Source organism: Cupressus sempervirens, chromosome 8 (assembly GCF_028749045.1).
Source record: "Cupressus sempervirens isolate cs-2001-9-10 chromosome 8, ASM2874904v1, whole genome shotgun sequence".
Lineage (NCBI taxonomy): Eukaryota > Viridiplantae > Streptophyta > Pinopsida > Cupressales > Cupressaceae > Cupressus > Cupressus sempervirens.
In genome coordinates this window covers 155,154,542-155,442,899 of record NC_143125.1, presented here as the reverse complement: position 1 = coordinate 155,442,899, position 288,358 = coordinate 155,154,542, and the positions used below count along the sequence as shown (strand labels likewise).

The 288,358-nt window shown below is 35.9% G+C and overlaps 3 protein-coding genes across 5 annotated transcripts; all 3 read right to left on the bottom strand.

The window, feature by feature from the left end:
• Positions 1-59,920: 59,920 nt before the first annotated feature.
• TRP1 (tryptophan biosynthesis 1) lies at positions 59,921-278,948 on the bottom strand. 2 transcript variants are annotated; one of them, XM_089797068.1, is made up of 10 exons: positions 278,515-278,948; positions 254,248-254,394; positions 227,110-227,271; positions 226,828-226,911; positions 188,821-189,009; positions 122,538-122,628; positions 122,376-122,435; positions 121,862-121,980; positions 72,715-72,849; positions 59,921-60,434 (listed from the first exon to the last, which is right to left on the bottom strand). In XM_089797068.1, exons 1-10 carry the CDS (start codon positions 278,743-278,745, stop codon positions 60,384-60,386), a joined length of 1,269 nt encoding a protein of 422 aa, XP_089653194.1. In that variant the 5' UTR covers positions 278,746-278,948; the 3' UTR covers positions 59,921-60,383. The 2 variants fall into 2 exon arrangements, with proteins under 2 accessions (XP_089653194.1, XP_089653193.1); XM_089797067.1 differs by lacking the exon at positions 59,921-60,434 and adding an exon at positions 65,285-65,572 and having other exon boundaries at positions 278,515-278,844.
• Positions 192,263-193,956, bottom strand: LOC149542025 (uncharacterized). Its single transcript, XM_089797064.1, has 4 exons — positions 193,591-193,956; positions 193,323-193,475; positions 192,774-193,174; positions 192,263-192,636 (listed from the first exon to the last, which is right to left on the bottom strand). The coding sequence occupies exons 1-4, from the start codon at positions 193,802-193,804 to the stop codon at positions 192,370-192,372; spliced, it is 1,035 nt and encodes a 344-aa protein (XP_089653190.1). The 5' UTR covers positions 193,805-193,956; the 3' UTR covers positions 192,263-192,369.
• On the bottom strand, positions 193,959-195,140 carry LOC149542024 (uncharacterized). 2 transcript variants are annotated; one of them, XM_089797065.1, is made up of 2 exons: positions 194,816-195,140; positions 193,959-194,617 (listed from the first exon to the last, which is right to left on the bottom strand). In XM_089797065.1, the coding sequence occupies exon 2, from the start codon at positions 194,583-194,585 to the stop codon at positions 193,959-193,961; it is 627 nt and encodes a 208-aa protein (XP_089653191.1). In that variant the 5' UTR covers positions 194,586-194,617; positions 194,816-195,140. The 2 variants fall into 2 exon arrangements, with proteins under 2 accessions (XP_089653191.1, XP_089653192.1); XM_089797066.1 differs by having other exon boundaries at positions 193,959-194,614.
• Positions 278,949-288,358: the final 9,410 nt, after the last annotated feature.

Sequence of the window (288,358 nt, the reverse complement as noted above, 5' to 3'; positions counted from 1 at the left end):
TATGAAAATCCTTTTAACCTAGCGCATAACTCCTTTTTAACGTTAGGCTTTCTTAAGGTTACCTCACCCTTTGTTTTGTTGAAATTATTAACCCTTGGTGAGTTTTTTTTATTGTTGATCATGTGAAGATCAACAATCATCACATTCCTACATTTTGAAGTTGTATAATGTTTAACCAAAAGGAGAATACAACATTTTGACATCTATCCTTACGGGGCCCCTTTCCTTTGGTTTTAAAGAAATGTAAGATCATGTGTGTTCATCACCTTTGATGAGGTACAGATTAATGGTTGTTGCATTTTTGTATTTTGCAAGTATTTAAATATTAACTAAAGTAGGGAAGTGACAAGCTACCACATGGAGGTGGTGGGTCCATGTCTTGTTGTAAGCCTCAAAAAAAAAAATGTCACAATAGGGTCCAAATAGAATGTTTCTATTGGTTGTAAATGTTGATTCTAATAGAGGATCATCATTTTCTCAATGTCATCCAATCTTGTTTGATCAATGGCTGTCACTTTCCCATGGTTCAAGAAATTACAGTTAATTGTGATAATATAAGCAAGATGCCTCCACAAAGAGATTTCTTAGAAAAGGTACATTATCAACAAAGAAGTATACATGATGATTTTCTAGAATAGTTACCTTTCTCTACTAATGTAAATACTAAAGGTAGAGAGCTAGTTCCAAAAAACCCTAGGTTGCTAGTCAGTGAGGATTTTTATGAAAAGGTGAATTTGTTACAAGAAACCAAAACATCCACTAGGGGTTTAGAGCTATTTTGTGAAGAGTTTTCTAATAGAAAACATGATACTCCTCTAAGAAATGTATGGGAATTTGACATTGGTGAGCTAATTGTTCCTAGTGTTTTATTTGATGATGACTTCCTTACAATGATAGCTAAGAGATATGACCCAGTGTCAAGGATGTTCAAGAATCATATTGGATATTTAAAAAATTAGGGTTACATTAAAGGTGATTAGGGATATTTTTAGGTTAAACCCTAACCACACAATGCATAAGAAAATTTATTTGGAGGATTTTCAAGCAAGGTATAATGCTCAGAGAATGTACCTAAGGAGAGGGCCATTGCAAGAACACTTTGTAAAGATAGGTTAGTTTCCATTAGTGATAGCAAATACCCTAGAGCCACTGTTAAGAAAATATTTCAATCCCAAGGCTCAAACACTATACTTTTCTCACTGCAAACTCTTTGGGATGGATGAGAAAGACCACATCCAAGGGTCTATGGTTTTTATCATTTCTCAAACATTGCAGTATGGTATGAACTCAATTTTTCACTTTGCCACATATTTAGCAACATAAATCCAAAGTGGATTGATACATATTAGCAAAGCCAAAGTAGAGAAACCTTTCTACTACTACTACATGTTTATGTACATTGTTGACATATCGATAAAGCTTTTTATTAGTGACATAAACTTATTTAGATTGTATGTATGTATTGAGCTTATTATACAATGAATGGTATTTGCCATGCATTTCAGTTGTTTCTGAGTTCTACAGTTGCTACCGAGTCCTTTGGACTAATTCTAGTGTTTACCAAGGAGTTACAATTACTGTGAAGATCAACAGTGTAAACCAAGCATCTTAGTGTATGCTAAGTTTACTAGTGCAAGCTGAGTTGTGCAATACCTACCAAGTTCATAGTTTATGTGATGCAAGTCTAGTGTTAACTGAGCTACTTAGTGTTAACCAAGTGACTGAGTTTATATCAAGCTTGAGGTGATATTGTTTACTAAGTCATACAATGTAAACCAAGAGACTCATTTTATATGACGAGTTTTGCAGTATTCATCGAGTCACCAGTGCAAATTGATTTTAAGACTACTTGAAAGTGATCAGTATGGAATAAGCTTCTACATCTATAGAGTGTATGATGATGTCAAGCATTGACAGTGGATGTCAAGTATCAGAACATCACCGAGTTAGTCTTCAAAGCCTAAGTATCTACTCTTGAGCCAACTCTATAATATTTGTGTAAACTTGTATAGTGGCAAACTTTGTAATTTGTATAATTGCATTTGTATATATTTAGTTTATAGTATCACATCCAATGGGTAGTAATGATGCACATGTAATCTTAAGAGAAGAGCAGAAAGTGTGAATTACAAAGGCTACAATAGTATAAGAAGTAGGAAAGATTCATCTATCACAAGAAGGTGATTTGTACACTTAAAGGAATCACATTCAGCAAAGAAAGTTGTAGATCAAAGATCAACTACTATTTCATCCTAACAGGTGGATCAGTCAGAACCTTTAACAAGGTAGACCTAATAGTCTTTTGTAAATATCTTTACCAAGTGCATACTTCATTGTATGTTTTTAAATCCTTTCACAAGGTGGACCTAGTAGTCCTTATTGCTCCTAAAGGGTAGATCATCAAAAGTGATCAATGTAAGCCTTAATAGGCCAACTTTATACTGTAGTACTAAAGCTTGTGGGTATCATCTTCACCCTACTTTTACTTTCTATTTGGAAGGTTTTTGGGTCACCAAATCTTTGTGTCAAAGTGTTATGAATGCTTTCATATTTTTAGTTTCTTGTGCATACAATTAGATTAGATTATATTTGAAGGATTAAATGCTAATTGGATTGTTGGATTAAGAGTTAAAATTGTAGAAGTTTTAGGAGTTACTAATTCGCCCCTCCCCTCTCAGTAACTTAGCCTTGTTAAGAATATTTCTAGCAATTGGTATCAGAGCATTGTGGTTCTTAGAAGAAAGTTTAATAGCTTGAGCAAAGATCAAAGCCATGGAAATATTCAAACTTGACAAAGCTATTGATAATGAAAAACTAGATTTGGAAATAGTGATTGTCTAACTCAAGAAAACAAAGGAGTAACTCTCTCAATTCTTGAAAAGAAGAAAAGAAATTGCAATTCAAATGAGTGATTATCTCTACATTGAAGAAAAGGTTGAAGATCTTCGTTCAAGCAATCAAGATGAAGTCAATAAAGGAATCAAACAACTCCTAGAAAAGAATGGTTCCCTACAAGAAGAAGTAAGAAAACTAAGAAGAGAATAAGAAATTTAGTCAGTAAGGCTATGTGAAGTCATGGAGCATAACAAGATAAAAGAAGAGAGAGAAGGAAAGAACAATGAAATCTAGCACCAATCCCTTTAGCAAGCAGACCTCATTGATCAACTCTCTAATGCAAATGAAGAAATCATGAGCCTAAGATCTAAAAATGAAAGATTACAAAATGATCTAAACTTTGAAAGGAAAATCAATGAAAGAATGATGAAATCTCAAGTAGACATGAATCAATTAAATGAGAAAAATCTCTACAAACAAAAAGGAAAAGTAGGAATTGGATATACAGAAGAAGGAGAATCATCCAAGCAAGGAGCTCAAAAGAATCAAAGACCTACTTGCAATCATTGTGATAAGATAGGTCATACTTCAAACAAATGTTGGAGTAATGGAAAAGAAAAATTCAATAGAAAGTGCTACAATTGCAATCAACATGGTCATAAGGCTAATGAATGCAAAGAAAAATCAAAATTTGAAGGCAAATGTCACAAATGTGAGAAGCATAGGCACAAATCATCAGAATGCAAAACCAAGATACTAAATCTAGTAGAACAAATTGTGAAATATATATTTGGTTGGGACTACAATATCTGGTGTAGATGTCATTATTGTGGACAATTTGGACACATTGGAATAAATTGTGTAAAGCATCATTTTAGGAAAAGAGATACTACTAAAAGATGTTTCATTTGTATAGAACTTGGTCATCTTGCCAAGAACTGCATGAATATTGGTAGAATTGAAGATGAAAAGAAGGAAAAAGATGATATAATTCAAAAATAGATGAGACAGTAATGGGTTCCAAAGTCTACTAAAAATGAAAGACTAAACAATGATGAACAAGTCACTCAAGAATTGGGTGACTCTACAATCTCTACTTAATTTATGAAAAGAGAATTTAGGAACAGGCTACCAAAGAAAACATTCAAACTAGTTCCAGATTGAAAAGATAGAAGATCCATATCTATATTCAAGATACAAAGGGATCATCGAGTGAAAAGGGTACAAGTCACCACCGAGTTACCTTCCTTACCGAGTGAGCTTGGGTCATAGATTTTACCAAGTGAGGTCGAGAGTCAATAAAATTCCATATGGCTACTGAATGATGGAAGACTTTGTTGAGTAATCAATGTAAAGAAGTGGATGATAGTCTATCAACTTGATCTACCATCCGTACTGAGAATTTATGGAAAATTTTGATAAAAGGAATGAAATCAAAGTCATTTTAACCATGAATTTTCAAGAGCTATTGTGCAGTATGATCTTTAGAGCTTTCAAGCGATTTGAGTGAATTGTACCAAAAGATTTCAAATTTTCTTTAATTTCAAAATCACCCCTGCAATCACTGAAACCCTGGATCTGAGTGGAGTGCAGTCTCAAATCACTCCAAAGGTACTATTGATAAATGATATTTGTTCTCACTTTAAATGCACAATTCAAGATATTGGCAATCTAGAAATGGATTAAGCCCTAGGATAATTGTGTATTAATAGTGTCTTGAAACCCGAACATCAACACCTAGAGACAAAAGGGTTGACACACATTCCTCATATTCCCTATAAATTTCAAGTAAAATGGATTAGGTATATTCTCATTTGGGTCACAATGGTCAATTATGGTTAGAGCAGCTAATTTTGATCACAAAGAAGATGATTCATAGAATCACTAGTCTCCCAATGTTGGCCAAAGATAAAATGACCAAAACCCTAGGTTGGGCTAAACTTGAGAAAAAAAAAACCCTAGTAGAATGGGATGGTAGAGGCATGACGATAAGAAATATGACTAATATGGAACTAAATTTTAGCATTCATATTATAGCGCACAAGATCTATAGCTCTAGCTAGTTGAATAGTGTGCCTTGTGAACTAGTTGACCTTGCTTACAAGGTAGTCAAAAAAAATCTTTCATTTGATCTTGTTGAGCTACTATTGAAGAAATTCAACAAAAACATGGAAAGCATCCGAATGACAAAGAACAACTCATGTAAGTTTGGTTCTCTATCGATGTGTTTATTCTTTTATGTTCAAAATTTTTTTCCTTCAAAAGGATCAGTTGTATGGAGAAAAGATGTGTTAGTTCTCTACCAAACTAATGAGTATATTTTTGAGATGGGAGAGAACTATAATAGTATCATGGATAAATATTTTGATGCATTTAAGGAGAAAATGAATAATACATTCAAAATTCCAAGAAAACTAGTAGATGACTACAAGGATGATGTACATTTCATGGTAGATAGTGATAAGGTATACATCCAGGCAATCAGGCCTAGAATTTCATGGATGAAACCTCTTGGATATGAGGTTAATATTGATGAAACTAAGGATATCATTGAGGCACTTGTAAATGAACTAGCTATTCCCAAGGCTGCATATTTTGGTACCTATGGTGATGTTGGATACAATTGTCTAATTGTGTGTTGTCTTTGATGTTACACAAATGTCATATCAGTTGTCAGTTTGTGCTTAGCAAGCTCACTTGGTCAGCAAGATATTTTTTCTTTTCTACTGAGCATTCCTATAGATTACTCTACAAAGATAGTGTCTACCAAGCTCACTCAGACATCTAAGGAAATTATGGCAAAAGGAAGTGTTAACCGAGTTATCTTGGTCAACAATGAAAAGTTGTTCAGAGTCAGTGTTCACTAAGTTCACTAGGTCACCAAAGGATTTTGCAAGTTTTCAGTGTTAACAAAGCTTTTGTTGGTTAACACAGGAAATCATGTCACGAACACTATTTACCAAGCAGGGTCGGCCAATGAAGGATTTTTTTGATTTGGGATATGAAGTTTAATTATTTCAAGTATTGATTCTAGCCAACTATGGTGATGTTTATTGGTCATTATAATTTGTAATTGAGCTAACTTGAAAATCTAGATGGTATAAATGAAAGGTCAATTTGAGATTCTAATGTGAAAAAGAGTATGCAAGTGTATTGATTGATTAAGAAGGAAGGTGTGTGAGCAAACTTGAAGGATGGAAAAATATCCTTGTGGAGCAACAAAGTAATATTTGATCAAGAAGGATCTAGTATGAAGTAGAACATAGATATGTAATTAGCAATTCAGTTGCATCTCAATTAGGGCATTTCATTGTTACTTTCTTACCATTGTAGCAGTGATTCCAAAATCTCTTAACAGAGTTGGTTTAATAGCCAGTTGTAAATCATCTAACAAGGTGATAGTTCCATTGAATTGTTTTAAGACCTCTTGCAAGGCCACTCCTAACAGGGTGATTAAATCCTCTAACAAGGTCACACCTAACAGTGTGTTTTGTAACCTTTAACTAGGTTGGTTGCTAATAGGGCTCACTTCAAAAGAGTAAAAAATAATAACAAGTTACATTGGTGGTTTTTCCCATATTGGGTTTCCATGTTAAATTCTAGTGTCTAATGTGTTCATGTTATTTCTTTTATGCTTGCAAGATAATCACTATGAATGTTTAAGTTTAGTTAAAAGTAAATCACACTCTGCTTCTACTGAGTTATAGCATTTTCTGTGTGTTTATCGAATAACAACAACAATCATTTTATTGTTAACATCCAAGGGATCTAAAATATTTTTGTGGTAACTAATTCACCCCCCCTCCACCCATTCTCAGTTACTCCATCTATATTCCAACAATTGGTATCATAGCTTTTGGTGCTTACAAGAAAGGTTTCAAGGACCTAACCTAAAGATCAGGATGTCTTATAAGAAAGAAATTTTAAAGCTTAAGAGAGACAAATTTTCAACATGACATGGACTCATGAGACTTCATTTGGCTTCCATTGGTCATTCAAGATTGAAATAACTTGACGAAGAATACACAACTCCTACTAGTACATTATCTGTTGAAGACATTGTTGAGAAAATGATGCAGGAGCATCCAGAGGTATAAGGGCAATCCTGGGTCACCCAAAAAATGTACTTATACATAGTTTCTATTTCATGTCTTTACATTTTTGGATACCCATTTGGCTCAAATAAAGGTTCCAACTCTCATAGTTCAACTATCAGTGAATTTGAAAATCCCAAAAAAATAGGAGCATGCAATTTGGCCATCTTTTTGGTGACCTAGAAGGTGTGACTTGGGCAGATGAATGTAATTGAGATTTAGAGCATTCCAGAAAAAGAATCAGGTCAAAAGGCCCCACGGTTTGAAAGTTATTGCAGTTTTTTGGGTTTTGGAGACCTCCTAAGAATGCTTCAAAGTCAGGTTTGGGGCATTAAATGACCTCAAAAAGGGTCAAAAAATGGGGGACGAGCGAAGCTAGTCCATAGGACTATAGAGCACTTCGAGAGCTTTTCAAAAATGTAAACGGTTCGTCAATCGGAGCTACGGTTCAAAAGTTATGCCTCCCAGAAGTTTGGCTACCGTTTTTGGATTCTTCTAGATTTGCACCGACTTCTAACGTGGCTTCTGGAACCTTCTATTTTGTCGGTGGATGCCTACTAGCACTTTCTAGAATTTACTCCTAGTCCTTAACCCTCCGAGGTCTATTTAAGGAGATTTTTGGCATTGTAAAAGACAGTTTGGATTGGAGCTTGAGAGGAGGCGCTAAAAGGAGAAATATTCTCCAGATTTATGCTATTGTAAGCCCGTAGGGCATGTTTTGAAGTTTATTTTCTCTGCACTATTTGTACTAGCTTATTTTCTCACTTAATATAATTCCCCCTTTCTATTGTGTCTATGCTATTGTTGGGTTGTGTCCCCATCAAGTGGTATCAGAGCGGGTTTTCCTGAGTGTGCAGACAGAGCGCCGACTATGAGGCAGTTTGCACCAGGACTGTGTGGTTGTGGGTTTGAGTTAGAAGATGCCTCCACGAAGAGAGCGTGGCAGAAGGGCCAGAGCTATTGATCCTGAGGAGGTTAGAGCCCTCCAGAGACAGGTACAAGCATTGCAAGAGCAGCTTCGTAGAGGAGCAAATATTGCCGTAGATGACAATAGTGAGGATGACAATGAAGAGGAAGTAATGGAAGTTGACGGGAAGTTCTGAATCCTGTAGAGGAAAGGCTTTTTAGGGCCATTACTAGGTTTGGGAAAAGACCTACAATTGAAGTGGGTATATTTTCGGAAAATTTGAAACCAAATGAGTTGATCGATTGGATCAATGAACTGGAAGAATACTTTGAGTATGAGGATATAAGGGACCCAGATAGGGTTAAGTTTGCAAAGGCCATGCCAAAATCTGGTGGCAAGAGGTTCAACTGGAAAGACTTAGAAGAGGAAAGGAGAAGATCACAAGATGGGAACGCATGGTGGACAAATTGAAGAAGCAGTTCATTCCTATGGACTACGAGCTTGATCTGTTTAAGAAGATGCATGGGTTAAAGCAAGCAGGAAGATCAGTCCAAGAATATACAGAGGAGTTTTACTGACTCCTGATTAGAGCGGGGCATGGAGAAGCAAATAAGGAGAAGGTTGCTTGTTATATCAGTGGATTACGACCTAGCATCCAGGAGGAATTAAATTTGGTAAGAATGACCAGCGTTGAAGAAGCATACCAGTTTTCCCTACGAGTTGAAGAGAAGCTGAGTAAAAGGTTTGAAGGAAGACAAAGAGGGCGCGGTCAAGGAGGAAGGGGAAGCGGTAGATCATCTGGAGGCCACAATGAAACTCAAAAGAAAAATGAAGATGAGGGTACTAGCAGGAACTAGAGGAATGAGGGTTTCAACCACTCCCGTGATCAAGACTTTGAAAATCAAAGAGGAAGAGGTAGAGGACATGGACAAGGAAGAGGAGGCTTCTGTGGTACCTGTTTCCATTGCAATGAAGAAGGTCATCGTGCCTTTGAATGCCCTCAATGACAAGGAAAGATAGGAGAGCTGAGGGCCAAGCTAGGGTTTCTCATGTGGATGAGGATGCACAATCATCACATTCAGAGGATGCAGAAAGAGGAGAGACCTTGGTAAATGAAAGAGTCCTACTAAGTGGTGAAAATGAACTAGGACAACGGAGGAGTTTGTTCCGTACCAGATGCAAGTGTGAGGATAAATGTTGTGATGTGATCATTGATGGTGGTAGCACTGATAACTTGGTATCAGAAGAGATGGTCTCTAAGCTGAAGCTCAAGAGGGAGAAACATCCCCAACCCTATCGGATTTCTTGGGTAAAAGATGATCATAAGGTCCTGCTAAGTGAACAATGTTTAGTAAAATTCAAAATTGGGAGTTACCATGATGAAGTTCTCTGTGATGTTATTTCAATGGATGTTTGCCATCTATTGTTGGGTAGACCATGGCAGTTTGATAGACATGCAATACATGATGGACATGCAAACACATACTCTCTGACAAAGGATGGAGTTCGCCACAAATTGAAGCCCATGAAAAAGGAAGGTGAAAAGGTATGTAGTAGTGTTAGGATTTGTCTTGTTGAAGGAAGGAAGTTTTTAGATGGCATGAAACATCAGCGTATGTGCTATGCTTTGATTCCTAGGAAAGATAAAGAAGGTAGTAGTGAAATACCATTTGAAGTTTCAGATTTACTAGGAGAATTTGGAGATATTATCTCTGATAATGTTCCAGATGGATTGCCACCAGTAAGGCAAATGAGTCATCAAATAGATCTGATTCCAGGAGCTATTTTGCCTAACAAGGCTGCTCACAGGATGACTCCTACTGAAACAGAGGAGCTAAATAGACAGGTTCAGGAGCTGTTGAGGAAGGGCTTGATCCGAGAGAGCCTGAGTCCATGTGCAGTACCTACAGTACTTGCACCAAAGAAGGATGGAGAGTGGAGGATGTGTACAGATTCTCAAGCTATAAATAGGATAACCATCAAGTACCGATTTCCTTTACCAAGGATGGATGATCTTATGGACCGCTTGAGTGGATCTCAGTACTTCACAAACATAGATCTGTAGAGTGGCTATCATCAGATACAGATTCGAGAAGGAGATGAGTGGAAAACAGCCTTCAAGACCAAGGAGGGTCTTTATGAGTGGTTAGTCATGCCCTTTGGATTGATGAACGCCCCAAGCACCTTCATGCGGCTCATGAATGAGGTACTTAAGAAGTTCTTGGGAAAATTTGTTATTGTCTATTTGGATGATATTTTAATTTTCAGCAAGACTTTGGAAGAACATTTACTGCATATTCATAGTGTCCTTGAAAGGCTAAGGGAAGAGAAACTGTTAATTAATCTAAAGAAGTGTGTCTTTGCAAAAAGGGAGTTAGTCTATTTGGGATTTGTTATATCACCTGAAGGTCTCAAAATGGATCCAGAGAAGGTAAAAGCCATCTTGGAATGGCCTACTCCGAGGTCTGCTACTGAGGTAAGATCATTTCATGGTTTGGTTAGTTTTTATAGGAAGTTTATTAAGAATTTTAGTGGCATATGTGCACCTCTAACTGATACAATAAGAGGGGATAGAAAATATTTCAAATGGACTGCAGCAGCTGCGAGAAGTTTTGAATTGCTAAAGAAGAAGGTGACTGAACAGCCTGTGTTGGCACTTCCAGATTTTAGAAAAGTATTCCAGGTGGATTGTGATGCTAGTGGTAGCGCTATTGGGGCTGTATTAATCCAAGAAGGTAAGCCTATTGCATATTTTAGTGAAAAATTGAATGATGCAAAGAAGAAGTATTCTGTTTATGATCAAGAGTTCTATGGAATAGTTCAGGCCTTAAAGAAATGGAGGCATTATTTATTGCCAAAGGAATTTGTTTTGTATACTGATCATCAGGCATTACAGTACCTAAATAGCTAAGGTAAATTGAATCAGAGGCATATGAAGTGGGTAGAATTCTTGCAGAGTTATATATTTGTGTTGAAGCATAGAAGTGGAAAATCTAACAGGGTTGCAGATGCACTAAGTAGGAGACAGTTGTTGCTTACAACAATGCAGGTTGAAGTAGTTGGGTTTGATGAACTCAAGAATTTGTACCCCGAGGATCCTAATTTTGCTGAAGCATGGAAAGCTTGTAAAGAACCTGTTGCTGTAGATAGAACCAAGTGGTTACACTATTTGATTCAGGATGGCATGTTGTTCAAAGGTAGTCAATTGTGCATTCCAAGGAGTTCCATGAGGGAAAATTTGATTAAGGAGAAACACAGTGGAGGGATGGCAGGACATTTTGGTCAGGATAAGACCATTGCCATTCTTAGAGAACATTATTTTTGGCCTCAAATTACACAGGATGTGAAGAAGTTTGTACAGAGTTGCTAGGTTTGTCAAGTTGCCAAGGGGTTTAGTCACAATACTGGCCTATATCAGCCATTGCCTGTTCCAAAAAGGCCATGGGAGGACATAAGTATGGATTTTGTTCTTGGATTGCCAAGGACACAAAGGGGTAATGACTCAGTATTCGTGGTGGTTGATAGGTTCTCCAAAATGGCACATTTCATTCCATGCCACAAAACTCATGATGCTGGCCATATTGCAAACTTGTTTTTCAAAGAGGTGGTAAGACTACATGGTCTTCCAAGGAGTATAGTTTCTGACCGAGATACTAAATTTGTGGGGTATTTCTGGAGGACATTGTGGAAGAAGTTGAGAACAGACTTGAAATTCAGTTCCACGCATCACCCAAAGACTGATGGCCAAACAGAAGTGGTAAATAGAAGTCTGGGCAATTTGCTGAGATGTTTAGTTGGAGATAAGCCCAAGGGATGGGATTTGATTCTACCATAGGCAAATTTTTCTTATAATAACTCTGTAAATAGGAGTACTGGAAAATCACCATTTCAAATTGTATATGGAAACAACCCAAGCACTGCACCAGAATTGAGGAAGATAGAACAAGGGGAGAGAAAAAGTGCTGAAGCTGAGGAATTTGTTGAACACATCAAGCGTCTACATGAGGAGGTTCAAGCACACATTATCAAGATGAATCAAGAGTATAAAGCTAGGGCTGATGCAAGGAGAAGACATAAGGAATTCCAAGTAGGGGATCTAGTCATGGTGCACTTATGAAAAGAAAGATTTCTAGTTGGTACTTACAACAAGCTGAAAATGAAGAAATTTGGCCCCTGCAAAATTTTGAAGAAACATAACTCAGGAAATGCATATGAGGTGGAGCTGCCAGATGGTATTCACATTTCTCCCATTATCAACATTGCAGATTTAACAGAGTATCATGATGATGGTGCAAATGAAGAGCTGGTTTTAGAGCCATGTCCAATTCCTGCTTCTAAGAAGGAGGAGATAGAAGACATTCTGGATCATCATGTGGGTAGGAGTACCAGAAACAGGCAGTATGAAGAGTATTTGGTCAAATGGAAAGGATGAATGATCGAGGACTCAACTTGGATTTCAGCAGCTGAGGTTTCCCATTTGGGATTTCCTCTACCATCCATAAAGTGACAGGGTCACTTTTCAATCTACCCTGGGTGTCTGATGCAGGAGCATCCAAAGGTATAAGGGCAATCATGTGTCACCCAAAAAATGTACTTAGACATAGTTTCTGTTTCATGTCTTTACATTTTTGGATACCCATTTGGCTCAAATAAAGGTTCCAACTCTCATAGTTCAACTATCAGTGCATTTGAAAAATCCCAAAAAAATAGGAGCATGCAATTTGGCCATCTTTTTGGTGATCTAGAAGGTGTGACTTGGGTAGATGAATGTAATTGAGATTTAGAGCATTCCAGAAAAAGAATCAGGTCAAAAGGCCCCACGATTTGAAAGTTATTGCAATTTTTTGGGTTTTGGAGACCTCCTAAGAATGCTTCAAAGTCAGGTTTGGGGCATTAAATGACCTCAAAAAGGGTCAAAATTGGGGGACGAGTGAAGCTGGTCCATAGGGCTATAGAGCGCTTCGAGAGCTTTCCAAAAATGTAAACGGTTCATCAATCGGAGCTACGGTTCGAAAGTTATGCCTCCTAGAAGTTCGGCTACCATTTTTGGATTCTTCTAGATTTGTACCGACTTCTAACGCGGCTTCTAGAACCTTCTATTTTGTCGGTGGATGCCTACTAGCACTTTCTAGAATTTACTCCTAGTCCTTAACCCTCCGGGGTCTATTTAAGGAGATTTTTGGCATTGTAAAAGGCAGTTCGGATTGGAGCTTGAGATGAGGCGCTAAAAGGAGAAATATTCTCCAGATTTATGCTATTGTAAGCCCGTAGGGCATGTTTTGAAGTTTATTTTCTCTGCACTATTTGTACTAGCTTATTTTCTCAGTTAATATAATTCCCCCTTTCTATTGTGTCTATGCTGTTGTTGGGTTGTGTCCCCATCAAGTGGTATCAGAGCAGGTTTTCCTGAGTGTGTAGACAGAGCGCCGACTGTGAGGCAGTTTGCACCAGGACTGTGTGGTTGTGGGTTCAATTTAGAAGATGCCTCCACGAAGAGAGCATGGTAGAAAGGCCAGAGCTATTGATCCTGAGGAGGTTAGAGCCCTCCAGAGACAGGTACAAGCATTGCAAGAGGAGCTTCGTAGAGGAGCAAATATTGCCGTAGATGACAATAGTGAGGATGACAATGAAGAGGAAGTAATGGAAGTTGATGGGGAAGTTCTGAATCCTATAGAGGAAAGGCTTTTTAGGGCCATTACTAGGTTTGGGAAAAGACCTACAATTGAAGTGGGTATATTTTCGGAAAATTTGAAACCAGATGAGTTGATCGATTGGATCAATGAACTGGAAGAATACTTTGAGTATGAGGATATAAGGGACCCAGATAGGGTTAAGTTTGCAAAGGCCAAACTGAAAGGCCATGCCAAAATATGGTGGCAAGAGGTTCAACTGGAAAGACTTAGAAGAGGAAAGGAGAAGATCACAAGATGGGATCGCATGGTGGACAAATTGAAGAAGCAGTTCATTCCTGTGGACTACGAGCTTGATCTGTTTAAGAAGATGCATGGGTTAAAGCAAGCAGGAAGATCAGTCCAAGAATATACAGAGGAGCTTTACTGACTCCTGATTAGAGCAGGGCATGGAGAAGCAAATAAGGAGAAGGTTGCTCGTTATATTAGTGGGTTACGACCTAGCATCCAGGAGGAATTAAGTCTGGTAAGAATGACCAGCGTTGAAGAAGCATACCAGTTTTCCCTACGAGTTGAAGAGAAGCTGAGTAAAAGGTTTGAAGGAAGACAAAGAGGGCACGGTCAAGGAGGAAGGGGAAGCGGTAGATCATCTGGAGGCCGCAATGAAACTCAAAAGAAAAATGAAGATGAGGGTACTAGCAGGAACCAGAGGAATGAGGGTTTCAATCGCTCCCGTGATCAAGACTTTGAAAATCAAAGAGGAAGAGGTAGAGGACATGGACAAGGAAGAGGAGGCTTCCGTGGTACCTGTTTCCATTACAATGAAGAAGGTCATCGTGCCTTTGAATGCCCTCAACGACAAGGACAGATAGGAGAGCTGAGGGCCAAGCTAGGGTTGCTCATGTGGATGAGGATGCACAATCATCACATTCAGAGGATGCAGAAAGAGGAGAGACCTTGGTAAATGAAAGAGTCCTACTAAGTGGTGAAAATGAACCAGGACAACGGAGGAGTTTGTTCCGTACCAGATGCAAGTGTGAGGATAAATGTTGTGATGTGATCATTGATGGTGGTAGCACTAATAACTTGGTATCAGAAGAGATGGTCTCTAAGCTGAAGCTCAAGAGGGAGAAACATCCCCAACCCTATCGGATTTCTTGGGTAAAAGATGATCATAAGGTCCTGGTAAGTGAACAATGTTTAGTAAAATTCAAAATTGGGAGTTACCATGATGAAGTTCTCTGTGATGTTATTTCGATGGATGTTTGCCATCTATTGTTGGGTAGACCATGGCAGTTTGATAGACATGCAATACATGATGGACATGCAAACACATACTCTCTGACAAAGGATGGAGTTCGCCACAAATTGAAGCCCATGAAAAAGGAAGGTGAAAAGGTATGTAGCAGTGCTAGGATTTGTCTTGTTGAAGGAAGGAAGTTTTTAGATGGCATGAAACATCAGCGTATGTGCTATGCTTTGATTCCTAGGAAAGATAAAGAAGGTAGTAGTGAAATACCATTTGAAGTTTCAGATTTACTAGGAGAATTTGGAGATATTATCTCTGATAATGTTCCAGATGGATTGCCACCAGTAAGGAAAATCAGTCATCAAATAGATCTGATTCCAGGAGCTAGTTTTCCTAACAAGGCTGCTCACAGGATGACTCCTACTGAAACAGAGGAGCTAAATAGACAGGTTCAGGAGCTGTTGAGGAAGGGCTTGATTCGAGAGAGCCTGAGTCCATGTGCAGTACCTGCAGTACTTGCACCAAAGAAGGATGGAGAGTGGAGGATGTGTACAGATTCTTGAGCTATAAATAGGATAACCATCAAGTACCGATTTCCTTTACCAAGGATGGATGATCTTATGGACTGCTTGAGTGGAGCTCAGTACTTCACAAAGATAGATCTGAAGAGTGGCTATCATTAGATATGGATTCGAGAAGGAGATGAGTGGAAAACAACCTTCAAGACCAAGGAGGGTCTTTATGAGTGGTTAGTCATGCCCTTTGGATTGAAGAATGCCCCAAGCACCTTCATGCGGCTCATGAATGAGGTACTTAAGAAGTTCTTGGGAAAATTTGTTATTGTCTATTTGGATGATATTTTAATTTTCAGCAAGACTTTGGAAGAACATTTACTACATATTCGTAGTGTCCTTGAAAGGCTAAGGGAAGAGAAACTGTTAATTAATCTAAAGAAGTGTGTCTTTGCAAAAAGGGAGTTAGTCTATTTGGGATTTGTTATATCACCTGAAGGTCTCAAAATGGATCCAGAGAAGGTAAAAGCCATCTTGGAATGGCCTACTCCAAGGTCTGCTACTGAGGTAAGATCATTTCATGGTTTGGTTAGTTTTTACAGGAAGTTTATTAAGAATTTCAGTGGCATATGTGCACCTCTAACTGATACAATAAGAGGGGATAGAAAAGAGTTTAAATGGACTGCAACAGCTGCGAGAAGTTTTGAATTGCTGAAGAAAAAGGTGACTGAACAGCCTGTGTTGGCACTTCCAGATTTTAGAAAAGTATTCCAGGTGGATTGTGATGCTAGTGGTAGCGCTATTGGGGCTGTATTAAGCCAAGAAGGTAAGCCTATTGCATATTTTAGTGAAAAATTGAATGATGCAAAGAAGAAGTATTCTGTTTATGATCAAGAGTTCTATGCAATAGTTCAGGCCTTAAAGAAATGGAGGCATTATTTATTACCAAAGGAATTTGTTTTGTATACTGATCATCAGGCATTACAGTACCTAAATAGCCAAGGTAAATTGAATCAGAGGCATATGAAGTGGGTAGGATTCTTGCAGAGTTATACATTTGTGTTGAAGCATATAAGTGGAAAATCTAACAAGGTTGCAAATGCACTAAGTAGGAGACAGTTGTTGCTTACAACAATGCAGGTTGAAGTAGTTAGGTTTGATGAACTATAGAATTTGTACCCCGAGGATCATGATTTTGCTGAAGCATGGAAAGCTTGTAAAGAACCTGTTGCTATAGATAGAACCAAGTGGTTACACTATTTGATTCAGGATGGCATGTTGTTCAAAGGTAGTCAATTGTGCATTCCAAGGAGTTCCATGAGGGAAAATTTGATTAAGGAGAAACACAGTGGAGGGATGGCAGGACATTTTGGTCGGGATAAGACCATTGCCATTCTTAGAGAACATTATTTTTGGCCTCAAATTACACAGGATGTGAAGAAGTTTGTACAGAGTTGCCAGGTTTGTCAAGTTGCCAAGGGGTTTAGTCACAATACTGGCCTATATCAGCCATTGCCTGTTCCATCAAGGCCATGGGAGGACATAAGTATGGATTTTGTTCTTGGATTGCCAAGGACACAAAGGGGTAATGACTCAATATTTGTGGTGGTTGATAGGTTCTCCAAAATGGTACATTTCATTCCATGCCACAAAACTCATGATGATGTCCATATTGCAGACTTGTTTTTCAAAGAGGTGGTAAGACTACATGGTCTTCCAAGGAGTATAGTTTCTGACCGAGATACTAAATTTGTGGGGTATTTCTGGAGGACATTGTGGAAGAAGTTGAGAACAGACTTGAAATTTAGTTCCACGCATCACCCACAGACTGATGGCCAAACAGAAGTGGTAAATAGAAGTCTGGGCAATTTGCTGAGATGTTTAGTTGGAGATAAGCCCAAGGGATGGGATTTGATTCTACCATAGGCAGAGTTTTCTTATAATAACTCTGTAAATAGGAGTACTAGAAAATCACCATTTCAAATTGTATATGGAAACAGCCCAAGGACTGCACCAGAATTGAGGAAGATAGAACAAGGGGAGAGAACAAGTGCTGAAGCTGAGGAATTTGTTGAACACATCAAGCGTCTACATGAGGAGGTTCAAGCACACATTATCAAGATGAATCAAGAGTATAAAGCTAGGGCTGATGAAAGGAGAAGACATAAGGAATTCCAAGTAGGGGATCTAGTCATGGTGCACTTACGAAAAGAAAGATTTCTAGTTGGTACTTACAACAAGCTGAAAATGAAGAAATTTGGCCCCTGCAAAATTTTGAAGAAACATAACTCAGGAAATGCATATGAGGTGGAGCTGCCAGATGATATTCACATTTCTCCCATTTTTAACATTGCAGATTTAACAGAGTATCATGATGATGGTGCAAATGAAGAGCTGGTTTTAGAGCCATGTCCAATTCCTGCTTCTAAGAAGGAGGAGATAGAAGACATTCTGGATCATCATGTGGGTAGGAGTACCAGAAACAGGCAGTATGAAGAGTATTTGGTCAAATGGAAAGGACGACCGATCGAGGACTCAACTTGGATTTCAGCAGCTGAGGTTTCCCATTTGGGATTTCCTCTACCATCCATAAAGTGACAGGGTCACTTTTCAATCTACCCTGGGTGTCTGATGCAGGAGCATCCAGAGGTATAAGGGCAATCATGTGTCACCCAAAAAATGTACTTAGGCTTAGTTTCTGTTTCATGTCTTTACATTTTTGGATACCCATTTGGCTCAAATAAAGGTTCCAACTCTCATAGTTCAACTATCAGTGCATTTGAAAATCCCAAAAAAATAGGAGCATGCAATTTGGCCATCTTTTTGGTGACCTAGAAGGTGTGACTTGGCCAGATGAATGTAATTGATATTTAGAGCATTCCAGAAAAAGAATCAGGTCAAAAGGCCCCACGGTTTAAAAGTTATTGCAATTTTTTGGGTTTTGGAGACCTCCTAAGAATGCTTCAAAGTCAAGTTTGGGGCATTAAATGACCCTGAAAAGGGTCAAAAAATGGGGGACGAGCAAAGCTGGTCTATAGGGCTATAGAACGCTTCGAGAGCTTTCCGAAAATGTAAACGGTTCGTCAATCGAAGCTACGGTTCAAAAGTTATGCCTCCCGAAAGTTCGGCTACCATTTCTGGATTCTTCTAGATTTGCACCGACTTCTAATGCGGCTTCTGGAACCTTCTATTTTGTCGGTGGATGCCTACTAGCACTTTCTAGAATTTACTCCTAGTCCTTAACCCTCCGGGGTCTATTTAAGGAGATTTTTGGCATTGTAAAAGGTAGTTCGGATTGGAGCTTGAGAGGAGGCGCTAAAAGGAGAAATATTCTCCAGATTTATGCTATTGTAAGCCCGTAGGTCATGTTTTGAAGTTTATTTTCTCTGCACTATTTGTACTAGCTTATTTTCTCAGTTAATATAATTCCCCCTTTCTATTGTGTCTATGTTGTTGTTGGGTTGTGTCCCCATCAGAAAAAGAACCATAACACCATGATGATAGATATTGTGTCTATTCTTAGCTATGAAGAATTTGGTGATATCAAGGACTGCAAAACTACTTTTGAAATGTGGGACAAACTAAAAGACATCTATGGTGGTGATGAAAATGTGAGGAGAGTCAAAGCAAAAATCCTTAGAGGACTATTTCATTAGATGAGAATGAGAGAAGATGAAAATATTGCCAAATGTTGAAAGAATCAAATCAAGTGTTAGTGCAATTAAAGCTTCTGGAGGAGATATCAAGGAAGAAACTATTGTAAGTAAAGTCCTTACAACATTGCTTCCTATCTATGCAATTAGAGTATCTGCTATTCAAGAAAGAAGGTGTGAAACAAATCATAAGATAACTTTGGATACCTTAGTAAGAAGATTGATAGACTTTGAGCTAGATAACTTTGACAATTATGTTCCAGCTTCCAAGAATATTGAATCTACATTTGAGGCCAAGCTTTCACTTAAGGAGAAAGGCAAGAAAATAAATAACATTCAGTCAGAAAGTGAAGAAGAATCAAAGGAAAATTTTGATAGTGACCTTGAAGTTGTTGAAGCTCTACTTGCAATAAAATATTCTAGAGGCAGAGGAAAATACAAAGGTAAAGTTCCCCTAATCTATTTTTCATCTGAAAAAATTGGTCATATTATTGCCAAGTGCCCAAACAAAGAAAGCAAGGATGAGAAGAAAAGTCACAAGTGCAATGGCAAGAAGGATTTCAAAAATCACAAATCATTCAAGGAAAAAGGTAAGAAGACATGTTTTATGGCTAAAGATTCTAATAATAGTGAAGATGAAATAGTTTACATTGCTATGAAAGATGAATCTAATGATGAAGAAGATAAGATGGCACTTATCTCTCATGTTAGAAAAAATGATACATGGATCATAGATAGTGGATGTTCACATCATATGACTGGTGACAAAAAAAAGTTTGAACACTTTAAAGAACATGATGGTGGTAGTGTAAGGTTTGGAAACAATGAACCTTGTTGCATAAAAGGGAAAGGTTGAATCTCATTAACCAAAGAACTTGTATGTGACAATTCCTATTGGGTTGAAGGACTAAAACATAATCTGTTGAGTGTGGCACAACTAATCAACATTGGATTCAAGGTGAAATTCATGCATGGCAAGGCAAGATTGCTAGATGACAAAGGAAAACTAATTGGATCAGGCAAACAAACAAAAAGTAACCTATTTTATCTTGATCTTGGTGATTGCTCATGTTTTATTGCTCAAGTTGAAGAAAGTTGGTTATTGCACAAAAGGTTATGTCATGTAAATTTCAATAACATGGTGAAAATAAAAAAATTCAGGAAAGTAAGAGGCATTCCTAGTTTGAAGAAACTAGATGTTGGTTTATGCAAGAATTATCAGATTGGCAAAATGAGAAAGACTAGTTTTAAAAGAAAAAACTATCAATGTGAAGATATCTTGGAAATTGTGCATACTGATTTATGTGGATCTATTGAAATAGAAAGCTACAGTGGAGAAAAATACTTTATTCTCTTTATTGATGACTACTCTAAAATGATGATTGTTATGTATTTAAGAGAGAAGTCATAAGTATTTGAGAAATTTAATTGGTATTTGGCAAGAGTAGAGAAAGAAACAGGGCAAAGATTGAAATTCTTAAGATTAGACAGAGGTGGTGAATTCATCTCCAATGAATTAAATAACTTTTGCATTGAAAGAGGAATCAAAAGATAGGTATCAGCCCCTAGAACTCCCAAGCAGAATGGAATAGCTGAAAGAAAAAACAGATCTATCATGGATTGTGCAAGGACTCTAATGATTAAAAAGAACATTGCTATCAAATACTAGAAGGAAGCTATCAGTGTTGTAGTTCATACCTGAAATTAACTACAGTTGAAGAAAGGCACATATACAACTCCCTATGAGTTATGGTATGGCTATAAACTCAATGTAAGTTACCTGAAAGTATTTAGGATTAAATGTTATATCTTGAAAGAATCTAGAAAAGGAAAATTTGATGTGAAAGGTGATGAAGGTATTTTCTTAGGTTATTCTTGCAAAAGTAAGGCATATAGATGTTTGAATTTATCTACTCATAAAATCATAGAAAGTGTTGTAATGTCCCCATTTTGGGACATTCACATATTTTCTCATTTTCATCCATACCACTTTGATAATCTTTCGATCTGATATTAATTTGTATGCTATCCTCTTTAATGTTTGAAATTCTATATATATATTCGATATTACATAAAGACATGTCTATTCATAATATAATAATTATATTATATTAAGAATTTTATATATATATATATATATATATATATATATATATATATATATATTAAATATATTAGTTATATAAGTTTAATAACATATATTATATTGATCATTATTAATAGTATTACTTGTTATAAATATTATATCATATTGTATTGTTAATATATATTATATTGATTAGTCTATTAATCAATTTATTATTATTATCATTAGATATTAATATTATATATATTCAAATGTGAATACATTATAATCTTCTTTGGTTTCATAATGTAATTATAATATTTATTATTATCTATTTATTATTATTCTTAATTATTATCATTATATAATATGTTATTCAAATATTCATATATCCTTAAATTTGGGCTCATGACAAGTCCGCCCCTCTCGAATTTGCTTTTCCTCAAGCAATAATCATTTTCATATTTGTTTCACCTTATATAACAAAATTGACTACTAGATCCTATTCAAATTTTTACTTATAAGATTACTTCATTCTATTCTATAAAAGAGCCACACATGTAGTATGCATTTGAATGCAAAGTATACATATGAATGTATGAAGACACAAAGAAAACACGAGGCACACACATTGATGCATGAAGACACGAAGTAGACATGATGTAGACATATCATACATAACTTTGATTAGATCCAAAAATTAACAATGCACAATGACTATACTTCTTCATTAGGCTTATGAACCCTGCAACCACAAAATAATCATCAATACATGCATATAAATATAAACTTCAAAGAAATTCAAATGATAATAAGTTAATCCAAGCCAATTCCATGCTAAGCCCAAGAGCGGAACTTTGGCCCCCCTTGGCCTCGGTGGTAGGTGTTAGGCACCCACATGAGGTGGTCTACTTAGTGGATTACTTGTTTGGCTAGAAAGGTTCTTGTGAAAAGGATTCATTACTATCTTTCCCTTAACTAGCACTACAATAGGGTGTCCTAACCTCTCTCCCTTGATTGCAGACTCCATAGGAAAGTTGATAGGGTGCCCTTACTATCTTCCCCTTAACTAGTACTACAATAGCGTGTTCTCCCCTGATTGCAAACTCCATAGGAAAGTGGTAGGAATCCCTTAATATCTTCCCCTTAACTAGTACCGCAATAGGGTATCATAGCAGCTCTTCCCTGATTGTAGGCTCCATAGGAAGGATAGATGCCCTTATAGTCTTTCCCTTAACTAGTACTACAATAAGGTGTCTTAACAGACCTTCCTTAATTGCAGACTCCATAAGAAAGTTAAATATGGCCTTTCCCTTAACTGATACTACAATAAGGTGTCTTAACAAACCTCCCTTAATTGTAGACCCCATAGAAAAGTTAAATATGGCCTTTCCCTTAACTGATACTACAATAAGGTGTCTTAACAGACCTCCCTTAATTGCAAACCCCATAGGAAAGTTAAATATGGCCTTTCCCTTAACTGATACTACAATAAGGTGTCTTAACAGACCTCCCTTAATTGCATACCCCATAGGAAAGTTAAATATGGCCTTTCCCTTAACTAATACTACAATAAGGTGTCTTAACAGACCTCCCTTAATTGCAGACCCCATAGGAAAGTTAAATATGGCCTTTCCCTTAACTAATACTACAATAAGGTGTCTTAACAGACCTTCCTTAATTGCAGACCCCATAGGAAAGTTATATACAATAGGGTTTCTATATAGTCTTTCCTTTAACTAGTACTATGATAAGGCGTCTTATAGACCTTTCTTGATTGTAGACTCCATAGGAAAGCTACTTGAAATCCCTAAATTATTTCTCAAATAATCAATTTTACACTTCTATGATTACATTAATTAAGAAAACTTACAATTTCATATTTTAACTATGGTTGAACTTCCTCGAAGCTCCCTCTAAATCTTAATCTCCCTCTTTTCCTGCAAGAAATTTCTTGAAGAAAAGATCAAGGCACATAATTCTAATAGAAAATAAAGAATATGAGAGAGACTATAATGAATAGATTATACTCAAAGAATAATATATACTTATTTTCATATCAACAAACTTTTATTTTATCCTTCATTTCTTTCGACATTAATATTGTAATTGAAAAAAATTGTCTATTAATTAATTCCATTAAACTATATTGATATCGACTAACATATTAATTACTCTTATAATATCAAATCATTAATTATCATTGTTTCAATTAAAATCATATTTCTAATATTAGTAATATTCAAATTAGAATATTTGTTATAATTATGCATATATAAATATGTTCATACACATAAATATATAATAATATGAAAAAAATATTATATAACAAATATATCCAACACATAAAACAACTTTTGTATAGAATAAAATATCTTACCTTTATCTTTCATACCTGAATGTTTTTAGCCAGTGCGGGGAAATGGGGGTACCTGACTGCACCCTTTTTAAAACTTCCTCCCTTTTCGGATTGAAACTAGGTCATTATAAGGGATGTTAAAGGCTTTAAACTTCTCTCAAATACTACTTCCATTTTAGAAATTTAGCTTCAGCGCTAGCTCTCCTTTTCCCACGCTTTATTTTCTAAGTCTGAATTCCTTTTTCCGAACTCGATCATAATATTCTTCTTTAATGCCATTTGATGTGTATTCCTTCGTCCTCTTCCAACTTTATCCTTCTACTAATTTTCAAATCAAGTTTGATGTCTTCTTGTTTACTCAATATCTTCATGATGGAGGATTTCTATATACAATCCTTTCACTCCATGACCAATCTTGTTAATGTTATGGATGTCGTGTTGCTTCCTGTCTTAGTTAGTCCCACCAGTACCTTGCCCACCGGCTCTCATACGTGAATGGTGATTGTTCCGTGTTATCCATGCTAACTGGTCATCCACAACTTGTTTTCTCATCTCATAATAATGATGAGTATTGCAGGTACAAGTTCTGTGAAATTCCAAAACGTCTTCCTTACCCGAGATACTTCTCTGTAGGAAATGTATTTGTTATCAACCATTACTTTGTGTTTCTTCAAACTATTCTTCACATTGTCTGCATTTCGATACATCATAGAACGGTTTCTATTAGTTGGAAATAAATATATTTTCCATATATGAAACTTATATCATTCTTAGTGATCACTATACTACTGATAGGTTTATTTCTAACATTCCAATCGTATTTGTAGGTCAATTCACGTCAATATTTAATATAGGCAATTTATCTCCAATATATATATGTTAGATCGATCTTTGTTAATCCTCTATTGCTATTCAATATGCTTCAATATAATGAAAGCTCTTTTTATTTTTGTCAACCATTCCCTATTTGTATTGATGCTTCTCCAAATGTCAATAAATATTTCTCTTTAATGCACCAAAGAGATGTCGAGGATAATTAGGTGTTGGTGCCAGCTATTGACCATCAAATTTGCATGCAATCAGCCATTCGTAAGCAGGCATGGTGTGATTACGAGAAATTCCCACCACCGGTTGATTGTTTCCTGTTCTAAAATGATGTGTTTAATTGACTCGACTAATGCTTTTTAACCACCACGCCTGCTATTGCCATTCTTTCCTCTTACTTTTCTTAGCAATGTCTATGCCTATCCAGGTTCTTATGATTACGTTCATAGTTTTTCAATGTGTTTTCTTTGAGAGACTTAGAGTTTTCTTTTTTTATGCTCTTGAGAGTGTCCTATGATTATTCTTTTGGCAGAGATTTGGCTGGGCTCTGTAGTACGGCCTGCATACTTTTCACCAAAGGCATGTCATATCACTAAATTTTACCAGTTTGCTCACTTCTTCCTATTAGTAGTATAACTCGCATCGTGGAAATTTGGGCAGAATTCTTTTTCCAGAGGAGATTTTATTCTCTTGTTTTGTTTAGCAATTCTACATTGATGTGCAGTAGTGTAACGTCTAAACACCAAAATTATCTATTAAAGTTCTTCCCATCAAGATGGCAGGAACATACTCTGATACCATTTGTAATGTCCCCATTTTGGGACATTCACATATTTTCTCATTTTCATCCATACCACTTTGATAATCTTCCAATCTGATATTAATTTGTATGCTATCCTCTTTAATGTTTGAAATTCTATATATATATATTCGATATCACATAGAGACATGTCTATTCATAATATAATAATTATATTATATTAAGAATTATATATACATTAATTATATTAGTTATATAAGTTTAATTTAACATATATTATATTGATCATTATTAATATTATTACTTGTTATAAATATTATATCATATTGTATTATTAATACATATTATATTGATTAGTCTATTAATCAATTTATTATTATTATCATTAGATACTAATATTATATATATTCAAATATTAATACATTATAATCTTCTTTGGTTTCATAATGTAATTATAATATTTATTATTGTTCTTTATTATTATCATTACATAATATGTTATTCAAATATTCATATATCCTTAAATTTGGGGTCTTGACAAGTGCACATGTGAGAATTGATGAGTTTACAGAAAGGACTGAAGAAGAAAGACAAAATGAACCAGAAGATTACAGGAGATTTGTTTACATTGAGCCTAAAACATTGCCAAACACATCTGTCAATAAGGAGACTTTTACTCCTGAACCTTCCTCAGTCACCATGTTGTAACAATTTGAAACCGAGTCACAAGGACCCAAGTCAGATTCTGAAGCTACTGAGCTAATGCCTACTAAGTCTGAGCAACCAAAGCTAGAAATTGAAATTCAAAATGAAGATAGTACAATTCATTCAAAAGGAAAAGAACCTATATTGGCCAATTATGTCAAAAGATATCATGCTGATTTTCTTGTCTACCAAGCATTCCTGGAGATTACTCTACAACAATAGTGTCTACTAATCTCACTCGGGCATCGAAGGAAATTATGGTAGAAGGTAGTGTCAACTAAGTTATCTTGGTTAACAAAGGAAAGTTGGTTAGAGTTAGTGTTCATTGAGTTCACTCGGTCGCCAAATGATTTTGCAAGTTCACAATGTTAACAAAGCTTTTGTTGGTCAACATAGGAAATCATGTCAAGACTAGTGTTTACCGAGTAGGGTCAGCCAATGAAGGATTTTTTTGATTTGGGATATGAAGTTTAATTATTTCAAGTATTGATTCCAGCCAACTATGGTGATTTTTATTGGTCATTGTAATTTTTAATTGAGCCAACTTGACAATCTAGATGGTATAAATGAAAGGTTAAGTTAAGATTCTAATGTGAAAAAGAGTATGCAAGTGTATTGATTGATTAAGAAGGAAAGTGTGTGAGTGAACTTGAAGGATGGTCAGATATCCTTGTGGAGCAACAAAGTAATATTCAATTAGGAAGGATCTAGTATGAAGTAGAATAGAGATCTGTAATCAACAATTTAGTTGCATCTCAATCAGGTCATTACATTGTTACTTTCTTACCATTGTAGTAGTGATTCTAAAATCTCTTAACAGAGTTGGTTTAATAACCAGTTGTAAATCCTCTAACAAGGTGACAGTTCCATTGAATTTTTTTAAGACCTCTTGCAAGGCCACTCCTAATAGGGTGATTAAATCCTCTAACAAGGTCACATCTAACAGTGTGTTTTGTAACCTTTAACCAAGTTGGCTCCTAACAAGGCTCACTTCAGAAGAGTGGAAAAAAGTAACTAGTTACATTGGTGGTTTTTCCCATATTGAGTTTCTACATTAAATCTTGGTGTCTGATGTGTTCATGTTATTTATTTTATGCTTGCAAGTTATTTATTTTATGCTTGCAAGTTAATCACTGTGAATGTTTAAGTTCAATTAAAAGTAAATCACACTCTCCTTCTACCGAGTTACAGCATTTTCTGTGTGTTTAATGAATAACAATAGCAATTAGTTTTATTGTTAACATCCAAGGGATCTAAAATATTTTTGTGGTAACTGATTCACCCCCCCCTCCTTCTTAGTTACTCCATCTATATTTCCAATAGATGAAGCGAAAGCCAAAATAGAACTAGAGATCAAGCTCCCTTAGGTGGTAAACAGAGGAAAGAAAAGAATTTCTAAATTGAAAACCAACTCCACCCTTTTATTGACCGAAGGAAAAGGTGAGGATGAGGAAGTAGAGGATGACGAAGAATCTAAGGAAGAAGAACCATTAAAGAAGAAAGGCAAGATAATTATCACCAAGCTTGCCAAGACATCCACTGTTGCATTTACTAGAAGAACTTCAAGAAAGAATGATGATAATGAAGGAGCTGATATAATATTCAAAAAACCTCCACCCACCTTCCAAGATAGATTGAAGGAACTCTAGGAAGGAGAAGGTATAACAAATTTTAAAGCATTAAAGTATGAAACTAAGACTAAGGAAGAAAAGAAGCAGATTGAAGACCTAGTGATGGAAAAAATGGGTAAGTGGAAATACTCACTAGACTAGCTTACTTCTTAGCTCCCTAGCATTTTATTAGATAAGATTAAGCCAATATGGGAATTTTCCATGCAAACTATAAAAGACATCTATGGGAAAACTCTGAAGCATCTTATTCCAAGATTAACAGACAAGGAGACTAAGGAATCTCTAAAGAAAAATGAGGAGAAATTAACTCTAAAGTTTAACACTTGTCTATTTTTGATAAACTATCAGACCTTGTAGACCAGGTCAAAAACCTCATATCCAAATATCAAATCTCAGATCACTCAGCAAAACCTTGGCAATAAAGTTTACTTCACTTATGCTTTGTTCTGCCCAACTTCGCATTTTGCTCTCTCTTTTTCTTACAATCACTTCTTTATGTCATGTCTCTCTTCATTATGATAAAGGAAAATTTCCTTCCTTTATACAGAGTCCATAAAATAATTCCTTGAGTGAGTTGTTAGACCTTCTCAATTAATCATTAGAGGACCACATTAAGAACATGTTACGCTTAGTGATAACATTAATCTTCAGCCTTGCAACTTGAATATCTTTCTGTATATGTAATATTATGATGAGAGAACTTAGCCACATCATCACCAACATATCTTTTTCACATCCTCAACCTTGATTCTCAAGATAACATCTCTGCTAAGAGATATAACAAGTTTACCAAAAACATGCCTCAATATACTCTATCTCAGAACATACATCACCAAAACTTACATAACTTCTTCTAGACTTATCATTTCTTCATCTGACATTAACTGCATATACTAGATACTCATAAGTATCTCCCACAACATGAGATAGTGAGAATACTCAACTAGCCATCCATACCAACTTGATCTTTCCATTGTTCTTTTGTCAAATACCATAGAAAATTGCTACGTTGGCATCAATGAAAAACTCAATCATCAATGGAACATGTCATCATAGTAATATATCTACCATAATCCCCCATAGGGATATCATCAGCATTCATGCTTCCAATAATCTCTCAACAAGTATGGGGTAAGTAACCATTAAAATTATATATAAATCATTCATCTAACTATCATCATGAAACAATTGAAATCGCTATATGAAACATACAAAGCATCATCATCAAAAAAACAACCATGAAAATATTAAACAACTAAGTATCAAATAGCTCATCAAATATATAATTAAGCATGAAATAACATCAATCAAATTAGGTAACCAAGTACCACTAAATCATAACACAACCATAAAATCTGGCCTAAAAGAATTCAACAATGAAACATGAAAAGAAAACTAGGGGTAGGCATTACATCCTCTCCTCTAGACTTAGGCTTACTCTTGAGAGATAACTATTTCTAATAAGATAATAAAAAGGAAATATACAATCACAAAACAATGTTTGAAACACCAAGTGTTATGAATCCAAGTTTTATTTTCTAAGTTCTCTTGTTTCAAATTTTTTGTTTATGTTTTTGGTTGATAAGTCTTGTTGTTTAATTTTGTTGCAAGTTTAACTAAATGTTAACTGATGGCACACAATAGGGTCTAATACTAGATGTAATGCCCTACCAAGCAACCCAAAATAAATTAACCTATTATGTCATTGAGTTTGCTAAATATTTTTTTTAAGATTAAAACAAACAAAAGGTAACACAGCGAAAGCAATAAATCACATAGATACAAAGCAATACATTAATAGTTATATCTCTAAAGGGTTTCATGATGCTGAATCACATACATAAGTTTATTAAGATTAAATATAATACACAATAAAGTTCACATCATAGGATAACAATAAGTACAAAATAAAATAAAATTTAAAAAAAAGTACATAAGATGTCACATAGCATAACTATAATGCATAATCATCCTCTATACAAGTCACAAGGTATGAAATGCTAAAAGAATATACATCACAATAAGTACAACATCTCATAGGATCTCAAATATTCAAAGTACAATAAATTAGAATATGACCATAAAACATAATCACAAGATCAGAAGAATAAAACAACTGCACAAGTACATCCATCTATTGGAATCTCAATGGTATAAGAAGCACTACCACTTGACCTCGTGGAACCTAAATGGACCACTTCCACCATGCTGATGACATAATATCAAGTTCCATATAGATAAAAATCCACAATTGAAACAATAATATAGGTCAAGAAATTTTGATAGCAATTTATCTCAAAGGTACCAAGTACACAAGTAACATCTAATCCTAGAGGTAACAAAGACATGTAGGAAACCTACTATGCATGTGGGCAAGAGTCATCACATGAGCCAACTCTAAGGTTACCCTAGCAATCTCTCTAGACTTTGGCCCCCTAGTGACTCTATGTGGCATTAGTATCCTTTCTTATAGATAATGAATATTAACAAAGAACAATCACAAGAAAGCATCCTCTCTACTCCCATCCTAGCCTATACTAGCACTCAAAGAATGGGCAAGGTAAAATACTAACTCTTGTTAATTTATTTTAACCCATTTAATTAAATGTTATAACTTATTAATACAACTTACAATGGGTTACCTAGTAGCCTCTTTAAGGCTCCTACCTCCATTGCAAGCCTATTTCCAACATACATATAGATAACCTATCCTAAGTGCATAAAAGTACATCTCATAAAATCACAATATTCACCTCAATCCTATACAAGCTATTGGAAAGCAACAAATAGATAAATTACAATATTCACCTTAGTCCCATACAAGAAACTAGAAAGAACCAATAGATAACTAATCAAAACTCATAGGTTACACCAATAAAATCACAATATTCACCTCAATCCTATACAAGCAATTGGAAAGCACTAGCAAGTAACTAATCAAAACTTATCACAATGGTTGGCAATAAAAAGATCATGACCAAATAATAAATATAACATCATCATAGATCAAACACCTCCCAAACCTCTAGTGTACATCCTAACTAGTCAATATACTAAGTTAAACCAAACCCCAACATGAAATAAATCATACATCCCATCAAGTATTTAAAAAAGTGTAGTTAAATACTTAATAAGTTTGTCAATATATTATCATAAATGTATAATTGCATAATCATTCTCTTAAATAACAATTGAAATTACAACTATTCTTTGTTTTTAAATTTATATTTATTAAATAATAACTATATAACAAAGTCTTTTAATTAAATATTATTAAAATTTAATAATTATTATTTAATTATTAATAATTTTTATTATTAAATTTTTATTTTTATTCTTTTCAATAAAAGGCCGACACCCTATAGATTATATTAGTGAATAAATAAAAGTTTACAAATTCTTCATTCAAGTGAGCACTGGTAGGAAAGAACGGAGGAAGAAAACCCCTAGTTTTACTTAGGACCATCGTCCTTTATATTACAAAATAAAAGGGGCATACCCCAGTTTGATTTTAGATGCATTTTTAAGGAGTGAGATTACAGGAGCCCCTGATATAGTTGGGGTCTTAGGAAGAAATTCCTTCCTTTATAATTATGAACGAATGAAAGAAGAGATTGAAAAGATCAGTGAATAAGTGTAGAACCAAGATATGTGATCATCTCTTCCAATATAAAGTGCCCTTTTTAAAATTTCTTCAATGTGACATTGTACTTCTAGCTATTATCTACACCTTAAAACTCTCTCAAAAATATTAGTCATAAAAGATTTATCATTACTTTCATGCCTATAATTTGAATTGTTACGATAGTTTGAACTCCATTAAAGTTAAGTCTGAAAGAGAGAATATTTTCTAAACTTGCAAAAATTGCAATAAGTACTAGCTTATTTTAGGAGTGAAATCTAAGATCTATTTAAACAATGCAAATATCCAAATCAAATTTATATTCCAATGTGGAAAAAGAATTAACTTCTTAAATGCTACTTGGTCTTACAATAGAAGACCCGAATAGCACTCATTGATCAGATATGTGAAACATAAAGATAATGCCACTATCAGAGATAGAAGAAGCACTAAACTAAAGATAGAAATAGGTTAAGCAAGATGGATATAGCCAAAAAATTAGAGTGAACAATGCTCAACAGAGGGGGTATAGAACCAGGAGAAAGTCAAACCCAAATATTAGAAGAAAAGCTACTAGCAAAAATAGAACATTATAGACTTAGGGAAAATGTGCCAACTAAAGAACACTCTTGAGAAGCATTACAACGTGTTATGATTGTTAAGATTTTATAAAGAAGGAATACAAGAACCACATCATTCTTACTGCTAAGATTAAGGAATTACTACATTAATAAAATCTTCTTTTGAATGTTATTATATTTAAAGAATCTGGATCCCTATTAGGGATACTCTCCTCTTTTGTATTTTAAATAAAGGCCTACAAATTGATTGAATTAAAATAACTATCACTCAATAAAATGCCCAAATCATATACGAAAAAAACCAAAACTAAGACTGCAATGAATCAAACCCCACAAAATTGTTGGATAGATACCTGCTAGAAAACCAAACAAATCCACTCTATGTCCTACTAGTTTAAAATTCCACTTCCTTTGACAAAAAAAATTTGATTATGTAGTTCAAGGTTTATTAATAGATTTATAGCTATAAGTTACAAATATCTTAGGCTAAAGAATTATTGAATTAATTATCCTAGAATTAGTTTATCAATGCACCAGAAAGATTAACTCTCCTCAATTACTAGATGGACACCAACAACCAAATACTAACTACTAATCATCAATAATCTACATAAAATACAGAACATAACCAAAATAGAGCCAAAACTGAGATAAAAGGCTAATTTCATTAGTAAGAGATAAATATTTATATATTCAAGACTGTTATACCAAAAATAATAGGAGCCAAAATAATAAAGGAGAGGATACGAGAGAAAGGGCCCAATCAAGTGCCCAATCACAACACAAAGCTCTCAATATATAGCTCAAAGATCACCATAAAACCATGTTATCATAAACTAACAAGCCATGAGCCAAAACCAATCAATCAAAATGGATAAGACTGATGATATACATATACAAAAATAAAGAAAACCTTAGAACTAATGAGAGGGGCCCAAAGAGGACATGATATTAAGAAATCTCCACAAAATTCTAGAAAACCATAATCAAGTAATCTACTTCTTCCAAATTTGAGGCCATGGCCCTTGGAGCCAATACCCATATCATCTTTTCCCTTTTAGACTTGAAGAGGTTCAAAAGGGAGAAGTCTAGCTTGCTAATGTCCTTGAAGACTACTCCAGGCTCTATGTATGAGTCAAAAATATGTAGGTAATGGAGAAACCAACATTTACCATGTGCCTCTATTATACCCCTCTAATGCAACAGAAAGAGAAAACTAGCCTCCATCAAGTAGGGAAAATGCGGATACAAATATTGACATCTCTAATGTGTAGTATAGGATGCCTAATCACATCTAAGTTTTCTAGGCTCAAAGGGGGGTTAGCCATATAAACTTCTTCCTGGGGTATTTCTAGATGCCCAATAACACCCATTATAGCTTCTTCTATCCCTAATAACTAGGTGGGGTCAAAGATATTATAGCATAGATGCAAAATCTCCCAATGACCAATGTGAGCCCTAAATAAACATGTTATTAAGGACTCTATAAAATCACTATTTTCGTGCCATGAAAAGCTATAATCAAAATATCTTTCCCCAAGGACTCTACTAATGGCCACCCTTTTCAAATCATCATCAGGATTAAGAATCTTGTTCCAGCATTCTAGCTTAACTGAACCCATGAACGCCATAGTTCTTGCCTCAGTCACATGAAACAAGGTGATGGTCGACTCCATAATGTTGATAGAGAAATCTAATAGGCTAAATTGTTGATAAAATGAGTGAACGGGGTGTCTAAAATAGACTACTTAAAGAAAACACATACTAAAGAGGGCACGATGCTTCCAAATGGAAATCATGTAAAGCACCTCAAAATTGAAAACCTTGCTAATTCATGATGGCATGAAAGATAGGACACCATGTCAAATGATAAATGGGATGTCCTTACTATATTGTATTAAATTTAACTAATCATATTTTTCTACAAGGTACAAAAACAAAATTAAAAGCTAACTAGTTGTATACTATGCTAAATGTAGAAGGAAAGCTAAGATTAGGATACCATTATAGTGATATTTTCACCATTTGCACTCTTGTTGGCCAAATGATCTTCTATTTTATTTCCCTCCCTGTAAATGTATACAAATTTTGTATCTTTAAATTTATCTAACCAATTTAAAATTGTCTCTAATTTAGAGTTGAGTATTCAATTCAATGTCATCCTCTTTCTAAGAGCATTGATAATGATTTGAGAGTCCCCTTCGATGATAATTTTTTTAATTCCTAATTTTAAGCTTTAAAAAAGCCCTTCCTGAAGTGCTTCTAATTCTGCCATATTATTTTTGCTATCCCAATGTGTTTAGCTCTCTTGAGAATCCAATTTATTTCTAAGGTAATGACACATCATATCCCTACTACTCCTAGGTTTCCTCTTAATGCTCAATTGAAGTTTAGGTTTTTCCATCCATTTGGAGGTGAAACCTAATTACATTTCTTATGAGCCTGAGATTTTTTCTTAGGATAAATTAAAGGTGGATTAATTAAATTTGTCCACTTCTTTTTCATATCCATGTCCCAACCTGAAAAGGATCCCTATTCTTTAGCAGCTTTTCTTAAATGACTATTAATAACTTTTGTTATGCATGTTTCTACTTTATTAAGAAAGAAGTAAATATTGAGTTTAGAATTAACAAAAATGCACCTATTTCTTTCTTTCTAGATTTTGCAAGGAAGGATTGATAGGGAAATATACCATAGTTTTTCATAAACCAAACTACTATTTTTAGTAGGCCGGTTCACTAAGTGTTGATCTAGATTTTTAGCTTGTGTTAAAGATCAATTTAACATCTTAGCTATCTCGAGCAAGCTTGTGTAAAGGACAAAGATATAATATGTGTTATGTTGTTTCTAAGTTTTCTTTACATAAACGACATCTAGATGGTCCCTCAAAACCCATCTTTCTAAATCTATCCGCTATAAGAATCCATTTTTGCATTGTTGACCATAGAAATGATCCTGCTTTTGGTAAAGATGATGAATCCCAACATAGCTTTAGAGGCATACATGATTTTTCCCAACTTTGTGATGAGGTTATAATTTCATATCCTGTATTTACCTTATACTTCTCATCTTTAAAGGCCCCCCATATTAGCCTATCCTCTCTATTTTTATAATTTATTTGTCACTGATTTAGGGCTTGTTCCAATATTGTTTTTTCTTCATTTGATCCATCTATTCATCCCATAGTTCTCCATTTCCATATAACCTCTGCATTTACCATTTCTTGAGTTTGGTAGTTGACTAACTATTTCCCCCATTGGTTAATAAGAGAATTTTTCAAATTAATAGGAAGGTTGAGAGAGTTTAAGGGTGGATGTGCACTCCAGGGGTCTTCGCAAAATAAGGCTTCATTCCTCTTTCCTATATCCCATGTTAATAATTTTCTAATAAGCTTGGAACATTTCATCATAAAGTTCCAAAGCTCTGATCCTTTGGTTGGATTATGAACTCTAAATACAGATGAAGGGTCAGAGTAGTTTAAGTATTTATGGTACAAAGTATTAGCCCACTTATGATTTCTTTCTTGGTACATCTGCCAAACTAATTTTGCACCTAATACTTCATTTTGCCAATTTAGGTTCTTAATTCCTAACTCTCCTATTTATTTAGGTTAACATATATTATCCCACTTGATGAGTGCAATTTTCTTTTTCTCTTCCAACCCTTTCCAAAAGAAGTTCCTAAATTTGCCTACCCATTTTTTTGTTCACACTTTTGGGTAAAGGTAGACATGACAATTCGCATGTTGGGATAGCTAAAAGAATTGATTTGATTTTCAGGGTTCTTCTTGCCTTAGTCAACCATCTCCCTTTTCAATTTTCCATTTTCTTATCTATTGATTCTAGAATGTTATTCTAGGTTTTGAACTTTTGGTTCTTTTAGCATGTTTTTCCAAATATATCCCTAGATACTTGCATGTCAATACACCTTTTTAAAATCCCATTTCTCTACTTATTTCTTCTCCCAGTTCTTGTCTAGTATTGATGAAGAATATCTATGATTTTTCTACATTTATTTTCTATCTAAAAGCCTCAATGTATTTAAGAATAATATGTTTGAAATTATGTGCTTTTGTTAATGTACTCTCCCTTGGCAGGCTAGCATAATCTATGAATTGTTGATGTGTGATATTTGTGATATTTTTTGCTATTATTATTCCTTGAATTTTTTGATTTGATTGTTCTTTATTTATTGCTCTACCAAATGCCTCTACCATGATAATAAACAAAAATGGTGTAATAAGATCACCTTATCTTTAAATCCCTCTAGAAATGTCAAAAAAACCTACTAGATTTCCATTGATCAACAATGAGATCTTTGGAGTTGAAATACATGTAAAAATGGTATTAGTCCATTGCTAAGAGAATCCAAAGGCTTCTAATGTTTTGCAAAGGAATCTACAATTTGCCAATGTATAGGCTTTTTGAATGTCAAGTTTCATGAGCATACATGTTTCTTTGTTAGTATTAGTTGAGTGTATGGTCTCCCGGACGATAGTGATGCCATCTAGAATAGATCTACCTAGAATAAAACTGATTTGTTCTTTTGAGATGATCTTAGGGAGTATACTCTTAATTCTTAGAGAAAGTGATTTGGATAAGATTTTATAGATTGTATTGCATAATGCTATTGGTCTAAAGTCTTTAGGTCATTCAAGGTTCACTTTTTTTGGAATAAGTGTTAAGAAAGTATGATTAATTTATGATAATATTATCTTGAATTCCTTGTAGCTTTGATTGCTTTCCATAGGTCTACTCATATAATATCTTGGTATTTTTGAAATAAAAATGCTTGAAAACTATCAGGACCTAGGGATTTATCTAGATTCATACTAAATAAAGCTCGATTGATTTCTTCTAAAGTAAAAGGTTTATTTAACATCATGTTGTCTACTATGTTAACCAATAGGGGAATATTTTCCAACATAGTTCCTTGAGCTTTTCGATTAGAATAATCAAAATTATTAAGAAGGGTCTTATAATATTCTACAAAAATCTCCACTATCATGGTGGGTTCCTCTATAGTAATTCCTTTATTATTTTTTATTTTTTGAGTTCTATTTATAGATCTATTATTAATCATGCTATTATGAAAAAAATTGTGTTTCTATCCCATTTCTATAACCAATTTTCTCTGGACTTTTGTTTCTAGAAGATTTCCTCATTTTCTAGTATTAATTCTTGTTTTGTTAATAATTATTTTTCTTTGTGGTATTTCTTATTGTACATGCCTCTTTTGATTATTTCCTCATTTAGTTTTTCAACCTCCTCTTCATTTTCTAGTTTTTTTTTTAAGATGTTATTAAAATGAGTCTTGTTCCATTTTAGGATATGTTCTTTTAATATTGAGTTTAGAGACGAAAAAAATATTCGTGATCCTTTAAAATTACCTTCTTGCCACTAGCTTCTTATATTATTCATGAAGTTGTCATCCATGAACCACATTTTTTGAGCTTAAATGAATTCATTATTGGTTCAATTGACTCTGAAAGCTCAAGTCTAACTAGAAAGTGGTACGAGCCTAAGAAGGGTAGAATGGATGCTTGAAGAGTCAAGTTCAAGTCACTTAGGTCACCTCTGAAAAAAAAAAACCTATCTAATTTTTCTACTATATAAAAAAACCATTTCCTTCTATTGTTCCACGTATATACCCCATTATTGGTATGTATATCCATTAAATTGTGGTTATGTACCCAATCTTTAAAAACTATAATAACCTAATTAATTGCTTGTATCCCTCTAAATTTCTCTTCCAAATTTAAGATAACAATGAAATCACCCCTAATGATAAAGATTTCATTGATAATTTCTTCCATAAAGTAATTGATTTCATTCCATATCACTTTATTCTTTGCTATTTGTATTGGCTCATACACATTGATGAGTATAAACTGTATATTATATCTAAAACTTTTGATTATGCTCCTCATCCAATTATTTTTAATGATCATCTTTGTATAAGCTATTTTCCATGGGTTCCATAATCTTCCTATGCCTCCTGAGGCTCTATTAGATTCTATTATATCCATACTCTAGTTACCTATTTTCTTTTCTAATTTATTGCCTTCTTCTTTGTTAAGTTTAGTTTCCTATGTTAGAATTATGTCTAATTCAAATATATTTATATTCCACTTTAACAAGTCTTTCTTGCTAGAGACATTTAGTCCTCTAGCATTCCATTATGTAATCCTCATTGTTCTATGGGAAGGTCCTTCCCCCTCCCTAGTTGTTAGTCCTTAGATAGTTTTGACATATGAGTGTCAACACACTTAATCACTTTTTGTATTGAAGCTGAGTACACCATGTATTCCGAGCCACAGTGAGTGTCGAGCTAGCATTTCAACAGGTGTCGAGTGACATCAGGTGTTGAGCAGTATATAAGTGTAGAGTGATATATAGGTGTCGGGTCACAGTTGATACTAAGCAATCTAGGATAGTATGTGTCGAGCATCAGTAGTCCAATATGTGCCGAGTAACACATAATCAACATATGAGTTTGTGCCCTCACAAACTCAAATGTAAACTATTTTTGGAGCTAACATAGAGAGATTTCAAAAAGGAAAAAAGGAAAAGGATGAATCATTTATATTCCCTATATGATATGTATGCAGCCAATCAGAAAAATGGAGAAGGTATGCAACCAATGAAAAAAATGTAAGGTATGAGTAGGAATTTGAGATTCAATGTGGATCGTAGATCCATACCTAACCCTAAGTCTTCACATTATTTAAAAGGAGGTCGAATACTCCATTGCATATGGGAATGAGAACAATGTATGGGGAGATTATAGCAAAATTTTAGTGAAAAGAAGGAAAGAATTAGAGGAACAGAGTAGCATTTTCACATCTAGTTGATCAAAATAGCACAAGGGACAAGGGACAAGATCAAATAATAGATCTCAGAGAATCAAGATTAGAAGAGAGTAGATCAAGTGCCTGAATCCAACAATTAGAGATTACATACTATCAGGTCAAATGTTCTAATATGATGTTGAAATCCTATAATGATAGGTTAGCTTAATAGCTAGGTAGGAGAACCTTTGGAGAAGGTGATTGAAAATCCTATGTATTAGGTGGGTTTAACAACCTATTTTAAATCCTTTAACAAGGTGACACTTCATGTAAAGTATTTTCTAAATCCTCTAACCAAGTAACTATTGACATAGTGTAAAGCCTTTAACAAGGCAAACCATCAGAAGTGGTTGAAAATATTGCTGCAGTAATTTTTGTGGGTATCATTCCCACCCTAGTTTTACCTTCTTATTCCTAGATGGTTTCTGGGTTATCAATTCTAGTGTTATGTGTTATTGCATGTGATTTACTTTATGTTCCTTTATATGTTTACATTCATGCAAAAAAAAATTTCAGTTATATGTTTAAAGGATTGAAAAAGTTTAAAGTGTGGTACTTCTGATTCACCCCCCTCTTAGAAATACTCTTCCCATTTTAAACATTCCAAAAATTAGTATCAGAGTGCTAGTTCTCACAAGGAGAAGCATAACAACTTGGATAAAAAGATTAGAAGATGGACGTCTTCAAACTTGGGAAGATCATTGGCAATCAAGTGATTGATGTGCATCTCGCTCTACACAAGGTAGACGAAGCCAAAGAGGAACTGAAAAAATCCTTAAAAAGAAGAAAGGAGATAGCCATAGCTGAAAATGACATACACTACAAGGAGATTGATACCACACAAGTGTTCTCAAATGGAGATTCCAAGTAATTTGATGTAGCAATAGCAGAACTAATGGAGAAAAATAGAGCACAAGCTAAAGAAATCAGATTACTCAAGCTTGAACAAGAATCACAAGCCATAATGCTTTGTGAAGTGACTAAACAAAATAAAAGAGCTATTGAAGACAAGGCCATGATAGAATATGACAAAAGAAGTCTCACCAATAGACTGGAGGAGAAGACAATTGAATTTGAAAAGATCTCAAACATGCAGATAGACACCTTAAGCCAGATGATGAATGCTCATCATGAGCTAAACATGAAGGACATTGAGATTTCTACTTTGAAGTTATCGAATGAACAATTACAGAATGAATTGAAGAGAGAAAAGGAGATAGCAAAAAGTTACAACAAACCCAATGAGGCTATCAAATACTTTGAGAAATTGCTGAAATCACCAAGGGCCAGTAATGACACTTCAGGACTTGGTTACACCAGCACTGAATAGGGAGAATCATCCAAGACTGCAGAAGAGAGAAGCAATAAAGGTAAGAACACTAAACCTACTTGTCATTTTTGTAGTAAAAAGGGGCATACCTCTAATGTGTGTAGGAGCAAGAATAGTCATCAGCATAATGAGCCCACAAATGCAAGCTTTTGTCACAAGGGCAAAAAGCAAGGACATCAAGCACATGAATGTAGAACCAAGACCATGAGGACACCAAGATTTGAAGGTCACTACTACAATTGCAAAAAGTATGGACATAGAGCATTTGAGTGCAGATCAAAGCCTATGTGGACACCTAATCAACCTGCAAGAGGAACCAACCATACACATCACTATAATTGAGATTACAATACCAAGTATAGCTGTCACCATTGTCAAGAGTATGGACACATTCCTAAAAATTGCATAAGGACACATTTTAGAGGAAGTTACAGTAGGTGGCTAAACCAAACTACATGTTTTAGTTTCTTAAAAATTGGTCATATTAGTAGGAATTGCCCAACTAAGTCAAAGGCACCCAAGACAAAAGTTAACAAAGGAAAAGAGAAGGTTGATGTTGAAAAAATAAGAGGACAAATGAACAAGACATGGAAGAAGAATGGTGAGTGTAGCACATCAAATGGAGGGATCACTTCACCCAAGAGGTCAAGTGATCACACTTCATCTAACTAACTAAAGAAAAGTGTATGGGACTGATATACAAAGACAAATCATACAATAGTTCCAAAGAATAAAGAAGTACTGCAAAGAAGAAATCTACATGAGAAAAGATGCCAAGAAAAATTTTGAAGAAGCTGCCGAGTTACTCTTAGATGCAGAGTGAAGCTCCAATGGATGTCGAGTTTCCAATAGCTTCTAAGCTGATAGTTGAAGCTGAGTGAAAAAGAAGTCTAGTAGAGCCCGAGTAAATAAAATACAATGGAAGCTGAGTGATGGTGAATCCTTCAAGTGCCAAGTTTACAACTGTATGCACAATGCATTTAATACTAGGTCATTGATAGATATATGGTTGAATTTCATTCATTTTACGCCATTCAAATGAAGAGAAAAGATGAGAAGAGAAAAGAGGTGATCAAGCAACAATCATACAGTCATTTACATTGATTCCAACAGTAATTCAGAACAAGCTCATCGATCTAAAGGTATTTATCAAGTGCCAAGCTACATAGAGTTATAGTTTTTAATACGCTTGAAACCCTAGTTCATTAATATGGCCACTAGCTCAAGAAACCCTAAGGCTAAGAAAGATCATGAGATACAACTTGTTAGAAATGAAGTCAAATAGCTCAAATTCAAGCCAATCTCTGAAGTTTCCTATAAAAATGACTCGACTGGTGCATTATCTGTCATTCCACCCAAAGTTGCTATGGTTCAAGATGTGAGGAAGTGCTACAACTACAAAATTGGTGCCATAGGTGACCTAGAAATCTTTCATGCCTATGATAAGTTGTGTGACAACAAAATACTAAAGGACAAGTTTCAAATTATTGAGAAGGGTCTAACCAAAACCCTAGTTTTCCCTATAGTGTTTAAGATAGAATTGATACGTATTTTTTTTAGTCAAATTCATGATGGATGTCTATGGCTAGAGACAGGACTTGTCAAGATTACTAAGAGGATAGTTTATAGGGTTACTGGTCTCCCAACCCTAGATTGGCCAAAGACTTTAAGAAGTCATAGAAAGGAAGTTATTGAAAAGAATACTGGTGCAAAATGGAACAATAGGGGAATGACCATTGACATTGTGACTAAACCCCTACTTAACTTTGCTATGAGGATAATTTCACATAAATTCTATCAATCCAGTAGACTAAATAGTGTACCTTGCATAATTGTTGGTGTGGCATACAAGTTGGTGAAGAAAGATCATACTTATGATATGACTAAACTCATGTTGCAGCAAATCAATGAGAACCTAAGAGCTATAAGGAGATCAAAAGGTGCTCAATGCAAATTTGGCTCAATTCTCATGTGCATATTCTTTTATGTGATGGAAGAATTCCCTTCAATTAGGAAGGTGAGCTGGAATTCTAACAAGTCAGAAGTCACCCAAATTAATGAATTCATTGATCAAATGGGAGATAATTTTGAAGCCCAAATGACTAGCTATTTTGAAGACTTTAGGAAGTCTATGAAGCAAAGGACGAGGATATCAGTCTCATTAGTTGAGAAACATGTCAATGATATATGTTTCTTGGTTGATATTGATTTCACCTATATTCAAGCAACAATATCAAGGGTAAGATGCCTAAGGCCATTAAGATATGAACTGGATGTTGATGAAGCCTCAGCAGCAATCACAACATTGCTAGCAGAAGAAATTGATAAGGTAGCTCCTCACTTTGGGACTTATAATGTTGTTAATTCCAAAGTTGAGACAGAATTAAAAACTGCTTCAATAATCAAGAAAAAGGATAAAATGGTAAGAAAAATAAAGAAGACATTTGGAGCAAACATTGAAGGTGAAGCAGGAGAAGAAGAAGTGGAAGAAATAGAAGGAGATAGTGAGGAAGAAGATGAGCAAGTGCAAGAGCCAGAAGAGCTAACACAAGGGCAAGGAGAAGACAAAGAGGAAGGTGTCGAGGGAGAAGAAGCCAAGGAAGCACCTACACCTCCAAGCAGAAGAAGAGAAAGGAAAAAACTCAGCCTGCAGCTTAGCCCAAGCCCAAAAAGGTAAAAAAACCAGCTCAAACCAAGCCAACTCTATCTAAGCTAGCAGCAACAAGGGCCACAACAAGAGCATCAACTCGAAAGGCCAAAGAGGCAGTAAAGGAAAAGAAGAAAACTACTGCATAGCCAGCTGAAGAGCCCAAGAAAAGAAGAAGATATGTGGCTCAACTAGATACAGATGATGAAAGGACAGATTCTGAGGACATAAGCCAATTTAAAGTGGTAAGTCATCCTCCAAAATCTACAATTAATAAACTTTGCAATAAAATTAAAAATGTAGATTTAAATAATTTAAAATCTCTCAATTTTAATAATCTCAGTAGGGAAGAGCAAAATAAAATAGAGGAATATGTGTATGCCATGATGGCAGAATTCAAAAACACACCTCTAGAGCTTGATAACACTATGCCAAAGGAACTATATGAGATAGTGGAGCATAAATGGCATTATTGTTTACAAATGGAAAGGGAGATTAGAGAGTCTACTCTAGCACAAGTGAAGCCTAACATGACAAAGGCTCAAATAACCAAGGCAAACAAGAAACATAGTGGGAAATTTGCACCCAAATATAGAGCTTTTTGCATTCTTCAAAACAAAGTTGAAGATGTTGTAAATAAATCTACACAGATAAGGAAAACAATTTACAAGATATATGATGATAAGGTAGAATCTAGTGCCAAAGAAAAGGTAGAAGAAAAGGAAGAGGAAAAGAAAAGTGAAGAAGAGAAAGGAGAAGAGGAGAATAAAGAAAAAGAAGAGGAGGAATCAACAAAGGAAGAGGAAACTATGGCAACAGCTGAACAGTAGCAGGAAGAAGAACATAGTGTGCAAGACACACAATTGCCACCTCCCAGCCCTCCTCACACAACCACTACACCTACAAAAATAGTAATCATAAAGGATGTTACTGACAAGACAACTTAGAACATCAATCCACTTACTGTAGAGGATCTCTCAAAGATCCTTCACCAATCTACTTTACAGGCACAATTATGCACAAGCCTTATATTGGTGAGTGTAGATGAACTACAAAGAGTAGTAGTAGCACCACAAAGAGAAATGGTGAAGCCAAAGGAACAACCTTTTACATACACTACTACTAGAACTAAAGTTTTGATGTTGCCACCACTGCCTCCACCAAGTGCAACTAATGATAATGTTCAGATCCCAAGTGCAGAGGAGAGGAAATCAAATGAAAAGGAGCAAGCTGCCATTCAAACATCGGTAGAACTACCAAAGACTGGCATTCCTACTAAGACCATTCAGAAGCCAAGCACTAAAGCTATTCCCTTGCAATTTTCAACACCAGGCTTGAATTCAATAAGAGTGACCAAGGTACTTCATTATGGAGACCCTGAACTAGATGAAGAGATTGTGATACTTCATGAAAGAATTTAAACACAAGCAAGAACTTCATGACATCAAGGACATCTTCATGGATGCCTTCAGCTTGCAATCACCAGATGAAGGAAAGCCAATAATTGAGCAACTATCAGACATAGTTGACCAGGTGACAAATGAGGACCAGGACACCAATGTTAAACTAATGGAATGGTCAGAAAGAAAGTTTCAAGGAAAGGTTAATGAAAAGATATCAAGTGGCATTGCACTTGAATAGGTAGAGTTGGCCAAGACAATAGATAAGGCCAAAATTGTTCTTCAAAACATTTTTTCATTGTATAGGAAGTTGTGTGATTTTTCCAATTTCACACAAGAAACTAATCAACAAATAATGAGCTTGGAAAGAAAATTGAAAATCTCTAGAATGCAATTACCTAGAGATCCAGCTCAGAGTGACAAGCATTTTGCACAATTGCTTCACACACAAAGGGAGTTAGTTGTACTAAAAATAGAGGAGGCAAATATTAAGGCAAAATTAATGTAGATCTAGTCCTCCATGACCCCTCATTTAGAAGTCCTCCACAAGGAACACGTTTATGCTGAGATAGTTTTAAAGAAAGATCCAAATCTTTCTACTCTTGATGGACTTGTACACCTTGCTGCAGAGCCTGACATCCAGCACAAGTCATTGGACATTGCTTTGGAGAATTGGGATGCAACTCTGAAAACAATAATGGAGGTAAATAGTAATTTTTTGGCTAAATATGGTATTACTCCTTAGAACCCTTTAACAATAGTGTCAAAAAGGGGGAGAATTAATAAAGAGGTAAATATAAGGAAGATATAAGATAGGGGGAGAATACCTATAAATTTTGATAGCCAAGAAGGGGAGATACAAATTTTTTTGAAATTTTGGCACTCATATGGAAAATAGCTCTGATGCACATGTAGAAATTCCATAAGCTCTAATAAAATAGATATAGATACACAGGTACAGAGTATAGGTATAGGGAAAAAGACAAAGTATTAGGCACAGTCAACACAAAATTTTGATTGCAAAAATGACAAGGCACAAATCAACTTAGGGGAGTTAAGGTATTTTGAACAAATTTTGAACAATTTTGAAATTTTGTGGATAAGGCACTCATAAGGATAGAATAGCAATGATTAGTTAAGTGTTTTTGACACTCATGTCAAAGGGGGAGATTGTTAGTCCTTAGATAGTTTTGACATTTGAGTGTCAACACACTTAATCACTTTTTGTATTGAAGTCGAGTACACCATGTATGTCGAACCACAGTGTGTGTTGAGTTAGCATTTCAACAGGTGTCGAGTGACATCAAGTGTTGAGTAGTATATAAGTGTCGAGTGATATACAGGTGCCGAGTCACAGTTGATGCTAAGCAATCTAGGATAGTATGTGTCGAGCATGAGTAGTTCAATATGTGTTGAGTAACATAGAATCAACATATGAGTTTGTGCCCTCACAAACTCAAATGTAAACTATTTTTGGAGCTGACATAGAGATATTTCAAAAAGGAAAAAAGGATAAGGATGAATCATTTATATTCCCTATACGATGTGCATGTAGCCAATCAGAAAAATGGAGAAGGCATGCAACCAATGAAAAAAATGCAAGGTATGAGTGGGAATTTGAGATTCAATGTGGATCGTAGATCCATACCTAACCCTAAGTCTTCGCATTGTTTAAAAGGAGGTTGAATGCCCCATTGCATATGGCAATGAGAATAGTGTATAGGGAGATTATAGCAAAATTTTAGTGAAAAGAAGGAAAGACTTAGAGGAACAGATCAGCATTTTCATATCTAGTTGATTAGAATAGCACAAGGGACAAGGGACAAGATCAGATATTAGGTCTCAGAGAATCAAGATCAGAAAAGAGCATATCAATTGCCTGAATCTAGCAATTAGAGATTGCATATTATCAAGTCAAATGTTCTAACATGATGCTGAAATCCTATATTAAGTAGAAGAACCTTTGGAGAAGCTGATTGAAAATCCTATGTATTAGGTGGGTTTAACAACCTATTGTAAATCCTTTAATAGGGTAACACTTCATGTAAAGTGTTTTCTAAATCCTCTAACCAAGTCACTATTGACACAGTGTAAAGCCTTTAACAAGGCAGGCCTTTAACAGGGAAAACCATCAGAAGTGGTTGAACATATTGTTGCAGTAATTTTTGTGGGTATCATTCCCACCCCAGTTTTACCTTCTTATTCCTAGAGGGTTTTTTGGGTTATCAATTCTAGTTTTATGTGTTATTGCATGTGATTTACTTTATGTTCCTTTATATATTTACATGCATGCAATTTTATTTTTCAGTTATATGTTTAAAGGATTGAAAAATTTTAAAGTGTGGTACTTCTAATTCACCCCCCCCTCTCAAAAGTACTCTTCCCATTTTGAACATTCCAACACCAGTTTCATAATTTCACTAATCTTTTTCTAATCCTTAGCTTGTCCTATTACTAATCTTAGCTCTTGGAGTGATTTCTTCCCCCTCTTCTTTTTTTCTTTACCACACTTTGGTGTTTTTATACCTTCTTGATTGATTGTTATTCCAAGGTTATCCAAATAGTTTTGGTCCTTAATTAAACCTTTTTTTTCATTAACTTCTTCTTCTTCTATTTCTTTCCAAATATTTTCTTCTATCTCAGTTTCAATCAAGTCATGATCCTTTTTTCTTTCCTGTTCTTGCTCTTCTCTAATCTCTTACTTTTCCAAACATTGTTCCTTTGATAAAACACCAAATTCCTCCCAATCTTGAAAGCTTGATTTTTGTCCACTCATATTCATTCTCTGCTCTTCTTTTTCTTTCTTATCATCTATACTTGCAGCATCTAGTTTGTCTAAGAGGGTTTCTAATTCAACCAAAACTTGAATATCTTTTCTTACATAATTTTTCCTTTTTGATTTTTGATTTTTGTTATCATTTCTTGCCCAAGGGTCTGTGCCATTTTTTGACATCTGCCATAATTTATGAGATCCATTATTATTCTTCTTTCTAATAGTAACATTACTCCAATGGTTTGATGAAGCTAATGGAATACTGACTTCCTTATCACACTCATCTTCATTATGTATTGACATAAGAGCCTTTTTTTAGTGTTATTTGCAGTATCTATTTGTTCTAGGAATTATTTTCCTTGTTTCTATATTTAAATGCCTCATGTATTTTTTGCCTTCCCGTTCTCACTCTGTTTTGCCTTACCTACTTCTCAATCATAGTTAGTTCCTTTGTCTTTGTTTGATAAATTGTATCCCATTCCTTTGCTTCTTGAACAAATATTCTGATTGTTTCATGTTCCTTGAGTATTTCTTCTTGATTAAAATCCTTATGCTCTAAATGTGTATTCTCCCATACTTCTAATTGATCCTTTATATAAGTTTCTGTTAATAACAAATAGTGAATCATTTTTTTGAACTCTTTTCAACTTGTTTATATATTTGTTGCTTCTACTTGACAAAATACACAATCATGTAGGCTTTCCATTTTTTGATAATATTTAGCAAGGTTTGAAGTCAGCATCCTTTTTGTTTCGATGTCTACATACTACTATGTATCCCCTCTTGCTACTCTATCTCTACTTACTTCCTCTACTTTTTCTCTTGTTATGGTCCCTCTACTATTTGACACTTCTTTGTAATCCTTCCTTTCCTTTTTGATTTCCAACATTTTTCTAGATTAGAGTGTGTTCCAGTATCTTCTATTCTTTGGAAGTGTCCATAAGTTGGATTTTCTTGATTTTACCTTCATATTTTGTAAACAATAGAGTGTATATGGATCTATTTGTTATAAAAAAAAATTATCTCCTTATTTTCTCCTTCTAGATTTAGTAATATTTAAATGCCACTTGAAGCATGATCTCCTACTTCTAGATCTATGATATTGTCTAGTTCTCTACCTATTTGTTCTATAATATGAGATTCATTTAATTCTGGGGCAATGAATTTACAACAAAGCCATGTTGGAATTGTGTTCAAATTTACTTTGAGTTCATTAAAATTGGGTTCCCAAGGAAAAAAATTTAATGCATGACCTTTAAAAGACCATTTAGAATTTGAAATCATCTTTTTTCTAACACTAATATTTTTACAATGAAAATAAATCACTTTACTTGAAATGGTAGATAGACTTACCTGATCTTTGCATACTCCTTGTATCTAGCTTGTTAATTTGTAGATTTTCCTACCTAGGCCATTCCAATATCCATATATCCCAACTTGTCAACACTCATTCCACCTATGTTCTAGATGTTGGTTACTGATGATTTCGATTTTAGAATATCCTTGATCTAAGGATGAATGTTGGGGCTCTTTGTTTTCTGCATATTTGTTTACTTTCTTGAAAAAGGGTTTCCTACACAAATCCTCCATACCAGTTTTATCTTCTAAGGTTTCTGCATTGAAAGAACCAAACTTAAATTGAACTAATTTCTAAGGTAGGCTTTTCCTATGTTGCAAAATGTATAGATTTGAGGTGGGAGATTTGTGACCTAATGGTACTTTATTGGTGTTTGATACTTTGGATGGTTTAGGAATTATGATCTCTTGTGTGTTAATAGGTTTTTCCCTAAATATACTCTGAGATCCTATGTTGTTTTTTGTTCGGTTTGCATATTTTGTTTTAGCATAGAAAGCATTTTGTTTCTCCATCTTTACATTGATTTCTCTATTTTTTGTTAGTTTCCTTGCCTTAAAATTTCCTTCACCTAGTTTCCTAACTATTGATGTTTTCTGTGTTTTGATATTCCTAGGGTTTCTGACATTTTTCCATCCATCCTCTTTCTCCACTTCATTCAAATCTATATTTCCTCAATGATTGATTTTGAGGTCCTCTGAGTGACGGGTTTCAGACACATCTGGCAAATCTTGAGCTTTGCATTATGATCTTCATGGAGTTTGATTAAGGCTTCAAAGTTGTTTTTGGTAGTCACAAGGAGGCATATTTCTTATTAACAACAATAGATTTGAGTGGATAATATGTAGTTTTGCTAGTGATTACCCATTTAGGGTTTTGGGATCGACCGCTCATGAATCTTGCTTTTTTCGCATGAGTAGAATAGTTTGTTATGTTCACCATTTTAAGAAAATAAGATAATAATAATTAATTTATTAATAAAATAAAATTTATTTATTTATTATTAATAATTATTATTAAATTTAATAATATTATTAATAAATAACAATTATTATAAATAATAATTTTTAAAAACATTTTAATTTATTTGCAATTTACAAACCCCAAATTATGAGGTGGTCATTGTGTGGCCCAAGGCCAGTGCGAGATCTGGTTTCTTTGGCAGCCTCAACTACTGCAACAGTCAAGGATTGCATGGCAACCTTCATAGCCATCTATGATAGGTAAGGAAAGGGGGGTGGGGGGTGTTGACCCCTGCCCACCCAACTTGTTCCCTAAATGACTAGTGTACCAAGGTTTATTTTGGACACCATGGGTCTTTCGTGAACAAGCACATAAGAGTGATCATGGGAATTTTCTCTAGTAAACTTCAGAACACTTTGAGTTAGTATTTAAATGTTGATAAGGAACACAAAAGGAAACAAATGTTCTAAAAACATGGCACTAGGTCATGCAGACAATAACAACATGGAAAACCATGACTTTGAATTATTTCCATATATATCCAATGTTAAATGAATTCCATCTTTTCCATAAAGAAAAGGAAGAGAAACTAGTGATTGTTTCTTTGATTTACAAGGAAGGAAAAATGTATACATGTTCAATTCAACATGGTTTTAACCTTGTCTCATTTCAAAATGGCGCAATTAGAACATCACTGAGACTATTAAGCAATAAATGTATAAAAAAAATCAAATCTTAGTTCTGTCTTAGAATGTTCCAAATCAATCAATACTGAACTATGGGGGATAGTTATTAGATGAGACTCTTCAATACGATAAATGGAATGTCCACAGATGACGCCCATCTGGTGACGCTTGGTTACAAGAATGAGATAATGTGACTCCACAATCTTAATTCATCCTGCAGGAAAAGCCTGGTATATTTAGAAAATGGTAAGATCGACATAATGCTTGTTATAAATGTTCAATGCAAATGGATGTGAAAGAGATTAATGTACCAAAATAGAATGTTGGATCCAAACTCAATGTAAACTTATGTTTAACGAAGTATGAATACTAATCACAGTAAATAAAATGCCAAATTCAAAATGTTTTTCATTAATAATTTCATATGCCCCAGTTTACGTGTAGTTTTTAGTTCTAGCTCTGTAATTTGAATGCAACAACATACAAATCATTGCTTATAATCATACTGACAAACCTAATAGAATGAATGAATTTACTAGTGAATCCTAAATGAATGAATGAATTGAAAAACTAGGACATAATTGAGAGCTCAGATTGACACAATTTTTAGATGATCATATGAAATAAAATGAGCATGTGAGTAGAAATAAACTAGAAAGACATTGTAAAGATGAGGGTATGAAATGGATGATTTTGAAGTACTCTGTATGGACAGTTAGCATTCAGTACGCACATATCATCAGTTGAGATCAAATTGACCATGTGTGAGCCAACGTCAAAACCCTTCCTTTTCATATTCCCTTTCTTCCTTTTCCATTGTAAAAGATCACTATAGAGAAGTAGATCACAACAAGAGACAAAATATATATTCACTCCAAAAACACTATAGAGACATAGATAACAAGGGTTTGAAAAGAGACAAAAATATATATTCACTCCATAATCCATTTATCTTGCAAGGTATGACATCAACTTGCTCCCACCACAGTCGCTGACATTGAAGCAAGTGCTTATAAAGATGAGAGCTTTAACATTTCAATCTTTTATATAAATCTAGATTGAATATTTTGTCTAAAATAACTAGACTAATCTCAATAACAACTTATTGGGTATGTGCCCATTTCCTTTTCAGTTAATTCGATCCAGGCAAGAGCATAAGCGGATGCAATTTGTAACCTTATTGGAAATGGAACAATTCAAGTTGTGGCGAATGAGCATGGGTTTTTCAATGATGGGAAATGCTTCACTGGGTATCCAGTGGTCGGTTCAATCATTGCATGCTGACATCCGGGAAAGGTGAAGAAATCCCTAAGAAAATCGATAAGATTCACACTCAAATTCTAGATGAAAATGTGACCACATGTAGCTAGGACCGATGTGTGCGCACTATTTTGAATTTTGATGTTGAAGTGAGAGTGCCTTTGTTAGGATTTTGAGAAGCCATGAAGGAAGTAAAGAAAATAAGAGATCTGAATTCCCTGAGGATATGTGACCTTGATATAATATATATTCGGTCTATTAAGAAGTCTTAGGTGTAGTTGGGATCGGCTAAGGATCAGGTTACGATGGAGCTCCAACTTATCAACCGAGCGAATCCTAAACAAGATAAATTTTGTAAAGAAAACAATAAACCAAATAGTGGAAGGAAAAAATGAAAAGGAAAAGGAAGGGTCTTATGCAGCAGGCAATCCAAATAATCCTTAATTGATCTTAGTTACAACAACAAAAATCAGGGGCGCATTGGGGACATACTGATTCGGATGACACACATAGCTTAACCCTTCTGGAAGGCTAAGACAGAATGAAGTAAGTTTCACTTTTTTTAAGTCTATATCTTGATTTTATCAACAATTTGACAATAAGTTAAGTGAAGTTGAGATTTTGACAAAAAACTTAAATAATGTCAAAATTTTGACCTTTTCGAGATAGAAATAAAAAAAGGTGAAAATCACAAGCCAAAATAGTCTTTGGTAGAAAATGAAGGTCGAAAAATGAAGGGCAAATGTACAAGTGGTACATTTTGTAGTCTACTACAAAAATTGTTTCAAGGGTGTAGCATGTGGCCTCCATTGGAGTTGAGCCATGCTAGTTATGTGTCCTCTTGATGGAGTTGAGCCATACCACATATAGCTTGGGCTCACTGATGCTAAGTAATATACAATCTAATAGAGTCCATACATAATTATCACATAGAGTGTTTAGCCAGTGACTTGTTGTACTGCATTGTCTCATGATCATGGTAGTGGTTTCATGTTTTTCTTATCGTGAGTGATAGCCTTGGATATTTGTACTTTTTGTATGTGGTTGGATCACTATCTCCGTCAACATGATGAGAGTGGACCTATAGGTACCACATGGTTGGGAGATGTAGCTACTTATACCACTATTACGAACTGATGTACAAAGATGGTCTACTTCTAGTTTGGGACCAAAGCTCGATGTCTCACTTAGACTCTCTAGGTTTCTAATGTATGTTTCCTCGCGATTTATGTTATTATTTTGTTAGTCCAATATCATTTTTAGATATAGCATATTGTGGTTTCATTCTTTCTTTCATCGCAGTGTTATTTATCATGGATTAGAGTCGTTTGATGATTATGTTAGGTATGTTAGTCTTTTCATGCTTTTATATGTTTTCAAGTGACCACTCCTCAACTTACATGGATCCACTACTCCCTAGTGTGGAGGTTCTGTTGCTTTTTAGCTTCTTTTTTAATCATGATTTAGGCTTGCCTTCTTAGTTGGGAAAAATTAGGACAACATGTCTTATGATACTAGTAAAATGTAGTATAGCAGTATTGTGAAATGTAGTGAAATACTGGAAAAATGTAGTATGGCAATACTGTGGAATATAGTGTGCCACTAGTAAAATGTAGTATAGCAATACTGTGAAATGTAGCATGGCAGTATTGTCAAATGTTGTACAACATTGGTGTAATGTAGTATGGTAGTATCATGAAATCTAGTATGGAAGTACTGGGAAATGCAGTATGACATTGGTGAAATGTAGCATGGTAGTACTACAAAATGTAGTATGAAACAAGTAAAATATAGTATGGCAGTATTGTGAAATGTAGCATGACACTAGTAAAATGTAGTATGGTAGTACTATGAAATGTCATGTGACACTTTGCTAGAGGCTTAAAACCCCAAATAGCAGGCACTTCTTGACTTTTCCATTAATGTGAGTTGGTGTTTTGAATACCCTCTTGGGAGTTCTTGCTCCCCAAATCTTGAGAGATTGCATGTCGGCTATGTAGGGTTCAAATATCAAAAAGGGGTCATCATTATGAGGTTGCAATTGGTAAATGAACTTGTATGGACTAATCATGTAGGAACATTGGATTTGAGCTTAAAATGAACATTGTAAACAATTGCTTGTAGGATTGGAATGAACCTTGTATATTTAATTCAAGTAGTTGGTAAATGAATTCATTGATTAATAGTGAAGATTGGTGTTCTTTAGTCATTTTGGTATTGTCTTTTGCTACTTTATTACATGTTGATCTCATGTTGTATCTTAATTTAACAAAACAAAATTGGCTTATGTTTATCCTTGTTTCCAAGGATCTTTGGGCGGGCAATTACACTTGACATGTTTAGCATTGATAAGCCTACATGGTCAAATCTAGTCAAAGGGTTAATAGAATGGTAGAAGAAATAGGATTTGGTGTTTTTGAATATTTTTAAACATATAGGAGTGATTTGTGTCGAATCCTAGGTGTAGGAACCCAATTGTTAAAAATTGTAGAAAAGTTGCAATGTTGTCAAAAGTTGCTTTGTAAATTTTTGACAACTTTGCCAAATTGCAAATATGCCACCAAACTTCCCTCCAACATTCAAATGGTTTGAAATTCAGTTGGATGGGATAGATTTGGCATATATAAGGCCTCTCTAATCGATTGGAGACAAGTGAATGTACCTTTGGGTGTTGAGCAATAAAGGTATAACTGAAATCTCCTATAATTTTTGTGTTCTCGTGTAGATTTATATGATGTTTAGATTGGTCTAATTGAATTGATCATTGGATTTCATGGAAACATGAACTAGGATAATCCTCAATTTGGTTTGGTTGGATTGGTCAAAAATTGAGCGATATCCATTCAATTTTGTAACAATGGATCTAACCCTCACCATCCAAAGGTTTTTGGACAAAATTGGTTCTTTGACAATTCCACTTTGGGAATTTAATGGCCATTGGAGGAATACAAGGAGAGTGAGTGTATTATACGATTCCAAAAACTCAATGTGAGAAACTTTGGTTAAGGCGACAAACATTCAAGCCCTGGCCAAACATCACAATGTGACTGGCTAGTTTTAAGACACAAAACTTAGAAAGATGAAAGAGGAAAGTGAATCTAAGGAATATGATGTTGGGTTTAGTGTTTAGGAGATGGTGGCACTATTGAATCAATTAGTTTGACTAGATCACAAGTCTGAGGTGTACTTGCTTTGTAAAGTAGACCTAAGTAGGCATAATTGCCATAAAAGACCTACTTTAGGGGTAGGGCATCACACATAAGAGTTTGAGTCTAAAACCTTGGAATCTTTAAGCCAATTTTCCTATTATGTCAACCTATTTCCAATTAGGCCTTATCCAAGGCACTTAGGCAAAAAAACTAAAAACTTACAAAAGCCTATGACAAGAATTCGGGTTGAATCTAAAAGTATGTTAGAAGGTATCGTGTTCCACTTCCCACAAGTTTGAAGCACTTTTGAACCTTGGAGTAAGGTCTAGCCTATAAAGAGTTAGTATTTGTAGAAGCCCTATGGATCTTGTGACACAAACTATATGTAAAAGGAGAGAATTATCTGAAAGATATCAAATGGAGGATTGAACGAGATTAGTTGGGACAAGTGGTTGTGTGTGAGAAGAGATTAGGGTTTGTTGATGTGGGTTCGAGCCTAAGTTTGCCTAGTTTTCCTTGTGCTTTTGTATCAAGAAAGCTTTGTTACCCAACATCTAGTTGGGTGGATTCTAGAACTCTTGGTCACTTCCAAGATTTCTATAGATTCAAGGAGGGTTTGAAGATTTTGGGGCAACCTTCTTTAATTTTTCTTTAGTTTGTACATTGACTATTAAGGCAGGATATTAGAATAATTATTTAATGGTTTTTTAATGGTCATCTTAGTTGCTTTAGGAAATTTCATTTTCCACCTCCAGCTCATAATTGTTTCATTTAGAAACATCACCTTGCATTGTCTATTTAAGGAGATTTTATTTCTATTGTTTAATATCAATATATCAAATTGTCAAGTTGGACATTGTCGATACATCATACATCATGACATGTCATGTCATTCCAATCAATAAGATTTAGGTTCATCTTTACACTAGGAGGATATACTTTAGATACCATAATCATTGATATTTCCAATTATTGAGGTTTAAGTTCTAGAGAATTAAACTACAAGGATATATGTTATATACCACAACCATTTATCATGCCATTACTCATTAGCTTTCATTATTGTTAGTGTGTCATTCTTATCAACTAAGTAGGCTTTAGAAGAGAACATAACATATACGTACAAATGAAATAAATAAGAATCAATCTTTCTAGGACAATCATATATGTAAATAAATTTCAAAAAAGAAAATACAATATATCATATTTACAAGTAACACAAAGCGTCGAAGTTCCTACCAATAGTAGATCAAAATGAAAGTGGAAACAAAGAACAAGAGGAGACGTGGAGGGAGTGTTTAGAAGGGGTAGAAATAATTTTTTTTTAATTATATTTATAGAGATGGTAAAGATCTAATAAAAATGAGATTTGGATAGAGAATTCAAATAGCTATTGAAACCATAGATTTGTTAAAATGATAACATTTGTGGCATGGACATGTTATGTTATTGTTACCATAGATGTGCAATTATTTATAACACAAGACTAGTACATGAATGAATATATATTTTTGTGATAATGCTTTAAGAGCTGCCTATAATGAGATGCAACAAATTAGAATAAAATCTAAGAATTATAAAAATTAAGTTAAGACTAAGAATTAGATTTAATTATTTTTAAATAGTAATATTACAAGAACATTATACAAAAAAGAATTTTATAAAATTATACTTTTATATTAAAAGATGATTGAATACTTAATACTTTATTTAAAATTAAAAATTTATATTAGCTAACATAATTATATTTATTTATTTATTTAGTAAGTTAAAACAATAAAAAATAAAATTATTATAAAATAACATTTATATGACATTCATAAAAAAACGTAAGGAAGAAAACAAAGATATCAATTTTGTTTTTGGCAAAACCATGCATGGGTGCCAAGTGCAGAGATAATTTACTTTGAGAAGTTTAAATTGTCATAATTTTTTTTTTTTTGAAAATTAGATTTATACTTAAAAGGTTGAAATATAAGTTTAACTTTTATATTTATAAATAAACGTAAAATCAAAGTTCAAAATAATATTTTAATTAATTTTTTTTCAAGTTTCAATATTCGTATTTTGTACTTAAATATCAAATTTAATCTAAACATCTTGCACTTCCATGAAAATGTGGCATAATAGCTTTTGTACAGGTGCATTAGCATTTGTCATAATCCAATGTGACTTTAATACATTTATTTATAATACATAATTCAAAGTCTGTAGGTAATGTGTGTTAAATGTCTAAGAATATTACAAGCTAATAGTGACAATAGCAACACCCTGTTAAATTTGAGTCAACATCTTTAGCATGGAATTCATTTTATTTTTGCTTCTTAAAGGAATGCTAAGACTTTTAAATTTAATCTAAACATCTCGCACTTCCCTAAAAATGTGGCGTAAGGGCTTTTGTATACGTGTATTAGCATTTGCCATAATCCAATGTGACTTTTATACATTTATTTATAATACATAATTCTAAGTTTGTAAGGAATGTGTGGTAAATGTGTAAGAATATTACAAACTAATAGTGACAATAGCAACACCCTATTAAATTTGAGTCAACATCTTTAGCATGGAATTCATTTTATTTTTGCTTCTTAAAGGAATGCTAAGACTTTTAAATTTAATCTAAACATCTTGCACTTCCCTAAAAATGTGGCATAAGAGCTTTTGTACAGGTGTATTAGCATTTGTCATAATCGAATGTGACTTTTATACATTTATTTATGATACATAATTCTAAGTTTGTAGGGAATGTGTGGTAAATGTGTAAGAATATTACAAACTAGTAGTGACAATAACACCACCCTCTTAAATTCGAGCCAACATCTTTAGCATGGAATTCATTTTCTTTTTGCATGGGCATGCTATATTATTGTTACCATAGATTTTGTGTGGCTATTTATAACACACAACTAATACATTGGACAAGACTAGTACATGAATGTATATATATTTTTGTGATAATGCTTCAAGAGCTCCCTATAATGAGATGCAACAAATTAGAATAAAATTTAAGAATTATAAAAGTTAAGACTAAGATTATATTACTTACTTTTAAGCGAGAATATTACAACATTATACAATTTTTTTTTTGTATGAAATTATACTTTTAAATAAGAATATAATTAAATATTTAAAATAATTTCTTTTAGAATTAAAAATATATATAGTTAACATAATTTTATTTATTTATTTTTCTAGTAAGTTAAAACAATCAAAAATAAAATAATTATAAAATACTACTTATATGACATCAATAAAAAATGTGAAAGAAAATGAAGATAGCAATTTTGTTGTTGGCAAAAGACATAATTTAGTTTGAGAAGTTTCAATTGTCATGTAATTAATTTTTTTGAAAAGTAGATTTATATTTAAAATGCTGAAATAAAAGTTTAACTCTTATATTTATAAATACAAGTAAAATCAAAGTTCAAAATAATTTGTATATTTTAATTTAAAAATTCAAATTTCAATATTAATAGTTTGTACTGTACTTAAATATCAAATTTAATCTAAATATCTTACACTGCCCTGAAAATGTGGTGCATTAGCATTTGTCATAATCCAATATGACTTTTATACGTCTATGTGTAATACATAATTCTAAGTTTGTAGGGAATGTCTACTAAATCTGTAAGAATATTACAAACTAATAGCAACAATAACACCACCCTATTAAATTTGAGCCAACATCTTTAGCATGGAATTCATTTTCTTTCTGCTTCTTAAAGCAATACTACTACTTTGAAGGGTAGAATGTGTGATGGACTTTTTCTAGTCTATATTAATATATATGAATATGGAAGCTCAAATTGAATCTGGGAAAACAAGGCCTATAGAAGTTACACCTTGCTTTGCTTCACTTGTAAGTGCTCTCTTTACGTGCATTCCAACAAATCACTCAGATATTGTATATAAACTTTTTAAACAATGAATCTACAAAAATCTTACTAAATTAGTTTTTAAAAAAATGGAAGTTAAAATGCTAAAAATGGCATACAAGAAAATGGTGCCCACCTAAAGATGGAGAAGAATATAACAAAAGCCGTCTAAGTATTATTCTAAAAACTAAGTAAAAGAATAAAAAAGTAAGAGAGTAAAGATTAGAGACCAAAAGAAGTAAAAAAGTAAGAGAGTAAAGATTAGAGACCAAAAGAATTTAGTGTGATATATTTGAAGTTTATTAAACTCAATTTATCACATTGGAATTTAGAATGCTGTTGAAATGTCAAAGCTATACCATTTATTTAGATATTTCCGAATTGCTCATGCTTTTGTCTCTTTAAAACTCACATCATTAAATCTCTCGTGCAGTTATATTCCCATCCTTAGGGCTTTTATAATACAGACAGAAGTGTGCACCATCAAATAATATTTAATTTGGAAATAAAAGCCCTGACAAAATGCTATTCAGCTTGGTAATTGCATTCACTTCAACTCACATTTCATGATCACACGGAAATATTTAGGCGAAGACAAAATTAACTAAGTGTCCCACACGCTCCACAATAGACACAATGCGTGGCCCCGCCTTGGAAATCAGCATTTGTATCTGTTCTTTTGATTTCTCTTTCTCTGTGCTTCATCTACACGTGCACTGATCTGCCTGGATTGAATATTAAGAGATGCATGTAGAGACAGTGTAGCAGATTTATTATTGGTGATACTGTATAAGAAAGCGAGTAAAGTGGGTGAATGTGATTGTGGTGTTAGTTGCAGTTTGGTGTAAGTTGTCAGCTATGTCTAGATCATTCCTTGTTTACAAGCCAAGCATTCTCGTGGTCAAACTCCAGAGCAAATGGTCTTATGCATCTCACACGGATCATAACAAATACTAGTAAATTGATGCATATGTATTTGCTAGTGTGTTCTGAAATCATTATGTACAGTCTTTGAAAGTAGATGGTCACTTAATCATAGTATATTTGTGTTGGTTTTTGTAAGTTACTAATAGTGTGCAGGTTAGGTTGTTCTTGTGGAGAATCCATTATGCCTCCCAATCAAAGAATATATATTGGGATGAGGAAGGGTGTGTTTGCACGTTTGAAACAATTTTAATATGGAATGTTTGCTTTGTTTCTAATTTAGGATTTCTCAATTATATTAAATATAAGAGTAGACAAAAGTCGGAAGTAGTAGGATTCAGTAGTTTTCTGTCATCTTTCTGTTGATAAAGTTGATTTTGGGCTTGTAGTTTAAATATAGGACTCTGATGATTCTATTTAATACTCATGTTTTAGTTATTGAGATTAGTTCTTCCTAATGCTCATTTAAATTGATTTTTTAACCTGCAGAATTAAAGAGAAACCACTTAATCACCTTTTTCTTTAAAAGTCTGAAATAGGAACTATAGACAAGAATTGTGTTTACGTATCTTACCTTAGATTACTTGTAATTAATAATATTATAGATAGAAACTGTACTTGTTTGAGAAATCTTGGTAATCATCTATTACATGCTATAACAGATTCGGGTACAAGATATAACAGAAAACATAAATATTTCAGGACTCAATGTTGCTTATTTTCAGACTGTGCTCTAGGACAATTGTGTTTGAATTTATTAATTAATCCTCTAGGCCTCTTACAAGGAAGATACTGAATCAAAGAAAAACTAACAATACGAAATTTACAAAATATTGCAACCACAAAACAAAGAAACTCCACAGTTTGTTGTTTTTGTTTTTGAAAATATTTGGGTTATTAATGATTTCTTTAAGCCCTTTCACATGGTAAGTAGTTCAATGAAAACGATGATATCTTCTTTCATGAGTTCTTCAATATGATAACCAGCTCTGCACTGTCCAATAAAAATTCTTGTTTCCGTACAATGCAATCAAGGCGTAGATAAAACATGGGCCTTACTTTAAAAATACTTTTTTTTACCTATTTAATTCATATGTACATGAGCTCTATTTGTATCTTTCTTCTTTGCCGGGTATTATGGACACACTGATGGATAGAGGAACAAGAACAGAGATATTAAGACCAATCATAAAGATGCAGTTACATCTATATTGAGTCAGGAGACATGGATGATTATAGGGATGAAAAATTGAAAATAACGAGACTAACACCAACAACACATTGTGTAATGAATTCATGAGACATGAGATACTGTATAACTAGAGTATCAATAGTTCCTGCACACCAATTTAATCTTAAGGATATGAGAAGTCAACATCAATCTGGAAGCTTGCTGCCAACCAAATGGATTTTTATGCTATTCAGAGATCAGATTATACAAATGTACCACTCATGAAAAATGGATTAAGTATTAAATCATGATCAAAATCCATCTTAAAGGTAAATTTCTCAGTCTTACACCTCTATCCAGTTACCTCTACCTGAATTCTTAAATATATACGGCCTCATTAAGCCCTATTTAAATAGCTCAGATACCTTCCAGAAGTTTTCAAGGTGTGTGACAGCTGCAATGTTTCATCTTCAAAACATCTCGTCTCCTCTAAGAAAAGCCTTGGAAAGCTGGTTCCTTTATTCCCTTAAAATAACTTAGAATAAAGGATATTCCAATAAAGCTTAATACCAATTAAGTTATTAATGTTCCTCTTGGGCCAGACATGCCAAGTGCTTTCAATCTCTGTCAAAAAAAAATCCAGAAGCATATAAGTAACAGCACGAAATGCACAAGACTATTAGCTGGTATCAGATTATTTATATCATCAGACAATAAGAACATAACAAGGAATCATTAACAAGGTTGCATAAGAATGGATTCTAGAACGTCAAAGTCTTATTTTTACCCAAACTGTGAGAAATGTGCTTTAACAATATTAAATTCCATAATAACATATTAGTAGCAAAGAGGTGAAGCCAGGAAAGACTTGCACTAAGCAGGAAAAGACAGAAAATTACCTTGCATTTCTCTATGAACACAGGGATGCATCCCTGGGCGTTTTGCCTGTGTCCTTGCATCAGGGATGTCTCAGTGAGGGGTATGGCTTGGGAACATTTCCAAACCATCTCTTAAATTTGCCAAAACATTGGGGTGTTTGGAAAAAGGAGACAGCATGGAGACAAATTGGTTAAGGCCAGCCATCCCTGGGATGCATCTGGGGCACTTCAGACATGCCCTACTGTCCTGGGCTGGCCATTCTCTTTTTTTCAATGCTAAAAAGCAATAAAAGATGCTCATCTTTGTTTCCAAAAGGGGGACGGCATGGAGACAAATTCGGGAAGCCCAGCCATCCTTGGCATGCATCTGGGACACTTCAAAGGTCGCCAACGGTCCGGGGTTGGCCATTCTCCTTTTTTCAACACTCAAAAACCAATAAAAGATGCCCATTTTTTTATTTAAAAACTTAATCTTGGGACTCGATCAATCAATTTCAATTTGGCACCAAAATCATATTATGTGCATACTACAATGGAGAAACATAATTATATACTGCATCACTTGTTATTGTGCTCAACCTTACTCTGGAATAGTCATTTAAAATGTATAATAAAGATGAAGCAATCATTTTATTTAATAACCCCTACATATTAACAATAACAAAGTACATGTAGTTTGTATTGATAAAGATATCAGAACATATATCCACAAACCTAAAAGAGTGCCACTACTATATATGGTTAGGTTAACTTGTAAACAAATATATCAAAGCTTATACACATAGGTTGCATATGAATATTACAAATTTTCCTATATTTTAGAAAAATATGTGTATATTTAAGTTCTATAGCTGTAATATCCCTTAGTTGACCTGGCTAGGAAATCAAGACAATTATCTCCTAATCCAGATCACAAACCCAACTTCCTTCCAAAATTCTTTATTTCTTACTATAGGTGGTGAATATGAACATGATGTAGTTGATAATATATATTCATATGACTATAGTAAAGGACTTCTTTGTTTCTATCTTAAATTTGTAAATACAAATTGATGCATATCGTATATGTATTCCTGATCGTATTACTCAATATGTGATCTTCTTGTTTCTCTTTGACAATTCCAAAGTTTCAGGAGTATCTACTAACTACTTAGGATTATATTCTCAACTTAGAGTCTTAACTAAGGACCAAATACTATTATTGTCAAACCCGATACTTCTTTGGTATTAATAATTATCAGTAAGTTTATCAATGCAGATGTAATCGCGATACTATTTCTACCACTTACCTTTTGATGCAACCATCGGAGATTTGTTAAGTCCTGTAACATGGGCATCTGTTGTTTAAGAGGTGGGTCGAATTGCATGAACGACTGAAGTTTATTATCCCATTTACACTTTAATCCTCATTCCTTAATCTCCAAGTCTCCAAAACAACTGCTTTTAGCATCTGTTCAATGAATTGGGATTTCGACAGATGTTAAAGTGTCCATTCTTCCTCAAGGTTGCTGATACCCTATTGATTTGAATGGGAGTCTTCTATGTTAGGCTGGATAGCTCTGGCTGTCGTCAAAGGATCCAGTGTGTTCTAGATCAGAAATTTGAATATCATTCTTATGTACGCCACTTCTGAGGTCCACCATGATTTAGTTTTAGTTTTTAAGTTTTTTTTTTTTTTTTAAAAAATTTGTTTTAAAATAAATTAATCTACCTTTATTGAGTTATAGATAATTAAATTTTTAATTTATTTGTATTTCATTAAATATATTAAAGTTTAATATTTTAAATATTAAAATTATAAAATATTTATATTAGTATAAAAATCTAATATAATTTTTATTATAATTAGTAATATTTATATAATTGTTATTATAATTAGTAATATTTAAATTATGGTTTTTCTTAATTTCATAATATGAGTATGTTTTAAAGTTATTTATTTTATATTAAAATTTAACATAATATTTTTTATGTTTTAGATTAAATATTTATATTTTTAAAAAATTATATAAAATGATTTTTTTTTGCCTTGCTGAACATTTTTCAAATTTTGTTGTTATCAAATTCGAATTCAAATTCGAACCTTGTGACATAGTCCAATGGTACCAATATCTCCATCCTCTGCTAGGCTCCCATGGATATGTTGACTCTGCAAGTAATCCAACTTGCATTCATTGATTCCCATCTACTACAGATGTAATATGTCTATCCCATAAGGGATGGTACAACCTCGGAGAAAATCCACACTGATGTGCCATCAAATCCTTTGTGTGTGAATGAGAAAAGTAGTGATGAGTACCCCTCCGTATACAATCATAATAAAATGCTCCCACCTCAATCAAGCATTGACAGATAGTTCTAAATGTAAAATTTGTCATGTGACCACCACCTGCAGTGGATGCAACCATAACAAAACTTGGTGTAACATATGGTTCTTTGTTTCTCTCTACACATGCACTTATCCCAACTGTATCATCTGCACTTGTAACTGTTATAAGTGTGGCCACATCCTCAACCTGCTCACAACCATAAACCATTGATATAAGGTCATCACCAATTGCCCCTATAGATGATTGTATTGTATTTGTAGTTGGTAAAGATTGTGTCACCCTCAACTCCACAAAAAGTTCCTCAATCCATGACTGAGACTCAAGAAGGGTCAACTACATTCTCCCCAATGAATCCATAGCCACTCTCAATTCATGAGTGAGCTCATCCACCTCTTCTTCCTTTCCCCTCACTGCGTCATAGTAAGTGTAATCTCACCCTAGAAGAAAATCTTTGTTAGTCAATAACTATAAATAATTTTGTTTAATTATTATGATAGCTTCTCAAAGTGCATGAAACTTTGTAAGGAAAAGACTACTATCACAATGTTCATCTATCAAATAAGTTCTCCAATCATAAGTCGCCAACAACTGACAAGAAACATCAAAGTGCTCTATGGCTATGGCAATCATTCTCTTATTAATATTAAGTTGCCCAACCAAATGTTGTTGGGCCATTTTCGCTAGTTGGGTGCACTATTGGTTATAATTTAATTATATTTACTAAGGTTGCTATTTTAAATGAAATTGTTTAATGGGCACCTTAGTGTTATAGCTCATTGGAGTTTAGATGAGAGTCTTAAATCATGGGCACATGAAACAGGAACCTTGTGTGTCAAGATGCCACTAAATCAGTAAAGGGGTTAATTTTGGAGCAACAGGGGTTTAATTAATAAAGTGACTATATTATTTGTCAACTTTAAAATATAACATAAAGTTGCTTTATGAGAAATGGAGCATTTCAAGTGAAAGGTATAGCCATTAAGCTACATGGCGTTTGGGGAAGAATAAGCTTCAACTCTACAATGTTATAAAACTGCATTCCTTGCAAGAAGTCAATTCATTCTATGATGTTTATATTTTATTGCAATTGAGAGAATTGAAGGGTTTGGCGTTAGAGTTTAAGGAATTTAGGATTTCTCCAGCTGGTTATGCACTTTGAGTTGAATTTCATTGCCAATGAATTGTGTTTTCTGAATGAAGTTATTTTCTGCTAGTAATTCTGAAATTTGGAAGGAAATTATTGAAAGGTTTGTAAGTGAATTACTGCTGCTGGGTGAAATTCCAAGCGGCAACCTGCTCTGATTATATATGTGCAAATGCAGACCTCTTATGGTTTTCGCATCATACTTTGAGGTGGCAGCATCATATTTGGGTAATGTGGCAGCCCTTTGCACCTGCAAACTGTTCAGAGAGGTGGTGTTTGAGTTCAAGCAAGCTGCGATCAGGTTTTGAGGGCATCATTCAGCATAATTGCAACAATTATTGGTTATACTTGTCATCATCAAGACCCCATGTGATCTCACAACACTGCCAAGTTCTCCAAGTTGATAAATTAGTTGACTGTTTCTTGCATTTGTAACTATTTGCAAATTCCATAGCAAATAAAGTTGATGCTGTTAGATTTGAGTTGTAAATATTTATTTTGCATTTCAATTTTGTAACTATAAAACCTCAAAAACAAAAAAAGCAGACTTCTTCAACATAGATTCAGAGTGAGCCAGCAGGGCTCATTACAAGTTCTAACCTCAAACTGCTAATTTTAGGTTCAAGGAATATCATCAAACACTTTGCATACAATATTTATGGTTAGTGGATTTGTGTTTCAGTTTGTTTATGCTTGCTTAGAAGATGTCATATAGGGCTGAAATGCTTGCAAATAATGTTTTAGAATGCTTCTAATAATGCATGATGGACCGACAATATAATAAAAATGATATACTAACTGTTTTTGACCTTTCTCATACATATACGTGACTAAAATTAACCTGTACAACAAGTTGACATATCGTCAAACACTTTTCATGCATCCTAAAAAAACCAATATCTATTTATAGAAAAGGGAATTTTTCACAAACAATTAGCATGCGATCTACCTATGTAAATAAACACCTACAGCAAGGAGGTGTTTTGACAAACAAATCATATGCATCTCAAACTCTTATATTGCAGATTTTAAACTGATTACAATATTTGGAAAATGCATAGGCATTACTAAAAATAGTTGGCATGCAAATTATAAAGAATGCATACTTGTTTTCACATTCAAATATTGAAACGCAAATCAATAAAACCTGATTATGAAATGCAGCCCACTTGTGATGCTAAACTCTCCAATATTTTGATTACAAATACCACCATCTTCCGAAAATTCAATAGAAGATGAAATGATGGCATAGATATTGTGCATTGGAACAAACCTCACATGAATGCTTGGAAACCCCCACATGTGTAGATATTTTTGTACAGCGGCCCATGCAAGCTCAAAGCTATAACAGAGACTGCAATCCACCACTGTTACACTCGTACCAATTTTGATTTGCAATTGATCTTCAATCTGATTGGAAAACGTATCAAAAAATCTGAATTTAAGCTCCATTAATGGCTCATGGATGAAGCCAACTCACCAACTCAAAGTGCTCAATACCAAAAGAATTCACAATTCTCCAAGCAATTGCTGAAACCCTTGAATAAACTCTAAAGACTTCTCAAAACAAACAAATCCATCCATCAACATAATGAGTTTATTTCCCGTTTTCAGATTTTATAATTCCTTCATAAATTACATAACTCAAACTTTGGCAGCAAATCTGATAATATAATTAATAACCATTAATGATGCCCTTTTAATGTACCATGTTGACTTAGGGAAATATAAATAAATGGGCCCCCTCATTATGACATATTCAATGCACTTATTAAGTGAATTGGCTCCACTTAATTAATAATTTAATATCATAACTTTATAATAATTAATTATTAATAACAAATCCTTTTATTAATTAATAATACCTTGAGCCAATTAACATTTTCCGCTTAACCAACTGATGAAGTCTGCTAATACCAAATCCAAGTGCACTACCAAAAATATCACCATTGGCATAATTTAGTATAAATAGTAGGTCCCTCAGGCTAAGTCAACAAACAAATGAGTCAATCATTGTAAATACCATGAGTTCAGGTACCCTACTAGATATAGCGACTCTTCAATACTAACTTACTATAATAGTAAGTCTTTGAACAATTATTCAAATCAATGATACACAATCTAAACATTGCCACCAAATTGTTCAAGCACCCTACAAAAGATAGAAATCTTGATTTTCCTAAAATAGACACTTGTTATAAATAGTAAGTGTGCCAAACTGATATAAACGAATGTAATGACCCTGCTCAAATCTGACCTCAAAATGCTGATTGGAGGCTCAAGGAATTTCATCAAACAACTCACATGCAAGGGTCATATGACTGATATAGCATTTCAATCTGCTTTAATGATTCTTTTCTTCAATTAGCATCAATGAGAATTTTTGCAAGAAGACTCAAAATTGACTAAACAATGACCTAACATGAATGTGCAACTTATTTTGACAATATTCAATGCATATATGTGACTAAAACTACTTGCAAAATGCAGCTACAGAAAATAGTAATTATAACAAACCTATGATGGCGTTAATGCACTTATAGCCAAGTGGCATTAATACAAACACTTGGTATGCAAAATTATAACATTATTTATGCCAAAAAGAGAACCTACAGCCAATTGACATTTTGTCAAACAATTGGCATGCAAACTAATAAGCTGATCATGAATGATAAATACATGTTCAATTACAACTATATCAGACCAGCAACTTATGTCTCCTTTATTGCACAGATAATGTCAACTACAATGCTAGTACGAAATGGCCAAGACTCTTGGCTTACATCCGCAAGAATAATGCTTAATTCTAATACAAACTTTCACCTACAACCATACCTTCTAATATGCATCTAAATGATAAGAAAAATGCATGAAATATCCAAAGGAACCTGATTGTAGATGGCTGTAATAATTTTTACCAATGCTGAAGATGCCAACACCCAAACCAAAGTCACCCCAAACCTGAAAATGTACTTCCTTGCAAATTTTCGAAAATGTCTAGGAGTTTTGAAAAATTCTTTAAAAATAAATCATGGCATTTTGGGACTCCAAAATGCACCTATCATTATCTCCTCGACTATAGAAATCCGATGCAAAAATACCCAGAATGATATGCTGAGTAATGGGGAAGATATAAGCAAAAATGTGGTTCCAAAGCCCTATCCTGAAGTTCTGAAAATTGGATCAGACTTGTAGCAAAAATGAACCAACAGCTATAAATCTTTTCTCCACCACAAATTAAGCCTTCTAAAGATGTCCTAAAATCAATCCATGACTGAAAATGAATAGTCCTCAGAAAATGCCCCCCTCCTATAATTTCGGGTCTGCTGAAAGAAGCCTCCTAAAATTTCGGATCTGCTAAAAATGGCTTCCTATAATTTTGGACCTGCTAAAAATGGCCTCCTATAATTTCGGCCCTACTAAAAATGCCTCCTGAAATGCATAAATGTTGCAAATGGCCTTAGGCCCAATGATGCCCTAGCTGAAGTGACAGAAGTATCACCTCCAAATGTGCAACCCTTCAAAGGATATTTCACCTCCTCAGTTATGCAAAATCCTTAGGAGTCTCCGTTCCCAAAGATCAACTGATTATCTGAAGACCAGCTTGGCTCCACAATAGACTTTGTGACTGAATCACAATCTGATGTCAAGATAAGAGATAAACAACTGGATGCCCCAAATGCAAGACCCATAGAGTCTATTTATTCACTTTTCAGTAGCTTCCTCTAGAAGTCAATTAAACATTCTAGAAGCATCCAAATATTCTTATGAAATAAAGTGCACTTTTATTAAATATTACTTTATAATAAAAAGTGCATCAAAACATCAAATTATAAAACTAGGCCCGAATAAAGTAACTTTACTATATAACAAAAGTAGGCCCAAATCAATAATCAACTGTAAGGACAAAATACTGCCAAATAGTCGCTGGTCGACTCTCTCCACATCACCACCAGTCTATGAGAACCTGTGATTGACTGATCTAGCACGCTAAACGATGTCAGCCAAAATGGGGACATGACAAGGAAGAGCAATCTCGAACACCCCTATCCTTTGCAATGGCCATTTGTCTTTGGTTCTACCAACTGAGACCCTCTATTCCTCTGACTTAGCTTACGAGGGCCATTGATAAGATAAGATAAGACAATAATATTAATGTCCACGAAAAACCAACAAGGTTTATGGGATTGAGCATACAAATAGAAGAGTCGGCCAAAGCAAAAGCTAAGAAGAAACAAAAGCAAGAAAGAATCAAGGTAAGGACTAAGGGTCCGTCCTTGCCACAAAGAAATCAATAATAGAGGGGTAAACCCGTGAATGATCCATAGTCTGAGAATTTCGTGTAGAACCGTTGTAGGATTGTTGCTACTTGGAGAGACCGGTGCAGTGTCTAACCAATCGAGAATGAGAAGTACTAGAATGCCTTTTCAAACCCTGTGGAAGAGACAAGGGAGAGAAAAAGGTAGTAATGAGTTGGTCTGAAGTACGCCCCTGAGATATAAAAAACTGCAGGGTAATCTCTCGAAGATAGGTGGCCTCCTGAAGATAAAGTGCAAGACACCGTTGATCGATATAGCTAAAGAACATCAAAAGAGAAGAACAATCTCTGAAAAGGCGGTAAAATCTCCCTCTAATCTCATAGTAAAGAGGACATTGAAATATGAAGTGGATCTCAGTCTCAACCTTTGCCAAAGTACACAACTGGCATATCCGGTCAGCCTGATCCATATGGTGATCGGTCTGAGCCCTGAGACGGTGAGAACCAACTCTGAATGAGCCTAAAGAAAACCGTAAGGCATGATTCCAACGTCGACAGAGATAAGCAGGGCGAACAATAATACCATCCTGAATCTCATGAAAATGTTCAGCATAGAAGGTCATCCTAGGTTGTAGACCTCCCAGGGAATTACTCCAAGTAGTGGTAATGTACTGTCTGTAAATATCCTATCTAACATGCTCATTCAACTCCTGATGTGAGGGGAGAAGATGAACAGGAGCATCAAGTGAAAGCTGGTAAGGAGGAAGACGATCTATCTCAATACCAATCGAACCCAATAAAGAGGTGGCTTGGGCGTACCAACAATGAGACCTTGTAGAGGTGTTAGATCTCAAAATCTCAATAGAAGAACAATATGCCAGATGAGAGTATCTGTGTTGGTCAACACCCGACTCCATAAAACCATGAAGCCGATGAAGAAACCAAATTAAGTCAAAAATGGTAGCAAGTTTGAGAGACCATAAGCCATACCACATGCCATGGTGAGCTAAAAATGGGGACATTACAAAATTCCAATCAAATATGAAAGGAAATCGTATTTGCATGAGAAACCCATGAATTTGAAGGGTTGGTGACTGTTCTTTCAAGAGAATTATATATTTTTCAGACTCAAAATCACAAATTTGAAGTTTAATGAAATTGGAAAATCATTTTCTTTTACGATTGCATGATAGAGATTAACTGAAATGAAATTCCTAAAGATAGAATTTTTTTAAATATTTCATTGGAATTTCAAGTAGTTGATTTTAGGAGTTTACAAGAAAAAATTTACTTCCCAAACTAAGCATTATTTGGAATAGAAATTGCAAAGCTATAAAACATTTCATTTTGCAAAAAATGTAAGAAATGTATCCATGACAAGCATTTTCTTGTTTTGCACAGTGAAAACAAAAGAAGGTTTGGAATTGAAAATTTTGAAATCGTCACCAACTTGAATTTCCTTCACAAATCCAAGTTCACTTTCAAAGTTCCAAGTGCATGAAGAATTCATTTATCTAAGAAAATCAAGATTTCCAAAATCAAGAAGTGCAATGAGAAGATTTACACATGAACAAGGATGGAAAAATATTTAGAAGATGAAGCAATTTGGGAATATGCCATCACAATTGAAGACTTGATATGTTGAGTATCAAGAGATGTCCTCATCACCAAAGAATTGATCAAGTCTATAAGATAAGGATGCTGAGGTAGCACCCATTCACCTCTAGTCAATCGGAAAATTCAAGTTTGCACGTGTTCAAGCACATTCAATCATGTAATGGCAAATGTACATGTGAAATATATCTAGTGCCTCTACCTAATCTATTTTCTCATTCTCTTAAAAGCATTTTAATTTTTTTTCGGCCCATAGGGTGGTGCCTTCATGTAATTCGATGGCCATTTAATGCTCATAGAGGTTAGGTAGATTAGGGCAATGTTGGCATAATCTTGGCCCTTTAACTTAAAGCGATCTTAGCCCTTTAATATAATTGAAAAACTATAGAAGGCCAAGACCTTCACATTTGAAACTCATAAGATTAGAGAGGAGATTAGTTTTAAAGAAGAGTAGGAGGAAACTTGTTAAATTGTTATCATAATTCTATCAAAGTAATTGTTGATTCACTATTGGTCTTCATGGTGGACTACTTGTGTTGTTTTGAAGTATTGTGGGGTTTCTACACTCCCGAAGCTTAGAATTTTATTTCATGTTGGTTAGAAATAGTGTTTACTTGAATGGAAGATATTTTGGATGCACCTTTGGTGAACTCGCTTAGACTTGATTGCAAGTTCGCCTTCCATGTTGAATGTCATAATTATGAGCTTTACTTCGATTATTGCTTGCACATTGATATGCAAAGATGGATGGAGTTGATGGAATGGTGGTATTTTGAAGTTGAACATCTTACATTTACCTTAGGAGATTGCGCTTGCTTGTGTAATGACCCCTACTTGGAGGCTGTCAAGAACCAAACTTAAAATCCATTACTTTGCAAACAACCTAATTAACTTTAAGAAATTTTATACACACACACACACACACACACACACATATATATTCTTATAATGCATCATAGTGATTAACATGTTTTAACCATGATTCCTTATTTCCCTCCTATACAAATCTTAAGGAGAGTGTGGATTTACTTGGCACAGGGTGCTTGAAACCAGTATATCCTTTGGTTTTACTCTGCCTCTCCCTACACAACACCATCTATCAACTCCTAGGAGTAGAATGACAAAATAAGAAAATGAGGTAAAACCATCCTAACCCTTTTGCATTACAAGTTATATACATCCATATAGACTTCATAAATATAAATCTACTTAATACTTTATATAATAAATTATATTCCATATGCATACGTATATTCAAATATATGTCTATACCAACATTATGTATGTTTCCTCAATCTATGACCATGCACAGGATATTCCATCACAAATATATGTATATCATATAACCTAATTCCTCCATATAGATTTCCATTTACTTACTCAATACCACACAGTTCATAATAATATGATTAAATTAACTAAGATTAATATATCATATTTAATCATTATGGATATTAATAATATCAGATTTCCACAATCCATTACTAATGATGATTTTGCTTCTGGATCCACAATCAAATCCAGAAGCAAAATCATCATTATGGATATGTTATTTTTAATTATGTATTATGATTAGGGCCCAAGATGTGTCGGGGCTTGTCTTCAATACACCCTCCTTTCTTTGCATGACTGATAGACTTGGCTCTCACCTTATTCCACATGGCAATCTCCTCATGCCATCTTCTTTGTTCAATTGAGCACTGTGTAATTGACCAGCCTTTATTTGCTCACTGTTATTAATGCCCAACTGGGCTTAATCCACACAAGCAATTTGTCCTTAGTGCACTTAGTGTCTGTCTCCCATCCATGGTTGAAGTTTAGTCTATATCCATTGAATGAACAACATAAGTCCCTTTGTGATTCCCAATATATCACATTAAAAAACTGAGTGAAAGTCTACAATAAGAAGGAACCTTCAGTTTGTGTCATTTGATCACACAATTCATCTACATTATTTAGCATATGAACATCCTTATTCAATAAAAAGTTGGAAATCTGGTATTTCGTCATAGAATACTAGGTGTTTGATTATGCATGTTGTAGTGAACAAAACTCACATTAACACTACTCTTGACTAAGGAATCTAATCCAAATTATCAAGTCAAAAGAAATCACTAAATGAGTAAATTATGTTTCAATAATTGGATTGAAAATGAATATATGACTGACATTGCTTAAATGTCTAGATATGTCAATGCTTAGTAAATCTTTGGCTAGCTACACACATTATTAGTCATCATTAGAGATATTTCTTTTTCAATATCCCATCTATATGATACTCATAAAAGCTACACCCAACTTTCTAGGTGGCATGTATTCCAATGGGCAAGGGTGAGAGCTTTGACAAAACAAACTACCCTTGGCTGAGGCATCTAGGCGAAATTTCCAAATAAAAAAATCACATAAATGTCAAAATTATATTTCAAGAAGTATACTGACAAAGACTATACAAATGACTTTTCTAAAATGTCTAGATATACTAAGAGGAGTGTAATAAATGCTTAGCAAATCTTAGGCCAGTTAAGCACATTATTAATTAATTTCAGAAATATTTCCTTTTTAAAATCTCGTCTACATAACATAGGCATCAATAAGCACACACAATCAATTGATGTGCTTCTCATAATAAGTTATGCCATCAGTTTAGCCACTGTTAAAAACCATCCAATATTCAAAATACCTGTGTTAGAAGGACCCAAGAATCAAGAACATTCAATGCTTTCCCAGACTCTTGTATTTCCCTTGCTAAGACAATACCTTCTTCCAATTGCTTAACCCGCCCACAAACTAAGAGTCCAGCAGCTGCATTGAGAACCTGTAGGACAAAATAACACATTAAGATATCCTACCACAATTTCTATGCATTTGGTTTGCAAAAAATCTGAAGCATTCATTGCATATCAGTAATATGATAACAAACAAACAAAACTGTAAATTAATGCACATGTTTAATAGAAAAATAAATACAATATAATATTCAGAAAAGTCGATAATGTGTCAATCATAAATATACACTTGAGCCTTTCCCTGACACTGCCCACTTTCCCTCCCCTACCACATGGTTCTTCATATCCTATACAAATAGAGAGGAAATAAACCCTGCACAAGTGCCATGTATAGTTGACGGACTATCAGATGTGACCAAAAATAAAAATAAAATACTTACCCATTTTAAGAAAGACAAGATATCTCTCATAGATACATATCTTTTGGCTAATTTTTGGAGGAGAAAATTCTATGATTCTGTTTGTTTTATATTTACTTAAAATGATAGATTTCTGTAAGCATATGTCAACCCTATGTAATGTTTGCAAACTGCATTTTGTATTCATAATGGAAAGTAACCCATATTTGCAATATACAATTTACTATTGATATGTACCAGCTAACAGCTTTTATAATAGCACAAGAAAACAATTTAATATTTAAGCAAAAAGGATGCTTAAGCACATCAAGATTGAAAATAATGCATATGAATCAGAATAGGTACAACATAAACAAACAGTATAACAAGTTAACAATTAGTTACACATCCATGAGTTGTAAGGTGAGCAGATGAAGCAATGGAACATCAAAGCAGACTTGGAATGCTGAGATGTGTTTTGTGATAGTTAAGAATTTACGAGTGATCCCCTCTGATATTAATGGTTACTATAGAAGACATAGGGCTTAAAGTGTACAAAAAATATATTTTTTGTAAAGAGCACTGCTGGCTCACTCTAAGAAATGCAGAAGATTTTTTTGTGTTTTTGACACTTGTGCTTTTTTTATGTTTTTTCTAATATATAGAAATGCTTACACAAATCTTATGAAATTTAAACTACTATGAATGCTAGCACAATATTCAATTGCAATTATCAAGTTTTGCAATTGTTACAAACATGTGCATATAAACAAGCAAATTAACTATGGAGCCTGGTATCTACTTGATGTAGGAAATATTTGTAGTAGAGATAGAAGAATTTCCACGGCACATACATGAATTTCAGACCAGAATTACAAATGCTAATAGAGCAATGATGCCAAACAAGGATTGGCTTTCATCCAGCAAAACACCCCCCTCCACCCACACAAAAAAGAGTCATGCGCAGGTGCCAGCAAACCCACATTGGTATATACATCCCAAACGCTGCCTCAGCCAGGTAGATTGCAGCACTATCAAACCCCAAGAAAGTGACATTTAGTGCAGCAATTAATGCACAGTTTCAATGCCTAACAGCCAGCTGCTTCCTTCTTAAATTTGCAGTAGTAACAATTCTTCACAAACTAATCTTTCTCAGCTTCCAAAAATGCAGATTAATGTTAATCATATTGGTATACAACAGCACCAATTTAATTACAAGTTGAATTCAAACCTCAGGCACAATTAATTAGATCCTTTACCAGCTTAGAGTGCAACCCAAATGGAGAAATCAGTTGCTCCAAGTTTCCAATGCTGAACTGCCTAAAAGCCAGGTTGATAGCGAGATGCAGAACCACCAATAGCATAGGAAGTCTCACCGGTTGATCCCCTTGCTAAGCATCCATTTAAGTTTCATAGCCATAGCCTTCTGTAGTGCTGATCGAGTTGATTCATAAGCTTCAAGCCCTCACCTCTGCAGTGTCGCCACCTACAAAGCCTTATGCCTTTCAGATCCAAACCCCTACCAGATGCAGCAAATCAACCAATTGAAACCCTCAAAGCTTTCACCAAATTCATACAAATGCAAAATAACAAGAGGTGAATAAATCAAAGCTAGAGGCTTGCTTTTATAACAATTAAAACCAAAATCTTCTTCAACACACCAACGGCCAATAACTTCTTCCATACACTTTACACTTCAATGCAAACTTTGTTTTTGGTTGCATATTTGAATTTGTAATAGTATAAAATGATAATTATTTACTCCAAAACTTTAATTAATTCTTTGGCATAGGCTTCCATGAAATAATTAGATAAATGGCGCCTTCCAATGATTACTCAAACCTCAAGTGAAATTATAAAGTTAAATTATAACTTTATAGTAAGCCCTTTAGTGATATAATTATAAATTGGCCACTAAAATAATAATAACTCCCAAAATACTTATCCTTTAAATACGTCCTTTGAGACAGGAGTCGTGTACACCTTCCAAAAATAGAAAAGGTCCCTCTCAACCATCACTAGACTTTCCATAACATCTTGCATCAATGCCAATAAATCTTACCTAAATATCTCCTCAATCTTGGTAAACAGTTTCCTAACTTAGTAGGATTCAACTACATAAAATTCTATGCAATTACAAACATTAATGTGTAGTTAGTGTCACTCGGTAACCACTGACTCATCAGCTTGGTAATTATGTTGTCCTTCAGTAATATCCAAGCTCAATAATCACTGGACTCAGTCTCCATACACTGCTCGATTACTACTATGCTCAGTTATCATTCTTCTTGCCGACTTAAACTTCACTTCGGTAACTATATCTACTCGGTGACTGAATGCCTATTCGGTAACACTATATTGTTTGGTATCAAGCTTCACCGACCTCTCAAGTTTACATTAATCGACCTTTTCCTTCATCATAGTTTTGTACTAATGACAACAAACAAATGCATATAGGAGTAATATTCTCCCCCTTTCGCATTAGTGACAAAAACTTGTACTTGTCCTCAAAACTATACTTAGTAAAAATTTGGAGTGTTCCCCTTAAATTTGTTCTTCGCGATTTACTAAGTTTTTCAAAATTCATATCATCCTTATATCTCCTTTCCCTTATATATCCATATCAAAATTACTCACATACAATCACCTTTATTCATACTATATTGTCCCCCTTTTATCCACCATCTATCACAATACTATCCCCATTTTTGACGATAATGCTTTTAAAAGTCATGTCAAAAATGAAAGTATGTAGAAGATACACTTACATTTTATCAAACAAAACTTTTGTGTGCACTTTTTGCACTCTCCATGATAGAGAGTTCCATGCATCTTTTAGAGCTTGCAATGCTAGTTGCTCGGCATGTAGTTGTGATGATAACTCTAGCATATGATCTATCACAGACATTTCATGTGTTGTGATCAGCTCCCTAGCCTTCTTGATGTTCTTTTGCATTACTTCCAATAGTGGTATGAGAACTACATGTAGGTCAAGAATCTTAGCTCTCACTTTATCCTCCTCTCTCCTTAACTCTAATTGTAAACCGATAAAGTGCTTAACCTTTTGATAGTGAACCTGGAATGACCAAGGTTCCTCGATTAGTTTATTAGCACTTGCCTTCAATTCTTCCTCAAGTTTCTTCAATTTTTCTAAAATTTCTTGTGTCAAGTGAGGGACATCACACAACTTTTGGAAAACTTGGATAAGATTTTGCAATATGGTTTCCAACTTTGTGGTCAATGTATAAAGTTCATCTTGCTGAACTACAATGAAAGCATTCACCTTCTCCATTGTTTATGCTCCATTTTAGTCTCAGCTCTATTAGTCTCTCCTGGGCATCAACATCGAGGGTATTTACTTGCTCTACAAGAGATGCAAGTTTATCAATAATTTGTGCCTTCTCATCAAGTGGTGTGTCTAGAAAAATCTGAAGCACGATGTCCTTGACATCTAATAGCACTTATTTGTTCTTTACTTCCTACTTTAGCTTTTCCTATGCAACCTTTCTCTTGCACAATTCACCATATTTTGCTAATTCGTCTGGCTCAGACTTGGTCTAGTCACATTGAAGTATCTCAATGACTTCATTTAGAGTGACCTGATCTTTCTTCTTCTTCTTGTCCTTCTCCTAAGAGGTAATTGAGCTTGTGCTCATCAATGTTATTTTAGGTGGCATTGGAGCCTGTTGCTCCTCATTTTTCTTTGATTTCTCAATATTGGAAGGTTCTACCTTCTTCATTTCATTGCCTTCTTATTGTGTAGGGGCCTCGATGCTAGTAGCTTGTGTAGAGTTATCCTCTTCCTGATGTTGTTGCTCAGTGCTCGATGGGTTCTCCTTTTCTACCTCTTTTCCTTCCTCTTTATTTTTCTTGGGATCCTATGCGGGTGAGCTAGTACCTTCGGCAGATGTGCCTGCTACACTCACAATAGTGTCATCTTTACTAGGCTTGGTGGTGACATCACCTTCAATTTTCTCAATAGACTTGGGCTCCTCATCCTTATTTGTAGCACTTGGTTGCTCGGTGGACTTACTTGTATCAGCTATATCCATGGGAACATTAGTAACCAAAGAATTAATAGAATCAAATGAAATATTTACAATTTCAGTAGTAATAGGAGGGGTTGAATATGTTTGGACTTGTTCCAAAATTGGTGCTCCACACATCAATTGTATAGTAGCTGACTCTGTAACTGGAGTCTCTTTAGCTAGTTGTCCCTTGCTCTCCATAACATCCCAATCTTTATTCAGTGACTCATCTGGATCATTATCTGTGATATCCTCAATTTCAACTCTGTCTTCAGTTCCCTCCCCCATTTCTAGAATATCACCAATTACTTTATTTAGTGTCTGTGGGATTGGTGTTTACTGTACACGGTAAAAGAGTACTTAACGAATGTAGTATAACAAGATATAACACAGAATAGATACTTTATTCATATATGCAATATGCATATTACAATTATTCCAATGATTACAATGATGATGATCCAAAGTCCATTCCGGACAGTGTACATATACCTTCCCGAAGGGGTGACTCAACTGTCACGCGCCCGCTCGGATACTATTCTACCCGTCGGCTACAATATGGAATTTACTGACAACATCATCCCCCCCAAAAAGAAAAGTCGTCTCCGAATGACAATTACAAAATATTTGGGACAAATTAACAAAACAGAATACATTGTCTAACTAACTATAACAAGATAGATCTGTTCTGTCACATCACATTCACATTTCTCCCGTGCCTGCACCAAACTAGTCTCCAAGAACACGTTGCATATGTAGCCTCTGCAAAAACAATACTGTCTCCCTAGCTAATCTGACCTTGATAGCCACCCGTGATGCCTTCTTTGCTTCCAACTCCTGGGTACGCTGAGCCAAGTGTCACTCTACTGCCTCTAACCAGCTCCTCCAAGCTCTCTATGCATGCACCAAGACAACCTCACGTCCAACACCTACCCCGAGTGCCTCAAAGCGTAGCATCCCTCTCAAAAGGCTTCTCCAGTGCCCTTTCCACCTCTAGCATACAAACACTCCATGCCTGCAACAGCTCCATGTCTCATCAACTAGTTACACTTCCCATGACTGATAACTGAACTGACTGGAGGTCTAGGGGGCATCGCCCCCAGTGGGTTCGAGCCCCCACCGCCAAGACCAAATTAGCGCTCTCAAACCCACACAAAAGTCTATGGAACACACCATTTTTGTGATTTTCTTCCAATCCCATACTCTTCCTGCCAACCGCTTAAGTTTTACTACCTGTTTATGTCTTTCCCTTCCCTTTGGTATCATACGTTATTCATTATGGATTATTTTGATTTGTCGTCTTTTTTTTATGGCTCCTGCTTCCTGAAGAGTATGACTCCTTCCTCTTGAATGCTCTGGTACAGCCTCCGAAGGGTAACTTTATTACTATACCTCTATGATCCCTTTTATTATATTACCACTTAACTCCGTATGACGTACGGCCACCTAATGCAGTGCTTTTGTAGTGTTGGCAAATTATATTACTATCCTTGTGAGCCATATGGTCCTTTCTTTTGTTCTCCTTAAGCTCGTACGTCTGTACGACACATTTGCATGTGTCCTCTGTTCGTACGGTCGTACGGCCTAATTTTCTTCCACTTCTTGCTTGACCGTACCGTAAGGTGTGACTGTCAAATTTGTACCTTGCTCAAGGCCGTACAACACACTTTATTGCTTCCTCATGTTCGTATGTCCATACGGTGACCTCAATCTTTCAATTGATGGTCATACCTTTTCCTCTATTTACCTACTTCTCCTATCTTGCTTTTATACTATACGGTGTTTATCTTCTATGTATGGTGCCCCCACTCTGTCCGTACAGGCCGTATGGTCAAGCTTCTACAATGTCTTTTGTGATTTTTACAAAGGCCATATAATATGATCGTTGCTACAAGGCTCTCCTTCTATCCGTACGGTCGTACGACCCCCATTTTAGTCTTCACGAGTTGTCTAATGGTTTCTCTTTTACCATTTTATTCCCCAAAAGGCCGTATAGTTCTGAGATGAATCTTTTGACTATTGTTCTCTTGTCCACGTTCTCAACTGGCCCTACAATACCTCTTCACAATCTTAATTGTTCGTACAGTGAGCTTATTTGCCTTCTGTGCTTTTAATGTTCTCAAGACCGTACACTCTTAAGTCCATATTTCCCCATTACGCATTTAATATTTATCTCTTTTCTTCAACTTCTAAAAATTTAATATTCTATTTTACACTTTATTTTACATATATACACCAGTATCTATTATTTTTAGACTATCTCTCAGTTGATCATCCATGGAGGTGTTATTTCTTTCATGATAGATTCTCAACTTTGACCCATTCACTGCATTGGCTACTTCCTTCCCGTTGAGTGTCCATAATTTTATTGCTTTGTTATCGCCCACTTCGCAGATTTTATATGCCTCGACCCACTTTATTTTAAATTTGTCTGGTTTGATCTCATTGCACCTCTTATACTTCAAAACTAATTGTCCCGATTGAAATCTATTCAACTTCAAGTGCTTGTCATGCCATGCCTTATGCTTGATCTGTATAACCTTCATGGCCCATTGTGCCTGCAATCATCGCTCATCAAGTTTAAGTTATACAATCTCTCCCTCAGGCTTTCCATATCGCCCAATTTTTTCTCGAAACTTGGTACCATGAATTCCGTCAGCTGCTACTCCTTGCCGTCAATAACTATATTCTTGATTCTAGAACCTTCACTCTGTACAACTGCAGTTTTTATTAAGCCCTTCCTCTTTGTTTCCTGTGCAAACCGTACAATGTGTTTTCTTTGCTATCGGCACCTTTCTACTAAATCTGTGGTGCAATGTAACCTTTTCTTTCCGCACGGTCCGTTCACCGTGTACCATACAGTGGAATATTGCCTTTTGCTAGGTTCGTACAGTATGTTCTTCCCTTCAGCTTCAGTCATAACTGTCTTTCCTTCTTTTGCTTCTCCGTATTCAATCAGACATTTATTTTCCTCTCCTCACCTTCGTCAACCCTTAACATATTATAGCTCAGAAAGAGCTCGTAATCCTCCATCTGCCAGTGGAATAGGCCATTCACCAAGTCTAGGTCATCATCATTCGACCCTCCTAATCTCAACAATCCTTCATCCAGTTCCATTCTCTTCTTTCCTTCATCGTCACCTTCACGTTCACCTTCGGAATTTGACGATGTTGCCTCCTCACCTACCATCTGTGTGTGCAGGTCAATTATGATTCTTCTGACTCCGTATTCCATGGATAGGGTGTTTCATTTCTAGTCATGTTTTACTTTTGCTTGCACCAACCAACCCCATCCAAGGATAGCATCATACCCTCTTCTTTTTAGTGGAATGACCACAAAATCTAGTAAAAATGGTTGCGTTCCAATGGTTACCAGCTGTGCCATCAAAGTTCCCAATGGTTTGATCCCATGCTGATCTGCCATGAGTAACTGGAATGTAGGTGGCCACAGCATGGGTTGTCCTAACTTTTTCCATATATCTTTCGGAAACACGTTTACACCTGACCCTCTATCCACAATTGTGTCTGTCAATACAGTTCCTAGAATGCTCATCTTGACTACTACCAGATGCCTTCCTGTTGTAAGTACCAGTAGCATGGGGTCCGCTATCGTTGTTCCACTACCATCCCTTCCTATTTCCTCTGTTGCTTTCGGGAGCGGTGTGATATTCATAATGGCCATCCCTAAATGTGGCATTTTGAGAAAAAGATCATTTAATTTAATAGGGACTTCTATTTGCATTATCTGCCTTATCATGTTTTGTTCAACTAAGTTCCTTTTCGAGGTATCGACAATGTCTTTTACTTGTAACTTCCCTATTCTCATTTGTCTTTCCAGTTCTGTCCGTGCTTGTTATAACCTTTTTTTTTCTTCTTCTGCATCAAGGTATTTTGCCTTATTCGCTTGCTCATGTGTAACGGCTAGTACCTTCTCATCACATGCTTCAATGCTTAATAAATTTAACCCTTGCTTCGGGCATTTTGAATCTTCGCGGTCTCCTGAACCACACCATCTGCATAGCAACTGGGGCATTTCCTTCATGGTAAAATCTCTGGCGAAGTGGCCCCAAAGATTGCACGCACGACATTGTATCATTGGTCGTCCACTCGCGTCATACTATATCTGACTCCAACCTCCATCATTATTATTGTTATTATTGCCACCCCTTCTGCGTTAATTATTGTTGCAATATCCTCCCGAAGTTGCATTGTTGTTTGTGTTTGTTCCTGCAGACGCTTCCTACATCAGTAATACTTGTTGGTGTCCTCTTGACTTCATGTTAAACGGGCACTCCTTTATGGAATGTCCTGCAACCTGGCAGATATCACACAATTATTTCTTCGTGCATGAGCCCTTTGTGTGGACATCCTCTTTACGGTCCATCCACCACAATTCTCCCTTTACTAAGTCTGGATTCTTTTTCAAATTCTTAAATTCTTTCATCATTAGTAGCATATCTTTCTGTAACGCTCGAACTTTCTTGTTTGATTCTTCATCACTACTGCTACTTTCGGATGATGAATCGTCTGAATCAGACGATTTATGCTTCTTCTTACTTGCCTTCTGTTTGCTTTCTAGATCCATCGCGTGATTGAACGCATCGGCATACAATGTTGGTGGTACAATCTTCATCTTCTTTTTCAGAGCCGGCCATAGCCCCTCCACAAACCATCATTTTTTCAATCCCTCAGCCGGTTGGCTACCCATCTTCCCAACCAGCTCTTCCAGTCGTCTTGCATAGGCACGGATTGTACTGTTCTTTCCTTGCTTGGTGTTGTATATCTCTGCTACAATTTCATTATCGTCCCACAGCAATTGAAACTCTGCTATGGACTCTTTTCTGACATCTACACATGTAGTTAGTTTCTGAGGGTTAGCATCCGCAAACCAATCAATTGCCACACCCCGTAGGGTCACTGAAAACTACCAAACGCAATCATCTTCATCTGTTACACTGCTTGCTGTCCATATTATTTCACACGTCTTGCAACATCTGATCGGATCTACTGTCCCATCACCATTAAACTTTGGCAACTTCTCCTTTGGTCCTACCATTACTACTTTCTTCTGATTCTGAGGTACCTGCTGTGTACCTATGTTGTTCTAAGCACCCACACTATTTTGCACACTCGCGTTGTTCTGCGCACCCGTGTCGTTCTACACAACCACATTACCTAGTGAAAGAAGATTTTCTTCAAGTGAAGTTGTTTGATTCTCCACCTATATCCGTTTGACGGGTGTATCGGGAACGAAGAGTTCACTCCACGCTTGTGCTCCCTTGACACTTCGAGCCGTGCGAGTTGCTTCCCTTCCGTTCGGATGCTCTACCCTTGGTGTATACAGGTTAGGGAACTCCTCCCTTGTTTCTTCCACCAAATTCAATCGCTGTCAAGTCTCTTCCAACAATTCCTTGCCACTCCTTGGCCTGATAGGTGAATGCACTCCCTCTATCTGTCCCCCTTCACCACCTCAATGTCCGTCGGTAATCTGCTAAAGCTTTTGTCTGGGCTCAACTTGTTGTGCTAAAATTAGAACTTCTTGTGTTGTGCGTATTTCATCCTTATCCTTTATCTTATTTCTATCCTTGTTAAGCAAATTTGGCATTAATCCTCATAACATTTCCTTTGTTCTAGGTTCGACTGGCAACGGCACCAAATGTTTACCGTGCAGGGTAAAAGAGTACTTAACGCATGTAGTATAACAAGATATAACAGAACAAATATTTTATTCATATATGCAATATGCACATTACAATTATTCCAATGATTACAATGATGATGATCCAAAGTTCATTTCGGATAGTGTACATATACCTTCCCACTGGGGTGACTGAATCGTCACGCGCCCGTTCGGATAATATTCTACCCGTCGACTACAATATAGAATTTACCGACAACAATTGGCATCTAGATTGTCCAACTGAATGTTTTCTTGGGGCTTGGTAACTGGGGCATCATCCTGCTCTTTATCAAGTTCATATATTATTTTCCAAATCTTTAAGCATTCTTCCTCCACTTCTTGTGTCCTCCCCATCATTATCTTTAACAAATGTTCTTTCTCTTATTTGCTTCTCAATGGCTAAGGCTTAGAAAGCTTAAGGAGCCCATTCCTTAAGTTTCCCTTATTGTTTCTGCATGTACATCTATAGCCTTGAGAACTGTATTGGTCACCACTTTGAATTGGCTAATGTCACCTAATTCTATCTGTTGACTATCATCATTTTTATCAATTTTCTTTTGTTTCTTTGATGTCTTGGTCACTGATTGTTGAGCATTCTTTCTTTTTTGATAGGTTTGGTTTGTGTTTTCTCAATTGAAATATCTTTTGTTTAAGTTCTCTTTGTTGGGGGTGTGGATGTTGTGGCAGCTTTAATCCTAGCTTGGGTAGCCTTAAGAGTCTAGGGTTGTGCAATTTGTGCTCTTTTACCCTTCTTTTGTTTGAGCTCTTCTGCCTCGGTTTCCTCCTTGGCTTCTTCACGAACGTCTTCCTCATTTCCCTCAATTGCCACTTCAACCGACTCATCTCTACCTTTACTTTCACCAAATTTACCTTCCAATGTATCTATTATTTTCTTTGATTTCTTCTCTATCTTAGGAACTAAGATACCCATTTTGATTCTCTTTTTGGCTTGTTCATATGCGTCATATGGCTTGGCCTTCCTATGAACAGGTCCTTTCAACAATGCTTCAATGGCACTAGTGTCCCATTCAATATTCAACTCATACTCCATAGGTTCCAACCAAGCAGTCCTAGGTTCTACGACTTTTAGTAGACATGTATCTATGTCAACTAAAAAAAAAACAGAGTCCTTATAGTTCTCAACCAATTGTACCTCTGATACCAATTGTTGGAATGTTTAGGAAAGGTGATATGCTAAGAAGAGGAGGGGGGTGCATTAGTATCTCTTAAAACTTTTAACCCTTATTAACTTTTACCCTCTTGATTATTGAACCCGGTTTGCATGCATGTTCATAATAACAATAAACAAATCTGAGAACTATAACAGTAATCTCATCACAAGCATTCATCAACACATAACATAGAGATTTGGTCACACAGAAACCCTTGGTTGGAGGGAAAACTGTGTTAGGGATGACACCCACAAGTCATTCACTACTACAGTAAAAAGGTTGCCTATTAGGGCATACAAAGATGTCACTTCTAAAGACTTACCCCGTTAGGAGTAATACAATTGGACCTTTCAAAGTCCACCTTGTTAAAGGATTTAGCAACACTCTTCAAGTGTGCACTCAGTTAGGAGACTTTATAATAAGATTGTTAAGCCCACTCTGTTAGGAGACTCTCTGCTAGAATAATAATAGTAAAGTGATCTGACTAAATGCAACTTACTTTTCCTAATTCAAATCCAATCTATTTTGTACTGATACCACCATCCTGTGATGATTTCAACCAATCTGCCCTTGTTCACTACTCAGTAGCTCCATTCTTCCTTAGCTTGATCTTCAAATTGTCATTCCTCCAACAACTCTTCAACCACTTTAAATCTGATCTTGATCCGTCCTTATAAAGAAATCCTGTCGCTTTCATCATACGCGACCTAATTAGGATTTAGATCCTACCAGAATGCTCGATCAAATAAATCAATGATCTTTATTCATTCTCCCTTACCAATATTCCTTGCTTTATTTTCATTAGTTTACCATTATGCATTGGGATCCATGGTCATGCATCAATCCCAATAAATATTACCTAAACATCTCCTTGATCTTAGTAAACCATTTCCAAGCTCGATAGGATTCAACTACATAGTATTCTATGCAATTACAAACATTTATATGTTGTCCATGTTACTCGATAACCATTGATTCATCAGCTAGGTAATATGTTGTCCTTTGGTAATATCCATGGTCGGTAATCACTGCACTCCATCTCCATACAATGCTCAGTTACTACTATGTTTCGTTATCATTTTTCTTGCTGACTTAAACTTCACTTCAACAGCTATATCTGCTCGGTGTCTAAATGCCTATTCGGTAATACAGTTTTGTTCAATGTCAAGGTTCACCAATCTCTGCGGTTTACATTAACCAGCCTTTTTCTTCATTATAGTTTTGCACTAGTTTTGCACTAATGACAACAATCAAATGCATTTAGGATTAACACGTGTACACATCCCAAAACTCCTCTACTAGCCCTATCTGAAATCCCAATGCACTAGAAGCATCCCAAACATTGAACAAAAGCCCGCCAAGAAGAACATCCTCTAACATCTGCTCCTCAACTCTGAACTCAACTTTACCCTAATGAAGCCAATCAATAAGACCTGACCAAGTTTCAATGCTAAGCATGTTAGCACTAGGAACCCAAAGCACACTGAAGGCACATCCATCCATACTATGGAGATCAAAATATCTGAAAGTTGTTGTATCACTAGCATCATCTCCATCCTCTACAAGGCTCCCATGGATGTGCTCACTCTGCAAGTAATCCAACTTGCAAGCACTGATACCATCTACTGTAGATGGCAAATACTGACCCCCGAAAGGATGGTACACCCTCAGAACCAATTCACATGGATGCATCATCAAATCCTTTGTGTGTGGATCTGAGAAGTCGCGATGAATACTCCCCCTATGCAATCACGATAAAAGGATCCCACCTTAGTCAAACGTTGATTATCATAGCTTTAAATGTAACCCATGACATCTAGCTCATCACCAACATTATATGCAGTGGATGTAATCATATGAGATCTTATGCAATGTGTGGCTTCTTGCCGCTATCTATACATGCACTCATCCCTACTATAAAATTTGCACCTGTAACTCGGGTATGTGTGGCCACTTCCTCAACCTTCTCACAACCGTAGCCCGTGGATGTCAAATCATCGCCAGCTACCAATAAAGATGATTGAACTATAATTGTAGCTGGTAAAGACTATATTATGTTTAACTCCATGATAAGCTCATCCAAATGTGACTATGATTCCTAGAGGGCCACCTTAAGGACACTGCAAAGAGTCCACAATCACCTCAATTGCATGGGTGAGCTCGTCAACCTCCTCCTTCCCCCTCAAGGCGTTATAACATATACAATCTCTCTCTCGAGCATAAAATCATGACCTGCTAACAACTGTAAATAATTATGTCTCATAATCCTAATAGCTTGTCGAAGAGCATGAAACTCCTCAAGGGAAAGACCACCATCATAGTGCTCATTAGTCATAGAAGCGCTTCAACCATAGATAGCCAACAGTTGTTTGGAAATATTTAAGTGCTCCAAAGTTGTCATGATATTGCTAATCTTCAATTGCCCAATCAAATGATAAGGAACCTGTAACCGCTAACTACTACACATTTCCTTAGACCCAAACTCGACACTGTGATAGGAAATTGTATTTGCACCACTCACCTTATGATGACATCATGTGTTATATCATCCTCACACACACCAACAATAGAGATACTGCTATTGGGTCCCTTGATGAATGTCTCATCTATATAAGTAGAAGCTATTGTTATATCAATCTCCTTGCACGCTTCCACTCCCCATTAACGTGCAAGTCACAATCATGGGACCTATCATCAACAAATGAATCCTCTGAATTATTTGTTAAAGTCTGATATAACAAATCAGACTCAACGCAGCATGAGTCATCCTCATAAATAAAATTGGTAGTAGTCAAATCGCGAGTACCAACATTGTCCAATTATACGACCTCTACTGTCTCATGCTGTTTACAAGCATGAATCATTGCTGTCATTAGAAACAAAATCATTATGGCACAAATCTGCAACATATGACTCACTTCTAACACTTGAATCCTGAGTGTCAACACAAGGAAACTCTATGCAACCATCACCTACACATGAAAAAGTTGTTACCTCATGCATAGGCTCACCATTATGACCATTGTCATAAAAATCAAAACTATTGAACTTCATATTTTCCATGTAATCCTCAAAACTAACACTCTCGTTATGTGAGTCAAAACTCATAGCGATACCAACAACATTCTCCACAATCACCTTGTCATAAACACCATCAAGAGTCTCAAAAATATGACTCGTCATAAAAATCAGACCCTGTATGACTTAAGTTTTCATTACTACAAACTGATGTAAGGCTGTCATCAATGGTTTATCTCATGTCACCAGCATTTTCAAGGTCACTAACTCTATTGTCATCAAGATGCTAGGACTCAGTGCAGCTACATTGTAGCAAATCAATCATATCTATGTGTCCCTGTGAAGAGTCACCAACATCATGTACACAAGATGGACTAGTGGCTGCCCCACCAAGCAGAGGATCATCTTCACCATGATCACCGACTCCTAAAAGATCATGGTGAAAGACGTATGGATGTCTCACCTGTTAAAAACTCAACTTTCGCTTCCTCCATTTTCGATGAGCGAGACTTTTTAAAAATGGAAATCATATACCTAGCTGCCCTGTCAACTTTCACTAGATTCGAAAGTCTTGCATCCATCCTTTTCTTATTTTGTCTAAGCTTTTCCATACTTTCCATCAGGACATTTGCTTGCTTCCTAAGATTACTCTTGCTATTCAATTGGTTTCCATATTTACTAGATTTCTTGTGTTTGTCCATAATCGAAATAATTGCACGAGTGTTGGTCACTCAAATAATAACAGCAAGACCACAATAATGTTTTTTTCCCTACAACACATGATGGCAAGAACCCACTCTGATCCCACTATAAAACCCCTAACTAATTCTAACTTCAATTCTTGTTGACATTTTGTCAAACACTTATCATGCAAGCTCTGATACCACTATAAGAACCTCTACTAGCTCTAACTTTGACAAACACCAATTTTCTTTGCTACTCAATCATTTGACATTTTACTAAACACTTTGCAAAGAACCTTGCTAGCTCCCTCTGAACAATGTTAAACAAATTGTTTGTCTTCTTGAGACTTATGCAAAAAAAAAATTCAAATATATAGAAATGTTTATACAAATGGTATGAAATTTTAACTACTTTGAATGCCAGCACAATAATCAATTCCAATTATCAAGCTTTGCAATTATTACAAACATGTGCATATAAACAAGCAAATTAACTATGGAACCTGGTATGTACTTGGCATAGGAAATGTTTGCAGCAGAGATAGATAAGATAAGATAGATAAGGTAATAATATTAATGTCCAACGAAAGACCACAAAAAGGTCTATGGGACTAAAAAATTACAAGTCAGTTGACAACAGCAAAAGCACCAAACCGTGTCCAAGAAAAGCGTACAACAATAACTAAGAAGGAGAGAGCGAGAGAGAGAGAGAGAGAGAGAGGCGCAGAGCAAGGCCAAGACAAAGACTAGGAGTCCTTTCTTGATAAAAAGAAATCAGTCACAGAAGGATACAACTACGAATGGATAGGAGCTCTAATCTGTCTCTATGAGCTCGTAGAGGAGTATCGCCGATATAAGAAGCCGGTAGGGGGTTTGACAGACTTGGAATAACCAAAAGAACTTGTAGAATTAGACGGCTTTTTCACACCACAAAGGAGATAAGGGTGTGAAAAAGGCAGTAATGAGCTGAGTAGATGTATGTTGGTGAGGAAGCAGTGACTATAAAGTACTATCACAGAGCAAGGTGGCCTCTTGAAGATAGAGTGCAAGACACTACTAGTCACAATAACTGAAGAAAGTTGAAAGAGGAAAACAATCCCAGAACAAACTGTAAAATCTCCCTCTGCTCTCATAATACATAGGACAATAGAAAATAAAGTGAGTCTCCATCTCGACCTCAGCTAAAATACACAATTTACAGATCTGCTCTTCGCTATCAATATAATGGTCAGTCTGAGCCAGAAGACTATAAGAACCAGCTCTAAAAGATCCCAAGGAGATACGCAGGGCATAAGACCACTGTCAAGATAGGTAACTAGGGCGAACAATAACCCCATCACAGATCTCCAAAAAGTGCTCAGCATAGAAGGGCATCCTCGGACATAAGCCACCAGGCGGGTTAGTCCAGGTAGTGAAAATGTATTGTCTATAAATATCTAGTCAAACATGCTCATTTAACTCCTGTCATGAGGGGAGGAGATGAGCAGGGGCATTCAGCGAGAACTGGCAAGGAGGGAGATGGTCAATACCAATCCCAATCGATCTCAGCAGAGAAGATGCCTGTGCATACCAGCAAAGAGCTCGAGAACAAGTATCCAAACTTGCAGTAGCAATAAAAGAACAATATGCCAAATAGGAATATCTATCACGATCACCAACCAAATTTGCAAAACTACTCAGACGATGAAGGAACCAAATCAGATTAAACAAGGCCGCAGGACTAAAGGGATGAGTACCGAACTCAACAAGAATGATACTATGAGGAGTGAACCTGTAGCATCTAATGATGTGCCATAAGAGAAAAGTTTGAACCCGTTCGATCGAGGCCCAATCAGAACCAAGGAGAGACGGACCCCAAACCACAGAGCCATAAAGAACTGTTGGCCGAACAAGGGAGTCCAAGAGGGATAACTTGGACAAGGTATCATGACAGTGGTGTCTAAAACACTTTCTCAAGCATAGCAAGAGAACCCATACCCTTACTAAATCTGGACTGAATCATTGATCTCATACTAAAGCGGGGTCCAAAAAACTTCACCCCTAGATACATATAGGAAGTGGTCTCGATCTATTGTCCTTCAAAAAGAATTGAAGATGAGAAGTTTTTAAGCAATTAAAGATCATAACCCGAGTCTTACCCGAGTCAACCACAACACAAGTGCTAGCAAACCCACATTGGTATGTAAGTCCCAAACACTGACTCAGCCAAGTAGATCGCAACATTATCAAACCCCAAGAAAGTGAAGTTGAATGCAATAGTTAATGCACAGTTTCAACACCTAACAGCGAGGTGCTTCCTCTTAAATTTGTGGCAGTAGCAATTCTTCACAAACCCTTCTTTCTCATCTGCCAAAAGTAGATTACGTTAATCAAATTGGTATACAAGTTGAATTCTGACCTCAGGCACAATTCACTAGATCCTTTACCAACTCAGACTACAACCCAAATGGACGAATCAGTCCTCTCCAAGTTTCCAACGCTAAAACCCTCAAAGCCTTTGCCAAATTCATAAAGATGCAAAATAAAAAGGGATGAATAAATCAAAGCTAGAGGCTTGATTTTATAATAATTGAAGCCAAAATCTTCTTCAACAAACCAACGACTAATAGCTTCTTCTATACACTTTACACTTACATGCAAACATTGCTTTTGGTTGCATATTTGAATTTGTAATAATATAAAATGATAACCATTTACTCCAAAACTTTAATTAATTCCTTGGCATAGGCTTTCATGAATTAATTAAATAAATGGCCCCTTCCAATGATGCCTCAAACCTCAACTTAAGTGAAATTATAAAGTTAAATAATAACTTTATAATAAGCCATTAATGATTTATTAATAATTTGGCCACTAAAATAATAATAACTCCCAAAATACTTATCCTTTAAATATGACTAATGAAATGGGAGTTACACCTACTATTTTCCCATGTGACCAAACACACTTTCTAAAATAGAAAGGATCCCTCTCAACCATCACCAGACTTACCATAAATAGTAGGTGCATGGAACTAAGCCCACATGAAGTCCAATCTAAATCAAATAAAGACCAAACTGGAACACACTGAATTGTGAATAGAAGACCCTCCCATGACTGAGCCTTCGCCTCAAAAGACCCTCTATCCTCAATAATTAGCCTACTTGGATCACAATAATAGGTTAATGCCTCAAACTCTAATGCTAGCAAAAATATAGACATTACATTGTTCTATAGGTGAGCCTTTTTTTCCTTCTCTGTGTCAAAATCATGGGAGGAAGGAAATGGAATTGTCCAAAGAGGCTCTGATTTCTCGTCAAAAGGTGTACATTCATCTAAACAAGAAGACATGCACTACAAGATCCCTAGAATAAAGATGCACCTTATACATCTTGAAAGTTGAGTGTCTTTGGTGAATGCCAAATAAAAGTGGACAATAGGACCCACAGATAAATGTAAAACATAAACAAATAAATCCTACTCTGTTGTCGTTGCAGCTATAGGGGTGTGATGATCTCTTTAATAAAATACAATTTACAAATTAATTTAATTAAAAAAGAATCAAGTTCCATTGGTGAAATAGTTGGAACTTTAAAATATACAACAGTGATCATATTTATTCAAGCAAGTTAGAATTGGTCCAAAGAAGAAAATTAATAAATAAGGACAGGGATACAAATTTAACAAATACAATGATTTGTCTATTGATCATGTAACATGAATTGATTCAGTTAATAATATGCAGAGATTATTATATGTAAACAACAATTTATAAATCTCCATCGCCAGTAGTCCAGTCATGAAAATCAACAATTTGTAAGTATTGAGTAGTAATTATGCAAGACACGGAAGCAATCTATAGTTAACTGTGATGTTATTAGCAATTATCATGTGAGTAAGCAGGAGCCATATTTATAGTAGTGACTATCACAGCTTGGTATATGGTTCAAAATGAATATCGCAATATTATTTACAATATTGTAGTTGATTGCTTATAATATCTATGCTCCCATGTAAGTCCATACACATCAAAGATTATCAAGGATATTCATATTAAAGGAATTACTAATCAACGACAAGGAGCGATAGCATCAGTGATTGTGTAAAACACAGGAAGATCAGCACATCGCTCCATCAAATTGTGGAAGGTGGTATCTAGGGTGTGGATTCATCAACAAACTCAAATAAGTCAATGATTAAGATTAATGAATCAAAGACAAATCGTTTATTTAAGAGGAATGTTTTGTTTGATAGGAGAAGACACTGTGGTAAGGTATGCCTTAAGGAATAAAACCTCTTAATATATAAGAATAGGTTTGTTTAATTAAAGAAAGGCATCGCATATGAAACTATAATATAAATCAAACACGAAAACTTAATATTTCCAATAAAAGGGTATTTGATCAAATGGGGAACACTAATTAGAAGTGCAAATAAGAGAATTAAGGGATAAAACATTATATAAGTATATATTCATCACTATCAAATGAAAGGGAAGATAAGATAAGTTTATTAATGTCCAACAAGAGACCACAAGTGTTGAAGGGACTAAAAGCATACAACAAGGCGACAAACAACAGCAGGAGCATGAAACAGTGTCTGCAGAAAGAACAAGCAAGATGCAGTAACAAAGAAGGAATAAAGACTCCTCACAAATGAGAAGTAGTCCAAAACCGAAGGATAAGGCCTTGGAGGAGGGTGAGTGCTAGAACATTTGATGGAGTTGCTAGAGGAAGGGTGACGTTGGCAAGAGGGTCCCTTGCAAGGCCTTACAGATCAAGTGTGTCCAGAGGAAGGTCCAAGCGAGCACTTTGTCCCCCGGGAAAGGGACACAAATGTGAAGAAAGAGATGATGAGCTAGTCAGAGGTCTTTCTCATTAGAAATTATAGCTGCAAGGTGTAATCACGAAGTCGCATGGCTCCCTAGAGGTAAAGTGCAAGGTACAACTGATCAATGTATTTGAAGAAAGAAGAAATGGACGTGCACTCTCTAAACAAGTTGGAGAACCTCCCCCTGATCTCAGAGTATATGGAGCAATGATCCAAGAGGGCAAATGCGAAATTTTTTTTCCTCTTTATCAACCTGGTGATAATTCTGCGTATGTAACCATTGGGAGGCCACTCTAAAAGATCCCAAAGAGATGTGAAGTGCATGAGTCTAGCGGCAAGTGAGGTACGAAGGGTGCACAATGATCATGTCTTGTAAATCCATGTAATGCTCAGCATAGACGGGCATCCTCAAGCGGAGTCCCCCCAAAGAGTTACTCCATGTCGTGACAAAGTACTACATGTAGATATCGAGCCTGATGTGCTCATTCATCTCCTGCTTGGAGGGAAGTAGGTGAGTGAGGGCATCAACAAAGAATTGAAAGGGGGGAAGGTGATCCATCGAAATCCCAATCGAACCAAAAAGAGCAAATGCCTAGGTGTGCCAGCAACGGGCTCTGCTAGTAGGATCCACACACGCCACCACCTTGAAAGAGCAATAAGCTAGGTAAAAGTATCAATGATGACCCTCTGTAGAGTCCATAAAACTCTGAACTCGGTGAACCAAACCAAGTTAGAGATAGTCCCCAGCCTGAATGGATGAGCCCAGAACTTGATGAAGATGATATTGTGTGGGGTGGATTGATGACATTTGATAATGCGTCAAATGAGGATCTGGACTCTATCAACCAAAGCCCAATCAAAGTCTACGAAAGAGGACCCGCACACAATAGAGTCGTAAAGGACTGTAGGCTGGACCAAAGAGTTTAAGAGGGACATCTTGGTTGTAGTATCCTAGAAGTGATGTCTGAAGCACCATCTTTCAAGCATAGCCAAGCAACATCCTATTATTAACCTGCAATTGCATGGCGGGTCTTATACTGATGCGGGGTCCCAAGAACTTAAACCCTACGTAAGTGTAGGAAGATGTGAACTCAACCCCCTTGCCCTGAAAATAGAAATCAACATGTGAGGCCTTCAAGTAGTTGACGATCATTATCTAGGCCTTTGTCATGTTTACAACTAATTGTTGAGTAACAAAAGGAGGCTAGCCCATCAAGAAGTCGCTCGAGTCCCTTCTAGGATGAAGCCAAAAGAACAACATCATTAGCAAACAGTAGAATAGATATTAAGACCTAGTGTAAATAACAACAATAATTAGAAAGCAAGATGTCATGGAGGAAAGACTCGAGCTTGTCAATGAAAATCATGAAAAGAGTAGAGGAAAGAGAGAAATATTGCTTCACCCTAATGGTGCTCTAAATAGGAGCATAAAAACTCTAAGGGGTCCTAAATCTGCCCACCACACTCTGTTATAACCTCATGATAGTCATCAAGAGAGTCTTTGAAATCCCAATGTCTCTAAGCCCTTGAAAGAGAGTTGGTTGAGGAATATAGTCAAAGGCTTTGCAAAAGTCTACAAAGCAGCAATTGACTTTTGTCAAGCAATGTCGAGCCTCCTAAATGATAGTTTGAAAAGTCAAAAAGTGGTCCGTGGTCTGAAAATTTGTATGAAAGTCAGCTTGCCTCCTATCTCAACACTCTCATCGATCAAGCTCTCTCAATAAGACAGTGTTGAACATGGTGGCATAGAGTTTGGCAAATGTATGCCCAATCATGAACGTCCTGTAGTTGCCAAGCTCTGAGACCAACCCAATCTTATGGATCAAATAGATAATATTTCGCAACCAAGAGTCAGGAAAACTTGTGCAAACGACCTTGTTGAAAAGCACTATGAGAAAAGAGTCCAAGACTGTAATATTAAGCATGAAGAGCTCTACTTGGGACCCTTCCTCATCCATTGTCCTGCTACTATGCATACATCTAACAACCTTAGCAATGTTGGAGAAAGTGAAGAGGTGGAAACGAGGCAAGGGCTGAGGTGGAGAGGGGATTGGTCAGGTATGTCGTAAAGAGTGGAGGTGTGAGAGAAAATGGATCTATGGTTGGGAGTGGCAGGGGCAGGAGGATGGCAAGGAAACATGGGGTGCCATAAGAGCTTCAGAGATTGCAAGAGAAAGGCATGGAGGGATCTACACTACATCAAGACGAACATCTGCTTCTTGTGGCTAGGACAAACAAGGGGAGGGGTAGAGTGGAGGTGGTCGAATGAATCAAGCAGCGAAAGGGCTTGCAGTCCTCGTCAAACCACTGATTCAAGGGGCAATATCTCTTATAGAGGGGACGATGGGAAAGTGAGGTAGGATACAAAATGAAGAGGAGCACAGACTCCTATAGTGCCGCAATGAGTCAAACATGGAGAGAACATCCGAAAGATTAGGGAATTGTGCGGGAGGAGTCATCTAAGATGGAGGACAAAGAGGTCACGGTTTCTCTCAGCAAAGAAGGACATGCGGATAGGGAAAGATTCCTCGGGAGGGGGAAATAGAGGAGGGGAGCGGAAACCCTGAGGGTTAGGCTAAAAAGAGTGTGATTAGCCAAGGGGATGCGAGAAATGAAGCAGCTGACGGAGGGGATTAAAGAGGCACAACATAGAACATAGTTGACGACACTCGCTCCACTGTAGTAAGGTCAGCATGTGAAAAGACTGGAACTGGGAAAGCAAGACAATCCATTCAGGAGGAGTTCCTATAATGTCCCCATTTATAGAAGGTTCCTACAGTTGGCTTGGTCAATTCACCATCGCAACCCTCATGAGCTAAAGGTCAGCATGTGAAAAGACTGGAACCGAGAAAGCAAGACAATCCATTCAGGAGGAGTTCCTATAATGTCCCCATTTATAGCAGGTTCCTACAATTGGCTTGGTCAATTCACCATTGCAACCCTCATGAGCTAACAGTGGAATTTGAGGGTCTCAATTGTGGGGTTATAGGCTTTCCAACATTCTATGGTGTGTTTTGGTTCCTTTTGAAGGAGTAACTATTTATAGTAAGTCAAATTGTTGGTTTTGATGAGCATAGTTGTGTTAGGGGAATTCAATGATGCTCTCAACTTTTATTTTGGGCTTCTGGTTTGGGCTCCAAGAATCTTGGAGGGAGAGTCTAATTATAGTAAGTCACCCCATTAGGTTCATTCATCATCTTTCGTCATCAAGATCACTTCGGTGTTGTCAAATTTTGATTATGATGTTTCTTCCATTATTTTCGCAAGACGGGTGAATTATTATTATTATTCATCTAAATATGTTGACGTTGCTATTTTTTATGGTGTTATATGTTAATGGTTTGGATCTCTGCAAATGTAATAATATTGCCATTATAATTGATATGTTCCAAATGCAAATCCCGGACACCTATAAGAGTAGGAGACATGTCTTTATGATTAATCATTATTAGTTAATATATATTAACAATATAAATTACAATATAACATATGATTTATATAAGTGTGTGTATGTGTGTGTGTGTAATATATATATATATATATATGTATCAACATTGCATCTTAAGATTAAATCAATCCAACTGTAGCTATAATCTTAACACTCCCTCTTAGCTAGGGAGGATTTGTTATGGAACACAATATGCTCTCAAGCATATGGCGATATATCATCTCAACGTGATATTTACAGATATCAACAAAAATCCATCAACTCACACATATATTACATATGAAATTTGCTTCAATTCACTATGAGGCTAAATTTCTCAACACTCCCTCTTTAACAAAGAGAGAATTGAAGCAATTTGAAAACAAGATTTGAACACCACCTTAAGCATGGTCTATGATAGATTTAAGTTATGGTGTCCAGCAAGATCTAGCTCGAAGAACCATAACAACTTTCATGGTGTCTGGCAAAATCCGGCCTGAAGAACCATGATAAGTTGATTATCAAGGTGTCTGGCAAAATTCGGCCCAAAGAACCAACGTAAAACCTGCTCCATCACATTTTGGTGTTAGGAGATAGGTCAACTATTGATAAGATCATCACCTTACAATAGTTACCTTTTGTTCATTATCATAACTTTCGGCACTCCGAGACAACAACTTAATGTAGTATGTTATGATAACAGGTCTAGCTATTGATAAGATCATCACCTTATAATAGCTCCCCTCTAAATATATACATCAATGAAAGATTGTCACCTTTCATGACATAATCACAACAACATCACATAGTAACTTACATGATATCCACCATGAACCAAGTCAAAGGGTGGGCCCACCATAGCTGCTACTAGAGGGTGGAACAAAGGGTTTTCACCTCATACTTCTCTCTCATAGAGGAGAGCACATTACAAAGAACTTCACATAGAACTTCTCCTCATAGAAAAGATATCATCCATACAGGATTGCATCTCAAAATTTCTCCCTTTGAACAATGATCTTGGGAAGTCATGTCCTGGAGTTACTTCCTCAAAAGCTCTCTTCACCCAAGGATGCTTGTCGCACTCACTCTAAATTTGATATCAATCTTTGATTTTCTAGTGATAAGTCAATACTTCCTCATGATGCACTCAAGAGTAGGCCCATCAAAATCATGTAGTCACACACATGTATTTCTAGACTCCCTTTGAGTATCAATCTTCTAAGCTCCTGCATTGCCTTCGAAGAAATGTCATACTCCCTCTTAATGTAGAAGAATCTCATAATCTCAATCATTAAAGATGTTTGCTTCAAGAGCCTCATTTTATCCATCTCGATCATCAAGATCTTTGGCGCTACTATCATTAGGTTGAGTCTGCAAAACATCTAGTAGCATGTGTAAAGTATCAACTTTCTTTTCCTGTAATAACATCCTCAAACATAAAGTAAAGGATCAAGGTAAATAACCTTTATAGTATGTATAGAAATTACAAATAAGAGAGATAAATGTCAAAAATAAGAAAACTTAACTATACATGGAGATTCAGAATTTTCTTCTTAGATTATTTGAGAATAGAACATCTCCCCTCTAAAAGTGGGAATGGAACATTGACTATTATTCCCCCCACAATGTAAAATTTCCACTTATATATCATTGCACAATTTTGCATCACGTAAAATATGGCAAACTTCTTTCTAGAACCTCCAAATTTACTGAAGTCAATTGTTTATAAAGTTCATGAATCTTTTAGTTTATTACAGTCCACACAAATGCAAGTCCTTCTCTTCTCATTAGTGATCTTGATGATTGTGATGAGCTAGTAAGCAAATGCCTTGCAAGCAATCATGAAGCATGTAGTTATCAACCCAATGGCTTCCTCCCAAAGTCTTCTCCTTATTGTCCTTAGAAGAGATTGAAGATTGAAAATAATCACAACATCAGTAACATCACAAGCAGTGGTCATGCACATGGACTTGGACATAGACGCTCTTGTGAGTCAAGGATATAATATGGGAGAGTTCCTAATAACAATGGCCATCGAAACACTATTGTGCAAAATGGTTGCAATGTTGGACACAGGCAAACTCCCTCTTTTAAGAAGATCTCAATCAGTTGATTGATACATCCAAGGTCACTTCAAGATCCTCTGATGTCAACTGAAGTAGATCCTCTAGTTACTCATTCTCGAACTACTGTCATAAGATCACTTGATCTTGGAACAAAATTCTATCACAGTCTGCTCCTCTCGATGAAAGAGCCCCTTGTCATATCTTTATTTAACAGTCCCGTATGTTATTACTCAACAACATCCCTAATGCATCAGAATAGAAAACCACTTTTACCATACTGCAAAATAGAATTATCACACCTTTCTTTATCTTTACTTTTGTACCTCACCTGTACACTTCAAATTTCCTTATAAAAAAAGGTACTATCTGTGTCTTCTGATATTTTAAAATCTTTACTATCAACAAACCCCACACGCAAACTCTTGCTTCTTCACTTTCTGAGAATCTAAATACACCACAATTAATCTTATTTTGTGCAAATACTGATCTTGTGGCACCCATGTTAGTAGATTTCTCCAATTCTTAATTCTGTTCATAAGCTCACTTTGAATCTGTATGACACAATAATTCCACATTTTGCATTCATGTCTAACAGAGAATTTTAAATGATAAAATACTTCTGCAACTTTATATATTTTGTTTGTTGATATGTGTGGTGATCTGATGTGGAAAGACTTCAAGACTATATCCACCTCTGAAAAAGCTATATTGATCTGATCATGTATTCTTGTCATAATAATATAATCATCTGTGATGGATGAAGTTCGTTCCTGGAACACTGCTGAGTGTCAACAAATATTAGTCTTTCCCTGAGCATACTAGCATGGATGATTCTGGGTACTGTGTAGTATCGTCTTTTTCTTTGGAGTGAAATTTATTTTTCATAGACTTAAGGATTATCTTCATTGTGATTCTCCAGTACTTACAATGGTTATCAACCAGTAGTTGCCCAACATCCAGAATGAAATACCCTCGTTTGCCTGAATTCTTGTGTTTGTTCTACAATTAGCAAACTAAAACATATAACATAATTTCTGCTCCAAGTATTTAGAAATCAGGGTACCGAATATGCTGCATCTCCTGAATATATTCAATCTTTTATTATACACTTATACATTTGCTATTCGGCTCTGATACCATGTTAATGGTTTGGATCTCTACAAATGTAATAATATTGTCGTTATAATTGATATGTTCCAAATGCAGATCCCAAACTCTTATAAATATAAGAGTAGGATGATTAATCATTATTAGGCAATATATATTAACAATATAAATCTCAATATATATATATATGTGTGTGTGTGTGTACACACACACACACACACACACATATATTGCGTCTTAAGATTAAATCAATCCGACTATAGCTATAGTCTTAACACTCCCTCTTAGCTAGGGAGAATTTGTTATGGAACACAATATGCTCTCAAGCATATGGAGATATATCATCTCAATGTGATATTTGCAGATATCAACAAAAATCCATCAACTCACACATATATTAACATATATTACATATGGAATTTGCTTCAATTTACTATGAGGCTAAATTTCTCAACATTGTATGCTGGTCACCTCAGTATCATAGCTTGTTGGAATCGGGATGAAAAGTTTTAAATCATGGGCACAAGAAACAGGAGCCTTGCATGTCAGAGTATTACGTTATTAGGAAAGGTCATTTTTTGAGCCAAAAATAATTAATAAATTATATTATAATGAAACGTTATTACATTTTAATGTTGTGTGGAGGAAGCTTCTTAAGTGAAGTTCATTTGGGAAATTTGTGCCATTTGGAGATTATAAATATGAGGCCATTTGATGGGAAAGGCATCCGATTGATTATATGTTTTTGTTGCCTGCAACGAGTTTCTAAGTTTTGTGGATTTCTTTACCCTTCGTAAAGTATAAGGGTTTGAAATTGAGAAGTCTCTGGTAATTCACAGGTGAGGTATTGTGAATTATGTCTGACTAATTATTATTGTCTTCTCATACTGTCTTTATTTTGTGGCTTGAGAGGCAATTTATTACTGTGGGTTTGGAGTTTAAATTGATTTTCCAATTCACAACTGAAAATATAGTGGATTGTGTTTGGTTGCTTCATACAATTTGGGCGACCATCTGGAGATCAAATTTGTAAGTTTGTTGCAGCCTACTGACTGTTGTTACTGTGAATAGAAAGCCATAAAATCATTTGAGCTTGCGGTGTTTTCCTGCTATGATATTCACACAGTGGCAGCTTGTTGAATTAAGGGTTTGTGCGTCTTCTTATAGCTGTTACTGGGCGTCTGATTTGGCGGTATTTGGAGCGAAATATCTCCTGCAAATTGGAGCTAATTGGTGGTTGTGTGAGTGCCATTTATATACCTCTTGTTTAGGCGTCTATGTCGCTGCCAGTCTGGACGATTATCTGAGAAGAATAATCTGTATATTGAGAGAAACATTTGCCCTATCAAGCTGCTTGTTTTAGCACTATCTTTTTCTGCGATTGGTGTGTTTTCTTGAGAGCATTGAGCCACATTCAAGGCCAATATCAGACTGATCATTGGGCATTGGAGCTGGACAATTTCTTCCTGCAGAATTCATGCACCATTTTTGGTTTTTGTTCTCACTGTTACGGCACTACCTCTCTAGTCAGGCATGAGCAATAAAGACTCAATTTGGTGGGATCAAATGTCATAGTACTACTAGTTTCTAAGGCTACATTTATGCAAATCATTGACCGTCTGCTGCTATTCACATTTATCAGGTTCGAATCGAACTCATATTGTATTTGAATAATCACTGTATGCTGAATTTGGGATTTAATAATTGCAAATCAGTTCTAAGAATTTATCTTGTTAGTACGAGTTGTTTATGTCTGCTGAATTTTTCATTACATTTTCAGTACTACATTTGGGCTTTATTTCATTTCTAAATATCGAAAGCATATATTCTCAAGAAAAATAAACAGATACATACCAAACATCACATACAATTATAAGCAAGGTTATGTGCCAAGTGTTTACGAAATATCAAACTATTGATTAGAATAGAAAATTGATGTTTGGTGGAGCTATAACCAGTCCAGATTATTACACTGGTATCAGAGCAATTTCCTGCCATCCTATGGGGTAGGAAACTTATTTTATTTTCAGATCTGTTGTTGCATTTAGAGTGACCAAAACATTTTCTAGCGATGGACAGACATAGGAGGACTAGTAGTTCTAGAAGTTGGTGGATAATGAGAAAGTTAGTATGAAAATGAATGTTTTGCAAGAGAGTATGGAGAATCTTAAGTTTCATCAGCTAAAGTTGGCGGAGACCTTGTCGGATCCAGAGATAGTTGAGAGGGCAGCGAAGTATATGGTTTCCGCCTTTAGAAGGTCGGCATCAAGGTTGCATGGAAGGAACTTTGAGTTTTCCTCGACAGGTATCCACGATGCAGATGTATCTATATTAACGACAACACCTACTAGTCCTATCCATAGTGTAGATCATGGAATTTCCATATAGAGACATGTGGATGTGTCTGTGCCATTGGTGGACAACAACACTAAGCGTCAACAGCTTGAGGATTCCAAAGTTCTTGTTGTAGTTTGTATGTGAGTTGTCATAGTGTTGCTCAAGTGCAGGAGGCAACTACTTCCTCAGGTGGGACCAATCCATGTATGGAGTCACCTAGTTGTGATGTTGGTGTTACAACAAAGTTCGTAGATATGGGTTCATGCTCTAGCATTATTGATTAACAGCCTAACATAGAGTCATGTGTGCAGAGTCAGGTGACAATAGTTGAGGTTCTATCAATTGATGGGGATACAGATAGTATGGACACTTGTGATGATTTGTTGGATGATGCTATGAGTTGCACCTGGTATGATATCCCTTACCAAGTATCAGCAGATGGCTCCGAGGTGTTTTTGGATGGATCCCAGGATCGATGTTACAAAATCTTACTATCAAGGTGAAAGCTGAGACATGCGAGGAGTCTGATACTGTGAGGGCTTCCACTTCTTTGGATGAGGAGTTGGTTGAGGTACCAACTTGTTGTATCTTATTTGCGGATGTGTGCGAAGACAGTGGCACACATGTGGCGAGAAATCTTGTGGTGATTAATTTTGATTCAGTTTCCTATCACAATGCAGATAGTGAGACAGAGAGCTTGCATAAGAGGCAGGGGTTATAGAGGCATCATGTGATCAATTAGTTGTAGGTAAAAGTGACATTTTCTTAGCTCTTGAGCACTATGATGTTATCCGTTAGATGCTAGCTACATTTGTTTGGGGTGCTCCTATGTTAGTTGAGCATAGTGATAGTAGTCTTTCACTAGTAGAGGTTCATGCACTTCAAGAGGTTGTCAGGATTTTGAAGCATAGTTACTCTTAGTTAGTTGTTGAAAGGGATTACCTTTTGGAGTAGGGTAGCACTTGTTGTGAGACGTTGTTAGGGAAAGAGGAGGTGGCTGAGCTCATCCAAGAGCTTAAGGTGACAGTGGACTCTTTTCAATGTACTTAGTTGGTTCTTCAGGAGTCAGAGTCACAGTTGGATGAGGTTACCGTGGAGTTAGAGCGAGTACACTCCACACCAGCCCCAAACCCTGTTCAATTGCATATTGTGGTTGGTGGTGGATTTGCTTCCATGGTTGGGATGATGGGCATCATGATGTGACAAACACATCCGTCTAGGATATGGGTGCAGTAGGTATATAGAGCAGCTGAGAGCATCAATTAAGGATTGCAGTGTGATTCCTGTTGTGCCATGTTTTCAGAGGAATCAATTGTGGGTAGCGAAGGAGCGGGTTGATGCTTCTACATATAATTTCTATTGTACAGAGTCTTTCATGGAGTATCTTTTGGAGAGTTGGGATGTGCATGAAGATTCATATAGAGTGCTTGAGGGTACTCAATTTCAAGGTTTTTGTGCTAATTGTAGGGTGGTGGGAAAGATTGTAAAGACTTTGTCTACGATGCTTCCCGATAGGGATCTTTTGGTCAGGTTTACTGAGAGATTTTCTTAGGATCTTGCCCGACCAGTAGTTTGGAGTTAGAGAGCGGAGTGGTCTCCTGATTCTCGATTTTGTACTGATGAGCCATTGATAGAGATTGGGACTTTCCACCGACATTATACAATGGGGTGTGCTCATCATTTTTCTTTTGACCCACAGGTAGAGGATTTGGTTTCATGTCGGTGTGGGTTGGCTCCAGTTTCATACCATCCATTATGGGATGGATTCGCACCATCTTTTGCAGATTCAATCAGCAACTGCAAGCCACATGCAGTATCTACATACTCAAGACAATTTATCAAATGTTGGAGTTGGTGATAGTGATTCAAGTACTTATAATTGTTATCATCTCCACAGTGCAGTTGGGTGTGAGTGTTAATTTGATAGGGACTCAGATGTTGACAGAGTTGGTATTTCAATTGGATTGAGTTTCGATGATTTCTTACTGCCATCAACGCCTACAGTAAGTTTCCAAATCATTTTGTCATTGTTAGCGATTATTTGGGTGTTGATGCTACAAGAGTTGCTTGCGCGCTACAGGGATAGTACACAATTCTACCCTTGGGATCCGGGTGGAATGAGATGTTCATTTTGCACTAGGATTGCTTGGGGATAAGCAATCTTAGGGAGGGAGGACTTCAATGTTGCAAGTTTTAGCAAGTTCCTGCAATTGGCTTGGTCAGTTCACTATCGCGACCCTCATGAGTTTACAATGGGATTTGACAGTCTCAATTGTGGGGTTATAGGCATTCCATCAGTCTATGGTGTGTTTTAGCTCTATCTGAAGGACCTACTATTTACAGTAAGTCAAACTATTGGTTCCGATGAGCTCAGTTTGTTAGAAGATGTCATGCCCAAACTTCGGGGCAAAAACACACACAAATTTATTTATTTATTTATTTTTTTTTTTTCTTTTTATAATTATTCATTAAAGGGTTTAAGATGAAAAGATTGAGATAACATTTTAAGTACAGCTTCTCTACATTACGTCTTAAGACTATAAACATGAGGACGGTTGCATCGTTGAGGTTTTGAAACTTTCGTTAAAATAATGATATGCGGGATTTACTTAAATAACAATGTAAATGAAAAGAAAATTAATTAAACAAATTCCCCATTTAAACTTATTTCAAAAAGGCCATCAACCCTTCTATACTTTATTTAATTAGGACGGACTAAAACGATTATAACAATTAAAACAAAACACTATTAACTATACTTAGATTAAATTAACATCAATGATAAAACTAACTAAATTACATTAAATTTAACTAATTCAAAGTAATAACAATTTAGTTACATTATAAAATTTACTAACTAACTAACTAACTAACTAACTATATTAATAATAATAATAAAAAAAGATTAAACCAAAAACTATACACAACTAACTAATAAACAAATGACAAGGTAAAAGCTAACATACAGTATAGTACAAAACTATACCTAAATGAAAACTATCTAATTTATTATAAAACATATGCTAAGACTTAAACTAATTTAGAAACGAAATTAAATAATAAATAACAATTTACTAAACTTGATTCTAATACTAACACATTACTAACATACTCTACTAATTAACTAAACCTAACCTAGGACTATCCTACTCTCAAACAACTCATGTCACCACCTACACTCTACCCTAGACTCCACTCTACACTCCTCAAAAAAACTAGCGCCTACTCATCCTGAAAAAAAGGGAAAATGAAATAGTTAAATCTAAGCCAAACAATATATCATACCCATGAAAGCACATTTTCCACTTGGCCACTTGCCAAGTTGACCCCACATCCCTATTGGACACTCCCAAGGCTCGGCGCTCTAATCAAGGAAACTGAGCGCTTCCCAAGGCTCTCTGCCCGATACATGCGCTGACCCCGGAGGAAAAGGATGCTGATGCGAGCCTGGCCAAGGATGGGATGACTTGGGAAAAAAATAAAAGGTGGAAGTTGGGGCTTAACTCCAATCTATTAAATCTTACCAAAAAATACAAGGCCAAAGGAACTGAGCGCATAGTCATGAAGGTTAAGTCACTGCGCAAGATAAGATGGGGAAAAGATAGGGGGACAGGTGACGTCATCCCCAATGACATTGCACATCAACTTTTTAAAAACAAGGCATTTGAGATGTGACGCCCAAGGTAAGATGGGTAAGTATTGATATCATAAAGTTTTGTAGGTGAGTTAGGATATTTAGTTATACTTTAAGTTTTATTTCTTTAGAAGATAGAATTATTTTATTTATTATTGTTTTATTTTGAAAGGAAAATTTGAATTAAAGGATCATTCAGAGAATATTCTTTGTTGCTCAAATTCATTAAGTCTTTTTTTTTTTTCCTATACATTTTCCAGTGAGCAAATTTGCTCTTGGAAGTGCCTATTCTCTTTGAAACAAATATTATGAACCAAGATGCATATGTTTGAGATAAAGATTTCATTATTGAACTAGGTTTCAAGTGATCCATAGTTTCATTAATCTATTAAGCTATCATGTTAATGCAAGAGTGTGCATGAGAAAATCTCTTAGCCTTTAAATTTGAATTGCATGTTCCATGCATAAATATCCAGTGCATACTATGAGTTCTAAATTTCTTTCAATTGAATACAAAATTTACAACTTCTAAATTTCATCGATACCATATGAGAATGGAGAATTTGATGCAAGGTAAGATATCATATGCATGATTTACAAAGGTGGCGAATAATTCTATTACAACTTGCGTGAATCCATTTGTGAATTTTGACAAGAATGGATATATACCGAGGAAACCACATTGTTGAATTTGTGTTGATTACATCATAATTCTTATACAACAATCTATCAGACTTTATCATATCCAATGCTATTTCTTTCATTACCACAATTGAAATTTGAATGATCATTAATCAAGAACATTTATCTATCCACTATTCCTTCACAATATAAGACAAATTATGAAATCACAAAGAACATTGCAAGGAACTCCCAAAATCTCTTTTTTTTTTTTTTTTTTATGCAACCTGGTTCAAGACTCCATCGGGAAAGAACCAGTAAGAAAACCCAATTTCATTACCAACCATTCACAATATAAATTTACATATAATTACATCAAATTCACAATACAATGATGATTTCTTCAAGCTTCTTCACAATACTTTATCCCTTCAACTTCAATTCTTCATGGAACCACAAGGGGAAACAAGGCTGACCCAGGGCAATTCAACACAATCATAAAGACCCAATTCAACATACACCCATCCGGTTTAACACACTAGATCCATCCATAGGACCTTATTAGGGGGGGGGGGGGGGGGGGGTGGATTTTCCCAATGTGAGATATCAATCACCATACCTTAACATAACCCTTTCGGGGTTAAAACTCAAGAACTTTCTTTGTTCCTCAAATGCCCTTTCGGGGCCGATTCAACAAGAATTTTCTTTCCTTTCCATACTCAAGATTTCACAATATCAACAAGGTATGTGATGATCGGTAGGGGCCCATACACCCTACCCTTTTTTCCCTCCTCTCACCATGAAAGGAGACTCTGCACCACTGAGGTCCAACTAAAGCCCTACCCCCACATGGCTACTTCTTCCCTATCCAAGGGTGAGTAATGCCAAATACAACCCCATGAAAACCCCTCAATACAATACATCAAGATGAACAAGAACACATCAAGAACAACACAAAAGAACCCCTCCAAAATCAATCCAACATACAAGCAAACAACAATAACAACACAACACAATGTGCAAGAACAAGCATGATCAAAACATGGAGAAAACCAAAATACAAAGCCAAGAATCCTACCTTCACCAAGGTGTGATGGTACCAATGGAGGTTTGAGAAGAGCTTCCTTTTCCTCCTTCCCTCTCCCACTATCTTCCAAGCTTTCTCTAAAAAAAATAGAGATTGGGTGACCAAACACTAGACCAAGGAAGGCCTCCAAATAAGCCTCCAACTCAACCACCCAAAAGGAGTCATAACTATTTCCACCCACTAGCCACTCTAGAAACTCCTAACTCAACCTACACCATGGTTAAACCTTAAAAGGAGGTGGGGTAAGACAACTCATGACCACCACTTGCAATTTTCGCACAAAGGCAAAAAGGGGACTTTTGAGTGACCTCAAAAGTCAACAAAAGGGGCTTAGGGGTTGGAAAAGACCCCTAACCCATACCCATACCCCTTGGGTATAATTATTCCACGTTAAAAGCCTTAGGAAAGAGGTTAAGAGACAAATAAAATCTAGAGATAAAATAGGTCTATCTAACAACTCTAACTTGCAAATCAAGCACAAATCTGAAATAGGGATAACTAACCCTAATTAAGAACTTAATAGAAAATTGACACTAACTTGAACCAACTTGAATCCAAAGGTTAAACAATTAACCCTAACTAGCATACCGAAGCACATAAACACTTTACGAGTGTCAAGCGACACTGAAAGAACATAATTACGAACAATAGGGTTTCCAAATTTTAGCACATGGAGATAAGTTTTGTTCCTCCGTAGGGTTTCTCGGCTAAATATCTGCACACTCATTGCACACATCAGTAGTCCCGAAAAATCACATATATATAAACGTATATGTATCAAAAAAAAATTTTATAAATTAAAACATACATCAATAAGAGTTTCTTCATCCTACATAATTTTTAACCTTTTGAAATGTCTTAAATCAAATCTCAATCCTACATTTACTGATTTCGTCAACATACATATATATGAACATTAAAGGACAATCATCAAATATATCTGGAAATAACATCACACAACATGAAATAATAAAATATGTTCTAAGCATCAGATAATGTCTCGACATCTCGAGTCGCGGATAACAAAATAAGAGTAATGTATCCCTATGCTATGATGGGTTGGGGGCGAGGCCTCACAGAGGAGTTGAGTGATGCTCTCAACTTCTATTTTGGGCTTGAGGTTTGGGCTCCAAGAATCTTTAAGGGAGCGTCTATTTATAGTAAGTCATCCAGTCAAGTTCATTCATCATCTTTCGTCATCAACATCACTCTGGTGTTGTTAGATTTCGATTCTAATACTTCTTTTGTTGTTTTCACAAGACCGGTGAATTATTATTATTCATCTAAATATACTAAGGTTGTGTTTTGTTGGCATTATATGTTGATCACCTCAGTATCATAGCTCATTGGAATCAGGATGAAAAGTTTTAAATCGTGGGCACAAGAAACAGGGGTCTTGCGTGTCAAAATATTATGTTATGGCGGAAAAGGTCATTTTTGGAATCAAAACCAATAAATAAATTATATTATAATGGGTGAAGTTCATTTGGGAAACTTGTGCCATTTGGAGATTATAAATATGAGGCCACTTGATGGAAAAGGCATCCAATTGATTTTTTTTTTTTGTTGCCTTCGAAGAGTTTCTGAGTTTGCAGATTTCTTTGCCCTTGTTGAAGTATAAGGGTTTTGAATTGAGAAGTGCTTGGTAATTCACACCTGAGGCATTGTGAATTATTTATGAGTATTATTATTGTCTTCTCATATTGTTTTTCTTCTGTGACTTGAGAAGAAATTTATCACTGTGGGTTTGGAGTTTAAATTGATTTTCCAATTCACTGCTGAAAATATAGTGGAATTGTGCTTGGTTGCTTCATATGATTTGGGCGACAATCTGGAGAATAGATTTGTGAATTTGTTGCAGCCTACTGACTGTTGTTACTGTGAATAGAAGGCCTTAAAATTATTTCAGCTTGAGGTGTTTTCCTGCTATGATAGTCACAAAGTGGCAGCTTGTTGAATTAAGGGTTTGTGCATCTGCATATAGCTGTTACAGGGAGTCTGATTTGGTGGTAATTTTGAAGTGATATATCTTCTGCAAATAGGGGTCAATTGGTGGCTGTGTGAGTGCCATTGATACCTCTTGTTTTTGTGTCCATGTGGCTGCCAGTCTGGGCAATTATCTGAGAAGAATAATCTGCATATTGAGAGATAATTTTGCCCTATTGGGCTGCTTGTTTTAGCACCAGCATTGTTTGTGATTGGCGTCTTTTCTTGAGAGTATTGAGATGCATTCAAGGCCTATATCAGACTGGTCATTGGGTGTTGGAGCTGGACAATTTCTTCCTGCAGAATTCAAGCATCATTTTTGGTGTTGGTTCTCACCATTATGGCACTACCTCTCTAGTCAAGCATGTGCATTAAAGACTCAATTTGGTGGGATCAAATGTCATAGTATTACTAGTTTCTGAGGCCGCATTTATGCAAATCATTGATTGTCTGCTGCTATTCACATTTATCAGGTTCCAATCAAACTCATATTCTATTTGAATAATCATTGTATGCTAAATTTAGGAATTAATAATTGCAGATCAGTTTTGAGAATTTAGCTTGTAAGTATGAGTTGTTTATATCTGCTGAATTTTGCATTACATCTTCAGTACTACATTTGAGCTTTATTTCATTTCTAACTATCGAAAGCATATATTCTCAAAAAAAAAAATATACATACCAAACATCACATACAGTTATAAGCAAGGTTGTGTGCCAAGTGTTTGACGAAATGTCAAACTATTCATTAGAATAGAAAATTGATGTTTGGTGGAGCTATAATCAGTCCAGGCTATTACAGTTCCTGAGTATCCTCAAAAGAGCACTGCAAAACTAGGGTATCCGAATCCGACTCAACTGTACAAACCAGGTCAGACCCACAATCACGAAGGGGGCTCTAAAAATTTCTAGTAATGAACTCATGCAAATCCTCGTAAGGGTCACCATGCTCCATACTGTGGACAACATAGTACAAGAAGACCAATGGGAAATAACACACTTCAATGAAGATATCCCTTTAATGTAACGTTGTCCAACCCACATGAATCTGGCGGAAACGTCAAAATTGACCATGAAAGTCATGCTAGAAAGTGTTGAATTATCACGATTGTTGCAAATGTACTAACATTGCCATTATTATAGGTGTGTTCCAAATGCAGATTTGAATCTCATATAAATATGAGAGGAGACATGACTCATAAAGAGACATGTATCTATGGTTTAATCATCATTAATCAATAATATATTAACAAAACAAAAATGTATAACAATATATATATATACATATATATATATATATATATATATATATATATAATTTAATATGGATAAGTATATATAGTTAATGATGATTTACCAATAACAATAATGTATCTCAGATTGAATCAATCCAACTAAAGCTACAACATTAACACTCCCTCATAGCTAGGGAGGATTTGTAGAACACATTATGCTCTTAAGTATATGAAGAGATATCATCTTAGTATGATATTCCTGGAATGACATATTTAAGGATATCAACATAAACCCATCAACATAGATGTTATATTTCAATATAATCTAAAGTATGATTCAACAAGAAATATCAATCATATGATATTCATCATTCATATATTCTTTTGGTATGTGCATTGGTATCAAATCCTTGACGCCTACCAAAAGAATATGTTATATCCTAGAAGGATATGAGTTGTCTCATTTCCGGCACTCTGGGACAACAACTTAACAAGATATTACAATGTCATGGCCTATATCATGACAAGCATCATGATCTTCAGCACTCTGGGACAACAACTTGAGGAAGTCTGATCACGATATGTTCATTATCATGACTTCTAGCACTCTGGGTCAACAACTTAATGAAGTTTGTCATGATAATTGGTCTACCATTTATAAGATCATCGCGTTACAATGATTACCTTTTGTGTATATATGTTAATGAAAGATCATCACCTTTCATTACATATCATATGCAAAATAGTAACCACCATGAACTAAGTTAGAGGGTGGTACAAAGGTTTTCACCTCAATTCTCTCACACAAAGAAGAATACATTACAATGAATTTCACCAAGAGCTTCTCCCTCATAGAGAAGATATCATTCACAAAGGATTGCACCTCTAAAATTCTCCCTCTAAACAATGATCCTAGGAAGTCAGGTCTTGTAGTTACTCCCTTTGAGACTCTCTTCATCCAAGGATGTCTATCTGACTCCCTCTGAATCTGATATTTATCTTTCAACCTTCAGGTGAAAAGTTATTACTTCCTCGTGATGTACATATGAGTAGCCCCATCACAATCATGTAGTCATACACATGTATGTTAGACTTCGTCTAAGTATCAATCTTCTGAGCTCCTTGTATAAGGTTGTCTCTGATTAAGTATTGAAGTCCCTCTTGATATGAAAGGATACACATAATCTCAATCATCAAAGATATTCACTTCTTGAGCCTCACTTTAAATAGCCAAATCATCAGATGACTAATAAATTCTAGATCACAACTTCTTTCGAGTTACTACCATAAGATTGAGTTTGCACAATATTTTGTAACGTGTGTAGAGTACCAACCTTACTTTTCCTGCAAGAACATCTTCAAATATTAAAAGAAAAGATCAAGGCAAATAACTTTTAATAGTATAATTACAAATGAGAGAGAGACTACAATGAGTAGATTAATGTAATACTCAAAGATAAGAATACTTATCTGCACATGAAGGTCCATAAAATTTTGAGAATGAAACATCTCCTTTCTAAAGATGGTAGAAGTGGGAATGGAACATTGGTTAACATTCTCCCCCACAATGCAAAATTCCTACTCATAGAGTTTTCAGTCACTAGGTAGCAAATTTGTGAACAACTCCATTTTCTTTATTTGAAATAGAAGGAACTCCATCATCCAACTTGAAGAGTTACATCAGCATCTACCTCAAAGTGATTTATCCATCAACTGAAGATAATCTTAATTCTCCACATTATCATTAATATCTCCAAAACATTTTAATGTATAAGTCATGACACTTAACATAAAATAAAGATAGATACTTTGAAATCATTCTGTCCACATCTAGTAATAGCAACTACATTGAACAGAGATCTCATCATCAAATACAATATCATACTATGTTCATTAGTGTCTGGAGAAAGCTAGCTACCATGCTTCAACTTTTGAACTATAAAGATTAGATATTCTATGTGCCTGGAAATCAACCTTCACAACAGCAGCAACACAAGAGCCTTTACGTTATATCTTCCATTGGAAATCAGATGATTGTCGCTTGAGGAACTCCAACACTTACTAAGCCTTGATAATAAACATCGTTTCAACTATAAAATTTCATATGTGCCCAAGAGTGGTATGTTGATACTTGTCTATCCTCAAAAACTCAAACATAAATCTCACTACAATTCCTATAGGAGGTATCTAAAGGATTTGCATGCTAGACATATAATAGACAATAATCTTTACTTATATTCACATGCATCGAACTCAGCTAGTTGAATATTTATTTGCAATGTTCTTAAACACTAAAGCCTCTATGATTTCAAATTAGAAATTTTTCTTATCTCTACCCCATGAAAGTATTGCACAACTTAGCTCGCAAAGGCACATTATGGGTTCCCCCTTCATTCGTGGTGGCAATCCTTTCGTTTCTTTTATATTTTCTCGCTTTAAAAATCACTCTTTCATCCTCATTCACTGGTGTCTTTCTCTGCTGGGAAATTTGTTTCTTTGCAACTTATGCTTCTCTCGTAAGCCTCATCTATGCATTTCTTCATATGATTTAAGGAGATCTTATTCGCTACCCATAAATTCCTTGCGTTATCTGTCAGCATGCATACCTAATCTAAAAATTCCTCGTATCTACGAAAAAAAATCTTCTAGAGATGCTGAATAAAAACTTCTTTTGATCCAAATCAAGTAACTCCCAATCTAGAGCAGGGGTGCAACCACATAGTTTGTCACCAAAGATCGATCCACAGAGGAACTAAATTCCTACCGCATTTTGTTATCTTCTTAATTAAAACACTCAATGGCGATATGTATAGTTTGGTCAAGAATGTAGAAGACATGTGGTCCAATGCATTGGTAAGTATGTCAAGGAAAGGAATACGCTCTAGTTCTAGTTTTAGCTCGAGCATTTGGAAGCTAATGAGGCATCTATAGCATACAAAAAACCATCCTACAATAGTGAAAATACACTAGATGGTAAATAATGGAGATGGTTCGTGCAATTGAGATCTCACAAATATAACCTTGGCACCCATGAACACAACACTAAATGTTATCGCACACACTAGTAAATTGCTGACCCATGACCTATTCAACACATAATCAGGTTGGGAAACATGCGCTACAATCAATGATTTAAGTATCTCAAATTGATAAGAGATGGTCTCACTACTATCCCTAGGACTCTCAATATTGATTGCCACAACAATCCTACTCCCTAGATTATCACGAATGGATTGACCACGGATGATTGCCATATTGGTGGAATCAATTGACAGTTGTTTAGAATCACTAGTTTCAACTGTTGATCTCTTTGTGTACTTCCAATACTCACATTTTGGGCATCTATGTATCCAACCCATTGCAGATAGAGAGCATAGATAAAAACGGAATATCTAAGAAGCCTTTTTGTATGTCATACACACATCTATGAATATGTAGATTACCAGGACAACTGTGCCTACAAAGAGCATGACCTTGTCACTTACGATGCTTGTCATTGCCTCTCACACAAATGATTTTCAGGGCTATGCTTCCTTATGTATCATTTGCATATATATTTCATCTTTATACAATTGTTTCTATCATATATATTTTTTCCTTTGAATTGCTTGCTCCTCCTTTAGCATTCATGCTACTTTGTAGAGTGATTTTTACCTCTATTCCATTTATATGTCCTAGGGGTCTCATATATAAATACTCTTGTTTATGCATTGATTTCTCTATGACTAATTAAAAATATCATATGCTTTTGTTATCGACAATGACCCACAAGAGAAAGATGCGGGATGAATCTTTCAACTATAAATTTACTGTCTGTAACATTGTCGTCAAGATAGAGTCTAAAGGTTCGTACAAGACTATTGTAATGGTTCGTATTGCTTGAGAAAAGGGGTTGCTTTCCCCTTTCTTATGCACACTCTCACTTCTCATTCTCAGCTGCAACTACATCTCTGAAGACGACAAAATTCGTTTGCATATAAAAGAGAGTGATTGAATTGGCGGAGGTAATAATTTGACAAACTAGAATGCTTCTGACGAAGAACCCTTGAAGTTGGAATGGGATCTCTTGTAATTATTCAAATGTTGTTACTACACTTAATATCACTAGCACATCACTATCAAACAATCTGTCTTCTACCATATGCCTTCCTCAAGTCTAGATATCTTTGCTGAGAAATCGACAACACTCTTTATTTTCCATGTAATTAACACTTGAATATATTAGTCACAAGATGAGTAGAAATATACACATTCTCACTGATAGTTCTTTTTTCTTAGAAACAAGTCAATGACGTGAGACAGAATAAATGAACCGTAATAAGTGTTACATCCCAAATTTTGCCCTAAAATTTTAAAATGATGATAGCCGTTGAAAACAAATTACTTTTTGATCATGTGAAACAAGTTAGTTAATTATAACTATTGTATCGATTTATTTCTTCTTCCTGATTATGTGAAAATGAGTTAGTTAATTATAGTCGTTGTATCGATCATGTGAAAATGAGTTAGTTAATTCTAGCCGTTCTATTGATTTATTTCTTCTTCCTGATCATGTGATAATGAGTTAGTTAATTATAGCCATTGTATCTATCATGAGAAAGTGAGTTAGTTAATTATAGCCATTGTATCAATTTAATTCTTCCGATCATGTGAAATGAGTTTGTTAAAATACATATAGGATGATGAGATATTTTCATGAACATGAGAGGGAAGTTAATTATTCTGATGGTGACGAAATCTAAATGGTTGCTAGATGATTTTGAATTAACGATTTATAAATCTTGAATTGATGTCTTGGCAAAAATGTTGTTTTGATTGATTACAGGAAGGAGACTGGAGAGAGAGGGTAAGCATTGCTAAACGGGGTCATCAGAAGGGGATGGTCGAATAGCCCAGTCATTAGAACCGATAGGTTTGTCCTAAAACCTATCTTGGCAAGACTACTAGGACTTGACAACATATTACATGGTGGAACCGCATGAGCTTTAAACGGATCATTAAAATAAATAGTATAAAGTAAACATAATTCTTACCTTTAAAAGAATTAACAAATATTATTATTATTATTTAATTATTATTAAACATTCTTTAATACGAACACATGTGACACCAATACATTACAAATCATAATCTAATGCTGCCACTTTATCAATATGTGCTCATGAACATATAAAATAATATATAATAATAATAAAACAACAATAACCCTTTAACTCCCAATTTTTCTTCTTCCCTCCTTCCTTCTTTTCTTTAAAATCAATTTGAGTGAAATTCAAATGGGTTCTTGTAACCATAGGGAGCTGAATAGACAAGCTCTTCTTTTAATTAGAGTTCATACCCGAGAATGATTCATTCTTCCTACTCTCCATATTATTTCCTTGCTAGCGATAGCTCCTAATTTACCGAGTCTGGTAATCGATATTTGCTCTCTGATTACAAGCTGTCACCAACATATCATCTCAGTCTATGCCGCAGGTCGCAGAACAGTTAGTAGGACAAATACCAACAACAAAGCAAGCAGTTTTGCAATAAGAGAGTCACGTAAGACCTTTGATTAATCCTGTTCCTTGTTCTTTTTAAATCGTTGAGTCTCTAGCTTAGTATCAATCACAATTAATATGTTGTGTTGCAATTATGTAATTCTTTGCATGTAAATCAATGACTCTGTAGCATAGGTATGGAAAACCATTGTCAAGCTTAACCATGCAATTTAATACCACTGAGTCTTTTCAGAACACCAATATCTTAATGTCGTGTTGCAAGTCATGCGTTGCCTTGTAATTAAATTGTCGAGTATACAGCATAAGTACAACATACCACACCATAGTGTCGTGTTGCAATTCATGATTCCTTAATCTTTCCATTCGTACTTTCCATGTTATTAATTCTCAAATTCCATAAATACTGTTATATGTGTATGATTTGGATTCAAGAAATAAAATAAGGATAAATGCATTGAAATAATGTATTTAATTTTTAACCATGATCTTATACACAAATAATATCTCTGTTCAAGATATAAATGCATCCTCTTATAAGATGATATCATGAACACCGAGGAATTCACCAAGTAATCGAGGTGAAGAAGGTGTAAATCAATGTCAAGAATATGAAATTGCAAGCACCTGGGAATCACTAGCTTGGTAGCCTGAAAGAGGTGAGGAGGTGTAGACAATTTGCACAAGAAAGAAAAAGATCAGATATAATAAAATAAGTTTAAAAATACAAAAGCTCATGCATGTTCCATTAATGTATAAGTTGTCAAGCCAAGTGGTGGAGATTGGGTTTGTATACCCAATTGGAAAATCCTTGGCCAAGGTGGAATTTAGGCGAATGTGCCGAACATGTGATCTAGTTGATTGTCCATAAGCTTCAATTATTTTGGAGAATAAATGCTGGGACTTCAACCCACCGGGTTGCTCTGATGGTTGGACTTATGAACATCCCAATCTCGACCTCGGGGTAGGGAGGGCCGTTTTAATTATTTAGAATGTGTGGGGATAAGTAATGGTCCGCGGTTGGGAGGTTAAGCCTATGACAATGCTTCTCCTCTCACCAATGCTGAGGCTTGGACAACAAATTACAGAAATCCTTCCATTTTTATAGTATGTTTTCTTGCACTTAATACCTTCAATGATAGTTAGTTAATTTTCAATTTTCAAGATAAAGAAAGCATTTATTTTATGTGAATGTCAATTGTTTTAGATTAGTCGTATTTTAATTTCAAAAAAAGTTCAGTATTTCAAAATTATGTAGATTTACTTTCAGTTATAATCAGATAGTTTAAATCAATGTCATGTGAAAGGAATTATGATACTGTTAGTATTATTCAATTGAAATTAGTTTTACATTTTCGTTAAGAAAATTCGTATGTTACAATAAGATTTAGTAAACAACAATAATAGTGCTAAAGATCCATGATCAATGAATATATATTAATCTCTGTGGTAACTTTTATTGAAAAAATTCAGAACGACACTGCTCTAGATACACTATCAAGCCCCTTTATGTCCATAGTAATTTTTGAGACTAAGGAACTCAGGTTTGTGTAACCATCTAAACTACCTTAACTATCGAACAACTAAGTTTTCTTTAATCCCATAGTAATTGCAGACCCCCTTGGATCTGTTCGACAATGAATATTCCTCTCAATGGCCACATTAGTTTCTTCGATGCCTATGTAATAATTCTTTAATCTTGAGTCCAATGTCTTTAATTATTTTATTACATTTACAGCCGGCTCTGATACCATGTTGAATTATCGGGGCCACTGCAAATGTACTAACATTGACATTATTATAGGTGTGTTCCAAATGCAAATTTGAATCTCATATAAATATGAGAGGAGACATGTCTCTATGGTTTAATCATCATTAATTTATAATATATTAACAAAAATAATAATATGTATAACTATATATATATATATATATATATATATATATATATATATATATATATATAATTATAATATACTATAATATATATTATTTAACATGGATAAGTATATATAGGAAAAGATGGTTTACCAATAACAATCATGTATCCCAAATCGAATCAATCCAACTGAAGCTACAACCTTAACAAAAACACAGTCACTAATCAAATAGGTAACCCCACAAGAGCCCCTAACCCCACCGAAGCACCTGACCTCTTCCCTATAAGAAGACAACCATTGATAGTTGAAGATGCCAGGAAGAAGATAAACAGGGCTCTCATTAGTTTTTGTAATAAGGAGAATATTAGTAGAACCAAAAGCATCCTAGAAAAGACCTAGTAACAACCATAAAGTACCATTACTATTCCAACAATTGACACGTAGCAGACCACTGTGGGGCTCTCTCATGTCCAACTGCCATTGCGACCAACATTTGGCCTTGGCGACCTACCTCAATTCCCACCCAAATGGAGGAGATTCCCAAATAACAACCCTGAGGTTCCTGATAACAGCCCACTTCCCATTACACCTAGCTTCCACAAGACCCTGAGAGTGTTTCAATTTTGTTACCTGTAACTTAGTGAGATCCTCATCAAGATAGATCTTAGTGGAAAGAGGAAAGAGTTTCCTCCTCGCCCTAAGAACTCGAAGATGGTCGGTCAAAGAAAGAAACTAAGGACAAAGAGTGTTGTCCTGAACAATCCATGCCCTCGATGTCTATAATGTCAAGTTGATCGTTGAGAAAGGAGTGCCCTGTGGAAATGGGGTTGGTGGAGGAGGGAGTCCCTAAACTCGCAAATTGAGCTCGCTAGCCTGCCCAACTTGCTCATCTTAAAGTATGGCTTGAACAAGCTCCACAACCCCCAAGAGAGGAGGAGAAATCATGGTACCACAAATTGAAGCCCAGGACTGTAATCTTTTATCAGTTTCAGCAATGAAGTTGTTGTGAGAAGAGCACAACTCGGTATGTTTAGCTTTCAGTCCAGAGATGTCAGATTCTTTGATCTTGGTCTGTAAAATGCTTGAGTGTATCAATTGACGAAGGTCAACATTCTCGGTGATTAGTTTGCAGACTGTTTCATTAAGATCTCAAACAGAGATCTTCATGACAGTGTTGTCTTGTTCAAGCAGCAGAAGTCGCTCCAAGAGATCATGGAGTATGGCATCAAGAAGTTTCAAACGTTGATAGGTAAGCAAAGGAGTGGAGTTGGTCACAGGTTCCAACTCAGCCTCTTACATTTTCGTAGCACCCAATCAACAAAGAGGTGAAACACACAAGAATGCAACTACAGGAACAAACAGAGAAGCTTCCAAAAATCACTGTGATCAACTTGCTCAAAATTTCTCTATTCTCAATCACAATTCTCCAAAAAAAACAGGCGGAGAATGTAACAACAGCAAATAGTTGTCGTAGAATCTGTAGAAGTGTGAATAAGGCTACTACAAGATCACCAGTAATGCGGAAGCAAGGTCACTGCGATGGAAGATGCAAACACTTGGTGGTCACAATAGAGCAGAGCCCAAAAATCACTGTGAACAAATGCAACCACAGAAACTAGCAGAGAAACTCACTAAAAACAACCTACACAAAAATACTCTATTCTTAGACACTGCAATGGTAGATGCAAACGCTTGGTAGTCAAAATGGAGCAAAGCCTCCTGGCCAAGGAACTAACAGAAAAGAGTGAACACGACAACCCTAGCAACAATCCTCCCAACCTCCGAACGCATAGGTAATAGCGAATGGTGAAACAACAACAATGCTGTTGGAAAAATGTGTGAACATAGAGGCTAAAAGAAGTTGGAAGGAAGCAATGACAGGGGTGAGGTAAGAGATTGAACACAGGCAACCCTTGATATTGCCAATGACAAGCAAAATGAAGGCGGGAGTCATCATGACAAAGGCAAAGGCGAGCATGAAAGAGAAGGAAGAGAAAGCCCACTGCAAAAAACACAGCCATGCACACAACCACAAAAGCAAAGAGTCAAAAAAAAGGGAGGGACACAAGAACAACAGAAAGTCTATCAGTCAAGCTCATGGCACCAAGAAAAGCAGGAAAAACCAGCGTGGTGAAAGGTAGACAAATGTCGTGGTCACACGAGAAATCGCAAGCGAAGTCATCATTGAGAAACATTCAATGCAGCCTTGTATGAATAAATTATAGAACTATCATCATTTGATAGAAAGAAGATTTCTAATGGGGAATACGTACAAAATTAAAAAAGAAAAGTAGATGAAAGAGATTGCATCGAATTTGTGGAAGGAAGGATATGTATGATTGAATTCGAAAGCAAAGTTTATGCAGATTTGAAAGGGAGTTTTATGCAATTTAAGAATGAGATAGATATTCTTGATAAGGGAAAATATAGGGAAAGAAATAAAGGATATATAATATATATATATGGTTGGCAAGCATCAAGCTTCTAATATTATAAGGTAATATATCTGAATACTCTTAAGGATAAAGAATTATTATATCAATTAATTATATATATAGAAACATAAAAGCTTATATTGTTTGGGGAATAAATGGGCAAACAAGAGTAGGATTTTTTGAAAAATGGGAAAAAATCTAGAAAAAGAAAATTTACAAAAGAAAATGTAAAAAATTGAAAAAAAAGTCCAAAATTGCTTTTATTTTTAAATTAATAGACATTTCCATAGGATAGAAGATAAAGGACTTATAAATGAATCAAATCTCTTGGACAACGTTGGAGGACTCAAAGTTTTAAAAGTGATGTTGTTTATATAAATTTTAACCAAGCTATGATTTGAAGCAGCACCAAAATATGATGTGGGCTACTTATTCTTCAAAATCAGAATGAATCTTTTTTCGCAAAATATTGTCAATAAAAGAAAATCTTCATACTCATATTAATTAAATTCATTTGTGATATTGTAATCAAGATTCGTTTGTGTAGTTTTTGAGTCAAATTCATTGACCCAAGTTTCATGAGTAGTGGTTTACAAGATTCCATCTTTTGTGAGAATGAATGGAGCACTTAACACTCCTTGCATCAGGGTGATGCTCACAGAGGTTGAAATGTTCCATTTTTCAGACATTTGTAGTAAATTAAATAATTAAAATAGAAGTTGTCAGATTATATCAAATTAAATGACAACCTAATTTAATTATTTAATAAAGTATTAAAATGACTTTAATGGAGCCTAGTCAAAAAATTAATGAAGTCGTGTTAAGTTAAAATGGAAAATAACGAGAGAAAGATAAGAAGTATGAAGAGACAAATACAGCAAAACGAAGTAACAAGTATGTTTTATAAAAGAACATTTAGAGGGTCATTTTCTCCATGCGTGATTTTATGTTTAGTATCTCTTGGAAAGTTCTGGGAAGCTTGGTTTTCAACAGGTTTGTGGACGTAAACCCTAAGTTTGGAGGCAGTAGATGTAAACCCATTGTCTATTGGAGATATCACTAAGGTGTCTCACTTCGTGCTTCAAATTCATTCTTCTATTTTGTTTTAGTTCCATTGAAGATTTAAAGGCAATATTCCTATCTCATTTCACAATCTATATTTCAGCTGGATATTTTACAATTTTCAGTATAATGTGTTACATAAATTGAAATCAATTGCAAGCAGGTTATTTTTTAAAAGACTTGTGATAAAAATCTAGAATTAATGTCCTAGTGGGACATTACAGTTGTATTTGAGTTGGTTTTCCTGCCAACCTGTGAGTCAAATTTACAGAAAGACTCTATGAGAGACAAATTTATGAAAAAAAAATATCATTGTGTTGGCTGAGAGAATTTGAGGCGGAAATATATGTTTGAATGATGAATATATTAAATTCTCAATAGTTATTGATGGCCAATGGCATAAATTAGTATTGCAGCCGAGAGAACAATGAGTTTAAGATTTTAACATTGGTATGGTAGGCTCAACTTTGATATTGCAGTTGAAAATTAAAATTTCATTAAGGTGTGGGCCGGACTTGAAAAGATTGATATTTCAATTCTAGCATTGCCCACATTGTCAAAATGAACTGCTAGATTTATCATAATATCAATGTGTCATTCCAAAATTTTGTTAACAGCTTGTAAGCCGGATGCAATGAGTAAAATAAAACATAACAAATCATTGAAACGAGGGCGGTAAGAGCCCTAAATGACAAAACGCCATATAGCAAAGTAACATAGTAGTGCTATAACAAGGTAGCAAAAGGGGTAGCAAAAGGGGTTCACATTGCTTTACACAATGTATTCCTCTACTAAATATAATATCAATAAACATGTACTAAAAGCCCACCCTACTCATTATCCTTTATGTCCATGCGCATGGGTGTTATTCATTAATAAATCGTTTGGCAGTACAAAATGCAAACTAGTGGTAATGCAAACAAGAGAATAGGCATTTACCAAAGCATCTGCAATTGCACCTTTCTGACCAGACAAGACATCACGAAGAACCTTTGCATTGAATTCTGGTCTACCACCTCGCAAACTTTCTACATTGCATCGAGGAATTCCAAAATCCACTGCAAATTATTTTAAAGCCAAGCTTCAGCACTCTCCACAAATATGAAAATAATAATTATAGTAAATTCCAAACCAAAAGTAAAGTTATTCCAAGAGAAAAATCTACGAGTAGTTAGCATTGTGATATAGGCCTTTCTTTCAATAGCTCCATTTCTATATTTCTAAATATTGTTAATGCTACATACATGCATACATATATAAACATTGTAATAAAGCTCTTTCTTTTTAAATATCTCCACTAATGTTGATTTCCCAATATCCCATTCTCGATATTGTTATTGCTATATGTATTGCCTGTTAATTTGAATATTTATATGCATTTTTTTCATTAATTAATTACAAAAGTGCAAGAAAAGCTAGAAAAAGCACTAAAAACTGAGGTAAATGAATATACACGGATCAAAAGAAAACTTCTCAATCTTATCAGCTGTTACATCCAATATTATTCCAGGACCTGCATGAATACAGTTAAACATAAAAGCACTTAAAGCAGCAAAGAAAATATACTCTAATTAAGACAGCAATGCAAGATATTCATTCACACAAATAAGCTCACCAAGAGGGCTCATCTCATCTAAGCCCTCAGAATGAACTACTAGTGCTCTTTCTAATCCAAACATCTGGAGAGCCCTTGCCATTTTTTCAACCTGTCAATATGAAATGAGAAAATTACAAACAAATCATATTTCAAGTGTGTTACCATACTATTTGAATACCTGAATAAATTAGTTAGTATAAACAACTAATCTATATTTTGAAAAGTTCATCAACCATCAACAGAAACTAAATTTTTGCAAAGCTAATTTGCAAAGGGAACATCAACCAAAGAATTACCAAAACTTCTGTTACAAAGTAACATAGATTTTGAGAAAAACATACAAGATAAGGTCAGGTGATCCTTGTCCTTTTGAAGTTAAAACGTACTAAATTTTAAGAATATAGATTCAACGTGACTTGTCTTAGTTGAATAATAATCATTAAATTGCCGATACTCTAGATTATATTAAATAGCAATTGCAGCATTTTTTTATCTCAGAAGATCTAGTTTCATAAAGATGGTCAAAACTTAAGAATAACCTAATTTAACTTAATTTTTCTTACACTAAGTTGCAACTTTTTTTATGAATTTCTTAATGTATGCAAAAGTTCAGCCCAACTTCAAAGGAAAATCGTCATTGCATTTGGGATTTTTGTGATCTAATGCTATTTTTCCAAGTACAGGAGGCAATCTCTACATTTTAAATATTTAAATTAGAAAAAATTCCCTCTCATTTGGACATTCACCTTGGGTCGGAATCCCTTAAAGTATCTACTTGACACTTTACACTTGTTCATGACATCCTATGAAAGTTGAAGAGTCAACAATATCTCATAAAAGTATTTGAGGTAGTAGGCCACTTACATGATGCTTACTTAAGATGCATGTATGTAATGTTCCCTTTCTAGACTTATAGCATGATGATGTTGTTAACCTTGTTCCCCTTGGGGCTGGTAGGCTAATTAAGATATTTAAGGGACTTAGAGGTCATTTGGCCTAGGCAGCTTCAGTTACAGATCATTGTGAGGCATTTAGAGGCGGTTTAGACTTTAGTTACTATTTAAAGAAAATCATGACCTCAAGGGGAACTAACATGTCGATGATAAATGTTTAACATCGATAGAAGAATTATTTATCATTGATATGATTTATTTTGCATTAATAGAGTAATTTACTAAAGTTAGATTTAAATATTTAACTTTATTAATGTTAAGTCTATCATTGTGGGTAATATTTAATTAAAAGAGTTCCCTTGTATTTAATGTTAATTTTTTTTATCAGATTTAGATGTTCTAGGATTTTAATTTTATTCACTGTTATGCAGATGTATATGTTTATTCAATACCGATTGATTGATGCTTTATCACAATCTCACAATAATAATACGGAGATATGTATCAATATCAATTTGCTACCAATCGATATTGATCTGTTATAATATCAATATGGATATCAATCTGAGATATATTATAACAATATTGATTTACTATCAATATTAATCTGCAATAATATGAGGTTACTGAGATAGGAATAATCAAAAGGCTGAATACACTTGTCTTGCTCTGCACTTAATGATTTTGTATGTTACTAAGTATTGGAATGGCTTCACATAAAGAAGGCGACATTGAGTCATGTCTCACATAGAGACATGTTTCTATGTGTCACATGTCACTTAATTAATCATTAGTTACCACTCTCAGCCATTCAATTACACTTCAGCAATATCATTGATTATATCTGCAAAACACATCATAATATATCAGTATTAATTATCGATTCACTTCAGCAATAACATGATTATAAATTAGTCCAATATAATCAATCATGTATATGGATTTAATAATATGACTATTATTAAATACATATACATAATCGGTAATCATTAAATCCCTGATTATTAATCATATATGGATAGCAGAGATTAATTATGATTACCTTAATCATAGTGTCAGGAACCCCCAAATAAGGTGTTAAATCTTATCTACAGAAATATAATATTATTATTAAATTAATTGATCAATATTATAATTAAATCTATAATCAAATTAAATTAATATATATTGAAAAACATAGTAATAATAATAATAATCAATTAATATATATATATATATATATACCAAATTAAACAACAATCAAAAGATATTAATTTATAAATAGAAAACGATTAATATATTAAATAATAAACATGTATTGACAATTATACAAAAACAGAAAATAAATATCAAACTAAGCATTACGCTTCATCACATCCTACACACCATGATGCTTGGAAGCATCGTGGCAAGGGACATGTCCAATCCAATCACTGGAGACCATTGAAAAACACTGAGAAAAATGAAACAAAAATTCTCGTCTTGATTATCAAACAATCTGACAAAAATATCACACCACACATTGGTGTTTTGGACAAATAGGAAGGCATGAAGGGTCACCACGTGAATAAGGTAGGACCCATGTGTAATTACTCTAGGCCATACAATTAAATAAGGATATGCCGAAACAAGTTTGCGTGGATATGGGACTCTCAATCTTAAAAATGGAGTTAAATGTAGCATGTCGCATGGAACCCCATAATATACATAATTAAATAGGATATATCTATTTTAATTAATTTAATTTAAATCATATATATATCCAGCCTTAGACTCGGCTTGGACTTGGCCAAGTTCAAATCATTTTGAGACTTGGACTTGGGAGTCGAACTCGGCATGGACTTGGCAACAAGAAACCCATGAAATTCAAAGATTTAATAAGGATTTCAAATTTTTTTCATGCATCATTTAGCCAATTAACATCAAATACACAATAATTGAGATAAATAGAAGCTACTTTGCACATATCCACAACTTTTCATAAATCAGATAAGTATAAATGTGAATTTCTGAAAGAAATTACTTAAAAGTTAATATGAACAACATAATAAAAATATAGTGTCACTATCAAATTTCTATAATATTCATGGAATGTGCACTTTGTTGAATCAAACGTTCAAAACATATATCAAAATAAAGCCTCATAGTAGCCTATGTCCTCCTATAACTATGCCCAAGATAGGTCATGGAAGGTTCTAGAGCCATCATCTCTCCCTATATGTGAAGATGAACCTTAGTGACATGCTTATCACGATCATCCTCCTCATCCTCATACTCATCCTCATAATCCTCATCATCAGAGTCGGATCCATCCTTCTCGGCCTCAAGGTCTTGCACTAGGTCTCCCCATGCTCTAGCCTCCTCCACTGTCATTGCCATTGCCACTACCTCTGTCTCTTGATCCACCTGATCAACCCACTTCAAGTCTTCATCACTGAAGAAAGGATCATCAACTTCCAACTTCAATTTGACCTAAAATAGCCAAGAAAAGTTGTGTGAGATAACACTATTGAAGGCATGTTGAATCCTAAAATTTGGCTAAGCCTGGAGATTTCTAAAAACCCCCCAAAACCTAGAATCTGCATTGTAACTCCTCTGAAGTTGAAACCTATCTCAAACATCCTGATAGTATTTATAAAAATATAACTTAAAGTATAAGAAAGAAAATAAATGCAAATTATACTTAAATGTTATATTTGTATAAATCCTCTTGCCCCTAAGCTGGAAAACTTATTATATTTCGTTGGCTAATGGCAGAGCTGGAAAAATTATTATATTTCGTTGGCTAATGGCAAAGTCCAACCAACAGGACTTGGCGAGTCAACTGAGGCAGCTGCCTCAGCAAGTATGCCAAGACTTAGTCAGGACTTGGCTGAGTCCAAAGGTAATTTGCCTCATTTTTCCCACCTCACCTCAAGACTCATTGAGTACTCGCCGAGTCCTAAAACGTTGATATATATGGTAAGGTGTTGCATAAGTAATTAGAAAACTATATTGAAGAATTAAGCAATACCATATACACCATATGTGTTGTGGAACATCTTATGTATGGTAATATAATTGAGGGCATATATATGATGTTGATATAGACATATACCTAAATAAATAAACACAAATAGAATATAATTTTATTACATAAAGGAAGTATTAAGTAGATTTACATTTACAAATTCTATACAAATGTTTATAACTTGTAATGCAAAGGGATTAGGCTAGTTTTAGCCAATTCTCTTATTCTCTCACTATACTCCTAGGAGTTGATAGATGGTGTTGTGTGGGGAGAGGCAAAGTAAAACTAGAGGATGTACTGGTGTCAAGTGCCCTACGACAACTAAATCCATGCTCTCTTTAGTATGGGCATAGGTGTCACATCCCAATTTTGGCTCCACTTGAAATGTTCACATAACCATTGAGGTTTCATGTGAAGTCAGTTGATAGGTAAAATTAGTTACAATCATGTAACATGGTAAGATGGTTAATTGTTATAATTTCATATAAAGTTGGCATGCTAGTTAATCGTTATGATGATATTTTAATGTTATTTTGGAAAGTTGGTTATTCATCAGGAATTCATTACCACAGGAGCACGTCAAGGGGTGGACGCATTGTCATAAATGAATTGGGCATAGGGGCACCACCATCATTGGGCAAATAGGTACGAACCTTGAACCACCACGACTGAGGGTAAACGACTAAGCAAGCAAGAGCGTACATTGGACAATACCATGAGCTACTTGGTCAATTTTTATAACAAGAGAATTATTAAACATTTAATATCATAGGAAGAACTATTACCTCTCTCTTATTTTGAGACCATGGAAGTGATCTATATTATAAATTTCATATATATATTATATATATATGATGCCACCATGATACTCTAATGATATCTATGAATTGTACTTATATATATATATATATATATATATATATATATATATATATATATATGTTTGCATATCTAGAGAGAATATAATGATAGAAATAAATTATACGTACTCTCAAAATTACACACGTATAGATATATGTATATTTATGTAGAATTATAGGTAGAATTAAATAGCATGATCACATAATATGTATATATATACATATATATAAATGCATTTGTGTTGAACCATGGAGAAATATAATCTTTATAACTCCTCTCGATGAGTGGTGGCCATCTTCAAGTTGCCATTCATCTTTTAAATATTTGAATTTCCAAAACCTTCTTGAAACCGATGCTTTGTGAAACTATAAATTCCCACAACTGCAAGTGGCCGAGCATATAGAAAATCATATTATTATCGAGAAGCATCTTAGAACAAGAAGTTCAATTTTTTCTTTCCTAAACTTATTCACTATTCTTCTTCTCCTTCTCTATCGACACTTTGGATTGAGCAATAGTGGCGTGGGTGAAGCATAGCCAAGATCTATCTCAGCAAGAGCTGATCAATATTATTTTACAAGTCATTGATCAACCACAAATACTTCCTTTTCCATGCTTATTTTCATTTCAGATAATTATCTATTGCTATCGATACCAAGTTTTGATGTTATCAATTGAATGATGGTTCTTTAATACAACCTGCAATTACCATGGTCTGCGACCACGGGTCATCATAGTAGCGGAACCCCAAAAACATAAGCTCTTATTCTTTTCATTTATTTCTAATCTTGCATGATAACTACAATGGGGCGGATCATACTCCCCATAACATGTTCTTTGCTATATTATGCATGAAGTAATCTTGTGAGAATCCAAAACCTATATTATGATACTCTGACTTACCCACTGGTATTTGTTGTATACCACCTGGGGTAAGAATCGAAAAAGTATTCAAGGAAACCATATGTTAAAGATCTCATTATTAATAGCAGTCTCCTGGGATGCACCCAAGGCTAGTGAAGCTGTGTGAATGGGTGAAGAGGAGAGCATTCCTGCAAGGAAGAACAAACTATGATCAGATTCTCAACTTGCACGAACATCTTTAAAAGAAATTGTTAAAATCCAAGTCAGTGCATGATTGTCCAAGTATACTCACTTGTCAAGTCGAGTGGTGGAATTAAGTACTAGGATGCTCAGTGGCTGGACAAGGTGTTCCATGTCTATTTCTGAGTAGGGGGGGTCTTTCTCAAATGAGATTGTGTGGAGATAATTAAGGGTCCGCAGTTGGGAGGTTAAGCCCCTGACAATGTTTCCGCTCTCCACCAGATGCCAAGACATGCACAAGATAGAGATAAGTTATGCATTCAAACATCTTTTGGTAAGAAGTATTTTACTTTTATGATATTTGAAATTACAAGTTGAAGATATGCCTAATTGATTTATATCATTGAATTAGCTATTTCCTTCAATGAAATCAGCTTTCTCGTCAATGTAAATGGTAATCAGTTAAATCAATTGATCTTCCAATTCGACATGAATTATATCTATATGCTTAAGATAGGCCTACTTGATGGATATTATAACTGTCCTTTTACATGAAAAATGAAAATGAACGTATCTTTTAAACTATATGTTATTGCCATATTTAGCAATAGGAAAGAAAAAGGATGATACAATGGTATTTGATGCCTTAGATGGTATCTATCATTATGATGCAGTGGTATTTGATGCCCTAAATGGTAATTGGCATTTCGATAGTGGTATAACTCATAGTAATGAGACTCGCCGCAAGTCGGGCAAGTCATCCGAGTCAACGAGTCAAGTTACCTCAGCCGGATCAAAATGACCCGTAACCCTGGCTCGGTGGGTCAATTGAGCTAACTCACCTAACTTGCCTGACTCGGCTAGGTGACTCAACTGACTTGCCTAGGTGACTCTACTAACTCATTTGACATAATCGATGTATGTTATGCATGTGATCAAATTACTTTCTATCTTATGATGTTATTGTGTCTTAATCTTTATTCAATAATGGGTGCATGGAATTAATTTAAATCCAAAAAAACTCTAAATTTCAAGAGTTTTATCACTTTGCCGAGTCACTGTGGAGTCACAAGCGAGTACAAGCTGGGTCAGGAGTTGAGTTACCCTTGCCGAAATTGTTCCGAGTCCGAGTCTCATTACTTTGGACTATAACTATCTGTGCCCTAAGTGGTATATTTGGATTAAACTGGGTTTTGCAAATGTTCCCTAGGTAGATGCCAGTTTCAAAATTTAGGTTATGAAAAACTCAAATTTTATATATACATTTATTGATGATGCTATCAATTGTTAGTTGTATAAAATTTGTTTAACTGATTGTAACCATTAATCTCATTCACATGAACATGACTATATAACTGTGTTCCTATGAATATAAAGTAATAACTGTATTTCTTTGATATGCAAGTTGTTAGTTAAGACCCGAAAAAAAAAAGGATGTTACAATAGGGGTGAAGTAAGGAATCAAGGTTAAAACATGTTAATTACTAGATGCATTATTAGGTGTGTGTGTATCATTACTTAAAATTGATTAACTTGTTTACAAAGTAATGGATGTTGAAATTTGATTATTGACAACCTCCAAGTAAGGGGCATTACACATAGCAGATAATCAAATCAAAATATTGTAAACAATAGAGATCAAATGTTCAAGGCCAGTTGCCCACTTATAAATTTGATTACATTGATTAGAAAAATTTGACTGAAGCTACATATTCTAACAATCCTTCTTAGCTAGGGAGAACTTCTATCCATAATGTAAATAAAATAGATCCACATATTGTGAGAAAGATATCAACTCATCGTGATATCAGAAGTTATGGTATATCCATGGATATGAAATCTCATGATATCCACCATAACCTTGAGTTAGATAAAGATATCACCTCACTATGACGTCAAGAGTTATGGCATGTCCACGAATATATCAAGTCACGTGATATTCACCATAGCTAACAATATCCATTATGGTACGTGTACCAGCATCAAGTCACATGATACCTACCATAAGGATTTGTATTCATGGCATATCCATAGATATTAAGTCACGTAATATCCACCATGAGTATCTCAGTAATATCACCAATTAGGGCTATACATAGATATCAAGTCTCATGATATCCACCATTTAATTGATATTACTTAAGAGATTTTCTTATCTCATTCTTTACAAGAATTGATAGTAATATCCACTCAATAAATACGACCAATGCAAGTCTTGTGGAGAATTTCTTATGGCCTAGTCTATGATTCACATTGTATTGGACTCCTTAGATAAATCATATTACTTCAAGACAAACTTATCACTTGTGATGACTAATAAACAAGTTGTAGCCATTTGATAATTGGTCATCTTATTGTATTGATAATGTCAAGCACCACCTTTTTCTGTTTCATATATACTCCTGCCCTTCATTAATTTATGAATTATTGTTACATTAACAATTTGCTGATTATTAGGCAAGAGCCTATAACACAACGGTAACTTGTGAGCCTCTTATGTGTGAGGTCAAGTTGACTCGAGCTTTAACACATAAAAATAATTAATTAAAACAAATAATACAAATTAATCTAGGCTCCAGCCGTTTATTGATAATAATTTTAAATAAAAAACAATTTCCTATTTATTCCAATAGTCATCACTGGCTTCATAACTAATTTTCTTTGCCCATAAAAATATATTTTGCATCAAGTCTTCTCAGTTTGTATTTGAAAATCTTACATTATTGAGATGATGTTTTATCTAGACATCCCTTGCTCAGTTTGTATAACTGCAGCCGATCTACTTTCGACATTATTGGCCAAGCTCATAAGTCATAGGACCTTTGCCAATGATCTGTAGAAACATTTTCGATCACATAGTTCCAGCCTGATCTAACAGACACATGCAGAGTATTCAATTGACATTGTTCCCGAGATGGATGAATGTCGACCAAATACATAAACATCAACCACAATGAAATCTTACTCTCAGCAGAGTTATCCCAGATGGTTTAATGTTGAACACCAATCATGTTTAGAAATCAGGAGCATATATAGTTTACAACTCATAATGACAAAAGCTCCCAGTGAATAAGATTAGGTAATCTCAGCAGCAGAAGCATATGAATAATATTGTGAAAAAAACATGGCACTCTAACTTCTTGAAATCATTCCTGATACTATATTTGTGCAGAAAGAAAGATTGACATAATTTAGAATCTCTATCCCCTTGGCTGCTGCCAATAATCATTACCAAGCTTGTACAGGAATTGGCTATGTTGCACATTAGCGGACATCATATCCACAAAAATTTACTTACCCAATAGTTTTAGTCGCATTCATAGAATACTTCCTGTATTGCGAATGCATTGAGTCACAAATACTAATACAAGGTGATTTTGGCCCAATCAATGAAATGCTACCACTATTCCACATACACCGTCTTCAGAATTCTGTAGAGAAAAAAAAAAATTATGTTTTCAACAGTGGCTACAACTGGAAGAAAGGTTGTGGAATTCTTTTATGTGCCTTTTAATCTATGGCTTTTGCAGAGCAGATTCCTTTCATTAACGAATTCACATTTGTCTTGCACAATCTTGTAAAAAAATTTGTATACTGCAATATTGTCATTAAGAATAGGGCTACCATGAATCACGAATGAATTCTTTAATCGCCATCTCTCCCTTATCCATATTGTCTATGTTTTTAATTGATACCTGCCATCAGTGATGTATATTCTGTTCAGGGTAGTAGTCCTCAAATGACTTTATTTTCTTCTGAACTCCCTGACCCTAAGTGTTGATACTTCTCCTATATGGCCCCCCATCTTTTCTCAGGATTTCCAGTCCATGTCTAAGCATGGTGTCCATTATCATGGAATGGTAAGAAGTTCCCACAAATGTTTTAAAAGAAACCCAATGCTTTCGGTTTGATAAATTGATAAATGTGTAAATATATTTCCGCAGTCCACAAAACTATATAAGATAATTCCCCAATCATCTTTGTGATATAGTTTATGGGACTATTCAAAACACTGAAATAAATGCAGTCATTGTTCAATATGAATGCCACTTCTTGAGACTAGGTCCATAGTATTTAATTCTCAGACTCGGTTATTTGCATGGTGCCAATGATTGAACCTAATACTAAATTTCACCGTAATCATTATTTCCATACAACAATGAGTACACTGCAGATGACAAAGAAGAACCCTTCATCAACGTAAGGTTGGCAGAAACCAATAGAATCTCCCATTCATGTACTGGAATCTGAAGTGGGTGTTACTATTTAATTGCAGGTGAGTTGCAGGTGTCCACCTTCCAACAATAGGAGTCTCCATGTCCTATAGTACTCCCCCAAGTTGTTTAATTTATTCCTTTTACCTCTCTAAATCGGTGATGACTACGGAATCTTATTTGACTTTTCTAATTTTCTGAGGTGTTCACGCAGTGTATTTCACAATACTTCAATTAGAAGGCTACCACCCAATAAAATAAGTGTTGTAGCCAGATTGGTAATGTGAGTTTTAGAAATTTTCTTCCTCCATGCGTGCTCATAAGATCTTCCTTCAAGCGGTTAGGCTTTACAAAAGAAACCTGGCTCTGATACCATGTCAAAAAAATTATCAGATTTTGTAAAGAGCCCTCCTGGCTCACCCTAGAACAATGTTGTAAAAAATAATCTTTTTAGAAGTTTTGCACCTTTTTCTTGTTTTTTTTAATATATATTTGTTTTTTTAGTTTTCTGATATATAGAAATGCTCAAAACTAGACACAAAATTAAGACTAATATGAAATGTCAGCTCAACAATTCCAATTGTAACTATCCAAATTTGCAATTATTACAATGCAAGACATATAAGCAACTCAATAAAATAAAAGAACCTGATTCAGGAAGATTGATGTTGCAAGTTTGGTGATGAACAATTTTGATGGCCACCTACACCAATCACAGCTTCTATAACTCCAAATGCCAATACCAGCAGTCTGATTGTAGCCCAAAGAAATAGTGCATTGCCTTTAAAACCCCAACGCTTCTTTGATAAAAAAATCACAGGTTACGAAATTCAGATCGCAGCCACTGTAAAACTCTTCAAAACGGCATGTTCCAGAAAAATCCCACATTCAATGAAGAGCCCTTCTTCCAACGCAACAGTGTAGAATCAAGAAATGCAGCAAATAAGCTTCCAATTCAGATGTATTTGCAAATCAGAGAAAATGCACAATTCATTGGTGTTTAATCCAACTCAAAGTGCAGACAAAAAAATGAAGAAAATTCAGACTTCTCTAGACTCACGCCATCAAACCTTTGGTCTACAATTTATCAAAAACAATGCAATAATCAGATAATTTGTTCCATAAGCTTGAAACTTCTTCCACACACAAATGCCCAATTGCTTCTTGGAGACTCATTTCACTAACGAAGGTTCATCTTCACACCATCAAATTAGAACAATGAATTAATAAAGTTATTCATTAAACTATGCTTAATTAATAACCTACAATTTACAGCTTATGAATAAAACCCAATCAAGGATTGACGAAGCTTGGGCTTAGTGTGCTACAACAGCACTGCTAAAAATAGAAAACTCTGCATATCTGACTTACCATAAATAGCAATCACTCCACTGAGACCCTCGAGATGATGAACTGACATAGCCAAGCTACTGGAAACTGCTAAATTGGAGACATTACAGATTTAGATGCTATAGAATTTAATTTTATTCACTATTATGCAGATGTATATGATTATTCAATACCGATCGAACTCTACACAGTTCAATGATCTTTGCTTTATCACAATCTCACAATAATAACACTGAGAAATGTATCAATATCAATTTGCTATGAATCAGTATTGATCTGTTATAATATCAATACTGAGATCGATCTGAGATATATTATAGTATCGAATCTATCAATTCACTATCAATATTGATATCGATCTGAGATATATTATAATATTGATTCACTATCAATATTGATCTGCAATAATATGAGGTTGCTGAGATGGGAATAATTAAAAGGCTGAATACATGTCTTGGTCTGCACTTCATGATTTTGTACATTACTGAGTATTAGAACAGCTTCACATAAATAAGCTAACATTGAGTCATGTCTCTATGTGAGACATGTATCTTGACTTATCATGAGTCACCATTCTCAGCCATTCGATTATACTTACTTCAGTGATATCATTAATTATATCTGCAATACACATCATAATATATCAATATGAATTATCAATTCATTTCAGCCATAATATGATCATAAATTAGTCCAACGTAATCAACCATATATATATATATATATATATATATATATATATATATGACATTTATTAAATAAATATAAACAATCGGTAATTATTGAATCACTGATTATTAATCATATATAGACAGCAGAGATTAATTATGATTACCATAATCATAGCATTAATCAGATCAGAATAATGTTAAGGATGAGATCAAATATTCAAGGCCAATAGGCAACTTATACATTTGATTACATCGAGAATAATCCAACCGAAGCTTAAATATCTTTAACATTTAATGGCACATTGGAGAAATAATAAATTTGAGAACTTGAGATTAAAGGAAAAAGCATCACGGAAAAATAGGTATCAAGACAATAGTGTAGAAAAAGAAATTGTGGAAAAATAAGGATCGCAAGAAAATAGGGGCAAAAAATGCAAAAGCCCCAAAAATAAGAAAGTGCATAAAATGATTTTGTTTATCCCACATGGACAAGGTGAGTGGATGAGCTCTTAGAAAGTTTGAAGAGCTCTCTTTCAGTATGCTTGGATAATAATATATGAAAATTGGTTAAATTGTGGAGATTTTCTCTCAAGGACTTGGAAAACAAAGACCCTCTATGTAAAGTAGTTCTCTCATTGTTGCAAGATACATTCAGGAGAATCTAAGTGAGTAATCAAGGTAATATCTATTTGCTGTGCTGGTTGATTCAATTGAAAGTGATTTCCAAATGCTAGGGTTCGATGTGGAGGATTATAAGTTGAAGTTCAACTGCCATAGCTTCTTGCACATGAATGCATGCTAGCCAGTTCTATTTGGAGACTGGAATATACTTGCTAAGTATATATATATGACTGCTAGAGGGGTTCAACAGGCTGGTAAGGAGATCTACAGATCTGGAGATCATTTGAAAAGTGTTTTATTTGTTTGCTAACACCTGGGACAAGACTGTACTCAACAGAGCAGAGCTGAAAGTGGGTCGTACAAGCCTGTAGCTACACCCCAAGTCTTGTTCATGACATAAGCAGGTCATATCAGGTGTGAGACAAAGTTTGGCGCAGATATTTGCTATGCCAAATATAATTTAATGCTGTTCTGCTAGATGGAAGTGGATGCAATCATTGGCTGTTAAGTTCGCACAGTTCAATACAGACTGTTTTAGATTATCACATTGTAATAATATTATGGGAAACTTTCAGTTTACTTGTTCCTAAATTATTTGCATTATTTCCTACTTGCTATATGTATAGTGTCTGAGTTAAAAAAAAACATCATATCCGCAACACAAAGATAGTTTGTAAGCCAACTACTTGACAAAACTATGACTAGAAAGGCACAAAAAAATTGCTCAAAACAGAGGGTCTCTTTACAATGGTATCAGAGTAGGTTTGTCCTGCCATCCTGAAGGGTCCAGTAAGAAAGATGAAGTCAATGGCAGATCAAAAAAGTGTTTTTTCCTCTAAGAAAATTAATGACACATTTAATGGTGAACAACTAAAGTACTTGTAAAAAGAAAAGGAAATAGAGAATTGGCTCTATGTAATTGGATTGCAATTGGCGTCAATTAAATTTTTGGATGGTCCTCTCTCTAAGGAGGAAGAATTAGATTCATATTTTCCAAAGTAGAGCAATCAGCTCGGAGGCTTCTGAATTGGGCTTTGCAACCCTCAATACTTACTTTGGTTCAGCATGGGTTATTGGAACACCCTTGTGAAGAGGTGAGAGTTGCAGTTGCTTCCTATCACAATGAAATCATAAGAATAACAGCTCTTCTTGCATCCTATAATGACGACATATTGAACCAGGTTCTATAGCAGATTGTGAATGACCCACATGGATTGCTTGAAGTCAAGGCCCCCACTTTTGGAAAGAGGGTTATGGTTTTAGAAATTGTCACAAGAACCAAATCATTTATCATTATGTTGGATCTCAAATGTGATAATTTGATTCTTCAAACGTTTTATTGTTTTTTAACCGAAATTAGAAAACATCTTCTAAACAATGTGAGACCTTGTATGCAAACTATTATTTCTTTAATCTTGGATGACGATGATGATACTGGTAAGCAGTTGCAATTAGATGTGCTAGCCATTTACAGACAGAAGCATAACATCTCACCTATGGCTTATGAATTCTCAAAAGGGTTGATTGATTGAACAAAAAATCGAAAGGTTCAAGAAATAAATGACTCAAAATGAACTTATCTCAATGGGCTTACAGATTGCCTGATCTCTTCAAAAAAAAAGTGAGAACCAAATGAGGAGAGAGCAGACTTGTTTCACATGTCAAAAGGTTTTGACACGATCATATTTGTGGAGTTCATAAGGAAGAAGATGTATTGCAGCCAAGTGGTAATAAGGTTAAAAATACAGATGAGAATGGTGCCATGACTCATGAAGAGCAAGCTAGAACTACAACATTGAATAAACCTATAAATTGGTATGATGAAAGTAAAATGGATAATGATTTCAAACCAGCTAAGGTTGATAATATGGAGGAAATACAAATATTCAATACAAGTTTTCTTCAAAATGATCTTTGCAACAAGGAAGCTCAATTTAAGGATCAGATTGATAATTCATATGCATCCACTGATGAAAATATTATTGAAGATAAGTCAGCCAAGGAAGTTTTGTCTAGCAATGAAGAGGATAGGTCCCAACATGTTGAATCAATTGTTGCTTCAGATAAAGGTTACACAAGTTCCTTTGTAGCAACACCACTTTCTCCACATGACAATGATGGTGAATCTATGACTAGTTCTAATGTTACCTTAGCAATAAATCAGCAAGGGAGCAAAGAACATATCATAGAAGTCATCTTCTATGAGAGCCAGGTCCTTCAGTGAAACTCAATCACTTATATCATATGAATCTATTGTTGTTTGGAGAACCAGCTGAAGGTAAATGAAGATAATTGTAGCATTAACACATTTTGATGACATGCACAAGTTGGTTGATTGAAGGTCACCTTTGGAAGGGACAACTTGAAACAAGACAAAAAGGAGGTGAAATATAATCTTCCTATGCTGATTTACAGATGATCAAAGTAGCTATGAAACTAGGAAATCAATTTATTTGCACTAACTTTCCAATTGAGACCTCCTTAATCTTGCAGAGTTTTATTCAGATCATTATATAGGAGAAAGTTGACAATCTCACCTGTGAGATTGTGGATACTAAAATTACCTTGAAAGCTATCCAAGAGGCTCTACAAATGGTAGAAAATCAGATTGACAAGCTTAACTTACGGTTAAGTTTGGGACAATCTCACTCAGAAAATCAGTTTTCTATGGCAGCCACATTAGAAATAATCGCCATTGACGAGCAACCGATGTTTGAAGAAGAATTGATTGAATATTATGATTTTATTAAATAATTTGTATCAACTGTTGATTTGTTGATTTTGAACAGAAAACCAAATGCACTTATTTGTCATAAGATGTCAAATATGAATTTTCAGACTGACATGGATTTGGAAAATCACTTTGCATATGCTCATGATTGCAATCCTAAGCATGAGGATTTCTTCATTGTCATTATATTCCCATTCATAATTGCCACCATTTTCACGTTTCCACATGGTTGCCAGTCCACATGATCAGAAATCTCACTAAGTCTGATTTGTTGATTCTTCAAATGTTGCTTGTCCCCCTTGCTTTTCATGACAAATCCCCTCAATTGTCAACCACCTACTTTATAGGCTGATGTCCAGATCTTGTCCTTCATGTCTAAATCCTTGTATGATCTGGGCTCTACATTCTGATTTGTTTTAATACCCAGTTATATAATTCGCACCACCTAGCTTCTGATTTTCTTGGAAACTTGAGGTTCCCAGCCTTGTTTTCAAAAAACAGGATGATGCTTGAGGTCTCATTTCTAGTATTCTTCAACACCATCCCCAAAAATGGTCTGCTGCTATGAAGTTTGTTGTGTAATTGATTCTAATATGCTCTGCTTGTGATCCAAGTTACCTGCTTTGTTATTGTCCTGTGATTTGAAATGATGCCCCTTCCTATATAGGCAACTAAGAAAAGGACATACCCTTTCTACTTGGACTGACTCCGTTTGATGGGACAAAAATAAATCAAACAACTAAATTATTTAAATAAAATCGCAGCCCCTCATTAAATCGTGGCCTTTGATATTGTGCTGGTGACCCTTCACTTTGATATGCAATTAATAAAAACTAATTTTCCTTATGCATTCAATCCATTAGACCCTCTTGTTGATATCTTGTTGGACATTAATAAATTTATCTGATCTTATCAATTGTCAATAATTCATGCTTGCACTTCAAAATTTAGAAGTTTTCAATCTTCCAAGGTTGACTCCCTATCACTCTTTTCATCGAAATTTCATGCCCTTTGACCAATTCAGAATTCTATATGTTTCAAAATTCACATGTGATTGGGCGAATTTGCATCAAGTGAATTTTGGAATTCACAAAGAGGTTGGGCAAAAATTGAAATGCGTATGTAATCGTGGAAATCCACAAGGAGTTGGGCAAAATCACCCTCTTGGGGCAGAATATTGCCAAGGATTTGGTGAATGTGTAATATACCGTTGAAAATCACATAGAGATTGGGTGAGATGCATGTGGGAATTTCAGAAATTTTAGCTTCATGGGGAAAGTATATAAAGTCAATTCAGAATTGAAGGGCTTATGGGGCAAGGTGAAATACATAAAATATAACATTTAAGTTATTTTCTTGTATGTAAAGCCATATTTTATGCATATATTGTTAGGACGTTTGATGATGGTTTCAAATTCATAGTAGTTATGATGAAGATTTTAGATTTTGGCAATTCCAAGAATTTCCACTTGCCAAATTTTAGGAAGCAACATGCTTCAATCAGTGTTCTCTTTCAAGTTGAAGCTTCATATCTTCTTCCTTTCCATCTTTCACTCCATTCTTGACTTTCAAATCCACATCCTTGACTATCTTGGCTCAGCTCTTGCTCATATCTTTGACTAACTCGACCCCTGATTCGCCTAAGTTGCTCAAACTCGAATCTTAGACTTGAAGACCTTGAGAATTGCCAGTGAACTAAGACTACCTGGGACAACTAATTTACTACCAAGTAAAAAGAAGGGGTTCCCCATTTGCAATGGGGAGATGGTGTGGAAACCTCAAAATAGATCCACAAGCTCAAGAAAAGGTTTTCCATTCTCTGGTGACAATTAGTCAACACCCATGTGAGCAGATTTTAATGTCCACTACAACATATGGGATTAGGTACATGATGAAGATGTTGTAGTTTGCCTTTTTCTAGACATTTTGGTGGGAAGAGAAACTCATTAGTTCCATCATCTTCAATCCCAATCAATCTCTTTCTAGGAACCTTCCATAACAAATTTCTAACATGTTTCAAGGTAGCTAAAAATGCCCATATTCTATTTGCATAACTCTCAAGTACTGTGAAGAATGATGATAAGCCTATGAGGGTTCTCATTGTAGACTTGAAATGTTAAGTCACTAGAAACAGAGTTACATTAAATCATTTCTTGAGATTCTTCTAAGTTGTCTCATCTCACCAAATATTACTTTCTAGATCAAAAAAGGTTGGGCCACTAATATTAGATTCTAAAGAGCATGCAATTGAATTGGAAGAATATATGGTCACTACTAGGAAGATATGTTTTAGATAAAAATTAAATATGGCCAATAGTTCAAAGTTTAAGAGATCTATTGTTACAAATAATTGTCAATATTATTACGATTATGAAGAGATAATAGTCGCAAAATGTGTATATTCAACAACATCAACTAACTCCAAGAAGAAATAGTTTTCCACCATTCGAACTTAGATTTTCGAGGAATACTAATTTTGGATATACCAACTACTAAGGTTGTTGGTCAAAGAGTTGTTTTGTACCATCTTGTGATTTACAAATTAATAAACATTGGAAAGTTCTACAAGCTTTTTTATTGTTTCTTTCACTAAGATAGATAATTGTAGCATTAAATGCAATTTTCTCATTCAAATTACCAATTCAAGTGTGTGATGTCCTCACCTCAATTTTCTTGTTTCTAGTTTGATCTATATGAAATAGTGATGATGTCTTTGATGTCTTCAAGTTAAATATCCCACATAAGTCAAAATTTGAAAACCTCATCTAGTGCAGAAATGATGATTTATCTTGTGCACTAGCCTAAGAACCAAAAGATAGAATTTCTTTTAGTTTGTGCAATTTTTACATCCTCAAAGAAATTCCCATTGGTTTAGATTTCACTTTATAATTGTCTAAGGATAAAAACAATCATTTCTTGACTTTTTGTGAAAGAAACCTTCTCTACACTCACAGAAATACCCATTAAAAAAATCAACTCATTGCCCTCTCAGTTGGGCAATCCTCTTTGCTAATGATATTTGGAAACCCCACCTAACACATATACAAGTTCATGTCACCCATGGAAGCTGACAAGTCATAATGTCTTATAAAGGCACTTGGGGCGGCACTTAGGGTGGTGGCCTAGTTGATTGTTGCTTGTTGAAATTGCTATTTTTATTGAACTTGAATGAAATTGATCGCGGCAAACATCTAGAGGAGTTAATTTGGAAATGGTCTTCCATGCATGGTCTTCTTAAAGTTGAGTGTAGAATGGTTACCAGAACAGAATATTAAAGCATGAATTCAAATAAACTAATATCAACAAAGCATTTATTACCAATAGCAACCATACCAACGTTGGCGAGGAAAATCAGTATTCTTTATTGATTACCAAAAGTAGCTAGTACATCATTCATGTTCCAATGTTCTTAAATAGAGTTGGCTGGTTAGGAAGACCACTGAACACATCCCCTCACTACCTAACTATCCAACCCCAATACTATCTTTACTTACATCATTGTTTTGTTTCGCCCTACATTTATCCCCCTCCCCCAAATAAAATAACTTATCTTCCAGATGACTACTGAGTACAAAAGATAAAGAAAACTATACTTCAAGATGTAGGGTGGGGGGACGTCTCTAGATTGGATGCCAATTTACGAATATGCCGCAAATCTCGCTCTATAGCCATCTGATATCAATCCTCCTTCTCCTGCAAGAACATCCTCAAGAAAGACCAAAGGAAAATAGCTCTTATAGTACATAAATAAGAGATTAACTACAAGAAGTAAATAAGAGTAATTTTCAAGATATAATAAAAAATACTTATCTCTCTTCTTATCTTGAATTCCACTTAATATTTTCTTCAAAATGAAATCATGCTATAAAAATAAGCGTATCATGTCCATTCAGCTAAATCAAATACACATTATTGTGTATTGTTGTTGTCTTATACTAGTAATCAAATAGAGTGTTTATGAGTGCAAATATCCCATTTTATCTCAAATCAATCATGTTACATTGTTTTTCACTTATCTCTTGATGTGTGATGGTAATGATTAGTTATTAGTGTGTCCATCTTACCCACGTGGCCTATCTCTCTTCCTTACTATATGGTGGTCTTTAATCTTCCCAATCACCCCTTATAGGATATATTCATATGCTCTAGCCCATCGCTCATGATCTATATATAATAATATCTTGTTCTTTGACCAAATGCTTCTGTATGAATACTATTAAGAGTGATTTAAGTTCCAAGGAGGCAAGGGTCCACGCTGAAGACTACTTGCCTATATCAGTACCTTGATAAAGTGACTGCTTGCAAATGTAGCGTTAGCGGGTTTCCAAACATTACTGAAATGCATATATCGCACGATCTAATGATGGCAAGTTCTCTTCCTGTGAGCCAATGATGTCATCGCTGCTTGGGCAGAGCTAAGTATTGATTTCTGAACCAGTGAATAGGTGTAAGAGTTAGCAGATCCGGTGGTCACTCGCGGGTGGTCTCATTGACTTTACAAGTTGTGGGGGCTATAGACATTGTACCTGGCATGAGGGCCTGCACGGGCCAAGCGAATTCGGGACTTTGAGAGTGTTGCGTGGCTTCAAAGCCTGTTAATGGGGGCCCTGCGAACGAAGTTTCCCGCATGTGCAGATGGTGCTGATTGATCTTCCTTCACTATGGTGTGATCTTTGTTCAGGAAATGGATTCCCCACTACATGAGCCTTGTATTATGATCTTCGTAGCAGGCGCTGGTGAGCCATTTCTTGATATCGAACTAGAGCTTTTCTTTCGAGCTCTGGACGATCTAGATTGGCAATGGAAGAAGAGTACATGTGCTTGATATTCTTTTTCATTTTCCATCATGTGATCTTCCTTCAAAATTATCACAGTCTCTAATTTTCTTACATTTGCAAGTAAGGCTCTGATACTATGTAGTTTTATAAGGATTGCTTGCAGATGTAATAGCATTGCCTATTAAGGTATGTGTTTTTCAATTGCAGCAATCAATTGTATTTATATGGAGAATGAGTTATGAATAGACACGTCTCTTCAGGGACATGTCCATGCATAATAATAATCATTATAATTATATGTATATATATATTTATATATATTTATGTACATCTCAAATATATATATTATATATATACATACATATCTTCACGAAATTTATCCAACAGAAGCTACAAAATATCAACACAAATGATGTCCAGGCAGATGGGTATAAATGTCAATGCTGACGGATGCGATGGAAGAAATAATGGATAGGATGGTAGTAATGGAGGGGGTCACCTTGATAATTTTCAACAAGAAGCCCAACCAGCAAGAACAATAAGATCACGACCGCTTATATCCACCTTCCCAACAAGGAATCTAGTACAGCTAGAGAATGAGCCTCATATTACAGAGTTACAAAATGAGCTTAGACAAAATCAGGAGAATGGAGGTGCAGATTTTTAGGCAGCCATCTTTTAGGGAATACATGGATGTCAAACTCAAGCATTTGCTTCGCCCTAGTGGCAAGGTATAGCATCATGAACTACAGAAGAAATTGGGCAAGATTACATTGCCTCATTATGATGGATCAGCTTAATCCCATGCCAAAGAAAGAAGCTCTTTAGTATATAGCAATTCATTTGGAAGGAATAGCACATAAAACATGGCATCTCAGCATGGTCACCATGGCTCACAATCTAATTAATTTTTATGTAGAACTTGTTGAAAAATCAATGGGAAGACTCGATAAGAAAGATCCAAATATGCATTTTAAGGAGTTAGCCTAGCTTAGACAATGGGGGCTAGTTGAAACTTATATTGCAGAAATTCAGAGGCCTTTGGACCTTGTGACACATATTTCATAGAGAAGACTTTGGGTATTTTATTCATTGACGGTTTAGCAAGCCCATTAAAAGGGTGCATCAAAGGCCTCTAACATACCTTATTGTAGGAAGCTTACAAGAAAGCAAGGGATATAGAACCTTCATCATCAAAGAGTAAATTTCAATCCAAGAGTTTTCCTTCAAAAAAAAAAAAAGATGAAAAATCATTTCACAAGGAATCACAAAAGCCATGGAGTGATCCTCGCAGGTTGCACAGCGGCCAATTGAATGACCTCAAAAGGAAGAAATTATGTCTTCATTGTAGAGAACCATGAGACCTTCCTCATAAATCTGTTGTTAAAGCAAAGGTTAGACAAATTGAATACCTTTCGGCTAAAAAATCGCCATAAAAAATATCACAAAAACAATCTATTTCAGGGTGTAGAAATGAACAGAATACCTCAAAAGACGATTCTAAGGATGAGAGAACCTTTGCACAACTCATTGGAACCCAAAAGGTAATAACTTTAAAAGTGAGAGGTGTAATACAAGTGCAACAAGTGATCTCTTTGATAGACATGGGAGCTATGCATAACTTCATTGATGAAAGCTTTCTAAAGAAGAGAGTGGTACAAACGGAAGAACATGATATGTTTGGAGTGGCAGTTGCTACCGGGCATAAGATTCTAACACTCCTAACATCGCTAATCTATAGATGTGGATGGATGACTATGAGATGATGGATGACTTTTAAGTAGTTGACGTGGGTGATTATGACATTATTCTTGGTATGATTGGATGGAATCCTTAGTAGAGTGTACTTTTAATTTGGATAATTTGGAAATGAGGTTCAAGCATCATGAAAACAAAGTGGCACTTAGATGATTATCAAATGGTGGGCTTAGAGTGGTATCATTTAGAAGAATAGAGCAGTTGTTCAAACATGATGAGGTAGAATGGGCAACAAAGTGTCTCGTTATGCCCTCGGTTATCAAGCAGCAAATCAAGGGTTACCATCCTAATATACAAAAGGTGACATCCAGGAACACTTAAGTTCTTTAAAGAATTTCCTATGGAGTTCCTCCCAAGGCAGGAGTAGAACGAGTCAGAAGACCAAGCAAGTAATCACCAACCCTTATCACTGTCCTAACAAGCATATGGATGATGTTGAGAAAGCTATTAAGGAATTGTTGAAGATCATACACATCAGGCCAAGTAAGAGGCCTTTTGCTTAAGCTATAGTCCTAGTGAAGAAAAAAGATGGACCAATGAGGATGTTTATCGGCTACAGGGCTCTAAAAAATACAATAAAAAACAAATACCCCCTACCATGGATCAATTAGTTGATTAATGAATTAGATGGTGTGTATTACATTTCAAAAAGAGATTGAAGATTGGCTTACTATCAAATCAAGACGAGGGTTGAAAGCAGTGAGAAGACAACCTTCAAGTGTCACTATGACCACTTTGAGTTCTTGGTTATGCCATTTGGGCTAACCAGTGCTCCTACCATTGTTTACCATACAAGGTAAAAGGATACTTATCACATGTAGTACAGTAGGATATAACATAGAACAGATACTTTATTCATATACGCAATATGCACTTCAATGCTTACAATATGATTATGATACTTACAATGATTCCAATGGTGTCCCAAAGTCCCTTCCAGACAGTGTACATATACTTTCCTGAAGGGATGACTCAACCGTCACGCGCCCTTTCAGATACAATTCTACCCATCGGCTACAATATAGAATTTACCGACAACATCATCCCCCCCAAAAAGTAAAATCATCCCCGGACGACAATACAACAAAACTCAAAATAAACAAATAATTACATCAATTTTTGTTACTAAAAAGTGGAATGCATCCCTAGTGTAGTGGTCGTCCGTGCCCTCAGTTCATTCAGCTCTTCCCGTAGCTTATACACTTGCTCCTTTCTAAGTTTCAATTCAGCCTTAGCCTCCATCTAAAGCTCCAAAGCTGACTACATCATCCCAACAATTTCTCCCAGCTCTCTCTCTTTCTCATCTGCCACTCGCTCCTTCTCTGCTGCTAATTGTACCTTCTCCGCTGCCACTTTCTATAGTTGACTCTATTTGGCTAACAAGGCTGCCCTCTCTGTAGCTAGCCTAGCAGCTGACTCCTCCTGAGCCTTCTCCAATGCTACCTAATCTGCCTAGCTCCTCTAAAGGGTGTAATATGCCTCCCTGTATATCTCCACTATCTCCTAAGTCAAAGCCTCTACTCAGCTCTCCATACCAAGACCTCTTGTCATAGCCCAATCCTATCGCATCTTCACAGTCTCCACATTCAACCATCCCCGTTCCTCAAAACAGACTGTAAAGGCAATCGGGCACCCTAATTTCATGAAGGATACTACTCTCTCTAGCTCCTTTACTACTGAGTCCAAAGCTTTTATTTCTGCAGAGGCCAATACTTGGTGAGCCTGAGCTGCTAGAGCTGCTATATTAGTGAAGAATGCCTCTCTCATCACTACTTCTGGCACTATTGGATGCTATTGCTCACACATAGCCCTCTCTACTACTTTTGCCATCCATTCGACAGCGCTATGTGGTAGTCCCTCATCCTATGTTAGTTCCTCCACCTGTGCTTGCAAAGGGTCTTCCTTCAATATTACTTCTCACGTAAGTGTCTGCAGGTACACCACTCGAGGTGCTGGGGTACAATGGAACCGCATACTCAGGTACGTGCTCAACTTTTGGGTTCTACTCTCTCTATCTCGCTCAAGTAATGCTAACAATGTCATATCCACTGTAGCCACTGCATCTGAACCCACTACATCCAATTGGACACCCGGCGCCCTCAAACACCTGCCCGTTGATATCTCCATTACTCCTACCTCAATGTCCATTTCTGCATTAGGTACAAGTACCTCAGCCCCAACCTCTAGTAAAGCCTCACGAGCAGGCTCCATCATTACCTCCGAAACGGCTGTCTCCATTAGTGGCGGATGTGCCTCTGCTAATGCCTTAGGAATAGCTTGTGCCTCCATGGTAGGCTAAATCGCAATTGAAGCTGGCGTCATCACTATTGGCTACCTAACCTGACCAAACCCGAAATACCATGAATACCTACAGAAGCCAAATGTGTCGTCACTGAAAGTGCGAGCCATGGAAATCTCAACAGTGTAGCTGTAATTACTTCTACTTCGTCATCCTCTTCCTTCTCCCCGTCAGTCCCACCTTCCTCAGAAGAAGTCTCCTCCCTACCACTGTTAGTATTTCCACCGTCTGGTCTTGGTTGTTTCTGTCCGACCGTGGTCTTGGTGCCCAATGTATCAAGATGTCTCCACTGCATAATCGGAGGTTCGCCTTGCACGAGTGGTCCTAGTTTGGCCTCCAATGCATTGTTGGGGATTACCTGCATCGTTGCCTCCAAGAATAGCCCGATGGCATAATGCGGCATGTAGAATGTCTTGCGCTGTAATGTCATAAATTCATACATTCGTTCTGCCAACAATACAACCCAATCATACACCCTACCATGTAGAATCTTGTTCATTATTGCCACATGTGGAAATGAAATGTCTGAGGCATGGCTAGAGCCTGTGAAGCGACTCTTCACAATGTCCATCAAACAATGCTAGTGACCTCCTTGCACTTTGGATTTCTTCAATCCTCTACCCCTCGATGTGTCTGTGAGAGCTTCTTGCTCAGCTTGCATCAGATCCCCACATACCAGCTGTATCAATTGTGTCTTTACTTCCTGACTCATCTTTTTTGGTTTGCTATCTATTTTCCTTCCCCCTTATGCATGACCAGGTATCTCAAATACCCATGTGAAGTCGGTTAGTTTGAATGATATCACCACGTTGCAAACAAAGAAAGCAAACGTATTGGTTCGAGAGAACCTATCATACGTTTCTATCATGATGCGTAAAAACCCTTCATAATCTCTAATACAGAACACAGGCATTTGTATCACCCATTCAACCTGTGCCTTTTGAATGTTGGTCTTCACTGGATGGTTATCAGGTGTCTCCTGTCACCATTTTCGGCATTCTACACCATTTAATCCTTCAAATGCAACATTCTGCATTGTGCGAATATCCGTCACAACCGACTGTGTTGGTTGCTCCACCTTCTTTTCACTTGGTCCTGTACTTGTTCATCCTACACGGACTTCAGATGGCAAAGTTTTTACATTCCTGTTCATGGCTGCAGTTGTTGCTGAATCCTCATCCAATTTCTTTTTCAAGCTCTCTTGCCAGCCGAATGCATAACTATCACCTTTTTGTCATTTTGCTCGAATAAAAAACAAAATCTGTTAGGTAAGTTACCTTCCTCCGTACAATTTTATCTCAAAAGTTCCTCTTACTTTCGAAGGTGTCCGTATAGATCTATACGGCCCTCAATCCAATGCTTTGTGTACGACTTCTTTCCCAAGATCTATCTATTGTACGGCTATAATATTTCCTCCTCTTGAGATTGTAAGGCTCTTACTTCCCAGAAAAGTACGGCTCCTTCCTCCTAAATGCTCTGGTACAACCTCCTATCCTTCAATTTGCTATATATTCCACCCAGCTTGCTTTAGCACCTCCGAAAGGTCACTTTATTACTGTACCTCTGTCAGTGGGGTTTCTCTGAATTAGCGGATGGCCTTTGTATGTACCGTATGGCCTATTTATGTCACAATCTTACTCCGTACAACATACAGCTACATGATGCAATGCTTCTGTAGCGATTCCTTTGTCTGTACGATACAATGTTTAGACAATACATTACCTTTATAATTACTTGCCGTATGATCGTACGGTGGTTCTCTCCATCTCTATGTTCACCTAAAGGCCGTACGATACAATGTTCAGAAGATACTTTGCCTTTATAGTTGCATACCATACGGTCATACGGTATCCACTTGCACATTTTTTGATGTTGTGTTTTTTGTTTGTTGCAAGGCTGTATAGTGTGCTCCAAGGTTACCATATGGACCACTTTACAGTGCTTGTTCTCTACTTTTTGTGTTGTACGGCAATTGCTACCCTTCTGCTCTTCTGGATGGTCGTACATGATCTCCTGCTACCTTTTTGAGTGTCGTACAGTGTCTTTGCAACATCTTCCCTTCTTATGTTTTCCGTACGGACCGTATGCCACACTTCTATGCCAACAAATTACTGTAGGGTGTTTAGGTATCTCGCTAATGTCCTTAGTCGCCTCCGTACGGTGATTTTCCAATCATCCACTTTGCTTTGAATATTGTACGGTGTGTTTAAATGGACCACTATATTCCTTAAGTCCGTACCATGCACGTGCTTGTGTTTCCCTTATTTGTACAGCCGTAGGGCTCAATTCTCTTGTGTGTTGATTGCTTCCTTGACTGTTATCCTTCTCATTCTCCACTCAACGACACCTTTTATAATCTCCTTCTTGATGGCCGTACAGTATCGACTGTACGATGGTGGCCTTTTCTGTGGTTACCGTACCATATGGTAATGCTTCTCCTACTGCCATATTTCCTTATTACACCTATTAGTATTTACCTCTTTTCTTCAACTTACTCTAAAAAATTTAATATTCTATTTCACACTTATTTTTACATAGATACATAAATATTTATTATTTATACTGTCTCTCAGTTGCTCGTCCCCGGAGGTGCGTTATTTCTTTCATGGTAGATTTTCAATTTCAATTGATTCACTGCATCAAGCACTTCTCGTCGAGCGTCCATAATTTGATTGCTCCATTAACACCAACTTCGCGGATTTTGTATGGTCCTATCTACTTCACCTTGAACTTCCCTGGTCTGATCTCGTTCCACACATTATACTTCAAAACTAACTGGCTCGGTTGAAATTTATTCAGTTTCAAATGCTTGTCATGCCATACCTTACACCTATTTTGTGTGACCTCTGTGGCCCATTGTGCCTGCAATCGTCGCTCATCCAATTTATTCAAGTTATACAATCTCTCCCTTAGGCTTTCCATATCGCCCCGTTTATTCTCAATCGCAATCCTTAAACTCGGTACCATGAACTCTATCGGTACCACTACCTCCTATCCATACATCAACTGAAACGAAGTGTGTCCCGTTGTTACCTTATATGTAGTGCAGTATGCCCATAATGGTGATGGTAGCTTTTCTTCACAATCTTCTCCCTCAACTGCACAGAACTTATAAAACACCCTGACCAAGATTTTGTTCATAGCTTCTGCTTGTCCGTTGGCTCTCAAGTAGTACGGGCTCGATAGTGAACGATAAATTTTGAACTCGGTAGTGACCAGTCGAACGACATGATTGACAAATTGCCCCCCCTGATCGCTTGTCAACTACAGTGGAATCCCGTACCTGGTGATGATTTGCTCATAAATAAATTTTGCTGTGCTTACCGCAGAGTTGTCTGGTAGTGCGCATGCCTCCACCCACTTGATCATGTATTCCATCACCACCACAATGTACTTGCACCTTCTAATTTTGCTTATCTTAAGGGGTCCAACAAAGTCCAACCCCCACCTTTCAAAAAGCTCCTGCACGTGTGAAGGATTCAAGGGCATGAAGTCTCTCTTTAGTGGTTTTCCCGCTCTCTAACATGTGTCGCATGCAACAACCCACTCCCTGGTGTCGTCGTGTACAGTTGGCCACCATAACCCTGCCATAAGTATCTTTCGCGCAGTTGTGTCTAGCCCCATGTGTCCTCCTGCTGGTCCCTCATGTGCTTTCTTCAACACCTTCAATATTTCCTCCTCTAGAACGCATTGCCTTAGAATCTAATCGGGTCCCATTTTGTATAGTAATCCATTGATCAACTGAAATGTTTGGCTCCTTAGCACCAGTTTTCTTCTCTCGTTTGGTGACATTTCGCTAGGAAACTATCCTGTCGATAGATACTCTACGACATGTGCCTACCAAGATGGTAGTACTGCAACGTGGAATAGCTAGGCATCCGGAAAATTATCATTGACTCCCTCTGGTGGCTCTCCAAATTTTATCCTCAACAAGTGATCCGCACTTACATGACTTTTCCCTAGCCGCACCACAATCTTGAATGTGAACTCCTGCAACAATAATAACCATCATCTTATCCTTCCCTAAATAATCGGCTTATTTACAAGATACAGTAGTGCCTGATGATCTACATAGAATACAAATGGCATCGCCACTAAATAATATTTGAATTTTTTTACTGCCTCTCTCTCTATCGTACTGTAATTTTTCTCCACCTTCGATAATAGTCTACTTGCAAAATACATCGGATAGTCCAATTCGTGGTCACCTGTTTGGGCCAAAGCATAATTCGATGCATCCACATGAACATGAAATTCCTTATCCTAATTTTTGAAGTTGTCCAAATTTTTTGATTTGATTTTTGAAAACTTTAAGTCTTTGACACCTTCGAGCCAAAGGGGAGAGGGTTAGATCTATTTTCACCCAGTTTCAACTTGATTTTCTAGAACAACCAATTTCATCCTTAGGTCGGATAAATTTCAAAGAGTAACACTTGGCAGGATAGAATTGTAAAAATTGTACTCAGATGATTTCTATTGAAAATTTGGATATAATTGTGTAAATTTAAATAATTTTCAAACAATGAAATTTTGTTAAATTTGATTTTTTTCGAAAATCTTCAATTTCTTTGGTGAGAAAAAATTAATTTTTGTGATGATGAAATCAAATTTTGCAAAATCGATTTTAGACGCTAGAAATGATTTTTTTTTGTCAAAAATTTAAAATGGCTTAGTAAAATCGATTTGAATTGAATTGCAAAAATTGGTATTAAATGGATTAAAATTGTCTTAAATTTTTTTAAGCCTTTAATGAAATTGGTAATTTAATATTAAAAAATAGCTTTTGGCTAGCCAAAATCCGATTTTAATGACATATTAATTGTTAAATCATCATTAAATGGAAATATTTAGCATCTCCAAGGCATGATTTACTTTTTTTCTGCAATTTTGGTCTAATTGGCAATTTGAAAAAGTAAATTTCATCTTGACAAAATTAATTTTGGGCTAAGCATTTAATTGGGGGCCATGTCTTGTGTTCTAATTAATTTATTTTTGCTCCCAGGGTCCCAATCAGTCACCTAGGGAGGATGAGCAAGTTGGGTATAAGAGGAATCGCTTTCCCCTTTTCTCTTCATTCCTCACTCCTCTTTGGTGTTTAGGCGATTTTTGGCTAAGGGCAGATTTCTTCTTCCTTGGATGATTTCTGCAAGGGCAGATTTCTTCTTCCTTGGACAATTTTTGCAAGGGCACATTGGTATTTTCCTTGGATGATTTTTTTGCAAGAGTAGATCTGCACTCTTCTTGCTTGGCGAATTTTGTGGGAGCCGAATTTTGAGGGAGCCGAATTCTATAGGACCCAAAATTTGTGGAAGACAAAATTCTGATTTTCAAGAGGGGTTGTGATTTCTGCCCTAGTTTGGGCAATTTTATTTGGAGAAGAAATACATAATGAAGGTCTGATTTATTTGGGCAAATGGTGGACAATTCTGAGAGCACTAAATTCTGATTTTTTTCAGCTAGAGCCTCAAGTTTTGCAAGGGGTTTGAAATTCTCAAAGTCTGATCCTAAATTCCAAATGAAAGATCCGGCTATTGGTAGAGGTAATTTTAAATCATTTAGAGTTGAAAGAGGTCCTTAAGCTGATTTCCTTCTTTCGTTCTTGTCTAGATATTGTCTCCCTTGGCTCTTCTTGCATTCATTGTCCACCACTTTACCATCCCGTAATAGGGCGATGAGATGGAGGATAGTAGTGCAAGCAAGAATCCTAAGGAAACAAACACTAAGAAAGACAAAGAGAATATGATGCCTAAAACAACTTTCTTCTCGAAAATGAGGCGAATAACCGATACCAATGTTAGTACGGTAAACCTGATACGAAGTCTGATCCTAAAAACCAAAAGAAGACCTAGCTATTAGTAAAGGTAACTTAAAATCATTTAAAGTTGAAAGGGGTCCTTAAGCGGATTTATCTCTTTCGTTCTTGTCTAGACATTGTCTCCCTTGCTTCTTTTTGCATTCATTATCCACCACTTAACCATCCTATCATAGGTTGACAAGAGGGTAGATGTTAGTGCAAGCAAGAATCCTAAGGGAACAAACACTAAGAAAGACAAAAAAGATATGATGCCCAAAACAACTTTCTTTTCAAAAATGAGGCGAATAACCGATACCAATGTCGGTATAGTAAATATGCTTCAGATAAAGGACAGACTAAAGGAAAGACAATCCCCCTTAGCAAAAAAGATATACAGAAGGTAGTTGCACAGCACAGCCCAAATGTCAACACTTCTCTTTCAACCATGATGAGCGATGTTGGGGTGGCGCTTGATTTTGAAGACACCAGAGAAGAGGATATTAATGAGACAAGACTTGGATCAAGATTGGATGAGTTAGGAAACGTTGCTATCAAGAAGAAACATTTGAACACCCTTTCCTCCCTAAATGCTTTTATTAAATTCGCAAAAGAGTATGAGAAGGATCATGAGAAGACACTACAAGCAGCAAACAGTGTGATGAAATCGGCAAAACTCAAGATAAAGCACACACCTTGTCCTCCCATGGAAGAAGTCAACGAAAGGCTAGCTAAGTTCATTGCCTTAGCTAAAAGAATGAAAGAAAAAGGGAGAGTTATATTAGAAGGTCATTTGATGTAAACCCAAGTGGCAATTTCTCTTTCTTCTAGAATAGGACAAGTGTCTAATTCTGATTGACCACCATTTTGGTGCCTTCTCATTGGTTGCCACTTTTTCACTTTTTTCATTGGTCCATTGATGAGGTGGCATCTTCTCATTGGCCGATAGCATAGCAACCCTAATTAGGGTTTCTAGGATCCAATCTGGATAGTTGATTTTGCTTTTGATCTCTATCGTCAGTTGTAATTTTGGCCTCTATATAAGGCCATTTTGCTCTCACTTGTGAGAGAGTTATGTTGGAGAATTGTTGCCATAATACTATCAAAATTGTTCTCTATTCATTGTTATGGCTTGCATGGACGATATACATGATCATTTTGGTGTATTGCATGGTTCTTCTCATCTCTCAAATTAAAGTAGGATTTCATTTCATATTGTTAGGGTAGAAGTAGATGGCTAATTGTATGGTGATGTTAGTGAATGTTTGATAGGGATCTATAACTAGGCCACTAGCATCTTAACTGCTAGTTAGGGAGCCTTGTGTGGTAAACTAGTTCTCTTTTCCTTTGAATCACTACATCTATGGAGGTGGAGTCGTTGGTAAGCTTGCATTAGATTCAATCCCCATCCATTTACTACTCTTTCCATTCATAGGAGGAGTAGAATAGCGATTAGTCGATTTTCACTCTAAGAAAGTTAGGAAGGTAGAAGTCATTAGAAGCATTATTGCCTCCTCGCGCAATCGACATTATCTGGCGCTACATCCACCACCATCAATGTCACCATCAACATCATCTAGCATCCACACCAAATCACCATCACCATCTCACCAAAAACCCAAGTCATCCTCGAATGAATAGCGTAAGCCCGCCTACGTGATTACCAGCAAATCACATCAATAAAACTGAGCGAGCATCCACGAGTGTAAGGAACATTGGAGTTATTCTCATATCCCATGAGCATTGACTTTTCAAGAGAGGAATTGTATGTTTGATACTCCGTATCAGATATTCAATTGCTAATATGTTATGTAGTGGTACAAAAACTCACATCAACAATATTCTTATCTATGTGGTGTCCTTTTTCAAAGATATCACAATTGGTGATACCCACTCACTCGTTTGCACTCTAAAAATAATACCTACTTCCAGCATCCGACCAATCTCATCCATGACCCATGCGGCATTATTTTTGTTCATCTGGTACGGCCGGTTCCATACGGGTACTGCATCTGCCATCAACAGTATCCAGTGGACACATAATTCTGGTGGCACTCCTTTTAAATTTTTATACATCCAAGCAAAGACATCATTGTACTCCATAAATATTTTGAACGCTGCTGCCTTCAGAACTAGATTCCAATCATCTACAAGAATATTTTTCAGATTGGCTTCATCTCCTAAGTTCATTGTTTAGTGGTGAGTATGCCAAAGTTGCACGAGTCAACTGTTCAAGAAATAGTAACAAAATTTTTTTGTTCATTTTCTTGGATTCTATTTTGATTTTCAGCAAAACCTAGGAGAATTATTTGCAACATTTAGAGGAAATCTAGAGAATTTTAGAGAGTGAGTCCTTTGTTTACCGTCAGGGATAAACTAGTTTAAATACATGTTATAGGAGTAATGGAAAAGAACACAAAAATAAATGCAACACAATCTTTAGGAGACCACACTGCTCATTCCATTAATATCTTCTCAAGTAAATAATGTGACAATGCATCTAGATGTAACACCAGACAAGAGATATGATAATGATGATTTTTTTGACGTTCATGATAGGCCTAAATATAATGCCCGAAGGGTTGTGACTCAATCGTCGCGACATAACGCCTTCGATAACATACACTTCCTAACACATAATTAGTTATTCCCAAAAACAATTTACCCGACCACAATCATCCCCCCCCCCCAAAAAAAGAAAGTCATCTCCTAACAAAAGGACAAAATGGAGGCAATGTTTTGCACTATATACATAAGAGAAGACAAACTAAGAGGAAGCTGAAGTGCGTTGAGGGATCGTCCCTAGAGCTAGCTGAGATACTAAAGAGTTCGACTTTGCCTGAAACTAGTAGTACACCTACAAAGTCTACATGTTTGAATCTCGTTCTACTTGCATCTCTGCCTCTACAGACTCTTTCAACATTACTATAATATCCTTGAGCTCGGCCTCCTTCCCTTCACACTCCTTTCAAACCTCTGCCAACTGTGTCTCCAACATGTAGTTGTCTCCAAATACATCATGAGCATTGCTCTCTCTTTCTCTCCCAACCCAACTATTAGGTGGCTAGTCAGGTAGGCATCTCCTCCCGAGATCATTCCATTGCTATCCTATTTGCCTCACTGTTCCTAGTAGACATTTGCTACCTCGGGGGTAAGGCTCTGAACTCTTCTCTCAACCACTAACAACTTAGCAGTCCACTCTTGCATCATCTCTAGGGTCTTTGTCATTAGCCATCCACGTGCCTCAAAACAAGTGTTGAAGGTAGTGAGACATCCGACTCGCATAAATGACAAACATGTCTTAGCTCGCTGACAGCATCCTCTATGACTCTAGTGTGTGTAGAGACCACTACCAAACAACCTCTAGCCACCATGTTGGCTTAGTATGACTACATCTTCACTGGGTGTCTCTCTTGGTGGCTTGATAGCTGGTTGCTCCCATTTCGTCTCTACTATAGTATGCTAAGGCCCTGCCCCAGGAAATTCCTTATCCATATCCCAAATATGACACTATTCGACCATTGTATCAACTCCTGGCTTCCTCTCCTCTTGCACCATCCAACTCCATGACCTATGAAGATACCTCTCTCAAGGGCGACTGAATAGACGACACTTGTGAGACAGGTGTGATCTTGAACCGATGCAAAAGTAGCTTAAACATTCCTCCACCAGACGTCTTTATTGGGTACCAATCCTGTAGAACTCTCTCCTACTAGCTCAACCACACTATGGAACTATTCCTAAGTGGCTTAACCAACAACGCGGCATCAATTGTCATCATAGCATCCAACTCCATCACCTCTAATCTGACTTGTGGCTCATGTGGTTTGCTTCCCTCTATCCCAGGAATCTCGATGACCTTGACTTCTATGGGCACAACTCTAGGTAATAAAGACAGACTCCGTGACTCCCTCTCCCACAAAAACTATAACTACTGCCATTTGGGTCGTCCTAAGTATCACCACGGGGGATCTCTCTTCCATCACTATAGTCGCAATCATATCAATAGGAGCAGTGCTAGTAGTGAGGGTAAAGTGTGTCTTACTAGGCAACACAGGGTTTGCAAATGATATCGGAGTCTCAATAACTACTTCTACCTCATCCTCTTTGTCTACCTTAGTGTTATCCCCCTCATCTATGGCACTCTCACTATCTGATGTGGCTCAGCATCCACTGTTTGTGTTTCAATGGTCGGATTTTGAGTCTACCTCCTGTCTACACCACTTTTGCCCTACGGCTGCCTTCAGTCACCCAAGTGTGTCTCAGTGGCACCACCGCATGATGGGAGGCTTGCCAAGTGCCAAGGATCCTAGTTTCACCTCCCTAGTCAAAATGTCTAGTGGAATCTATGAAAGTGTGGCATCTAAAAACAATCTAATGGTGTAATGTGGCATGTAGAAGGTTGTGTTGTAGGGTCATAAATTCATACATGTGCTCAGAAAACAATCATGCCCAATCATACACAGCCCCTATTAAGTCATTCATCAATCCTATATGTGGAAAGGAAATATCAGAAGCACAGCTTGATCCTATGAGCCTGCTCTTGACCACATCCATGAGGCATCGCCATGGCCCTTCTCTGAGGACGTACTTCTTTATCCCTTTTCTTTTTGAAGACTTCCTGAGAGGATCATTTTTTGCCTCTGACAAGGTGTCCCTACACAACAGTCGTGTGTGAAAGTCTTTTGCATTTGGACTCATTTTCTTCACCTTTAGATGTGCCCCTTTCTCAATATATGTCAAATATCCTTGTAAATTCCAAGGTTGTGAATGAAATATGGACGTCACAACCAAGGTAGGAGACTGTTGATTTTTGAGTGCCTGTCATACGTCACAATCATTGCACGTAAGGGCCACTCAAAGTCCTTAATACAAAAAACAGGCATTTGAATTGCCCACTACACCTACGCTCTCTTCAAACTAGCTTTGATAGGATCGTTCTTTGGCATCTCATGCCACCATTTCCTACACTCTAACCCATTCAAACCTTCAAACTATATGGTTTGCGGTGTCATGTAATCCATGGAAGTCACTGCATATGCCATTACTACTTTTGATCTGACTTTCTTCTTTTCGGAATCAATGCTCCATGCAACTCAAACACCAAAAAGTAGAACCTGTGCATTCTGTCATTCCACTACTTGAACCTAAGCCACTTGCCTGCAACTTAGTCTTCCAATTGTGCTTCGCTATTGAATCCATAATGATTGTTTCTTTCTTTATCGTTTATATGCGAATGAAAACTATTAGGGTTTGTGTGATTGATCCTCCTTTGGTATGTGTATGACTTCCAATCTTCACCTCTGCCCCAAACCTCTGCCTTCAGCTACACTTAACCTTTTCCCTTTGTTGTATGACTTGTATCCTTGTCTATGCATACCTACGGCTTCTCCCTAACAAGCACAATGTGGCAACCATGTCTGTATATTTGTTGCATCCTTCCTTTAAGTGTTTCTCGTAGCTTATGTTTCCCTCGGTAGTTCTACTTCTCCAAATACCAACCAACTTGAATCTTTATATGGCGCACTTGAATACTCCTTAGCCTGTGTTATTTAATACTTTTCTTCTAATTTTTCGTGGCACCAAGACCACATCATACAATCATTTTACATGTTATTTACATTTCATCACAAACAGTTGCCTAAGCTTTCATTCTTCACCATATTGTGCCTTTGTCATGTCATGGATGGTCCTTTCTCATCACCGTGCGCTGCTAATATTTTTCTAAATTCTCACTCGTTGTATGATGGTTTGTGCAGCCTTCGCATCATATAGAGTTATTGTGTTGACCCTTATGTTTTCTTAGCATACGATGAAATTGTGTCCCTTCGTACAGTGTGTCTTTGCCCATACTACTTAGTACAGAGATGTAGTCCCGGATCACGCTATAGTGCTTCCTTGTATTTTGTACGATGCAAGTGTTCAAGCCCTCAGATGAGTTTTCCTTTCTACCATACGATGCCTTTGAGTCAACCTTCTTGCCATTCAATGTATCATAGTCTCCGACAAAAAGTTATTCCCATATGCCAAACTTTCTCCTTCCTTCATCATATGGTAGTCCCTTGCATTCACCTTCATTTTCGTTTATTCACTTACTGCACAATACGGTGGTTTCCTTATATATATATTTTTAATTTCCTAATATATTTCTTATAGTGGCCCTCAAACCTATTCGCCCTACTTGTCATTCCCGGTAGGGTTTTAACTTTGATCCATTCATGGCTTCTGACATCTTTTCCCCGTCTAATGTCCATAACTTGACAAAGCCATTTTCACCTACTCACACGTGAAATAAACTCAACCACTTTACCTTAAACTTCCTAGGTTTGATCTCGTTTCTATCATTGTTTTTTAGTACCAGTTGGCTTGGGGTAAACTAAACACATTTAAGATGCTTATCGTGTCATGCCTTGCGTCTTTGTTGTGCTACCTCAGTGGCCCATTGCACCATCAATCTCCATTCGTCCAATTTATTTTAAACTTTCCCAAAGTGTTTCCATGTCTCCAAACCTATTTTCAATCGCTATCTAGAGGCTGGCAACCATAAATTTTTTCGAGACTACAACTTCCAATCCGAACATCTACTAGAAGGGATTTTGTCCTCTTGTTACTTTGTAGGTTGTGCGGTATGCCCATAGTGCTGATAGTAGGTTTTCCTTCCAGTCGGCTTGGTCTACCCTGCACGATTTGTATATTATTAACACTGGGATCTTGTTTGTTGCCTCTTCTTGGCCATTGGCTCATGGGTAGTATAAACTTGAAAAGGAATGGAAAATTATAAAATTATATTATGAGTGGTAAAATGACATGGTTGACGAAGTGACCTCCCCTATCATTAGTCAACTAGATAGGGATACCGTATCCTATAATGATTTTCTCATAAATGAACTTTTTCGTACTAATGACTGGGTTATCCAGCAATGCCCATGCCTCCACCCTCATTGTCGAATATTTGATTGCTACCACAACATACCGACATCTTCAAGCCCTACTAGTCTTTAGAGGTGCCACGAAGTCTAACCCCAACCCTCAAACAATTCTTGTGCTTGTGATGGATTGAGATGCATAAAATCTCTTTTCAAGGGTTTCCCTGTTGGCTAACAAGTATTGCAACTCACCACCTATTCGCTGGCATCATTGTATAGGGTAGGACATGATAGCTCTTTTTAGGAGTATTTTTTGTGTTGTCATATTAGGTCGCATATGCCCCCCTATCAGACCTTAATGAGCTTCTCTTGAGACACTTTGCACTTTTCCTCCATAACACACCTTCTCAATACTTGGTCCACACCCATTTTATACAAGACTCATTAATTAATTGAAACATTCTACTTCTCAGTACTAGCTTCTGTCGCTTACCCAGTGATATCTCTCTTGGAAACTATGAAATTGACATATATCCTCCAATGCTTTTATACCACTTTGGAAGAATAGAAATATGAAATAGGTGTGCGTCTGAGAAGTCATCGTTAATTCCTTCTAGCGGCTCTCCTCACTTGATCTGTAAGAGTTGATTTGTGATGACGTGCCTCCTCCCATACCACACAATAATGGTGAAGGTAAAATCTTTAAGTAGCAGCAACCATTTGCTCACCATCCCCTATATGATTCATTCATTCTCCAAGTACATCAGTGCCTAGTGGTCTACGTTAAATGTTAACGGTGTTGCCAACAGATAGTACCTAAACTTTTGCACAATGTAAACCATTATGAGGGCTTCTCGCTCCATCGTGTTATAGTCCTTGGCTCTCCACAATAGTCTACTAACGAAATAGATGGGTTTTAAATTGTCGAGTCCATGCCGAGTCTGACCGCCAAATCCAAGTCGGATTTGGGCCTAGCCGAATCTGAGCCGAGTCTGAGGCTCGTAAAAGTCGATGTGCCCCTAGTAATAGCTGGTGTCAATAGGGATCTCCATCTCAACCATTACCCATACATTGTCAAAGTCAGTCTTTAATCATGTCTTCTATACAATCTGACCTAAGAGTTTTCCCTTTGGAACCATCAATCTGTATTTCTTCAGTTGTGTGCTAACCTTACCCTTTGGCACCTTATACATTCTCCTAGTTCTACCAAGTGTGTGTCTTACCGACTGAAGATAGACCAATCATCAAGGAAAGCTCAAAAGTTCCCCACCAACATTTTATCAAAAATGTGAAGAATTATTTTTTGAAACATTATGAGTGCGTTGCATAGACCGAAGGGCATTTGGTTATATGCATACAACCCGGAGTCCTCCCCCACGAAATTGGTTTTTAACTTATCTTCCTCTGCAATTAATATCTAGTTATATCCAGAGACTTCATCCATGAACGAATACATCTCATGTTCGACAACTTCCCCAAGTATTGTATCGATAAAAGGAATGGGGAAAGATGATCCCTGCTTCAAGCATGCATTGAATTTCTTCATCTACCCTGGCTATATAATTTTTGTTTCATCTTGTACGGTCTTTTTCGTATACGTATAACTCCAGGTCTCAAGGGAATACAATGCATGCACAACTCTGGTGGTACACAATTAAGGTCCTTGTAGGTCCACGCAAACTCGTCCTTATATTCCATGAATATTTTAAACATTGTATCTTTCAACACTACATCCCAATTGTCCCCAACTAATATGTTGTTCGGGTTTTCCTCGTTCTTGATTGGTCCTTCCGTGTCAAATTTGTGAGGTGGGCTTTTATTCACACGGGCCTCTCCTTCCATGTATTCCCCATACTCTAGCGCAAACACATCCTTCTCTAACCATTATTCTATCTCTTCCACCCCCAACATGTAACTGTGAAAAGAGCTCATAGTCTTCCATCTGCCAATGGAAGAGTCTCTTCATCGAACTTACATCATCCTCTGAACATTCCTCGAGTTCTAGTACAACTTCCTCATTGGGTTCCATTCAGTTCCTACCCTCATCCATTCCACCATGCTCTCCATCGGACTCAAACTCTAAAGATGATGCAATTTCTTCGCTTACCATCTGTGTACGGAGGTCAATGACAAACTTTCTTCTGCCACTTTCCATGGAGAGGGTATTCTTCTTCAAATTATGATTTACTTTTGTTGTCACTAGCCATCTCCTACCCAGAATGACAACATATCCTTTCTTTTTAATTAGGATCATGACAAAGTCCAACATGAACAGTTGCGTTCTAATCGTAATTTGTTGGGCCATTAGTATTCTGACGGGTTTATTCCCTATTCGTCTGCACCCAATAGATTGAAGTTTGGGGGCCATAGGGTAGACTTCCTGAAATTCTTCCATGTCTCTTTTGGAAGGACATTTACCCTTGACTTGTCGTAAGACCCAAAATACCCATTTTGACAATTGTTGGGTGACAACCCTTATTCACCACCAATAGCATAGGGTCAATTCCCAACCCACCTAGCACATACATCTATTGCATGACGCTACATTGAGGAGTGGTGCTAGGCTATGCAAGCAAGCATTTAATAATGTCATCCTCAGTTGAGCCATGGTATGGAGGTCTTGAATTTTGATCAATACCTCCATTTGTCTATTTTTTCTACTTTCGTCTGCCTGAAAGTGCTCGTTGCCTCATGCGTATCCTTTCTTACTTTCACGGCTTTCTCTATTTCTTCCTTTGCCCCTTGTGCCCTCTACTCCTCGGTATGGGGATCAAGATACGCCATTTATTTCACTTGGATTTGGATGACGGAAAGTACCTTTTCCTCTTCAATGTTGAGAAGTTGAGAAGGTTCACAATAGGTTTCATACAGTTAGCATCTTCATGATCTCTAGGGCTGCACCATCAACACAACTTTTGTGGTGTGTTGCCTTTTTCGAAGTCTCGAGCAAAATGGCCCCGCTATTTGCATGCCCAACACTAGATCATCGACCATCCCTTCAAGTCATATTGTATTTAGTTGTTTCGGAATCTACCAAGTGGTTCATTATTTGTCTGTTGGTTAGGATTAGCTACCCCTGAGGTAGACAGTTGCTCCTAGGTGAAGAGTGCATGTTGGCTCCTCATCTTCATATTGTATGGGCATTCCTTAGCAGAATGACCCATCCCTCAACAGATGTCACAAAGAAAATTCTTTGTGCATGACCCCTTTGTGTGCCCACTCTCCTTCATCACTTTGTCCTGTGCTCCCCTTCATCATTATAAGTTCCCTCATCATCCATTCCATATCTTTCTGGAGGGCTTGCACCTTCTTATTGGATTGTTCTTCATTGTTGCTCTTGAGATGATTCATCACTTTTGGATGAGTACTTGCTTCTTTTCTTTTCTTTGATATCTTATCTTCACTCTCGAGGTTCATGGGTCTTTTGTAAGCATCTGCATACGACGTAGGCGACACTATTTACATATTCTTCCAGAGGAAGTCATTTAATCCCTCAACAAACCACCTCTTCTTTAATTCATCGGTTGGCTAAGTTGCCATTCTCCCAAGCAATTCCTTAAGCCTTTGATTATATGCTCTTTATCGTCTCTTTCTTTCCTTTGTTTGAGCTATATATTTCTGTGACTATTTCATTGTCAACCTAAAGCAATCTAAATTTTACCAGGAATTCATTCCTCATTTGTTTATATATAAGCAAGAGTGATAAGTTAATCATTAAACTAACATATGCATTTGAAATAAAATTATGTTCCACTTGTCCATATCAGAGTACCAATCAATGACAACTCCTCTTAGGGTCGTTGGGAACTATTGGACACACTCATCTTTATCAATAACTCCATTTTCCATCCGAGTAGTTTCACAGGTCCACTTGTGCCTCATGGGATCCTCCTTCCTGTCGCCAGTGAACTTTAGTAGTTTATGTATTTGAGACATGTTTATATTTCCTCCGATTGTTTGTCATGAACTGGTTTCATTGGAGCCTAACTGGTTATTTTGACTATTGTTGCCTTCCATTGGTTTTGTTTCTGAACTGGTTAGGTTGGATCTCGACAAGTTACTTTAACCACTGTGTGGCATCCCTCTGACACTCCTTGCCCCAGTGTCCTCAACTGATGTAGTACAAGGCTCGGAGAATCCCCAAAGGAGATGTCCAAGCCCCTAGCAACAACCACACAACGGAAACACAACACAAGAAACAAAATCTGATATCAAACTCAATTTCTTTATTCATAAACAATTTATTACATGCAAAGTGTCAAGGTATAAGGCCTTCCCGATTATGGCTAAATACATAGCAAGTAATCATTCTGCACGACCTCAAGATCCAGCCCAACCCTAGCTAGCCCATATCTGTAACAACAATCTAGTAGAAACCCCAAGCAAGATCTAAACTTGTGCTTGCAAGCCACCAAGCAATCTCCTTGTTTCCCAAGCCCTCACTGAGCTACTAGCTCTGCTCTGTTATGTCCCCATTTTTAATAAATATTATAAGAATATATTACTAAGTAATATCACTAACAAAACTAAATATTAAATATACCATAAAATATAATTATAATTATAATCAATTATAGATAATTAATATACACTATTCTATATAAGCTCCATAATATATATGATAATAAATATAAATAATAAATAACTATATATATCAACTATTTTAATACTATAATGTATTAAAATTAATAAAATAAGTAATCATTATATCACTATTAAGAAGGATAATATCATTAATATAGATATAATATATGTAATGTATAATTCAACCTATATATTGATATAATATATATAATTGTTAATTTAATTATATTAATAATATAATTTTTTATATTATGGAAAGACATGACTCTTACTATTGAATATATATAAAAAGAATAAAAACTTGATCAAGCACTATCTCTTAAAAAGGAAAAAATAATATATGCAAAGTTAGGTTTATAACCTAATGTCCAGATAAGGGACATTACAATAGTATCAGAGCAATGATCTTGCCAACCTATTGGATAAGGGAAAATTAATCTTTTAGAAAAAGAAATATGATAATAAATTTTACTGAATCATTACACTCAGAATGTAGAGAAAGCTTGTTGGGCCAACAATATTTTTAATTCAAATGACACTTCTAAGAAAGATGTACATCTGTGAAGCATTCAATGCTTGAGTTGTAAAATCGATCTCTTTGAAATCCCACAAAAGTCAAGACTAGGATACTACAAAAATAAATTAAGATTTCATTTTTTCCTCACATACTGCCATATCCTTCAGTATTTTGGAAGCAGATCATCAAAGAAAGAAATGAACAACAATTGAAAAGATTAGGTAGTGATAGACAAGGGTCATTATCCAATTTTTTTGGGCATAGTTAATGACACAAAGATATAGAGAAGAGACGAATCATTTGGCATAATTGATGGCAGATAGCTCAACAGATCACAATTGAATTACTGCACATATGACCAGCATACAAACTATTGATTCATCAGTACAGTCAAATATAGCTCATTTCCTGTACAAGTGACAGGGAGGCATCCAAACAAAATACAAGACAACGTACCATTTTTATTTCCATCATTAGTTACAATATTCACAAAGGATAAAATTTCCACCCTTTTGATCGAAAAGCATATCAAGGAGAATGTAGATGGGAATGAGAAACCCAAACCACGTTGGGTTATAATCTTGTCAATATAATCTTGTGCGCTTAATCAAACAAATAAAACTCAAATTTTAGAAGAGAGTAATTGGGACAGAGGAGATAAGCAGCAATAAAGTCAGGAACAATATTATCAATATTAAACATTGGTATCCATACAGTGATTAAAGGAGGATTAACAGTACTGATGTGATAGCGAGATGATGCAGAGCAGTAAAGAGGAGAAACGGGTTGAGCAACAGGCATTACTGTAAATGATAATTTTGGCATTCTAAGCTTAATCGGCATAAGCATCCACATTTTCCAGTAAACTAAGTGAATAATTTGTGGCTTTGACAAAGATGACGATGCCATGAGAGCCTTTTTCATCATGAGATTACGGATGCAATCATGATCAAGTAGAATTAGAACCGCTCCATCAGCCGAAGAACAAGTGACTCATATAATACAAAAACTGCTGGTGTCCTATGTAGTTTCATGGTGGAATCAATGTTTTCTGCGACAATAAACAACCATCAATCATCAAATTTCACATGTTTTAATGTCAACATTCTATGCCAAAAGCAGACCACACAACTTGAAATGGGTTCTTCTAAAAGTCACAGGAACCCGACTTGGCCAAATTATAGAATGTCAATGAATCTGCATTTTGGCAGGGGACACTATAAGATTAATTGAGACTCAATTTACTTGTGGCGACACATGGAGCTAGTAATATGGTATTAACATGGGTGCCCATGTTCTGTAACATAGATCACAAAATGAAGGGGCCAATTTGGCCATTGTTGTTAATTCACGCCATCATTTTTTGATGTTATTTTAGGACAAGTTTGGAAGAGGCCCATTTCACATTACATCAAGGGCCATGCGCTGATCAAAATGAAGGAGAAACATAATACAAACTCAAAAAAGAGAAGTCATTTCTTTGAGATTTGATTCTATTAAATGTTTTATTTCATTATAAAATTATATTTTTCAGTATTTTTCTCTCAATTTAAGATGGAATTATTATACTCAAGCTAAAAAACCTAAGTATATTGTAAGCAAAGACATTACAGTGATATCATCTTTTAATTTATTTATTTTCGGATTTTAAGATGACCTTTATGAGATTCCTTATTTAATGTATTTAGATTTTCATTGTAAGGTCAAATTATTATTTCAGGATCAAATTAAAGGGAGATCTCAAGTAGATATGATACTAAAAAATTGGCATGAAAAGTTATAAGTTACAAACTCAAGGAAAGAAAAATTTGGAATTATAAAAGGTCTCAGAAAGGGACATTACTAAAAATCTTTGTGCTTAAGTTCATGATGGATAGGGAGTGTACACAGGGGGAGGAGTAAATCTGTCGTGTTGGGGCAAAAAAGTCCCAATATGGATAAAGATCTGAGGGAGCACCAAGCTGAGTGTGTCCAACCTCGAGAAGCAATAAATCTACCATCCACATCAAAATTAAACATGTTCCTAGTGGGTAGAGAGTGTGCATAGGGGGAGGAGTAAAGCGGTCACGTTGGGGCAAGAGAATCCCAATATGGATAAAAATCTGAGGGAGCCCCAAGCTGAGCGCGTCCAAACTCGAGTAGTAGTAAATCTACCATCCACTATGGAATTATACACCCTATTATATTACTAGCTATAGAAAAGTTGTTAAAAATATGCATCTTCAAGAATTTTTTATTTTGAGACAGGAGAAAGGAGCATGACATTCACGATCAAAGAGGTAAAGCATTTCCTTACCTTTTCTTATTTCAATTTGTAAGCAAGATTCTAACATGTATACTATGTGTCTACATCGTGTCTTCATGCATCAATGTGTTTGCTTCGTGTCTTCATGCATTCGTATGTCTACCTTGTGTTTACATCGCGTCTTCATGCATTAATGTGTCTACTTTGTGTCTTCATTCATATATTCTTGCATAAGACCATCATATACTAACATGTATACTTTTTCAGATATTTAATATGTAAGCAGGGAAGCCAAGGAATCTAAGCTATGAGTCAATTAGGGTCATATTTATTGTTTGAGGTCAGGCAAAATCAAGAGGGGCGAACTTGTCATGTCCCCATTTTTAATAAATATTATAAGAAAATATTACTAAGTAGTATCACTAACAAAACTAAATATTAAAATAAAACATAAAATATAATTATAAATATAATCAATTATAGATAATTAATATATACTATTCCATTTAAGCTCTATAATACATATGATAATAAATATAAACAATAAATAACTATATATATCAACTATTTTAATACTATAATGTATTAAAATTAATAAAATAAATAATACTTATATCACTATTAAGAATGATAATATCATTAATATAGATATAATATATGTAATGTATAATTAAACCTATATATTGATATAATATGTATAATTGTTAATTCAATTATATAATTAATATAATTTTTTATATTATGAAAAGACGTGACTCTTACTATTGAATATATATAGAGAGAATAAAAACTTGATAAAGTACTATCTTGGAAAAAGGGAAAAAAAATATATTCAAAGTTAGGTTTATAAATTAATGTCTAGATAAGGGACATTACATGCTCACAAATTCGCAACTCTAGATTCTCTCCTTGAATCTTTGCTATCCAATGCATCCACTCACTGGACTCCACTACCTAAATACTACCCAAGCCCCTCCTTATATACATGCATGACCATAAGTCAAGTCTGTTGCAAATAGAATCATCTAGAAACCCAAATAAATCCAATATGCCATAGACGACTTACAACAAGCATTAAATGCACATAATATAACCAAGACCCCAAATAGATCCTCACACATCCCAAGATCGATCCACATCATGATCATGCACAACACAAACTAAATGCACCAAGTCAGATGATCCAATCTCTCAAGAACATCATTCAATGAGCCAAACCACTGAGTGTCGCTAGCAACCACCGAGCAAGCAAAGCATCAATGCACAAGCATGTCCACCAAGCTCCCACAAGCATCACCGAGCATAGGTTCCATCGAGAAAATCATCGACCAAGAAACACAACCATCAACAAGACCTGTCAATTATTAAATTCCTCAAGCAACACAAGAATCGAGAACTACCCCAATAGTGACCAAGCATCACCTTCTTCAACCGGGTCCTCTAACTCCAAGTTTAAAACCACTCCAATATACAGGATTACCAATTACCCCAGGATGCTCTTGCATTAGACACCCTAGGTGCAAAAACATGTTCTTAGTAGCCAGAAGAACATCTTCCATGATTCAACACATAAATCCTGAATTGGTTCACACACATGTCCTCCAAGTTATCAACTTGTACACTCTTCCCTTTGTTCCACTTTTGCAACTCCTTTCCACCAACAGACAACTTATTACTCTGATAAGTAGGAGATAATTTCCAGAGCAAGTCAAATTGTGATATTGCTATCAAGATTTAACTGTGTGATTTTGAGTCAAACTCATTGACCCATGTTTAACGAGTAGTGATTCAACATGAATCCATCTCTCATGAGAATAAATGGAACACTTAGCACTCATTGGATCTAGGTGATGCTCATAGGGGTGAAGCACTGGGACTTCTCGGGAGGTTACCCATCCCAGTACTACTCTAGCCTGAGTGCGCTTAACTACGGAGTTTCCTCCATGGTTAAACCCAAAGCTTGCAACCCATTTGCAAAACCTTCACCAAGTGTTGTGCCTTAAGAACCATTCATTAGAAAGCCCATTAAGCTCATCAATTGATAAGTAGGAGATAACTTCCACAGCAAGTCAAGTTGTGATATTGTTATCAAGATTTAACTGTGTGATTTTGAGTCAAACTCATTAACCCATGTTTCATGAGTAGTGATTCAACATGAATCCATCTCTCATGAGAATAAATGGAACACTTAGCACTCATTGGATCTAGGTGATGCTCACAGGGGTGAAGCACCGGGACTTCCCAGGAGGTCACCCATCCTAGAACTACTCCAGCCCGAGCACGCTTAACTACGGAGTATCCTCCATGGTTAAACCCAAAGCTTGCCACCCCATTTGCAAAAACTTCACCAAGTGTTGTGCCTTATGAACCATTCATTAGAAAGCCCCTTAAGCTCATCAACTGATAAGTAGGAGATAATTTCCACAGCAAGTCAAATTGTGATATTGCTATCAGGATTTAACTGTGTGATTTTGAGTCAAACTCATTGACCCATGTTTCATGAGTAGTGATTTTGAGGCAAACTTATTACTCTATCTTTTCACATCCTTTCTTGGTGTACCATAGGTCTATTTCCCATGCTAATCTCTAACCCCTTCAATATTCTTGAACTCAACTCGCCTATTGAAACTCAGGTTCCTCCTACCAAGTTCTAAATCCTTCAAAGGAATCAGTGAAAACTTCTTGCGACCCTTCTTAACAATAAACACATTCTTGACACAATCATGCACAACTCTGCAATCATACTACCAAGATCTACCAAGTAGTATGTGACAGCTACTCATGTTGACAATATCACACAACACTTGATCAACATACTATCCAATTTGAAAATCAACAAGACACTACTCCCTCACTTCCAAAGCATGTTCATCTTGTAACCAACCAATCCTATAAGGACAAGGACATCTCACTCTTTTCAAACCAAGCTTCTAAACCATCTCCTCAACAACAAGATCATCAATACTACCACCATCTACAATCGCATTCCAGCATTTACTAACAGACTTACGAGTCCTGAACAAACTCCTCCTAACAAGGTTCCTCCATCTTACCAAGCAACACTCAGCGAACAAACAAGTTATCCTCTTCCTTAGGCACATTCACTAGCTCGTCATCCTCATTCACCGCAACAGTTCTTTAATCACCAACCTTTTAGGAACATTCAAAAGCTTTGTGTCCTTCCCCACAACGAAAACAAGTACCCTTAAATCTACCTCTACCTATTCTCTTCCTCTGCTCAACAAGTTTTGTTTCATCCTCAACAGTCTGTTTATCCTTCACCGAGTGATCTGCTTCTCCTTCCCTTGAGAACTACCTTGATGTCTTCTCATCAACTTATCTTCTGCCTTCAGGGCACACTGATAAACATCCTCAATTGAATCAATCTTCAGCATACCAATCTCATCCTGAATATTGAATCTTAGACCATTAACATATCTAGCCATCTTTCTCTTAGAAAGTTCTCTATGCCCAAACCCAATTGTTAACTTTGTAGAACTCCTCGGTATAATCTTTCATAGATGTATCCTTTTCATTCAAATTATGCAACCTCTTAAACAATTCAAGCTCATAATCAGCAAGAATGAACTTAGCCTTCTGTTTGGTCACCGTCAATCTCCACCTAGTAATCTTCATTTCCCCTTCCTCTTCTCTATCTTGCTGCAATTCTTTCCACCACAAAGCAGCATGTCCTTTCAACGTAGTTTGTGCAAACCTCACTCTGTATGGATCTCCAATATCCTCTAACTCAAAGTAGTCTTCCAACTCACCAATCCAATCAATCAAGTCTTCAAGATTCAAAGTACTTGAGAAATTAGAAACATCCATCTTATCCTTTAGCTTCAACCGAGCTTCAAGTCTATCTCACCGACAAGTTCTGTCTTCCACATATCTTTCCACGTGATAGGTTTTATCCTCACAACTAGATCTAGCAATCTCAAAGTCTTCAACAGCTTCCTCATGACCATTTTCCGTACCTACATTCCCCAGTACACCTACTATAGCTCTCATGATCTCAACGACCATATCATTCTTCATCAATTCCATCTCAGATCTGAAGTCTAATTTGACCTTCTTTGAAATTTTAGTCTCCACACAATCACAGAGATCTACAATCACCCTAGGGTCTAATCTTCTCGGAAGCATCGTTCAAGATCTTCATAAACCCTCTACAACAAATCCAAATCGAAGCACCTTGTGAAAAACCCAACTTGCTACTAAGTTAGATCGCAACCTGACACCTCGCAAGAACAACAAGAAAGGTCTCACAAGTCCAGGGACATGAATCTGCAAACCAAATCGCACAAAATCTCTATAACCATGCTCCAACAATTACCCACTAGATTAACCTTCACTCTAATACCTCCTAATGCAGTGCATGGCCCAGAGAATCCCCAAGGATGTCCAAGACCCCAGCAATAACCAAACTATGGAAACACAACACAAGAAACAAGATTTGATACCAAACTCAACTTCTTTATTCATAAACAACTAATTACATGCAATGTGTTGGGTTGTAAGACCTTCCTAGTTGCGGCCAAATACAAAGCAAGTAATAGTTTTGCAAGACCTTAAGATCCAACCCAAACCATAGTTAGCTCAGATTTGTAACAATAATCTAGTAGAAACCCCAAGCAAGATCTAAACTTGTGCTCACAAGCCACCAAGCAATATCCTTGTTCCTCAAACTCTCACTCAGCTACTAACTCTACTCACAAATTCATTACTCTAGATTCCTTCCTTGAATCTCTACTAATCAATGTATCCACTCACTAGATGACACTACCTAAATACTACCCAAGCCCCTCCTTATATACTTGCACGACCACAAGTCAACCTACTACAAATAGAATCGTCTAGAAACCAAAATAAACCCAATATGGCATAGTCGGCATACAAGCATTAAATGCACATAAAATAACCAAGACCCCAAATAGGTCCACACACATCCCATGATTGATCCGGTCACACTCATGTGTAAGATGAATTAAATACACCAAGTTGGTCGATCAATTCACTCAAGAACATCATTCGGTGAGCCAAACCACCGAGCAAGCCAAGCATCGCTGAGAAAGCACATCCATCGAGCTCCAACAAGCATCACCAAGCATAGGTTCCACCAACTAGATAATCAACTGAACACCACAACCATCACCAAGCTTCTTTAGTCACCGAGTTCCTCAAGCAACACAAGAACCAAGAACTACCCCAATAGTGACCAAGCATCACCTTCTTCAACTTAGTCCTCTAACTCCAAGGTCAAAACTACACCAACATACAGGATTGCCAACTACCCCAAGATGCTCCTACATCATCGAGTTCCCTAGCCTCTTCTCCTTCCCTTCGGGCTTCCCTTACCTCACTCCCGCCTCAAGTTTCATCTAGCTGAGGTGTGCAAGATAAGTTTATAAACTGTTCTCTTGTTTACCCAATCAAATTTAGCCTTTGTTGTGTTTCCTCAAGTAATTCCCTATTACTACTTACACACTGGTGCTCTGGAAAACAATAGTGTTCCCCTTCAGTTGTTGTACCTCTCATAACCCCCCCATGATCACCATCCATGACACTTCTGTAGTCCCCTTTGGGCAACCCTTCAATTGGTTGTCCCTCAGCAATTTGCCTTAACCTCAGTCGGAGTTCTACTTGTTGTGCGAAGGTTAGAGCTTCGTGCATGGCTTCCAAGGCATCTGATTTTTCCTTCTTATTCCTATCTTTATTCAATAAATTGGGCATCAATTCTCTAACAAACATTATGTTTAAAAGTAAGACTTTTTATTAATTCATGTTTCTATACAATGCGGGTCAACTATGTGACCTTGTCATTACAAATTTACAATTTCCTTTTTATTATACCTTCTCAAGGGTTTATAGTTCATAGATTGGTCCTTCACTGGGTTCCATCGTGTTCTTCCTCCCAAGGGTTATTTTTGGCAAATTTTCGCAAGATCTACTATCAGCATTGTTCCCGCTTGATTTCTTCCCTTTGGTCCATCTGAGCGAGGGATGCTTGTGCTAATAAACAGGGTAGCTAATGCAACAACATATTCACAACAGGGTTTACATTCAATGCGTCCCACATGGTATCTCTGGTGAGTTCCTCCTGTACAGACTCCCTGACTCAATGGTCACCCAAAACAAAATGTGGAAGTTCGTGGTTAGGGCATGTTCCCCTTCAAAGAGCTCTATAACTCCATTGTCGTTGTTGATGTTATTTTCATTAATAAGAAGTCCCATTTATCCACTATATTCCATGACCTTCGTCACTTCCCAGATTTGGTCGGCAACGGTGCCAAATGTTTACTGTCACGAGTAAACTAGTTTCAATACATGCTACAAAAGTAATGGAAAAACATAACACTAAAATAAATGCAACAAAATGTTCAAAAACCACACTGCTCATTCCTTTTATATCTTCTCAAGTACATAATGCGACAATGCATCCCAATGTAACACTAGTCAAGAGATATGATAATGATGATATCTTTTCCCTTTCATGACAAGCCTACATATAATGCTTGGAGCGTTGGGACTCAACCACCACGACATAATGCCTTCAATAACTAACACTTACTAACACAACTAGTTATTCCCGAATCATAGTTTACCCGACTACGTCCCTTAATGCCAAAGAATTGAAATGTGAATTTGGCATGACAAAGCTTTTAGACCTCAATGATATCACTAGTGTAGATGGAAAAGATTAAAGCCATTGTGGGAATGGCCAACTCCTACGAGTCTCACTTAGCTTAAGGGTTTCATGGCTTTGTGTAGCTTTTATAGAAGCTTTGCAAAGGGCTTTCCATAGACATCAACACCACTTATAGATCTGACAAAGAAAGGAGCCTTTGAATGCTCTAAATCAGCTCGGAGGTATTTCAAACATTTCAAATAGGTGATGCCTTCCTGTCCATGTTCAACATTACCCGACTTCACCAAACCATTTGAGTAGTTGTATGATGCATTAAGAGAAGGAATTGGTATAGTATTAATGTAGGAGAAACATCCTATAGCTTATGAGAAAAGGAAATCAAAAGGGGTAGAGAAAAGCCACTCCATTTACGATAGGATGATGTTGACCATCATGTGTGCATTGGCCAAGTTCAGATCATATCTGGTAGGGGGCAGATTTATAACTAAAAACAGATCACAACAATATAAAATACTTCATGAATAAAAGGGAGCTCAATGATAGACAAAAAAGTGGATCACTGAGTTACAAGCATACAAGTTTGACATTGACTATGTTAAAAGTAAGAAAAATGTAGTAGTGGATGCACTTTCGTGTTGGCCACATGTATGTTCTTTAGTTGAGATAGAGTCGATTGGAAAGAGAGGACTGCAGTGGAGTATGCAAACGATTTGTGGGCAGCAGATTTGACAGAGGGCACTACACAAGATGACAAGCATGTAGTGATTGGTAATCTCATATTCCATAAGGGAAGAATCTACTCAAAGCCTTCTTTACACCATAAGGAGAAGATTTGAGGATATTTCATGATGCTCCATCAGCTGGACATCTGGGTTTCTTCAAGACGTGCAGGCAAATCCAGGAGTTCATGTGGAAGGGACTTAAGAATGAATTCCAGAAGTATGTTAGAGAATGGTCAGTTCACCATCAGAACAAGAATGAGCATACCTTTCTAGGTGGTTTACTCCAACCCTTACCTATCCCAGATTAGAAGCAGGAAAGTATATCAATGGGTTTTATTATAAAATTTTCCAAGGTGCGAGTTAAGGACTGCATCTGCATGGTGGTTGACAAGTTGACAAAATTTGCACATCTCTTTCCTATTGCAGCCACTTATTCAAAAGCACAGGTGGCTAACATGTTCTTCAGAGAGGTGTTTGGACTTCACTGGATGGCCGAAAATATTGTGAGTGAAAGGAACAGAAAGTTCTGGAGTTTATTTTGGTAGGAACTCTTCAAGTTGACTGGAGTTGATCTCACTCCCAACACCAGTTACCATCCAATGACTAGTGGCCAAACAAAATTTGTAAATAAGTGGGTTGAGGATAGATACAAAACAATGTGTCAAGGTAGCAATGTCAAGGTAGCAAAAGGCATAGATCGGATGATTGCACTTGGGTGAGCATTTTTACAAAGCCACCTACCATATGACCATTACGATGATTCTAGGCTGCTAACTTCATGGACATATTTTTCAATGATAGCAAAGTGCCCAAGACAAAGGATTTGTTGCTAGAAAGTTGAGACATCTTGAGGTCATTAAAGGAGAGTATCTAGCAAAGTAGAACCAACAAAAATTGTATGCTTTTCAACACAAAGTTGAATGCAGCTTTGAGTTGAGAGACACGGTATACTTGAGAGTTCAATACTATAAGCAATCTGCCCTAAAGATAAGTGAATAAAAAAACTCGAACCTGGGTTTTATGGTTCATTCAGAGTTTCTCAGCACATTGGAAAGGTGGTCGATGAGTTAGAATTACCAAGTAGTAGCAAAGTTTACATTATATTTCAAGACTCAAGGCTCAAGAAAGCTTTAGGTCACAATGTGGTTCCTTGACAAATTAATCACCCTTGGATCAAGTGGGGAAAGGATATTGATTGCAAAGCCTATCATTACAACACAAAAGAGATGACACTTCAAAAAAGGACTATTAAGGAGTATGTGGACTTGTTGTAATGGTCAAATTTCCCAGTTCAAGATCCCACATGGGAAAATAAAAAGATTTTACAACACTTGGAGATGAAATTGCTTAAGGACAACCAATATTGAGAAGGGCAAACTGTAATGTCACCTTTTCTAGTACTTATAGTATGATGTTGTCATAAGCCTATTTATACAAGTTCTCGTGGGCTAACTAGGCAGTTTCAGTTACAAACAAATCCGTAATGTTTTGGTAAGGTTTAGGGGAACTTACTATAGTAAGTCGGGTTAGTCCAGACTCAATATCTTCAATGTGTTTTGGATAATATCATGGTGATAGTCATTGTGTAATATCAACTAGAGATTTTTATATCGATTGAAATTATGTAATTATTTGTAAATAAAGATAATTGATAAAGTTAAATTAAACATATTTAGCTTTATTGATATGAGGATTAACGTAAAAGGGAGTTATTTAAATATTAAGTGTTCCCAATATTAAAGTATTTGGAGACCTAAAAGTACAAAGGATGTATTCCTATCTATCCCACATTGACTAGTGAAGTGTGTGACCTGTCTCATCGGTGTTATAAAAGACTCTTAAGATTTCATTTTTAGTAGGCTGGGATGAATTGAAAGCTTGTGAAATTGTTTGGAGAGTTCATCTTCAAGGACTTGGAGGATGAAATTCCTCTTTGCAACAGTCTCTAAGCTGTTGCAATACACAGTCTGGAGATTGCTATATCTGTTGTGTTTGAAGAATATTATTTTGTGCCCAAAGAGTCAATATCATTGGCATAGATATGTTTTAATGGTTCTGAGATACAATCAAATAGGGCTTTGAGGTTTAGATCGCAGATTATAAAATCGATATGTATGTGTGTATGACTGTGTATAGATAGATAGATATTATTTTGTGCCCAAAGAGTAAATATCCTTGGCACAAATATGTTTAAATGGTTCCAAGGTACAATCAGATAGAGCTTTTAGATTTAGATCACAGATTATAAGATATATATATATATATATATGCAGCTTGAATCCCATGCAGTTCTGCTTTGAGTTAAGAGATGTATGCCATTAGTTGTTGTTCAACAATAGTTCACAGTCCAAGCATGATATGGGTGGACTTTATATGTTGTTCGCAGACCATTCACTATTTGCAAACAAAGTTGGGCGTCATTCTAAGAGATCATGGTTGAGATTGCGAATAAGTATGGTCTGATTCCTATCGATTGCTGAAGTCTGGAGTGGATGTTTTAGCTGGAGAACATCTATGGTACATTCAAACAAAGTATTGGGGATGTTGGGACTCAAAATTGCAAACTTGATTTTGAGTACCACTGAAAAAATCAAGCCCTTTAAACGCCTTTTAATGCATATGTACCCGGCTGTCCTTTCGAGGCCTAAGAGGTGTTCAATGTTTCTAACACCTTACATTCAATACATCTATGCATCCCATAATGATAAATTGCCATTCCGAGTCATTTCGTGAAGTCCCATTTTGAGCAATGTCTAATTCTGCATTTTTGCTTAAGTGTCAAATAGCGACAAGAGGTTTTATCTTGCATTAAGGGTTTTATCTGCGTTGTTAAATTGAAGAATATTTTTTAGGACTAGTACCATATAAATTGAATCTGAAGTCCATTCGCCTAGGTTTTGTAGAGCCTGAAGTAGAAGAAGGGTCTAGCCTTATAGTTGGCCCAGTGTCTAAAATGGTATGTTAAATATGGGAGTTAGCTGCCCCTAGATGTATCTTGTTCTCATCGGGGTAATTTGGAACCGTGTCATTTCAAAACACCAGCAAAATGGTGACTCTACTAGGGAGGTATCGAATCTAAAAGAGAAATTCAATATGATTAAAAGAAAGGCATGTGCAAAGTTTTCTACAGCAATAAGGTTATGAAGTGTTTTCCATATCTATGCTAAATATTCATGTCTCCCGGTGAACTTTTATCCATTTGCAGCAGTAGCTTTGAGGTTGAGTGTAAATTGTGTTGTTAAGAGTGTTCATCTTCAATCAATTCAGCCAGATTTTTGTTTTCAAAAGTGTTGTTGTAAAATCAAAGTCAAGAATGAACAATAAGTTTGTGTTCCCTTTTCCAAGTTTGTAAATCTACAAGAGTGATTTGTTGATTTGCATTTCTCCTAAATCTGAAACTCTGGTTCAGATTTGTCAAATGACAAATTATGTTTTATTTCTCACAAAGTGTGAGTGGCAACTCTCAATCTCTGCACCAGTTTGTTCCTAGTTGATTTCATTGCAAAATTTTGAAGGACTTTCATCTGTATGGGCAAATCTGAAGCTTTTGGTAGTTTCTTGAAAAGGAAGTTTTAAATTCTTGATAAGTTTTATAGAGTTGTTGCAATCTGCTGTTATAAGAAATACAAGTGTAAAAAAGTGAATCACAGCAGTGATTTCTTTATCCTCTAGCAAGGAGGTGGCAGCTCTACGAAGCTTTGATTAGTGCTGTGAAGGAATTTCAGTCTTGCACCTATGCCAAATCAGCAGATCAAAGTTTAGCATCAACACTAGAGGTATTTTTTATTTTCATGTTTCTCTTTCATGGAAGTCAAGTGTTAAAAATGGTTGTCTCTATTCAGTGATTTTCAGCACTAAAAGAAAGAGGTAGAAATTTTATTTTATGATGGAGTCAGATCTCAAATCTAAGATTAGTTTGCCAAGTTCTGAAAGTTTAGAGACTGTAAGTAACAACATTGCTATGTTGAATAGACTGATATATAATAAGATTGTCAGTGTTATAAGAATTAAAGTAGGAAGTACTCAAGGTTTAAATGCCGAACAATGTTATCTAAAGATTAAATCAGTAATTAGCAAGATGTGTTTTCATGCTAGACCTGAGGAATCTTTTCTACCTAGTGTTTTCCTTGATGTTTTAGTGCCTGATTCAGTTAATTGGCCAGCACCTATAAGATTACAAAGGTTTTTGCAAGTTGAAAGATTCATTAGGAGATGGAAAGTGATAATTATAGAGTTCATGATATATCTCCTAATGATAATAACGGGTGTGCTAAAAGTCAAGGTAGCAATGAATCTAATGAATTCGTAGAGAAAGATAATTTGTCTTCTGAATGTGAAGAGGTGGATTCAAATGTTAATGAATCGGGTAATTATAATCAGCATGAGGAAGATGGATATGAAAGTGAAAATAAACTTTGTTACAATGAATATGAAGTTGAAAAAATTTATAACAGCAATAGAGGTAGTGATTGCCATGATGAGAAAGAATGTTGTAATAATGCTGATTTTGCAAATTTTTATACTAATGATTTTGCAGTTGCAAGTTCTTCATGTCATCTGGATGATAATCACAGCTAGGAGAAGATTTGTGAGGCAGTCTTCTTGAGACCTGATGAAATTTCATATTTGTTGGCTTGTGATTTTGAAAAGTATGTAAGTGTTTCTAAGGATGCTCATATTTTCCCTCATAATGCTTTTTCATTCAGTCAAGTTACTTTCCCAAAATTTGATGTGGAAAGAAATGTAGAATCCGAAGGTTCTCACACCATCGCCCCAAAACTTTGGGGACCCCCTTTTTTTCAGTGGCCTTGACAAATGTTTGAAGTTGTCCAAATTTTTTGATTTGATTTTTGAAAACTTTAAGTCTTGGACGCCTTTAAGCCCAGAGGGAGAAAGGTTAGATCTATTTTCACCTAGGTTTTAGCTTGATTTTCCAGAGTGGTCAATTTCATCCTTAGGCCGAATAAATTTCAAAGAGCAACACTTGTCAGGATAAAATTGTCAATTTTGTACTTAGACGATTTCTTTTGAAATTTGGATATAATTGTGTAAATTTAAATAATTTTCAAAACATGAAATTTTGTTAGATTTGAATTTTTTGGAAAATCTTGAATTTCTTTGGTGAGAAAAAAAAATTCTTTTGCGAAGATGAAATCAAATTGCAAAATCAATTTTAAACTCTAGAAATGATTTTATTTTTGTCAAAAAATTAAATTGCTTGGCAAAATCAATTTGAGTTGAGTTGCAAAAAATTGGCTTTAAATGGATTAAATTTGCCTTGAAAATTTTTAAGCCTTTGATGAAATTGGTAATTTAATGTTGAAAAAAATGGCTTTTGGCTAGCCAAAATCCGATTTTAATGATATATTAATTACTAAATCGTCATTAAATGAAAACATTTAACATCTCCAAGACATTATTTACTTTCTTTTTGCAATTTTGGTGTAATTGGCAATTTTAAAAAAAGTAAATTTCATTTTGGCAAAGTTAATTTTTGGCTAAGCATTTAATTGGGGGTCAGTTTTGTGTTCTAATTTATTTATTTATTGCTCCCAAGATCCCAATCAGCCAGCTAGGAGGGAGAGGCAAGTGGGCTATAAGAGGAAGCTTTTCCCCTTTATTTCTTCATTCCTCACTCCTCTTTGGTGCTTAGGCAATTTGGCTAAGAGCAGATTTTTTTTTTCTCTTCTTTGGCGATTTTCCTAAGGCAGATTGGCATCCTTTGGGCGATTTTTCTTTCAGCTGGGGCAGATTGGCATTATGTTGGCAAGTTTTTTAAGATAGTTTGGAGCTGCTTCCCCATGTTTGGCGATTTTTGGAGGGCAAATCTGCACTTTTTCTTGGCGAATTTCAGTATTCAAAAGCAGCAAGATCCATCATATTCAAGCACTTTCATTTTGGCAATTTTCCTAGGGCAAAATTCTCATGCATGGCGGCTTCTCTAGGGCAGATCTGAAACTTCTCTTTGCTAGGCGATTTTTTTGCAAATTCTGATTTTTGCCAAGGAGCTGCAATTTCTACCCAAATTTGGGCAATTTTATTTGGAGGAGGTTATTGTGATCAAAAGTCTGATTTTTTGGGCAAATAGTGGACAATTCCAAGAGCACTAAATTATGATTTTCCCAGCTAGGGCCTCAAAATTTGCAAGGGGTTGAAATTCTCAAATTCTGATCCTAAATTCCAAAAAGAAGACTCGGCTATTGGTAAAGGTAACTTCAAATCATTTAGAGTTGAAAGGGGTCCTTAAGCTGATTTATCTCTTTCGTTTTTGTGTAGATATTGTCTCCCTTGGTTCTTCTTGCATTCATCATCCACCACTTCACCATCCCATCATAGATTGACAAGATAGTAGATGTTAATCCAAGCAAGAATCCTAAGGAAATAAACACTAAAAAAGGCAAAGAGGATATGATACCCAAAACAACTTTCTTCTCGAAAATGAGGCAAATAACCGATACCAATGTCGATATAGTAAATATGATACAGGTAAAGGACAGACTAAAGGAAGGACAATCCCCCTTGGCAAAGAAGATATATAGAAGCGGAATTGTACATGTAGCAGCTTTTTCTCCTACATTACCGTGTCCAGAACTGGTTATGGAGTGTGCATCTAGATTTGATCTGATTAGTAAATCCATCATTTTTGATGAAAGAGGATTGAGTACGGTTGAATCTTAGTTTGTTGCCTCGACTACTAGATTGAGAACACTTGAAGAGATATAGAAGGCAGTTGCACGTCACAGCCCAAGCGTCGACACTTCCATTTCAACCATGATGAACGGCATTGGGGTGGCACTTGATTTTGAAGACATTAGAGAAGAGGATATCAACGAGAGAAAACTTGGATCAAGATTGGATGAGTTAGGAAAGGTTGCTATCAAGAAGAAACACTTGGGCACCCTTTCCTCCCTCAATGCCTTTATCAGATTTGCAAAAGAGTATGAGAAGGATCATGAGAAGACACTATAGGCAGCAAACAACATAATGAAATCGACTGAGCTCAAGATAAAGCATACACTCTGTCCTCCCATGGAAGAATTCAACGAAAGGGTAGCTAAGTTCATTGCCTTAGCTAAAAGAATGAAAGAAAAAGGGAGAATTATATTAGAAGATCATTTGATGTAAGCCCAAGTGGTAATTTCTTTTTCTTCTAGGATAGGACAAGTGTCTAATTCTGATTGGCCACCATTTTGGTGCCTTCTCATTGGTTGTCACTTTTCCACTTTTTTCATTGGTCCATCGATGAGGTGGCATCTTCTCATTGGCCGATGGGGTGGCAACCCTAATTAGGGTTTCTAGAATCCAATCTGGATCATTGATTTTGATTTTGATCCCTCTCGTCGGTTGTAATTTTGGCCTCTATATAAGGCCATTTTGCTCTCATTTGTGAGTGAGTTATGTTGAAGAATTGTTGCCAAAATAATATCAAAATTGTTCTCTATTCTTTGTTGTGACTTGCATGCTGGTGGATATACATGATCATTTTGGTGTATTGCATGGTTCTTCTCATCTCTCAAATTAAAGTAGGATTTCATTTCATGTTGTTAGAGTAGAAGTAGATGGCTAATTGTATGGTGATGTTAGTGAATGTTTGATAGGGATCTATAACTAGGCCACTAGCATCTTAGCTGTTGGTTAGGGAGCCTTGTGTGGTAAAGTTCTCTTTTCCTTTGAATCATTGCATTTATGGAGGTGGAGCCACCAGTAAGCTTTCATTAGATTTGATCCCCGTCCATTTGCTAATTTTTCCATTCATAGGAGTAGGAGTAGAATAGCGAGTAGTTGAGTAATCAAATTTCACTCTAAGAAAGTTAGGAAGGTAGAAGTCATTAGAAGCATTATTGCCTCCTCCTCACGCAATCATATTTATCTGGCACTACACCCTCCACCATCACTGTCACCATCAACATCACCTAGCACTCATACAAAATCATCACCATCTCACTAAAATCCCAAGTCATCCTTAAATGAACAACATTAGGCTACCTACGTGATTACCAGCGAATCACATCGATAAAACTGAGTTAGTATCCACAAGTGTAAGGAACATTGGAGTTATTCTCATATCCCATGAGCATTAATATTTCCAAGAGAGGAATTGTGTGTTTGATACCTCGTATCAAGTGTTCAATTGCTAATATGTTATATGGTATAAAAGCTGGCATCAACAAGTACCTCAAATGTCTTTGCACATGACGATTTGTTGGATGCGGGGATGTTAGTAAAGGGAAGTTTGATACGATTTCAAATTCTTCTCATGCTGATTTTGCTGCAATATGTTTTGATGTTTCATGTGATGAAGAGGAAAACAGTAAAAGTTATCAATCCAAATATGGATTTTCTTTATGTGCTAATAATTCTTGTAGAGATAAGTTCAAGGTTTATGTTGACATTCAGTTAGATGAAGAAAATGATTGTGATCAGCATAGTTTAGATCAGCACTTTCAGAATAAGTTTTCATATTTGATGACTAATCAGTTGTTTGAGTATGAAGGAGTTTTAGAGAAGGATAAATCTGATTTGATCAGTAACATGACCGCAAGTAGGCAGCTATCAGATTTCACATACTCTTCACATCCGGTTACACAAGGTGAGTTGCAAAGTTTTGACATATGCAACTTTTGCAACAAGGTAGAATATGAATCATTTGTGTTTCTAGTTGAGAGCATGCATTAGTCATATGTGGATGACGGGTTTCAAAATGATTCCAATTTACATGAGCATGCTGATTTGTTTCCTCATAGTGAGCATGATATAGAGTTTAATGTTGATTTGTACATGCACTTTGAGAATGAAGGTGTGAATTCAGTTTTGCCAAGTGTTTTGTTTCAAGATGCTAATCTAATTGGTGGAATTGATGAGAAAAATGTTTTCAGCTTACCGCATAAAAGTGCAGATGAAAATCAGATTTATCACAGAGGTAAAGGTTTTTGTTGAAGTTAGGTGGCCCGGGGCCATCATTTGTACATAATAGGAGTAGATTTCTTGTTTTTAATAAAGTTGTGCAAGAGAGAAATTTTTGCTGTCAGGTATGTGGTTTGCTTATTCTAGAGATCTGAATCCTTGCAATGCCCGCAAGGGACATGCATCCCCAGACAGAGCCATTGTTGGGACTCAAAATTGCAGCCCTGATTTTGAGTACCATTGAAAAAATCAAGCCCTTTTAGCACTTTTTAATGCATATGTACTTGACTATACTTTCGAGGCCTAAGAGGTGTTCAATGTTTCTAATACCTTGCATTCAATACATCTATGCATCCCATAATGATAAATTGTCATTCCGAGTCATTCCGTGAAGTCCCATTTTGAGCAATGCCTAATTCTGCATTTTTGCCTAAGTGTCAAATATCGATAGGAGGCTATGTTTGAAATTGAATATCTCGCACCCAGTAATGTTTCATGACTCGCCGCTTTGGGAGTATTTAGTATCCATATCAAAGAACCTATGTTTCAAATTTTGAGTCATTTAGAATCCATTTGACTAGGTTTTGAATCCTTCAAAATTGGTCATTTTATTGATGTCATGCTGATGTGAATTGTTCAGAATTATGGGAGGCCCTATTTGACTTGTTATGACTTTAACTCAGTTGGTCAAAATGCTAAAACTCCTTTTGCATTGCATTCTAGAGGTTAGAGACTTGCTATATTTCAATTTTGAGCTTATGACGAATCCATTTGATCAGTTTTCAAACACGATTCCAAATGTAAGTTGTAACTTTTTACTGGTGTCAAGAAATGCAGAGTGGTCAGTACCCTGTTCGTGATGTCATATCTCTTAATCCGTGATAGGTGAGATCGAATGGATTATACCATCGTGTTCTCCTCTGAAAATACTTTAAATGTGTCAATTTTCAAGCCTTGACGAGTCCATCTGCATACTTCCCCAGGTCCTTTCCATTCGCAAAAAATGCTTTTCTGCCATTGTTTCCAATCTACAAATCTAAGTAGCCCACTTTGACCGCTCGTCCAGTTATTCGTCATGAGTCCTAATCGCAGATTTATATTGTCCTCATGACAGTAAACCAATGTCCTAGTTTCCATTCCCCCAAGTGTCAATTTGCCCAATTTCTGAAGCCAAAACAAAACGCAATTTATTGTTTTTTGACATGTTTTCTTGCAAGCAATTCTAAGAGGGCAACTGTGACAGTCAATATCTTCTAACTGAGAGTTCGTCATGAGACGAGATTCGACAGGGTACAAGAATGTGGGACAAAGAATCAATAGTTCTGATTTCAGAGCCCGGTCAGATGTTTCAGTCAGTTTTTAAAGCCGGTCAAAGGACTTCCTGGCACATAGTTGACAGTTTGCGGATAAGATGTGAAATGAGTTTTAATTGATTATTCAATAGTTGAACTTGATCCTAATTAGTATGACGAGTTCAATAGATCGGTTTGATAGTTCAATTGTTCGAAAATGAAAAAAAAAATTAGCCGGACCCATTTTGGGCTCGACTGATTTCATCAATTCAACAATATGTGCAAACCTTTTATTGGTGCTTTGTCATGATAATTTGGAGTATGATGGAATTTATACAATTCTCATTAAGGACCAAGACCTTACAAGAGAAAATGCAAAGAAAATTGCAAGATTGGTTGCGTGTCACCATCTTATAAGTGATTTCGAGCTCTCTATTAGGGATGCGAAGCAAATGCAACAATTTTCCTAGCCAAGTTCTATGGGTGATCTGGCCTTATGAAGCTTCTCAACTCTGATCCAAAACCATTTGAAATAAAGTGCTAGAGGTGGAACAAAAATATAATGAAATAAGGTGGCCTTTTTATGCCAAACGCAATAGAGCTCGACAAGGCAAGAATCCAATTCAAATCTAGTTTGGACGAAATCAGATTCGTAATGTGTATTTTTCGTCCCCAACGACCTCGCAGGTTTCATGGAAGAGTTATTACAAATCAATTTTGCTCTTGGCTTACCAAAGCTTTGGGGTGTTTTATGGTGATTTGAGCATATCTCCACTTTATGTCTACAAAAGTATCTTTAAAGGGAAGTTGCATGGGTATATGGATGAAGAGACAATATTTGGGGTCTTTTCAACAATCTTTTGGACATTCACTTTGAGTCCTTTAATTATGTTGTCATTGTTTTGAGTGCAGATGACAATGGAGGAGTGACATTTGCATTATATTCACTTCTTTGTACACATGCGAAGTTGAGTTTGCTTCCAAATCAACAAGCAATTGATGAGGAGGTCCCAAGATTGTGATTTTTGACATCTATACAGAAGTGATGATGAGGAATGTGCTTGCGTTGGAGTTCAATGACCCCAATCAGCCCAAGAATGTGACACAATACATTGAACTGATGGACTGCCTGATCGACAGGGTAGAGGACATTGCCCTGTTGCGAAAGAAGGGGGTTATTAAGAGACAAAGCATGATGATAACCGAAAGTCAACAACAGGGATCTCCACGCTGATAAAATACCACCACAACAATCAAGAAAGCCCATGCATCGGCAGGAATAGGCCATAGTTTACGAGGAAAGCCATCCAAAGAAGAACCTCCACGTTGGCAGTAAGGCATCAAGCAAAGCCGCCAAGGGAGATTTTTTTTTAAAAACCAACAAGATCTTTGGTTTCCTGGGTTTTCAACCACATAGCAAGGGACAGAATGTGTGAAGAGGAGACGCCGAATGAAGTGAGTAGTCAACGTTGAAGAAGCTAGAGGTGGCCCATGGCAGGATTAATAAAACTTTTTGCTGAGACAAGGAGACGAGATGAGTCATTAGTCCCACATTCGCGAAATGGGGAACATTTTTAATTTTTAAATAGCAAAGATCTACTAAGCCTAAATAACTTTAAGTTGGACACTTTTGTAAAGCCACCGAGCCGAAGAGTGCATGATGGACCCCACATGGCTTGCCAATTGGAGATGACCATGCAATAATTTTGCACCGCCATGATGACATGGAGATGGATGCGTCAGATTTCGCCACGTGGTGAGATTTGATGGTTAGCGCTTCCCCGCTTCACGAAGATGCAAGGAGGTTAAGTAAAGAGGGGAAGCGCCAAGCTGCCATGTGGCAGCGGGCCCCGGTCCGTGGTGATGTGTTGGGTGCAGATCTCGGACCAATAATAGAGTGCCACGTGGTGATGATGTGGCGATGACATGACATGGCAGGTGATGCAGCAGTCCGAGAGCTAATGAGGAGCTGCCACGTGGCACCCAGTGGTAGAGGTCGACCAATAAGGTGCTACCATGTGGCAGCCCAGTCAAACTGGGTTGACCCAAAATTCATGGGTGAGCTAGAAATCCAAAATGATAAAAATGATTTTTTTAAAAATTAATTTTATGAAAAAAGGAGCACGTACATCAATTATAAATTGAAACTGGATATATTATAAAGTTCCAACTTAGGAAACTTTTAAATTTTGGATAAAATTTTAAAATGGCCAAGTGCAGATCAGAGACCTTCAATAGAGGTATAATTTTCAAAATGACTTTCTGGGAGTTTTCGGTAGGTTAGTATAGGCATATTATGTATCGCCAGAACTGGGAGAAGACAAACTTTCCATTTTTGGAGTTTGTTTTCGTACAGAAAGCCATTTTTTCAAGTTACAGAAGGTTTTGTCTCAGACACCCAATTTGTAGTTTCATTCAATTGGGGCAGTTCAAATCTGATTTCCAGCAGGGTAGTGAACTAAATGAACATAAAAGGAAGTAAAAATGCAAATAGGGTCGAGTTTGGTTACCTCCAAGATAGTTAACTATAGATTTTATCAACACTCCATGATGCATTTCAAATATTTTGGTTGCATAAGGGTTTTCATCATTCAGCAAAGATATTTCTAAGTTTGTTACATAATAATGATGAAAACTAAATCAGATTTCAAGGATAGAAAGAGGAGAGAGGTTTTACAACAGCAGAGGATAGAATTTCAAATGGACACATGTCTTCAAATCAGATCCGGGAATTCATTCCTTGTCTATATCTTTCTCTTTCTCATCCATTGTAAGGGTTGGCAATTTTCAGTGTGATACCTCGTTGTTGGTTCCAATTTGTTTGTGAGACCACATTGTTGGATCCAGAACTGTGATTCCAACATTATTCTTCAGCATATTTCTCTTATATGACAACAGTAGTGAAGATAACATAGCTAATTCTGATCTGTTCGGTGTTTTTATGTTTTTAATTTCATGCATCTGGATGTATAGTTTCAAAGAAATGAATACAGATGGGCAAGAATCTCTTAGTTTCATTCTGATTCTCGTCTCCTACCTCTGTAATTCGCAATCTTATGTGGTTTAGGGACAAAAAACCGAGACCCATTTTCATCCCTTTAAGGTTGTATATCTGATATGTTTTGCTATTGGAACAAAGGGCCAAGTAAATGCTTGATGTGTTTGACAGGGTTGCTGGTTATTTGAGAAGGATATTTCATAAGAATGAGGTCTTTATGAACAACGATATTTGATTCACAAAGTGATTAGACAGATTTGGTATCTTGGTGTATGGAATACGTCATTGATATCACAGATGTATGTGTTTGATTCATGGAATTGCCCAATAGATAAGGCACTGATCAGCTACAGGATCATTTGTTCTTACTATTGCATATTTGGGATTTTTGTTGATATTCAACATCATTAATCAAATATACTTCCCTTTCATGTTGAAGAGCTGAAAAGGATGCCCTCATTCAGCTTGTGAATTTCATAGAGTTGCAATTTGCTACTGCACATCTTTTTTATTGCATAAGTATAGGAGATTAAGGTTTTATCTGCTTTGTTAGATTCAGGAATATGTTTTAGCACTGGTACCATATAAATTGAATCTGAGGTTCACTTGCCTAGGTTTTGCAAAGCCTGAAGTAGAAGAAGGGTCTAGCCTTATAGTTGGCCCGGTGTCTGAAATGGTATGTTGAAGATGGGAGTTAGCTGCCCCTAGATGTATCTTGTTCTCATCGGGGTAATTTGGAACCGTGTCGCTTCAAAACACCAATAGGGGAAACTGGTGATTGATAGAGTCAATCGAAGTGTCGAAGCAAAGCCAAAGCTTGACACCGTTGTTTTATTACATGTTGGGACGGTGACAAGGGCTTTAATAGCTATGAATTGTGTTGCAATATCAGGAGTTAGCCGTAATTGAAGGGCATTTGTTTATGCTCAGACTTCTGTATATTGTCTTATTTGAATCAGATTTCTATGTAATATGAAGAGCTTATCAAGTTGAACACGACAGTTGTTTAGTTGTGAAATTTTCTGTGAAGCTAATTACGTTATTTTTCCAGTCATTAGTTATTAGTTGTGTCCACTTTTGAATTTGTATTCCATCTTCATATCTGTTACAAGACAAGCAGAAAAAAATATGCAGATCAGGGATGCCTACTACAGGATATGTGTGAGGAAGACCGGTCTGCAATCCATGGCTGACTACAACTAGAAGCTAGTTACAAAAATCATTCCTTCATTACACAATACAATCTTGAGATGAGTCAAAAATTACAACAGAGCTCTTGTGCATCCAGAGATGACATCGACTCATTATTAAAGGCTTGCAAATTATCACATACTCTCCTCTACTTTTCTTCACTAAAGCTCATTCAAGTATTGCATACGAACTAGAAAACCAAAAAATATTCTGTCTAAAGTATATTATAACTACAACAATGCAACTTCTCTCAATTTATTTTTAACAAAGAAACACTAAAGCAATATAAAATAGAAGTAAAAAATTATAAACAATAACAATGATATAACTTACAAGGCTCTCGTTGTATACACCAACAACAGCATAACGAACCCTTGCTGGATTCAGCATGGGGCCTAAAACATTGAAAATTGTCTTTATTTTAAGGGCCTTCCTGATGGGAGCTACAAGCTTGGTTGCTGGATGGTATTTTGGAGACATCATAAAAGCAATTCCAACTTCCTTGATACATTGCGTAATTTCCTGCAAACAGATACAGAAATAATAAAGTTGATATAGTTGATATATTAAAAGAATTTTGGTAGGATTGCTCTTTGCTTCTCATTTGCAATGATGTAAAGATTTTGCAATAAATTTGGAAAAATGGACTGAAATATCATCTGTATTTAAAAAAGAATTATATGCTATTAAATGACAAAAATATCTATTAGGAATTAAGAGCATTCTGAAACTGCTTATGGTAGAAACCACAAACTTTACAATTATCTAGAAAACAATAAAAGTGGAAAAGAAGCCACTATTTGAAGGATCAACATTAAGAAAGCCTCCCATGTAGCATAAACCAGGATTGCCTCACTTCAGAGCTTTCTAATGTGATTGCAATATGAAATAACTTGTGCAAAAGATGAAGATAATATGAAACATAGTAACATACTGAAAACACTTTGTAATGGCTGAGAATAACAAGCCACTTTGAGAGGGAAAACCTCAAAATATCTCCAATGAGAATACAATTGATAATCTGGTGATGATTTGAGACTACCTACCTTCTATAAATAAGTTATAGGCTATTTACGCTTAGAATATCACCCATGCCAACTTCGATAAGCACATATAAGCCCTAGATTGACCTAACTAACTACACAACAACATAATAATGATATTATAAATCAATTAAGAGTTAAAGTAGCCACAACCCAACTACTCATAGTCATAATCCTATTCTATTATCGGATGAAGGGCATAGTACAACACCTCATTTTGGGTGGTACAATTGCATCCAATGGAGCCTATAGTGGTAAAACAAGCATCTCTAGGGCTAATTGTCTTATGCAACATTGGAATGGACTAGTAAATGCCCGAGCATCTAGATATTTGGCCAAGGGGACAAACAATGAGGCAGAATTATTGGCACTAATCCTAGGGCTCCTCATTTCAAAAACTAAATATCTCTAAATTCAAGATAGAGCAGAACTCATCCCTAGTGATCAATGCAGTTAGAACAAATTCTTTAGACGGATTAGAACTCAAATCCTTATTTGAAGGGGCCAAGTGGCTCATGTTGCATATGGAGGAAAACAATGCAAACAATGTCTATTGTTAGAAAAATAAGGAAGCAGATTCCCTATCCAATCTAGAGGTTGATGGCATCAAAGTGTTTTAACTTTTAACACCACATTACAACATTATGTCCAGGTGTGCCCTCGGTGATGAGCCTTAAAAATATATGCTTACAATCATTTTCCACATGCAAGTGTGATATCACATAAGCTGGCACGAAAATCGGACAGGAATAACACCCATTATTGTGCAAGTGTGATATTGCAAAAGTGCAATTGAAGGGGTAGGGGGGCGAATCAGTATTTTAAAACCTTGAACCCTTTTAAACATGAACCCATTTAAATAAAAAAACTTAACAAAAGTGGTCATTAAAACATTAACACCATAATTCTTGTGGAAAACCCTTCCAAGTAAAAAAAAACATGACATACAAAACTTTAATTTAAAAAGAATGGGCCCCAACCCAGATTACAAAAATGTGAGCACCAAACCCTCTTTGAAGCACCAACTCCAATCACTAAAGAACCAACTCGATGCAAAACTTAATACAACTCTTCAAAATATGCACATCAATACATACCAGTGAAGCACAGTTCATTTCAATCAAAATCACGCAACTTTCATATTAAAATGCACAATACTGAGAAACACACATCATCACATTAGTTATGTTGTTCTGTTAACTCTGAAATGATTAATAATGCTCTGAACAAAAACAAAAAAAGATTATTCAGAATACCATCCTTAAAGTCAACAATATCTCCCATCTTCAAAATCAATAATATCTCAGGTCTTCAAATTTTGTTTACATGCCCTCAATTTTGATCTGGAATAAGCAAAGAGCTCACAATTCCTTCTAATCACAAGTTTCTAATCTACAGACTTTTTATTCAGCCCTTCAATCAAAAACAACACCCCATCTCTTACTGAAATAACACCCAGTCTTCAAAGAATCAATAAAGTTGCCCACAGAGTCAAATTCTATACACACACCTCCACTCATCTAACCCATAGAAACGTGAATCGGAATCGGATCAAAATCGGCAAGGCCGAATCGAATCGTGAATCGGCAATGAATCGGCAATGAATCGGCGATGAATCGGCAAATTTGAAAAAACCCTTTAAATTTAAAGATTTTAACAATTTAAAACTTATTTCATGCACCCTTTATTGAATATAACTTAAGCACACTATAACATCATCAAATAGAAGTTAAAACTTAACATACATAAACATGAAACATAAAATCCATCACATACGTAACTATGTTATCTAAGATTCTAAAATGTAAATTGTAGGCTAGCTGAAGTAAATAGAAATCAAATGATCATAATGATTTAAATCATAGAATGTATGTAAGATGATCCATAAGACATCAAATCATAAATTTATGTAAGAATCTAAGATGAAGATCCATGAAAGTTTGAAACTTTGAAACATATGTCTATCAATGATTCAGTATCAATATCTGTAAACAAAATATAAAAACAAGGCTCCAGCTCAAGCCTCAGGCTCATAGTCATCATCATCCTCAACATCATCCTCAAGCTCGGCTACAGCCTCAGCCTCAGCCTCTGAGTATCCAGTCTGCCTAGTAGCAAGGCGTCTAATGTAGGTCCTAGAGGACTGTCGAGCCATATCTCCCGCATATAAGATGGGCTCACGAATGTCGCTAGGGCCTGTGTCTGTGCGTGCACGTGTGCGTCTACCAATGCCTGAAGAACGTGCTCTAGCTGCCTCAGCCTCTATATCCACCTGGTCAATCCACGCACGGTCTTCCTCAGTGAAGACTGGATCTACAACCTCTGTGAGCCACTCTGATTCTAGATCAATCTCCTCCAGAATGATCGGAGAGGAGTCAGTGCCCAAAATCTGTCTGATCCTAAGACGGAGGTTGTAATGAACGAAGACAAGATCATTCAACCTCTGCACTGTCAACCTGTTTCTCCTCTTCGAGTGGATGTGCTCGAACATGGACCAACTGCGCTCACATCCAGAAGGGCTGCTTGGCTGACTCAGAATACGAATGGCAATTTTTTGAAGTTTTGGGGTTGTGGCCCCAAACATTTGCCACCATCTATCTGAAATAAGGGAAAATAAAAATAATTAGTCTCATTTACAAATTACAAATTACAAGTTAACTCTAAAATTACATAATCAACTTTAAGTTTAGAATCTAGATTCATGAACATTGAATATATTATTTAATTTTTACCTGGCTGTATTGTTTCCCGAGCATCTATGGCTACCCTGCTAGAGAAAAGTGGCCCTTCTTTATTATTAAACTTATCAAGCTCAATAATTGCAGCACTGCTATCCTCATCAGTACTCAACCTCTGGATCCGCCTTGAAGTCAGGACGGAAACGAAATGCCGAATTCAAAAAGTAAGCTGCTGCATGGATGGGTCTGTGGAGCTGATTCTGCCATCTCCTATCAATGATGTCCCAAATAGGGGCATACTTCTCCTGCACTCCTGCATACTGAGCTCTAATGGCCTCCTTGGCCCTATCCATACCCTCATATATGTAGCCCATAGAGGGCTTCTCCCCATCAGCAGTTCGTAGGAGAGATACAAGAGGCTCAGTGGCCTACATATAAAGTAAAACAAAAATTTGAGTCAAAACTTAAACATAGAATAATTCAATAATATAAGGTAAAACTAAATCATTAAACAATTAGCATAGTAAACTGTAAAATATTAAATGTTAAATTGCAATAAAATTACCTTAAGTATTTCTCTAGCAGGTTTCCAAAAACCATCATCATCAAATATGCAATCCACCACATCTATCCCTGCAGTGGTCGTAGCATAGGAAGATGAAATCCACTCCCGCCCAACAAACATGCTCCTCAAATCATCCCTTGATGTCAACAAGGACTGCAAGGTGATGAAATTCGAGGCAAACCTCGTGATCCCTGGACGAGCTAACTCTTTGTCTCCTGTGTACTTCCTCATTGTGCTAAGGACAAATGAATGATTATAAATAAACTTACATATGTTTTTTGCCCTTTCCACACATGACTTGACCCACTCAAGTTTGCCAATTTCCTCCAACATGAGGTCAAGGCAGTGTGCTGCACAAGGGGACCAAAATATGGTGGGGTGCCTCTCCATCAAAAGTTTGCCTACAACAATTTTAAGATAATTAGAAATTCAAATTTCAAACATGTTAGAACTTAGAACTTAGGAAACTTAGAAATTCTAAGTTAGAATTAGAAAAAGTTCAAAATTCAAATAAATTTATTTTCAAAACTTAAAAAGTTAAAAGTTTACCTGCAGCAACATAACTTGTTGCATTATCCGTCACCACTTGCACCACATGTTGTTCCCCCACCTCTGCTATAACTTCCTCAATAACCTCACATAAGTATGTGGCGTTTTTTACATGAGCAGAAGCATCAATGGATTTGAGGAACATGGTATATCCTACAAGTAACAAAACAACGAATTATAATTACTATTAGCAATCAACAAATCAAAATTTGAAATAGTCAATCACGATTCAAAATTATGTATGTAGGAAAGTAGAATGATCAATCACCTCCACAGGATACAAGAAAATTGAGGAGTGTTCTTCCCCTCCTATCTGTCCAACCATCAGTCATGATGGTGCAACCCTTTTCGATCCACTCCTTTCGGTTGTCCTCAAGCTCATGCCTCATATCCTCAACCATTTCCTCCAGGAGGTATCCACTCAACTCAGCCTCAGTTGGGGCTTTAAACCCCGGACCACAAATGGCAACTGCATCTATCATGTTCTGCCAATAAGGAGTCCTGTCACAAATAGATAATGATATTGATTAGAAATTTAGATGTCAAAAACTAAAATCATAAAACAAGTAGATATAATTAAAGTTTTACTTTTACTTTTAACTTTAACTTTGAAGATAACAAAGAAAAAAGAATCAATTACCTGGCTGCAATAAATGGAATGTTGCAAAAGTACCAGAATTTGCAAATCTCTTTTCTGGTAGCATCATGAATCTCCTTGTTCAAACCCATGCCCTCAAGCGTGGGTTGGGAGCCAGGAGTAGTGCGGGGCACAAAGTAACTATGCATTCTGCTTTTCCGCACTCTAGGCCGCAATAGGTTGGTGTTGGACTCTGTCTCAGTATGAGACCGACTACCACTAACACTCACATGAGCACTAGCACTAGGATGAAAAGGAGGCCTAGAAGAACCCTCCCCAACACAACCTACGGATGCGGAAGCTGATGCAGATGCACTTGCAGATGTAGATGCGGTTGCGGATGTGGGAGCACGGGAGCCAATACCTCTTAACCCTTCAAGTTGCATTTTCTTAGTCAACTTGTCTTGTTCAATTTTTTCTAATGCCACTAAATAAGAGCATTTTGCCTCCGCGGTTTGTTGAGTGCAAACTGTGACATCATGGCCAGGTATGCCAGCAATGTGGTATTTCAATCTATAGATACCTCCCGAATTTATTTTTTCTTTGCAAAATATACATTTTGTTTGATATTTGGTTCTCCCAGGAAACTCTTCATTATATTTCCAGCATTCATCTTTTTTACCCATTGTGGAAATTGGAAAATGAAAGCAAAGGGCTGCTGCAATAAAAAAATTCATGTAAAAAATCAAAGTTTGCAACTAATAAACAAAAACTACAAAACAACAAACCCTAGTTTGCAATTTAGTAAAACTAAAAATAAAAAACATTCAAGATTTGCAAATGAAGTTTGAACACTAAAAAAATTTAACAAAAAATGCATACTACACTAACATGCAAAAAAAAAACCAACACTTACCTCTTGCAAATGAGTTGAGGAGTGTTGATATTGACTCCTTAATGCTCCCAGTGCAATTTATGGCCTCCCCAAATGGACTTCTGATCTCTTTGGTGCTCTTCCTTCTTGCCGGTTGGAAACCTATGGATTCTCTTTTCTCTTCTTCTCTCTCACTCTTCCTCTCTTCTACTCATACTAAGCAAATAGAAGGCTCTTTAGGGTTATAACAAAGAGGAAAGTCAACTTAGAAAGCAAATAAAACATGTGTTTTTTTAAAAAAATTGAACTTTCTATCCTTGCTGCCGCGGCCGATTTCTGGAGATTCACGATGGCGATTTTGGCGATTTTTGCCATGAACACGAAAAAATCGCCACCAGCGATTTCCGATTCCAAAAAAATCGGGAGCCATGAATCTTATCGCGATTTCGGCGATTTCATGGCGATTTTTGGAACTATGATCTAACCTCATACAAATGTTCAACACAGTTACTTACACACCCAGCTCCAAAAAAATACTTTTTCACAGAGCCTAGCTATTTTTCGTCATAAAAACACAGAACATTCTTTTACAATCAAACTACCCAGCCACAGAAATAAATATTGCACAACATTGCCTCTTCAACAACAACTAACTCTCTTCCATTATTCTCTTTGCTACAGAATAACATCGTGAAATTTAAGCTTATGACAAATAAAAATTGACCATCCAGTCTAAAAATACAACCATGCAGTTTGCAGCTTGTCAAGAAACTGACTCCCTTTTTCATTGTCCACACCCACACATAAGAAAACGTCTCCATAATAAATATAAAATAATCAATTATTTTGTATCACTACCCAGTCAGTGACTACCAACTAAGACTCATCACAATTGCCTATGGAAATAACCCAGGCAGCTCTGCACTTCGTCTTTATTTTTCACGAAAATAATAGTATTAACTGTGATTATAATTTTCTCCAGACACTACAGAGAAGCCGCCACATTAAAAATTGGTGAACAAAATGCCAAACACAAATACTTGAAAACATGCGATGATTGCATACATTATTAAGTCCATACAATAGTTCTACTGCCAATAATTATCATTTGAGAAAGTTAACAATAAAGCAGCAGACATAAGACTACAGTGCCCATCGCAAAAAATATAGAAAACTTTCCTTAACTATTAAATTGGCTTCCATATATAAAATTAACACAACCCCCAAACAAAGAAACAGAGCCTTGATGATTAGTCCAGTGAGATGGTAAATAATAATCTGACAATGCATGTGCAATAGACAAGCAAGTAGATGACAAGCAGTTGAAGAACATCAAGCAGCTCAAGCATGAAAAACATCTCAAGCTCAACAAGCACCTCAAGCCCCTCAACCAAGCAAGCAAGTAGCTCAACAAATTTTCCATAGCTTTGAGGATTTAAACAACCTTAATCATCAACCTTTGACATCAATGACAACTTGCTCAACAATCTCCCCCTTTGTCATTGATGGCAACCCATCTTAAACCAGCCTGAAGCAAAGAAGCTTGGAAGTAATACTAAAACAATTTGAATATTGCTATGTTGGCCAGGGATGCATACCTGGCCAAAATACCCTAGTTTATGAGATGGGGATGTCTCAGGAACAGGGGGAATGGGGGGACGGGTATGAGACGTCCCTCAGCTGTCCCCCAAAAATGCAATTTAGCAAAGAACGTCTCCAAAACTCTGGGACACATGGGGAAAAAGCCGTCCTCGGTACGGAAAGGGGATGTCTAGAAGTCCCCCGACCCTACTGGGTATGGCCAGCTGTCCCCCCTTTGTATGCAAAAAGTTAAAAAAAGTGAACATTTTTGTTGTTTTTCATTTGTTTGGTTTTCATTTTGTGTTGTAGTTGGCTTGAGTTTTCATTTTGCAAGAAAAGGAGGTGATATTTTTGCTTCCAAGCGCTTGACCAAGGGTTTGATCTTCCATTTTGTGCACCAAGTAAGTATGGAACTCTTTATGCTTCCATCTATCATTTTTTAAATAGATTTGCAGCTTGCAAAGTCTGATGTTTTTAATTTATTTTACATTGTTTCAGCTCATATATCTATTGCATATTTAAACCTCAAAACAAAGCACAATGAGCAGCAGTGGGAGTACTAGTAGTAGTAGTGATGAGGAAGAAAATGTGGTTGGGGTTGATATTGCTAGTAGTGGGACTAGGAAAAGAGACGATCCTAAATTTGATTTGTTTAAATGCCCTTCCACCATTATGAAGAATTTTTGCAAAGGGTCATTTCGATAGAAAAAAACCTCTTCTCCAATATGTCACGCCTAGGGCAAAAGATAAAAAGAATTTAGGAGAGACTAGGGTGTTGGATTGCAATGTTTGTCTTGATGATTTTAGGACCAGTTATACAAGGGTGAAGTCACACTTTTTAGGTTCTTCATGCCAAGGAGTCAAAGCTTGTCCTAACTTGACTGATGAACAAAAATTAGAATGTCAAAGATTGCACTTAGAGGCTGAAATGGAGGGGCACAATTTGATGGTAACATCACCATCTATTCCTCACAATCATTTAGGCATATGTCATCCGCCATTGGTACTAGTGGCAGCCCTACTGAGTCTAGAGGGAAGAGAAAGATGAATAGTGGGGAGAAGGGCTCGGTAGAAAGTATGTTTAATGCACAAGCAAAAGAAATGTGTGAGGCATCCATTCGTAGATTCTTTGTTGCTAATGGTATCCCATATCATGCAACCCATTCCACTTATTATAAAAAAATGGTGAAAGATATATTGAGCATGAATTTCTCATTTGTACCCCTTGGTGAGCATAAGCTACGAACCACCATCCTAGATAAAGAGTACTCAAAGGTTGCTTTGTTATTTGAGGATATGAAATGCACTTGGGCTAGGATGGGCTGCTCTATTGTGATGGATGGGTGGACCAATGTTAGACATCGGCCCACTTATCAATATCATTGTCACATCCCCTACTGGCCCTTATTTTTTTAAAAGCCATAGGTTGCTCAGGAAAGTAGGATGCAAAATTCCAGTTCACCATTTTGAGAGATGCCATAAAGGAGATTGGGTCGTCTAGTGTTGTACAGGTTATCATAGATTCTGCACCTGAGTGCAAATCAGCTGGTATGATAAAAGAGGGTGTTTATAAGCTCATCTTTTGGACCCCTTGTTGTGTTCATTCCCTGAACAATGCATTGAAGGGCATAGGGAAGATTGAATAGGTGAAACTGGGGGTGCTAGAAGTGTGCAAATGTTTATTTGCAACCACCACACTTCACTTGCTCTATTCAGGTCCTTCTCTAAGAAGGAGTTCCTCAAACCAAACAAGACAAGGTATGTCAATTTTAATTATAGTTTACTTTTAGTTTGTTTTAACTTTAAGTTATTTATAAGTGTTACAAACTTACATGTGATCCTTTTAATCATTAATGTTTAACTTATTTAATATTTTAATTTATAATTATTGCTATAAGTATTGCACATATTTCATCTTGATGGAGAGGATGATTGAGGTGTATGAGGCCCTTCAATTGATGGTGGTGAATCCAGAGTGGGGATGATGGTCTAATTCTAAGTCCTCTGAAGGAAAAGCAGTAAAGCAAAGGATCCTTGATGAGAGTTAGTAGTCCACAATGAGGTAAGTTGTTGATTTTTAAATTTAAGGTTAGTCTTTTGTTTACTGATTTTCTTACTAACAGTCTTAAAATTATTAAAATTCTAATTCTTATTTTAATTTTTGTTTGCATCTTGCAAATATATTTTCTCTATCATAGCACCCATTGTAGATGTCATTAGATATGTTGATACTGACACTCCTAGTTTGGGAGAGATCTATGAGACAATTGATAGCATGTTGGGTAAGATGAAGATAATTGTTGCAGCAAAGGATCCTACATTGGGGTTTTATGAGGAGCATATTAGGCTTATTGTGACACGGAGGTGGAACATGATAAATACAACACTTAATATTACAGCCTTTGCTCTAAATCCCAAATGGTATGCACAATTGGTTGGAGATGATGGTCTAATTCTAAGTCTTTTGAAGGAAAAGAAATGAAGCAAAGGATCCTTGATGAGAGTTGGTGGTCCACAATGAGGTAAGTTGTTGATTTTTAAATTTAATGTTAGTCTTTTGCTTGCTGATTTTCCTACTAAAAGTCTTAAAATTCTAATTCTGATTTTAATTTTGTTTGCATCTTGCAGATATATTTGCTCTATCATAGCACCCATTGTAGATGTCATTAGATATGTTGATACTGACGCTCCTAGTTTGGGAGAGATCTATGAGACTATTGACAGCATGTTGGGGAAGATGAAGAGAATTGTGGCAGCAAAAGATCCTACTTTGGGGTTTTATGAGGAGCATATTAGGCCTATTGTGATGCAGAGCTGGAACATGATGAATACCCGGCTTCATTTAGCAACCTTTTCTCTAAATCCCAAATGGTATGCACAATTGGGTGGAAGGGGCCTCCCATGTGATTATCCTGAGGTATTGGATGGCTTAACAAGAGAAATCGATAAGATGTATTCAGCTCAAGATGCCTCTACTCTTCATACATAGTTCTTTAACTTCACCAACCTTCATGGCCCAAACTTGGGTAAGCCACAAGCAAGGTTGGATAGAGTTGTTTTGGCACAAAGAGATTCTATTGGATAGTGGACATGGCATGGGAGAGATACACTTGAGTTAAAAATACTTGCCAGTTGCCTTCTCGCATAGGTTGCTAGTTCCTCAGTAGTAGAGAGGAATTGGTCCACATATTCATATATCCACTCTATCAAGAGGAATAGACTTACCTCTAAAAGAGCGGAGAAGCTAGTGACAGTGCATCATGCTCTTTGACTTGCGGATCGTCAAACTATAGAGTATAGGCAAACACCAGTTTTGCAATGGGATGTTGAGTCTGAGGATGTGGCCCAAATAGATGAGGATGACATAGCACCAGGATTGATTAGGGTTCCATTAGATGAGACTGCACTTCCTGTGGAGGATGATGGACTCTGATTTTGATGCCATGGTGGTAGAGGCAGAATAGGAGCAACAATCTGCTTCATTTTTCTATGTTTTGTTTTTTATGTTGAACATGAACATGTTACATGATTATGATACATTGATACTTATTACTTTATGGCAGCCCTCTAGCCTTTGGGCCTATAGCTTTGGGCATATTTAGATTTTGATCTTCACATTTATCATGTTTATCATTATGATATTGTTAATATTCACTGCTATTGATATGCATTTTGACAATTGGGTACTAAAATCGGATATTATTTCCTAGAGGGCATTCAAGTGTTGTATGTTATGGTTCTATAATGTTTAAATGACATGCTTTGTGCTTAGTTTCATATGAATGACATATATATTTGCAAATAAAATCACCAAATAAAATTGTCGTCCCCCCACCTGCCCCCCCCGTCCCTATGCCCCCGCCATCCCCGTACCGGAAACTCGGGGTGACATAGGAATATTGTAAAAAAAAATGGTCCTCCTGACTCATTTGTCCCCCTTTGACATCAATGGCTGAAACAATCCTGCAACCAAAAACAGCAATCCAAGCAAAACTAGAATAAATTATGGAACCACTAAAGAGGGACATAATTTATTACAATGAATGCTCTTCCTGAGTGATACAACTCAACTCCTCAACAATGGAGTGAAACCACTCCTAACTGCAATATGAGCCTTTCCAAAGTATCTATGGGAAAGGGCTTAGTAAACACATCTACAAGTAGATCCTTAGTAGAGACATATTCAAGCTTTAATTTTTTATTACTGTCTTGTTCACACAAGCAACGATACTTGATGGTATGTGCTTGGTTCTTGATGCCAAGACAAGGTTTTTAGATATGTTAATAGCACTCTGAATGTCACAAAAAAAAAGAAATAGGGTGTCCAATCTCTACCTTAAAATCCTTTGAAGCCTTCATAATCCAAAAGAACTTAAGTACAGTAGGACACTGTTACTATATATTTCACTTCAGTTGTTGCAAAGGAAACAAATGTTTTCTTCTTACTGTGCCAATAAACCAAACACTTGCCAAGGAAGAAGGCACCTTCACTTAAGCAATTCCTGTCATCTATTAACCACCCCAATTTATGATGAAGGGTGCTCCCACTATTAACACGAACACAAACAACAAAATAGAGAAATAACAACAAATTGCAGTAATAGGAAATTGGCTTCTTATTATCTCCACAAAAAAGGAATTGCAATATTCAGAAATATGACATGCAAAGCTAGATGCGCATTTTCCTTTACAATATTTTGTATGTCAGAGCCACCATATACATCCCTAAAAGTGTCCTAGACAACCCTTCGAGCCTTTATTATACAGACACTTTTCCACCGCCCAAGAAGGTTCAAAACCTTTGAACCCTAAACTTTGAAGCCAACCAACTCTAAGAAATTATTATTTATACTTTATTACATTACAGTAGGTCCCAACAACTTTCCAAACTCAAAAGAATTCTTTAAGGGATTTCATTTTCTTTGATTTCAAGTAGCACAACATCTGGAGACCATAACTCATCGCTAGTTGCTTCGATTGGCTATTACGACCCTATTTTGGAAATGCCACAAACTGCTCTACAACACGTAAATTGCACAAGCTCCAGTCACACGAGGTTTGACCCCTTTTCGAAGCCTCTCAAGCCTTCAAAACTGATTTTAAAGATTTTATAAATTGTTGCCAATATCGAATTCTTTTTATATCTTCAAAAATAGAATTGATCTTGCAGTGAAACTTTACTAGCAAGCTAATATATCCAAAGTCGACCTTCAAGGTAGAAATTAGAACATTCTGAGCTCAAACGACTAACCTGCTAAAAACAGTAAGCTTCCACAAATAGCAACTCTGTACTAAGATAGCCCTTATCGAAAAAGACAAACCAGAAATGTTTTTGGGTGATGCAAGACTGCCCTTAAACCTAGGATAATCTTGCATCAATCTACATCTGTATAGGTTGTCAATGTGAAGTCTTTTCCATTAGGATATCAAAGGCCATACTCCATGGTACTTTTGACGCATTTGAAAATTATTTTAACTGCACCGACATGTGTTTCCCTAAAGGCAGCCTAGAATCTAGCAACATAACCTGCAACTTGGATTATGTCAAATCTAGTAGCTGTAACATATAACAAATACCTATCATTATCCTCTAAAGTAAAGAGCTCGATTGGCATCTTCTGACTCGTCATCTTTACTGAGTCTACAACCTATTACCATATGAGTGCGAAGAGGGCTGCAATCTTCCATTTTGAATATCTTTAACATCTCTCTAACGTATTTAGTTTGAGAAATAAAAATACCTTCCTTAGATTGATGTACTTGCGGCCCAAGAAAGAAAGATAGCACTCCCAACATAGACATCTCAAACTCCGCATTCATATTTGTTACAAAAACTTCCCACATGTGTTCACAGACACTACCAAAGATTAGATTATTAACACATACAACAATGATTAGCATATCCCTACCTTCCTCTTTCATATATAAGTTGTTGTCTGTTGTGCCTCTTCTGAATCCCTGCTGTAGTAAATAACAATTCAGCCTATTACACCGAATAACAATTCAGCCTATCACACTGAGCACATGGTGCTTGTTTAAGGCCATAAAGGGCCTTCTTCAGCTTGCATACATAATCCTAAATTTCTGCCAAAATAAAACCACCTAAGTTTCTACATAAACGTCTATAGTTAGCTCACAATTTAAAAAGGCAGATTTAACACCCATTTGAAGAACTTTAAAAACTTTAAAGGAGGCAAAAGCTAAGAACATTCTATTTGACTCTAATCTAGCAACTGGTGCAAAGGTTTCATCAAAATTGATACCTTCTACCCAAGCATATCCCTTGCACATTAACCTTGCTTTGTTCCTTACCATTTGACTATCCTCATTCAATTTATTCCTAAAGATCAACTTGGTACGACTAACATTCTTTTCCTTTAGCCTAGGAACAAACTCCCATGCTCCACTCTTTTGAATTTGGTTGAGTTCTTCCTTTATAGAAGCTACCCATGATTTGTCTTATGCTGTCTCTTCAAAAGTCTTTGGTTCATACGTGGACAGAAATAAAATGTCATCCTCCTCATAGTGATTAAGATTCCTTCTTGATGCTCTAGGCCTGTCCTCTTGCATAATCTGATAAGTAGGATGGTTCTTTCCACCACATCTTGAAGGTTTGAGAGCGGTTCTAATTGTCATCCTATTTGAGCACCTGAATATGTATGACCAGCTGATGCATCTGCTTTACCAACATAACTGCCAGCTTCTACAGCTTATAAATGTGTTTTAATGACTTCATTTTAACAAATTCTAAGTGTTACCAGCATTACCACTTGATCTCCCAACATGCATACTGTCATGCGCCCAAATTAATGTTTAATAAGATATATATTTTAACACTCGAATCCCTAACATAATATACCAAGGACTAAGTCAAGAATATAAGGTGTATTATGAATTAATTAAGAGTTGATATTATCCATATCAAATGATTATAAGTGACAAGGAAACCATTGAATAAACTATCATGATACTTTATCAAATAAATAAATTATCAAATAAGTAAATTAAATCAATTATTAATTACTATAGCCCTTGCACACACTATTATCATTATACAAATAATATATACACAAATAACCATTCAACAAATATTTTAATATTAATGGGTTCAAAATAACGCCAAGTCAAGGGGACCCCATACACTTTGAAAAGACGTATCGCCCAGGATCCACTCATATAAATGAGCGGGAGGGCACCACGATTAAGGGGATAGGTTGGGCAGAGGAGAACGTGTGGATCGCATTGTGCAGGAGGACTGTGGCAAATCTGTGGCAACAAATACCGACTGGGGCCCATACAAGGAAAGGATTAAGGACTATAACCATCACAAATGCATTGGGTCCCATACTCCCAATATAGGTACGTAGGGGTATGTGATGTTAGTTATTAGATAGTAAGCATATATGTTATATTATATTTGGGAACAATTTATTTACAATTTATATATATATATATATATATATATATATATATATATATATATATATATATATATATATATATATATATATATATATATATATATATAATGAAATCAATCAATTAGATAATAGGTTTCTTTATTTTTGAGATAATGAATGATAGGTATAAATCCTATTATATAATGTGACATTAAATGGTATAATCAACAACTGAAGATTGTATAATGAATTTAATATCTTTGATCCAAGAATATTTTGGTGGAGGGCATTCAAAATGAGTGTCATAAAATGATCCAATTTAATTCGGTGGAGGACATTTAGAATGAATGTTATAAAACAATCCAATTTAAATTGGTGAAGGGCATTCGTTATGAATGTCATAATTTGTTCCGGGTATTACCTGGTGGAGGACACTCATTATGGAGAGCATTCCATATGAATGTCATAATATGATCCAAGGAGACTTGGTGGAGGGCATTCATTGTAAATGTCATGAAATGATCCAAGTATGACTTGGTGGAGGAAATTCTTTATGAATGTCATAATATGGTCTGAACTATGTGTGGTGGAGAACATTTGAATGATAAGTTAGCTAACTTATTAGTAAAGTTATGAAATATGTAATCAAAATCATTGTGATCTTATCATTTCTTTATGGTTTTTATGTGTTCCAAACTAACCCTAATAGTGGAGACATTACACATACTAGAAGAAGATTGTTGTTTTGTGCTCTCAGCTCCATCATTCTGTAAGCTATCATTACAACTTTGAAACTTATCACAAATGTCAGAAATCCCATGAACTTTAACATTGTCGCTTTCAAAAATCTTAAGCAATCTTTTGTTAAAACATTTATAAGGTTTTCTTTTGGAAGAACATCTTAAAAAGATTGCTTCATCTCCTCTAGGATTAAATGTACCAAGATTGTCATCATTTCAATGTAACAAGGGCTGCCAAAAATCTTGAAATTCTTTACAGATGCTGACTTACCATTCCATAATTCATAAGACAACTTGTTGGGATTGGCCCTAATCAATTTTCTTTTCTGAATGTAGACACTTGTATGGACTGCTTCCTCCCAAAGACAATCACTCACTTTGGTTTCATTCATCATACTTTGTGCCATCTCATGGACAGATCTGTTTTGCCTCTAAACCACCCCATTTTGTCGAGGTGTCCTAGCAACTAAAATTGTCTTTTGATACCAAACGTCTAACAAAAACTTACAAGGTCATTAGAGGTAAAGTCACCTCCATTATATGATTACAAGCATTTGTTTTTCAACCCCTTCTCATTTTCAACCAAAGCATAAAACCTTTGAACTTCTCCAATACTTCTGATTTCTCCTTCACAAAGGCCACCCGAGTCATACATGAGTAGTCATCAATTAGTACCATCACATATCTCTCACCTTGCATGCTTGAAGTTCTTGTAGGACCGCAGAAATCAGTGTGTATCGGCTCTAAAGGCTTCGTCCCTGAGTACTCCTTTGATTTAAAACACTTTTTTGAGAAATTTTCTACCACTCGAGAAATTTCTAACACTTAAAACTATTTTCTTCCTCCTTGCTAGAGCGGATTACATCATGGATTAAGTATTTTCCGCGTTTTCCCTTGGGAGGACTTCATGTAGAACTCTGGAATTTCCTAACACTTGACAATACTTAGCCAAATTTAAAGTCATCCTAGAAGATTGCGCAGATTAGGCTTGAAAACAAGAATTTTCCATGAGCAGACTCCATTTAGAAATAGGAATTTTCATGAATTCTTGAGCGCACTTCATCTCTCATTGAGGATTGCCATGCCCTAGACAATTTCTCATCTTTCAAGGTGGACTTCATGATGGTTTGAGGAATGTATTAACAGTTCGTCAATTTCCACAACCTTCAACACTTGAGTAGATTTCATTATGAAATGAGCATTTTGCATGATTGGGTAGGTGGATTTCATGTCAAGTGAGAAATTTCTTCGCAGTATTTTCCTTATTGTACTAACATCCACCTCTTGAAAAGATAAAAAATAATCTAAGGAGAGCGTATGAAATTTACAAACTACGTTACCCGGGGAAGCGTTGCCAGCAAAAATTGACCCCGTCCACACATTCCCCCGTCCCGGAAACTTGGAAACTTCTAGAAACCTTTCCCTTGGCTGTCCCATTAAATTAATGTTTCAGTTTTGATAATTTGTTTAATTTCCACTCTCATGTGAACTCTAAAGTTAAATTATTTAACACAGACATTATATGTTAAGGTTCTATAATTTATATAAGCATGCGTTATCCATGCTTTTATATGAATATTTAAAACTTCCCTGTATATTTTAAATTTTCCCTACTTTTTATATAGTTGTTCCCACTGCCGTCCCCTGTCGTCCCTTGCTCTGAGAAAAAAAAATCCATCCTGGAAATCCATTTCCCCGTACCCATGTCCCCCCGTCCCGAAAACCTGGGGTAACATAGTTTACAAATGTCAAGCATGCAATTTCAAGTTTTATTAAATCTAATTCTGATTTCAGTTTGGAATCCTACGTCCAAAATTCATCTTCAATCCTTGTAAGTTTGACATTTAATGAAGAATTACGACTGAAAAGATGAAAAAGCAAGGATGAAAACTTTTAATCTGCCCCATTTCTAAGGATTTTCAGGTTGGAATTCTAAATTTGGAATGAAAATTTCTTTCAAATCGCAATCAAATCAGAAGACATTTTGAAATTCTCAAGAATTTCTGAAAATCGTCTCTAAACTGAGAATTTGAAATTTTTACATGAAAACCCCTTAGCAAACATGAAAATTGCAAGACATAATGATATAATCATGAAATTCAATCATTTCAGGTTGGAATTCTAAATTTGGAATGAAAATCTCTTTCAAATCGCAATCAAATCAGAAGACATTAAGAAACTCTCAAGAATTTCTGAAAATCATCTCTAAACTTAGAGAATTTGGAATTTTCACATGAAAACCCCTTAAAAAACATAAAAATTGCAACAAATGACAATCAAAAATCATGAAATTCAATCAGAAAGTCAACCAAAATCTTTACCTTACTCTGAAATCCAAAAAGTATTGCTAACTCTAGAGCTATGATTTCTTGTTTGTGAATGAATCTAGTCATGTATATATAGGAAACAATGATATCAAGAAGCTACACTACTGAATGCTCTCCCCCACCCCCCAAATGCGGATGCAGATGCATCCAGAGGCGCAGACGAAGTGAATACCATTGGGAGGTGCACAGGAAGTGCTCCACAGGTGTATGCACTGGAGGTCATCCACAGGCCTACGGAGCACTTCCTATGTGCCTTTGGGGCCATCCTTGTGCATCAAGGCCCCAATGCACAACAAAGCATCAAAAGTGATGTTAAAATCAAAACAAACCAAGTTAAAATATGAGCTAATCACCATCTTATAATATTTTTTTCATTTAAGCTCTAAAATGGCCCTAATAGAGGTCATTCCTGATTTTTTCATCTCATTTTGTTGTTTGCTTTGCTCTATTCTCATTTGGTCTCCGTTTTGGCATTTTAAAAGGTAGGTGATTATTTTCAAAGAGGATTGTTCGTGGGGTGCTAGATAGCTTCCACAAAGGAGATCTAAGTATCTAAGATAAGCATTTGATCCCATTCTTGAGTCTTTTAATGAATTTGTTTAAGATATAGATGAGTTTTTTCAAGTTTGGGAAGAAATTTTTTAACTTTTCTTTATTTATTAGTTTTTAAGAAATTTAAAAACAAATTTAGCTATCAGTTTTACTGTTTAAGTATTTCTTTTGCACTTGTATACTTTATGTTCATAGTTTTTTTTTCCTAAATTAAATAAATAAATTTCTTATAATAGCGAGAAGTCGGATTGTACTATGCAAGAGCAGTCATTGCTAATAGTGAAAGTTTAATGGGAGGACATGGAGTCGATAAATACAAAATTGAGATAGGATCTCCTTTATGGAGACATGCCACAAAAATATCATAGGTTGCAAGAGTTGAGTGATATATTTGGAACTATATGTATGTGATAGTAAACCATTCAAAAGCTTATATTCTCAAGTTAAACTTCATTATATGGGCCCTTCTGGTAAAGGAATTGGAATGTGCAAAGGCATTAAGATAAAAATGGAATGTCTAATGCACAAATAGAAAGATATGTAAAGGAAGAGGAAGAGACCAATAACTTGCTTAGAAGATTAAAGAAAACTTATGGCGGTCCATCTAGAATGAAAAATGCAATTGCCCACTAAACTAGTTGTATCCTCCAAACATCCATTCTTGCAAGTACTTGTACTGGAAGTGGAAGAGGAAGAAGTACAAACTACCGCCTACAAAAGAGATCCATTGGACACGACATTTAAAATGGAGGCAAGAGAAATTGTTGATCAAGCCATTACATGATACCTCTATGCCAATGGTCTTCCTTTTAAGTTTGTGAGAGAAGAGGAAGAAGTAAAAACTACCGCCCGCAAAAGAGATCCATTGGACACGACATTTAAAATTGAGGCAAGAGAACTTGTTAATCAAGCCATTACATGATGCCTCTATGCCAATGGTCTTCCTTTTAAGTTTGTGAGATCACCAGATTGGAAGGAGATGGGGGCATTCGTCAATAAGGCACTGGCTGATATCACAAGTCCTAGGTATGAAAAGGTGTGTACCACCCTATTGTAAAAAGAGAGGACTTCTATAGAGAGATCTCTTTAACCGGTTAGATATTCTTGGAAAGCATTGAGTATTTCTATTGTTTCCAATGAATAAAAACACAAGAAAGTGTCCATTGATTAATGTGATTGCAATGTGCCCTAAAGGGGCAATGTTTTTCAAGGCAGTTGATTGTGAAGGGGAAGTGAAAGATGTACAATTTATTTCCAGAATTCTCGTTGAGACCATAGAAATGGTGGGTAGTGAGAATGTGGTCTAGTTAATCATGGGCAATGCAAAAAAATGTTGGGGTGCAAGTGCTTTGGTTGAAGGCTGATATGACCACATTTTTTGGACACCATGCACTATACACTCCCTAAACTTGGCAATGCAACAAAGAAACTATAATTGAAAACCAGGCTACTCTAGTAGATAAACTAGACAATAACAAATAGAGACCACTTTGGGCCAAAAAGATGATTGAGGAAGTTAAACATTATGTTGCACCCAAAGGAACTTTTAGAGAAAGTAAGAGACCCCACATGTTCTCTACCTATGTTGCCTTGATGAGTAAGATCATCAAATCAAAACCAACCTGTGTTATAGAAGCTCTCAAACATGAAGCATGGAAAGATGCTATGATAGAAGAGTATCAGTCCATTATAAAGAATGATGACTAGGACATAGTACCAAGACCAAAGAGAAGTCTGTTGTTTCCTCAAAATGGCTCATCAAAATCAAACATGCTGTAGACGATAGTATTGAGAAGCACAGGACCCAGTTTGTTGCCAGAGGTCCCTCACAGAAAGAGGGTATTGATTATGAAGAGACTTTTGTATCTATTGCTCGTTACACCTAAATCAAAGCAGTGATGGCTTTTGCAGCATCAAAAGGATGGAAGATTCATCAAATTGATGTGAAGACTAGATTTCTAATTGGGACAATTGAAGAAGAAGTCTATTTAGTGCAACCAAAAAGCTTTTAATACATAATGTTGAATAACATGTATGCAAATTAAAGAAGGCTTTATATGGACTTAAATAGACCACCAAAGCCTAGCGTGAGAGGATTGATCACTATCTTGTAAGACTAGGGTTTTCAAAGAATGATGCAGATCCAAATATCAATAATTAAGGTAATTAAGGGTGATATATTAATACTTATTTTGTATGTTGATGACTTGCTAATCATAGGAAAAGATCACCTAATCTCTCAATGTAAGACGCAACTAGCTTTAGCATTTGACATGAAGGACTTGGGCATTTTACTTTATTTTCTTGAGTTAGAAGTCTGGCAGAAATCAAATGACATTACTCTTAATCAAGGAAAGTATACTATTGACATTTTGAAGAGGTTTGAAATATTGAACTGTAGACTCATGTCTACACCTATCGAAACCAATTTGCACAAATCAAAGGAAGCAGCAACATAATCAAACTTTGCACATTCCACTCTAATGCAAGAGCATCTCGGGTCAATGAGCAATCTTGCATCACCCAAATATATTTCTTATTTTCTGTACCTGTTTCTTGTCCACAGTGTAGTCGTTGCTACCTTGAGTTTTGTGCTATGCACAATTAGCATGATGTTGAGGACCTATTATCAGTCATTTCCCTAAGAGAGCAAATACTAATGTGTTATATTCATCGAATTTTGTATTGTTCTTTCCAGTCCCTATTTCTTCTTGGTTTCATCTTGCAAGGCATGTTGTGTCTTTTGGTGTGGTTTCCTATGATGACGTGGTGTCTTGCATATTTGGGAGCCGACTCCTAACTTATTTTTGGACCTACACTCAAGAGTGCGTGAACAATTGATGCCCATTGCTTGGGTTATGGTTTGCATCTCCAAGACCTGACCTAAAATGTAATTAAATGCCTGATTAGCTGACTTGTGGCTTAGCTAGCTATATAAGCATTCGGATTTGATGTAGGAAAGTAAGTAGAATAGTAGCATGATTTGTAAAAGGTAGATAAAGACTACGCATTTGGAACCTGATGTTGTATTTCTTTGTATAAGGCTGCTACCCGGAAAGCCTCACAACAGGGCATGTTGATTGTTGTTTATCTAGTGTAATCAATCAGTAAATGTATGGTCTCTTTGCTGCAATTGTGTTTGGATTTCGTGTGTACTCTAAGCAAGGTGTTAGTAGGTTTAAGTTGAGAATATTCTTCTTATGCCTCCTACCATCCCCTACATTAGGTTGTATCAGAGCTTGAGTTCTTTCTTGTGAGTTGGATCATGGAGAACCTTATTCGGATGATCTGAAATCTGACCTATAACTTGCAAAAGGTTACAATCTTATAGGAACTATTGTCAAAATGGTTCGAGGTAGAGGAAATGCAGGCAATGCTATAATGGACATGTTGAGGCAGATTGCAGCAAGACTTGAAGCTATGGAGACAACCCAAAGAAGACATGTACATTTTGAGGATGTTAATAATGATGTAGAAGCAGCAACTAATCCTAACCCTGAACCTGAGGTGGAACAAGATGAGGAAAGACTTCTTACAGTCTTGTCTAGGGCAAATTTTAGACTTGTTGAACTTGCTTGCTATGATGGAAGACTTGAGACTAATGCAGTATTGGATTGGATCTCTAAGATGGATAAATATTTTGAGTATGAAAGCACTCCTAATAACAAGAAGGTAAAGATAGCAGTCATAAAAATTGAAAGGTCATGCTTCGCTTTGGTGGGATCACTTGCAGACTGAATGACAAAAATGAGGAAAATAAAAGATCAAGACATGGGCAAAGAAGATTGGCAAAATGAAGAAGTTCCTTCCTCCAGATTACCAATTTAACCTATTGAGAAGAATGCGGAATCTAAGACAAAAGGACATGCGTGTGAAGGAATATATTGAGGAATTCTACAAACTGGATATCATATTTAGACGTGGATGATGAAGTTGAAAAGGTAGTGAGATACCTGAATGATTTGAAGACATCAATTCAATATGAGATCAGTTATGTTAAGATAGATAGTGTGGAAGAAGCATATCAATACACCTTAAAAGTTGAAGAAAGGTCGGCGAAGAAACATGATCAAAAACAAAGAGGTGGATGTGACAGATTTCAAAGAAGCAGAGGCAAAACCTATAGAGAAAGTAACAGATCTGAAATGCAATGCAAGATAAGGGAAAGACACAATGGAAAGAAGAACCTACTAGGAAAAAAGGTAATTACACTTGAGGTAGCTATACTTGTTACACTATGAATAAAGAGACAAGAGAGATCTTGGTTTAAGGGCACTTGTTTCAAGTGTAGAGAAGGACATAGAGCTTTTGAATGCAATAATTTTGGTAAGAAGATTGGAGGACGCAGTAGAAATACTTTGGCTTGTGATGAAGTTGTCGAAACACCTAATGAACCTGAGCATGGTGAGAATCTGATGATAAGAAGAGTTTTGTGGAATGAGGAAGCTAATGAAGAACCTGTTTTAAGAAGTGTTATTCAAGACTAAATGTAAGATCACTCAAAAATGATGCAAGGTAATCATTGATAGTAGTTCATATAATTTGGCATATGAGGAGCTAGTTAACAAATTGCAACCGCAGAGATTAAGAAATCTTAAACCTTATCATGTTGCTTGGATACAAAAGGAGCATAAGTTACTTGTAAGTGAATAATGCCTTGTTAAATTGAAAATTGGGAATTATCATGATGAAGTCTCGTGTGATATTATGCCTATGGATTGTTGTCATATTCTTTTGGGTAGACCTTGGCAATATGATAGACAAGCTTTGCATGATGGTAGATTGAATTAGTATACTGTTTGGGTTGATGCAAAGAAGAAAATTTTGTTACCTTTGGTAGAAAGGCCTAATGAGAATCATTGTACCATAGTTAGAGTATGTTTGGTTGAAGGAAATCAGTTTGTTAAAGATGTGAACGAACAAAATGTTTGTTTTTCTTTGATTCTTAGAAAAACTAAGAAACGAGATGAACTGGAACATGCACCTACGCTTGAATCTTTATTGGCAAAGTTTCAAGACATTATTTTTGACAATGTACCTCGTGGTTTACCTCCTATGAGAAATATTAGTCACTATATGGATTTGATACCAAGCGCTAGTTTGCCTAATGAAGCACCAAATAGATTGAGACCTGTTGAATATGCTGAGTTGAATAGACAAGTGCAAGAATTGTTCAAAAGGGATCTGATTAGAGAAAGTTTGAGTCCTTGTGCAGTACATGTTGTATTAGCATCTAAGAAGAATGGGGAATGGAGAATGTGCATTGATTCTAGGGCTATAAACAAAATCAAAGTAAAGTATACGTTTCCCTTGCCTAGGATGGATGACATAATGAATTGTTTGAGTGGAGTAAAGTATTTTACAAAGATTGATTTGAAAAGTGGCTATCATCGTATCAAGATTAGAGAACGAGATGAATGGAAAACTGCTTTTAAGACTAATGAAGGATTCTATGAATGGTTGATTATGCCTTTTGGTTTAATTAATGCACCTAGTACTTTCATGAGGCTAATGAATGAAGTTTTGAGGAAATTATTGCGTAAGTTTGTGATAGTATATCTTGATGACATTTTGATATTCAGTAAGACTAAAGAAGAACTCCTTAAACATATCAGACAAGTATTGCAGAGATTGAAGGAAGAGAAATTGCTAATTAACTTGAAGAAATGTACATTCATAAAGGAGATTGTGTATCTTGGTTTTATAATTTCAGCTAATGGTTTGAAGATGAATTCTGAAAAGGTAAAAGTTATTTTTGATTGGCCTACACCTGAAAATGTTGGAGAAGTTAGTGTTGAGAACATGTGTCTCAACCTTGCAATCTTTTTCTGGAAAATTCCAGAATTTGTTTGTTGAAGTTTTCCACTTGTTTATATCTTGGAAAAGAGTGTATAAAATACCAAAAGGTGCCCTGTCCATAGTAGAATATAGGAGGGCCATTTTTAGAGCATAATTAGCTTGTTTTATGACTTTTAGGGGGGTCTAAACTAAGAGACAAAATTATGGACGGGATTACTATTTTAACCTGGTTGTTTTTTCATATTGGAAATCTAAATGTCAAAAATGGGTAACATATGGCATGGTAGTTTTGCCCATGGTTTTGTAAAACCACAAGTGGTTTTTCAGGTTGCAAAATCACTATAAAAGGAGGGATTGGGGAGGTGTTTGTGTAATTGAATTTAGTTTGCAAGACTGGTGCTAGAAGGAGTCTCTCCAAGTTCGAGTTGTGGTGATACGCTCCTATAAGAACTTGCATTGCAAGTGTATTGTAATCATCTTGGTTTGATAATACATTGTGTGGCTTTTGGAGGGTGGGGTTTTTCTCTCGGAAGGGTTTCCCCACAGTAATCACTGTGTTATGTATTCATTGTTATTTTGATTATGTTATTATGCATTTCTTGAGATCTCTGCAATAGTTAGTTGAATTTGCATAATCGTCCTCTCAAAGATTAGCGTAGGAAGCGATTCCGCGCACCTTTGCTTCCTTACAGTTAGATCATTTCATGGACTGAAAATTTTCTATAGAAAGTTTAAAAGGAAATTCAGTTCGGTATGTTATGCTATGACAGAAACAATGAGAGATGACAAAAAGGATTTCAAGTGGACACATGGAGCACATAAAAGTTTTGAATCATTGAAATAGAGAGTAGTAGAATTGCGTACACTTGCTTTGCTTGATTTCAGTAAAGTTTTCCAAGTTGATTGTGGTGCTAGTGGAAGTGTCATTGGAGTTGTTTTGAGTCAAGAAGGAAGACCTATAGCTTTCTATAGTGAGAAGTTGAATGATGCTAAGAAAAGATATTCAATTTATGATCAGAAATTCTATGCTATTGTTCAAGCTTTGAAGAATTGGAGACATTATTTGATGCCTAAAGAGTTTGTGTTATACACTGACAATAAAACTTTACAGTATTTGGAAAGTCAAAACAAGTTAAATCAGAGACATGTGGAGTGGGTTGAGTATTTGCAGAATTTTTCCTTTGTGTTGAAACATAAAAGTGGACAGCCAAATAAGGTTGTTGATGCTTTGAGCAGAAGAAGAAATTTGCTGACAGAAATGAGAGTCAAGGTACTTGGTTTTGATAATTTGGTACATTTGTATGAAAATGGTCCTGATTTTGCAAAACCTTGGAAAGCTTGTAAGAACCAAATGATGAATGAGAAGAATAAGTCGACTAATTATTTCATTGAAGAAGACATGTTGTTTAAAGGAACTCAATTGTGCATACCTAGAGGATCTATATGCGATAATATCATGAAGGAGAAACATAGTAGTGCAATTGCTAGAAATTTTGGGATTGATAAAACAATGAAGTGTATTTTTGATAGGTACTTTTGGCCTCAAATTTATAAAACAATGAAGTGTATAGAGGATGGTTAGAAGATGCAAAAGTTGTCGAACAGCAAAGGGAGTTAGTCAGAATTTGGAATCGTATTCACCATTGTCTATACCTAATTGTAATAACCCCAATCAGTTATAACTTCAACAAACACCAATTTCTTCTCTAGATCGGTTGTTTGACATTTCCTCAAACACTTTGCAAGCAAGCTCTGATACCACTGTAATAACTCAAACTAGTTATAACTTTGTCAAACGCCAAATTCTTCTCTAATTAAATGTCAAACACTTTGCAAGCAAGCTCTAATACCACTGTAATATCTTATGCAATTCTGATTTTTATTTTCAAATTTCTAACCTGAGAATTTCATCAAACACTTTGCACACAAGGGATATATATATGCCAAACTTTAATTGATACGCTTGCAAAAATCCAAACAACCAACAACAAATGTTTTGTATTTTTTTGAAACAAAGAGCATGGACTATAAATGAGAAAATATACATCTACATCAATAAGACAGTAGGGCACCAAATTCTAATGTAAAACTCTAATATAAATCAAATTACAAATGATTTCTAAATTCTTACACATGCCCTAAAATATTCAAATCTATCCTCCATGCAATACACATGAAATAGATAGGAACTTGGAAAACTACTCAAGGAAATCTGGACTTTTACTATAGTGAGTTCCTATAGCAACGACGACACTGTAGCGAATTACTGTAGCAAATCATTGTAGTGTTAGCACTGTAGCAGCGTTACTATAGCAATATCCAACTTATTCCTTCAATCTTACTCCACAAATTTGGCCCTAGGCCACAAATTCAACACAACAAAAAGACTAATTTGTCTTCTCCAACAACTGTAGCCCCTTGAAGGATCTTTCACCAATATGCTCGAATAGAACACCTGTATGATGTCCTCCCAATACCAAATTCACTAGGTATTTCACCAGCTCAAATGGAGGCACACAAAAGAACTTCGTTCTCTAGTGGAAAATGTTGAAACCCTTGGCTCCACACAACTTGAATCAAATGTAAATGACAATAATCGGATGATTAGAAAAGAGCCTCTCATGCCCCCCTTATTCTTTCCTTGTGGAAGCTCACTTACTTTTCTCTCCAATGTGGGATAAAAGATACTCTTATATTTTCACTTTATTATAATATTATAATATGAAACTATAATATTTTCACTTTATTATCATAATATAATATGAAATTATGCCCCATCATGAAGTGCCAATCCCCAATAAAACCCTTTAACCACCATATTAGCCTAAGAGGATCAAAATAATAGGCTAATCCCTAAAATTCTAATGCTAGCAAAAATGGGGACATTGCACTAATAAACCTTGGTAAGATATCCATATGGACTTTGTTCTTGGTCTGCCTAGAACTCAGAGAGGTAATGATTCTATTCTGGTAGTAGTTGACAGCTTTTCAAAAATGGCTCATTTCATACCTTGTAAGAAGACATCTGATGTAGTAAATGTGGCTGAATTATTCTTCAAAGAGATAGTGAGATTGCATGGGTTGCCTAGAACTATTATTTCAGACAGAGATGTCAAGTTTACTAGTCACTTATGGAGAACTCTTTCGAGGAAATTGGATACAAAGTTGAAGTTCAGTTCTACATTTCATCCACAGATTGATGGACAAACTAAGGTTGTGAATTGAAGTTTGGGTAACTTGTTGAGATGCTTCGATGGAAATAATTTTGCTAATTGGGATTTGATTATAGCACAAGCAAAGTTCGCATATAACAATTATGTGAATAGAAGCACCAAGAAGACACCTTTTGAGATTATTGATGGATTGAATCCTAAAGGATCTACTGAATTGAGAGACTTGAACACTGAGATAAAGAGAAGTGCTAAAGCAAAGGAATTTGCAAATTTCGTGAAGACTTTGCATGATGAAGTAAGAAAGAATGTGGAGGATACCTTGGATATAAACAGAGAGCAAACAAAGGGAGAAGACATAAATCTTTTGAGGTTGGAGATAAAGCGATGGTTCATTTGAAGAAGAATAGATTTCCGGTTGGTAGTTACAATAAGCTAAAGACAAAGAAATTTGGTCCTTGTAAAATTCCAAGGAAGTTTGACAGTGGAAATGCCTTTGAAGTTGAATTACCTTGAGACATGGATATTTCACCTTACTCAATATTGCAGACATCTTTCAGTACTTTGAAGTAGATGAGAAATTAAAAGGTAACCTGGATTATCCTAAGAAGAAGGCTAACGTTATTTAGAAGGTTTTGAGTAAAAGAATAAGAAAGAGTATCCGGGGAAAAGACTACATGGAATACCTTGTTTAGTGGAAAGATAAACTAGATAAAGACAGTTCATGGAAAACACAAGTTGAGTTGAATCTTTATAATTTAGGTCAGAGCATCAAGCTTGCCTAATGTGAACATCAGTTCTTTACTTTCCCCGGGTGTCTGATGTAGGAACATCTTGGGTCAATGAGAAATCTTGCATCACCCAAAAATATTTCTTATTTTCTATACCTGGTTATTGTTCATGGTGTAGTCGTTGCTACCTTGCGTTTTGTGCTATACGTAGTTAGCATTATGTTGAGGATCTATTTTTAGTCCTTTCCCTAAGAGCGCAAATACTAATGTGCAATATTCCTCGAGTTCTATGTCATTCTTTCCAATCCCTGTTTCTTGTTGTTTTCATCTTGTGAGGCGTGTTGTTTCTTTTGGCATGGTTTCCTATGATGACGCAGTGTCTTGCATAGTTGGGAGCTGATTCCTAACTTGATTTTGGACCTACCTTTAAGAGCGCATGAACAATTGATGCCATTGCTTGGGTTATGATTTGCATCTCCATGACTGGACCTAAAATGTAATTAAATGCCTGACTGGTCGACTTGTGGCTTAGTTGGCCATATAAGCACTTGGACTTGATGTAGGAAAGTAAGTATAATAGTAGCATGATTGGTAGAAGGCAGATAAAGACTACGCATTTGGAGCCTAATGTTGTATTTCTTTGTATAAAGCCACAACCCGAAAGGCCTCACAACCGAGCATGTTGATTGTTGTTTATCTTGTGTAATCAATCAGTAAATTTATGGTCTCTTTGATGCGATTCTGTGTTTGGCTTCCGTGTGTACTCTAAGAAGGGTGTTAGTAGGTTTTAGTTGAATTTATTCTGCTTATGCCTCCTACCATCCCCTATGTCACACTCTCTATAAACAGATAATTGGATCATTGATGTATTTGGTCAACACAAGACCAGATATATGTTATGCAGTGAATTCTCTAAGCCAATTTATGTGTGAACCAAAGGAGATACATCTTGTAGCTGCAAAGCATATTCTAAGATACCTTCGAGGTACAATTAAATATGGTCTTAAATACAAAAATACAAACCTAGATCTACATGGATACTCTAACTCAAATTGGGTTGGGAGTGTAATTAATCGGAAAAGAACATAAGGATGTTGCTTTAGTCTAGGATCAGCTATGATCACATGGATCAACAAGAAACAGTCATCGGCAACTCAAATCTCTATAGAAGCCGAATACATTGCAGCCTCTGTGGGAGAAAGAGAAGCAGTATAACTCCCAAAATTGCTTGTGGGATTATTTGGTGAGCACCTGAATCCTACTATTATCCATTGTGATAATGAGATTTGCATCAATCTTTCAGTGAATCTAGTGTTTCATGATAGATCAAAGCAGATTGAGATCCCTTATCACTATGTTAAGAGACATGGTAGAAAAGAATGTGATTTGGTTGGAGTATATTAGTACAAGTGATCAGACAATAGACATTCTCACCAAACCTCTCTAAGGTTAAAAATTGATTAGTTTCAAAATAAACTTGGTATGGTTGAAAATGTAAGTCAAACTTGAGATTGAGTCTCAAAATTATTTTCTATTTGTACTACTATATAAAAAGATGTTTAATGTGTAAACTCTTTTTGTTGTCATGTGTGTGATTCCATGACTTTATGGGCCCCTATGAACATTATTGAAAGGTGACGATTTTTCAGATAATTAGCACTTGTATTTGGCATTGTAAGGTGACGACTTTGCAATGATCTGCTTCACTATCATGATGGATATCATGTGACTTGATATCCGTGGACATGTGATGATAGTTAGTATCTCTTGGACATTTTGATAGATATCATAAGACTTGATATCATTTGAAGTTCATTATGGTCCTTAAGAGATAATCATGGTGGATAATGTATCCATGGATATACTGTGATTTATTATGGTAGACATCATGAGACTTGATGTCAGTGCAAATACCATAATATGAATATTTGTGTTATGAAGAATTTCATGTGACTTTATATTCTTTAAGATATCATATCTTCTAATATCACGAGTAAGGTTAAACTTTTATCTTCCTTAGCTAAGAGGGAGTGTTGAAAATGATAGCTTTGGTTAGATGATTATGTATGAAAAACCATCAATACAATGATATAATTATATGCATGTATATATATCAATATACATTGTGTATATTGATATATACACAGAAGTTTGAAATCACATCATTATATCCATCTTATTTTTGAAATTAATTATTATTCATAAACTCAGATCGAAACATCATATATTTTCGAAGTATAAATCTGTTTTGATTGATCTGTAAGTGATCGATTTATATTTGCCATTCATATGAATCAATGAGTAAATATTATTCATAGTAAATCAGACCCGTGTCTGATTATACATACGTTCTGATTACCGATAACAACATGCATTTGTTACGAATGCATTTAGTGTCAATTTGAATTGGCACTATTATAGAAATTAAGAGTTGTTGCATGTGAAATGACATGCCAACATGGAGACATGACTATTCATTGTCATGTCTAAAATCAAACATATATATAATCAGTCCCGATCGGTCTAGAAGGCAATCACAAATATCAAAAGTGCAGAGCCTTTATAGCATTCAAACTTCATCTATATTCAGTCTTACACGTATAATAATCAGAACATATCAAAACTGTTTCAGAATCATTGTAAAAATAATACTTACCTGCATTCTGACTATAATCTGCAATAGAAAGAATCTAAGTTACCAATTCGGATGTGGATTCCGAAGCGGATTCAGGAAGCGGGTGCAAGATGCAGGAATTTTATTTTTTTTGGATGCAGATGCAGGAGGAAGTGTGTATACATATATAGAAATGCAAGAAATATACAAAAACAAATCATTTGATAGTATGACCATGATACTTCACCCTTTATTACAATGCAAGAAATAGCAAGAAAAGTTTGTTTACCATACAGGGTAAACAGATACTTATCGCATTATTAGACTAGAATGTAGCACAGAGATACTTTATTCATATAAGAAAATATGCAATTTCAATTACAATGATCATCCATAAATCCATTTGGAGAATGTACATATACTTCCAAAAGGGGTGACTCAACCATCACGCAACATCACGCAACCTTTCGGATACTAACTCTACCCGCTGGCTATAATATAGTTTTTTACCGACAATGTCATCCCACCCCCCCCAAAAAAGTAAACTCGTCTCCGGACAACAAAATAGAGACAACTTATACATCAAAAATCAAAATATGACTCAAACTACTGATTACATCAAGACTTTCAACAAAATAAGAAGAAGAGGGATGTGTCCCTAGTGTGGTAGACGTCCCTGGTGATGTTGGTGTGGTAGACGTCTTATGTGCCCTAAGCCCATTCAATTGTGCTCGCAACTCGTGCACCTATTGCATCCAAGCGTCCAAGTTTAGTTTGCCCTGCATCTAGAGTTCTAGTGCTCTTTTCATCATGTTGGCTATCATTCGGAGCTCCACTTCCTTTGTATATGATTCTTTCTTCTCATCCCCCAACTGAGATACAACTGTTGCCTGCTCAACAATGAGAGTTTCCTGCTCCTTCTCCCAAGCCACCTGTTGAGTGGCCAAACTCGCTTGTACTGAGGCTAATATGGTAGTTGTCTCCTCCTGAGCCCTTTCTACTGCTACCTGATATACCCCACACCTGCGCAAAGCATAGTATGCCTCCCGATACACCTGTGCTATCCCTCGCATGAGCTGCTCAATTATACTCTCCACCACAAGCTCCTGAGTATTCCACCCCTGTCACATCTCTGGGGTCTCTATGTTCGACCATCCTCTCGCCTTGAAATATACAGACAAGGCCACTGGACAACCAACCCGCATAAATGCCAAGACCTGCTCTAACTCCTATACCACCAACTCCAAGGCGCATCTCTATGCCAAGACTACTACTCGTCTACCTTGAGGCAATACATCTGCTAAGTATGTCTCGATATCCTCCTCCATAGCTATCGAGGAGTCAAATGGCGTGGTGTGCTTTGTAGCCATTGATGTCTCCACCGCTTCCAACATCCTCTCAGTCGTGCTCCCTGTCGGAGGTAGTGGTGGTGGTGGCTCCATTGTGAGCGTAGGATGACTCTGTTGGGGCTAGAGGATCTGCCACCTCAGGTACTTCTCTCATGGGTGAGATAGTGACAAGTGTCGGTACTACCGGTCTGATGTTAAATCTCCTACCCAAATACCCACTCAACTCTTTCTCACTTAAGTCCTCAGCTACTACAATGACAGGTCATAACCACAGGCTGCCTAAACTGTCCAAATTCCAGAATGTAAACGCCTGTTGGGACTAAGTGAGAGTGAGATATAGCTGCAAGAGACCTCGAAAATAATAGTGGTGGTACTATGATAACCTCGACGTCCTCCTCATCTTCCACCTCCTCTGAGTCGTCAGTGTCTTCGAAGGATGTGTCCTGCCTTCCATTATCAGTGTTCCCATGCTCTAAGCTCTCTACCTCCTGTTGTAGCCTCTTCTACCTAATGGCCTTCTGCCTTCCTGGAGTATCAAGGTGCTTCCACTGCATGATCAAAGGCTCTATCGAACCCGGCTTGATCTCCAATCTATCAGCAGGTATCATCCATGTTGTGGCGTCAAGAAATAGACCGATGGCATAGTGTGGAATTTAGAATGTTTTGTGTTGCAGTGTCATGAACTCATGCATGTACTCAGCTAATAAAGATGCCCAATCAAATACTCTACCAATCATGATGTTGTTCATCATGCTCATATGTGGGAATTAGATCTCTGATCCCCTACTCGATCCAATGAGTCTATTTATTACCAAGTACATCAGGCAATGCCAGTGTCCTTCCTGTATATCGGATTTCTTCAATCCTCTTCCCTTCAAATTATCCATTAAGGCTTTGCTTTCTGCCTGAGGGTATTTAACACATACTAGTTCTACTAGTTGCGTCTTCACTTCTTGACTTAATTTCTTTGGCTTGCTGTTAATTTTTCTCCCTCCCTGTGCATGACCTAGTATGCCGAACACCATGGTGAAGTCTATTGCTCTAAAAGATATCATGAGGTTCTGTCCCAGATACGGAAATGAACTTGTTCATGAGAATCGGTCGTAGGTTTCTAGCATGGTGCAGAGAAAACCCTTTTAGTCACGAATGCAAAACATTGGCATCCGCAGCACCCATTCCACCTGCGCCCTCCGTATGCTTTCCTTTGCAAAATGGTCATTCGAGGTCTCCTACCACCACTTCCTACACTCCAACCGATTCAAACCCTCAAACATCATATTCTATGGTGTGAGGTGTGTAGTTGCAGCCAATCGGCTATACTTGTGCCCTTGCCTTCTTTTTGCCTGTACTTCCTACAATACGCACTGCCGATGGTAAAGACTGTACGTTCTTGTTCATTGTACTATTGGCTGAATCTTCTTCTAATTTTTTCTTCTAGGCCCTCTTCCTTGCACTCTCCATGACTGTTCTTTCTTTTTCTTTTGTTTGCACAAAATAGAAGCAGTCGAATGGTTTCACAACTACCGTACCTAAGTCTACCAATCTTTTGCGTGAGTCCACTCTTCCTAATGCCAATCAATTCCAGTTGTACGGTAGCCATATGATGTCCAAGTTACACAATGGCTCTTCAATTTTAGCATATGGCTCTCCAAGTCCGTACGATGTCTATACGGTGGTGATCCCTTCACCTTCTATGCTTTATACGGTGCTTTCCCTCCTCTCCTTTCTCTCCTCTTCTCTCTACGATGATTTTTACTTGTGCTAGGTATGGTTGTACAGCCTCTGTGGAATGACTTTTATTGTGTTGTACGATCATACAGTGTGCTTTCCTTGCTTGTCGTACGAAATATATGGTATCCTAATGCTACCAACTCCTAATGTTGTTACTATCGTATGGTATGGTAGTATGTATCCTTGCTGCCATACAATGTCTATTTAAGGCAGTACGGTAACGCTATTTCCCTCATATAAGGTCATATGATACCTTTTGCTATATTTATGTGTTAAGCCGTATGGTGGACTTGCTTCCTCTCCATGCCCTCAGATTATGGTGTGCTCCTTTGCTAGGGTCGTACGGTATAACATACTTTGTCTTCTATGTCCATAAGGTGTACGGCCCAAAATAAATGAAATGTTTTCCTACTTCACTTTCTCCAATAATAGTACAGTACGTTTTCATTCCTTGCTCCTTTCACTGGCCGTAGGGAGTATATTTGTTTATTTCTAGTATGATGGATTGAATTGGTAAAAAATACGATCATTGCAAAAGGACATGTTACATATGATGGAGTTCAAAAACATGAAAAAGAATGCTGGCCAAGTGAGAGACGGGGAATTGTGGTGTACGGATTGTAAGGAGGAGGGTCACACAAACGGCTCCTATCCTAGGAACCAATTCTACGATATCTACCAAATTGAGGGACATTCCACCAAGGAATGCCCGTTCAATATGAAAACAAAGGGACACAAACAGGTATGCTGGCATGCTGGATTGAATTGGTAAATTGCAAATTGTTTGGAGTTGTGAGGACGAAAATTCTCATGAGAACCAATCTTTAGGCTTCATTAAATTGTAACAAACATGCATGAAAGTGTTAGATTTCTGGTTTGATAGTTTGAGCTTCATAGCAAAATTTGGAAAGTAGTTAAGGAGCTTGAAGATTCACTTTTTGTCATAGTCATTCCCAGCCATCCAGCTCTTAGAAGCTCAGACATGTCAGATTGAAGCTTAATATTATTCCTTAATTGATGGCCATCTATGGACACTGCTGTTCACTACAGAGATATGCAGACTGAAGGAGATTTAAGGGTTCGAATACATAGTTACAGCTTGTACATTGTGAGGACGTTGAGGGTCTGCATTTTAAGTGCTGCAACACATTTCTAGGTTATATGTTACTAGGTCTGTATTTCCATAGACTTATAAAATGTTGTCTGAACTTGTTTAGACTTTACATGGCTGAGTAATACCGATTTGGGGAGCAACAAGGGGTAGATCTGCTTTTTGAAGAGTTTGTGGCCTTATTTCCCATACAACGAACTGTACATGCTGATAATATCGATTGAAACTAAGTAGATAATTCATGGTGACCGGAAGCCCCATGGATGCTTCCAAGAAGCCATCCGCAAGCTCCCGGATGCTCCTAGAAGCATCCATAGGGCTTCCAAATGCATCCAGCACCTGTCCACATCTGCATCCGCCTCCAGCTTCCAAGAGGCCAAATCGGAAACTTAGGAAACAATTAGTAAGAACAATCTTCAAGAGGATTTGAAAAGATATACATATCTAAATCTGTAATAAGTATAGTTACCTTTAACAAATCATGAACTACATTTTGATTTTGTAAATCTACTAATTTTCTGATTTGCATTGGAATTGTGAACATACACATATATGATATGGCTTATTTGCTATTTGAATATTTGTGAACTATCAATTGACATTTAATATTTATCTTGTTCATTGATGAGGTATCATGCTATCAAATGATTTAATTTGGTATATTTCTTGCATTTCTTTGCAAATATATATACAACACACCCAAACACATCCAAAACCCCCCTAAAATATCTGTGCAACTGTTCACCCAATTCTTGTACTTGCCTCCACATCCACACCTGAATTGGAAACTTAGTCAAGAAGGGATCAACCTCTGCTTTATTCTTTTGTTTCTTTTTTTTATCTTTTCTATTATTAAACTTGGTCAATTTCTCTTAGAGAGGCTTTTTTCAAAAAACTTGTTTTCTCTTTCATTAATATTTTGGCTTCCATTTACTTTTTCCTTGAAGCTCTTACACATTGATCCTTTATACTTTCTTCTAGAAGTTCCTTAAGTAGATCCCTTTTGCTTTCTTCTAGAACTTCTCATTCCAAGTCAATCCCTTTTGCTTTATTCTAAAACTTACCATTCCAACTTGATCCTTCACCTTTTCTTTATTCTAGAGTATCCATGTGTGGGCAGACCTGATCATGGCTTGTGGAATTTCCTTTTCCTTGGGTGGACTGGGGTAAGAGACAAAAAGATTCCCAATTTCAATACCTTCCAAACTAGGTCAGAATTCACTTGGCAATGAGGATTCTTCCAAATTGGACTTGATGTGGTGTTGAGGATTTCCATGCTTGACAAGGCAGACTTGGTGTTGACTTAAGGAATTTCAAAGAATATATAATAGATATAGATATATATTGTCAAAAGTGGTTTCAGGTCTCTAGGAGTTATACTAGACTAGATTTTAGATCCTAGAAATTTTCATACAATCAAATTTCAAAAATTAGTAGGCTTCCATCAGTGTTCTTTCCCATAGTTGCTCCTGATTGTTCCAAGATTTCTAACGTATTTGATACTGGAAAAAGGATGTTCCAAGAGTTATTACAATCCCCATGAGGGATTGAGGTGAAGCACATGCTTTTTCCTGAATCAAAAAACAATTTTGAAGCAATTTTGTTCTTTTCTTGAGTTGGAGAACAATTTCACTGTGCTTTATCTAATTTCACGATGAGACAAGGAATGTCCAGCTCTTTCTCAAACTAGAAAATCCTCAAAAATAGAAAAAGAAAAATGCAAAAAAGTAAATTCCCTGATTGGCCTATCAATGTCAAAAATGCAACTTCTGAAAAAGCAAAAAAATCAACATTCCTAACAATTGGTCCTCTAAAATTGCGTTTTTACTCCTTTGACTCTTCTTCACTCACTTGTGATACTAGAACACTCATATGACCAAGTTTTCACCTATTGACCTAATGACCTCTTTGGATTCAATGGAAAGTCCAACAGCTTGACTCGTTTGTAAAAGAAAGAGACCAGAGACTATAACTAAAGCCCAAACACAACCCTAAAACCAAAAGTTGTGGGTCTCCATTCACAATGGGACAATGTGTGATTATATTACAGCACTACCGAAATAGAAATGACTAAAATTGGCTATGACTATTTAAAAGAGAGCCAACCAAAACTAAGAGGGGATGACTAAACAAATTGAGGTGCTGACTATATTAATGGCAATTTTCAAAATAATAATAATAATTTCATTAAGAGAGCCAACTTGGATTTGTTAGGGCAGTGCTCGGCTTTAAAGAGGTGTGTCTCTTGCCAAGGTAGGGGTGTTATGAAAACATATGTCTATATCAGCATGAGAGATAAAAAGTTAGGACAAATTATCCAATAAAGGCATCCATGAGGGATGGATTGGAGCATAGTGTTTTGAGATATAAATGGCATTCACAAATAAGGCAGCCATTTGTATTCAGTAGAATAATAGGTATACCCCAATTAGTATATATTTCCTTTTCAATAATTTAATGTGGACATGAAACTGATCGATAAAGTCCTTAAAAGATTGAACTCCAAGCATTTTGTCTTCATTGATTTGTTCAAATATGCTAATTTAATTTGTCTTATTCAACCATCAACAGTCCCAAGCTGTCAGCATTGCCTTATAAGGATCCTTACACTTACCAGCATACATTGTTCTTGCTGAAATGTTATCTTTAGTGTTTATGGTAGTTTATCTTGGTCTTATCAACTACTTATTATGATTACTGGCTTAATTTAACTGACTTTTCAGGCCCCACTTCAAATCAAAGGAGGCAACCATGGTACAATGAGTGGGGCTTGCAATTTCTTCTTCGTGTGGTAAGAAATAAAATTATGACATTTGTTTGAAGGAAAACCAAAATATGTGTCTTCTATAACTATAAATGCATAACCAAAATTAACATGTACTAGTTAATATTAGTAGAGTAGATGCATCAACTGGAGGTAATTTTCTAGGCTTCTTGGAGAAAACTTACCTCAGGTCCCAAGTCTGCAGTTATTCCAAGAGCTTCCAGCACATCTGCACTTCCACATGCAGAGGAGCTAGAACGATTTCCATGCTGCAAAAGCCGAGGAAGGGAAACGGAGATCAAATCCAACAACTATCTTCATTTAATTAACATACAAATGGGTTTCAAGAATAACAAGTCAAAAAAATGCAGAACGTGGATGAATTAGATGAATTCCAAATTTTGAATGTCTCTATATTCAAACTTACAAACATGTGCAGATGTAGATATGAATTCAAACCATACTACCTTTGCTACCTTTGCACCACATGCTGCAGCTAGTATACAGGCACCTGTTGAGATGTTTACTGTGTTTGCCCCATCCCCACCTGTGCCTACTATATCTATTGCATCAGTCAATCCATCAACAGGAATGCAGCGTTTTATCATTGCTTTGGCAAACCCTGTAATCTGAATAGAGAAAAAAGAAAATATATAAGCATAGATGAATGAAAAAAAAAATTGAAAATAAAAAACCAAAATATGATACAGAGCTCAACAAAATAAATCTCAAGCAGATACGGAGAGTACCAGCTACAACACACCTCTGTAGAAGGACACTATGCATGAGTCTCAACAGATTGCAAGAAGAAAGATCCTAAACAGGTCATACTCGTAGAAACCTTTCGACCATTTTGTAATTCTGGTATGACTACTATGTACATTTTATACTCCCAGGTGACACAAAACATGATATTTACGGTTCCTTCCCATGTCAGATGACATCTTCAAATACAAGTTTCATATTTTTGTTTCATTTTTCAAATTTTTAAGTCTATTTCACAGATATTGGTATCTTCTGAATACTTGGTAAATCTTGATTTGCAAAGAAATAGCAATATTTTTTTTAGAGTTTATAGAATATTTATTTATTCATTCTTTGTTATTGTATAGACTTATGTAAAATATAATTTATATTTTCTTGAATTTTTAGAATTTGGAGGGGGTGGGGCGGGGGGAGAAAGGGGGGGGGGGTGTGTGCAAACTGTTGTCTAGTAACAAAATCAATTCCTTTTGTCATACTTTTAGTTGAGTCTCTTAATTGTATGTTGGATTGCATTCTTCACATCCCTGGGTAATAGCAATGTTGATATTCAAGACACTACCCTACTTCTCTTTCTATCAACATTTCTCCGCGGTATTTTGCTCCCTTCAAACAACTCTTCAAATACACATCTCATCTTTCAGAAATAGATAGTGTGTCCAAGGGGTTGTCCTTAAGTGGTTAAAATGTTGGGTTTTCATTGTGTTGATCCAAGCTCAAATGCCTATAGGGACACCTAAAATGCAATTCTATGTTGTGACTCTTGGTCTTCCATAGTTGGCTTCTAATGTAGATGTGGTTTCTAAGTATAATAAATTCCTAAGTAGTGACCTCTGGTCTTCCATAGGTGATTTGGAGTGTGTTTGTTTTCCTACAAGAAAAATATTTGTAACTGATATGCATTGTATAAGAAATGATATGTCATGAAGCAAACAAGGACATAGATTGGCATCACATTTCAAAAGTGAGATTTCAATGCCATATTTTGTTGGTCCTCATCAGACACCATTTTGGATTCCCTTCATCAGTCTAACTAGTGATGTGAAAAAAAAAATTTATAGATTTGGATTAACCATTAAGCTTCACCTAAAATTCAATAGTTTTGAAAAATAGTGCTGTTCAAAAACAAATCCACTGTGAACTGTATTGAGTGTTTGTTTCAAATTTGAAAATAGAAGATCAAGAAACTCAACCAATTACAACTGGAGACCTTTCATCTCTTCTTTGTTCTAACATTTAAAGGGACAACCCAGACATAGTCCCTATCAGCATTATGTTTTTCAGTGACAGGTATTTCTTCATGTGGTTATATAATGATTGTAATACTTGAAATTTTTTACGTTAATCAGTCTCAATCCCCCTAGTTGTAGTCTTCTAATTCAGATTTCAGCTATTAGATATAATTTCTTGAATCTGTTAAACAAGGTAATTGCTTTTTAGCTATCCTTGTTGTAAACAATTGCACTTTCTAGTCCATTGTGCTATGTTGGTTTAATATCCCCAATTGGAAACGTGATTAAAATAAATTTTGATTAAAGATTGAAATTTATTATTACAACGAAAACACTCCAATTTTGTGAAGCTGCTGGAGGGATACAAAATTGCAATGAAATGGAGGGTAGAATGGTATCAATAGTCAGTCATAGGAAGACCTCTATGCTATATGAATCATTACATGATAGACAAAGATTATCGGAGTCAAAATATGAAGACCAAATTTTATTGTGGAAGTCCATGTTTGTCGAATCAAATACAAATGATGGTATATATATTATATAATATTAGAGACACAGGCCAGTGATACCATTGTCTACAACTTAGTCACAAAGATCATTCATAAATCCTTTGTCACCGAATAAATAGATAAATTAACATCCAATTAATTTCAAATACAATCATAGAAGAATGTTGATGATCGGAAGTTGGAGGTACCGTCCAAAGGCATCCAGGTCCAAATGGTGATAAAACTATCAATTCCCATATTCAGGAAACTATCAGCGATAATAGTTATGCATTTGGTATCATTGAATGGATTGCGAAAGAAGACACAACTCATGGGCAATGAAGATAATGCAGTGACAATTCATAGAGAGGATACAATATTTCAGCTGATAACCCAACAATCTTACAAATGAAAACTATGATATCAATGAATGGTATCAGTACACATGGTTAGAGATGTCTAGTACACAACATTCATTAATAAGGAGAGCAAACCAATATCGGCTATCAAGACATAGGGTATTACAAACTAATACTTCAAAAATGGTTCTATACCATCGATACATGGCTGTTATGTTTTATTTGCAATAACATTGATGGATCATGCAGTAAGATCCGAAACGTTGATGGTGAAAAATTATCCATAGTTTAATCTAGAAACTCTCAATACTATCATAAATCATATTGTTAATCATTAACAAATGGTGTTAATGATAATGAAGGTTGATAACTATTTATCATACCTCTTTGACATTTATATACATCCTAGCCAATCGGCTATCAACGGTGTGTATTGACTCTTGAGTATTGATTTTATAAACCCTATCCCTTTGTGGATATTGCTCATAAAGCATTCAGGTTGATTGCCACCTTTATTTAAGAGTAAACATCAATACGGCAGATCAGAGACGGCACCATATATAGAGCATACTTCATAATTGCATATCAGAGACAGCCCCAAAATAGCAGATTGCATAAGTTGCATCAAGCATATCAGGGACGACACTATCTTCCATTGATCATCCTGTCATAGCAGCATATATTTCATTGTCTATCAAAGACAGCTCACAGGGTATGTGCATATTCCAAACTGTTACATCAGAGACAGCCATTTATATATTGAGATTCTAACTGATAACTAACTACTGTGGTTACAGCCCTGTTAAGATTCATTCATTGGAATTACATTTGTAAATATATTTATATTATTTCCATTTCCATACATTAACCATTGTCACTACATTGCTCATTGCATACTTGTTGCATCATGATACATTATTCACTTCTACTGCATAGTACACTCCTATTTGCTTTATAATTCATTAGTTCATTTAATCCACTTTAGCTAGGATACCAATGCGGACTTCTTGGATGCAGATGTGGATGCTGATGCGGATGCATCTAGGAGCTGATCCAGATGTGGATACCTTTTGTTACCATTTGGAAGCGCCTCCTAGGCATCTACGAGCTTTGTGACACCTCCGCAGGCCCATGCCCATATAAGCTTATTTTCAATGACTATTTGCCACTTAAAACTAATTTTAACATGTGCATATTAGAATTTTTTATACTACTATCTTCTCCTAAACCCTATAATGGCACTAAAAGAGGCCATACAACCATTCTTCATCTCCTTTTGTTTGCAATTGGACTCTCTTCTCATTTGGTCTCCATTTTGGCATTTTGAAGGCAAGGTGATTATTTTCGAAGAGGATCGTTCATTGGGCAAGAGATAGCTTCCTCAAAGGAGTTTTAAGCATCTAAGCTAAGCATTTGGTCCCATTCTTGATTTCTTTGAAGAATTGTTTTGAAATTTTGATGAATTTTTTCAAGTTTGTAGATAGAAAAATCATTATTTTTCAATTTGCTTTATAAAAGAAATAAAGAAACAAGTTTAGCTATCTATTTTTATAGTTATGTATCATTTCTTTGCACTTGTATGCTTGATGTTTATAGTATTTTTCTTATTTAAAATTTTTATTTTTTTATTATAGGCATAGCAAGAAATTAGATTGTGATATGCAAAAATGGTCACCACTAGCAATCAAAGTTCAATTGGAGGGCAACGAGTTGATAGTTTCAAAACTGATGTAGGATCTCCTTTATGAAAATATACCACAAGAAGCTCACAGGTTTCCATAGGTGGCTCGTACCTTTGGAAGTGTAAATTTTCTCAAAGTACCAAAGGCAAATCATTCTATAGGTCAAACTTCATTTTATGGGTGCTGTTGGTAAAGGATTTACAATGTGCAAAGGCACAAATGAAAAGGGAATTTTGAATGCACAAATAGCTTCATTTCTAAAAGAACAAGAAGTTGTTGATATAGAAATTGTTGATAAATTAGTTAAAAGATCAAAACAAAGTTTTTATCAACCTGCATCCGGACCAACTAAACAAATTGTATCCTCCAAACATCCATTCTTGCAAGTATCTCTACCGAGAGTGGAAGAGGAAGAAGTAGAAACTACTACTTTCAAAAGATGTCCATTGGACACTACATTTTAAATGAAGGTAAGAGAGCTTGTTCATCAAGCCATTGCACATTGCCGCTATGCCAATGTAATGTTCTTCTTGTGCAACTATATGGAAATTGGATAGGAATAACCCCCACAATCAAAAACAAAGGCAAGTCCATACGTGAGAGAAAATTGGTTGTATGGTCTAAGAAAGAGGGAGGCAATGTGGGTGTACCGTATGGACAATCTGCATGGTGGGAATGATGATTTGGCCATACAATACAAATTGTTTTCTATAATGTGGAAAGAGCATATGGTGCGTGTTGGATTCATTACATCCGTACAATAGTTTGGGCATTGTATGGTGATGTGGGGGGAGGTACAAGGGACATAAGTGTAGTGGGCGTACGGTTGGAGGAAAGCGCATGCACGGCGTGGGTGTGGCAAGTTGGAGAGAGTAGTATGGTGAAGTTGTATGGAAAACACAACAATGATATGCCTTGTTGTTAATGAAGTTATATAAGGAAAACTCAAAGATAAATACTCATCGCCAAAGAAGGAAAAATTATATTCACAAACGATGATGATGAAAATTATACCTTATATTTATCTAGTGGATCACCTGCTTCTTTTCCTATCTCATGTGTTTCTTGTTTCATTTCCTGTTTGGGTTTTAGGAACAAAGCATATCCCAAGTCTTCCTCCCTTATGGCTTTAAGTATCTCCTTTTCTTCTACAAGAATGACAATGAATTCCCTTTCCAACTTTTGATTAGGTAGAGGTTTCATGATATAGGTGATGCCATTTTTCTCAATATTGTAGATGTTTTGCTTGCCCCTATTTATAGCATCATTGTCATACTGCCAAGGTTTTCCAAGCAATAGATGACATGCATCCATTTCAACCACATCACAAAGCTTTGCCATTGTACTCCCCTATTGAAGATTCTACCCAAACTTGTATGATACACCTTGTTGTTAATGAAGTTATGTAAGGAAAATTTAGAGATAATACTTGTCACCAAAGAAGGAAAAATTATATTCACAAACAATGATGATGATGATGAAAATTATGCCTTATATTTATCTAGCAGATGACCTACTTCTTTTGGTATCTCCTCATGTGTTTCTTGTTTCATTTCCTGTTTGGGTTTTAGGAACAAAGCATATCCCAAGTCTAACTATCTCCTTTTCGTCTAAAAGAATGACAACAGATTCCCTCTCCAACTTTTGATTAGGTAGGGGTTTCATGGTATAGGTCATGCCATTTTTCTCAATAATATAAATGTTTTAATTGCCCCTATGTATAGCATCATTGTCATACTGCCAAGGTCTGCCAAGTAGTAGATGACATGCATCCATTTCAACCACATCACAGAGCTTTGTCTTTGTACTCCCCTATTGAAAATTCTACCCAAACTTGTCCATTTACTAATGTTTGTTGCCCTTTTGTTAACCAAGACACTTAATCAGGATAGGGGTGAGGTATCTTTGTTAGATTTAACTTTAGAACCATTTCAATAGATGTTAAATTCTCAATAGAACCAAAATCAATGTGTAATTTACATAAGTGATGGCAGGAACCATCAAGAGGGTTCTCCTCATCATTAATGTTGATTTTGTAGATTGCTGCAAATGTAATGACACTGCCTGTATGGTATATGCTTTCCAAATGACATCCATCTCTCTTTATATTGTGGATGAATATGGATAGGCATGTCCCTTAATGAGACATGTCTATTCATTAATATAACAATTTATAAGTTAACTACACATACACACACACACACACACACACACACACACACACACACACACACACATATATATATATATATAACACTTTAGTTTAGTCTCTTGAGTTTATCCAACTGAAGCTACCAAACATTAAAACTCCCTCTTAGCTAGAGAGGATAAACACAAGACTATATATTAACTCAATGTAATATAAAGATATTGAGAGTAATGGCCTCCTGAATGTCAACTCATTTGACATTCACCACGTACTCTTTGAGCAATGGCCTCCTGAATGTTGAGTTGCAAGATACTCACCAAGTATTGTGTGTAATGGCCTCCTAAATGTCAACTCATTTGACATTCACCAAGTACTTTGTGTAATGGCCTCTTGAACATCAATTTGCGCAACATTCACCATGTACTGAAAATGTTCATAAGGTATGTGCACGTGCATTCTCATAGTGCTTACCATATGAACATCCACCACACAAAGTATAATCTATCATGATCTGCATAGACATCGTAAGATATCCATCATAATAGAAACTTAAGTTATTGTAAGATCATCACCTTTCAATAACTTTTGCAAATACAAGTGATAATCATTTGGAAGTTGTCACTTCCTCATGATTTACACAAGGGGCAGGCCCATTAAAATCACATAGTCATGAGGTATATTCATGAATCATAGTCCTCTTAACTGCTACAATTTATTGATCATTGAAGAGTCTATCTCAAACATAGTTTACTCCCTTTGAATTGATGTGACCGAGATCATCGAAGGTTGATTGAATCACATCCTCTATCTACTCCTCTCTTTCAAGGTTGCCTCCAATGAAATATCAAACTCCCTCTGAATCTTAATCTCCCTCTTCCTACAATAACATTCTTGGAGGAAAAGATCAAGGCACATAGCTCTTATAGAATATTAATATTAATTAGGATGTTAGTAATTTAACTCATACCTATTACTAACAACAACATAAATGATTTTATAACATAACTCTTTAGTTTATATTTTCAATAATAGATATAACATAATTATACTTAATTTTGATATAAATAAGATATAATGGTGAATAGAAATTAAAAATATATCCATACCTTAATATACCTTTCTATACTCACATATCCTAGTGGATCTCTTTATATTAAATTGGCTTCATTTCATGCCCACTAAGTTGATAGTGGTATATAGTGGTCCCTACATCCTATCTTTCATATGCTTCCGCCATGGTTTATTTTCTTATTTCCCTTCCAAATATTCTGCAATGGTGTTTTCTGTCAACAATTTGCATTGATGGCCACCGTCCCTCGTTCAAATGCAATGCTCCAATTTGAAAAAAATTGGAACCTTGTGCCATTTTCTCCCTTTGGATCAGTCATCACAACTGTGATGTCCTTTCACTGCATTTTCGTCCAAAGTCCACTTTGAAGTTTCACCAATAACAATGATTGGGAAACATACGCAAAGAGTCGCAAAATTATATATACACTTGCTGGTTTCAAACATTTTAAAAATTCCCAATCATCATCCGACTGTAGGTCAAACACCATTTAGCCCCGCCCACATTTCAGATATTAATATTGTGAGTTGTTTGGAACAAAAAAAAATTCTTAATCTTAGGGCAATTTAGTTGAGCTACTTAATCAATCTTGCACATTCTTCAATCTTTAGGTACAAAAAAAATGCGTGCAAGATGAAAAGTCCGAAAACTTTCAACCTTGCAACATATCATTAGCCAAAAATGCCCAAATATCGTTTGATTCTATTTCCCTTCGTGCTCCATGTATCTCTTTCTTTTGAATGGTTATCTTCTCACTGGCGTTTTGGGTAGAGTATGTAGCCTCTTAACTTCCGCTGACCTATCCATGCTGGCAATATTGATTATAATCGATAGTGCATAATATTCAATGGTCATGCTACTTAAATATTTTATGTATTGATCAGGATTTAGTGCAAACTTCCACAAAACACAATATTATTGCTTGTCATCCTTCTTTGAGGCCTTTTGGCCATCGCCCACTTGCCAATTCTGCAATCATTTGAGCTGCAATCTTCACGTTAAATTGATATCCCTATTATATGAATCGTGTTTTATATTGTAGTTTCTTAATCTGAGATCTCTTCTATATAATTATGATCACTTTTTCTAATTCTCTTCATATCTTTAACTCTCCTTCGATGTTAACTATCAAAAATAGATTATACTTGTCTGCAAATTATTATTGTTCTTCCTTCAATAATCCTTTGTACTCTTCTTTGTTACATTTGCAATTGGCTCTAATACCATGTTGATTTTGTAGATTGCTGCAAATGTAATGACACTGCCTGTATGGTATGTGCTTTCCAAATGACAAACATCTCTTTTTATATTGTGGATGAATATGGATAGACATGTCCCTTCATGAGACATGTCTATTCATTAACATAAAAATTTATAAGTTAACTACACACACACACACACATATATATGTAACTTCAATTTAGTCTCTTGAGTTTATCCAACTGAAGCTACCAAACATTAACAATTAAGCATGCTCCTTCGTCATGGTCAAGGTCCCTATTGCAAGGCGAAGTGACACTTTGAGTGTCCTCCACAAGCTATGTCCTATCTCTTTGATTGTTTGATGCAGACCTTCAAGGCATCTATTGGTGTAGTGTCCATATTGATTGCAATTGAAACATTTGATTTATCCTCCATTCCTTCTTCTTGATCCTCCTCTACTAAAGGGCATTCTACCTCTTAGATTATTCCTTGAACTAGGCTCTCCTTGCTCCAAATTGCTTTGGTCTCCTTGAGGTTTCTGAGATTGATCTCTTCCACCTTGTCCTCCTCTTGTCTTGAAATTCTTATTTCCTCTACCTTAGCTGTTTTGATATTGCCTCCTTTTAAGCTTCTCTTCTACCCTTAGTGTCATTTGAAAACATTTGTGCACTGTATTAAGGTCTAACAACACAATCTCATCCTGGATGTTATACTTGAGCCTGTTCAAGTATCTAGCAACCTTGCCTTTTTCTCATTCATTCTGGCCAATCCTCAAACTGAGTATGTGGAATTCCTCTGTCTATGTGTTGACATCCATGTCCTTTTGTCTAAGATTCTACCTATTTCTATGCAATTGAATCTCATAGTCTTCAAGGATAAATGTTTCCTTGATTTTGTGAAGCATCAAGTTCCATGTAGAGATTGGTTCGTGTCCGCTCCTTATCCTCTCATCTTGCACACCATTCCATCAAGTTAGGGCTGATCTACTTAACTTGGACTTGGCAATCTTTACCATTTGATTAGCAGGAACTTCTTCATATTCTAAGTGACTATTTAGGGCCTCTATCCAATCCATGACTGCATCCAAATTCCATGATCCATTAAACACAAGGATATTTTCTCTATTGCCTGATGCATTTCTTCCAACATTCTTATCCTCTCATCTTGCACATCAATCCACTAGGTTAGGGCTGATCCTCTTAACTTGGACTTGACAATCTTTACCTTTTGATTGGCAGGGACTTCTTCACATTCAAAGTGACTATTTAGGGCCTCTATCCAGTCCATGACTTGCATCTGGATTCCATGATCCATCAAACACAAGGATATTTGCTCCGTTGTCTGATGCATTTCTTCCAACATATAAGGGCTTCTACTAGGTTTCTCTGTCCTGCAAGCAACTCCTCTTCTTACTTGGGGGCTCCTTCCTCTCCTCCCCTCACCAAACCAAAGAACACACCATCCACACAAGACCTTCCTAGCCTTTTTTCCCTCAATTTGGTGACTTCTTCCACCAATTACCTATTAAGTTCCTCCATTTCTTGGAACTTCCTGGCAACTTCGGCAGACATTCCCATTCCCTTAGGAGGTATATTTGATGCCTCAACTTCTATTTCCTCAAAATTTGACCCTCTTGATGTCACAACCACTTTTCCCGAGTCTTAACTAACAACTGACATATCAAAGAAATACAGTTATTACTTCATTTTCATATACCATTTATATCAATTGCGTTCATGTGAATGAGATTAACAATTACAATCAGTTAAATGGAAATTTCATAACTAACAATTGAAAACACCATTAATGAATTTACTATGGAAATTAAAAATCTACATACCATGGAATTTGAAACCAAAATCAATCTAGAAATGCTTCTGCAAACACCCAAGTTAGTCCACAAATACCACTTAGTATCAAATGACGATTACCATCCAATACCACTATATCAAAATCAAATAATGATTACCATCAAATACCACTAAATCAATTAGGGCATCACGTACCACTGTATCAATTAGGGCATCTAATATTAATGGATCATTTAGGGCACCAATTACCATTGGATCAATTTAGGGCATCAGATACCACTGTATCATTTGAGGCATCAAATACCACTATATCATTTAGGGCATTAGATACCACTGTATCATTTAGGACATCAAATACCACTATATCATTTGGGGCATCAGATACCTCTATTTCATTCATTTTCTTCCTATTCCTAACTATGGTAATAACATAAGATTAGAAGATATGCTCATAATCATTATTCTTATAAATGAAAGACTGAAATAACAATCCTATAGATATATTCCATATCCAATTGGAAGGTCAAGCAATCTAAATGGCTACCAATTATACTGACGAGAAAGGTTTCTTTCATCAAAAGAAATAACTGAATTCAACGATATAAATTAATCTATCATATCTTCTATTTGTATAAATATCATAGAAGTAGAAATACCTATTACCAATAAATGTTTGAATGCTCAACTTATCTTTATCTGATGCATGTCCTGACATCTCGTGAAGAGGGAAAACATTGTCAAGGGCTTAATCTCCCAACCATGGACCTCAAATTATCCTCACACTTTCTCAAATTTGAAAGGCCCTCCCTACCTAGAATAGACATGGAACACCTTGTCAGCCACTGAGCATCCTGGTATTTAATCACACCACTCGACTTGACAACAAAGAATAAATTGGACATGAATGAGCTATTAAATGATCCTTTTAAGAATAATATATATTATGTCACATCTGATTCTATTTCATGTTATTGCCAATCTCACCTCTTCACCCTTTTCCTTGGCCATATAATCAGGTGAGTCCCAAGTGTTTAAATATCGGAGTAAACCAACTCATTCTATTGATCCTCAACTAATGTATGAATATCACATGTTTCAATATATCACAACTTATATGACTCGGGGAAGACTTAAGGCTTGCAAAAGAATATCATTCGATTCTGTCATACATTAGTAAGAAAAAGATGCAAAAACATATCATGATCAAAGGTTCTTAACTCGACTTGGGAAATTTTGACTCACTAAAGAACTATCCAATGACATTAAACATAGATGATGTACGGCATTCTATGGAAAGAATCCTTGCTGCTGGAAATACACGCATAGTAGCAATTGATAAAAAAAGAATACTATATTTCATTTGGATATGGTATGCCAGCCACATAACCTGATAAGCTTGTGAAATAGATGAGCTTTTGTTGGACGCAATCAACCAGTCCCTTCTCGTAAGATAGTCTGAATGCAAACTCAGAGTGATTATCAATCATGACTTCTAGCAGAGATAAAGAGAAGAAAATAACGTGGCAAGAAATTCAGAGATCAAATCGTGAGGGAGGAGAATTCAATTCATGTCCTTTGGGTTTCTCACGGCTCCCAAATATATGTAAAGGCATTTGATTTCTCCAAGCTTCCAAGAAACCGTAACTATTAAAGAAATGTTTTGCCTTCTTGGATGTCGTTATAATATGCCTAGTGTGCATTTTGGTTTCAAGAAAAGAATTGAATAAATATGGAAAAGAACTTTAAGGTTATAAATCAAAAGGATATTATAGACATATTTATTTACTTGCACGTAAATATATCTTATTAAGATGGCACATAGTAATGTTTATCCAAAGTCATACCTTTTAAATATGTATATTTAAATACATGTTTCATCTTGGAAGATTTATTTTATCTTCTTGTACATGCATTTAAATGTACATATTAATTAGATAAAATCTTGTATAAAAATAATATTATGATGTCACCTTTAATTTATATCTATGTCTACGTACATAAATATGTATTATAATGATGTGGTGGAAAAGTCAATTATAATCCAATAAAGGTATGTACTTTAATTAAGTTAAAATCATTAATATTTTTATCCAATAGCTCATGTGCGTCTAATGTGTGTATCCTGTTATGTAGTCGCTAGGTCCTCAACCATGGTGATTCACGATTCATACCCATTTGCCCAGTGATGGTGATGCTCCTATGCCCAGTTCTTTTCTGACAATGCTTCCACCCCTTTGACATGCTCCCTACAAGGAAATTCTCCGCAATTAAATCATATTATCATAACAAGTTATTAATCATAACGGCTAACCGCCTTTTCAATTCTATGAAATTATGATAAATAATCAACTAGCATGTTATCCTCCTATGAAACTATAATGACCAACCATCTTACCATTTTGTAGGATTATAACAAATTTAACTGTTAACTAACTTCATGTGAACCTCAATGGCTATATGAACATTTTAAATTGGGTCGAAAATTGGGATGTAACACTTGACATACACCTTGCAGTGCCTAATTAGACATGTTGCTCTGATACCACTTTGATGAAAAGTGCAATAGTGAAAGGTAGATTTAGACCAAATTCCACAATCCTACAAAGGTAACCAAAAAGAGAGGTGAGCAACTCCCCAAGAGTCCCCTAACCAATAGTTTAATCTTTTATTGACAAAATGCTAAGGGCATTTATGTGACAAGATCCATCAAACTATTAAAATAACCTTCATATTTCTTTTTAATGCTCACTATTGTATCTTATTATATCTCTGTAAATATTAGAATGTTTCTAATATTTAGGTGTAGTCTAGAATAGAATGTTTCTATTCTATTCAACTCTTCTCTTTGTATATATAGATCAGTTTGATCTCTGATTAATTCATTCAAGTATTCTGCCATTTACATTTGTAACATGGTATCAGAGCTAGGGTTTAAACCCTCTGTGCAAATCGACTAAAATATTGTGTCTTCAACTACTGGCATTCTTGGAAACCCGTGGCTTAGTCTGTAAGTCACAAATCTGAAGGTCGTTTTTTCAAATCTAGAGGTCGTTTTTTCAAATCTGTTCACATCCAGATCTCAAAAAGTGGGATTTTTTGGAAAAAAAATTCAAAAACGGGTCTATCTATCCCTGTTGGATATTCTGCTCGCATTTCAGCTGCTGGGTTTTGTTGTTTTTTTCACTTGCAAACATTTTTTTCCTGTCTTTTTGACCTTTTTGGCCACCGACTGTTATTCTGCTCGAAACCCTAGTTTTTTGACTTCAGAACAATTTTCTGATCACATATTCTTGGTGGGTTTTTTGAAATCTCAAATGGGTCTTCATCAAATTTTTGTGGGTGCCTCATTTTTTGTGCCTCGATTTTCAAGCCAGCGGATCCAGATTCTGACAACATTTTATTTTTGGGTTTTTCGAGCTCTTTTTTGGGTACTCCAATTTTTTTGGTCTTTCATTTTTTCACCTCGAAGTTTGTGCCATTTGAAATATTCACATATTATAAGCATCTGTATCAGCAACATCAGAAGTCAGACTCAATTAAACAGCATGCCAATGCTACGCAACACACAGAGCAAAAAGAATCTATCTACCATGCCTTTATGGCCAGCATACCTGCAAATCATGTGAAATCTTCTGCCTGGTACATCAATTCTGGTGCCTCCCGACATTTCACTCATAGGCGTGATTGGTTTGTTGAATTCACTCCCTATTCTGACTCAGTAATCTTTGGAGGCAATGAAGAATACAATATTGTCAGAAAGAGCAATGTTCAAATTTAGTCTGGAGGAAGAAAACTCATGTTTCTCAATGTATGTTATGTTCCTGGCATGAAACATAATCTTCTGTCTGTTAGTCAGATTATGAAGCACTCTCCTTAGTTGGATGTCGTTTTCAGTGGAAATAAGTGTTCGATTATTGATCGTGCTTCTCGCACTACCCTTGTTTTCGGTCTTGAGGATCATGGTATTTATAGGTTTGTAGATTCAGGCGATTCCCTTGAGCATGCCTTCATCACCGAATCATCCGCTCTCAGCAGTTTTTGGCATCAGCGATACGGTCATCTGAACATTCAATATCTAGCACAACTTGCTCGGGATAATTTAGTCCATGGCCTATCTAATATTCAGACCCAAAACCATCGGGTATGCGGAGCTTGCCAAGCAGGGAACAGGTATTTTTTACTCTTTGTGGATGATTTCAGTCACAAAATGGGGGTATATTTTCTTAAGCAAAAATCAGATGCCTTTCTTGTATTTCAGCAGTTTAAAGCTCTACTAGAAAAAGAGTCTGGTTCCTCCATCCGTACTCTTAGGACCGATAATGGGGGGGAATTCTGTTCTTCTACTTTCTCTGCCTTCTGTACTACTCATGGCATTAGACGTCAGTTCACCACACCTCACACCCCTCAGCAAAATGGTGTTGTAGAGCATCGAAACTGTACCATCACAAAAATGGCTAGGGCTATGCTAGAACATAGAAATGTTCCTAGAAAATATCGGGCAGAAGCAGTATCCACAGTTGTCTACCTTCTTGACCGATCACCCACCCTTGCAGTTAATCATAAGACTCCTGAGGAAGCCTGGTCTGGTCGCAAACCTAGGATCAACCATTTGAAAGTTTTTGGCTCTCTGGCATATGTATGGATTCCTGATGCCAAACGCACTAAGTTGGATTCCAAAAGCCAGAAACTTATGTTTACAGGATACAGTCACACACATAAGGCCTATAGATTGATTGATGTAAATACTAATCGTTTAATCTTCAGTCGTGATGTTGTGTTTGATGAGGAATTTGGACCGTTTCCGCTCTCTGACTCCCCACCACATTCTAAGATTCAGCCTTCAGCAATCGTTGACTTGGGTTCTTCTATTTTATATGAGTCATCTGATGCTACTGATACACCACCTTAGTCACTTCCAGATAATACAACTCCTGCTCCTGCTTCTCATCCAGCTATTCCGACAGCATCTGATATTGGCTCCTCGACTCTTCGGCCAAAATGGTGGGCTCAAACGATTAGTGATCTTCGTCCTGATGAACTCATTGAGGGTAGAACCTCCAAAAATAAGAGCCTTCAGCACAACACAGTTAATATAGCTCTTATGGCCAACATCTACAGTATCCCTGAGCCCTAGATATATGCAGAGGCCAAAGGAATTCCAAAATGGGAACAAGCAATGGATGCTGAGCTTCAGAGTCTTCAAAAGAACCACACTTGGGTTCTTTCAGATCTCCCTCTTGGGAAGAAACCCATTAGCTGTAAATGGGTCTATAAGGTCAAGTACCATGCAGATGGTACCTTGAACAAATACAAAGCCAGACTTGTTGCTCGAGGATTCACCCAATGCGAAGGCTTTGATTATGAGGAGACATTTGCACCGACAGCCAAGATGAGCACTATTCGCATTCTTCTTGCAATTGCAACTCAGTATGGTTGGAAAGTTCATCAGATGGATGTGAAGAGCGCCTTTCTCAATGGTGAATTACAGGAAGAAGTCTACATGACGCAGCCCCCAGGTTTTAAGGTTGCCGGTTCAAAACACAAAGTATGTAGACTCCAGAAGGCCCTCTATGGTCTTAAACAGGCCCCTAGGGCTTGGTACATAAAGATTGATCATTACTTGGTTGCTCAAGGATTTCAGCATAGTCCGTCAGACAGTAATCTGTATATTAAACACTCTGGTAATGATATTCTTTTTCTTGTTGTCTATGTGGATGATTTGATTATTACTAGAAATTCAGAACATTTGATTTCAGAAATCAAACAGGATCTATGTAGAACTTTTGATATGACAGATCTTGGATTGCTTCATTATTGTTTAGGTATTGAGGTTTGGCAGACTGACAATAGTATTTTTTTGTCTCAGTCCAAGTATGCCAGAAGTTTGCTTGATAGGTTTCGAATGCATGATTGCAAATCTGCCTCCACTCCTATGGAGACTGGTCTGAAATTGTTTGCACAATCTGTTTCTCCTCCTGTAGATGAAACACTCTTCAGGTAGCTAGTAGGTAGTCTCATCTACCTTACTACTACTAGACCTGATCTCAATTTTGCAGTCAGCTACATCTCACGATTCATTACAAACCCCAAGACTGATCATTGGATTGCAGCGAAACGTGTGTTACGCTATGTACATGGTACTTCAGATTATGGTCTTCTTTACACAAGGAGTACTACTCCTCAGCTTAGTGGATTCACCGATTCCGATTGGGTCGGCTCAGTTGATGACAGGAAATCTACTTCTAGCTATGTGTTTAGTATTGGATCTGCAGCAGTTACTTGGACCAGTAAGAAGCAACAGGCACATGCACTCTCCTCTACAGAAGCAGAATATAGAGGAGCTGTCAAGGCAGCTTGTGAAGCAATTTGGCTCTGACAGATGCTTGCAGATATACATATTCCTCAAGCAAGTCCGACTTCTTTGTTTTCAGACAATCAGGGCGTACTCAAACTTGCCAAGAACTCAAGTTTCATGAACGAACCAAGCACATAGAGCTTCATTGCCATTACATCCGACAATTAGTAGAAGAAAGATCTATTCATTTATGCTATGTTCCTACCTCAGAGCAATCAGCAGATATTTTCACAAAACCCCTTGGTCCTGACAAGTTTGTTAAATTCAGGGGATCTATTGGTGTAGTAAATAGATTGAGCATTAAGGGGGGATATTAAAATAACCTTCATGTTTCTTTTTAATGCTCACTATTGTATCTTATTATATCTCTGTAAATATTAGAATGTTTCTAATATTTAGGTGTAGTCTAGAATAGAATGTTTCTATTCTATTCGACTCTCCTCTTTGTATATATAGATCAGTTTGATCTCTGATTAATTCATTTAAGTATTCCGCCATTTACATTTGTAACCCAAACACCCCTTTATATCAAAAATATTCTTATTCCTCCACTAAACAACAAAATGGGTTCAAATGACTTCCCCAAGGATGGAAGTGGATCAAAACATCATAAGCAAGATTAACTTACCCAAAACAAACTATCAAAATAACCCCCAAATTTGATTGCTTGATTTGTACAAATTGGCCTAGTTAGGAGAGATAATCGAATTAGGTCAACCTAATAGGTAATCAAGGCTTAATTCTCAAAACTCTAGAACAACCCTCCAAACAAATGGCATTTTCAAACACCCTTTTCAAAGATCTACAAGATTCCAAGGTTTCAAATTCCAAGTTGACAATTTGATAGGGAGACCCCAAATTGCTCTTAATAGGGCTAATAGGCCTAATGTACTACAACTACCCTTGATAGGATTCGCAGAGAATTTTCGTCAATTGGAACGTTGTCCTTACATCCCAAGGACTCCAAAACATCAAACTATTTGATCCACTTCCAAATGCTGGTTCAAGGAAAATTTCTAAATGTTATAAGTCGGTCACATAGGGATGCTCAGCTAGGGCTTGACATTAAAAATAGCAGAACAGATTTTCCCACTCCAAGTTGTTGGGATCCTACGGTGAGAATACAAATCAGAGCCATTTTCATGACAAACCTTGCCAAATTGAGGGTTTTAGACCTGACAACCCAAAAATGCCAATATCTTCCACAAAATTCAACAAAATTTGATCAAATCAATGCCAAAACATTCCTAGTACATATCTCCTCATAATCCAATGGTTTAGTAGATCAGATCAATCCCCAAATGCAAATGGTAGAGCCCAAACCTAGAAATTGCAAGAAAATTTGATTGTTCTTTATTGATTTTGAATGCCCAAAGTACATGCTCCAACCAATCTGATTATTTCTCAATTGGGAATGATTTAATAGACAATATACAACTTCCCCAACCGAGATTTGAATGTAGTGGCTGTTGTAAGCAAGTTATCAATTTTGTATTATTGACAAGAAATGTTGTCAAGCAACATTATGCAAAATGAGCAACTTTTGCATCTTGACAACTACTTGAGCAACTATGTTGGAAACCTATTGCATCTGGTTTCAAACCATGCCTAAACATCCTAAATAGACACAAAATATAAAATATGAGAGGATTTTGTTTTGTTGACCAAGTTTGACTGGGGGCTTATCACTATGCCACCCAAGCAAATGGCCTTACAAGTTGAACCTTTATTACATTTCATTTGTTCCTATCTCCTAGGTAAATCTATTACAATCTTTTAGAAGGGTGAGTAGGTGCTCTTGCACCAAACCTACTCTGATACCAATTGAAGAGCACACAATTATACTGAAAGAGGGGAGTGAGTTAGTATAATAATAACTTTTGCAATTTAAAACTTTTATCCACACAATGGCTTCAAAGACTGAAATAAACCAATTATGCACATGTATACAATAACACTGTGTTTACGTGAAAACCCAATGCGGGAAAAGACAATAGAAAATAATTACTTTTCATATTAACTTGTTCCTTTACAATGATTTGTAGGCACATACCTACTAGAGGCCACAACCTCAATGTTTAATAGCACCAACTCATTGGAAGCTCCAACTCTCACACTTCAAAGGCATTGACCTACTAGAAGCACCAACTACCCACTGCTGTCTTTGTGAGCACCAACCCACTGCACAAAATGTTCTTTCCACCTTATCAGCATTGCTTGCTCAAGTGATGATGGATAATTTTATTGCACACTTTTCTTTTCTTATATCCATGTGAAGTTATACACTCTTCTCTTTCCTGAAGTCAGCCTTATATATATATTCTTTAATCTCATACTCATATATATATATATATATATATAATTCAGATTTTTACTCTGATTATATACTTCATCTTTACACCTTTTATATTTTCCTTACATCTGACTGCACAAACTCCAGTGCTGAATATATATATATATATAGACACACACACACACAGATACATATATATTTACATATTTTACTTACATCTGACTTCTATGTATGCACACATATACGTATAAAGATCATATATGTTCACATATTTTACTTACATCTGACTTCACAAACTCCAGTGCTGAAAACATGTGTGTGTGTGTGTGTGTGTATTTTACTTACATCTGACTTCACAAACTCCAGTACTGAAAATGCGCGTGTGTGTGTGTGTTTTACTTACATCTGACTTCACAAACTCCAGTGCTGAAAATGTGAATGTGTGTGTGTGTTTGTGTGTGTGTGAGACTGCTGAAAATGTGTGTGTGTGTGCGTGCATGTGTGTGTGTGTCAGATAAAAATCTGATAATATATATATACTCTCGTTTTCTTCTTTTTTAATTTCTCAACTGCTGACTCTTGTTTTACAAATAACTTATATCTTATTTATACCTTACTGAAGAGGGTGTGACCTTTCAAAATGAAAAGGTAATTTCTCTCCTTACTGAAGAGGGTGTGACCTTTCAAAATGAAAAGGTAATTTCTCTTGACTCATGAACCGCATATTCTTAACTTTAAATTGTAGCCCTTCAAAATTAATTTTAATTTATTTAATGTTGTTGGTTCAAGAATCTTATCAACTTTTTACAAATTAATCTCCACATTCAACTTTGAATTATATTTGTGATGTGTGGCATTTGCAATCTTGGTTTGTTAGAAATTGCTTTTTCTAAACACTCAACGGTATTTTTATGGCACTGGACGTTGCTTGAATGCAAACTCCTCTTTATTCAAACTCTACTCCCAATCAATGGGCTTCCATATGAGTGTACGAGCCAGCCCTGTGCTTGGTATGAAACATCATGATTATTAGACCCCATAATACTGCACCTGGATGGGTTTCAGTTCAGATTGGAGTTTATCAGCGGCACTATATCATCAGTCTATTTATATCATAAGCACTTTGATTGATCTTCTTCCACATCCGCTGATGTGGCAAGAAGACCCCATTCTACCATATCTCATCAGTGCCACATATTGCCTTCAGCCCTTAAGATTCCAGCATCAACACGAGACTCATTTTGCACATCAGGATATTTCTCTTGAGTCATATTTGCAATAAAAATATGCTGCAATAATTGTCTTTAACATAGTCTTCCATCACATGGTCTTCATTTCCACCTGTCTTTTATTCTAATATGGTTTCATGGACTTATCGGGCTCTGTTGTGTATTATTTATTTTTACTATATTGTCACCACTTTCTCAGGATATATTTCTTTGTGGTTCAACCATTCTCATGTGCACCATCTTGCAATGGCGTGCCAATTCTGATAGTTACATCTTTCCTTGTCATTACGTCTGATAGATATTGTTGTTGCTTCAAGAATTGTTTATCACTGACTGGAAACTCCATGATGACTTTGTTTTGTTTACTTGTTTCTGTAATATTCACCCAAATGATTTGTTTTTGTTTTCTCTGCAATACAGTGCAGCTGTTCTTAATATGTTGTCTTCATCTATGAGGAAAGTAACTTTGGTATTCATACCCATGGTAGTCGTTATTATTATCACTGTTCAAACTTTGGGTGCTCCAAGCAACCGATATCGCACAACCTTATTGGTTGCATAAATCTGCACCTTTCTTCATCGCATCATTACTGGTAACTGCTATATTATGCATTTGGCAGTTGCAGTGATTAAAATTATGTTTCTTCCAACTCCAAAACAATTACCTCTTTGTATCATTGTTCGTTGTATATACTAGTTCCTCAAGCATCTCTTTCTTATTGCATTTTAACCATCATTCTTTGACTATTGCTGTTATGGTCTTTGTCTTTAACCAATAGTGTGTATGTATTATAAATTTATATGTATTCATTACTTTACCATTAATATTAAATGTATATGCATATGACATTGATATCAATGACAATTCATCAATCTCCCTTATTGGCTTTGACATAAATGACAATACTTCCATCAATAAGAACTTCCTAGTTCTCATAGAGACCAAGTAAGAACTTGGTAGAGGGCATTCATTAGAATGTCAAGTTTCTCTTAAGAGAACTCAAAGATTAGAGGGCATCCTTGATCGAATGTCGAGATTCCAAATTGGAGCCCAGAGAGATTTGTAGAGAACCTCTTAGAGACATTATATATATTGTAGTTGTTAATCACGTAGATGTACTACTAGCAAAGTACTAGCCGAGTACAAAAAACTGGCTGAGTTTTCTGTCCTGGAGAGTTTTTAAGAATTTTATTGGCACCAAAAACTCTGAATTTTCAGTAAAAACTAGGCGAGTCCTCGACAAGTTTTTGTGAAAAACTCAGTCGTAGTTTTATAACAGCACTTGAAGGCAAAAAAAGGGCCATTATAATTTCATTTCTCATTTCTTCACTTGTACTTTGCTAAGAGGGGGAAAATAGTCTTCAAAACCCTTGTACTACTAACACTTGAAAACTGATTTCTATGGATATGAGGTGGATTTGTGGTGGTTTTTGAAGAAGGTGACATCAATGATTTGGAGAGGCAAGCTATAGAGGAGGGTGGTGGATTTGGTTTCACATTGGATAATATTAAGTTGAATTAGTGGTCATTGCTAGTGTTAGGAGAAGCTAGAGGCAAGGCTACATCCAGGATGGAGGACAAGCCACAAACTGAGTTAGACATATTGAACAAGGACGCACAATCATGCCCATTACATACTTCTAGGACTAGACCCTCCACTTCTACCTCGCCCTTAGTTTTTACTAAAGATGGGAAGAGGATTTATACAAATATAAATTTAAGTATTTATATAAATATAATATTTAAGTAAGTTATACTTTTAAGTTATATTTGCATAAATATTGTCAAGATGTTTAAGATAAGTTTCAGATTCAAAGGAGTTTCAAAAAAGATTCTAGATTTTGGGGATTTTAGCCAAATTTTAGGATTGAACATGCCTTCAACAATGTTATCTTCCTCAACCTGTCTTGGCTATTTGAGATCAACTTGAAGCTGGAACAAGGATTCTCTAATGATTCTAGCTCATTTTCTCAAAAATCACTTGGTTTCAATTCTATATTCATGACACTTGACAAACTTACCTCAACCACTTGCTCACACCTGAGACAAGCATGACTTTCCAGCAGGCCAAAATTGCTCAAACTCACTCTTGAACTATTTTGCTAGGATGTATTTACTTCTAGTTTTATAGAAACTATTTACTATTTTGCTTCTTGCCATTAGCATGCTGCCCCACTTTGCATTTAAATTTTATATATATATATATATATATATAAACTCTGTTTGTTTTTTTTGTATTCTCATTAATTAACTCATTGGATGCATCTCCTTGTTGAATTTTGCAAAAAAAATGTATTTTTAATTAAACTTAAGCTTCTTTTTAGGTTCCCGAGTTTTCCCTCGAGATTTTTTTAAAACTAGTCAAATTTTCTCCATGTTTTTTTTTGGGGCTTGGCAAGGTTTTGTCGAGTGAGATTTTTCCATCTATGGTTAATCACATGCATATATTAGAGACAAGAGGCTTGGATAGAGGTGGGATCTCTGCCAAGTATCTGTTGTTAATGAGTTCACTCATTAATAGAGATTCCAAGGGACTTAGAAGGTGCTCTTAACATGACAGTTGCCTAATTGAGTGTCATTCTCATCAAAGGGTTATGTAAATCTGAATAGAGCCCCCTTCTAAGGATTTGGTGGGATTAGTATGGGAATTAGTAATTAGATGATTTACTAATTATTTATCTTGTTAATTGCTAATAATTGTTTCATAATCATATATATTTATGTTACCTTTTCCATATACCCAAAATTGTTACAGGCTTTAAACATCAAATACTCAAGCCAAGAGAAGGGACATTACTTTTGACAACTTGGAAAGCGGGAATGTTTTCAGCACAGCTGATCCCATTGACATTGGCACTATTTGTGAATCAACTAATGCCTTTGATGAAGAAGAAGAAGAAAAAGATTTAGATAATCTATTAGATGGTTGAAACTTAGTATAGACTTCACCCATAGAGCTCTAATTGTTCAAAGTCAAAACAATGATACTTGAACTCAATATTATATTAATATTTTGGTGTTGATAATAGATATGATGCTATGATTACAAGTTTATAGTGTTTTTGTTGCTTTTATGATACTATGTGTCATTCTAATCTTAATTCATTCTTCTAGGCTATGTAACCCCATTTAAAAATTTTGCCGTACCAGCAAACCGGTAACTTAGGCATTGGCTCATCCTTAACCAAAGATGGATGGATGGAGGATAATAGGAAAAAATTCCTCTTCTACCACACACACGTTGCTCAGATCAGCCAGCGAGGAAATTGTGGTTTGACAATAATTTTTTCAGAAAAGGAGCTTTCTGAGAACACAGCATTCTAACATTGCTGCCTTTTAGTTTGTTTCTGTCAGAAATTGACAGCTCACTTTTGCGTTGTCTTTATGTATCATCCCTTGTGGCAAGGGCATGCATTGGTTTCCTCACTTTTATAATCAATATAAACTACCTAATATGTATCAAAAAATATACATATAAGAACTTTTATATAACAGGAAAAATCCAAGTTGCTCAACAATTAATCAGTCTAAAAAAGAAATGCATTTCTAGAAGCCCATTTGCACCTTAAAATACATCCAATTGAACTTATGCAATACATGTCTTTAATAAGTATCCACATCACAGACCCAAAACTCATCCCATGGGTTACCACAAGGAATTTAGATTCACTCTATAACCATATTGCAAAGCCATGTCCATAATGTTGACTTGTGGAATAGGAAAAATAGATAATCAGATTTGAAGGAGTATGTGAAATCATATAACCATATTTCTGATCAAAAGACACCCATGTTCTCCTCTAGCTCTTGGTAAGGTTTGCCTAAATTTTTTCCCAATGAAAATTTTGCACAAATTGCAATTCTAACTCTTCTATTATTAGGTTGTCCTCCCACCAACTCGTTCCTTAAAGAAAAAAATAAAATTTCACTTAGATTGTAATGGTAAAAGGGTGCATTCTAATAATATGTTGCATGATGATGGGTTTGTGGCATGACAAGGGAAACAAGTATTGGATAAGTTCATGTGTGGCTCATGTTTACAAAATGAAATATGTTCAAAGCTTACCCAATATCATATCAAAAGGCCTGCAATCACACCAAGATTTACCAGAGCAAAGAAAAGATGCCATTAATAAAATATTTATTCATGTGTGACTGTTTACAAAATAAAATATGTCCAAGCTTGCCCTGTGCCATTTTATGGGGTCTGAAATCTCACCAAGATTAACCAGGTCAAAGCAAAACTTGTAATATTGCCTCTAATAAGGAAATTTAATACTAAATCAAAATTCATATCTCAAGTTGTAACTAATTAAAGGATATACATATGTAATAGCTAATTGATTGCTAAACATATATATATATGTTAGATATATTAAATAATTATTTAATAAAATACATAATTATTGATATATAATACAAGGCAAATTACACTTTCAATATATATAAATCAAAATTTATAATAGGCATCAATTAATAATCAAACAAATAACTAATATGAGATAACTAGATAAATACAATTAAACTAGATATCTCTAGTTTAGCTAATTGTTATCTTAATAGATATATAAACAAAATAATAATAAATAATATCCACATTAAGAAATATTCACAACATTTAATAGACTCATACCTTTTGGATGAATATATATTTGCAATGCCATCGAGGGAGAAAAGGGGAGATAAGAAGAATCATGAAATGATAGCAATGAGATATATGGCAAATATATTACAAGCAGAGGTAGAAAGCAGATGTCATCTACATCCATCCAACGTAGCCGATCTGCTAATGCGGACAATCAAACAATGAAAGATATTAAATATTAACATCAATAATTATACTGGTCTGAGAAAGTGCAGATTGCAATTTTATCTTCACCTATTATATCATAGATGGCATATATATACATCAGTTTTGACTCTAGAATGGGCGGCGATCTTTGGGCAGAGATTACATTGTACACTACCCATAACTAAGAGTTATGTTAGTTAACCTTGTGTTACTTCCTTCTAAGCGCTAATTTTCTGGAGAGGAGTATAAGCCGACCTAGGTAGGGTCATGTCCCTTTGAGGGACATGCCCTTTGGTCTTGATATATAGGGTAGGAATTATTGCAGTTTGAGGACACACAATAATTACAAGTCTGCTCCCTCAAGCAATAATACCAGTTCGTATTCATTGCAAAGATATATAACATTCAGATCAGAATTAAAGTTGACAACTCCTCCATACTTCAGATTATTAAGAAGTTCATTTTCAGCAACCAAGGAGAGAATTCAAGTCTGAATTAAAAGGTACAGAATTTGCAGAAACTTTACAAAAGACAAACAATCCATTGACATGGTGAAAGCAACACGTTTCCTAAGACTCCCAGTCATCACATAAACATATAGACAAGTAACGAACAGAGGTAAGGCAACATAGTCCAGTCAAAGACGAACATAAAACAATAAACAACACCACAACATCAGAGCCAAACCACAAATGTGGACAGCAAGAAGCTGAGCGCATGGAGGAGTTTTATCTGTAAGTCAGACAAAGTCATCACAGAATATTGGAGGAGCATTACAATCAGAGAAAGGACATTTTGAATCAGATGTATATATATCTGGGCATCTCAAATAAGACAACCACCTACGCAAGTCATCACTGAATATTAGGAACAAGCCAGACGTATACATGAGCAGGAGGAGCCAATGTAGCAAGAGAGACCATACTGTCATCTTCCACTGTGAAGAAAGCATAAGACAAAACTACGAATTCTGCTAACGCGGTAAATCAACATGTGTGAATTTACAAATGCAAACAATAACAACAACCAATTGAAGTATAATAAAAGAAGCCCATGCAATCCCAAAGACACACAATTCTATTCCAGTCATTGCAACTTTCAAACACATAAACGCCCAAGACAAAATAATATAAGAGCAGAGATTTGGTCACAGGAATAACAGATGACTCGGGACCATGTAGTGGTAGTTGTATGGCAAAGAAATATTTAAGAAAAAAAGCAACAAATAGAAGCCTTTTTCAATTTATCAATGAGGAGGGAATTCCCATCATTTTGTAACAGAGCAAATACTTAGGATCGATATTACAGAGACATCAATCACATGGATTAAGGACGATCCATGACACAAATAGAGTAATAAAAGATAACGTCGGAGATCAATATTACTTAACAGAGGTATGTCATATTTAAACATTATGATAAGTGGGAACTCATATTCTTAGAGACCAAGTAGATCTTGGTAGAGGACACTCACTATGAATGTCGAGTTCTCATAAGAGAGCTCAGAGACTAGAGGACATTCCTAATTGAAAGTCGGGATTCCGAATTGGAACCCAGAGAGAGATTTGTTGAGAATCGCTTGGAGACAATATATATTGTAGTGGCCAATCATATGCATATGTTAGAGATCAAAGACTTGGACAGACGTGGGATCTCTACCAAGTAGCGTTATAAAAAAGCATAATCCAAGATTCCAAGAGGCTTTAGGAAGGGTACTCTTCATCTGACGATTGCCTAATCGAGAAGTAATTCTCATTAGAGGGTTAGATGATTGGAGAAGAGTTCTTTGCGAAGGAATTAGGAGGGTTAGTAAGGGATAGTTTTGGATAGATATTTAGTTAGATATTTCTAACATGTTTTTGGATTTTAAATATATATTTGCTACATTATACTAATGATTTGTTACAGGTTTAATCTTTTATTAGTCAATCCAGAAGTGGGGACATTACAAAGCTACTGAAACTGAATATATAAAAGCCAAATGGGCACTCAAAAGGATGTTTATCAAAATTATTAAGTCCAATTATATTAGCATTGAAAGAGATTCTGACATGAGCTCGGATCACCCTTGCAACATCAAATCTTATCTTGTAAGAAACTGAAAATATGCTTTCCTACTCAAAGGTCTCTGAATTGAAAAGCTATTCCAAAAACATCGTACCAATTAATGTACTTACCTCATTGAAGGTTTCTCCTTTGGCCCGAAGCAGAACCAACAGTGCACTGATTTGAGCCTCATTCACTCCTCCATCAAGCAATTCATCAACCACTTCTTCTGCCTCATCTACAGATAAGTCTATCCTTTTAATCAGCGATTCAAGAACCTATGAGCATACATCAAATCCAACATACATAGAAAAAAATTTAGAATATGATATTGACAAATACAATTATGTTAAATATCCATGGCTTACACTGCATAGTTCAGGACTGGAATACCTAGGAAACATGTTAAATTTTGAAATTGGGTGAACCCTACAGTCGGATGAGGTGAACTGAGAAAGTTTAGTACAAAATATTTAAGAAAAAAACTGCATAATAGAATTACATTTTTGTTTAATTGCAATAAAAGCTAAAACAGGTGATTTTAATAGCAAATTGCCTAGGATTTCATAGCAGAAAATGTTAAATAGGCTGTCGTAATAGAAATAGTGATTGAAGTGCCTACAATATTAGAGCAAGGCATTGAAATCCCTAGAACACATTTGAAATATTGAATTCAGATAAACCGTAAAATAATGCAGCTGGAGCTAGGTATACCCCAACCGATAAGCCTCGGAGAAATATTCAATATGGGTAAACTGGATAATAATACAGCTGTAGGTAGGTGTACCCCAATCAATTAGGCTTAGAAAAACAGATTTTGCGTAAATGAAAAACTCAGAATAGATTTATTATTTTCAAAAAAATTCAGTATTAAACAGAACAATCTTCAAGGCTTTCATACAGAATTTATAGTTCAGATATGAAGCACAACATTTGTGTTCACAAGGTTCATGTTCAGCCAGGAAAAATTAGAACAAGCTTGATTACAAATAGAAAACGTATACAGTAATTCAAAATAAAATGGAACAAAAAACTAGAGCCTACTGAAAGTTTTATTGATAATAAATGTAATGTCCCCAGTTACGACCTTAGAGAATTTGGGACTAATTCCTTTGATTATGAAAGACTTCTTTTGTTCTTTGACCTATACTCAAATCCTTAGCTTGCTACCCATGTATAATAACAATATTCTTCAATGGATCGATGCAAAGTGAACTGATGTTGACGTTATACAAGAATTGTTTGTCAATTACCACTTGGATACTTGCTAAAGCCCCATTGATATGTAGGATAAAAATGCCTAGTATAAAGTAATATATGTATGGATTTGTGCAATTGAAGTTATACCCAAACCCTATTTGCAATGTTAATGACTTAATGAACCCATCTCTTAAATATCATGGATAGGTAGTACATTATATGAGGGTTATAATGAGTTGGCAATATGTCTTTAGTTCAGTGCAGATTGCATTGAGCACGGATACTTGGCCTGTACCATAAGTTTATTTGATTGCTTATCGATATTCTGGTTCAATGTGCTTATTTTGTTATTGATCATTAATTGGTAGAGAGAGAAACTAAATTGTATTTAATTCTCTCTAATACTTCTAATACAGCTATCAGATTTCTCGATCTGATTATATATAGTTCTATATATCTTTATTCTCAGATTTCATGTTCGATGCCCAGCGATGCCTATAGATGCCAAAGTAATATCTAATTCTCTTTCTTAAGAATTTCTTAATTTAAAACTACCGCAATGTTTTCTTCCAAATGGGGATCTTCGATATTTATATATCTGTTACCACCACCTAATTTATCAAAATATACAACTGTTCTCTATTGCATCACATCCTTCTCTAGTTAATTAATTGATATTGCTAATAACTTATTTATGACCACGCCATGTATTATCTATGTCAATTCTCCCTTAGTTAATAGAAATGATAATAGTGTTCCCTTTATCTGGATCAATTTTTGTTTCTCATAGTTTTCAGTGGACTAATCCCTATCGAGCCTTAATTAATATTAATTCATTCTCATGTTAAATAGACTAGTATTGATGCCAACGATGGGGCTGCCGCTAATTTGGTTTTATCAATAATCAAGATATAATATGCATTGACCAAATATCCGCTAAGCTTGGATTTCCATAGTTGCCATTAATACTGTGTTGAAGAATTCCAGTTATGTCAATTCTTATTGACACCTCTGCATATAATTTGTTGTTGGTGGCGATGATTATTGTCATGGAGTATTTGAATGACTTGTGTGCTTGAACATGAACAAAAGAAGATTGGTATGGGATTTAATATTTTAATCAATGATTTTATTTGATGAGAATCGGATGACAGTATGATTATGTGGGCGTTCCAAGAATTCAATCTCGCATAATGGTGTATTCTTATGTTGAGTGCTTGTAACCTAAGTCACAACGTTCGAGTTCAAGTTCGTGTTCGACGACTATGAAATTCGGATGAAGTTCGACAAGTCAAAAAAATCCAAAAAAAATTGACATTAAATTCGCCTAATGTAATTTTCAAAAAAATATAAGTATATACTAGTTTTTATTATTATATATTTTAATAATTGATAAAATAATATAAGCATTGACATATTCAATTATAAATATATGATATTTATGATTATATAATATAAAATATTATTAACATGTTTTAATATTTAATAAATAATATAAAATTACTAACAGAACTAATAATAACAATAAGAAAACATTCGATAATAAAAAATTATAATTATTAAGTAAATCTAAAGTTAAATATTTTCATACTATAATAAAAATTTAAAACTATGAACCAAAACCTAAAATTAAATAATCTTCGAACATTGAAAAACAATATAATCCTGCCCAAATTGTCGAGGGAGAGGAATGGATGCGAATGCGAGTTTTCTTCAAACGCCATTGTCGATGGAGAGGAACGAAAAAAGCAAGGTTCTTACAGATTTCGTTCGTTGCAGGAACAACCATGACCTGCGACCTGCACTCACCTGCGACCTGCGAGATTTGTAACCCACGACCACAACCATGAACTGCAACCTGCACTCACCTGCGACCTGCACAAACACGACAACCTACGACCTACAGTAGAAACAATGACCTGCGACGTAAGATGGATTTGAGCCGAATTTATGCGATTTTTTAATTTATTTTTTAGGTTCGCCGAATTTCGAACCTGGAGCCAAAAATTCGACAAACCTTGTGACACAGCTCTTAACTGCATCTTCTATCATTTGAATGGTTATTCCTTTCACTCAATTTCAAGTCTTTGTGTTTGGTATTGTGGCCTGAGCCAAATCTCCAGCAACTATACCTCATAGTCACTGTATTAATGACTGAAATAGGAACATCTGAATTACATTATTTATTTATTAATATTATTACTCAGTTATTTTTATTTATTAATAATATTAGATGGCATATTATTAATAATATATTTTTCTGATATAATAATAATAATTCGAAGAATTATGCATTAAAATGTATTATTATTATTTAATTAAGTCTATATATATATATATATATATATATATATATATATATATATATATATATATATATATATATATATATATATATATATATATATATATAATTTTAATTGTTTAATCTTGAGGTTTAATTCTTATTACCCTTTAATTCATGCTCTCAAAAGGGAACATTACAATGAAATCCAATTAACAAATTCGAATATTTTAATTAAAATGAAAATCTAAACTAATCAGTGATCTTTAATAATGTTTTAGAATATAATGTTGGGAGTTTTAAATGGCTTGCAATAAGCAGGCTTGCATACGAATAGCAGTTGTACCGAAAATCAATTTGTCTTCGCTAGTTTATTCACAAACAAAACATCATATATTATCAGCATATGTTGTCAAGACTCAGAACAGATTTGAAATTCTCAATCTAGACCCTAGCAATGATTTGGCAGTTGATTACAGGGGAAGAAATGACAAAAAAGAAATTTCTCTCAAGGAAAATAAAACATCGCCTCTAATAAGCAGACTGTAATGTCCCTTCTTTGGGGACATTAGAATTATTAAGGAACAAATTTACAATATTAAATTTAACTATGTAAGCTAGAGATTTATTATTAAAGGTCAAGTTAATATTTCATGTGGTCACAAGAAGACGAGGAGGAATAAGACGATTTATCAGAGAGAAGTTGAAGAGTCACAAGGAATAGGACAAAGGCTAGAGGGGAGTTGAAGAGTCTCAGCTTGTGTTTTAAAAAGGGAAAGAGACTCATGGCTGGTAGTGCTTGATTTTATTATTCAGTTTAGTTTCCTCTCTTGTGAGAGTCTCGAAAAGCTTCATGCTTTCAGCTAGTTGGAGGACGTAGCCCCTCGTGCTGGCAGACAGTGGACGCAAACCCATTGTCCTAGGAAACATAATTTCAAATGTTTCATTTGCGCTTACAGGTTCTTATCCTAGCATTCCAATATCACTGTTAAATCTGTATTTAGAATTGGGTTTTTGTGTATTGGTTATTGTATTGCTATTGTATAATACAATAACGTTTTAGAAATTATCTGGAAGTTGCTGGTTGTTATATTACTGCTGTATAAGTCAATAACATCGTTTAAGGAATTATAAGAGTTTGCGGGTTTTATAATACCAGTTTGTAATCCATGGTTGTATGTTCGAGATTTTGAATGTTATTGTGAAATAACAGGTTATATTCTTCTGGAGAACTTTCTGGTTTTATTATAGCATTACATTCCTTTGGCCTAAATCTGAGTTGAATGTTATATCCAAGAAGTTAGTCAAATTTCTATTGGGGTCTCTGTTGGATTCCCTTGTTCTGAAGTACATCTGCAATATTTTAGTTCTAATCACATTGTTGAAGGAGAAAGTTAGTATATATCCGGTTAAGGATATTACAGTGGTATCAAAGCTGTGTATCCTGCTAGCCTGTGAAATCAAAAGTGTCATGAGTACTTAAGTTATTTATAGTTTGACTATTAAATCTGACTACACAAGGGAAAATTATATTGTCAGAATTTCTGGGAAATTACAAGTGAAGTTCCTCTCCCTGCATGGTGGTAGTGAGTTATTATTGATTTCCATCTTATGCTCATTCAGAAGCTTTGGGAAGTTTGACAATATTTCAAAAGTGTCATGGAAACTTTGAATCAGATATTGGATTTCGTTACTATGACTTCAGCCTGTCAATCATAATCAAAAAAGAACAGTGTCGCTTTGGACTATCCCCACATCCCTAGCAATGGTTTAGACATTCCAAGTGATTGGTAAGAGGTTGATTTCAGTAACTATCAACCTTAGTTGGATGCTTCTCCGCTTTTTGTTATGCTCTACTTAGCGTTTATATTTAAACTCAGTTGGAGCCCCATTAGAATTATTTTTTGTGGATTAGGCTGAGTTTTATGTATGAACTCAAAAACCCAATAGTTGTTTTGAAGGGACAGATAATATTATCGATTTGTATGATAGGAAACACAAGTCAATTTGTCATTGGACTAGAAAATGTTAGTATCATCCTGACGTGAATAAGGATCCTGATGTCGATAATTCATTCAAGAGCATTCGACTGGCATATAAGGTATCAGACGTGACCATAGGCATGTACAATACATGTTTTCACATACGTTTTGCAATATAAGAAAAGTGAGGCTCAGTTACAGGAAGTGTGGGTTGTAGTGAGGAACACCAGCACACCAAGTTAGTCCACGAGCACATTCCACATAGGGTCATTCTCAATGTAGCGTTGAACAAACAAGACATTCATCGAGAGGCAAGTTGTGAACAGCAACCTCGGTATTCGCGTTTTGGCCACAGAGCCTTACTTCATCGTATGTGCAAAGCTCGGGTTGCAACTGTTACTTTTCAATGTGCATGGAGTAGGCTTGCAAGAAGGGAACTCTGTGAATTGAAGTTGGCTGCGAGGGAAATAAGTGCACTGCGTGAAGCAAAGAACGAACTTGCAAAATAGTGTGAGGATTTAGCATGATTCTGCCTATGCAAACCGCCTCCAGGTCTATAACATCACACCAAGCAGTCTGTAGCTAGCACAGGTAGGAGTGTGGCTGAACATTGGCAATTCCAGGACGAAGCCGTTAAACTGGAGCCATGCAGTAATAAGCAGCATGGTCTCGTGGTTTTCCGCATAGGAATGTGATGCTTAATGTTCAAACTCAATAGGATTATGTTTGCTATAAGAAGGGAGGTGTATTTTTGAGAATATTGCCTTGATTTTCTAAACGCGTGGGAGAGCAATGGGAGTTACAAATAACGCATGAGGTATCAGATGTGACATGTGAGTTGGCAAGCCGGTTTCGTAGCAAGAGGAGCGTTGGCGTAGAGAAGTTATCAAAGTAGATATTTTTGCATTGGAGGCAATCGGGAAAACATGACAACTATGTGCTTTGGGATACAGAGGTAATAGCTAGTTGGTCTTCAACACACGACCTCTGGAGGTAAGAGAATTGCAACTCTGCAGTTCACTGGTGAATAGAAAGTAACTGGCAGGTTCTCCAAATTGTCCCCACGAGGCACATCCCGCATTGGACACCGAAATTGCAGTGGTATTCAATTTAATATTTAGCGCTACAACTATCGGAAGTCGAAGAAATTGTTCACATTTGCATTGGCGACAAGTGGGGAGTTGGTTATTCTTATCAAAGGATATTATTTTATTAACCGGAAATATTTTAAGGATGTTTTGACAAAAGCAGCAGAATTGGAAGTGTTTGGTAATTGCATAAAGTTAAAACCAAACCGATATATATGTTATGTGTCTCATTCATTAAAGGAAGTATGGAGGAATAATATTTGACATTCAACTTCACTATGTTTTGATGGGATTATTTTTTTTTGGCCCCGTCCACTATTTTATCAGGGGAGTGAAGCAGTACCAAAGATAACACAATAAGCTAGTGGAATGGATTGGGTATCCCTAATGGTTAATTGACAAGGCATTTTCAGAACTATGAAGTAAGTTGTAAATGTTTTCAATTGACATCCAAAATTCTAACAGATGTATCCCATCACCAATGAATGATTTGCTACAGCAAGCTCTCAAAATGGTTAGGAACTGGAAATTTTGATTTCTAAAAATGTCAGCATAATATCAACATAATATTGGAGGAGATTTTGTTGTTGGCTGGAACCATTACAGGAAGAAAAGTCATAGAAAGAAAATCCGTGTGATTTTACAAAAGCTTACTGTAGTAGTCACACATCTTCGAGGGTTCTAATTTTTTTCAAGGCACTGGACAAACAATTGCCATTAAGGAATCTAGTAGAATTTGCAATTGAAGCATCCAGGTTGCAATTGCCAAATAAAAATTTGGTAACCGAAGTCAATGTTACTGTATGCACTGCATATGCTTGGGAATGAAGGGCTAAGAGACTTCTTGTGTAGGCGGTCCTATCTTTGAATATAAGGATCTAGACAGGAAGTCAGTAGACATATGTGTAACTTGACCTACCTTTATGCACATTGCTGCTATTTCAGAATATTCCAGTTTAGACTATAAGCAGGATAACAACTCTCAGCAATGGGAAAAGATTTGGATAAAATCAGGAAAGGTATGATGAAGCCACAAGCACAATTAGCCCATGATTTTGAAGCTGATGTAAGGGCAGAAATACTCAACATTTATGGAGAGTATAAAGAATTTCCTATCTGAATTCAAAATGACTTGTCATTTAGCAACTACTTGGAATTTTATCTAGGGCAGCAAAATATGACTGATATAGCAAAAAGAAAGTATCTAGAGTTGGTCCAAGATTTCTTTGCAAACAAACAGCACACAGGGGTGTGCAAAGAATTTTTGATAGACCAGAATTATCATTTGAATGGTCTTCAGATGGAAGAGCAGACAACTACCAATGATTTGCAGCTTTCTTGCAATCACCTAGAAGATGTTACACGAGGTGCAGTCTTCTTCGTTGGTGACTTGGAGGTGAGTGTTGTCAAGCAGAATAATGAAGCAATTTGCACACAAGGTAATAACAGTTTGGGACCTTGGTATCATGAACCATATATTCATGATACTCAAAACATGAATTTAGATGAACAACCTAAGATCTCTACAAGATAGTGAATAGTTTCAGTAGGGAGATAATGAAATACATGCCTTACAGAATCAATTGTAGGTTAGTAAAGACAAGGTTGTGGCATCCTTGGTGCAGTATGACAGTACCCACGAGTTGGTTGAGGAGCTCTACAGGAAGGTTCCAAGGGAACGGGAAGGTGACTGGCATGTGGCCGATTTACAGAAGGTCAAAACAGCCCTTGAGACTATGAAATTAGATTACTTATATCTATTGTCCGACAGGGATTATATTCTTAAGGTTGCTGAGATTTATGCAACACAGTCAAATAGGGAAAAGGATGAGATTGAGGAACTCAACAAGATGCTTAAGTATGTTTGGGAGGAACTAAGTGAAACTCAATTTTCTCTACAAGAAGCAAAAAATCAAATCAAGCTCATGGAACTCTCTCGGAAACATGAGAATAGAATGAGGCAAGAGTTCTTCCAAGAAGTCATTGACGAACTTGAGAGCATTCAGCAGATGTATGACTTGGATAGCTGCCCCAAACAGTTAAGCAACAAAACTTCAGAATATTTTCAGCTTGTTGACAACCCTTTGTTTGAAGTTGTTGCTAATTGGATGTCTGACAATCCTCTTTTTGTTAAATGAGGGATCATCTCTTGTTTGCCCTGAAGAGGAAGAGTTTGATTTCAAACTTTGGGATCCTGGCTCAGATTCTCGCAGTGAATCCGGATCTCAGCATGGGAATTATGAAACTACTTCTGTTATTTATCATTTGATCAACACCAACATATTTTCTAATTTCACCTCATTCAGGAGTTGGGTGAATTTTTTTCATCAGCCTCTGAACAGTTCTCGGTGGAGCATTTATGTGAGGTTTGTGGGTATATTCTCAGCATTCTTCATATTCATAACACCTATGCGCTTGGGAATTCTCCAAGTTTATGCCGACAGTATGAATTTTGATGACCCTAAGATGGTGGTTTCATCTTTTGAACAGCTAATTTCTTACATCATCCATCTAAGTCAGGTCTTCACATTCTACTGGATTATACATGGACCTTGGATATATTTCTATATTATCATAGCAGTGAGGCAGCATAATAGAATTTGGGATCCAGGTGTTCGCAGATTGTATCTAGGGTTGGACGAGGATTTTATTGTGGTCCTATTCAATTTGAGGTTGATTATGGTGATGATCAGTGTTGATCAATTTATAGGCACAACATTTCTTTGAAGAGTAATATTGTATCCAGGGATTCGGTTGACAGGTGTTTTGTAGAGTGGTACCATGTGTCATAGTTTGGTCAGGTTTGTTGTCAATTTGGGCTACTGGATTAACAACAGATTTATATGGGATCCTGGTACATATTGCTTGAGGGCAAGCAATCTCAAGGAGGGGAGATTTGTAATGTCCCTTCTTTGGGGACATTAGAATTATTAAGAAGGAACAAATTTACAATATTAAATTTGACTATGTAAGCTGGAGATTTATTATTAAAGGTCAAGTTAATATTCCATGTGGTCACAAGAGGACGAGGAGGAATAAGATGCTTTATTAGAGAGAAATTGAAGAGTCAAAAGGAATAGGACGAAGACCAGAAGGGATTCGAAGAGTCTCAGTTTGTGTTTTAAAAAGGGAAAGAGACTCATGGCTGGTGGTGCTTGATTTTATTATTCAGTTCAGTTTCCTCTCTTGTGAGAGTCTCAAAAAGCTTCATGCTTTCAGCTAGTTGGAGGACGTAGCCCCTTGTGCTAGCAGACAGTGGACGCAAACCCATTGTTCCAGGAAACATCATTTCAAGTGTTTCATTTGCACTTACTGGTTCTTATCCTAGCATTCCAATCTGACTGTTAAATCTGTATTTAGGATTGGGTTTTTGTGCACTGGTTATTGTATTGTTGTTGTATAATACAATAACATTTTAGAAATTATCTAGAAGTTGTTGGTTGTTATATTACTGTTGTATAAGTCAACAACGTCGTTTAAGGAATTATAAGAGTTTGCTGGTTTTATCATACCAACTTGTAATCTATGGTTGTATGTTCGACATTTTGAATGTTATTGTGAAATAATGGGTTATATACTTGTGGAGAACTTTCTGATTTTATTATAGCATTGCATTCCTTTGGCCTAAATCTGAGTTGAATGTTATATCCAAGAAGAAGTTAGTCAAATTTCTATTGGGGTCTCTACTAGATTCCCTTGTTCTGAAGTACATCTGCAATATTTTAGTTCTGATCATATTGTTGAAGGAAAGAGTTAGTAAATATCCGGTTTAGGATATTACACAGACATGAATACATTTTTTCTAGGATAGTATACCCTAACAGCAAGAAATTTCTCCGAAAATCATGTCACAAAGAACAACATCATCAATCAGATTAGCGAAGGAATTTATCATCCCAACATGTCACAAGGTATTCTAAATAAGGAAGTTTTCAGCGAAAACAAGATCGATAGGAATAACATTACTGCTTTAAATTCACGGGAAGAATTATTTGATCAAAACCTCAAAATTGTCATCTTCGATGTCGGAAAAGAACTTTGGAAATAATCAGCAAATTGATAATGACTCTCAAAAGGATGATTGCACTAAAGCAGTCATGAGTGATTATTTTACAGAGGTTGATTTGCACAAATGTTGTAATTTAGGAATCATCGCTATTTGGGGAGGGCCCTCAATGGAATCAGCTTCCTTATCAAATCTGATTAGTGAGGCTCTAGATTTCAGGTAAGTATCACTTCCTTATCTCCAAATTCATTTTACTTAAAATGTGAGAATAAAGATATAAGGAAAGTTGTTCGCGGAGCACTCTTTAGATATCCAAGATGAGATCATCACACGCCCTGGATGTTTGTTTCGGCACTCGAGCCATGCTCTGCACATCTCCTTGGGTTCCTTCCATGTTGGTTCCCATAGGCTTCGAATCCAAATTGATCGTCACATTGATAGAGATGACCAGATTTGTCGGTAATGTTCTTTCACTAAGGCCGAAACGCAGATCAACTTCATTTTTCAAAGCCCCATCTACTATGAGATTAGAGGGAGGTTCCACTATTTGTCCAGAGAGTGTCATACCCTCTCCATTTTTTTCAATTACACAGATCAGAGGTGACTCGCGCTTTACGTCCAAGAGGCGTCGCAACTCCATGACCACACTCTACAATTACTTTGTCCACAACACCAGGCCTCGGATCAGCTATACATGGCCTTCTTCTCACCCTTGCTTCCTTCTCGAGGTAAGAAACAGTCGCTCAACACTCCTACCACCTGTCACTCCAGGTCCATCAAACCCTGCAACAGATTCACTCGGCAACGTCACTCCTCCAATAGTATTCAAAGACAGACAAGAGTTGCTAGCGGGTTCTCTAAGCAGCATCTCTCCTGCAGCAATATTCAAAGACAGACTAATGACCCTAGTTTCCCTAGTCTGTACACTTCGGTGCGGGACTTTTTCCTTCAGAGGAAGGACACCTAGTCCTAGCCCCTTTAGTCTTCTTTCTCTTCTGCTCTCTTTCTTGTTCTTTGCTTGCTCTTTTCTAGGCACCATAAAAGCATGTAAAGATATTAAAAAGACACCCCATCATAAAAAAATTATCAAAGATCATTAATTCCCATGCAAATATGTAAAAAGTGTTGTCTTAATTCCATTTTGCAAACAAATGATACCCAAGACAACATGTAATGACCGACAAGAAGCCCATTTATGCAAGATTTCAAATGAGAAATGAAGACATGCAGCCAAGCTTTAAAAAGCCCACTTGCAGTGTACTTAATTCTCGATCTCTCTTAAAATACAACTCTGATTGAAGCCTAAGATAGCTCAAAACAAGGAGTTGAAACACGACAATCCTAGGGAAAAAACAAAACCAAATGACTAAGAAATCACCTTGAGGAGTTTAAACTATGAATCTTTCCGTAGCGTTGTCTAGTTTTGCAAATACAAAATTAAGGACAATAGTGTGCTCTAATTGGGACTGTAACTCATTTGTTCTTAGAAACAACAAGGAATGTTATAGCTTTAAGAAATATCAACTTCTTTTACTAATCAGTGATTTAGCATTTTCTCAAAAGCTCAGTCACTACTGAAATAATTCCCAAGTTGACTCTCACTAGCAAACTGATAAATGAGCCCGTATTTCTCAAAGCCTTGACTTCAAATGTGTTTGGGGATTTTTTTTGATTTAACACTTACAAACTAAGTCACAAGATTCGGCGAATATCAAGCTTGATATTCGGATATTGCCGAATTTGAAACTTGCCTTAAAAATTCGTTCAAATCCGCCATTCATTCGACTGCCAAAAACGGACTTCGTCAAGTAAATTTAGAAATTGCCGGCAGAGTTTGTAGGGTATTGTCGAGCAAAAACGTCTATAAAATCCGATGCGAATAAGAAGAAAATCCAATGCAAATGAGGAGTTTGTTGAGGCTGCATTTTCTAAAACGTTTGTCCAGCAGGCATTTTTTGTTGAAGCGGCATTTAACTCTCTCCTGCATCCTGCCTTCATCACGTTTTCCCTCTCCTGGCCTGGGTGAACGTCTAAACCCCTCTCGTGCCTGCCTGGGTGAACATCTGAACCCTTGTCGTGCCCGCCTGGGTGAACCGTGAACGTCCTGCGATATATTTGTTTTTCGCAACTTCAATAGTAACAACTTTGTAATAATATGATTCAGTTTTTCGCAATTTCAATAGTTGTTATTAACTTATTTGTAATAATATGATGATGATCCAGTTTTATTTGTAGATTTATAACTTTGTAATATATTATTATAAGTTTTTATTTTCAATAGGTATTAAGTTTATATTTAGTTTTGTTTTTTTAATATAGTTTTTAGATATAAAATTTGTATATAGTTTTTTATTAATATAATTTGTATAAAAAAATTATTTCATTTTATATAGTTTATAAAAAATTTAATCTTTTTATAATTCTTTGTAATGTATTTTGTAATAGTTAATTCAATATTTGATTTATTTTTTAAAATTGACTTAAAATAGTGATATATTAATTTGTAATTAACATAATTTGGAAAACTTTTAAAATATTAGAGTTTAGAGTCGATTAGATATATATTAATATGTTTACTTTATTTTGCTTTGTAAGTTTATAATTTTTATTATAATTTAATAAATAAATAGATATATTATATTATGTTTAGTAAATGTATATTTCAATTTTTAAATAATATAATTATTAGTTTAAATAATATAATTATTAGTGTAAAAAGTTGAACTTTAACATGTTTAATTCTAAATTAACATTTTTAAATTATTTATTGAATTATTTTGTTTTAAAGTTTGAAATAATAACATATTATTTTGTTTTTTATTTTATAGATTGTAATATGGCTCCCCACAAATCAACTTCGGAGGCGTGGAAACATGTGACTCAAAACGGTCTTAATAAAGCTCAGTGTAACTTGTGTCCGAAAGTTATTACTGGAAGTTTAACAAGGGTCATGGATCACTTGCTTGGTATTACAGCAGGTAAAGGTGGGGGTGTTACTGCATGTCCAGGTGTGACCCAAGAGCTTAGGGCGATTTTAGAGAAAGAGCATTCGTCTTCTATTGCTCAAAAGATGAAGAAGGCACAAAAGAAACAAAGAATTGAAGACGTCTCTAGATTCACATCAACTATACCATCATCTTCATGTCTACCTCAGGTTGTAAAGGCAACAAAAGAGAGCGGAACTCTGAATAGCTTTTGGAAACCATGTGAGAAACAAGTAGTTGATGATTTACTAGCTGATTTATTCTATACTAGTGCAATTCCTTTCAATGTAGCTAGAAATCCACTTTATCGTGTTGTATTTCAAAAGGCTGGAGAGTTTGGCAAAGGGTACATACCTCCTTCTTCTGAGGCTTTGAGAACAACTCTCTTAGAGAGGTCAAAAGATAGAGTGACTAATAAATTAGATGTGGTCAAAGCCTCTTGGAAGGTAGCAGGGTGCACTATATTGAGTGATGGATGGTCGGATATCTGTCAAAGACCATTGATTAATGTTTTAGTGTCTTGTCCTGAAGGTGTTGTATTCTTGAAGGTTATTGACACTATGAATCATAAAAAAACTTCTGAATATATATTTCAGATATTAGAGGAAGCAATTCTTGAAGTAGGGGTTGCAAATGTGGTTCAAGTGGTTACTGATAGTGCAGCAAATTGTGTGGGAGCAGGCAAGCTGATTGTAGAGAAGTACCCAAAAATTTATTGGAGTCCATGTGCAGCTCATTGTTTGGATTTGTTGTTTCATGATTTGGCAAAATTCCCTTGGATACATGAAGTAATTCATAGAGGAAGAGAAGTTGCGAATTTCATACGAAATCATCGTCTCACATTGAGCCTTTACAGGCAACATGCATCTAGAGAGTTGTTGAGGCCTTGTGATACAAGATTTGCTTCATTTTATATCACTTTGAGAAGAGTGGTTGAAGAGAAAGCGGCTTTAAGATCTGTAATTTGTTCCAATGAGTGGGAAAATTCAACTCTCTCAAAAAGTGGTAAGGGGAAGATGATAGAGAAAATTGTTTTAAATAGTAGCTTTTGGGAAAGTGGGGCAAAGGTTTTAAATACATGTAGTCCAATTGTTGACGTGCTCCGCATGGTTGATGGTGACACTCCTTGCCTTGGAATGCTTTATGAAAGCATGGACCGTTGCAAGGAAGCTATTCAGAGAGCACTAAATAATGTGGAAGCAGAGTACATAGAGATATGGGAGACTGTTGATTCAAGATGGAAAATGATGCACACTCCTTTACATGCAGCAGCTTGCTATTTGGAGCCTAAACTGTTTCACATTGATAGACAAGGTGATGCTGAAATTATGGCAGGGTTTTATGAAGCCATTAGTAGATTTGAACCAGATCCAACAATTGCATCTCTAATTAGAGAAAAATGTTGGAAATACAGAAAAACGGAAGGAATGTTTGAAATAGCAGCAGCCAAATATGATATGACATGAGATGAGGTACCTAGTTATAGATGGTGGATGAGCTATGGGGCAGAAACTCCTGAACTTCAGCGATTTGCCATTCGAATTTTGAGTCAAGGAGCAAGTTCATCAGCTTGTGAGAGAAATTGGAGTTGCTTTGACCACATCCATTCCAAAAAGAGGAACAAGTTGTTGTCTGGAAAGTTGGGAGATCTTTTCTATGTTCGCAGCAATTTAAAATTGCTTATGAACAAATCAACAAATGAGTCATCTTCACAACAACAAACTTTGGAAGACATAGCAGTACCAGACGCAAATGAGCCTGACTTTTTTGAGGAAGAATTGGGTAGTGATACTGATGATGATACTACACCATCTGAGCCAAGTGCTCTTGATGACTTCGAGCTTTCTTGAAGCTATGAAGTCTTGACTTTTGATTGAAAATATCTTTGATATTGTGATTTCACATGTTTCTTATGTTTTGTACTCAATAAATGCCTCATCAGGCTTATGAAGTTGTGAGATCTATTTAGCAATTTTTACTATTTTGATAATTGATAAGATATATTACATACATCTAGAAAATAATTAAAATTGTATAAGGCGAATTTAATTCGAATTTTTACTCTTTCCCGAACTTCATTCGAATTTTATAGTTGCCGAACTCGAATTCGAATTCGAATTCGAACCTTGTGACTTAGCTTACAAATATATATAACAATATCTCGCCACTAATTATACCCAGACTGAATTGTAATTGAAATTTAGTTTTTTTGAGAATGACTATTTAATGCATGAACCGCAGTACACCAAGGACAAACTTGGAGAAGTTCAAATTTATTAATTCTGAATAACCAGTGACTTCCAACCAGTTATTATAGCTCTGAAAATCTTTGCAAATCATTACCAAAAAGAGAACTACAAGTAATTATTTTGGAACCTGCTTTTCGAATTCCCAAGCCAATGCTTATAGCTTGATTGTCGTCTTCACTAGACAGATGCAGATCCTTGCAAATTAAAATGCCTACACAGGTGTTGTACACAAGCTCGACCAATTTCAGTCCACCTATAATTATTTGCCAATGCCCAGGATAGCGCTCAGACTTCTAACTCTAACTCGCCCAGTAAAGGCATTCACAGGAAGGCAGATATGGGTCTGTGAATTGCCTTTAAGCAATTCCACATATAAGGAGAGTTGATGCTGATTGCACAAGGAGATGTGCGCTTCAAAATAGACGTCTGTGGTAGAACTTCAAGGCCTGATCCTTGACACAAAATGCAGTAATAGGTACACCATATCCAAGGGTTGGGATCCTAATTAAATCATGAATTCCAACAAATGCAAATAGCTTCCCCAAACAGATTTTCAAATTTAACTCTTGCACAATTCAATATGCCAACACAAATGCTTTCCCCAAATACAGTGGTAAAATAGTAGGGAATCTAAATAATTCAACTTGAACACCTTTAGCAAACAAGACTTGCTTCCAACCACAATTATCAAGAAGACAATAATAATTCTCAGAATTTAACCCACAATACCTCAGCTATGGATTAAATGCACAATCCAGCTTCAAACCCTTATACCTCAGCAAAGGGATTAAAAATCAAAAAACTAAAAAACCCTTCCCAAAGACAATAAAAAGCAAATAGACAATTGGATGCCTTTTCCTTTACAATGGGCTCATATTTATAATCCCTGAATGGCACTTAGTTTCCCAAACGTAACTCCACTTGAGAAGCTTCACCAACACATCATCATTTTATAATAATAAGTATAATGAAGTGTCATTATAATAATGTAAATTTAATAATTAATTTATACATATGACCCAACCAATTAATAGCTCCATCTAATGCAAGTGTTGACCAACTGCCAGTGCCACCAACTGCACTACCAAATATGGCAGATGTCCAAATTTGACTTACTAAAAATAGTAAGTCCTCAACTCAGACCCTCAAATCTCACTGTCAACTGACGAGAGTCGCTACAATGAACTGACTCAATCAATTGCAAGAGCTCATCAAAAAAGGAGACATTAGATTCCTCCCTCCCCAAGATTGCTTGTCCTGAAGCAATCCAACAACACACTGAAACCTTCACGAGGATCCCATATGAAGAAGCACGAGACATCCCTGTCATCACTAACCAACTCATGTAACATCATCACCAATACAACTGACTCAATGTGCCAAACTGAATCAAACCTAACTATAGATGTTGCAAGAGTGAACATCTCAGAGGGAGCAACTCGGTAAGTTGACAAAGCTTGTTTCCCCAAACTGCGCAAAGTGACCTTCCATTCACACTATCTGATACATGTGCAACTAAACTATGCACCTGAAAAGGGTCATGCACATAAGAGTCAAAAGAAAAACCATATGTACTCAGCACCAATGTACACGTCCCAAAACTTCTCTGTGAGCACTGTCTAAAATCCCTATGGACTAGAAGAATCCCAAATATTGAACAGAAACCTACACAAAAGGACCTCATCCAACCTCTATTGCTCAACAAATGCACTCATCCCAACTGTATCAACAACACCCATAGCTAAAATAGATGTAGTCACATCCTCATAATCTGTGGATACAAGAGCATCACCAACTACTGCTATAGGAAATTGAATTGTGTTTGCAGATGGTGTAAATTTTACCCAACTCCACTCAAGTGAATGATCAACATCGACCTCAAAAAGCAAATTGATATAAGTCAATCTTGCATCCATCTCGAACATAGGATTCTCCACAAAGTGAACCTCAATACTGTTTTGATCATACTATAGCATAACGTTGTCTCTACAACACACACCTCATGAAGTGCAACATCACGTGCATTATCATCAATGTACACCTAGACAACTAAGGTACTGGTGCTAGGTACCTTACCAGATGGCTAAACTAACATGGAAGTAGCTACTGATATGACAATATCATCACACACCTCACTCCCATTGTCATTGCATCGCCATCAAATGCATGATCTTGGGAACTCATGCCAACAACTACATCATCTGACTCAACCTAACATAAACTCCAATTGCACTCCTCATCCAATGTGTCCAATACCTGAGCACTAACAATTGGTAATTTAAAAGGAATGTCCTACACATTTGTAGCTACCACTGTATCATCATGATGCCAAAAAACCTCACTGTTGTCATGCAAATCGGAACTCATGTGGTTATCAATATCCATGTTATCTTCCTTGGTATGCACACTATCATCTATTACTCTATCCCCAACATTTTATGGCTTTGCTATGACACCAAGTGCAACTATAATCTCCCATGGACCACTGTTGATATTAAGATCAGACTTAGAGTATTGACTAGAAACTTTTTCTTGCTCTCTGAGAGTGTCCACCGTGCTATCACATTTCTCTCTTTGAAAAAGCGACATCATGCTATGCTCAAATTCTGGATTTGAAATCAGTCTGGTCATCTATTTGTAATTTTGATTCAACTCATTTACTAACATATTCAACTATTTCAAAATACCAAACTGTCTATCAAGTTCTCCATCCCTAGGTGGTGAAGTACGCCCTTTCCGAGTTTAATGTCTACCTGGAATGAATCTCATGTCACCATCCATGTCACTAAATACCAATCACTAAATCAATCAGATAACTGAGCCCAATTCCTGCCAGGTGGCAAGACACCACTTTGATACCACTATAATAACCCCTATCGACTATAGCTTTAACAAACATCAACTTCCTTTACTAATCAAATATTTGGCATTTTGTCAAACACTTGGGCAGCGAGCTCAGTCACTACTGAAATAATTCCCAAGTTGACTCTCACTGGCAATCTGATAAATGAGCCCGTATTTCTCGAAGGCTTGACTTCCAATGTGTTTAAGGATTTTTTTAAATTTAACAATTACTGAGATAAATAACAATCTCGCCACTAATTATACCCAGACTGAATTGTAATTGGAATTTAGTTTTTTTGAGAATGAGTATTTAAAGCATGAACTAAAGTACACCCAGAACAAACCTAGAGAAGTTCAAATTTATTAATTCTGAATAACCAATGACTTCCAATCAATTATTATAGCTTTGAAAATCTATGCAAAATCATTAGACGACAAACTTATTTGCAACCAAAAAGAGAATTACAAATAATTATTTTGGAACCTACTTTTCGAATTCCCAAGCCAATATTTGCAAGTTGATTTCCATCTTCACCAGATCAGACGCAGATCCTTGCAAATCAAAATGCTTGCACAGGTGTTGCACAAAGGCTCAACCAGTTTCAGTCCACCTATAGTTATTTCCAACGCCCAAGATAGTGCTCAGCCTTCCAATTATTTGCGACCAAAAAGAGAATTACAAATAATTATTTTGGAACCTTCTTTTTGAATTCCCAAGCCAATGTTTGCAAGTTCATTGCCATCTTCACCAGATTAGACACAGATCCTTGCAAATCAATACGCTTGCACAGGTAGGCTCAACCAATTTCAGTCCAACTATAGTTATTTTCCAACGCCCAAGATAGTGCTCAGCCTTCCAACTCTAACTCACCCAGTAAAGGCATTTGTAGGAAGGCAGATATGGGTCTGCAAATTGCATTTAAGCAAAGCCACATATAAGGAGAGCTGATGTTGATTGCACAAGGAGGTGCGCTTCAAAATACAAGCCTACGGTAGAATTTCCAGGCCGAATTCTTGACATAAAATGCAGTAATAGCCACGCCAAATCCAAGGGTTGGGAGCCCAATTAAATCATGAATTCCACCATATGCAAATCACTTCCCCAAATAGATTTTCAAATCTAACTCTTGCACAATCCAATCTGCCAATGCAAATGCTTTCCCCAGATATAGTGGTAACCGTAAAACAGTAGGGAATGTAAATAATTCCTTGAACACCTTCAGCAAACTAGACTTACTCTCAACCACAGTAGTCAAGAAGACGATAATAATTCTCAGAATTTAACCCAAACAGATTTTCAAATTGTTCAAATCTAACTCTTGCACAATCCAATCTGCCAACACAAATGCTTTCCCAAAATACAATGGCAAAACAGTAGGGAATCTAAATAATTGTTTGAAAACCTTCAGCAAACAAGACTTGCTTCCAACCACAGTAATCAAGAAGACAATAATAATTCTCAGAATTTAACCCATAATACCTCATCTATGAATTAAATGCACAATCGAGCTTCAACCCCTTATACCTCAACAAGGGAATTGAAAATCAAAAGACTCAAAAACCCTTCTCAAAGAGAGTAAAAAGAAAATAAACAATTGGATGCCTTCTCCTTCAAAATGGGTTCATATTTATAATCCTCAAATGGCACTTAGTTTCCCCAACATAACTCCACATAAGAAGCTTCACCAACACAACATCATTTTATAATAATAAATATAATGAAGTGTCATTATAATAATTTAACTTTAATAAATAATTAATAATTATGAACCCAACCAATAAATAGCTCCATCCAATGCAGGTGATAAACTATTGCCAACACCACCAGCTATACTGCCAAATATGGTGACTGTCCAAATTTGACTTACTAAAAATAGTAAGTCCTCCACTAAGACCCTCAAATCTCATTGCCATCTCACAAGGGTAACCATGATGTACTGACTCAATCAACTGTTGGAGCTCGAAAAAAATGGGGACACTACATTTGGGCGTGGGGTTTGAGGAAATCTGAATTCCTCCTTAAGTTGGTAAATGATCCAATGAATTGTGATTACTGTTGAAAAGTGTATGAGATCAATTGGTGCATTTTCACTCATACCCAAACTATGACCCAAACAAACATGACCAATGGGTCCCAAATCATACCAAGACATTCTTTTTTCCACATGTCAAATTTCAACCTCGACTGACCTTTTGACCAGCGTTGACTTTTGTTGACTGGCTGGCTAACATAGCCTTATTATACCAAAAACATGAACAATGACTCATAATCAACCTAAAATGACTCCAACACATTATAAACATGAAATGATATTCTCCTACTGACTGACACACTAAAATTCCAAGAGATATGGTCAAGACTCCTTTGTGCTCCTCCACTACATGAAGGTAGTGAAATATTATGCTCCTTAAGTAACTCCTTTAACTCATGCATTTCCTTTTTATAAAAATGTCCTTCAATATGGCCATCTTTCTATTAAAACTAGATTTTGGTCTCTCCTTAGGTTTGGACTCTTTTTAAGAGGTAGTTTTGATATTGAAATGCTCACTAGATTTGAGCTTCAGTTTGTTCTTTTTCTTCCCTTCCTGTTTGGGTTTTATGGCAAATAATGCATCAGACTTAGTGACATCACTGTGATAGAACTTGATTGTTCCCTTGTCAATCTTTCACAAAAGGTCTCAAAAGATGGCATAACGAATTATTTTAATTTACCCAACCCATCCGTAGTAGCATAAAAAGAAGTGGCAAAATATGAAAACACACATGTCAATTTTGACAAAATCTAAAACACACATTCCTTATCAGTCTCATTCTTCTCCACACCTAGCTAACTGAGAACACAAGGACTTGACTAAATAGAAGGAAAAGTATCAACAGAAAGTGATGATATCTCAGCCTCTAACTGCATAACTCAATATCACTTACTAAATGAAATTGATCTTTAAGCTTATCCCATACTTCATGTGGTGTAGTGCATTATTCAATATGAAAGAACAAGGATTTTAAGATGTATGTGGCAATCAAGCCCATTTCCTTGTCACACATCTTCCACAATGCAAATTTCTCATATGCTTTGGGGAAAGTAGATTATTGCTCATTCAATGTGGAACATTGTGATGTCCCCAATAAAATGGAAGTGTGATTTAATTAAATAAATTTATTAAGTGTTCCCAAATTTGAATAATATCATACGGACTACTTTAATTAGTTTAATCATAATATATTATAAGATAAAATGATAAAATAATAAATAAAGAATGTTGACATATTTGTAACTTTCCAAATACTTCTTGGAGGCCTTTAAAAAGCATTTGCTGGCATCATTGGTAATCATCATGGAGTTACCTTTTCTTGTGTATTTGCAATTCCAATTGGAATTGAGTCCTTATTGTAGTTTTGGATATCCAAGACCCTCCCTAGTCTATAATTGCAGTTTTGGTGTTTAGCAGCCACCCTAGTCTATCATTGAAAATATCATCACAAATATTTCACCTTGTGCTTGAATAAAAAAATTGTGATGTCTCCCTTGGAGACAAATTTGTATTGTTGAACTTCATTATTAAATATCTCAAATCTAGAAGCACAATATTCGAACCAATCCTTCTTGCATAAGTAATATTGTTTTCTATAGCAAGTTTATCTATCCATAATTCTAGAAATAAAGGAAGATTTGTTCATGTCATCACTGTGCACTCAAAGATTTGAGTTGCATGCTCATTTGTGTATGGTGACTAGTACATACAGCGGAGGTAAAGCATGTGGGTGACTGATGGCATGCGAAGTTCACATGACTGGAGTTTGCAATGCATACAATGTGCGATGTGTGTGTGTGTGGTATGCGGAGTGTGTGCAGTGTGCGAAGTGCATAAAAAGTGCATAAAAAGAGTGAAGTGTGTGTGAGTGGCATGTTTGGTGCATTTGAGTGAAGTGTGGAGTGTGTGCAATGTGCGGCGTGTGTGCGGGTGGCATGTGGAATACAAAGTAAGGTGTGCAGCGTGTGGAGTGTAGTGGTTGTGCAGTGTAAAGATAAACATCACCATGTGCGTCTGAGTGTCGTACTGGAAACTCATCGTACGGTGGCAGTGTGGTATGGTGTTGAGATCTTTCCATATAGGCATAGGAGTGGCATGGTACTATAAGATGACATTTCATGCGAGTGACTGGGTATGGAGGAAGATATTACCATTTGGAGGTGACATGATGACTTGGTCACACGACATACTTTAGAGGTGAAATTGCTAGCCATACATCCATACAGTACATTACAAGCATAATCTTTTTGACCAAAGTAAATGTTACATCTTTACCTTCCATGTGTGATGGTTATGAGGGAGAATTTCAAACCATGCTTCAGCCATGAGAGCAACAACAATTTGTGTAAAAATAGCAATAAAAAATAAAGGAATCTGCACTTACTGTTAGAAAAAAATAGCATATGGGGTTAAAAATAGGTAGCCTTTTTTTGTGCAAAATAGGTGGGAGGCCTACTTTTTGAGATAGGGAGTGATAATTATTATGTTGTAGCCAGCCTTACCAACCAATCTCAATGCCACAACACAAAGTCCAAGCTTAAATCAACAATCTGCAACACATTACGTTTCCAAAGGCCATTCTAGATAACTGTACAAGACGGGAAGAAATCTCCTGGGGGAGTGTTAATGTTAAATTGGGTATAATTCCATGATTGAATGTGTTATACACAAATGCATGTCAAGCATACACAAATGGAGGAGGTTCGGTGTAAATACCATGTAACTTTAACGCAAAAACCCCATAGGCATTTTACAAATGAAAATTTAGTGAATTCTCATAATTCAATTGGGTCCAACCCCAAGGGACACGGCTAAATACAAATAGCCCTATGGAAGATCTCCTAGAGACAAGTTAAATGTCAAAACCATGTAAATGCGTTTAATTTGGTAGAGTAAACCCTAACATGCACGGTGCAACAATAACAAGGAACGTTTATTTTAGAATATTTCTGAGACATTAATAGTTGGAATAGAAAATAATTCTGTAACTGGGTGGGGTTATGCACTAGGGAAAAGAGTGTGTACAAATAAACGTTGAAACTGATGGAAGAAACTGATGGAAGGTCTCACTTAATACGGCTCACTGTTAACACTTAATACTGCTCACTGTTAACACTTAAATGATGAGATGTACCCAAACCCTTAGTTCAACAACATTGTAAATTTTTAAAAAGGATAAACTTGAGACGCCTAAATTGGGCAAAACAATGCAAAAAAGTATGCCCCAGTGAACAGGACTGGGCGCACTTATTGGTTAATCACAATCCCCTCTGTGACATTAAAAGCTGAAAATGGATAAACAATTGAACAGATAGATGCCACGTGATTCATGCATTAAATGCTAAAATTGGGTGTACAAAAGTAATTGAAAAGAGATGTGACGATGGTCGACGTCAGATGCAAGTACGAGGTACCTTTGATGGGAGAGATGCTCTTCAGTTATTGCGCAACTGAGTAGTCGGAATGAAAATAAAAAGCATTAATGGAGGTAATAGGAGTTTGAATTTGAAGGGAGGAAGGCCTTTGTGCTCTTTTAAACTGAAAGGAGTAGGTAGTACTGTGCACTCTAACCTACCTTATAGTCAACGTAGGGCTTGGAAGCTAGGCACCGAACATGAATTTAAAAAGGGAATTTCCATCTTGGTCTTCACATATAAATAAAAGTTTCGAAAATTTAAAAAAAATAAAATGCGCGAATTTTGGATCTAAGAAAATGCAAATAAAATACCTGTGGAATGGAGGAAACTAGAGGCGATGCAGTGTCGCGAACAGCATTCGCCTTCAAACAATATTTCGAACATTGTTTTGAAGATACGGAGCTGTATTTAACCTGCTTCTCCGAAGCTGTCTTTCGCAGACGACGAATAAACTTCGCTTTAGAAATGCTGAAATCTGCTTCACGATAATATTTGCCTTTCAGAGCACTTGAAGAAGATATCGTCAAGCCCTGAATCGCCATTCCAGTGATTGACAGGAGCAATCCTCAGAATTCACCCTTCTGGATATTCAACAACATCGAGAGTTTGCCCTTATGAAGAAAAAATTGTTTTTGTTGTCTTTTCTCAAAAACTTACCTTGATTGTTTTTGTTTTATTTTTTCAAATTTACCTTGAACTGTCAGGCCAGCGCATGCTGTAACGGATAGAATACTATGCAGGTAAATTCATCTAACAAAACATGTTCAAGATACTTATGGGTATTTAGTGTCTTAAATGTATTTAGCATTAAATACATGAAATTAAGATAAATGTCCTCTATTTTAGAATTAATTATTTTCAACAATTTGTAAATTACTGAGATCTGTTATATTTGTTTGAAAAAGATTTAAAAAAATGTTTTATCAGGGTTTGTATTTTGTGTAAATGTTGTTTTCATTCTTATCTCATATTAGGTATACTATATCTTTGACAGTGCATAAATAGTTAAAGCACTCTACTTTCAAGACAGGTTCTTTTGTGTTCTTTTGTCTAGAGAACACCCATAAAAAGCATGTTACAAAAGTGGTTTAGTAACCATTGGGCCCTACATGGGATCTAACTTGATATAATCCAAAACCTTAGCAAGGGCTTTTTTTTCCTCTTTTGTTTTGTTAAAGCTAGTCATGCAAAAACTATTCTTAAACATGACCCATTGTATGTTTGTAAAGCTCTCTTGGATTTTCAACTTTAGATGAGTGATTCTTTTGTCTTGAATGAAAAGATGACTTTTGTGCATCTATTTGGCTTAAATTCTTAGGATTGCTTCTACCCTGTTGGAATTTTCTAACCGCTATAGTGTCCTTTCTTACTAAGGTCATTCATGTTGACCCTAATCAATTTTATTCATCTTATCTTGATCTCTATAAGGACCAAAAATATTCTATTGATATACATATAAGTCATTTTCATCACACTTGATGTGTTCTTTACCTTACTATGGCATATCAATGTCAATCATCTAATTATAAGATATGGGATTATCCTTTGGTTTCTCAAAACCATGTTGAAAGGGGGATTTTGTTGTTAATATTGTAGTGTTGATTTTGTAAAGTTGATAATGGTGTTGATCTTGTAGTATGGTTATCTCTGATGGCAAAATTGTTGATGTTGTTGATTATGTTGCAGAGTTGTTGATGTGTTAGTAGGGTTATCATTGATAGAAACATACTACTTTGATAGTTGGTTTTGTGCTCAATTTTCCTTTTATGATGATGAGGTTTTGAGGTTTTGTTGGTTTGTAGGCTAGTGCTCTAGAAAATGTATTCTAGTGGTATATTTTGTAATGCTTGTGTTTAGCGGTGGTCCAAAATTCCCTGATATTTTAGATATGGGTTGTGGTTGTATGGCTTCATTATTTTTTGGTTTTGGGTTTTGTTAATGTGAGCTACAGGCATAATTGATAATGTGTTATTTCTTATTGGGGTCGGGTTATTATGTCATTTGGGTAATGTGTTATTTGGTCGAGGCAGTATGTGTGGTGCAGTCTAAATTTCATTCCTACCAATTTTGCTCAAAACATTAAGTTGGTGTCAATTCCTTGTTTGACTTCTCATTTTTTCTCCAATCTTTAAAATTGGGACTTAAGTGCATCTCTAATTGATTTTCCCGCATTTGTCATCATTTTAATGTTAATATATCCAAGGCCCTAGGTTATTGAGAGGGGGGTTGAATCAATAATCATCAACTTCAACCAACTTTAAACTCAAATAACAACTTATCAAAACTAATTAACCAAAATTGAACTTATCATCTATTCGTTTATCCCCCATTCATTTTAACTTGTGAAAATTAATCATAAAGTAACACATAAAAGCATCCACACAAGAAGCACAATAACCCAAACATTGTTTTATCATGGAAACCCTTGATCAGAGGGAAAAACCATAACAGGAATGATGCCCACAAGTATTTTGTGCTCTTCTATAATGCACACTGTTAAGAGCTTAGCCCAATTAGGAGCTTACTAAAAATGTCTAGTTAAGAAAAAACCCTATTAGGAGTCACCTAGTCGAGGGATTTACCTCTATCCCTAGTCAGAGCTTTACCATGTTCATAGTAACCCTATGAAATAATTTTCTAACTCCAATCAATGAGTCACTCAGGTAAAGGAATTAAATTCATATCGTACCAAAGGTCTTGCTCACCTTGTTAAAAGTGACCTTTCTCGAGGCTTTTAACTTGTCAACCTATTAGGATTAATGAAGTAGAAATAATATGGGAGTAACACTTCACAATTTCTTATATGAATCATTTTTTATCCCACCATCTCCTTGCAGACAGTTAGCTATTATCTTGATTGCATGACCCTTATCAATCACAATCACTTCAACTAATAACTCTCTTCCATATTGTTTAGTGGTAAAGTGGAAGCAATCCATATTGTTCTGACTTCGTTCTTCAGAGTCAGATGTCTTTATTTGCTTAATTGGCTTCTTCATTTTTTGACATAGTGTGTTCCTAGATCGATCACACATTAGTCAAAGAGGGACAGATGTAATCACCCAAAAATGGCCACCTAGACTATCAAACCCCTTTCTAGCATTTTTGCTAAATTTATTAAATCACTTATTTTGATCAAATCCTCAAAAATTCATTTATTCAATTGTGTCCCATAGTTTGACCACTCTATCCTAAGTCATTATTTAATTAAAAGGAACTTTTCCATCTTTAATTAAATAAAAGACCTCATTCCCTACTTATCCTAAGTTGTCTGCACAAAAAGTATTATTCCCACTTTAAAAATAAAAGAAAAGCCCTTTTTTGTCTCACATGGGGCACAAAAGTCAACTCTTGATTATGATTGGTAGAAGCACTTGTGTGCATGGATTGATCCACTTTCATCCTCTACCCTTGATTAGATCTCTCTTGCCTAATGATCTCCACCATCCGTTATTCTTTAAAACAAAGAACTCTCTCCTTATGTAAAAGATGACTCGTTTTTGTACTAACCTTATGCTACAGGAATTCTAGGTACTCTTGGAAGCTCTTGAAGACTTATTGCATCACCTCATCTCTTGCACATCATAGCATCATGTTTCATACTTGCATTAGTGTAGTTTATTTTCATGTTTTAGTTTTAGCTCATCTAGCTTAATTAGGAGGCTTGTAACAATCTCATTTCTTGATAACTAGTTGCATTTGCATCTCATTTATCTAAGCTCATAGTTTCATTGCATTGCATGTAGGTTCTTCGACATTTGCACTCTTTCTTTTTTTCTTTAATCTCTCATTTCATGGTGCTTCTTGCTAGGGGTTGCATTCCTAAGCTCATTTGAGAGTCACAAATACTTCACTCACACCCTTTGCACATCATGACTAGGGAGCTCTAGTTCGATATTCAAGCTTCTCAATCTATGAGATCCCTTGGATAGAAGGACTTAGACAAGTTCACTCTTTTGTGTGTATAGTTACCTCATGGTTAACATCTTCCATTGTGCATCTATCTAACATCGCATATCTATCCTTTTACTTTTTCCAATCAACAATCACAATTCCAAGAAATTCCATCACATTCTTTATTGTCTAGCAATCATTCAAATTTATTTTCTTTCATGTCATTTCCACATCATCAACCATCTTAAAAAACTTGATGTTAGCCCCAACATTATTGTAATTGATGATGTTATGAATGTATGTAAAGAAGTCATATAAGTTGTTATATTGTCATTGATGTCAAAGTCTTAATTGGGTAGACATTATGTTAACTCAGGAAAGTACCATGTCACTTAATTGATGAAGAGGATTTGAAGAAAGTATGATGAAGATAAAGTTGATAGGTAAGGTATGTTGGAAACTACAATTGGAACAATTGTTATGTTATCATTAATGTAAAACCTTACTAGTAAGACATTTGCTAATTGTGTAGAGTGCCATATCAGTTGATTGATGAAGAGGATTTGAAAAGAGAGATAACAAGGTAAACTAGTAAAGGTTTTGAGAAAAGAAAAGTAAGTATGTTGAATTCAAATGGGCACTTCAATAGTTAGTCTTTGACAAGATAATATGTTGCTTAATAATTATACAAAGTCAAGCTAACAATTGAGTTGAAGTGTAGAAGAATTTCTAAGTAAAACACAAAACCTTTTGAGTACTAGTTTACTAGGTCAATAAAGAAGTTGAAGCAGGGGAACTTAAGTAGAAGCTGAGTAGAATAGTATTAGCCAAGTGTTAGTTGTGGCTAAGAAAGATGAAGAAGAAAATGTAGTAGTAACTGAGCATAGTGAAGACCGAGCCAACTAGTGTAAGTCAACCGAGACAAAATAGTAGAGACTAAGCTATACATTGATGACTGAGTTTCACCAAAATAATAGTTTGTGAGATAATTGAGATTTTGAGGCTAACACGGTTGAACTTTTGAATTGGTCAAAACTTGTGAAATATAAGGATTAATGACCTGGTGTATTTAATGCATAAATTGAGTTTGTTAAGAGATCAAAGGGAATGATTTAAAGAGAAGTTTCCAAAAGTTTCAAGAAATGAGATGAAGGCCAAAATGATGTATAGATTCAATGAATCTAATCAAACCCTAAGATGTACGATGATGTTTAAGTGCATAAATATCAAATTCACCTATTTAAAGAGGCATAGAAGATGTTTTAAAAATTGGTTCATTATTGAAAGGTGAATTTATGGTGGACTTGTGAAGAATATATTTGTAGAGGAAGAGTGAGAAGATTGGTGAAGTGTAATTTCTTGAAGAGTTTCCAAGCATATCAGAGATGGAGAATATGATAAATTCTAGTCAATAAAATAGAAAATGGGTTGAATGGAGATCTAAACAAGCAAAGTGAGTTATATCTTAGTAGATCAAACCTAGTTGTTACTTTCTAACCATTGTGGTAGTACAATCCTTTAATCAAGATTGACCTAACAATCATATTGTAATATTTTAATCAAGGTGGCATTCAAATGAAATGATCTAAAGAACTCTAACCATAGCACTCCTAATAGGGTAATTAAATCTTTTAACAGGGTCACACCTAATAGTGTGTTTTGTAACCTTTAACAGGATTGTAACCAAGCTAGCTTCAAAAGAGTGAAAAAATGGTAGCATGTTACTTAGTGGTTTTTCCCAAATTGGGTTTACATGTTATATCTTGGTGGCATACATGTATGAATGTTATTTTCATGATTCATGTTATTTACTATTGTTTATTTATGTTAGTCAACATATACTAAACATGGAGCTAAGTGATGAATTAATAAGTTAAGTTGTTGATGAGTTGTTATATTGGCCAAGTTGGTTTGAGTTTGAATAAGTTGTTTGAAGTTGTTAAAAGTTGAATTGATATATTTGGACCTAAGGATAACTGATTCACCACCCCCCTGCCCTCCCCAACATCTGAGTTATACTATTCATTCTAGCAATTGGTATCAAAGCCTCGGTGCTTGTAAGGAAAGTTTGAAGGGACTTAAGCTAAAGATCAAGATATACAAGAGAGAGGTGTCTAAGCTGAACAAAGAGAACTTCCCAGCATGACAACACTTAATGAGATTGTGCATCTACATGGAGTTGAAGATTTTCCATTGTACTACCTAGATAATGAATACATTGAAGTTCCTAGACCCATGACAGTTAAGAAAATAAGGGAGAAGCTATATTATAATCAAATGTTGATAGATCTAACATCTTCGCTAAGTTATGTTGAAGTTGATGATGTGAAGGATTGCGCTACTACAAAGAAAATGTGGGATAAGTTGGCACAAATCCATGGAGGAGAAAGAAAATGTGTTAAGAGCTAAATCTGAAAGTTTGAGAGGCAAGTTTGGTGCCATGAGAATGCAGGAAGGAGAGGTTGTTGCAAGTATTGTGGCCGAATCAATGAGGTTGTGAATGCAAATCAGAGGAGATGGAGAAAACATATCTGATGAGACTGTGATAAGAAAGGTATTAAGGGATTTACTCCCTATCTATGCAATTAGAGTATCTACAATACAAAAATTGAGATGTACACCTAGTAATGATCTAACCTTGGATAGTCTAATTGGTAGATTCACTACATTTGAATTGTCAAATTTTGATAGCTATACACCTTCTAGTGTTGAATTTTCTTTCAAGTCTCAACTAACCCTTGATGGATCCAAGAGAAAGAAAAAGAGTTAACCTATGGGTAATGATAGTGAATCATGATGATAATCTTGGTGATCTGGAAGCTTTATTAGCAAGAAGGATACCAAGAGTAAACAACAAATAAAAAGGTAAACTTCCTATAATATGTTTTACATGTAACAAAGTTTGTCATATTGCTGCAAGGTGTCTTAACAAAGATGAGAATGAGGAAAGGAAAGACAAAAAAATACCAAGGAAGAAGAGACAACAAAGATAGCTGAGGTAACATAAACTATATAGGAAAAGGTAATAAATCTTGTTACATTGCTGAAGAAGATGGTTCTGATAGTGATTCTGATGAAAATGTTGAAGACATTGTTTATGTTGCAATGAAAGATGAATCTAATGAGAATGAGAAAACTGCACTAATCTCACATGTGAGTAAGAATGAGAGATGGATAATTGACAATGGTTGCTCACATCGTATGACTGGTGATACAAGTAAGTTTGAAAAGATAGAACATTATAATGGAAGTAGTGTTAAGTTTAGAAATGATGCACCATGCTATGTGAAAGTTTAAGGATTAATTATTTTGAATGATAAGATCAGATGTGACAATGCATATTGGGTTGATGGATTGAAATATAACTTTTTGAGTATGGCACAGTTGAACAACTCAGGCTACCAAGTTGAATTCTAGAACAAGAAGGCAAAGATCTATGATGCTATGACTAAACTAATTGGAAGTGGATAGCAAACAAGAGGTAATTTGTTCTATCTAGACCTATCTAAAGATACTTGTCTTTTTGCACAATTTGAAGATGTTTGGTTATGGCATAAGAGGCTATGTCATGTGAACTTTGATAATTTGGTAAGAACTAGTCAAATGAAAAGAGTAAGAGGATTGCCAAGATTGAGAAAATATGATAAAGTGGTGTGCTAATAACGTCAAATGGGAAAAATGACAAAGTCTAGTTTCAAGAGAAATACATATTGTTCTAATGATATTTTGGAGTTGGTTCATACAAATTTATGTGGTCCTATTGGAGTGAAAATCTATTATGGTGACAAGTACTTTATTCTATTTGTTGATGATTTCTCTAGAATGATGGCTATGATGCTTATAAAAGAAAAATATGATGCTTTAAAAATGTTTAATTGGTATTTAGCTAGAGTTGAAAAGGAAACAAGTAAGAAATTGAAGTATTTGAGATCAAATAGAGGAGGTGGATTCATATTTGAGGAATTCAATATATTTTGCAATGACAATGGAATCAAGAGACAAATGAGTGCACTAAGGACTCCACCACAAAATGAGATAGTTGAAAGAAGAAATAGATCAATCATGGACTATTAAATAACATTGACGATGGAAAATAATATTTAACAAAAGTATTGGAGGGAATCTATAAGTACTATCATTTATACACTGATCTGAGTTCAAGTCAATAAAAGTACAAATAAAACCCCTTTTGAACTTTTGTATGGTTATGCACCTAATTTCAATTATTCAAAAAATTGGAAGAAAGTGTTACATATTGAAAGATGCATGGAAAGAAAAACTTGATGCAAAGAGTGATGAAGGTATATTATTAGGATATTCCACTTAAATCAAGACATACAAGTGTTTGAATTCTAACACTAACAAGATTGTGGAAAGTGCAAATGTTAGAGTTGATGAGTTTGTAGAAAAAAATGAAGAGGAATAAAAGAAAGAACCTGAAGACTACATAAACTTTTTCTACATCTATGAAAGAGAAACAAGTACATTACTTGAACCAGAGAAAGAGGTTATTGAGCATTAACAACTAGGCACTATCAAGGTTCTATAGAACAACTTTTTCAAGCATCAACATGCTACGAAGCTTAGGTTGTAGGAGTCAAGTCACAGAGAGAGGAAATTGAACACTAGATAGACAATGTCATGTTGCAATAAGAGAAACCTAAAGAGGATGAGCAAGATGGACCAAGTGAATTACCACAAGGAGAGAGAAGATCTTAACCTTTTTTTAGGAAAATATGTAAGAAGGAACCATACACGTAATCGAATAATTGGAGATAAAGATTCAGGATTCATGACAAGAAGTAAGTTGAAGAATGATACATGTTTACTATGTGAGTTTGAGCCAAGATCAATTAAAGATGCACTGGAAAATGAAGATAGGATTAAAGCAATGAATGAGGAAATTGATCAAATAGAGAAGAACAAGACACAAACGTTGGTACCTAGAACAAAGCACAAGAATGTGATTGGAACAAAGTGGGTATTAAAAATCAAGATGAATAAGAAAGGTGAAGTCACAAGGAACAAAGCAAGATTACTTTGTATGGGATATGCGCAAGAAGGAATTGACTATGGAGAGACATTTTCCCCAATTGCAAGGTTGGAAGGAGTAAGAACTTTACTTGCATACGTTGCTTAAACATATTTCAAGGTATATCAAATTAATTTCAAAATTTGCATTTTTGAATTGAATCTTAGAAGAAGAAGTCTACACTAAAACACCTGAAGGATTTTTTGATCCTAACAAGAAGAGAATTGTATGTCATATGCACAAAGAATTATATGGTTTCAAACAAGCCTCTAGACCATGGTGTGAAAGGTTACATACATATTTCGTAAAAAATGGTTTTGCAAGAACTAATGATAATAGTAGTTTGTATATGAAAAGTGAATATGAGAACAAGATATTGCTAGATGAAATATTTGTTGATGATATCATATTTGGAGGACATGATGTGTTGTACAAATAATTTTCTAATGAAATGAAGAAATTATTTTAGATGTCAATGTTTGGAGATATTAATTCTTTGTTGGTTTACAAGTTTATCAGATAAAAAAGAGGCATATACATTACACAAGTTACAAAGTATATCAATGAGACATTGAAGACTTTTGGAATGGAAGATTCAAGAGAAGTTGGAACACCTATGGTCATTGGTCACAAACTTTCAAAGAATGATGATTTTACTAAGTAAATTTGACATTGTATAGGTCAATTATTGACAAACTACAATATGATGTACATAGAAGACCTGAAATTGCATTATATGCTGGTATTATTGCAATATTTTCTACTAATCCAAAGGAGAATCACATGATGGTTGTGAAAATGATATTGAGATATATGAAAGGAAAAGAAGACTATAGACTATGGTACAAGAAGAATGACAAGTTTGAGATGAAAGTTTACACAAATGTTGATTGAGTAGGAAACATTGATGACTGAAAGAGTACAAGTGGAGGCTCTTTCTTTCTAGGCAGGAGATTGATTTCATGGACAAGAAAGAAGCAAAACTACATTTCTCAATCTACATAAGAGGTTGAGTATGTTGCTATAGCAATTAATGTTGGAATTACAATAGGAAAGGTAAACTCTAAGAGGGGGGGTGAATCAATGCTTCAAACTTTTACCCATAAAACATTCACCATACATCCATCTCTCAATTCAATAATAAACTAAAATACCATATAAAGCATATAAATCTAAGGTATGTAAAGAAGTAAACATTCACACATATATGACACAAGATATGATTACCC

What these genes read in the sequence shown, in the direction of transcription:
- LOC149542025 (XM_089797064.1), bottom strand. Translation starts at nt 193,804, where the DNA reads ATGATAGATGCAGTTGCCATTTGTGGTCCGGGGTTTAAAGCCCCAACT. An exon ending in TTTTCTTGTATCCTGTGGAG is followed by an intron (nt 193,476 to 193,590) that starts GTGATTGATCAT and finishes TGTTACTTGTAG; the next exon opens with GATATACCATGTTCCTCAAA. An exon ending in CTGCTAGAGAAATACTTAAG is followed by an intron (nt 192,637 to 192,773) that starts GTAATTTTATTG and finishes CTTTATATGTAG; the next exon opens with GCCACTGAGCCTCTTGTATC.
- LOC149542024 (XM_089797065.1), bottom strand. Translation starts at nt 194,585, where the DNA reads ATGGGTAAAAAAGATGAATGCTGGAAATATAATGAAGAGTTTCCTGGG.
- TRP1 (XM_089797067.1), bottom strand. Translation starts at nt 278,745, where the DNA reads ATGGCGATTCAGGGCTTGACGATATCTTCTTCAAGTGCTCTGAAAGGC. An exon ending in TAGTTTCCTCCATTCCACAG is followed by an intron (nt 254,395 to 278,514) that starts GTATTTTATTTG and finishes GTATGCTCATAG; the next exon opens with GTTCTTGAATCGCTGATTAA. An exon ending in GTGGTGCAAAGGTAGCAAAG is followed by an intron (nt 226,912 to 227,109) that starts GTAGTATGGTTT and finishes CGGCTTTTGCAG; the next exon opens with CATGGAAATCGTTCTAGCTC.